We start from the raw sequence: 283781 nt of genomic DNA, 5'->3' as shown, positions 1-283781 counted from the left end.
TCTATTCCCTGGAGATTGCCACACTCCAGCCGGAGCACCAGCAGCAGGCTGCTGTCAGAGGGCAACGCACAGCCCTGGCTTTGCTTGTCAGGTTGCTCCGATTCCTCTTCTCCAGGCTGGTGGGGCTGTGACTGCTGCCCCGGTACCTTCTCACTGTGACGCCGTGACTGCTGCCCTGATGCCTTCTGGCTGCCACGCCGTGACTGCTGCCCCGGTATCTTCTCGCTGCCACGCCGTGACTCCTGCCTTGATACCTGCTGGCTGCTGCACCATGACTCCTGCCCCCACACCGGCTTGCTGCCATGCTGCGATGCCTGCCTTGTTGTCCGCCTCATTGTTTCAGGACATATATCTGAAATTTCCTTTTCCACCCTGTTTATCGATCTATTCTCTGTGTCGATGCTGCTCTCAGATTTTTGAGTGGGGGACTTCAGGATTTCTGCCAGAGCCTTCTTGCTCCAAACTTGACTCGTCTGCTGGCTCCTGTTGGTTACTTCTCTGGTTGTTCTTCGGCTGATCCAGGTCACCCCCTCCTCGGGGCTGTAGGCCACCCTCTGCGCTTGCTCTGCTCTTTCCCCGGAGTCCGCGCTGAGCAGCGACTCCCGCCGCAGGGTCTGCCAGCCGCTCTGCCAGGGCTCATCCCCCGGGTAGGAGTCTGGCCCCAGGGACTGCCAGCTGCCCCCCCCGGAGACCTGCTGGGGGCTGTGCCAGGAGTCCTGCCCGAAGGACGGCTGGGATGCTTCCCGCGGAGGCTGCTGCTCCAGGACAGGTCTGCAGGTTTGCTCCAGCTCAAAAACCTGGCCCCTAAGTTTCTGCCTTTGAGAAACGCTCGTGGCACTGCCAGCCTGCTGAACCATGTCATCCATCCCACTGCGTGAACCTTCCCTCTCCTGGATTTCTTGTGCCACCGGTTCTCGGGCAGCCCCTGCTGGTTCTGGTCCTGTTGGGTGTTGGCTGCTGTGCTGGTGCTCCTGTCCCCACGCCTGCTGACTGCTGCTCTGTGACGCCTGCCCCTCTGCTGCCATTTCAGGACACACATCTGAAATCCCCTCTTCCGCCCTATTTACCAGTTTATTCTCTGTATCGATGCTGTCCTCAGATTTTTGAGCAGGGGACTTCAGGGTTTCTTCCAGAGCCACCTTGCTCCCAATGTGACTCGACTGATGGCTCCTGATTACCACCTCCTTGCTGGCCTGAGGGCTGATGCGGGCGAGACGCTCTGCACCCTCGCATGGTGCTAGGACGGGCTCCCTTGCGTCGGCCGAGGGTCTCCGGGTCAGGCATTGCCGGCTGCTCACCCCCTCACTCCCCAGCAGTTCTGCCTGGGGCACGAAGGCCAGCATCTCCCCATGGCAGGGGCTCGCGGGGTGGCTCGTGATGGCGTGGGGCAGGCGGGTGATGGTGTGGGGCAGGAGGGTGGTGGTGTGGGGCAGGAGGGTTCCTCTGCCCACCCCTGCCCTCCGGAAGCCCCCACCACTGTGACGTCACCAACCGGCCCAGCCCCACTGCTGCCTGGCTGTCCCCCTCCCCAGCCCCACCACTACCCCCAGACTGTGCCCCCGTAACCCCAGAGCTGCCCCAGTGCTCCCCCCCATGCTGCCCTGCATCTGCCCCAGCCTGTCCCCACCACGGCCACACCATTGCCTCCAGCCTCATCCCCCTTGCTGCCCCACAGCCGCCCCCAGTCTATCCCCCTACCACCCCACTGCTGCTCCCCAGCTTACCCCCCTCACACCACCCGCCGCTGCCCCCAGCCTGCCACCCCCATCCCACAGCCTGCCCCTACCTGGGTGCCCACGCTGCTCTCCATGTCCTGTACCCCCTGCCCATGCCCCCGAATCGCCACCCTTCTTGTCCCCAACCTTCCCCAGCATCCTCCCCTTCCCCAGCATCCTCCCCAGCATCCTCCCCTCCTTCCCTTCCCCAGCATCCTCCCTCCCCTTCCCCAGTTTCCTCCCCTTCCCTTCCCCAGCATCCTCCCCTTCCCCTCCCCAGCATCCTCCCTTCCCTCCCCAGCATCCTCCCCTTCCCTTCCCCAGCATCCTCCCCTTCCCCAGCATCCTCCCCTTCCCCAGCATCCTCCCTTCCCTTCCCCAGCATCCTCCCCTTCCCCAGCATCCTCCCCTCCCCTTGCCCAGCATCCTCCCCTTCCCTTCCCCAGCATCCTCCCTTCCCTTCCCCAGCATCCTCCCCTTCCCCAGCATCCTCCCTCCCCTTCCCCAGCATCCTCCCCTTCCCCAGCATCCTCCCTCCCCTTCCCCAGCATCCTCCCCTTCCCTTCCCCAGCATCCCCCCTGCATGCTGTTCCCTGCTCCCAGCCACGCTGCATTTGCAAAACCTGTATTAATAACCTGTCAGTTTTTTCTCATTTATGTTTAATTGCAAAATTAATTCAGGTTTTAAAAATCTTTAGCTCATCTCCCGGCTTGTTTGTTTTGCTCAGCTTATTCTGGAAAAAAGTCTGCTTGAGACTATTTTGGCAGAGATGGCTTCTTACAGTCTGCAGCTGACAGGGAAACTGTAATTCATGAGCCGATACTGCTCCTTAACAACCTTGAACTCTTAGGTGCATAATTTTAAAAAAAGATATTAAGAGCCCTGTGGCTGCCTACAAAGATGTGGATGAACTGTGTGCCTCGTTTGTGCTGCATGTACAGCTGAAAATCCCTTTTTAATTTGCTCTGTCACAGTTAAATATTACTGCTCATACAGCATATAACATCTTTTATGGCAGTTAGACAAAAAAAAAAATTTGGATAAAGAAGTACAGAAACAAATTTCCACCCAAATTTCAGTGCAAACATAACCCCACTCCTAGTTCATGGTATGTAATGAAGGTTTTATTAATTCTAAATCAGCATGTATATGTAGAGGTATAATGCAACCACTGGTTAAAAAAATTTTTTTTAGTGAATTAACAACATAAGAACATTAAATTACTGAAAAGAAAAATGCCCAAGGAAGCAAATGAAAACTTAAGGTGTAGAGGTAAAAACTCCAGGCTATAGCAGTTGTGATATGTACCCAACATAAACTTGAAAATATCCATAAGCCCTGCCAGGAGTGACAGGACTTGGCCTCGTTAGAATAAACTGGAATCAATAGTGCTTTCTAAGCAGTGGCAGACACAGCACGCTTATGCACGATAAGCTATGCCCTACCCTCGGTCTTTCCGACGGATCTATAAAAAGCCCGGAGCACCGCACAGAAAGCAAAGGCAGAAGGAGGAGTGGTTTAGTCCCAGCCGATGAAAGCGATGCTGCTTTCCTCACCGGCTGGAGGATCAGCGCGTGCCTCCGTGAGAGCCGCACGCCAGGGGAGCAGGTCGCCAGCCCCAGCAAACGGAGAATTCCCTTGTGCTGCACGCTGCATTGCTGTGCATTTGCACGACGGGGTGTTGGAGGGAGGACCGATTTCCTCCACTGCCACCTTCACCTCGCAGCCAGAGACACGACGTCCTCCGGATGCACTAACACGGAGGCATGCGGAGCCGGAGCCGGAGCCGGAGCCAGGCCGCTGTGCCCGTCCTCCCCGCGGGTGCCATCACACACACCCCACGGGTGCTACCCTGTACCCTGGCACTGGCACCAGACAGTCCTTTGTTCTTCCTCTCTCTCTGTTTTGGCTCGGCTACGACTGTCTTGCTTCAGAGTGGTCAAATGACATACGAAATTCAGACTAACAGCAACCTAATTATCTATTCTCAAAATACTAATAGATAACAGCCATTTTTTCTGTAGTTTACTTGTTTCCCAAGTGACAGTTTACCATATGCCACGCAGACTGCAGTGCAGCCTTATACAGGAAGAAATTAATGTTAGTACATGGGTGGGGTTTGTAATCAGTATTTTTCTTCCAAATCTCGCAAGATTCTTTGGCTTTTTGAATTTTCTTGCAGCAAATCCTATTTCTTTCCAATGTTTTAGAGTAAAGATGCAATTAGTTTGGTTGTTCATGGGATTATCTGAGCAACACCCCAGCAGTATTTCACCCCCGATGGTAAATCCACTCAGTGCAACAGCATCAGCCTGCTGGAAGGTCCAAGACAATTGCAATACCAATACTGTGGGTTTATACAGCCTGAATGGGAGCATATAGAAGATAAAATGTTTCCCAAAAAATGTTGCTGGAGAAAAATGTGCCATTTTCTCCTTCCTTTGCAAGACTCCAGTACTCCCTGGGGGACTCGAACTTTTGTGGATTGACCATGGAGTAAAGTACATGGCCAATCTTTTTGCTGCTCTCAGAAAAGCCTTAGTCACTGTCTGCACATATTCCCTATGGACTTGTCAAGCTTTCCCAAGTAAAATTCCGAAATGCTCTGTCCACATCAAGTGTGCTCCAGCCCGGGATGGAAGATCAACCACTTATCCTGTTGTGCAGCAGCCCTCCCCAAAGCCCCACTCACCCCTGGTGTCTTCAGCCACGAAGAAGGAATTGCTCCTCCGAAAGCAAAAGAGCAGCAGGGTGGAGGAGCTGCAGGTGCTCCTGCACTGGGCAGCAGAGCAATATTCCTCCCTCTCACAGCGTGCTCTGAAGGTGGCTCCGCTGCTGCCTGTGCAGCCCTCGGATGCCGCAGCAAGAGCCATAGCAAAGCCCCAAATTCCTGTTTCGGAAGAGACTGCAGCAAGCTAGTTCTGGTGAGGAAGGATGGGAGAAAGGGAACGCTGAGTAGATATTCAAGCTATCCATTGAAACAACCAGGGTGAGACAAAAAGGTTGTGTTATGATATAATTAAAGACTGGGCACATATGCAGATGGTGAAGCTAAAGCAGAGGGAAGACTGCCCGGCAGCTTGCTGATGTGCTCAGGCCACAGCTTGCCATGCCGAACTGCACTTTTTCCGCTGTCTATTAGATATTTATCCTCTGTCTCTTGGTTTATATTTCAGAAGTAGTCCTTTGGGGAGAGAGATCATCTCCTTGTTTGACATTTTGTGGAAATTAGTTTGTGTTTGCTGAGTACTAAATCTCCATTCCTCAGCTAGGGAATTCAGAAAAGTGCTTTTGCTGGGGACTACAGTCATGAGGTTGTATTTTCTCCCTATAGGAAAAGAATAAAAGCAGGAGAATTCTTCCATCTGCTTCTCTCTTTCTCTTCTCCTTTGAGTTATTACTATTGGCTGTTTCAGGTTAGAGCTAGATATCTGTGTATATACAGATATATGTATACATATATATAAAAAATACCTATAAATCACTTTGAAATTTTGTTCTTTGAAAGTAGACCCACAACAATATCAATTTTTCTCATCTACTTATGAAATAACTCCAAGGTAAAAGTTCTCATAATTACAATAATTTTCTGCTTTCAAGGTACGCCAAGAAAATAAAATTTAACGTTTGAAGTAGCCACTTGGGTTCTCACTTTGGTACGCACAGGAGAAATGCACACCTACAAGGATTAGACAGGGCCTTTTTGAGGTTTTTTGGATGGTTAGGTTTGGGGTTTTTACCTTATATATTTTATAAAAGCATCTGAAAATAGTCTTAGGTTTGCACATGGAATATCTTCATTATATCTTATAAAGTATCAGGGGTTTTATCATTACTTTGAATTTCAATTTCAACATGAAAACCTGTAAGAAAAATTGTAAATCAATCACTCAAGCTGTCCTGGTTTCAGCTGGGATAGAGTTAATTTTCTTTATAGTGGCTGGTGTGGGGCTGTGTTTTGGATTTGTGCTGGAAACAGTGTTGATAATACAGAGATGTTTTAGTTGTTGCTGCACTGGTCAAGGACTTTTCAGCTCCCCATGCTCTGCCAGGTGCACAAGAAGCTGGGAGGGGGCACAGCCAGGACAGCTGACCCCAACTGCCCAAAGGGCTATTCCACACCATATGGCGTCATGCTCAGTATATAAAGCTGGGGAAGAAGAAGGAAGGGGGGACATTCGGAGTGATGGTGTTTGTCTTCCCAAGTCACCGTTAGGCGTGATGGAGCCCTGCTGTCCTGGAGATGGCTGGACCCCTGCCTGCCCGTGGGAAGGAGTGAAGGAATTCCTTGTTTTGCTTTGCTTGTGTGCACGGCTTTTGCTTTCCCTATTAAACTGTCTTTATCTCAACCCACGAGTTTTCTCACTTTTACTCTTCTGATTCTCTCCCCCATCCCACCAGGGGGGACCGAGTGAGCGGCTGGGTGGGGATTAGTTGCTGGCTGGGGCTAAACCACGACACAAGCCTTCACAAGAAGCTGTACCAACCATTTGAGCAAAAGAGAAAAGATTCCTCAGTACGACACAAACTTGGTTTTCCTGGTGCGACGCTGCAGGACAACGATGCATGAAGAAGGGCTGAGCCACAGGCACAGGCTCAACAGAAACATGAAAGCAACGCTGGGCCACAGGAGCAGCCCCTGTGATGTTCTGTGGGAGGTGAAGGAAGATGCCAATACTTACATTGAAATAAGAATACAACCAAACGTCTGTTTACTACTTTAGGCCCTTATCACATGGGATTTAGGCACCTGGATTTGATCTGTTCCAACACACCCATTGCTCAGAAGACAAAAAACCCTCCAAATTTTCACCGGAAAAATCTTACCTTTGCATCATCCACAGGTGTGCCGTTCCCAGCAGTTCTGTCTCTAACAAAAACACCCAAGCATTTCAGCTTCACTCCGATGAAATGGGCTCATCCCAAGCTGGACGATAGCCAAGGGCAGGTGCACCCACTCCTCTTGGGGGCGTGTTTCTAATTCGTACACGTTTCTGGAAGTTTGGCCACCAAGATCATTTCCAGAGGAGCTGATGTGACCATCAACCTGGAGTCAGTAAAATTTGCAGCCACTGTTTCTGTGGGCAGCCCAGGATGCGAGTTACCATTGACGATGGGTATCTGCTTATGGGCGCTGGTCCCCGTTGGCTTTGTGCTGCGATGCATTCACAGCAGCGGTCCCTGGCATCCAGGCTGTTGGATGCACATACGACTCCTCGGACATCTGCTTGCAGGATGGATGTGTGCTCCTAAATTGTCATCTGGCCCCCACAGTAATCTGCCTGCACAGGAAAAAGCTTGATAAACGCTTTGCACCGCACTTCCAGCTTGCTCTGGTTTAGAGGTCTGGGTTGCATGAGGAAACCTACGTGCAGAAATCACCATGCTCCTCCAAGAGTTAACATCTCAGCGCAGCAGGTTGTCATCTGCCCACTCTTTCTACTTGTGTCCCTCATGCAGCAGTCTCAGCCTCTGGGATGTGGAGGATGGAAAGTGGAAAAATGATGAAAAAGAGAAATCTGTGCTCAAGTTGTCCTCCCCATAAATGGCCATAATTGGATTTGTGAATCCAATTACAACTGTAGTATAGAAGGCTAGAGTCGAGCTCTGTATTGTATTTGTGAAGCCGTGCAACTTGTGTATGAAAAAAAGTGGGCAGAAATGAGCTAACTGCTTCTACCTTGAAACAGCTTGAGAAAATACCTCCTGACCTCATTCTAACCTCACTGAAGTCAACAAAATCGGAGCCTGAGGCGCTTCAATTAGAAATCCCCAAAATGTATCGAGCTAGGCTTTAAATAAGAGCAAGTTCTCTATTAGAGCAATTGGAGATCTCGCATTGTAAAGGAACCAGCCCAATGCTCAAGAGACATATATAATTAGAAATAATTCAGCTGTGTTACAAGATTTCGCTACTGCAATAGGTGACATACATAAGCCAAACAATATTGGGGGACAGTGGGTAAACTGCTGGCAAATAAGGAAGGTGGGAAAAATGAACCAAGCAAAATGAAATAAATTGTTAAAAAAAGAATAAAATGAATAGGTTCATGTTGCTACGGTAGAGAAAAGTCGTGCCTCAAAAGTCTGTTGCAGCCCCTTGATGAAGCTAACAGCTCTGTGCATAAAGGTGGGTTGGTCAGTGTAGCACATTGAGCATTAAAAACATTTTTCATCAAGAGCTTTGGAGAAAAGAACCTATTGTGGGACAAGAGGAAACTTTCTCTCCTGGGTCAGCTCGTAGGCAGAAGAAGACAAGCAGGAGGTAAACAAGGAGGGACATCACACAGGGGCTCACGTGCAGGGAAGCAAGCTCTTCAGGACCGTCATTAATGCTCCAGGCCAGGAGACATGCAAAGGGGGAAAATTTGCTAACGTAACAAAAGTATCAAAATTGTTCACTGTCAAAAGTGAAGTTCATGAACAGAACAAACATTTCACAGTAGGGAACGACTTGGCAAGAGGAAGGCTGATGGCACTCTGCGTTGATAAACCTAAGTGATGCACATGGGAAAAGTGCGAGCCCCCTAACCATGGGCATGGGTCTGGTGCCCAGAGAGGAGGCAGGGGAGGCAAAGGGGTAGGGGGATGTACGTCGGGGATGTACGTCGGAGATGCTCGGCCGCAGTGCACGGTTTCCAACCAGGGGCCCGAACAGACCAGCTTTGTTCAGCCTGGAAAAGAAATGCTCTGGGGATGGGATGTGATAGAGCAGGGAGACAAGCTCTGGGGCTTGGGAGACACAAAAAGCAAGAACAATTTTTCATTACACAGGTTATAGGTTATCTTGTGAAATTATTAGGCATTAAGCCGAAAATAAAGCTTAAGGGGGAGTTAATTACATAGTACATAATTAAGCTGTGGAATTCACTCCCCCACAGACTATTGCAGAAACCAAATTATAAGCAGTTTTAAAAGCCTAGACAAACTCAGGAAAAATAGATCCACTGATGGATATTAAGCATGATACGACTGCCTTTAAATTCCAAGCAGCTGTGAAGAAATGCTAGAGGAAAAATCTCCTAAATCTTTTTGTCCTCATAGCCTTTTCCTAAATTTTTTACTGCTCTCTCTCTGAGAATATATCCTTTGTAGATAGATATTTGCTAGAAATATCCCACAAAGGATATTTTCTCACATAGAGTTGTTCCCATGATCCGTCTCCACTGGTCCCAGCTGTGCATCGTACCGATCGTGCGTACTGGTACGTGTCCGTGCTTCGTGCAGCCGAGCTCAGCACTGCCTGCAGAGGAGCTTCTCCCGAGGGCTGCTGCAGGATTGCCACACAATTCAGAGCAATGGCTTAGTGCTTCCTACAGAAAATATTGCTACTGCTCACACAGACTTGTCCTTCTGTCTTTAAAATTCAGGCTGCATAAACTACAGTTACCCATTTAAAAGATGAAAATAAGTATTTTCCTACACATTGATGACTTAGTGTATTGTATTCAGTTTTGCTTTCTAGTCTATAGTGAATTTTACTTTTTCCAACATTCGCAATTGCCAGGTTTTTGAGTGAAAAATGTTGCATGCAAACAATATGAGGTTCAATTAATTGTTCCAGCATGTAAACATGATGCTGATGGAGCCCTGCTTGGACTTCTAGCCTTCTTCCCAGAAACCACGTGTTTCCACATCTGACGATACCATGGCTGACACACAAGGAAAACTTATCTTAATTAAAACAACCTGAGAACCAGGAGATAAGCAAAAGGACTACAGCAGGACAGGGTTCCCACGTTGTCTTCCAAGTCTGGATTATTTGCAGTATGCCACCAGCTTGAGGAGAGCTACCGGAGAAATGCAACAGGAGGAGAGGGTATGCAGGAAACTCCACGACTTTTGCTGACGTGGCTGTAGCGGGTCCTTACGGTCAGACTGCTCCCAAAATCAGAGCTGCACAAGGGAGTCTCCCTGCCTGCAAAGACATTCGGGTGGAAGGGAGTTATCCTTTTGAATTATGTGGCACCAAAGGAAAATTGCAATGAGTTCTTAGAGATATACAGAATCACAGAATCACAGAATCGTATAGGTTGGAAAAGACCTTTAAGATCATCGAGTCCAACCATAAACCTAACGCTACCAAGACCACCACTACACCATGTCCCTCAGCACCTCATCCAAACGGCTTTTAAATACCTCCAGGGATGGTGACTCAACCACTTCCCTGGGCAGCCTGTTCCAGGGCTTGACAACCCTTTCAGTAAAGTAAAATCTCCTAATATCCAGTCTAAACCTCCCCTGGCGCAACTTGAGGCCATTTCCTCTTGTCCTATGGCTTGTTACTTGGGAGAAGAAACTGACCCCACCTCTCTACACCCTCCTGTCAGGCAGTTGTAGAGAGCGATGAGGTCTCCCCTCAGCCTCCTTTTCTCCAGGCTGAACAACCCCAGGTCCCTCAGCCGCTCCCCATCAGCCTTGTGCTCCAGACCCTTCCCCAGCTCCGTTGCCCTTCTCTGGACACGCTCCAGCCCCTCAATGTCTCTCTTGGAGTGAGGGGCCCAACACTGAACACAGCATTCGAGGTGCGGCCTCACCAGTGCCGAGTACAGGGGACGATCACTGCCCCAGTCCTGCTGGCCACACTATTCCTGACACAAGCCAGGATGCCATTGGCCTTCTTGGCCACCTGGGCACACTGCTGGCTCATATTCAGGCGGCTGTTGACCAACACCCCCAGGTCCTTTTCCGCCAGGCAGCTTTCCAGCCACTCTTCCCCAAGCCTGTAGCGCTGCATGGGGTTGCTGTGACCCAAGTGCAGGACCCAGCACTGAGCCTTGTTGAACCCCATACAATTGGCCTCAGCCCATGGATCCAGCCTGTCCAGGTCCCTCTGCAGAGCCTTCCTCCCCTCAAGCAGATCAACACTCCTGCACAACTTGGTGTCATCTGCAAACTGACTGAGGGTGCACTTGATCCTCTCATCCAGATCATTGATAAAGACATTAAACAGACCTGGCCCCAGTACTGAGCCCTGGGGAACACCGCTTGTGAGCGGCCGCCAACTGGATTTAACTCCATTCCCCACAACTCTTTGGGCCCGGCCATCCAGCCAGTTCTTTACCCAGAGAAGAGTACACCCGTCCAAGCCATGAGCAGCCAGTTTCTCCAGGAGAATGCTGTGGGAAATGGTGTCAAAGGCTTTACTAAAGTCTAGGTAGACAACATCCACAGCCTTTCCCTCATCCACTAAGCGGGTCACCTTGTCGTAGAAGGAGATCAGGTTGGTCAAGCAGGACCTGCCTTTCGTAAACCCATGCTGGCTGGGCTTGATCCCTTGGTTATCCTCTACATGCCGTGTGATGGCACTCAGGATGATCTGCTCCATCAGCTTCCCCGGTACCGAGGTCAGGCTGGCAGGCCTGTAGTTCCCCGGATCGTCCTTCCGGCCCTTCTTGAAGATGGGCATCACATTAGCTAATCTCCAGTCAGCAGGGACCTCCCCAGTTAGCATCAGCAGAAGATGGACACTTCACTTCTTGCCCTTGAAGGAATACTTTTGTGTGGAGGTAGCTGCGGTAGCTGAACCAGATGTAAATCTCCAGGTGATGGCTAAAGGGAAAAGGACTTTGCTGTGGTCATGCTGGGGACATATGTTTGGTCCCACCAAACCAAAGAAACCACGTGGAGGATCTGTTCTGTAGCCATCTGACAGACCTGTCTAGCACAGAACTGGTGGTCAAGGGCGGATTTTAATTATCCGGACATTCATTAGCAAAGGTGTGCAGACAGGCCACCAACCCTACCTCGAACCGAACGCAAGCACAGAGCCCTTCTGCTGCCCGTGGGGTTTGCATGGCACAAACTGTGTTTCTGCAGGTGTGCTGGATGAAACCGAGAGGTTGGGGTTATTTATTCTGGTTTCCATTGCTTTTGCTAACAAATGGCTCTTGCCTGATGCATGTTTCAAGTGATAGAAGACAATTCTTAAAATATTGAAGCATAAAGAAGGCAGAGGCAGACGTGGTGCTTGCAAACCTGCATAGCAAGCTGCCAGGCAGCGGAACAGCATATCTTTTAGGTATACATCTCTGGCGCAGAGGAGAAATTTGTTACAGCGAGGAATCTGACCAAGCTTGTGAGCCTCCTGATATTTATCGCTGAAAAGCAGAAGCAGCAGAAACAAGCAACGCTTGGTCCTGAGCATGGAGGCACTGAGACAATCCCACAGCCTCAGCCGCTCGGCTGCTGCAGGGACGCACAGAGGAGTGGGGGGAGTCATGCTGCACCCCCAACTGGGACCTCAGGCATGCTCCGAGAGGGACATATATTCCGATCTCTTTGTTTACATATTTCTCTGAAAATATATGTCTGATATATTTTCTTTAAAATACATTCAGTACTCTCTATTTCAGAAATTGAAAAACAAGGGCCAGGAGCAGTTCTCAGCTGCAATTCAAATATAGGCACAAAAAGGAGAAGCTTATGCCTTTTCCCTGTGGTGCTGACCTACATAATCCTTGTGTGTCCAACCCCGGGGACATCAATGTCTTTTTTAGACAGTCCAGGTCTACCTCCATCTGACCATCCTCTCTATCTGCATTTTAAGTCCTCCTATACCAGCACAGTACCTGAATTTTTAGGAGCAGATGGAACACGAATAACATTAAGAATAGGCAATTTTTCTAACCCCAAATGATTGTTCAGTACAAAAGGAAATTCTTTGACAAGACAGTCACAACTCAAAGGAGTGGAAATCAGGTAGAGATGCAAAACTTTGATTTGCACCTATGTATTTGAATCTGCTAATTGTGCCCTCTGGGAGCTGAGCCTTTTGAAAACAGTATTTCTTTATACATACATGAAATAATTCTTGAATATTTCAAGCATAGTCTTTATGTATAAAGTAAGCATATGTTGATCAGTTATTTCTAGAATAATATGCCATCTGCTATTTGACAACACGTTCCTCTGAGGGTAGTGATTAGCGATGGGTGAAAGTGGAAAACCATTTTCTATGAAATTTTGCTCACTTGCAGACATTTTGTGCAAATTAGAATCTAGAAATATAAATCTTGAAAAATGATCAAGAGGTTATTTAATCTGACCCATGGCACTGAGGAAAGAACACCCCGCCAGATGTTTTATACCCTGTTCTTGCAAACAGCCACCAGTGGACACACCATAGCCCCCCTCACCAGCCTCTTGGCTCCAGAATTTAAAAAGCTTTACCCATTCTGAACCATTACTGTTGCAAAATGAAGTTTGCATTTTTTTCCAGATTATTGTATTAAAATATTCTTGCAGTGAAAATCAGCTGGGAGCTGAAAGCTCATTTCATCGCATCTCCTCAAGCCCTACCCTGAGGACACACCTGGGCTTGAGCATGACATAAACACAGTCCCATATACCGTTGTGGCATATGGGATATACTATGCTTCCCACTCTTGAAGCAAGATGCCTTTTAAGGGGGCTTTTTAGCCTGACATAATTTCATCCATCAGTGTTAATCATGCTCATGTGAAGCTCACCGTGGCTGGACAAGCCCTCCCCGCAGGGAACTCGGAGGACTCCCCAAGCCCCCTTTCCAGCTCTCTGCCAGTTGTGTGATGGAGAAGTCTGCCCTGTGCTCCAGGAGGAAAGTGAGAGCTGCCAGTGTTTTACAAGTCAAACCGTTTGAACTTTATTTCAGATTAATCTGATGCCTGATTTAGACAAAATCTAATCATTTTTTGTTAGGAAAGAATGATTAAAATATAACTGCAAGAAATGTTGAAACAAAAATTCGATTCAAACTGAAAAGAATCGGTGTTTTAATTTCATAAATACTAACTATGACCAGGACCCTGCGATCGCCAGCACCTATCTGAAAAGCAAATTATGATTTTTTAAAGATTCAGGTAAATAATCACTTTGTTTTTCACTGGACTAAGTCACGGACAAGCTAATGTCCTCCAAAGCAAGGAGTACACCTGCTATCAGAGCAGACTGAACAAGACGGAGGTATAACACCCTAAGTCTCAACGAAGGTATAGCCCAGTAGGTTGGTAGATCATGAAAACTGGGGTGAAAACTTTCATCAGACCACACTGTGGAACACTGTCCTCCTTTTTCAACTATAAAAAACTTGAGAAGCACCTGTAAAGCTCTCCTCATCTTGTCTTCCTGAAGGCTGATGCAGGAACAAGGTAGGAAGCACACTGTGTAAATCCCAGAATAAAAGTGCTTTTCTCATGACTTTCAGCATAGAAGAGATGAAGAAAAAATGTTAGGAGCACCTCATAGTCCTTGCTGCCAGAGGAGGCTGGCACACCTAATGATATCAGTGTGGGCATCTGTTCTTCATTCATGGCCAGGGCAGATGGAAATCGAGAGAGCAGATCCAATTCTCCCATATCACCCACTAACCCATCTCCATTTAAGTCAAGCTCGATGGAGGCAGACATCAACTGCAAATCTCACTTGACACAAATGCTTTTTCTGTCATGCACCGTTTGCATTAAAGCCTGTATGAGATGAACAAGGGTGGCAAAAAAGAACAGACCATAAGAAGATGGTGTGTCTCAGCTCATCATTTCGTGCTCACAATTAGGAGACCGGGCTTCCTCGCAGCTCTTCACAGCTCCAGACGTGCAGGGTCAGGGGACCAGTGCCTGCAGCACTGTCTGGCCTCGTGGCTGTGCCTGTGAAACATGGACTACAACACTGATGATGGGGTTTTTTTTACAGGTTTTTTATCTAAAGTGATGTTCATCTGTTGATTGTCTCATCCTTAGAACATTTTTCTACCTTATGTGTACCAGGAACATCAGCTTACATGATACTAACTCCCTCTTCCCTAATTAAGCACCAGTAAGTAGCTGGGCAAATGCTGTGCTGCCTTACCCTGATAATTATTAGCCTCTACAGAAATACATATCTCTTCCATGGCTTTCATTTTGTCACTCAGATTTTCCCTAATACCTGTAGTTAAGCAGGTGCAGAAATTGCTGACACTGTGCATGCAAGTCCTCCCTTCCCTCACATCTCTCCTTGTCATTAGTGAGAACATATATATTTTATTTAAGGCACTGCACGCTTCCCCGTGTTCATTTTTCTCCATGTTAGCTGAAGTGGCTTGTTTTGGAAAATATGCTCACAAACATCTCTGATCCACATTCATTAATCCTAAGCCAAATTCATTAAACAGAATTATAAAATAAGCAAAGCATTTTGTAGGTGGTATATGGTTAAAAATGTTGTGATTCCTTTCATCAAGTGACAGGAAAAAAGGTTTATAGGGCTGGTAGCATCACACAAAGTAACCAGCAGCCGAGCAGGGAGGGAGACCCCCGGGGCGGCCCCGGCTGCCTCCCCTGGGCACCGCACCCTCCGCCCACTCACCTGCTTGCAAAGCAGACGGTCAAAATCACCGAAATACAAACCTACCAACACAAAAGCCCAAACCACAAGTTTGGAAATAAAAAAAAAAAAGGGGCCCATGCTAGATTTACTTCACATTTAGGAATCTGCAGAAAAGCAGGTTTTAGCTGCCAACAGCGACGTTGCGAGTGGATGATCAGGTGGCACGTCCTCTGCTGATACAACGCCGTATAGGCTTCATATAAATGTACATTCACAAACACGTACATGTATTTGCATTTGAGTTTATTTAAGTCAGCCGCGTACATTCTGTATGTTACTATGTAAATGTGTATAGACTGTAACAGGTTCTCAAGCAAAACCATCAATATTTCTGTGTATTTGTGGCCACTAAGCGTCCATGGCTTCAAATGTCTGGGCCATCACAATGCAAAAGATCACGAATAATCTGTCATATGAGAGGAGCTCATCCAGCCCTTCACGTCTGATGTGCCAGATGCAGCTATAGGGGTGAGCTTTGCAGTTTCTCATGCCCGGGCATAACAGGGGTCTCCTCTCACTCCATCTCTTGGGAAGCAAACCGTGATGGATTGGGATCTCCGCTCTTCTCAGTTGATTTGCTTTTCTCTGGCACCAAGAACTTTGCCTTAGTCCACCAGCAGACAACCTTTTCCTCAGCTACCTCTTGCATAGGTACAGCCATCCTGATGTACCAATGGGACCACGTTGCTCTCAGAGTCAGTGCTTGGCTCCGCTCACCCCGGCCCCATCCTGCCCCCAGATGAGGAATTTGATCTGAGATCATCTGAAAAATCCTTCCCTCTGAAATGCAGGTCCTGGGGTTGGCATCACCACCAGGCCACCTCTTGTGGAAGTGGAAGCGATCACCAAAGTGTTGGCTTGTTCCCATTGATCTGTGGGTTTTATCACTTACGGAAAAGAAGTTTTCAGACAAACACACACAAATTTTCCTTTTCCCACCTTTGACTGAGGTGTGTCAGAGGTGGAGAGCCCTCCTCTCCTGCTATTGCACAAGGGGCACAGCATTAATTGAATTTCCAGGTGAGCACCAACACATCTTCCTGCTTTTCCATGTGCTAAGGCTCCCAGATGCATTACAGAAAGATTTTGATAGCTGTGTGCCTTCAGGAAGGAAAACGTATAATTCTTTAAATGTTCAGACGTCCAACTCACAGTAGATTTTTCTGTAAATAGCCTGCCCTAAGCAGAGCTTGGATGAAGTGTTTTTTCCACAGATACATGGCCATTTAGCACATCTCCATTCAGGAGACATGACTAGTTTGCCCTGAGCTTGCCAAGGCTTCTCAGAATTACACTTTGATGTTTATCCAAAGTCAGAATATTTGTTGAATTTGCTTAGGAAATGCAGGGCTATTTTAAATGTGAGCAGTCCCAGATAAAGGATGGGTCTTGCAAAAGCAGCTCTGCTCTGTCAGCTGTCTGGATCCTGCACAGTCAGACATGGCCAGGAGAGGTCAAAGCCTCTTCATCCAGGAGACACGAGCAATGTTCCTCTCACGCCTTATTCTCTCTTTTGCTCTGTTCTAGAAGAAAGCAAGCAAGCAGGAAGGCTTACAGCGGCAAATCTGTCTGGCTAGGTGAGATTTCATCACAAAAAGATCTCAAGGCAGGAGAAGCAGTGGTGGGTGATGTCCATTCCTCCTGCGGCTCAGAGGACAGCCTCGACTGCCCTGAGCAACGGCCACCGGAGCTGCAGGTCCTGCCTGCACCGGGCAAGAGGTGCAGCCGGCTCCTTGGAAGCAAGCAGAGCAGGCAGGGAGAGAAAATACTCTGCTTAGGAGAGGGAAATCCACCCCCAGCTGTGGGCTGGCTGAATTTCTCCCAGGAACTGTTAAAGCCCCAGAAGGTATACACCACACAGCGTGACACACGGCTGCACAGAATTGCCAGGCAGGCGTCACGGGGACTCGGGATCATTGCTCCTCGTAAAGTCCTCCTTCAACGTGGGTATCTCTGCCTGATGCCTTGTGCCTCCCGTGTCCTCTCCCAGAGGAGATGGGGAAGGGAAGGATAGGAAAGGAAGGATAGGAAAGGAAGGACAGGAAGGGAAGGGTAGGAAAGGAAGGATAGGAAAGGAAGGACAGGAAGGGAAGGGTAGGAAAGGAAGGGTAGGAAAGGAAGGACAGGAAGGGAAGGGTAGGAAAGGAAGGGTAGGAAAGGAAGGACAGGAAGGGAAGGGTAGGAAGATCAGCAGTTCATTTTCAATGTGTTAAAAAAATGTGGTTTTTTTTAAAAGCCCAGTAAGGAAAGTACCCTAGTCTCGCCACCCTTGTCCCTGTGGGGCACAAAAGCAATGCAGCACTGCAAATGAAGGGCGCTGGCACGGGGAGCTCCCCAGCGCTTCAGCAGAGGAGCTGGGCCATGCAGGGGACATCGCAGCCGGGCTCTGCCGCTTCCTCCCGGGACAGGGCCGAGAGCTGAGGAGCAAACGGCTGCTCCTGGAAACCTGCAGGTACGCAGGCTGCCCAGAAATCCTGCCTCTCCTTCTGGCTCCTGCCGCAGCTCACAGGAAGACTTGCAAACAGAACTGCTGAGCTGAAGCAGCCTACAGAACAGAAGGGGAAACAGAAATGAAATATATATTTGCAAGTGAGAGCTAGGACGTAGTAATTCCCCGTTATTTCCCCAGAGCAATGCGACGGTCTCCAAGCCTGCCCCATCTGCATTAACCTCAGCATCCTGCCACAGACTTTCAGTTTGGAGGGCAAAGGGCTGGTCCTGGCCCTGATCCTAAAACCCTTAGGTATCGACCTGGTAGGTTTTGTTATAGAGTCATGCAGGGAGTAGATGCATCCATCCCAGCACACACCCCAACTTATTCCTAAAGACCACGCAGGGCAGAGGCTCCTCCAAAATGTGCTGCTAGCGGAGAACTGTCTTTGACACAAGCCCATCTGGGTGTGAAGCCGAGGGTGACGCTTTTGCATCAACAGTAAAGAAATGCAAGCTTTTTTGTGACCCTTCTCTCATTAAACATATTGAAAAGCCACACATACTTGAGACAACTTTTGACAGGCCACACAAACCTGTGTCAGGAGGCAACGGGGACATTAGTAACCCCAGGGTGGATGCAAGGGAGGCAGGATTATCTGTGTTAATTCCTCATGTACGTGCCCTCTAGGGAAACTGGTAACACAGGGAGAACATGGACACAACAGCATGCATGGGTAACACCGCCGATAAAACATTGATTATGTCATTTTAATAGCTCTGCAGAGACTGAGGCTGTAAATTCAGCTGCCTGGCCTGGGCAGAGGTATTGCACCAGGAAACCAATTAGGCACCAGCCACGGTTAATTGCCAGCCCCCGCACACCTGCGGATGCCCGCGCCTGCCTGGGGAGATGCCAGAAGACAACACCAGGATAAGCAAGGGGCACCCGCAGCCCGGCTCCAGGCACTGGACCCACGGCTCGTGCGGCTCTGCGTTGCTTTGGGGCTGGGGGCGAGCGGCGTGGGCTCCTCCGTGATGCCCCTCGGTGTACCCCCAGCATCGGAGGCTGGGCACCCACCCCGTCCAGCAGTGACTTACCCTCCCCGCTCGCAGGAACGAGCTGAGAGCTTTCCTCTCCACAAAAACAGAGCGTGCCAGGGATCACAAAAAATCGGCAAAGCACAAAAAAAATATTTTCTGGTTGTTTTTCTAGGTGGTTACACACAGACCTGCAGAGAGGATTGATTCAAATGGGTTCAGCCAAGAGACTGAAGATAAAAAGTGAACACTTCCAAAAGTCAGTTTAAGCGAAAAACGGCCCTTTCCCTCTTGGGTAGCTACAAAGATTTCATACATCTGCCTAATTCATTCGGCAGCGAGGACAGTGTGCTCTCTTCAACCCCACAACTCCTCTTTAAATTAAAATGAGCAATATTGAATACGGTTTCCCATTGCATAAGTTGTACACAGGCCCATTTTGTGTAGGTAAGATAACTATATGCCTGTATTATTGGACGCATACTTTTACATATACTAGGTTGAAAATAGCAGAAAAGTATCCCAAATATTTTTTTTAATAGAATATTTCAGTTGGAAGGGACCTACAATGATCATCTAGTCCAACTGCCTGACTGATTCAGGGCTGACCAAGTTAAAGCATGTTGTTAAGGGCATTGTCCAAATGCCTCTTCAACACTGACAGGCTCGGGGCATCGACCACCTCTGTAGGAAGCCTGTTCCAGGGTTTGACCACCCTCTCTGAGCCCCAAAACTGAGCTACCATGGAGAAAAATAGCAGCCATCACTAGTGTAGGAGCTATAGGCTTTTTGAGTAGTCTGACAGTAAATCTATTAAAGTGAACAGAAGTGATTCAGCAGGTTCACATCTACCGTATCAATGTTTAGGGTTTGCACCATGAGTCATGTGGCCATAAATCACACGGGAAAATAACAAAACTTGAGGAGTGTGTCATGGCAAAATCAGGACAAAGGTATGTTAAGACTTTCAAGAGTGGGCAGAACATACATTAATTACAGGCCCAAAAGATTGCTGTGAGTTCCTAAGATGACAGTGTAAAGTATTAGTAATTCCTTAGATATTAGTTTGCTCAGTTTACTTGTTTCCACATCATGTAAATGTTCTTATTTAACACTTAATGATCAGCTCACAGAAATACATGTGCAGCACTTTTCTTCCGATAATGATACTTTTCACGTTTCTTATGGCCATAAGCATGCAGCTGAAGAAAGGCTGGAATAATCGCATTACATATTACATCCATTTAGTTGTAGAAATGAAGCATGAAATAAACACTTTAGTTCATTAGCCCTAGTAAAGTAGCACAGTGTGAGTCTGCTATCCGTAATCACCGGTAATCCATGCTTAACCTGGTGACACGCTTTATTACCAAACCCATGAAGCAGCTCAGGATCTCATCCTGGAAATGCAACGGGTGCCCCTAGGAAATGGCTTTTTGGAGGAAAGAGGCTGCATTTCATGATGCTGTGCGTGCACTGCCTAGTTTCCCCTCTGCTGCCTGCCTGGCCTCCCCACCGGGTGCCCGCAGGGGTCCCACGGCCACACCGCCGATGCCAGCAGAGCTGCCTCCGCTCGCGCTGGGCAGGCAAAATTTGTACCTCGAGGTCTGGCTGATTCACCGCTTCAAACAGTTGGCTTGACAGCGCAGGGGAAGGCATGGCTCTCCTTTGTTCGGGGTCTTTTTGATCTGTTAATGAACAGATGCAGCATCCCTGCTATTTAATGCAGCTACACCGGTGCCTGTGAGCACACCTGGGAGGCCCGCAGCACCGGAGCATCAACCGGGAGCGGCTGAACGTCCCCGACGGGGCCTCGCAGGGACGGGGATGGGGGGAAAGAAAGTCCTTCTGGCTTTGTGCTCCAGGCAGCTTGTACCCTTGGTGTGACGTGGTTTCCCAGGCTGGGTCCTGCTTGAGGACCACAGTACAGGAACTGTCACTTCCCCAACAGAGAATGTAATGCTTTTCTGGGATTCAGGAAATGTCCTTCAGTCATCTGGAAAAACATAGCTCTGTGTTTTTTCTGTGACTAGGGCCAAGCTATATCCCTGGTTTGAGGTTTGCCATTTGGAAAACTGAGCCATGATCCATCTTTACAGAGTCTGATCCGTAAGGCTTCCAGTGGCACGAGAGCAGGTTCAGCTGCCCTGAGACCCCTGGGGAGAAAGCCCACAAACACCACTGTTCTTCAGAAGAAACGGACACAGTCAGAGCTTTGTATCAGATGCGAGTTCCTCTGTCCTGAGTTTCTGGGGTCTAAAAATGGAGGCTTAGGTATAAACCCAGTTAGCCAAGAGCCGCAGTGGCTGCTGATCCCCATGGGCACATGCATCTCTCCAGCATCGGCGGGAGGCACGTGGACACGTGCTGTGGGGCTTCTCTTCCCACCGTGGCGCAGTGCAAAACAGCTGGGGCTGTTCATGGCTGATGCATGCCTGGGGAGCAGCCCTCGCAGCACCCTCCTCTCCCCAGCACCCACGGGCAGGGCTGCAGAGGAGGGATGGTGCACAGAGCCAGAGCACTTTGCAACCCACTCAGCCGGCGCCAGGCAGCAGCGGCTGCAGCATCTTGCTTCCCAGCCTCCAGCTGCTGAGTTTCCCTGCAGGGAATTTCAGCCAGGGAAGGGCAGAGTCAAATCGCCATGGGCCGGGGGCTCAGGACCGAGCACAGCACTGCCACATCCCCAGAGCTGAGCCCTTCTCCCTTCTTTCACTCGCAGCGTGGTCCTTCTGTGGGAGAAGGCGATGCCAGCACTTTCAGGGAAGTCGAACTTAATGACGAAATGGAAATGAAACGGTCTCATTTAATTAAAAGCAAATGGAGTAAAATCGACATGTAACAAAGCAACTAATTTGCCACAGCCGTCCGACCTGCCCTCCTCCAGAAGCTGTTCCTCCCCGACCTCCTCCTCCCTGCTCACGAGGGTGGTTTTAAATTTTGGGAGGCAGAGGCTGAAGTTTCCGTGCTAGCACAGGACCTTGGCCCTGCACAGCCCTCGTGGCTCCCTGCAGCGTGGCTGGTGCCCATGGCATGCAGCAGTCCCACCCGCCCCGGCGGTGCCGCGGCCGCCAGAGCGACAGCACCCGCCGCTCGGCACCCACATCGCCCAGCTCGGCACCTCCGGCTCTGCACCAGCACCGGCACCAGCTGCAGGGTGGGCCCAGCATGCCAGCAGCGCCGCTTTATTTTCTTTGCACAGACCAAAGCGTTTTGTTTCATATCCATCTTTATTGCTTTTTTTGCCATCTCTGCCCACATCAGTGCAAGGCCATGGGGGCTGGCAGAGGACCCTGCACTCCCCGCAGCCCCCATGGGAGAGAAGGTGGCAAAATACCCACAACAGACTTCACCAAAGAGCTAGTCTAACCTGAAAGCCTTGGCGCTTTTTTTTTTATATCATCTCTTTTCAACAATAATCAGGCAATAATGAGAAAATGATATTTCCCAAAGAGGAACAGAAGGCCGTTGTAGGCACCCCAGGACAAGAGAATATTGCAAAACATATTCAGTAAAATATATGCATATTAGCTACAGTTCTACTCTGTGCTCAAATTGCTCTGTCTTCTTGGGGGAAATAAATGAGACGGTTTCCATTGGAGGGCAGGAACTACATCTCCTTTAATAATTTCGTGCCAAACCATGTAAAATGTAACTCCTGTTCCTCTGTTCTTTCAAAACCTGCACCCGGTAGAGTAGCAAATGACCAAAAAAAAGTGTTTAAAAGAACTCATTTTCATGCTCTGCAGGCTCTAACCTTGTCTCCAAAAGCCAAGGTTGATGCATCCCATGCCAAATTAAATCAAAGATGTATGCAGTAATGAAAAGGGTAGCATTCCATGAAAATCCCCACTTTTCAGTTAAAGAGGCCATGGTTTATTAGGTATGCAAAAATTACAATGTCAGGGTAACTTTGCACGTTAAGCTTTTTTCCTAAATGCTCAGGTATCTCGCTGGAAGGAAGAAGCTAGCTCAAGTTTTTCATAATTTGTTACCTGGATACTCTACTTCAAAAAAAAATTGCTCCAGCAAAAATACACCATTTGTCTCTTAAAATGTGAGGGAAGCATCCCCTGACGGGGCGGACCAAGCATCCCCCAATGGCGGGGGACCAAGCAGAGCAGCATCCCCACAGCAGCAACCCCAGAGCAAAGAAGCTCACGATAACATGGTGAGACATCAGCAAAAACTTCTGTAACCTTAAAAGATTTTGCTTCCCAACACAGAATAAAGGCCCCAACTTCCAGATCTGCGTGTGCTATTTGACCTATTTACATGAATTCCCTCGCTGTTGGCAAGCTACAAAGGAGAACAAGAGCTCGTTACCGATCTGCATAGCCAGATGAGTACCCAAGGGAAGGCAGGGAAAAGCAGATCCCCGGGCCAGGGGGAAGCAGGAGTTAACTGCAGCCACTGAGTTATTAGAGGTGACCCCCCTGGGCTCGGTGCAGTCCCGTGCCCTGGTCCACACCCCTGGGCAGCCCCTGTCCCTCCCGCTTCGGAGCAGAGGGCAGAAGAAAGGAAAAGACAAATGATATTTTACTGCATTTTGTAAAGTGAAACTATGCATGAAAAAATAGAAAAAAGGAGCAAATTCAAACTCATTGCAATCCACAATAAGCTGCGGAGGACATTTAATCATGATTTCCCTTCCAAAGGGAAAACAATATTAGAAATCTGCAAGGCCCGAGATTTGCATATGAGTCCAATATGCTTTCCCTTTCTCATCTCCATTCCCCTTAAATCTTTTATAAGAGTCATTAAAAAATGTTGCACAGTACCACAGTCATAACAAATAAACTTATGCCCATTAACAACTGCCTGGAGCACAGCAGGAAATCAGATATATCAGTACCCCTGTGCAAAACAAATCTGCTTCCAGTAATAGCAGGGCTTCTTCCACAGCCTGTACCAGAGAAGGCGTGCAACCCTGTCTCTCCAAAAGAAACAACCCTCTTCCTCCACATGCTCCACACTACCCACGGCCCCAGCTCCCACGGCTCAGCCCCATCAGCTCTTCCACTCCCCAATTACTGCATTAAAAAACGAATTAGAGCAAACCGCCCAGCATGAGGCAAGCACTGGTGAGAGAAAGGCGTGCAAGAAGCCATTCCGCATGCTGCGGACATCAGACAAGCCTGTAGACTGCTCCTGGGAGAAGCCTGCTCACTGCCGATGCTCCTCTGCGCAGGGCTCTCCAGACCGTGGGCTGCACTTGGAGCACGGGATACTTCCAAGAGGAGTTTCAAGAACGGTTTGTGAGCTGCGACAGGTTGGTATAAACCATGTTTGCTCCATGTGAAGCCTGCCAAAGCTAACAAGGGGCTTTGTATCTTCTGCTGGTTTGATGTGTGCTACCCTGACGGAGTCAGGAGAAGTACCGCTGTGGTTTATTCATATCCTAGCAAGCAAGTCTTCGTTAACTACTAAAACCTGCATGTGGAAAAAGCATATACTGTCAAGTGCTGGGTGCTGTTTAATGAAGCAAAATGAGGTGGTGACCAAATACATGGCAGTCAGAGCTGGATCTCTTACTGACTTTCTTCCCTGAGCAGTTGTTCCCTCCTCCCGCATTACTGATCAACGTTTTAAGACTTCTGCAGCGTCTCCCTCCTGTGAGTTGTGGCCAGTCTCCTCTCGGGAGGCTGCCCAAAGCTGGCATGAGCGATGCCCCATCAGCCCCAGGGACTTTATGCTATTCCCGTGTATGCGTGGCTGCATCCTTCCTGCTCCCGGGCTGTGCACTGGCACAGTGCTTGGGGCTTGTCAGACCTCTGGCTTGGCTCCTGAGGACAGTTAAGCCACGGGTTTTTAGCTAGCTTAATATCCATCATCCAGAATAAAGAAAAAATCCTGGCATTATCTTTTCCGTATTTTCGATGCAGTCGACAAGAGCTATTTCTCTGCTTCGGGCCAAGCAAATTACAGATGATACAGTGTTGCATATAAAATATTGGGCTGCATTCAAAATTCACTTTCAATTTTAATGTGTTTGAGGTTTAGCTGGCTATTCATGGGGAAAGAAATAATACAGACCGGCAGCGTGGTTAGATGTGCTCAGTGCCAAACAGCAGCCTGAAGGGCAAACAGCTTTGGTCAGAGGTTTCCCCTGCTTCCCCGTGGTTTCCCACGCAGACCCCGTACAGACAGCGGGGGTACGAGCACCCCACTCTTGGAGGGAGATGTAGTAAAAAGTACATTCTTGGGTTTAAAATCAGGTTATAGGAGCCCAGACCAGTTTAGGAAGTTTCTTCACAGACGAGATGAACCGTGCCCTCCCTGCATGGTGGGACACACTTGGGTGTCGCTGGGCCCACGAGGGCTCAAAGCCTGTCCCCGCCGGCAGCACCGCTGCCGGCACCGAACAGCGGCCTCTGAGCAGCGATGGTTGGCGAGGAGGTTGGCAGCATCCCCTGCCTGCATCAGCCAGCCCCTGCGTACACCCATTTGATTAAGCTTTCCATTTTTTTTTAATTGAAATATTTCTCATGCCTGCTCAAACACCTCTTCGAAAGTACTGATATTTATCTAACATATTGAAAAATTATTTTAATTTTGAGGAATTTTTTTTTTTTCCCTGGCAACCTGGCATAGATAACAAAACAATGAACAATTCTCATTCATTTCATGCATTTCTGAACATCATGTCAACCACTGTCAGAAAATTTAATCATGTTGCTTTCATAACATTTATTTTGCATATTTCCGCAGTCACTCCATGGAGCATGGCTGTCGCAAACATAACTTGCCTAAAGTCATATGCAAAAGATAGTCCGGTACATCATCAAAATTTGATACTGAAAAGACCTGCAGAAATAAAAGCTTAGAATAGAAGAGAAACGTTCATTGCACCCTTCTTGTGCTCTTCCCTGCAATTAATTTAAAGCTTGCTTGTGGTAAATAGGTCACAGTCTGCTTTTCCTGGTTGCATAGGGAAAGGGTAAGCGAATCTCAAAAACTGCACTTTGTGTGAAACACTTACTTATCTTTAAACTGATTTCACTAAAATCAGATGTGAAACTGCCTCTGGGTTCATATATTTTGGCTTCACTTACCTGGATTTAGCAGATAGAATCATAGAATCACAGAATCATTTAGGTTGGAAAAGACCTTTAAGATCATCAAGTCCAACTGTAAACCTAACACTGCCAAGCCCACCACTACACCATGTCCCTCAGCACCTCATCCAAACGGCTTTTAAATACCTCCAGGGATGGCGACTCCACCACTTTCCTGGGCAGCCTGTTCCAGGGCTTGACAACCCTTTCAGTGAAGAAATTGTTCCTCATATCCAGTCTAAACCTCCCCTGGCGCAACTTGAGGCCATTTCCTCTTGTCCTATCACTTGTTACTTGGGAGAAGAGACCGACCCCACCTCTCTACACCCTCCTTTCAGGCAGTTGTAGAGAGCGATGAGGTCTCCCCTCAGCCTCCTTTTCTCCAGGCTGAACAACCCCAGGTCCCTCAGCCGCTCCCCATCAGCCTTGTGCTCCAGACCCTTCCCCAGCTCCGTTGCCCTTCTCTGGACACGCTCCAGCCCCTCAATGTCTCTCTTGGAGTGAGGGGCCCAACACTGAACACAGCATTCGAGGTGCGGCCTCACCAGTGCCGAGTACAGGGGACGATCACTGCCCTACTCCTGCTGGCCACACTATTCCTGACACAAGCCAGGATGCTGTTGGCCTTCTTGGCCACCTGGGCACACTGCTGGCTCATATTCAGGCGGCTGTCGACCAACACCCCCAGGTCCTTCTCTGCCGGGCAGCTTTCCAGCCACTCTTCCCCAAGCCTGTAGCGCTGCATGGGGTTGTTGTGACCCAAGCGCAGGACCCAGCACTTGGCCTTGTTGAACCCCATACAATTGACCTCGGCCCATGGATCCAGCCTGTCCAGGTCCCTCTGCAGAGCCTTCCTCCCCTCAAGCAGATCAACACTCCTGCACAACTTGGGGTCATCTGCAAACTTAATATAATAATATAAGATAATAATAAAGGAAACATTGTATGACTATAGCACCATCTGTGCACTTATACTGCTCAGCACCACTAATTAATTCTGCCTGGAACGGCCTTCTGGACCGGCCACAGGGACATGCAGGTATTGGTCATAAGTCCCAGACCACCTCTCCTTCCAGGCAATTCATTTGCATTTGACATTTCAGAGTTCTCCAGCTTCATAAAATTTATTTCTGACTTGTTTCATGTAAATCAAATTGCATGAGACTTCTGCCTTCAGATTATAAATGATCACATTAAACCAGAAGATGCTCTTGGCCACAGAGAGTCTAGAAAATGTGATTTTGTACAGTTGCTGTTCTTTTTCTTTTTTTTTTTTTTTTTTTTTTGGTGAACAGGCAACTTGGTGTATTCCCCTATGAAGTCATTTGCACATTTCTCTAAATACCGATGGCTAGCTGGGCACACACTGTACTCTGGTGAGACCCCCCCTGCAGTGCTGCGTCCAGCTCTGGGGTCCTCAGCACAGGAAGGACACGGAGCTGTTGGAGCGGGTCCAGAGGAGGCCATGAAAATGATCCGAGGGCTGGAGCACCTCTCCTATGAGGACAGGCTGAGAGAGTTGGGGTTGTTCAGCCTGGAGAAGAGAAGGCTGCGGGGAGACCTTATAGCAGCCTGCCAGGACTTAAAGGGGGCCTATAGGAAAGAAGGGGAGAGACTTTTTAGCAGGGCCTATAGCGACAGGCCAAGGGGTAATGGTTTTAAACTAAAAGAGGGGAGATTCAGACTAGATAGAAGGAAGACATTTTTTACACTGAGGGTGGTGAGGCACTGGCCCAGGTTGCCCAGAGAGGCTGTAGATGCCCCATCCCTGGAAACATTCAAGGTCAGGTTGGACGGGGCTCTGAGCAGCCCGATGTAGTTGAAGATGTCCCTGCCCATGGCAGGGGGTTGGACCAGACGGCCTTTAAAGGACCCTGCCAACCCAACCCATTCTGTGATTCCATGATTCTGTTTTGGCACGGGGTCACCACTCCCTGCCTTGTGCCTTGCGCAGGCAGGAGGCTGCTGCTCCGCTGCCTGGGACGCCCCTTCTCCGAAGGGTCCGAGGTTCCTGCCCTCGCAGCACCATATGGGTGGTCGCACTGCAGGGGTGCAAACTGTTTTGTCTTCTGCTCAGCCTCAAACAGGCCATGAGCAGGGTCCATTCCTGCTAGCAACCACTGTATCACTTCATTTCCAACAGAAACATAATTCTTAGAGTAAAAATAAGTCATAGCAGCTCGATTAACGCTGACAATAAGGTTTTGCTTCCTCTTTCTGTCGTGTCCCCCCCAAGCTGGCTGTTGCACAAAGCTAAGCACTGCAAAGCAAAGAGGAAACCAAATGTATAACTTGTCACAAATGGCCAGGGGACTCTGCCGGGGCATCCATCTAGATGCCAATCCACTTAGTTATGCTAGAAGATCATTTTTCTAATGATATTAAGATGCAATATGGGAAGACATTAGTTGGATTCAAAGGGCTGGCTAGTAATGTCCTCCCAGATACCCACAGTCAGGATAGAAAATGCTAAAAGAGAATCCCAGCGTCCAGGAAGGGCTTTGGGAGCTTAAGCCGTAGGTACAAGCCAGTCTTTAGGTCATATTCAAGGGGGGAAACTCTTTTGATCAGGCATCTGAGCAAAATCTGCATCCCTTCCCATGAGCATCCTCCAGGTGGGATCACCTGCCCTGGCGCAGGTCCCCAGACCCCGGTGGCCACCGGTCCAGCCGCTGCAGCCCCCAGGCAGGTAGGAAAAGGCAGCAAGCCCAGACTGTCCCAGCCCCGCTCATGCTGCTCCGGTCCAGGCTGCCTCAGGCTTGCTTTGTTGTTGTTTCCTTTAATTAAGTGGGAAAATATCTCCGTGAGCTGAAGGTAATTGGCAAAGCAGCCTGGGCACTCAGGAACTTCATAAAAATAAATGCAGGAGGCTAAATTAGCTTCAGCATTTTTAAGTTGCAGCAGTGCAAAGGCAAAAAAACCAACAGCAGCAACAACAAATATTCCCACTGAGCCCTCTTTGCTTGAGGCTGTGGGAAGGGAGGAGGGAAGCGGGAGCAGGATCTCAGCCCGGGTGGTCCCGAACCCGCAGCTTCCAGCCAGGTCAGCCAGAGCCAACACAGAGCCAGATCTCAAACACCAAGACCACCCGTGCCCGTGGGCACCTACAACCACTGCTCCAGTCCCACCTGCCCTTTGGCCACCCCCATTTCAGGACTGACCCACGTTTGGGCACAAAACTACTTGTTTGGATGGGTCTTGGTACCTCCTCTCTGAGTGCTCCCAAGGAGGATGCCGAGCAGATGATGCTCCTGCTGCATCATCATGGACAACTGGGACTTCCAGGGAAATATTTGGGCATCTCCTCCAGGGTGGCAGGACCAGTGGGACAGCACTGGGGCATTTCATCCTGGGGCCATCGGATCCATCCTTGCGGGGGGAAGAGAGAGAGAGAATGCTGTGACCAGCCTCAGCTCAACGTCTGGCAAATCCCACCCCATGCCATGAGCCCACGAGTGGGAGCAGCTTGAGAGGCCCCACTCCAGACTGCCTGTAAACGTGTAATGAGCTCTGCCAGTTACACTTGAAATGTGTTTCATCTCCCCATTGACAGCCTGCAAGGAGCCTCTGCTCGTAGGGCTGCTTGGCAGGACACCAAGATGCACGAGGGAAAACGGTGCCCTAAATCAGGATGCTTTAAACAAACAGGACTGAAGCTCAGTGCACAGGGAAGTAAGAAGCCAAAGTCTTTGGTGTATGAGATGTATAAATAAGGAAAACACTCCCACGGCTGAGCACATGCGTCCTGGGGCATCGCCAGCTCCACGCCGATTTAAGCACTCTGCCCTGAAAGCCAAAGCGCTCTCCCAGCCACGACTCGCTGCAAGCACTGCAGAGCCTCAGGGAGAGGAAAAGCCTCAGCCCCCTCTTCCCTGCCGGTCCTCTCCCCCTTCCTGGGAGGGCAGAGGATACCCTCTCCCTTCCACCATCCCCACGCAGGGCACCCCTCCGTCTCCCCCAGCTCTCCAGCGCGCTTACCCCTTGTACCCACAACCTTTTTCACCTTTTCTTTAGGCCAGTTCTGACATGCAGCCGCCCAGTCTAGGAAATTTACTGCGACACACCAGTAGCTGTGGAGTACCGCGAGGTGATGGTGGTGGGTACTCTCCAAGCAATTGTCCCCACCCAACGCCCAATGCCAACATGTACAAGTGATACCCAAGGCAAGGCAACCGAGATAAGGTTGCCTTCCCGCTGGGCAACGCCAGTCGGGTGAAATACGGCCACGGCGCGTTGTGAGAGAGACGGGAAAAAGGGAACGGTTGGCATCTTCTGCAAAGTATCTCGTAGCTATACAACTAGATGTGCATATAAATATGTACGTATTGATTATATAATATAATCATATACAAATAATATTTTTATCTTCTCTTACTAATATTCTGCAAAAAAAAAATACACCAAACACTTCCCCAGATTGCTGACTGATTATTAAATCTCAGTCCCAGGGGGCTGAGACCTGTCCAGGGCAGAGCATGCCCTCGAGCCCTGGCACTCGCGGGGGCACGGCCGGGCAGAGCCCCCCTCCCTCGCACACACGCAGCGGGGCACCCACAAACAACTTACACTTGTCGGGGGGCACAGGTCAAGGCAGGGATGAGCTGCTGGCTTTTCATTTTAACGATTTAATTCTTCTTTCAACAAGTTTGAAACAAAAGAGTCTGTATCGAGCCTTTTTGTCAAAGACCACAATGGTTTCTCTCTCTTAACCAGGTTCTTCCAGTAACGCTATTTAATTTTTTTCTGTGGCTAGTTTCCCCAGCAGACAAATAGCCAACGTGTCGCCCATCACCCATTTCCCAGCTCAGCCCCATGGGACTCGTCCACTGCTGTTTTCAGCTTCCCTTCCTACAGAAACCAAACAAGCGACATAAAACCCTCAACAACCTGTAATCGGCTTCAAAACTTGTGCCAATAAAAACAGTTATCGGGGGAGCCTCCGGAGAGGCAGAGGCTGGCATTGCAAACAAACATTACATAAATATTTCTGAAAGAGGAATAGCACAGGAAATAGGTGGGAATTTGCTTTGTTATTTTGCTATTTTGCTACCCTGCTGCCCTTTACTTTATTTTGCTACAGCTCACCCAAGCCGTCCTGCGGAGACGGCGTGGTTGCCAGAGCCCTTCACGACAGCAGGGCGGCGAGCCCCACGGAGGGCTGGGGGCTGCAGGGGTGCTTGGCATCGCTGTCGGCAGTAAATACTAGGAAAAACATACCTGCTCTTGTGTGTCAGGGTTGGCCAGTCCCTGTGTAGGGACCAGTGGGGACTTTTTAGCCCCCTGAGGCAGCAAAACACAGAACCTCAACCTAAACTCTTATTATTTCTAGCTAAAACTCCTATTATTTCTTTCTTGAGGGCAACGTTTAGGTACCCACTTGGAGGGGGCCAAAATGTCAACCGAGGTCCCATGGCGGGGGGGAGTCCCCATCAGCAAGCTTGGGACACGCTTGGGTCAGACTCAAATCTCCCAGGCCCTGCACAGCCTCCTGTTCGCCCAAATATCCTGCCCATTTTAAAGCACTTATTTAAAATTAAGTTTCATATGCAAGTTTATTAAAAAAGTGTGGTTTATGGATTTAATTAAAGTACTGCATATGAGACCTTGCTAATCCTGTTTGTGCTGCAACTGTATTAAAGTGCTAAAAATCAATATATTTGAGTTTAAATATTTTATTATGGCAAGCTGTTAAATATTAATGATGCAACAAGTAATCAGTGTCACCACTCCTGTCTGTTCTGTAGGAAATCTGCACGAAATTAGAAAAAAAAAAAAATTTCTGCTCAGTTTGATGGCCAGGCAACTATTTGTTTCTCAGTTCAGGACACTCAGAAATAAAGGAGCCAGGCAGGTGGCTGCAGCCTTGCTGGCTTATTGACACACAAATATAATCTTGAACCTTACCGGGGCAGACAAAAGGCTATTTTTAGCACTCTCAATTTGGCAGTGGCAGCAATCTGTGGCCCGATGGAAAAGTGGTGCTCCGCTTCTCCGAAGGTCGCAGCCAGCTGCCAAAGGACTTTGGAAGTTTTTCACCCAAACCTTGTCCCTGCAATACACAATTCTTAACGATGCTTCTGCTCAGAGAATGTCAAATTATACTGCACAAAATGAATCGCAAACACGGGTTTTGTAATCACATTTTAGAGAGATCTGTGTTTATTAATATACATGATCTTGTAAACCTGGCTCCGGCAAAAAGGCAATGAAGGAGCCAATTTGTTTGCGATCAAATCCTAATTCTAGAGCAAGTCAATCTTCTTTTCTGTCCTGCCACCTCGTATACAGCACAGAACGGGATGATTTCTGCCCAGGATGGCCTCTCAGCCATGCCTTGCTCCCAGAGGAGGGCAGCGGGTGCAGATGCTCCCAGGGAAGGATGCAAAGTGTCGGGAGAAGGAACACCCCAGCGTACGGGCTGTGCGGACCGGCCGCTTTGGGAGCACTTTCTGTGGCCGATCATTGTTAACCTCGTTTTTAAAAAGTCCATCCTGAGTATAAGCAGGGTGGGAACTATCTGACCATCTGTGGACATCGGCCATGCAGATATCCACATCCGAGACAGCCTGGTCACGCTTCCCTCACCCCTTCACCCCCCGGCTGGCTGATGCACAACCCCCCTGGGGTCCGTCAGCGCTCGGTCACAGCATGGGATGCAGCCGGACACCGGGAGCATCTCTGGATGTCCACCCAAAAGCAGGGCACGGGGGGGAGGCAGGGACCATGAAACTCTGTGCGTGGCACGAGGCTGCTGCGAGCAATGAGAGCGTTGGTGGCTTTATCCAAAAATCTGGTCTCTCTCCCATTTTAAAGGCCAGATCCTGGAACGTGTGTCTACATTAGACTCCCATTCCCTCTGCGGTACGAAGACACACATCTCTGGTGCCGTGCCTGGGACCCGGGGACCTGCAGATGCCCCTTTTCCCCCCTCACCGGTCCTTGCGTTTGGTATCTGTTTGCCCATTTCCTCTGTGCAATGTTGTTTACACGCTTCCAGGGAAATTTATGCTCCAAGTCTCTGACACAGACTCGTTCGGCAGCACCGTGCATCTAATTTTTAATCTGACTAATAGGGTTGAAATGTCACACTAATAGCGACTCCTTGCCTCATGGTTGTCTCCTATCAACCAATCCTTTATTATCAGGTAATTGGAAATATTCATCTCATCCCATACTACATGCTTTTTCCCCAAATGAAATCTAAGTTGATATTCCCAGGGGGTAAAAAGGCACTGGGGATGGGGCAGGGGAATGGCCCAGCACGGGGATGGGGTCCGGAGCCTCTCCTGGGCTGGGCACTGCCCAAAGTCAGGTTGGAGGAGGTCTTCTCCTGGGCTTCCGATCCCCGTCTCTCCTCCAGACACACCTCATGCAGCCACTGATGGTCTCAAGGTGGGATCAGATCTCAGTTACCTTACCAGAGGGCAGCATACCCGCGGGCAACTCCAGCCCGGTCCAGAGACAGCAGGGAGCCCCGTTCCCCGTCCCCATCTCCCTCAGACGGGACATGGCAGCAGCTCCCCCGAGCGGAGCCGCGGTCCGTCCCGCTGCCGTGCGTCCCGCAGGGAGCCAAGGAAGCCCCAGAAACACCCTTCTCTGTTGGGGTGGGAATGGTAAACCCTGACTGTGGGTCCTGAACAGGAACAACCAATTGTCACCAGACCTTAAACCTCCGGCAACTGCAAGAAACATCAGCAGCTCCCACGGGTGGCACCGGCCCCACGGCTCTTTGCTCCTGGAAAATGCACGTGCCCCATCCTGGGCACGCGCAGTTGGGTCCCCCCAATGCGATGGCGATGGGGACACGGGCTCGGCCGGTGCTGGTCCCCTGCCCAGGTGGCAGGGGGAGCATCACAGAATTCTGCTGTCGCTTCTCACTAGCGCTTTTCCAGAAATGTTATTTCTACATTTCAGTTTGTGTTTTCCAGGTTTTTTTCTAAGAAAACAAAAGACTGGGGAAAAAGACCTTTTTGGGTTTCAGATGTTCTGGAAAGAAAAAAAAAAAACAAACTGATTCTGCTTTAAAAGTCATTAAAATGTTCAAATGGAGAAAAAGCAAGTATCTGTAATTATTACCACTGGTAGCGGTTATATTTCCTACTCTTGTTACAACCTTCTTTGAAACTAATAGCATCCTTCCTACCAAATGAGATCCTCTTCCATTACCTTAATTTTTTTGCTATAAGGATAGCAATTCTTTGCAATTCAAACCGAAACCGGTATCCTCATTCCCGACGCACGCGGACGCCCCCGCAGCACTGAGCTGAGCCCCCCCAGCTCCGGACCAGCCCGGCTCCCGCGGGTGCCCCAGTGAGGATGAAGGAGGGACAGAGCTGACGGGACCCGTGCCCCATCTCCCATCTCCACCCCGGCGGGAGGCTTCATGGACGTGCCCGAGCTCCCAGCTTGGCTCTTGGTTTTCCCCTGGGGCAGCAGGTTTCTGCCTGGACGTCTGCGTGACCCTGGACCCAGCAGCAACGCTCCACGTGGGAGCGTTACCGATAAAAGTAAGAATAGCTGAGTTTGCCGGTAATTTTTGTCTGTACATACTGTTTCAAATCCTAATCCCCACTGCAAGTAGCCCTGTTCTTTGTAGCTTCCTGCAAGTACCATGATATCAAATCACAAATAACCTCTTACCTAATGCTATTTAAAAAAGACAGGCAGAGTCACGTGCTACTGAAAATGCCTTTTCATCTCACAGCGCTGCTTGCTGTGGAAAATACTTGCCAGTGCTCAGCTGTTAAGTTGTAAATCTGCTTTGCTAGCTTTAAGGGAGATCAGGAGTTGCCATTTAAACCCCCTGAGTGGCCCCTCCAGGTAAATCCCGGCTGCCGTCCGTGGCCGGTGCCATCAATCCGGGGTCCACGCCATGGGCTTCCTCCCTTGGCCGCGCTCGAGCTTGCGGTGGCACTGGGAACATGCTTCTGGGTGAGACCGAGCAAAGGCACCTTTTCCCTTTCCAGAAAGATGTACCAGAAGTGCGTTCCGGAGCGGTTTAATTCAAGGCACAGAGCGCTGCTCCGCAGGCTGCTGCCTGCCCAGCCCGGGGTGGCTGCGCGGCGATGGGCTGCCGTAGAGCTTTGCTACCATCTGCAGGGCACCCTCCAGTCTGCTCAGCATCTTTAAGGCCTGGAATCCTAAAGCCAGACGAAGGGAAGCTTTACCCATCCCTTGGCTTGATTCCCAAATGCAAACCCGAGCCTCACGTCAGTCGCTGTCCCAGGGGAGGGTCGCACGCACAGCCCACCACCATCACGGGTAGCTTCCCGCACCCCCTTTGACCTGTTTTTAGAAAGACACGAGCACCGGGGATCAAAGGAACTGTTTCATTGATGCACCACAAAGCAAACACCAATGCCAAGACACAATGTGCAATAAATACTTCTCCGGCTCTGCCCCTTGCAAGTGACACCCTCCAGCTCCAGGACCCTCCAGCTCCAGGATTCTCCAGCTCCAGGACCTTTCAGCTCCAGGATCTTCCAGCTCCGGGACCTTCCAGCTCCAGGACCCTCCATCTCCAGGACCCTCCAGCTCCAGGACCTTCCAGCTCCAGGACCCTCCATCTCCAGGACCCTCCAGCTCCAGGACCCTCCAGCTCCAGGACCTTTCGGCTCCAGGATCTTCCAGCTCCAGGACCTTCCAGCTCCAGGACTGCTGCACTCTGTCGTCCCAGCACCAGCGTCCAGCCCCTGGCACAGGGCAAGGGACCATCTCAGAGGAGATGAAGAATGTCATGTCTGTGTTTCCATATTTCACTTAGAAAAGACGGAGAGCACTGGCTGCAGGGCTGCCGTGAGGCCTGGGAGATGATGCTCAAGTGAGGCTGGGGGTCCGAGCAAGCCCACCCAGCATGCCTCCCCCCGCACCCCGGCTCCGTCTCTCGTCAGCAGAGCCAGGCAAGCGCCTTGCTCCTGCCGCTGTGACACATCTGATGGCAGGCGGGTTTCTGACAGCGAGGTGGAATGCATCCCCCCCATCCCTGCCCTGTTTTCCTGCTCCTTGAGCACGCAGTGCCACGTTGGTACCTGCGGTCTTTGCATAATGTGATTTCCTGCAAAACCACCAGCATTTCCCAGCCGGGATGTCACTGTCACAGCTCTACCAACACCCCTCTACAAGACAGACTGTCCTGGCCACATGCATTTTGCTTCATGTCTCTGAGCAACTGACACCCAGCAAGAGCGAGGGCAGAGGAACAGCCCACCTGCAGCAGGGAGGTTTCTGGGAGCCATGGGCAGCCTTTACAAGAAGCTTCCCTGCCAAAAGCTGGTCCCCTGCTTCCCATTGCTCTTCCTCCGCGGCACAGGACAGACTTCATCCTGCCTTTTGCATGGAGTCACCCAACCCCACACCGGCGCTGTGATGGAGGCGGCAGCGGCGTGGTGCCACGCTGGCAGCCCCTACCGCTCCATCCATCTCCAGATCAAGCGGGGGATTTGGGGCACAGGGTGATGTCAAGGGCCGATGGCAAAAGCCCCAGGCCAGTGCTTGCAAGAGGGAGTTTTCCCGGTGCAGAGCGGGAGAACAGCACTGCAAGGCGCTGGGTCCCGGCAGCCACCCACTGGAGGGTCGTGGGCTGCCCCCGGGTCCCCGCTGTCCCCGGCACAGCGGTGGCCATGCAGCACCCCTCACGTGCCCGCTGCCTGCCGCCTGCCCGCACATGGCGATTCCCATGGCAACATGCCGCCGCGGCGCAAATGCCAGATAAACCGAAATGAAAATGACTAAAGGCAAATTCCATCATCTGCTCCGGTGACAGAGCCAATATTAGCACCCATCTGCCTGCGTTATTCCCCTGGAATTAGAGAGAGAAACAGAGAGGGGGAGAAAAGGCGACAAAGCGAGCTTACGCTTACTGAACGCGACTGTCCTCGGCTTCAGCTGAACATCAGTCCCCCCTTCTGCCCACCTCCTGTCCCCCCGCCGGCATCCCGCACCAGGTCGCTGCTGAGGCCAGCGAGGCTGGGCAAGAGCTGGACCCCAGGCCCCGGGCAGCGGGGCTCAGCCTGCTCTCGGCATCCCTGCCGCACGCTGCGGATGCACCAGCACCGGGGTGCTCCCTGGGGCAAGCACCCCGACCCAGCCACCCTCCCCGCTCCCTTCCCGGGGCAGGTTCGGGTGCCCCTCGGGAGCCTGATCCTCCCCGCACGTTGCAGCATCACGGGTGGGGAGCTGGCCCTGCACACGGGCTTCCCGGAGCTGCTCCAAAATGTCTGAAGCGCTGGAGACTGGAAGAGCTGCAGCTCCCCGCTAATTCCTGCCCTGTCCTCCTCTGGTGAAACTGGTAATTCAGTGCTTGATCGTTCAGAGAAATCCTGTGGCTTGCATTATTATTCAGTACAATCTCATCAGCTTTTATCCTTTAGCAATGACCTTATGATAGTAAGTTAAGCCTACAGAAATAGCATTTGTAATTAATCTATTTCCATAAGATTAGCATGTCAAATGTCACAGGGATACATGTAAGATCCCTTCGGAGCTTAAAAGCCTTTTGTCTGAATTGCTTTAAAACCGTGACAGTCTCATCAGTCAGCAAACAGCCTGCAAACAGCAAACAGGGGGGCTCTCCATGGACCCCTCCCGGCCGGCCCCAGCCTGACGCAAAATTCACCGGCTCTGGTCAGTGCTGACAAAACCCGCTTTCTGCCCCATCCGCCCAGCGTGGCCGATGCCAAAGAGCTGCTGAATCGCCTCGAGCAAGGGGCCAGCCCCCCGCAATACTGCTGCCATCGCACGGGCTGGGGCCAGGGGTTTGTCACTCTCCCCCCCTCCTCTCGTCCCATCATCCCAACTCCAGCTCCGGCACCGCTGCCGTGGAATGAGTCGGTGCCGTCACCGACCTCTTCCACTTCAACACTGATGCATCATTTAAAAAGCAGCAGAAAAATAATGCCAGAAGATATCGAGGGATTTATTTTATCTTTCTCTCACATGAAAACATTGTGTACAAAGTCCTCCTTACCTGTAAGGAAAATCCCCATTTGATTCCAACACAAGACATTTTTCGAGTTTAATGCCGTGTACTCTCCCAGGGGTTGTTAGAAAACACCCCAAATCCCTTCAGGTCTCTGCTGTCGCTCCTCGCACAGCTCGGGTAACCTCTGCTCCTGCCAGCATTTACATTTCAGCTTAGCCACGCTGCTGGCTCACAGACCGACAGCCGAGCTCGGCTGGCTTTGGGGGTGGAGGAGGGTGAGCCCCACGCTGCCTGAGCGGGCTGGCACCCGCGGTGAGCCCGGCACCCTGCCACGGGGGTTGCACCCCACGGTGTGCCCAGCACCCTGCCGCAGGGATTTGCACCCCACGGTGTGCCCAGCACCCTGATGAACATTTCAATTCAATTGACATTCAATCATTTTTGAACCCAAATGAATCATTCAGTTCATTTGAATTCCAGGCAATTCGCCCGCGGGGGTTGCTCCCCGCCTCACCAAGGAGCCTCCCTGCCCACCCCAGCCCCTGCCCTTGCTGCCACTGGTAGGGGACCACTGCACCAAAACCCCTCGGTTATGCCCAGGTCCTGCAGTCCTGGAGGTCTCACGTCCCGGGGGCCATAATCGCTGCTCATCAGAAGCCACAGAGCAGGCAGAGGGGCTTTCAGGGTTTCTACAGCCTCCACAACGCTGCAATCGAACACGTCAGTACCAAAGCAAAGCAAACGCCCACCGAGGGTGAGGAGGGCCCTTCAGCAATTTCATTGCACGGGCGCAAATACTGCAGCCCCCCGCCAGACACCGGCCCCATCCCGCTGCCCCCCTGCACCCCCAGCCCCCCGCCTGCCCTGCCGATGGGCAGGGAGCTGACTGCGAGGACTCGGGAGACACAGGGATGGGAGTTAGTGCAGGAGCAGGCAGGAGCAGGCAATGTTATTACTTCCTTTCCTTCTGGGGATGGAGGAGCTTGCCCACGCTGCAAGTTTTCTTTTGAGCTTTTACACTTTTGTAGCAAGAGGAAAAAGGCTCGTTTTCTAAGCACAATCCTCTTCCCTCTCAAAAATTTTCCCCTTTAATCAAGTTCTTTGCTGAGTGAGGCTCATTTTTAGTAATTAAAAAAGGATATTCCCCAAATAAGATTTTCTTTTATTTTCTTTCTGCAGAATAAAATAAGTTTTCTGTCATCAGATCCACATCGAAGGTAAGTGCAGGTGCAATTCACTGGAGGAAACGTTCCACCTTAATGCCAAACCGGGGGTTATCAATAACCCTGTTTTCTGACACCTCGGTTCTTTACAGTCGATCTCTCTCGGCACCCGCCGCAGGAAGAGGCAGGGCTGCTGAAGGACACTGCAACATGGTGTGTGCATCCTCTGAGCACAAAGCAACGCTCAAGTCCCAAACTCCCTCACTGAGATGACTTTGCAAAAGTCATTGAATACTCTTACCTCCGCAAAAGCACTTTAAAAATACTTGTACGTGTGGACAGACACAGACACGGACAGACAGACACAGACACACCCCCAGGTCTCCACACCTCCTCTCTGGCTGCTCTGGCTGGATCTTCGCTTGCACCCGTGCCCACACGGCCCTGCTCCAGGTGCTGCCCCAGGGACCCCACGTGCCCAGCGGCACCGGGAGCCCCTCACCCAGGGGACAGTCCGTGCCAAAGCAGCCAGGACAGGCACAGCCAGGCAAGCGCACCCGCCAGCCACCATTGGCACAGGACCGGCCCTTTCTGTCCCTTTACCCCGCTATTTCCCCACACTCGTTCCCCCAAATCATCTGTATCCATCCCTTTCCCCGCCTTTGGTTCCTCCCTGAACATCCCAGAATAAGTCCCGTGCAATCCCAAAATACTCTCCCCGCATCCCACAACGTGCCCATGCCCCGGCGCAGTGACGCTCCCCAGCGCGCAGGGGACGTCAGCCTCGTCCCCCCCGTCAGCTCCCGACGCTGTTTTTTCCCAGTGACCCCGTACGCCCCATAACTCCTGGCACTGCCACCAATCCCGGCGCTGCCCTGGGACGGGCACAGCCATGGGAAGTCTCACTCCCCCCCCAGTCCTACCAGATCCCTCCTGGGCTTTCCAAGCCGGAATTCCTACAAAGCAGTGCAGCCCCAGCCCCAAAAGGGCTGCTCAGAGCCGTGCTGACGCCGAGCAGAGCCCAGCGCTGGCTCCACGTCCCCCCGGATTACCCCCCCGTCACAGCTCGTCTTCTGCATCTCCAGGGAGTATTAAGATGATTTTTTTTCCATTTTCTCACTCTATTTCTCTTTTTCCTCTTGGAAATATAGGATGACACTGTGTGATAAGGTCTGTCACTTTAAATTAAACCAGCTAGACTATTTTTTATCCTGCAATAATCTGAATGCAGATAAAATGTGATATCCCTGGGAAGAAAGAAGCCATCAGAAGGAAGAAAGGCACCAAAAGCCAGATACCCAGATACCTCCTGGGATTAACCATGGGCTCTTCGACTCTATAGCCTCACAATAGCTTTTCAGTAACATAACACAAATCAGACTTTGTTGTCTTCAAATCCTTATAGCACGGCCTCCGCAGGGTCAGTGTTTGGGGGTCGCTGTGCCAAAGAGATGCCAGCAGGAGCGGTGAGGCCGGGGGGCTGTTGGACAGTGGGCGTGGAGGTCCTGCCAGCCCGAAGCCCACTTGCCAGAGCCTGAGCGGGCGACAAACACTCGTCTGTCACCAGCAGCACATTCTGCTCTTTAGAGAGCCATTGCCAGCCTTCGTAAGGACTTGGGACAGGCGGGTGACCACGTTAATAGGAACGGAGCATCTAAACCTTTCCCACTCACCTAATTAGCTGCTCATCCAAAAATTGTGGATGGTTTTGGAAAACCCAGTTTTGAGCCGTAAATTAAATCAGTAGAGGCAATTCAGAGCGAAAACTAAACCTACACTGTGCTGGCGTTACCCGCTCCGGTGTTAACGCCTGACCGAAGAGGGGTTTAAGGAACTTGGGGAAAAGCTGTAATGAGTCAACCCCATCAGTGAAGACAAACATATCTCAGGAACCACGGGCACTGGAGATCACGTAAGGCAGAATTAGAGATCCCTCATCTATCTGCTGTGCAAATCACATTGCTGGAGCTGCAGATCCTTCAGCAGGGACAAGCGCAGCAGGCAGACGTAATCTCCCACGGACGCTGCCAGGAAGGCAAGAGGCTCAAAGGGATGAAATGTCACCAGCCTGTTTCAGCTTCTCCCTGGAATTATTTCCCATTAATCCCAGTCTCTGCCTCCAGATTTACCACCTCTGTCACCGCTCCAGCCTCTCTGACCCAGGCTTGGCCCCCATCCCCAGGAGCGGCTGTGGGTCCTTGGGCTGCAGCACCATTGCTGACACACAGCCAGGCGGGACAGGGCTGAAAACAACAGCAAACAACCAAAATGTGTCTAAAACCTGACAAGAGGCATTTCCAGGAGCGGTGCCTGCTGCTCCTCGCACATACCATACCCCACGTCCTCCCTGCCGGGACAGTCCTGCTTCTGCCGCTGGGTAACGTCACGGCCCACGCAAGCAGTCCCACATCCAGGCTCAAATCAAGGACTCGGGGTACAACTCGGCATTTGGCTTCTGGGTACCACAGCACAGTCCAAGCACACCTCGTACAAACCCACGTTCTCTCTGAGATCTCACAGGCGCAAGGCATTGCTTTTTCCAAACTCACCCCTACGCCCTCAGAAAACGAGGTGCTTGTGGACTTGCACCTTTGCCCACCACAGCCCCTTTTTCAGTCCCTTCTCTTACATGTTTCATTGGGAAAAAAACAGCCTGGCCAAGTGCTTTGTGGGCCACAAAAGGCCGGTCTCTGCCGGCACCTGCCTGGGACCCCGGGAGAGCGGGGGCATCCTGCGGGTCCCCCGGCACCCAGCTCCCGTGCAGACGCGTTGGCCAAGCCTCTCTGTGAGCCTGGCCGTGCCCGCGTGCTTCCCTGGGCAGAAAGAGGGGGGAGGACGCTTGTCCAGACGAGGGACACGTGGATAAATACATTTTCAACCAGCGTGCTTGAATAAGGGGTATATGGAACGTGCTTACAGATGTATAGCACCTAAAATGCACCAAATAGGAGTTTGATGGGTTCTTTGGTTCTCGTACGTGCCAGCGGGTGCACACTATGGGCATGGGAAATTATTTGGTTGCACCTGGCAGGGCTGTCAGTTTGGAAATAAGATGCCTTCAGATGCACAGCTAGCCCATGCAGCAATCCCGCAGTTCCTAGAAAATACCCTGCTTTCCTGCATCACGTGTACTTAACCCTGCATGGAAAACTTTTTGATTAGTTCATCATTTCTGGCTTTATTCTTTTTCCTCCACTGCCAGACACTTCCTCGCAGCAGGAGGAATACGTGAGCTCCGTGCTGGGGCCATATGCACGATGCTTCTGGGTGCAAAGCAACAATTACCGGCCCTGGTAATGGCTGTGGCTCTCAAAGCCGTGACCTGGGGAGAGAGCCGGCTTACAGACCTCGCAGATGTCATACCCAGGAGCAAAGACAAGCAACAGTGACGATGAAGACTTCAGGCCTTACATCATCTCACAACGATTAGTCCCCCAGCTGGACCAGGGAAGAGAACACAGAGGAATGGAGAAGTTGTTTAAAAAGAGACAAACTCAGCTTATCTCCAGAAGGCTCAACAAGGGAGGCCGATCTCACCCAGGGGCAGGCGAGGGATGGGTTAGGGAGGAGCGTGAGCAGTGCCCATGCCACTGAAGGACTCAGCCACCACGTTTTGTGGGAATTTTTGAGCTCCACGGGCCACCCAATGTCGGTGGGAAGGCACTGGCTTCCCCAGGAGCACGCTGTGCTACCAGGACTGCTCACATTTTTAATTCTCCAAACTAAAGAAAACAAATGCTGCTGGAGATTTGGGGTGAGGATCTGACCGCCCTCACACCTACCCTGCTGGGGTACAGTCCTGCCCACTTCAGACACTGCTGTAACTGGAGGTGGTGGCCGCAGGGTCCTGCCGATGGCTGCAGACCCGGCCGGCCGCTCCCCGGGCACGTTACGGTGGACCTGCAGGATGAAGGTGCCATGTGCCTCCCCGCGGCACTTCCCAGGCTGGCCGGCCACGTTTTGGGGCAGGAGGGACACCCTGGTGCCCCCGGAGCCCTGCTCCCCCTGCTGCCGCCCGGGCCGGTGTCTGGTGCCCGTACAGATGGAGGCAGCGAAGCCTTGCGGTGTATGCGAAGGAGGGGACGGGGCTGGGGAGGGCACGCCTGGGAACTGCCATCCTCCCGGCCTCTCCAGCTGCCACTGTTAATATTTGCTGCGTTCCTTGCAGCTGTCAGCACATGCTGTCTGCTGCTTTATTCCCACTGCCGAAGCCCTTCCATCCCGCTATCCGGCTTGAATGCTAATATCTGACCACAGCGTATTATTCATCCTACCAAAGGCAGGACAAGTACTTTAAATGCTGCAGTGATTCATGGTAATTAAAGAAACTCTTGCAAATATTCATTCTCTTCTCCTCTTTCTCCATCCTCCCCGCGCTGATGTGGAAATACAAAGTATTCGCTGTTTAAGATGATGCGAACAGGACCGCCAGCAAGCTGGCACCCCCACAGATGTGCCTTAAATACTTTCTGAGCAGGATACTCACTCTAAAAGCGCAGCTTGCTTCCCTGCCCCGGCGCAGGGTGAGACGGCACCGGGCACGGTGTGTCGGGCCCCTCCTGGCCCCCGCGCTGGCACAGATGCCGCTGTCCCCGGAGAGACCGGGGAGCTGCCAAAGTTTGCTCCAATGCATACGTGACCTCAATACAAATTAGGCAAAGCCCCAATCTGCCACGTGCTCGGCCGTACAGCCGAGCCAGGCGTGGGGCTGGGCACTGCTGGGGGTCCTGCCCGGGGGCTGGCGGTGCCGGGGGAGCAGTGGGGGCTGCAGGGAGGCACTGGGGAGGAGGGGGGGTTTATGGCAGGAGGGAAGTGGAGGCCTCCAAGGTCTCGTGCCAGAGCACCCTGCAGAGCCTTCGCGCTCCTTCCCTGGCACATGGACCGACTTTGGGTCGCTCCTGCACTGGCACAAGCAAACTGGTGCCCTCCCAGTCCCCACACACTGGGGACAGCGGTTTCTGCCCAGAGCTGGCACTTGCTCCTCACCTGCACTGCCCTGGGACTGTCGGTGCGCCATCCCGGCACCCATCCCCGTGATGCTGGCACCAGCTTCGGTCCATCCCTCACTCTGTCACAAACTGGCACTGCCCGGAGATCACCAGTGACACGGACACGGTGATGGATGGCTCTTCCCCGGCAGAGCAGCGTCCTCTGTGCCGCTTCAGAGACCCCCGCCCGGTCACCGCTGCCCTCGTGCGTCCGCCCACCGAGGCACGGAGGGCGGCTGCAGCTTCGGCCAGGAATGGGCTGCAACCGAAGCAGCTCTCCTCAGCGCTGAGCTGCTGATGTGGCTTTGGGGATCCCCCCGCCCAAGGCACGCTGCCGGGCACCTTGTCCCTCCTGCTTTAAACGGAGGGGCTACCTGCGGCTTCATTGCAGCCTGCCTGCTGGCAGGGCACTGCCTGCTGCCCTGCTCCCCGCACAGCTTGCTGGTGGCGGGGAAAGCCCTGGCATGGCAGGGCCGTGCCACGGACATGCCCGTCCCATCCCAGCCGAGCCGCACAGGGTCCAGAGCAAGGCTGGCCGGGGTGCCAGGCTGGGCAAGGGGGTGCCCGCACCTCCCTGAAGCTGTACCTCCAAACGTCCCCTTCCCCAAGGTGCCTTCGGCCCCTCTGGCCCTGCTGTGTGTGCCCTTTCCTGCAGCCTCAGGCACGGGGATGGCCGTGGGGAGGTTTTTGGGGCAAGGGAACGCCTTCTCCCCTCTGCCCGGTGGCTGAGATGAGGCACGGCGGGGACAAAGGCAGGGCAGGGACCAAGGCACCGCAGGGACCAGCCCGCTCCCCTGCCGCCCCACCCCACCAACGAGGGAGACCCAAAGTCGGTCCCCTGGGTCTGGGCGCATTCAGCCTGCAGAGCCTTCCCTCTCCCAGGATTTCACCACCCCTTCATTTCTTTTATTGTTTTCAAAGTTTTCTCGCCGAGCTTAGCGAGGACTTTGAAGAAAAATAAAAAAGACTGTGTTTGTTTCCTAGTTGGGTACCAGCCTGAACTGAATTAGTTTAATCTGAATAACTGCATACCCTTTGGGAAATTCATACTAAATTTATAAAATATTATTATCTCTAGCTCTCCAAATTAATCTGCACAAGTAAGTAAAGTACTTTTTCATCGAGGACAGTTCAGGATTTAAAATAAACAGTAAGGCAGAGAAAACTCAACACATACTTTGTGTATGCGCAGGCATACCTCCAAATATTAACTTTGATTTCCAGTACCTCATGGGAATGAAGTAGAAGCTAGAATGCTCTATTTAGGAGAGACTTATTCGTAGCCTCCGGTTCTCGGCCCGGCGGGAGATGAAAGGAGTCTGGATGCTGGGCTGCTGGCACTGATGGCTGCGTGAGCATGGCTGGAGTCAAACAGCGGCTTTGGCCGGGCGGGCGGCGTCTGCGACCTTCACACACGGGGATGCCTTCCCGAATGATGGGTGGGTAGGTCTAGAGAGGGGCTGGGGGGGCTGCGCAGCAGCAGGGGGTCCTGCCGCGGGATCTTGGACGGGGAGAGCAAATGTGCAGAAGAGCGGGAGCTCTGCCGAGGCGGAGATGCTCGCTGGGTTGTGCAAAGCTGGACGGATCCAGCAGAGGAAAGGGGACCCCAAAGTGCTTCAGCAGGGAGAGCTGCAGGTGAGAACCAAGTAGGAGTTAGGAGTTGTTGTTCCCTATGGAGATGTCTGGGGCAGACCCCGGAGGAGGGCCATGCCGGCAGCGCCCGGTGGCACGGAAAGCCTCTGCCTGCCCCAGGAAAGAGTCTCTTGGACACCAGAACCCCCTTTCATCAACACGCTCCCTCTGTCAGCCAAAAGGCAGCTGCGACCTGGTGGGGAGGAGGAGGAGGAGGACATGAGCGAGCAAGGCAGCCGACTGCTGTGAGACTCGATGGAGCCTGTTATCAAAATGTGGATCTGCGGGAAGGGAGTCCCCGGTGCCCGCTGGAGCGGCCCAGGAGCTCGCCGGGGCCATGGGGAGGGAGCCGCGACTCCGGCTGGGAAGAGCCCAGTTCATTAAAGTAGGCTCTGCAGGTGACTAAGAGAAGGGGCAGGAAAACCTCTTTGTAACCCCTCTGCCACAGCGGAAGGCTTTGCAGCAAGAGATCGGTGGTGCATTAATACCTTTAATTCCAGCTAAAACCCATTATTGCAACAGCCCAGCTGCACAGCTTGACGCTTCCCAGCCAGCAGATAGCATCTCCCATTACAGCAATCCAACACAAGCTCTTATGGGGCATTTCTGCACCCATTGGGGCCCTGGTCCGGTGCTGGGCTTGGCGGGAGAGAGGGGCAGCCTGCGGCTGGGTGGCCCCCCAGGGCGGGAGCACCCCGCCGATCGCAGCACTTCTCCCAGCAGTGGTACTGGGATGCTCAGAGGCATCGGTACCTCCTGCAGCGGGAAGAGCAGGGGCACCGGCCCTCCCGGCAGCTCTCCAGCTCCCTGCTCTTGCAGTGGGGCCCGATTCTTCCTCCTCCTCCTGCAACCGCAGGCCAAGACCCGGTGCTTTCCACATCTCCATCCCCACGGTGGGCTCCGGGGCTGGAGGCTCACGCTGATGGGGTCCCGCTCTGACCCGGCTGTGCTATTTCAGGCTCTTTTTCAGCCTCGCAGGGCAGCCTCGGCAGCTGAGATCTGCAGAGGGAGACTCGTTGCCAGCCCAGCGCTGCCTGGGTGCTGCTGTGCCACCCTGCCAGGGCTTGGATTGCAGACCCTGCAGCGTCCCAGGGCGAGGGGTCCCAGGGGCGGCCAGCTCCCCCGTGCACCATTCCCCAGGTCTTAGCCCTTCCCTGGGCCCCGGGAGCACTCGCTGTCCGGGGCTGCTGGGGAGGGGGTGCAGGTCACGTCCCACAGCCCTCTCCCCAGATCGCTGCCCGTGGTCCCGCCACGGAGGACCCGCTGCTGAGCACCCGCTTGCGGACACCTTCCCCGGGCTCGCGTGGCCTTGCAGCAGCAGGGACGGCCGCTCCCGCGTGGGGACGGTGGCAGGGAAGGAGGGGGAGACCGGCAGCCCTGGCTGGGGCTCCCGGGGTGCCCAGCAGCGTCGCGCCGAGGCCAGAGCTGCCGGGGGAGGCGCTGGGGCAGGGGTGCGGTGGCGGGGGCAGGGGCTGCGGTGGCGGGGCAGCCCTGCAGCGCGGCGGCGGGGCTCAGCCCCGAGCCCCGGGGGAAGCCCCCGGCAAGCCCCGGCAGCACCGCGCCTGGGACAGCGGGGACGGGGACACCCACGTCTGGGCCCACGGCCGCAAGCGAGAGTCGCATGGCGAGCGGGCTTTGCTCGCTGCTAGGGAACTCGCCGTGCCCACTCGGGCAGGGGGGTCTCGGCTGGGTGCCGAGGGGGCTGGGGCGGGGGCGAGACCCCCCGCCACCCGTGGCTGTCCCTGCGTGGGCCAACACTGACATCCAGTGACCGCCCGGCTCCACTGCAGGTTTCTGTTCCCCGCCATGGCTCCGCGAAAGAGCTCGTAATTAAAGAAAAAAAGAAAAAGAGGCTTTTCGTTTTCCTGAAAGCAGCCTTGGAGAGCCCGTTCCCGGGGGAACACCCGCCTTTTCTCCAGCCCTTCTGAAGACAAGGGGCAAAGCGGGCGGGGAAGGGGTCTGCATCGCTGGGGGAGCCGCGCCAGCCTCCGGCAGCCCCCGACACCCCAGCCCCGCAGCCGGGGCGGCCTTGGCCCCGTGTAGATGCCCCCTCGCAATGTCGGCTCCCGCTCCCACGCCCCGGTACCGGCCCTGGGCAGGGACAAGGGGCCCGTGTCCCTAAGGCCGCGGTGGCCCTCCGGCAGCCGAGGCTCTGCCCAGTTTCCTTCCCTGGGGACGGGGGAGCTGAACTCTCCGCCTTGCCCGAAAGCGCATCCTGAGCCTGCCAGGCTTCACCATCCTGAACCCAGTGTCACCGGGGCCGTTCCCTTTTGCCATGCCTCTAACACAAGCCCTGGGAGCCTCGCGGCATCCTTCGTGCGGCAAAGCAGCATCCTTCGCGGCATCCTCCACGTTGCAGAGCAGAGCCTGAAGCTCGTGGGTAGTTTGGGTGCCTGTCTGAGAATATAAGAGTGTAAAAAGTATAAACATGAGTATAAAATAGTCTCCCTGCGCCTCTTCTCTCGCCGCGCCATGGGCGGGCAGCCCTGCACGCCAGAGCCACCCTCCCGGGGCTGAAACACGGGGTGTTTGCAAGCCCCCGGGTGCCCGCTTTCCTATGACGGTCGGCTTGGAGCTGGCGGATCAGGGCTTTCAGCATCCCCTGGTGACTCAAACATTTGTTTGTGCTGGGAGCAGAGGAAAACAAACGCTTTACCTCATTATATTTTTCCTGGCAATATACATATTAGTAATTTGAAGACATTAACTTTTTATTTAGGGCTTTTAGGGAAATACATCCATCTGCTCATCCCTGAGACAGACAGGGAGGGATGCCTGAAGATTCAGGTGCATTTTTTTAACCGTATAACTGGGCTCAGCACCCCCCAGGCTCTCACTGGTTAATCCAGCCTGACGGTGCCCACCACAGCTTGAGCGTCCACTGCTCTGAGAGGAACAGCTTCCCGGAGGCCACCCGGTGCTGGAGCAGCCACCGGCTCCCTGCCCTGCCAAACCTCACAACGCAGCGCTCAGCATTGATTTTAATCAGAGCAAAAATTGGAAAGGAATTAGTCTCAAAATAAATCGGGCCCATTCAGGTCCCGGAAAGCAGGAATCATTCAGAAAAGCCCCTGGCTTCTGAGGAAGGAGTATTTCCAGTGAATGTGACTCGGTGAATGAGGTACTGCTGCTTCACGGCGAGGTCCAGCAGGGAACCGCCACTGTCCTGAATCCGAATTACCCAGGGAGTGATGGTCAGACTTTAAACCCGTCCTTCTTGCTCTTGGCATTTTCAAGTTTACCCCTTTTAAAGTCAGAAAACTTCCAAAATAGGAAGTTGGCAAACTTCCAAAATGTCTGTTCCTGACAGGTACATATTGTTTCTGTTGTGCCGAAAGCATTTCAAGAAAGGAATTGCAGGGCAGTTTGTTAGCGAAGGCCAGGAGGGCAGCTGGTTAAACAGGGAGGAGGAAAGGATGCGATGGGAGATGTGAGGAGCGAGCCAGCAGCAGTCGCTGGCAGAGGAACCGGGCAGGGGTTCTGCCGCTCCTCTCCCCGCTCCGCCCGGGCATTGCTGGGCTCTGCGCTGCAGCAGGGCGCGGGCACGCTCGCCCGGCCCAGCTCCCACCCTGCCCGTGCATCCCGCCTGGGCTGGCACGCAAAGGCATTTTGGTTTATAAAAAGGACTTAAACTGGCCCAAAGGCCAGCATTCAGCACCGGCTGCTTCTGTGTTTCCTGTTGTAATTGTAACCAGTATTACTGTCTTTTTAAGTTTGTTGTGGGTGAGTAAAATAATGCAGTCCCTGTAGCTGCTGTAGTTGTGCCACGAAGCAGTAGCAGGTCTGCAGCTCTCTGGGAAGCTGAAGCTGAGTGGATGGGGTCTCCACAAAGAGCCTGGCGCTGCCCGGGCATCCTCTGCCACCAGCGTCTCTCCCGGAGATGGGACACGTCCCACGCAACGTGTCCCCCCACGGAGAGCAGGCAGAGCTGTCTGCAACCAGCCCTTATTTCTGGTTTCTTTTACCTCCTCATTTTGACCTTTCTCTGCTTTAAAAAAAATGTTGGCTTGTCTTCTGGGAAACCCCGACCTTTGCTGTTTGAAGCGTGAAAGCCCTTCTCTGTGCGAACGCTGTGGGACCCAGCAGGAGGACCTGGCACCAGCCACTGGGCTCCAGCACCATGTGCGGCACGGGGAGCCGTCCCCACCGGCGTGGGGCAGCCAGTGCTGGGGGCAGCCCGGCAGCAGGGCGGATAATCTCATCGGCGATACGGCAGCTTGCTGCAGGGAGGCACAGACCGACTGCAGGGAGCCTGATTTTAAAATTCAGCAGATGATAACACTCTGCAAGGTGTAAAACATGAATTGCATAACATCAAATGTATTTTCCACCGCTCCTGCTACTTTTAGGCAGCATCGATATTAAAAAGCCCGCAGGAGGAAAGGCTGAGAGCGGCAGGGCAGGAGAGGAAGACTGAGGCTGGGGAGCAGGGACAAGCGGGATGGAGAAACCCAGGCTCCCAGCTGTACCTAGCTGGGTCATACCCGCCCAGGCTGGCTTCGAAGCGCTGGTGGGTAAGGCTCCCGGGAGAAAAAGCAAGCTGACGGAGGAGGTGCAGCCTTCTCCAAGCTTTAAAGGCAAATGGGGGAAAAAAACAAGCTGCAGCTCAGCTGCTTCCATGCTTTAAAGCGCCTCTGTGCAGCCCGTGGGTGGCATGTGGAGCGTGGCGAGGCACTGGGGGAGTTGCAGCCCTGGCCACGCACCCCTTTCCTCGGGGGATGCCTGCGGGGTCCCAGCAGTCCCCGCTGTCCCCCCGCTCAGAGCAGGGCTCTCCTCTCTCGCTTCACAAACGCTGCGCAGAGCGGGAGGCACTTGGCTCCAGCCGGGACGGCCGCAGGGAGTTCTCTCCTCCCAGGTCCTGCTGTAAGACAGAGCAACCCGAGAGCGGCGTGCGCCCTGCCTGCGGGAGGGCACCAGCCAAGGCATCGGTGTAGGCACCAGCCAAGGCATAACAAGGCATAACGCTCCCTACCATCAGAAGCAGCAATGGGTACCTCGTGCTTCGGTCTTTTAACGTACTAAGACGTCTCCACGCAGCCTCCCGGGGCGTGCAGCACATGTGTGCATGCGTTATTCCCACGGGCAGGGCAGGCGGCGAGGGGCAGCCAAGTCCTTCGCAGCCAAGACCCAGCTGGAAGCGGCTGCTGCCAGGAGCCTTTTATTACCTTTCCTTCAAGACGCAGCATCTGTTTTGCGGGCAGAACGGCGCACGAATGGTTGCAGGCAATTTGTGTCTTATCACCTGCTCCGAGGCTTCACTCCCACCCGCAGCCTGGCTCTTACCTTCAGATCCCTCCTGTGGCCCTGGCCCGTTGCTGTGGCTGGAAAACAGGCAGCAGGTGCCTGGACAGGGCAGCAGATCCACGCTTGTGCTCAGGAGGTGCGTCCGCCTCCACTCAGCCTCCTCTGCTTGCGGGAGGGCTCATGCCTGACGCCACGTTATTTCCACGCTGTTTCTTTCGGTGCTGACTTTCCAGCAGCGTTTGCCTGTGTGATTTGCGCATTGGCCGGACGATTCCCCTGCTTTGGCTCAGGCCTGGCGTCTGCAACTGAGAAGAGACGGCGGCGAGCTTCATTTCGAAAATTACTTGGAGAGCTGCTGCATCATGAATTGATCTAAAAGGATGCTGCCTGCATGGGTGTGCAAGGAGACCGTGCTGCATACAGCTTCCCTGCTCTAAAATGCTGTTCAGATTAAGGCTTTAGGGGAGTTTCTGTGCTTTATAACCCACGTGCCGAAGAGGTGACCCTGAGAGCAGGAGGTCAGACACACGCAGTGCATCACCCCGTTAGTAAAACAAAAGCAGTCCCTGCAAATTCACTGGTGCAGGCAGAGGCTGGGGCATTTGGAGAAAGGTTTTTGACCTCTTTTATTTGCATCCTCAGATACTTTCCCTGAAGGAGACAGAACACGTTGTGCCGTGAGGATGCTGGTGCCAGCAGAGGTGACAGGATGGGTCTGTGGGGTCCACGAGCTCCCCCAAAGGTTGGACCTGCGAGGCCCTGAGCATCTTCCACGGTGCTGACTGCGATTTGGGGTGCCAGCACCCGGCACGAGGGGAGCAGGTACAGCCAGGCTGCTTGCCCTTGGAAGCACGTGCAGAGACCACGTTTCCCCGTGCAGCCCAGGCACAGGGCAGGTTTGGGGGGCTGAGCTGTGCCTCGTCGTTCCTTCCTCTACAACAAAACCCCACAGGCATATCCAAAACAAATAGTGAATCCAAACGTGGCTCCACGTTACTGAAACATTTCTTATTGGAAGATGAAAAAATGTGGTTTATCATGATCATACAAGGGAAATAGGCGGGGGCGGCTTTCTGTTCAGGGCTGGGCAGTGCCCGAGGGAGGGCAGCCAAGCAGCTCTTCCCTGCCCCTGTCCCCCTCTCCGCAGTTCTGTTCGCCCTGGCAGCTGGGGTGGGCCAGGGCTGTCGCAGGGAAGGTGTGACGGTGTGCCTCCCCTGCCCCCGACCTTTATCTCCTGCAACCCTGCTCAGGTGATAACCACCGGCGGTGATTGTAATGGATGCATCTGGTCACGGTGGCTGCATCGGCTCAGAGTGGATTCGGGAGACAGATAACAACACAATAGCCTAGGGCTGCTGTGCAATGCACCCACCGAAGAAACTAAAATCTGTGGTCGGCATGCAAATATGACTATGGGTCAATCATCTTATCCCCATAAATAGTGAGCAGCCCCAGAGCCCTTGGAGCTCTCCTGCACAGCAGCGGGCTGCACGCCAGGACCTCCCCTCGAGCAGGGACGCCTCTCAGGGTTACTCCTCGAGGCTGAGAGATTCCTTGCCGCAACGGATCCTCAGTAAGTGACTAACAGCATGCTAAGCTTTGAAACCTTAGCTAAGTGATATAAAGGCTTGATTGCGCACATAAAATCCTTTAGACATAAACCGTTGACCAAGTCTGGGACTAGGACTGGATCCAGCCGCACCCAGACTCCTCTCTGAGAAGGAGTTTAGGAAGCAAGGGGATCCTTCCGAACCTCATGACTCAACGGGAGGGTCTCCCGGACAGTTTTGTCTGACCCCGTCCTCTACGCAGTACATAATCAAGTGTGCCTCGCCATCGAATCTTGTTAAACCACTGTCGCATTGAACTTTGTTAACTCCCTATTCTATATCAATAAACTATATTTTTACTTCTCTCTTGTGAGTGAAGTGTACACTCACTCCATCCGCAACAGAAGGGCACAAACATACCGCTTTTTTCGAAGGGCAGCCAAGCTGATGTTTCCCATCTGCAGGAAACCCACCGGTCCAGTTGTGTTTTGCTTGAGGCCAAAGCCCCCCACCGGTGCTGGTGCTCTCCCAGATCAGGCAGGAGGGGTCCCACAGCCCCTTCCCCACCCCCCTGGGGATGTTCTGGGCACCAGTGGGCTTATTCGGTCCAACAGCAGCGACCCGGGCAGAGAGTTTTCTTTTCCACTCTTTTTTCCCTTTTTTCCCTTTTCCTCGGCGCTACCAGCGGGGCTGCTCAGCGACACTTGTGTCCCCCGGCACGATCTGCTCACCCACCCTGAAGAGCTGCAACTGCTCCCGCAGGCAGAAGAGCACATCAGGCTGTTACCCAGGCTTTTTCCTGAACTGTAAATTGGTTTTGGCTTCAATGGGGGTTTTCTTCTGGGTTTGACTGTTACGCTTTCCTGCAGACAGCAGCCCCTCCATTTCCAGGCTGTAAGGCTGCGTTTTCTTCTCCCCGGCTGGTGGAAGGCTCTTCCCTCGGCTCGTGCATTGGCAGCGTTTGTAGGAGCTCATGGAATCACAGAATGGGTTGGGTTGGCAGGGACCTTTAAAGGCCATCTGGTCCAACCCCCTGCCATGGGCAGGGACATCTTCAACTACATCGGGCTGCTCAGAGCCCCGTCCAACCTGACCTTGAATGTTTCCAGGGATGGGGCATCTACAGCCTCTCTGGGCAACCTGGGCCAGTGCCTCACCACCCTCAGCGTAAAAAATGTCTTCCTTCTCTCTAGTCTGAATGTCCCCTCTTTTAGTTTAAAACCATTACCCCTTGGCCTGTCGTTACAGGCCCTGCTAAAAAGTCTCTCCCCTTCTTTCTTCTAAGCCCCCTTAAGTACTGAAAGGCCGCTATAAGGTCTCCCCGCAGCCGTCTCTTCTCCAGGCTGAACAACCCCAGCCCTCAGCCTTAGATGAGATGTTTCTTCTCATCCCTGCTCTGCTCACACCCTCGCTAGCCCTGGGAATGAAACTGTTCCATGGACTCCCACTGGGATGCCCGCTCATGGGCAGCTTCTCCCCCACCGCTGGCACGTTCCTTGGCAATCTCCTGCCGACGGCAAGGAGAGCGCGGTGCAGCCCTTTGGAGGTGGGGAGAGGGATTTAATAGGACTTCAGTTCTTTCGTCACGGTCCCCTTGCTGCCTGCAGTAGTAGTGCAGTTGGTAGGTACAGACTACTGCATGTCGTTTAGCACACACAGGAACCTTAAAATGTACCTATTAATAATGCAGAATGTGATCTCTTCGCTCTGCATTGTCCGACAAGCATGGGGGGATTCTGCAAGGCAAATCCAGGTCCACATCAGAATGAAATACTTGCTGCATCCTAACACTTATAATGGGCCGAACAACTGCTCCGCAGCCTGGAGGTTTTAGGACTAAAATATGTACCCAAATTTGCAGCTCAAAGCTATTGGTATTTGAATTTTGTCTCCAATTAAATAAAGCACTCAAGCATGCACTCAACTCTAACTCTCAAGTAACATCACCGAAAGCAATATCATTTTTGTACTTCAGAATGCACAGGACTTGAATTTCTAATAGCACCACTTAAGAACACAACCTGCTGAATGCCTCTGTGAGAGGGGGAAAAAAGTGGTTTTTCTCTCCTCTGGAGAACTGAAGGGCAAAGGCTATTTCCCTTCTAGTTAAACGCTCTTCTACCTGTTCTGAAAAACTAAGTTTTGAAACTGAAGCACTTTCCTTCTCCCCTCCACCTTCCCCAGCGCCTGCTGTCCCTTCGGTCTCCAGCTGTAACGCATCTTCAGCCCAGAGTCTATCGGAGCCGGAGAGGAGGTGGCGAGAGAGCCTGCCTCTTCCCGCGCAGCCGTCGCGACAGCCAGCAGGGTCACATCGCGCCAGACCAAGGCGTTACATTGCCAGGGTTTCACCGTCAGCTAGCACAGCGTGCTTTACGAAGGGTTATCTGGGTTTGTGCGGGTCATCAGCACGAGCTAGGGAATTACAGCATAAACATGGCAAGTTAGTCGAAACGGTAATTTACAATAAAATAATACCAAGAACACTGTGGCGTGAGAGCACCGTATCAGAACCATCTATGGAAATAAAAATGGGATCTCGGTACTTTGCCCACAGGTGCTGAAAGAGCCTGGGTGAAGGACGGGCGGTGCAAGGGATGCGGTGCCCCGCGCCTGGGGGAGGCAGAGGGGCTGGGAGCGGGGACCGCTCCGGGCTCCTGCCCGGCCGTCGTTCGCCTTCCCAAGGACACCACCACGAGAACAGGTATCTGTATGACTCCTCGAGCTAAGAAAAAGTGTTTTTCTTTGGGAGGAAGAATAACAGAAGTTATGCTGCATGGTTAACTTGCTCTGGCATAATCCATGCATTAGACTGTTCCTGGTCCTGCTCCCCACCTCCCTCTGGACCCCAGCCGCCGCCCTCACACCGGCACTGTCACTGCGGAGCTGCCCAGGGCGGCAGAGGGCACCTCGAATGCTGTGTTCAGTGTTGGGCCCCTCACTCCAAGAGAGACATGGAGGGGCTGGAGCGTGTCCAGAGAAGGGCAACGGAGCTGGGGAAGGGTCTGGAGCACAAGGCTGATGGGGACCGGCTGAGGGACCTGGGGTTGTTCAGCCTGGAGAAAAGGAGGCTGAGGGGAGACCTCATTGCTCTCTACAACTGCCTGAAAGGAGGGTGTAGAGAGGTGGGGTCGGTCTCTTCTCCCAAGTAACAAGCCATAGGAGAAGAGGAAACGGCCTCAAGTTGCACCAGGGGAGGTTTAGACTGGATATTAGGAAAGATTTCTTTACTGAAAGGGTGGTCAAGCACTGGAACAGGCTGCCCAGAGAGGTGGTGGAGTCACCATCCCTGGAGGAATTCAAAAGCCGTGTAGATGTGGCACTTTGGGACATGGTTTAGTAGGCATGGAGGCGTTGGGTTGACGGTTGGACTAGATGATCCTAGAGGTCTTTTCCAACCTTAATGATTCCATGGTTCCAGGGGACAGACCTGGCATGAAGCTGGGGCCAAAAAGGGCCCAGACCTGAGGGTCTGGGCGGGTGGGAGCTGCTTTCCCCGGGCAGCAGGCTGATGGGGCTTGCGTGCCCACCGAAGGCGGGCTGCCTGCGCTGCCTGCGGACCGGTGGTGGGTGGCGGAGGAGGGAGGCAGCTCTGCGGAAGGGCTCTCATTCCCCCTGTGTGCCTTCTCCAGAACTGGGCACTGCCTGGGGAGATGAATGGAGAGGAGCAAGGGCTCCGGGGATGGGGGAAGGCACGGGCTGATCGGAGAGCAAGCCCGGGACAGCTACAGCACGAGGGGGTGGGCTGAGCTCTTTTGACCACAGCCTGCTCCAGACGGCCCCGCGGTCCTTTTGGCAGCCCGTGGGTTATGGCAAGCATTTCTGCTCCTTGGCTTGGCCGTGCCATAGGAAACCCCACGGCGCTGCCTTTTCCCGGACTCTCGCGTAACTCGGGCATGGCTCTCGGGGGTGAATTTGGGACATTTGCTGAAGGGACACGTTTTGCTCAGTGGCTGCACGATGGAAACACCAAAACAGTTGGGCTAGGTAGCCATTACAGCACGGTTGAAAGGAGAGTGACTTATTGCCGTGTTGCTTATTTTTAAGACAACAATGAAACTGTCAGAGGAATGTTTGCATTTTCCAGTATATTATGTAATGAAATTACTTCAGTTTTGCCAATATCGGGGTTTTTTTTGCAGCTGATACGTTAACATTTGGAAACACTTTAATCTGTCCGTGGATGATGAACGCGTGCTTCCAGCTCACACACGATCCAAGGACGGTGTAATACAGTTTCCAAATTTTTTTCTCACTTGCCAAAGGCATTTCAGAATTACAGAAATGCTGGGAAATATTCAGGCACGGGATCTGCAGTTTGTGCGGCTGGCAAGTTCTCTAGCTATTAAAAATTACTTTGCAGAGTCATTAAGACATCATCACTGCAATTTTTAATTCTGACAGAGTTCAAGACGATGGAAAGACACTTTAAATGACTGGCTACATCTCATTTTACAGTGCAATAATCGTTTTTATGCTGAGTCTTAAAATCGGAGTACTCTGATCCTGTATGTGCTGGAGCTTGTGAAAGTGCATTAATAGTAAATTAAAGCAATTTCTGGGTTAAAAAAAGAGATTTGATCATAAACTGCCTTCAAAAAGTTGGGAGAGAAGGGCCAGCAGCCCCAGCGGCGTGGGAGGTGGGAGCAGCCCCTGGGAAGGGCTGCCGCACACGGGGCTCCAGCACCGGCCATCAGACGGCTCCGACCCACACGACGTCCTTCCCCGGCCGGCAGGAAAGGCGTGGAAATGCAGCCAGTCGTACCGCGTCGAGAAAAGCCTTTTGCACCTCTCTGCAGGAAGGCTCGGGCTTTAAAAGCGGGCGGGAGGCAATAGTAGGTCACGTCGCTGTGATGGAGGTTTGACCAAGAGAGGGCTCCGGGGTCGTTGCCCCCAGGGAATCGTCAAAAGGGCAAGAAACGGGTGCGAGAGGAGGCTGGGCGCTCATCCCGGCCGCGCCTGTTCTCTGGCCGGATCGGCCGCACCCCGGCGCCACGGCTGGGCTCATCCAGCCCGCTCTCCCGTTTGTGCCTCCTCTGGAGACCCATCCGGCACCTGACACGGACCCGAGCAACCCGGTGTGACCTCGGTCTGCTCCTCCGTTGAGTGTGCGTGGCGGCAGGGCTGGAGCCGGCCACCTCCAGAGGTCCCCTAAGGGACCTAAAGGGTTTTCAAATCATTTGCTCTTTCTATTTAAAGAGTTTTCAGTCTATGCTGAAGCTCTTTGATTTTGTTTTGGTTTGCTTTATGTACAATTAGAAACAAGCTCTTAAATTTTCAATTTACAGCAATATTTTGAGATGTATATTCTTAACTGTTAGTTGAATAATGCATGAAAATATGCATTTAATCATGAAATGCATTTAATGATTTAATGCATTTAATCATGAAAATATTAATTTTAATCAGACAAGAAAATTTGACTTGTAACTTACAAGGTTAACAATTTTTTTCCTTAGTTTCAAAGCAGAGAGGTTATGGGCAAGAAATAAATACTTTTTAAATACATCGTCTTTATTCTATTTTAAAAAATCTGAACTTTCACAAAACGGGTGAATTTTTTTTTTTTTATGTGTATGACTTTTAGAAACAATTGTCATTATTGTTCTGCGCTTGCAGATTATTACCGTTTAATAACCAGATGAAGTGATTACGATTCCTTCCATATCCCCCAAGAAATTCCTCGTGGAGCCCGGACCCGGCCGGCAGTCAGTGCCCGGCCGGTACCGTTCAGGGCAGGCTGCAACGCGCTGGGGTTTTGTGGTACCTAGCAGCCCTTATTCTGGCTTGGGAAAATCACGATAGCTGGAATGTTCCGTGCCTGTGTCCCGCCTCAAACACGCCAGGGAACCGCTGGAGCGGGCGCCTGCTCGCCGCAGCTTCTTGCGGAGACCGGCCTTGCGCGGGCGGAGGGCCGGTACCCGCGTCTGCCCTTGTTGCAGAGGGAAAGTGAACGAGGAGTGGGATGGGGTCTGGGAACAGAGTACAGGAACATGAGGATTTTTTGGTTTGTTGGTTTCTTTTGGTCTGTAACGATGGGAATGACCTTACCAAGAAGGAGACCCCATACTAGTACTAAGTAGAAGATAAATGCACGGTGAATTCAGTATACTCGCTTGGACACTCTCAGTTCATCTGAAACTTTTAAATAACTGATAGAAGTGTGAGCGCACTGTGGCTGGTGATAAAGTTTTGGTTTTTTCCTAGACGGGAGCTTTAGTAGCAAGGGAAATTACCGTTTGAGAAAAGTTTCACGTAGTGCTAATGCAGTTTACTTTGTCTGCCCTGTCTCCCAGGCTGTTACCGCTGGCTGTCCAGTTCAAGCTGGGTACCAGGTGCCCAGGAGCAGGGAAGGCCGGGCTGCCCGACCCTTCCCGAGGAACGCGCACAGCACAGCCGCCTCGGCAGCCAGAGGGGAACACAGATGTTTACCGGGTGCACCTATGGTGGGCTTAGACATGTCAGATTTTTTAAAATAAAGCACCAGATTTTCATATTTCTTTGCCATTCCTAGTTAATATTAGACAGCTAAAACCCCCTAAGTTATGTCCCTTTTACCATCACGTTCCTGGCCATTCCTAACATTAAGGTCTATGTATTAAGTATACTTGGGACCCAAGGAAAGAGGAGGAGGACAGTAGTTGTGTATTGTACTGCCTAGTGCCTTTTTAGGTCAAATGCTATGCAAGGTGTTTGTATTTTTCTGACACAATCTTATTTTTAAAAAACTTGTCACTTTATGCTAAAATAAACTGGAAAAAATCCTCTCCTGCCCTGTCTATCTGTATAATGGGTTTTGAAGTACCTGCTACATCAAGGTGTAATAGCAACCTTTAAACTTAGGGAAAGCTAAAACTAAGGCCTTGATGGGTATTACCTGAAAGTATTTTATTAATGTAATAAATCTTCGCCCCCCCCACCAAGAAAATCACTTGAGTATTTTCCTTTTGTGCCAGCTTCAGCATGACTAAGACTATAAAAGGCAGTGGTTTCTAGCTGAGTTCACAGATTACCCGATTACGCACGTTTTATGGACCGTATTGCTGAGCACCCGTGAGCACCAGTGGTGAACGGCATCTCCTACAGCAGCGACCAGAAGTTGAATTCAGCCTGGCGCAAGAAAGCGAGTTCAGCACACTAATGCCTGCTCCCAACTATGTAAGAGAATTAACCATTCCTGCCGCTATTTAGATTAAGACAGCAAAAAAAAAAAATTTCACCGCACAATTGCCAAACTTTATATTTCCATTTCACTAACGGAGAGAGAGGGGTGCCTGTCGTGACTTCATGTAAACCATCACCTGAAGTGAAACCACCACCCAAAACACAAACGCGCAGAGCTGTCTAACAGTAAACTGAAATGATTTAGGTGCAAACCCCTCTGGCCTGGAACAGATCACGTTTCTGCAGAGTCACTCAGTGATGACGGGTCCGCACCAGGAGAGAAGAGTTTGTACGGCAGCTTTCTAGAGCGTGCTCTTCTGCCAAGGGAAGCAGGAACAAGCGGGTCTGTGTTCCTTCGATGGGTGCTGATTCATCAGGGAGACGTTACGGGTACAGGGACAGATGGAAAATAGCAAGCCACAAGCTAAAATCCTCTTCCACAGGAGCTTCTAACGCCAGTGAGGCACAGACCCCGTAATGGGGTTACTGGGGTTGGGTCTTCCAGCCAGCTCAACCCTCCCCATGAAGGGTAAGCATCCTCCGGCTCCACCTCCCCTTAGCTCTGGCTGCTACCTGGCAGGGCTGAGGTATCGCCGCTTGTGAATAACGACTCACCAAGACGTTTCTGCGTTAGAAGACTAAAGCTAGAGGGTATTGATATTCACCACCCAATGAAACTGTAAAAATAAGTTTTTCTCCAGGTTTATTTACTAAATTGTTTCACATTCAATGAAATAGTTACAACAATACTTACAGAGCATTATCACAAGAGCAAACACGTTGAGAACACTCGTAAAGACCAAGAATGCAGGTTACAGTTATTTTCCTGTTGAACTCAAATGCCGCTTTTGTAAACAATAACAAAACCAGAACATTGCTGCTAAGAGATGTACACATAAAAACACTCTACGTACACAAAGCTACATATATCATTTTATACTCCCAACCAAAGCACTCTGGTCAAGTCCGAGTACAATTTGGTATTCTCTGTACAATTATTAAATCCTGCTAAAAATTATAGTTATCCTTGGGTTTAAAATACAGCACAGCGCATAAGGCAAAAAAATAGGAATTATCATCCAGTTCTTTGCGTTTCAGTTAAATATCAAGAATTTAAGGCAAGTTTGGACATTTTGCATTGTTTCGTATAGTGAATGGGGACTTACAGATGGCAAATTCACAAAAGTAACATGCTATCTTCCCAGAAAGAGTTCACTGTTTGTAATGCGTACTGGACACATGTGCCCCTCTAGAAATTCCAGCTAGACTTTCTGAAAGAAAAGCATTGCTAGTAGGAGAGGCTGTCACGAACCTTACAGATGAGTATCTTAAAGAAAAGCAGAAATTCAGGAACTGTATGTACACATATAAACTCATACCCATTTTTAAAGTGCTTTACAGATAATTTTGAGTGATTAAGAAATAGAACTGGATGATAATTTATAGTTGTATGACATCTTATTTGAAGGTCCTTAATTTTTAAACTGCAAGACAGACATGACAATGAGAGTATTGTTCTTTAAATGCAGATTTAAACCTATTGTTGTGTCTGATCTTCCTATAACCAAGCACTTCAGTGAACAGGACAAGCACCCGGAACAGAAAATGAAGATGGCGTGATTTTAAGTGACACGATCCCTAGGTTGATACACTGCGATCCATTTCTAGCCAAACGGTTCATCTGATAACAGCACTCTATTCCATCAGGCCTTTTTCCCATTCTTCATACCAAGCCTGCATACTAAAAAAATTGCCTATGCTGCTATCTTACATTTAGCAATACCAGGTTACACAATACGGGGTCAATCTCTACGACCTAGTTTAACATTGCCACTGCCCAGGTAAAGAGAGTAAAACATTCTGCAATTTTAAGTGCTCTGACTGCCGTAAATGAAAGCTGTTATATAAACATTGAGTGACTACCAACACTACCCTGACCTACGGATTTTTTGTTCTGATGAAGCCAAAATGATTTCTATACCTGGCACCACTTTGTACTAACTGAGAACAGCGATTACTAATGCTTCCACTCAGAACGTACACATGAGCATCGTCATTCGTGGAATCCTGCCATAGTTAAACACTAAAAGGTACGGTATATACCGAACCGCATGGAAAGCCTCTTATCAATAAAAGGCATCAACTTCTCTTAAGTAAGGAATTTTTGTTTTTTTAATATTAGTTCGTTAAGCTTTTTTATGTCCGATGTGTATTGGAAAATATGATAGTCAACGGCATCTCTGTGAAACAGAGCGAGAAGCAGAACAGCGCATGTAAGTGTTCAGCTCATGCATTTACCTGAGCAGAAGGAGAAGGCAAGCCACGCAACAAGCCACGCAGCAGGCTGGAACGCCTCCCTGAAGCCCCAGCCCTGCTCCCCTTCCTTCCCCTCCCTGCACACCAACATGCAACTGCAACCACGTAGCTACCTGTGTCCTGTCAACAGATTCACTGGAATAATTAAACTATGCTATTATTGCTATGTAACTAGAATCCTTAGTGGGTCAAATAAACTGCATTGAAAATGCTGACATTGTTAATTTTATTTGCTTTTAAAGTCCTGCTTAATTCTACCAAATTTGAAGAATACGTGCAGGATTTTATAACCTGTGCAAACGCCCGTTACCTACGAGTAACGTTTTACGGTGAAAACACCCTCGTCTCCTTGACTGTTTAAAATCTGAACGCTAGCGTATGGAAGAACAAGGAACACCACTGTTTGCCTGGCTGCAATTAGCTTTGCAGGAACTTAGAATAAATCAAGTACACTCAAACCCCTCCACTTAGCATACTTATAAAGAAATGGCTTTTAAAGCAACTATTTCAAATATTATTGCACCTTCAAAAATAATACTATATGGGCTTGAAAAACAAGGGGAAGCAAACATTAACTTAACATGTTAAAACAAGGGGAAAGTAACTCTGGAGGCAGAAAAATTCTTCAGTACCAGGCCTGGCAATACACATACAGACATCAAAACAGAAATTCAAGATAACCATGATTCCTAGTTAAAATCAGAAGACAAACCAAAACGTTCTACATTAGCTAAAATTCATATTTATTCAGTCATCTACTTTAAATAATGGTTATGACCCACAGCATCGCTTTCTATTTGTCTGCCCAAATTTTCACTAAGTTTAGGGTCATCAAAGCTGTAGCTCTTGAGACCCTGGTTAGTCCCAGGAGCCGACCTTCAGTGCCCCGTTGCACAGGACACACACCTGGGCTGAGCAACTCCGCCCCGTGCCTTTCATTCACTGCAACTTGTGTTCAAGGCAAGACTCTCTCAAGAACCCGCAGCGGGACCTCGCTATTCACTCCCTATTCATGTATTTGTGAGAACAGGAACAATAAACAGATCTTTCACAAAAAAAAAAAGTAACAAATGTCGAGCTCATTCGGTACATTGTGTTATTCTTGACAGTTTTCATAGGCACGAATGTATCAAGCAAATAAGAAACAAAAACACTAGAACAATCAAAACGACCATGCTTTATGCATACTGCACTAAAATCAGTAACAGCCTTATCGTTAAGTCCTACATTTAGCACCATTTTTGTATCTGAACACTCTGAGAAAGCAATCATACATTCTTTTAAAAAAGGAAGTTATACGGAATACGGACACAAGTGCGCTTGGGAGAAGGACGGGACGGATTCATTTTGGAGTATTTATTTTATATCACGCTATGAATGCTGCTGTGGCATCTTCCGATGCATGATTGTTGTAATTTTTCCTTGCATTACAATTTAAAACACACAGCAGACTAGCAAGATTAAGTCATTTAATCTAGCACTCATTTATCCACAAAAAGAAAATACAAGGGAAAGTTAAAACTGTGATTTCTCTTCAGCAGATCCAAAAATTTTAAGAGGCAATAAATTTGCCCTGTAAATTTCTTTAAGCAGCTACTAGTTACCATCCCAGCCCTCCTACCAGTAAGTGGGTAACAAAGGAGACTGTACAGGCAACATACTATGGCATTTATTATTTACAAACCTTGAGATACAGAAACAAGGCAGCCCTTTAGTTACTGTTCATAAAAAAAATTATGAAGCACTGGCGTTTTCTTAATATGAAGACACCACCAGACAAGTATCAGCAAACTGTCCAGTCACACAACACATCCACACATCTCTCACCCCAAGCACAGTAAACTTCGTGTTTCATAGTAGGCAGGAGGAAGAGAGAAAAGCTCTAGAAAGTGAAAGGGTTAGATATACAGTAAGTTTTCTAATCATATCCCAGGCATGTACAGTACTCTCTAAAATTCACTGCCATTAACAGGATGCTATCTAAACCCAGCTGGTCATAAGCTTTCCCTCCCTTCTGCCTGTGTCACTGAAGTGACAAAGGCCAATTACTGGAAGAAAACAAATCCTTCCTCATTTCAATCCCAACTTCACCACATTCCTCCAGCTTTCCAACTTCAGAGAACGCAGCTTATGGGCTCCACCAGCAGGGTTTATTTCCAAGCAGATTAAGCTCCACCTTTGCACCAGGTCCGTAAAGTCCTGCTTTTCATCAAAGTGCAGTTAAACCAAAATTGCATCGACAGCACATCATCCCAGCAGAGTCCAGCCAGGTATCTGAAATGGGATCGTACTTCTGTACAGTGTTCAGATAGGATGACCCTGAATGACCTCCAACCACATAAAGGTAGTTATCAATTACAGCTGCACCGACTCCTATTGGAAGGGGAAAAAAGAGATTGCGTGATCACCAAGTGCAGAAATAAGTAGTATTTTTGTTCCTAATTGGAACCACACCCCCCACCCGAAGGCAGAACAGGCAAGTTCTCACAGCCTCTCCTTCTTTGAGCTGTCTTTAAAGAAAACGGGTGTACATGAAGAGTCCCTCTCTGTTCAGGTCTTACACTCCTTTTTACTGTTCTCATGCCCTTTCCTATGACAAAGCAATGATCTTCTGTCCCAATGCTCCTCACCAGGGAGAGAGAAGAGAGGATGCGCTACTGGGTCTCAGCATAAAATAAAATAGAACAGTAACCACAGAATTGCTGAAACTCCCTCAAAAATCAATGAAAAAAATAGAAGGTAGAGTAGAAATATTACTTCATATTATTTTTGTTACAGCTCAATATTAATAAACTGGACTGTAATTAAAAATAGAGCAATAAATACTCATTCTTCCACAGAGCTGATTAAGTCATCTTCAGTCATAGATGAAGTGCAATGCTCTGTAGGCAAGTCACTGCCAACTTTATCGCAGCTTCTATCAGGTCAAATGGCAGTTTATTTCTGAAAGGATATCTGAGTTCACTGCTGAGTGTTTTATGTCCCCACCTGTTCTGGGTTCCTTCATGGGTCGACACACGGTCCACTGGTTTTGGTGAGGATCGTATCTCTCAATGCTCGACAAGTGAGACACACCATTGTGTCCACCAACTACAAAAATGAAGCCCAGCATGACACCGACACCAAAGTTTATGCGTTTATCAGCCATTGAAGCGACTATCTCCCACGAGTTTTTACTTGGATCGTAACGCTCCATGCTGTGAAGACAAGCAAACAACTTGTGAGGCTTGGATTTTAGTGACATTTGAATTTCACTCCACAAGAAACCTGCATTTGTCAGAGGTACATCTAGTTCTGCCAACCAATATTACCACACACAGGAATAATGCAACACAAAGGAGTGCTTGAGCCGACGGAAAATTCTGCGGCATGGTTGCTTTGTACTACCCAATGGTAGCACACAAGAAACCAAAGCCAGGGTTATCACCTCAGAAGCATCAATCACATCCTACTGTCCTTCGACAACACAAAGCAGCTGGAGGTTCTCAACAGAGTGTTGCCAAAAAGCAGTTTTAACGTATTTCATCCTGACACAGCAACTGCAGTTCAGCTGCTTCGCCAGCATCCTCGTGCCACTACCCTGGATCTTCAGCGTACACACTGAAACAAAGCAAGATTTTTCAAAGCTGGCCTCAGAAGTGAAAGCTCTTTCAAGGATGACTGCTGCTATTTATAAAAAAAGCAACTCATGAAACACTGAACCCAATGCAGATCTGAAGTGCATCTATTTGGGTAACACATTAGATCAAAAACTTCCTTGAGGCTTGCCTGAAAATAACAGACAGAGAGGAAAAAAATGTGGAGAGCATATCCCTCAGGAAAAGCAGTAAAGAGGTTGCTGATCAAAACACTAAGGACAGAAGAGGCCTTCGGGAGGAAATGGAAATGAATTGTCATCATTATTGGTTTTTTTGATCACTGGAGCTGTACAGATGGTCCGAGTCATTAACACACTCATGGCACGTAGCCATTCCCTGCCCAAAGGGTAGCTTCAGTAGCACGAGGGGGCAGAAAAGAGGGGAAGAGAAAATCAGAAGCACTACAGAGTTGGAGAAAAGGTGCTTAATTACACAGCAGCCAGCTTTCTTTTAATTCTAGCGCTCGTATGAGTCTAGTGACTGTATGGCATGGCACCCTTGAATAATCAATAAAACCAAAATTATTCAATAAAAAGTAAATTAAATTTAGAAAGGCAAATAATGAAATATCAGATTCTAGTAACTCTACAGGAGCTGCTGGCAATTCCTTTCTGATGGAGGACGAGAGATGTGGCACAAGGAGCACGGCTACCGCAGAATTTCAGTGGTGTTAAGAGCCTTCCCTTTAAAGGTACCAGCTTGATAAAGACATTTCCTATTACTCCAGTGCTAAGTCTTACATTTCCTGAAAGGAGGTTACCGAGTTTACCTTTCAAAAGCCTGTGTGCACACTAAGCATGGACTTCTGGGAACTACTGCTAGCAAGAGCAAGGGCTTGATTATCTTCCTTTTTGTATGGTCTGTGCAGCACGGCTGCACGGGAGCGAGCATCCGCGAGGTCCCACAGTCACTCCTGGTACGCCTGATCTACTCTGCTACTGACTTCGCTTTGTTCCATCTACTGCTAAAGCCGACAGCTCTGTATGGTACAAAGACGGTGTGGAGCCAAGAGTGACCACACAGGACAGCAGCACAGCCTAATTATTCCGGGTCAAATTCCCGTGTGAAGAAATCCTAGAGTCAATAGAAAACTTTTAGAGATGGCTTGCTTGTCTATTAAGTATTTCAACCGCTATTACAGTTCATAATTTAAAATATAAGAAATTAGAATAATGTCATATTAAGTATCATAAAATCCTGTCACAACCATACCAAACAGTTTAACTTACTGATGTTTTGTATTTCAGTACTTGAAAAAATTGTTTGCATTTTCCAAATGAAAACTGCTTAGCTATACTTTCCTGGCTGGAAACCAATCCTTTGCTTCACAAACTGTTCTATAGAAAAACGTATCAAGTATAAAAAGTAAGTACAATTAATGACTAGTGCAATGTTGTTATACTACACTGTTAAACAATGCATCCCTTCCTACAAGCAAGATTTTCATTTTCATTCTTTATTCAGCTATTCAGACTTGTAGTTTATTAATTTGCTTCCTGGAGGGACATACAGCTGATTTGTTTCCATTTTAATGAAAAAAGAGAGTACAAATTATTTCTTTGCTTAACTAAATGCCCCTGTCCATCTGCAGAGAGCGACGTGGAACAGAACAATTGAAGAGCATGCTGGTACCAGGAAACCTCCTTGTGAACGTAAGGTCTGAAACAAGCCCACTTCTACCCAGGAGCCAGAGCAGAAACCACCATCCTGAACTTGATTATCATCACTAAGACTACTTTAAGACTCCACCTGAGGTATGTATTTATTTTGTGTATATTAAGCATGTGAAAAATCCTATTCATTTCAAATCAGTGTTTTAAACGTTAAAGTTAACCACGCATCCTAACATTTTGCAGGCTTGAGGGACAAGGGTTTACACAGCACTGGCACAGTGCTAAGCACGCCTCTTCCGAGAGCTCAGAAACTGAGGTGCATCACCATGACACAGGTACAAGTACGCTACCTTGGGCCTGAGCAAACAAGGCCACGCAACATTGATCTGCTGAGTTAACCAGCTCGGGTGTCTACAAGGTCAGGTGTCTTGCACCACCTTGCTTAGTAATATGCATCTATGTCTGTCTCTACCATTTTCCCTTCTTAGGGATTTAAAAAAAACAACAAACACCAAACAAACCAGCTCTGAGCTAGAACACGTAAAGATAAGTTAAAATAAAGATTTCCCAGCTGAATTATCGGACTGATACTGCAGAACAAGGATTAATGAGGCCCACTGTGGATTATCAATCTATCTTGGAACAATTTTTAATTGGCTGCCGAACACAAGCTTAACGGAGTTTTGCTGATTTCCAGCTTATGACATCGAGCTACACACATCAAAAGCACGTACCTGTTCATATGGGCAGGACCATAACCACCAATGGCATATATCATTCCATCCAAGACAGCTGCAGCAAAACAACTTCTTGTTTTGTTCATCGGAGCCACTAGCTGCCATTCCTTCACTTTAGGAATGTATTTTTCTACAGTTCGTAAGTAAGACTGCCCATCGTAGCCACCTAAGGCGTAGAGCTCTCCTGCCAGAACTACCACTGCCAGAGTACTCCGGCTCTCAAACATCCTTTCAAGAGATGTCCAAGTGTTCGTATCGGGGTCCCAGCACTCCACTGAATTCTCATGCTTTCGGTAAGTGATGCCTTGACACATGTGGGTTGCAATCCCTCCTACAATATATATTTTCTGGTCTAGGGCACATATTCCAAATTCATAGCGGGGAATGCTAAGAGGTGCCAGGCCCATCCAGGAGTCATTCTGGGGAAAATACATTTCAACACTGAAATAGAAAAACAAAGATTATGTGAGCAAACCTAACTTTCTGAAGCTCTGTGCAGTGCAGATGAGCATCAAGGAACACAGTCTTAAGAATTTCCTAAGTCCCATCTGATGTTTGCTGTTTCTTCCAATAGTCCAAACGTAAGCTAAAATCAAATGCTGTTTACTGTTCTAAAGAGTTAAAAACCCAGGGCCTCACAGCGTAGCATGCGATGCAGCAACACAGCAAGTAGCCGCGGCACCAAGTAAGAGACCTGAAATGACGAATTTTGCAAGTACAAACCAGGCAGGCTACGGAGAAGGCAGGACAGCAGCGTGGATAACGCCGGGGAAGACAATACAGTGCTGATGCCACACAGCTTTGGGAGGTAGGCTGTGATCGGGGTAAGCTAAAAATACAAACCAAAGGGCTAAGAAGGGTAAACTGAAAAAACAAGTCAGAACAGCCACAGAGACGGGAGAGAGAGAAAAGGAGAATTAGAGAGGAGGAAGCACATATCTATATATACGTACAAACATACATTTAGAAAGCACAAACTGTAGTTTTATAGATATGTATTTTACATGCACTGTATAATTTAAACGAAATGTCAAAGTAGAACAAACTAATTTGAAAAATCCATTTTCTAAATACTGCTTATTTGCATTTTCTTTTAATTATACTCAGTGTTAAAATACGGTGGGTCTAGCCTATCACGTATAAAGTCTAGTCAATCTACCCAAATAGTTTAGTTAATAAGTTACTTAAATGATTTAAAAGAATATCTAGTACACAGTACATCAAAAACCACACAAGAAAATGAAGCCACTGGAGAGCTGACAGCCACTGACTAAGAAGCCAGAAGCAGGGACTGCTGAAACACCAGACTGGCTCTTGACAGCAGCAGCCCAGTTAGAAAAGAACAGTACTAAATACATTCTCAGTAACTTTGTTATTATAAGGTAGCAGCTAACTGTAAGGGAAAAACCAGCTTTCCTGCAAGTACAAATAAAAAGTAGAATGAGAACAATGGAATTAAGGTTTCCTACTTCACAATTTTAATTGTATTAGGATTTATTTGTTTAATTGATCTGTGATTTTTTTTTTTTTTATGTCAAGAGCAATTGTTTAAAGTTAAGTATTAACTGAAACAACAGTTTAGGAAGGACTAATGTGAATAATAAATTAAGGAAGAGCAAATTTTTGTATGCATTAAAATGTGGTTAACAGTAATAAAGAACATTTTTGCTTAAAAAATAACCAAAATAATCCAAACTACACTGGTATGTAATATCGTTACAATCACTGAAGAAGCTGTCAAAGAAACAGAGCTGAAAAATATCAGAGGATGACTTTATTCACTCAAACAGACCTTTTATTAAGCACAAAAAACCCTTCATTTTTTAAATCTATAAACCCAACAATTCCCAGTCCCAACATCTAGTTTACTATTGATTCCTATTATCAGGAAAGTTAACTTTAAGTAACTTTGACAGCATCTCTAAACACAGGGAAAAAGAACATACGGATCTTCCCAGGTTTTTAAGTGCATGTATATATAGGCAAGCATGGGACTGTCACAGAAAAGAAAATCTCAGAGTAAAACGTTATCCCAGAACCCAGCTGTAGAGCCAGCTCGGGTAGTCTGCTTGACAGGGAAAACATTTACTGCGTTGGTAAGCGTGCATTCAGCATCAAAGCACTACATGTGTACCTATAAGTATGCATATATATGCAGACACACACATAGTTTAACTACCGTTTCTGGCAATGTTAATACAACGTTACAAGTAAACCCAACCATACCAGTATGGGGAAGAAAGCTATTTTTCTCTCCACTACATTCCTTTTGCTCACATGGTTAGCCTCAGGGATGTAACAAACTACTCCTGTAACTGCAGAGGAGGTTCATTTTGAAAACCAGGTGAAGAAAGATGGGCACCGACCCGCTTCTGCCAGCACGGATATGGATACCTACTGAGCAGCAGAGACTGAAGTCATGATTACGTTATGATCGAGCACGTGATGTTGCCAAGAACTACCTCTTTGCTCTTCTCTGATTAAGTCTATTTTAATTCCAAGGACTCCTGAGTTATCAGGAAGCATATTTGTCATATATTAGGTTAAACTTTATGATCTGATTGTCTGGAATAATAGATGATCAAGGAAAAATTATGTAAAACGAAAAGACCTGAAAGCATAAAAAAAGTAGCATACAAACTTTTACTAACCACTTTTATTAACCAAATTCTCAATCAAACTTTTACTAACCACTTTTATTAACCAAATTCTCAATCAACAGAATTAAAACGATACCATTTTATAGCTACTTGTGTTGGCACAAACAAAAGCCCGTGACATTGAAGATTACTCATGAAATCAAAAAGCATTTTGAATTCAGTGCTCGTCCTTGTTCAAAAAAAAAAATAATCTAGAGTTCTTATGAAGGAAGGCAGTAACTGCAGTCCTGGAAACCACAGCTCTTCAGCGATTGTCTTCATCCTGACCCAGGGCAGTAACAAACATGCAAGAACATCACACCACTCAAGTGCTGCAACAACTTTACTATTACTTACCTTTCCAAACAGGCAAACAGTCCAGCTTTTCCTCCTACAGCACAAAGAACTTTGGGAGCACAGCGCGGTCGTGTCATCAACATGGTCTGGTGGGAAAGTCTGTGTTCAGGCATAAAGTGGTATTTCAGGGCCTCATTCAGCAGATGTTTACAAGTATGGTCATCACGAATGAGATGGTTTGCTTCGTATAACCTTGTAAGAAACTTAACGCTCAGCAGCGGCAACCGAACGCAATGTAGCAGCTGTGCTAAGTACTTCTGCCGCTCCTGCACATCATATTTGATCCAGGACTCTAGTGCATAAAAAACGGTTTCTTCCGTCACAACATTCAAGCAGTCATTGGAAACAATTTCATCCAATTCAGAATGCGTAAGCTCAAAAAATTCTTCCATCTGACAAACATCTTCAAAGTTTTGACAAATATACTTGTTAGCAGCCAAGTAGAGGTCATGGCAGCCATAGGTCTCTGCAAAACGAGAAATCCCAATGCAATTGCCAGGATCAAGCTGGCTTTCCAGAAATGCACAACACTCCTTCACTACCAGTTTGATCTGGAGAAGATTCGCAGCTGGAAGAAGTGACTCTACAGTGTCTTGCGAGATAAACACAGTTCCCGTGTAGGCATACTCCACGATGGCCTGCAGGGCTGCCTCATCAATGCACTGGAACTCCACCTCCGAGTTCTCCTTCTCAGAAAGGTTCCCAGTGAACATGGCTTTGAAGTACGGACTGATGCTGGCAAGCACCACTTTGTGGGCATGGATCTTGACATCACCAACTCTAAGGATAATGTCACAGAGCTCGTGATGTTGGCGAAGGAGGTTCAAGCCTTGCAGAAGCTGTTCAGAATGCAAGTGGGTTACGTTGGCAAGCATGTAGGTTGGAGACGACTGGTCCATCTGCGACAAACAGAATTTTTAACACATTACTCAGGGCTTCATTTCAACAGCTTCATTACTCATGTTACTTAGACATGCCATACATAACATTTAAGAAATATTTTTGCATTTTTGCTTTTATCTTAATTAGGTTTATTACTTTCCAATTTACTTTTCCAATCCTTATGCGCTATGCTTTTACATGCAAGTTAAATCCAGGACGATCAAATGTTTATTAATAGTGCATACTATATTAATCTTTGACTTAAAAAAAAAAACAAACCACCACCTTTTTTTTGTTCTGGAGTAAAAATGCATATTATCTGAAGTGTTGAATACATGATAGGATTCCGTATCAGATATTTGAGAGAACTGAACAGTAACTGAAATAAAAATAAACAGAGATAAAGAAAGAATAGGACTGGCTTATTTAAGACAAAGTTTTAAAAGTTCTTAAACTACTTTCTGCTACTCGCCTTGCGGCCTACTTAGTGCTGCTGTGGTGCAGCCAAGCCCTGCTGTGCTCCCCCTCCGACCAGTGCTGTGGGCAGGGCCCCATCAGTCAGCAGGGACCAGTTCCCCGCTCCCCTTCCTCGCCCGGAGCAGAAGAGTCCCTCCCTCTGCACAGAGAGGCAAAAAAGACCCACAGAGCCCGCGGGGCCCTGGGCTGCAGGGAGAGGGGTGCTGGAGCAGAGGCTGCCGTGCTCTGAACGGGAGCACAGAGAAGGGGGAGATCCTTGCCTCATCTCACTGAGTGGCTTCCACCGTGAAAGAAAAATCTCCAGTGGACATGCCCTCGCCCTCCAGAGAGATCAGAGCCAGGGAAGACTGGGAGCTGGGCCCGGCTCCACCATCAAGAGGCGAGGGGCGGGAGCTGGTAGAGATGCTTCCCAGGGTGAGCAAGGGAGCGGGTCCCAGGTGGACAGGCTGGGCATTCTGGTATCTATCACCATCTGCACGTCCTCACGGCACCAGCAGCTACCCGCGCTCCCTAACGTCACTAGTAAGGGCAGAGAGAAGGATCCTTGTTCCTGCCTACAGCTCCACAAAACCCCCAAACACTTCTTCCAAAAAAGTTTTAGTTTGCATCGTGACACTGGAAGGCACTGCGATACCTGCTCTAATTTCAGTGTCATTGAAATTCAAATGGTGCTGCCCACCACTACCTGTTGGAGAAGCAGTTCTGCAGCTCTTTATTCAGACTGAATTATTATAGCGGTGAGAGGGCGGAGGGTATGAATGTGTCAGGATCCTGGACCACGAGGAAATACAACTATTGTTCTACAGAGAACACTGCAACCATCGAATTTCTGAAATGAAAAGCTGATTTAATTCTGATTTGCTTAATGGCTACGCAAACTTCAAGATCTCACTTCTTTTATCTTATTATTAAGAAGTTCATCATTTTTACAGCTCCTTAACTGACATCTAATTTGCAGTGAGCCTACTTACAAAGTGCTTAATCTGGAAGAATAAAATTAGTTGCCAACGTTTAAATACAGAACATAATAGCACTGACAGAGAAGTGAAGGCTTACAGCTAGGGAAAGAAAACCTCTTACCCATTAAAAGATAAGTAAGCTCATCCCTCTCCTATTACAACCCTATGCTGGAAAAAAACACGTATCTAAAGTATTTTAACCATCTCTGCAAAAAGCAAGATTCCATACAACAACATTTTCCATCTAACGACATTTGTGCAGTGCAATTTATATGGGGAAAAAAGAAAAAGAGCTGTTGAGCAGCTAAAACACTTTCTTTTCCTTTTGTGTTTGTGCTCTGTTCATAGCTCAATTGTACATTTCCACAGAAATCACAAAACACAAGGTAGCGCCGCATGGAAGGAAGAGGGAATGGTTACAGTGCAGGTGCGAAACCTGTAAAACCAGTTACAAATAACTACATTTAAGTTACTCTGTAGAAATAAAACCTTTTGTACCAACTTGGTAGAGATGCCTACTGTTGTATCTCGCATACCTCCTGCAGGGCAATGCTTGCCCACACCGCATACTTGCATGTATTTATTTTATTGTTGAGCAAGAAATCCAAACCTGGAACATTAACTGGCCCTGAAGAACGTAGGCTAGTCCAGCAGTTTGTGCTCACAACACAAATCAAACGGTTGCCCCTAGGCTCTGGACTATCAGATCCTTTTCACAGTCTGTGGGTAAAACTTACTTTGAACAGCAGGGAAAGAGTTATTGGAAATAAAAAGGTTAACCAGAAACGTAAATACCAAAGCTCGCTTACTGAGGAACTGCTCTTCTAAAAACCACGGTATGCGACGGTGCCCAGCGAGCGATGCAGAGCACAGCGTTTTCTTTAGGTGACAACAGCAGGAAGGGCTCCCGGCACTCTTCTGTTGCAAGGTGGCACTTAAGGGCTCGCCAGTTCCTTATTTAGACTACAAAATGGTCGCAGCCAGTAAGCGACTCCTCTAGTTTCGTTCCTCGCTAGAGCGCGTAAAACCTCAAAAGCGCCCGCCCTACGTGCCGAGCTAACCCCGGCTCCGCACCCCCGGAGCGGCCCAGCCCAGCCCGCACCTTCCGCACGCCCCAGAGAGCACAAGAACTAACGTGCGGCCGCGAACCGCCTCGCTGACGAGACCCGGCGCCCCCCCCCACCCCGGCGCTTCCCGGAGCTCCAGCCCCAGCCGCGGGGCCGAGGAGCGCACGGCCGAAAGCACCCGCAGCGCGCTCCCCGCCCGCCCCTCCTCGGCGGGCGGCCCGGGGACGGCGATCCGCGGCCCCCGGGCACCGGCCGCCCCGCCGGTAGCTCCGGGACTGCCGGGACGCGGCCGACAGCCTTCCGCCACCGCCCCGCTCCCACGAGTGTCTTCCCGGGGCGGGCGGCCGCCGCCCCCGAGTACTTGAGACCGCTCCCACTCCACAGCGCGGCGCCGTTCCATCCCGCCCGCGCTCCGCAGGCCGAGCCGGGAAGCAGCCGTCCCCGCCGCGCTGCGAACGGGCGCGGAAACGCTGCCGACACCGAGGCATCCCCGGCCGGGCCGGACCAGACCGGACCGGACCGAGCCAAGCTGCTCGGCCGCGGGGGCCCGCTCCAGCGGGGCGGGGCCGGGCTCACCTGCGGGCGGGGGTGGTGCAGGCCGCGGCGAGGCCGGGCCCGCGGTAGCCGCCGCCTCACTCGCCTCCGCTCGTACGGCAGCGCCCGGTAGCGGCGCGCGTCACTTCCGGGCACCGCCGCCCCGCACCCTCTGCCAATCAGCGGCAGGGAAGCGTCACGCACCCACAACCCCCCGGGCTCGGGCGGCGCCACTCCACGCGCCGTAGGGGGGGGCGGCGGAGGTTCCGCTTCGCCGGCGCCCCGCGCCGCAGCCCCGGCACGGCCCGCTGCCGCCCCGCGACTCTTCGCTTCTGCAGCGCCGCTCTCGCGCTCCGCAGCGCCGGCGGAGGCGGGGTGGGCGGGGGGGGGCGGCGGGTCGTGTGCCGGCCTCCCTCGCTCGCCGCGCCGTGGGCGGCGCCGCGCAGGCGCGGTGCGGGCCGGCCCCTGGCGACGGCGGTGTTGTGCCGCGCGGCGTTGCCGGGGCGGGGGCGGCTCCGTCCCGCGCCGCCCATGGCCGCGGCCCTCGCGCTGCCGCCGCCCGCCCGCGCCATGGAGGAGCCGGCGGGCCCCGAGCGCGGGGCGCGGGGCGGCGGCGGGGGCGGCCGGCTGCCGCCGTGCCCCAGCCCCGAGCGCGGCGGGCGGGCGGCGGGCGGCGGCGACGCCGCCGCCGCCGCCGCGGAGCTGCCGTGGGGGCCGCGGCCGGCGCCGCGCGGAGAAGCCCTGCGCGGGCGGCGCCGCGGGCACGGCCGCCCCCTCCGCCCGCCCGCCGCCGCCGCCTCCCTGCGCGCCCTCACGCCGCCGCCCGCCGCCCGCCGGGGCTCGGGCGAGCTCTCCCGCAGCCTGGCCTGGCAGCTGGGCGGCCCCGGGCCCGCCGGGCGGCCGGAGGAGGAGCCCGGCGCCGAGCCGTTCCCACCCGCCGGCCGGCAGCGGCTGCTGGAGGGCCGGCTGGTCGGCGGGGGCACGGCGCCGCCGCCCCCCGGCCAGCCCGGCAGCACCGGCCTGAAGTTCGGGCTGTTGCCGCCGGAGCTGCACGCTCGCCTGCTGGACCAGGAGGACTACAGGAGCCGCACGCAAGCCGTGGAGGAGCTGAAGAGGGTGGTCGGAGGTGCCAGCCAGGCTGCGGTGGCCTCCACGCCCGTCCCCAGCCTCCTGGGTCTCATCAGCTTCCTCTACACCCTCCTCGATGACTCCAACTTCAAGGTGGTGCTCGGGGCGTTGGAGGTGACACATCTGCTGGCCCTGCGCCTGGGCGACCAGGTCCAGGCCTTCCTGGCGCCTCTGGTGTCGGCTGCTGCTAAAGTCCTGGGGGACAACAAGCTGGCCATCCGGCAGGAGTACAACCGCCTGTTCCTGCGGCTGATGAAGGCGGCGGGTCCTCAGCAGGTGCTGGGCCTGCTGCTGCAGCGGGAGCATCTGCAGCACAAGAACTCCAAAGTCCGCGAGGAGGTGGTCAACATCTGCATCGTGGCCCTCCTCACGTACCCTAGCGAGGAGCTGGACTTGGGCAAGCTGGCGTTTGGTCTGGCTCCAGCACTGGTGGACAGCAAGCGCAGGGTCCGGCATGCTGCCATGGAAGCGTTTGCTGTGCTGGCGTCTTCCATGGGCCCAGGCAAAACCACCCTTCTCTTCAAGGCGGTGGATGCCGTGGAACTTGAGGACAACGGGGACGGGGTGATGCACGCGGTGCAGGCCAGGCTGGCCAGGAAGACCTTGCCAAAGCTAGTAGACCAAGGCTTTGTAGAGTACGCTGTGCCCTTGCCTTCATCTGGTCATAACAGGGGATCGTGTTTAGCCCCCGGAGCAGATACAGACTGGTTGCTGATGGGCAGCAGGACTCAGAGCGCGCACAGTTACTGCGGGTATCACGCACGGGATGATGCCCTGCAAAACCCCAGCTCGCACAGCGCGTATGCTGATCAAGGAATAAGTCCAAGAAGAGTCTTGAGTGCGGGTAAAGGAAAAAACAAACTGCCTTGGGAAAATGAGCAGGCTGGAGACAGGGAAGGTGGTTCAGGAGTGCCTTTCACGAAGGGTGTGGAGCAGGTATGTACTCATAGCTCACTGGGCTCCTTTATTCTAAGGCATGGCCCAAAGGGACATTTGAAAGTTGTCAAAGGTTTACTAAATGACAGGTATTTGCGAGGTATGGCTAATACTAATATTCTGTGTGCAAGGATCTCTGTATGTACATTGATCTGGGAGGGCAAATTTGAGAACTTCTTATGTCAGATTTAACACTAGTAGGAACCAGACAATGTATCACCCCAAAAAAAGATTTTTTTTTTTTTTTTGTAAGTTAGCTGGACTCCATGAGGCGCTTCTTGCGGCTGACCTGTCTGACAGGGGCTAGCTAATACCCAGGGAATGGGTACAAAAGTGGGGAAACTACTGCAGAGCTTCTGTTTGTATACTTGTGTTTGAGAGTACTTGGCGGACTGCAAAGGGTTAAGCAGAAATGTTGGCTTTCCTAAATACAGAAGCTGTTTGGAGGAAGACTGACAAATTGCTTCAGTTCAGGCTTTGAAGGTAGAGCTCTGGAGTGTGGCTGAGCCAGTGCTTTTCGGCAGTGTACGGGCCTGTAATAAAACCTGGGGGTTGCCAGATGTCTCTGTGGCTCTTGTTCCTCAGTCTGATTTGACTAGGAAAAATGCAGGTCAGGCTGAAATAGCAATTCTGATGGACCCGAGTTCTGATTTTACCACTTACTGACCGTGTCGGCAGCTGCAAAGGGAAGGAACCTGTGAAAAATTGTTTGGGTCCCTTTTACTTTGACAGTGGTTCTGTTGCGTGATATCTGTTTGGATACCATCCATGCGGTTAAGACCTGGGGGGTGTATCTGTGTGTGGTGGGTTTTCTGTTGTCTGTGGCCTTTTTTTTTTTTTTTTAACTGGACAGGTTTGATTTATCATGACTTGATCTCTAGTGAGTGAGTTTAAGCGAGTAGATCTTTTTAGAAAATCAAAAGCTGCGTAGAATAGACTTCCTCACTACCACGTTCACGTATTCAGAATTTAATTCTTAGTTGCTTCGTAACTTGTTCCTGTATTGGATGAGGTCGTGAACAGTGCTACTTTGTGAAGGCTAGCTTCTGATAAGGTCTCTTAATAAAAAGAAACATGAGTTAACATTCTTGTAGTGTAAAAACCTTGAAGTTCACGTATGTACTTGTATGCATGCACGCTCATGTCCTTCGCTGGTGTGTTACCCTTATTCAGACTCCTAAAGAGATCTGTATCTTTTTCAGTTGATGAATCGGGCAACTAAATTCCCTTGGGTTATCTACAAAGCAAATAGGGTCTGAGCAACAAGTTACGTAGGAAACACCTCCAGAGGAAGAGGGTTTTTCTTTTTGAAACAACTTTTCAGTATTAATACAACTTGTAGAAATAATAGTTAATTGCCAGCATTCTCTAGGCAAGTTGGGCTGAGTTCTGTGCTACTGTTGTTCGCTGCTGGCTGGGTTTGTGTTTTTCTGTAGGCTGGGAACAAAAAGCAAGCCAACACACGCACCAAAAGCTGGCTGTTGCTTGAAATGCTGGAAGGTCCTCCGCCTGAGACAGCCCTCTCTCGAGGTCAGTTAGGTGCTGTGGAAATTTTTTCTTTTTAACCTTTTTGTACATGTGGTGGTTGTTTTCCCTGTAAATTGGGAGGATTGCCCAAAGGTTCCAACCCTGGAGAGAGGGAGAGAAAGCAATTAATTTATGGTCTCTGTTTTGTTGCATATGTAAAGTGCATTTAGAAATGGTGTGAACTTAAAGTTACATTTGACCTGGGGAAGTAGCTACATACTCATGGCTTCAGGTCAGTGCTGATGAGGTACTCGGTTTACTGGGGAACATCCTTGATACTAGTACGATAACAGTTTTTAGACTATGTATTTTTATATGTGTAGTAGGAACTTCATGGGCGTAAATCCCATCTCATAATACTGGGATGAAAACCAACCTAACTGCCGGGCATCTGGAGTGCTAAGGGCACACGTGTGGGGTTTTGGTTTTGGTTATAGTATTGCTCTCAAAGGTGGGCAAATCATAAGCAGACTGCAGGCAGCTCTGGTCTCAGAGAGCTAGTTACCTCCCGTATGTGAAGCCTAACAGGAAAAAATAAAGACCCTCAGATTGACTTCCTACGTCTGACAACCACTTGGCTTGTCTCTTCGTCATCCCAACATTTGTCTGTGTGACTGAATCTTTGTGGGGTGACAGGTTTTCTTCTTTTCTCCTTGGAAGACTTTTCCAATTATGTAACGTCATGCAAATACTTCAAGTTTAAATTAAGATTTTCCTTTTGTGATCACCTTTATTCTTACATCCTTGTGTGTTATGCCAAATACTTCACTTTGTTCCTACTTAGGAACAGAGGTAGAACTTATATTTGTACCATCTATTTTTGCAGAATTAGAACAGAATCAGTTTCAGCCTTTATTCGGTAAAAGCATTGTTCTGAACAGGAACTACTTGTCACTATCCCTGCAGTTCACTTTCCCGAATCTCTTTTCCTTTGCTGCTATGCGAGGACTCGAGCTGTGAAGTTAAGCAGTCTTGCTTTGCTTTCGCTGCTGACACATAGTATACAGTAGATGGTAATGAAAATAATTCTACCAGGAGAAAATCCTGTTTGTCATGTACTGTGTTTATTCCTTTTTAATAAGCACTAATTTCTTTGCTTCTAATGGCTGTTTTTCTAAGACATCCTTGTGCCTCCTACAGATTCTGATTGTTCCTGTCTCTTCCGTTTGCTCTCTGACTTGTTCTGTTTGCCTCTCACTTCCATTTTCTGTTGTTTTCTTGCATATTTAAGTTGGTAGAAAGCAGATCAATAACTTTGAGGCGTCAGAGTTTGAAGACTTCATCAGTTGCACTCCACCAAAGGCAACATGTTAATGCTTCTTGTGCACTTTTACTTGAAAGACATCTGAGTAACCAGAAACCTTCAGTTAACCAGAATTCATTTTACATTGACGTATAACTCCTCTCCACATAGCTTTTTGCTTACACGCAGGTAAGTACTGACAAGAATAACGTTTGATGTCATGTTTGATAGAATTTGAAAGTTGCCAATTTTGACTTGGACGTAGATGAACACAGCACCAAAATTATGCCTGCATTACCAGCTTGCTTTGGTGGTAGTGGCTCACCTGACGAGAACAATGTCAAAAGCATTGTTCCCATAGTTACGAATAGACACCTGACGGCTGCTACAATACAGCAGCTAATATTTTGAAAAATTTGTTTCAGTCCACGTGAAAATGCAAGCTGTTTCTTTGCCAGTGGGCAGTTAAGAAGAGCGCACTACTGGCAGACATAACGTTTTACGGCTACCCTTCAACTAGCTTTTGGGAGTTGGGGTTTTAAAAATTGCTGTGTATTAACAGCTGCCCACCTGGCAGGCTCTTCCAAGACATATTAAGTCGAAAGTAAGTTGAAGCTGGCTCAAGGAGTAGCTTTGTTTCTCTGTGCAGTCTCGTACCAGTTTAGTCTGCGTAGGCTGCTGTAGTCATCACACATCTGTCTCTCCAATAGCAGTTGTTTAACTGGTGCTGGTGGCACTTTTTTGTCACTCAGAAACAGTGGTGGCACTCAGTTTTTCAAATTCCAATGATTCCTTTTTACTTCAGTGTCTGTAAAGATAAGGTCTGGCTGTAACGTGCTCCTGTGAAAGACAAAAGCATGATTTAATGTAGCTACGGCATCTGTGCCCTCTGTGAGGGAAAGGAACAGCCTTGTTTAAAGTAGTACATCAGGGAGGCTTTTTCTTAGAAGGTAAGGCAAATGCTGCTCATCATCCTGTGTAAGGGAGAAAAAGAGTAGGGATTCATTTTGGTTACCCACACGGTGATGGCTTAAGCAGCCCCATCGTCAATGGAGAACTAGTCTGTGCGGTCAGTAGTCTAGAGAGCTGTCGTCGTGACCAAGGACCTAACTTAGCATGAGATGAATTGTTTTTGAGACTTTGAGTGCTATTGGCTAGACCACATTTACTGTAATGGAAATTTAAACAACACGGTGGTTTAACTATTGAAATACTTATCCGACCGCTGTAGGTTGACAGCTTTGTTACCCTGTCTTCACATCCTGATCATTTGTCTTATCGTACTGTTACATCCATCTGAATAGCTTGTAAAGCTCTCCAGGGCAGGGGACGTCTTTTTATCGGGCTTTGTGATTTTTTGGTACAGTATTTGCTGGCTTCTTGAAGGTGCTCGTTTTGTTACATCCGTGCCACAAAACTGCGTTTATCCTGTGGCGTGTATGTATCTTTGATGCAAGCAGGTGAACTGTGTTTTCACTTAAGGCGCGCTGGGACGAGTCAATTGGACAGTGTTTCCTGTACTTGAAGACATTCATTCTTGACTGAAAGAGATTGCCATAAGCTGTATAAATAAAGCTCTTTTCCTTGGGGCGTTTAGCAATCAAAGGCGGGGGGGCGGGGGGGAGAAAGTTAGCCCTGTATCTCTTCGTAACTATTTTCAGTAAGGTATATCATGCATAAAATTTGGGTAGTTGACTTGTTCATGTGAATGTAAAAAATTAATAATTAATTCAGACATTCCTTTGAAATGAATTTGCTTAAAAATTAACTTTTGGAGTCATTCTGTGGCTGAAAGAATGCATGAAATTAGCTTAATGTTTAAAGTTGTTTTTCTACTAGTATTTTTAGGGTCATGTTACACAGTGTTTGTCCAAGGCCATGTCTAGACTTCCCTGATCAGATAAGATGTGAAGTAAAACGTGTAAGTTAATGTGTACTGAAAATACAGTGTAGATAGAGCACATTGCCTTCAAAGGTTTGTCTGAACGCAGCTTCTGTAGGTGATATTAAATTGGGTTATTGAGGAAACTTTTCTCTGTAATCCCTGAAGTCCTTTGAAACTGATTTTGTTTCATACCCGTCTGTAAATTTACGGTTGCCAGCTATGCTGCGGATTCAGAAGGGCGATCTGACTACGCTGACAGCATCACCGAGTGTCCATCCTGCGCAGCGTGTTCCTGTACAGCGCAAAGTCCAGCCGTGACTGCGGTGACGCGTGTGGCTGCCGCCTCGAGCAGCGGAGGTATCACCAGCTGCCGATGGCTAGCTTGACACTAGAGGTGCAAGCACAGAGTTTCTCTTAATTTTAGATTTGTGTGAGACCGTATTTATGTTCAACCTTACAAACACCTTAGTGAGCAGCTCTAGAGTCAGAGATGCTTGAACTGCCACCACCTCAACTTCCAGGGGATGCCCTCGTTCTGCACTCGGAACAGAGTCTTCTCCCTGCTCGTACTGGCAGAAGAAAACGTGCCTGATGAGTAAACACTGCAGGGCCTTTCTCAGGAAACTGATGCCCCCAGCTGTCTCTTTTGGAGTCAGTGCCACCAAAGGCCCGGAGAGCAGCGCTGAGTGCAGTGGGACTGTTTGGTCACCCGAGGAGCCGCCTTGCCCCAGTGCTGTGGCTGACTTAGTCCAAGTCACGCAGGCACGGAGTTTTGCTGGAAAGGGAGCCAGCACCAGTGAGATAGCTCAGCCGTGTTCTGCCTTGAGGTGCGCTTACAAAATGTGGCACTCATGGGGTATACAGCACACACCCCTTAGAAAGGTCATTAAATAAAACATTTATACCAGTCTTTATTTAATCTGTGGGTCTGATTTCTGACAACTGGTATCCTTCGGTTGAAGTGCACCATTTCATGCTTCAGTGCTTTATATAGTGAAATTGAAGGCTTATGGCTTAATAATAGTCATAGCAGCTCAGCTTCCCTTTTTCTTTCTTTCTGAAAGCCAAACCTGAGTTCATCAAATAAAACATAATTATCTGTGCTTCTGCGCTTCCTGTTCTTGGCAGCTGCACACATCTGTCAAAGCTATGGGCCAGACTCTGCCTTTGACTCTACCCTCTTCTAAAGCCAGATTTGAGTAGCCTGACCTCCTCCTCCTCGCGTGGGACAGAGGTAGTTGCTGTCACCACTCAGCTTGCATCAGTAGGCTGAGGCGTCTCTGGTTCCTAGCTGAATTAATAAAATGGTAACTGTTTTGTTGTGTTTTTTTTTAAGTATCCGCAGTTTTATCTTCTGAAGCATATGCTTACAGGAGCCTTATAGCAGCATCAGAGGAACACTTTGCTAGAGATAGGAAATACTTGGCAATACAGGGTGGTAATAAAGTGTATAACCCCATGAATATTTTCCTTTGTACTTCAGTAAGGTCCCGTTCATTTCTAATCCCGAGCTGGCAGAACCAGGCTCGTGATGTTCAATTTGTTATCTGTAAATCCAATGGATAAAGTGGTCTGAAGTCGCTGAAGTGAGCGTTCTCTTTCTGGAGACACTGATGTACTGTGTCTGCTCCCGTTCCTTGGGTTTAGCCTTGGAAAGTGTAAACAATTCCAATCTGAACCAGACCAGATCCTATTCCAAAGTAAACATTTATGTTGTTTTCTTTAGGACTTGACATGATCTACTGATCTTTTGGGTGCTGACGTTAATTGAAATTAGCCTGCTGGGACCAAGCGTGTTGCGTTCTCCAGTGGTTTCCCAGCTTGTGCCATTTGTGAGAGGTCACGCAAATGAGTTTAAGAACACTGCGCTAGCAATCCCTTCTTCTCTTTTTCACACTCATCTTCTGTAATTCCCATTTCAGCAAGCTGTCAGAACAAAACCACTCTCTGCCGTTTGGGATACAAAAGCACTCTTTAAAAAACTAAATGCTACTTCTTCTATAGACGTCACTAGCTCCGCTGCCCTGCTGAAAACATGATGAACAAACTGGTTGCCACAAAATCAGCTAACTGTGCTGGGAGCTCCTCACTGATCTTTTGGTAGCTAAGCCTTCCCGTGTTTACCTTGAAAATTCAGTGTGCTGTAGGTAAAACATAACATGCCCAGGAGTTATTGCAGGGTAAGAGTTACCTCTGGTTTTTCCCCTGTGAAACATGTACGTTGTGGGTCCCTGTACCTGCTGTTGAAAGCAGAGCCCTTTGGGGGGAAGCAAGAGCACGTCAACGTTTTGCTGAAGCGTTAAGCCATGTTACAAAGTACACGCGGACTACAGACAATTTCACATAACCGCACTGTTTGGCAACGTGTGTGGACTTCTTCTCCTTTTAGGTGCTGATCTGATAACCAGAGAACTTAGTAGCAGGACTTTGTGAAGACCTTAGTGAGTGTTCAAATAATCTGTGAAATTAGTTTTACGAAACAACTACTCTTTGTTTTCCACAGCGATAACGAGGATTAAAGGGACACGGAGGTTGACCTCTCCGTGTACTAAAAGCTATCCTTTCATGGTGCGTTGAGGTGTCAGTCTCTGGGACGTGAGCCATGGTTTTTCTGGAGGCTGGGAGAGTATTTTGGGGAGATAGCGTTATGCATTTGTGCTGTCGTTGATCTCTTCCCTGGGAGCGTGGTGTTGATGGCTGCTGGGTATTTGAGTAGGAGGACCGTTCATCTCAGCTGGGAAGGGGAGGTAAGAGCGGAGCATCTGGCAGCGATGGGTCGCTCACAAGAGCTGTGCTTTCGTAGCCAAGTTAGTATTTCTTTTGGTGGACGGATTCAAATATTTTCCGACGTTGGTGGTGCTAGCGGAATTTAAATGAAGCTGAAACATTTTGAGAAATCCCTTTGCCAGGATCTGTCACATACTTCAGTGAAAAATCTGGCAGCTTTAGATTTGCCACCACCCTGCATGCCTATGTTTAGCAAATTTATAATCGCTGTAATTATAATTGCATACAGGAAAGCAGACAGTTTTTATTCCTGTAGCTGGGATTGGAACAACTGAGCACAGTTGTACAATCCTGTCAGCGTTGTGTAATTTGCTCCTTGTGCATATATAGTTTTGTCTGTATGGAAAAATAGGGTGTACGTACTTTGTACAAGTAGCACATTTATTTATGGACTGCAAGGCACGTAGGTTGAAAATGATGTTTTCTAGCAGGCGGATGGCAGAAGCAGGAATGCCGAGTTCTCATCTCCTCTCTTATCCCGACCTGTAAGAACCTGGAACAAACCACTTCACCCATTTGGCCGCTGTTCTTTTCCTCACTTGTAAAGTAAAACTAATGTCCCTCAGGCTACCCGGGTGATAAAAAGCCAGCGTAGCGCTGAGTGTTATCGGTGCTGCTGCTGTGGTCTAAGTCATTGTTCTTGCTGTATACCCAGCAATCGGAACTTGATTCTTATTCTTTGCAAAACTTCCTATTTCCTGCTCTGGTCCTGCTAAAGCGTATCATACCTGCTGCCATCTCCCATGAAAAATGGGATTCAGATGATCCATTTTGTATCGAGGCTCCTTACGTTTTCTCTCGCTGTTGTAGGCTTTGAACTAAGCAGTTGCCCACAAGTATTTTAAGTGAGGCTAATCCCCGAAGGCCAATTAAAAAGTACAGTCCTGCATTAGCACCGGCTTTCAGGGAGGCAGATTTCATGTCAAGATTTAAGCTTTTGAGCATTTCAATGGATTTGCTTAAAATGCTGCTCGAGATGTTGACTGGTTATGCGTATGACTTCAATCGTATCTGCTGAACTTGGAGCACATGAAATGTGGTGCAGAACACTAAATTGGAACGTGCATTTTTGTAAGTAAAGACAAAATTTTTGCCATTTTTGTTAACCGTAAAAACCTTCCCAGGAACAGTGAAGCTGTTTCATGCAAGAGCCTGTGTCCATGTAGCTGCGTACCTTGGGAGCTGGTTGTTTTTTTTAAAGCACTAAATGGAAATATAGGCAAATTGCCACTTCGCTATTTATTTACTGCTAACAGGTACCATGTGTGAGTTATTTTTTTTTATTTTAAGAGGGGCCAGTCTTAGAGGGAGCAGAATTAGAAATAAGTTTGAATTGTAAAGTTTATTTTTTCAAGAGGATTCTCATTGGTAGCATATGGAGATTTAATTTCTCTTGGCTTGTATGTATATCTTGCTAACATATGTTGTGAATCCCCTGTACTTGGAAGGGACCTGACGGTTTTGTTGAAACTCTTGAAGTTTTTGGTCTATATTCTATAACCATAAAAATTTCAATTTTTAAGATACTATGTGACAAAATAAATATTATAATGATTTAAAAACAATTAGACCATGCTCATAGCCATGCTACTCATCTCATGACCATGCTGCTTCAAGTCCTGGCTGTGCTTTATTTTGTGATGCTTTTGTGAAACCCCATTACAATATTAAATATTAAATTAAACCCCATCAAGACAGGAAATCAGAGCATTTAGCTGCTGTTGATTCGACCCAGCCATTTAGCTAGCAAGACGCTGTTAAGTTACCGTGCGGTTTATCGTGGCGCGTTGAACGTTTGGCAGACCGCGGAGCTGGCCGTTGTCTCCCGGTTTTGCAGGCTCTGCTGTCGCCCAGGCGCAGCACGGCCGTGCCGTGTCTGTGCGGAGCTTGCTGCTCATCGGTTTCTCCGTGTCAAACACAACGTGCTTTGCGTGGGCCAGGATGTGACTTGAGGAGAAACTGAACTACAGACTCATGGAGAACTGCAGTTTCATATTGCAAGAGTTTTTGTGGCGTTCCCAGTTCAGAATCTACCTTTATGGTGAACTGAGATCTTCAGTGAAATTAAAAAATACATATTTTTATAAATGAATGTACTATGTATGTGTTAGACTACATATTCTCCAGTCACACAACCAGTATATTGAGTAAAGGAGTTTTTTAGGCTTAATGTGATGCTGTTCTTTCCAGTACTGAATAAATATTTCCATTTCTGTTCAGACTTCTCTTTTGACCTCTGTGTGGAGCCTTGTCTATGAAAGGGGACAACAGAGTTAATATAGCCTGGAAATAATTTAAATTACTGATTTTACTAATTAAATCAGAAAGCAAGAAACCTTTATTTAAAGCATGATCTTTTCTTTTCTAAGTATTTCTATTATTCAGCTTTTTCCTTTAACTATAACTGATTCTCATACGAGGTGCTGGTATTACCAAATGCAGCTTTTAGACTAAATCTGAAGCGTGCTTTTTTCACAGCTCAAGTAGCTGCTGTCTGTTTAAACACTTCCATAGCTTAATGTACATAATTCAAAATGTTAATGTTTAATTTTTAAAATTGACGACTAGTCAATTGGTTGTTGGTTTTGTTGGTGGTTTCCCTTCAGCGTGGTAGTGTCAGCCACGGCACTGCTCCCCGCGACGGGCTGCTGCCGAGGCAGGAGGCTGGGACAGCCGGGCCCGGCGGCTTCTGCTCTGGCCCACTGTCACCATCCTTGGTGTCTGCTTTTTTTTTGTAGAAACCTTTTCTGCTTTGTCTTCTCTTCATTCAGTAAGCTTTATCTGCGGATACATGCATGATGAATCCTATTTGTTTCTGTGGGTGAAAGATACGGCTCGTGTACGCGCTCTCGCTTTTCATTGTCTAAGTGATAGGGAAGAAAACCCTTTATTTTCTGGCAGTCCTGTCTTCTTAACAAATTGACAGTGGTTTGTGTAGCTTTGCTGTAAGGAGAGACAGGTCTGGGCTGTGGCGGGGTCTGGATAACAAAGTTACGTGGGTAATTCTGCTGCTTGTACAGAAAAGGGTTGTGCATTCAGTTCACACACGTGTATGTTTCTTTATTTTCCTTTTTCCTGCAGTTCTCTACATCCAACGATTTTCTTCATTCTCCAAAGTTATGGCCCTCTCATGGAGTACCAGTCAGTGATGAGTTATTTTTTAGTAGAAAAAGACCTTCAAAGAGCTTGTTTCAGAATAGTATAGATTTTAACTCCGAGCATTCTGCTGTTTGTGCTGGTAAGTATTAACACAGAAAAGCGTTTGATCTGCTGTTTACAAAATAGATTTAGAAGAACCTGAGCATAAATTCGCAGCTTCATGGGTGTGGTTTACCATTTGTTGATAATTTGTTTTGTTATTTATTTTCATTTATTACAAAGAGTTGAGCACAGGGCTACACCTCCAGCCGAAGCAAGCGGCAGCAGTCCCACCCGTGCTCCTGGAGTAGCGTGCCGTCTCAGAACTTAGACTGCTGTTTTCCAGTCCTGCTGTCCACACACAGACTTTCACTGGTTTAGATAAACCCGACAGAGCTTATAGACCAGCTTTTTTTGCAGACAGCAAGACCAAAAAGAAATAGTGTGGTTGGGTGAACAGATGTGTTAGGCAAAAGGACTTGGGATATCCCTGCAATATCGAGCTTTCTGCTGCTTTTGCAGAATGAGGAAAAAGCAGTACCACGTGATCAGCAACAGAGTAATTCAGCCAACGTTCTTTCACACTGTAAAATACAATATGAATTGCAAATAAAGCAGTAAATTAAAAGGAGATGCAGAATTTTACTGACTTTTGAGGAGGAATACGTTGTTGGCTAGCACAGCAGTTGTTACCGTAACAGGTATGCTGTCCAGGGTTAGCTGATAGTGGCGGCAGGGTATGAAGCACCACAAACTGGACAACAAGTTGGGAAGGCCGTGTTTGTGTATGGTAGGCTGTTCAGGAGAGCAGGCCAGTGCATATCTATTCTAGGTTTGCCTATTTTCCCTTTTTGCTTTGTATGAGCAGCAGTCTGAAGAATGAGCTCTGAAGTTTGTTTTAAAAAATGAAAAATGTCATTTTGAAAACCGGGACTGTAGAAGATTGTAGGTATAGTGCTCCACTTCATTTACGCAAGCAATGTAGGCTCAGTGATTTGTATTTTGATAGCTGAAAGGCATGTGAAAAGACTGGGCAAGACCAGGCCTGATTTACTCTCTTCGCTTGGCAGTAGGTTATATTCTCGGCTTTGTCTGAGGAGCACTGACACGCGTGGCGTGCCAAGTTTACTCACTGCTGTGCTCAGAGTGACATCACTCTAAAGAAACTCACTGCATTTTGGGGTTTTAAGGTGTTGTCTTCCTTTTATTGTCATGTATTCAGAGGTGATTGTTTGGGGTTTTTCTTTCAACCCCCCTGCAATTCTTGGAGTTGCAAAAGTGCCCTGGCAGAACGGCCAGCCGTTTTTCCAGTTTGTGCCTATGAACAGTACTATGAGGTTGCTTAGAAACTCTTGAATTAAATACTTTCAAAGTAGTTCTATTTTACACTGAAAGTTAGACAGAGTCTTAATTCACTATTGAATATTATTGTGTATTTTTCACTGAATACCATCTGTTACGTATTTATCTAGTTATTTGTGTTTTTCTTTTGAAAGGTGCTATGGGCTCTCATCAGCCGCAAATTTCAGGGAAATGTGGAGCACTTGGATACACACAGACACGTGGGAAGAGTGGTAGTGTGGACTCTGATTTACAGTTTTTAGGATTAAATAACTGTCAGCAAGACAAAGGTATATGGATTCTAACAGTATCCTAAGTCAGTGCATGCTACTTTGGAAATGCCTCTTTATTTCTGTGCTGCCTTAAGAAGTAAAAACCATTACTAAAACGTTGTTCAGTCCCTGTTCAGACATATTTGTGCCTCGCTCCTGTGCAATGCTTTTCATTCGTGGTTCTTAATTTGCAACCCACACCTTTGGTATCTGATTGTATCAGTGTGCTATATAAAAAGTGGTGCTGTAACAGAATCTGAACTTTTTTTGAAAAACTGATTTTGAGAGTTCTGTTGATGGTATAGGGCAGCTCAGTCCAGCCTGCTTAGCAGCAAGGGCCAGGTCGGAGCCTTGCGCCTCTGAGACAGGTTCACGTACCTCTTTTGGTCCCCTCTGCGGCGCGGAGGGCAGCCGAGGTGTCTCAGCAGGAGCGCGTGCAGGAGGGGCACAGGCTGCTCCCTTCTGCTGGGCACAGCGGCCGGGTGCAGGTGACCTCGGTGTGCTGCACAGACGCTGTGTTGGTGCTTGTAAAGCTTTTAATCCTCATATCATTGCTTTAATTTGTGGTGGTCTCTGTGCAGCTTTTACTAGGCAGATATCCAGGGCACTGCTGGGTCAGGCGGTGTTTGCTGCTAGCTTCAGAAGTGAGGCTGGGGATTTGATTGAGTGCACCTTAACCCTAGAGGTGGAGGCTGAGATAAATCGGGGCCTGTAACACACAGAAACTTGTCTGTTCATAAGTAGTAATAACAATAAAAATGCCGGCTGTACACCTACTGAAGAAATAAGCTCGCTGTCTGGGGGAATAGATGGTGATGATACCAGATCTGTGGGCAGAGCTGCTTGGAGTGGTCCAGATGTGTTGGACAAGGGACAGAGCTGACAGCCTTCTGGGAAGATATGTAGGAACTTCATTTACTCACTTTACTTCTAGCCACTTAGCGGCTCTGTTTTTCTGTGTTTTTCTCATGCCTATGGAAAGAAAGGAGAAACTTCCTCTTTGTTTTTTGCCTCTGTAACTACAAAGTCAATGTTCTCTTCTCTCAGCCTCGGTCTTCAGAAGGCTGTCAGGTACTTTGCCCACACTTGCTGATTTATTTCTCTGCAAACAGTTTTCGTGCCAGATCTTATTGTTACTTCAGCCTTTCTCTGGTAGTACAACCCACGCCTGACTTGGTTGTCTCAGTTTTGCTGCCCCGGGATACCCGGGGAGCGCCGGGATGCTGCAGCCTTGGAAGGCAGCAGGAGCAGATGACAGAGACCTTGGAGCGACCTGATTTGTAAAGGGATTTTTTATGCTGTAACTAAAGGCATAATTGAATGGTTTTCTTTGGAGTGACACAGACAATTAAGAGGTTCCCCAAGCCCGCCTCCCATTGTCGCTTGTTCTCCCTCCCGCCCTGTGCTTTCCCATTCTCCCAGTTGTGCCAGTGGAACTGGTTGTGGGGCTGTACTCCTTACAGGGATCCTTCCAGAGGCTGTCAGGAACTTTGTTAAGACCTGTCCTCTTTTTCACTTGCATGGTTAAAAGCTTGAGTGCATGTGGGGAACACCTATCTGCTTTTCATGGGAAACAATTCAAACAGTCTAGTTCCAAATCTACACTTATCTTTCCATTTTTGACTTACTGGTTTCTGGGAAAAAATAATATTTTTTTTTTTTTTTTAAAGGAGGTAGAATTTACAACATTTGCGCTTTATTTGTACTCTCGTATCACTGAGTTTTGAGAGTGGTGGTTGCAAATTTTGTGCTATGCAGGCTTGGAATACGGAGCAGCAAGCAACAGAACCATGTTCAATCTACTTGCATAATTTGTTTTTTTAAATATAATTCTTCAAAACATGACTGCAAAATACCTTAGACTCAAACTGACTTGATCAAATGCAGAAAAAGGAAATTGGTATTTTGAGGGACAATGTAATTTGCAAAATGAAGTTAGCTGATTTGCCTGTTTGCTTGGGTAAAATGCTGACCTTCAGTTTTGACTAGCTAAAGGGTGTATCATTTCATTGTAAATTATTATTATAAGAGCTGTCAGAGAGGCTAATTCCCACAAATACTATTCTCTTTTTCTTTGCTCAGTTTGTGCCAGCCTAAATTTTTCCAGCAAGACCCAGAGAAGTTTTTGCAATCAAGCAGAGCATACGCTGTTCTTCCAAGGTCCTACTGCAAGCCAGGGGGCCTTCATTCTGCCGTCCTACCCTCTGTCATCGTCCAGGAGCAGCCCAAAGCACGTCTCCTCTCCAGCTGACTCTCCAAAGAGGTCACAGGATAATACCGTGAACTTCTCAAACTCCTGGCCTCTTAAGAGCTTTGAAGGACTGCCTAAGCCTAGTTCACAGAAGCAGCTTCTCGGTCAAAAGTCAGGAGACAATACAGGTAGGAATGTTGTCAATATAATGAAAATGGATTTTTATCATATGGCACTAAATTGCAGGTTTGCATTTTGAGTGACTTCAAGCAGCAGTCACTCAAATTTACCTACCTCGAGTGGCAGGTAAATGGGGAATTGTGCAATGCCCCAGTTGCGATCAGAAATGTGAGGGTTTGTAGCTGCACTAGTCTAGTCGTGTCACTGGAGGCTTCTTTTTAAAAGTGAAGTCTTTGTAATTTGGTAGTTTTAAATACTGGCATGTTTTGTTCCTTTTGTCTTTTAAATATGTGAGATAAAGCATAATATGCATCAGCTCTGCTTTTCTTATCAGTAATGTGTCAGTGAAAAGTTTGCCTTCAAACTAAAATAAAACCAAACCCCAAAATCTGGCACTTTTAAAAAAAGCCAATACAGAAATAACTAACTGTTCCTTTTAATACTTTAAATTAATACATGTGCAAGAAAGTCCTACTCATTGCATTTTGACTTTTTGCCTCGTTATTTGCCTGTGGAAACACGTATCGGATTTCCCACGCTCAGAATAGCTCTTTAAAACCTGGCCACAAACAGCTACATCTCCAACGAGTGGGATCGGTGCTGACGTCGTCCCCGTTTACGCTGGCAGCTAACGGCAGAGAAACGGTCTGATGTCCTCTGTCTTTGAAGACCTCGTGCACACATTGGTTAACCTGAAATAGTTTTAAGTTTATTTAATTACAGTTGCTTAAACAATTTAGCCGTTTTCTTTCAAATACTTACTAAAGGCAATCTTATTTTAGGTTAAAAATAGCTTTAGTATCTGTTTAGCTTAAACTGATTCCTAATCACTCATGAGGCATACCTTCTGTAAGCAAAGTAACAGTTTTCACATACAATTTTGCACTGATTTAAAGAAAGCTGTTTTAAAATTCATTGAGACATATATTTTTGCACATATGTAGAAAATGTCTAAATTAATTCTTTGGAAGTCACCTGTCCCTGGAGTGCATGTAAGTTTATCTTGCAGATGTGTGTTCATCACTTGCTGATTTTCTTTATGTTATCCATATGCATTTCAGGTTTTTTCTGTTTCTTTAGAATAACTTCATTGTTGTTATAGCAGCTTACAGGAGGGTTTGTTAGGGCACCAGTCATCTTCTTTCCTTAATTAAGAAAGTTAAGTACTTTTTAAAGGTACTAAGTATATGTTGGTATGCATGTGCATGAAACACTAATTTATATTTTTTAAAAGAAGGAGACACTAAAAGTAGAAGAGATTGGTAACTGAGCTTGAAATGCCGGGAGATGGAAAAGATAGAGTCAGGAGGTAACAGAAAATACCATGCAAGGAGGAAGGTCTGGTAACATCCTAACGATTTTGTAAAATTAAATTTTGAAAAATGTGCGTAAGTAAGTATTCAGGAACGGGGGTTTGGCGCATTTGGAAAATTGATGTTGGAGGAGGAATGTTGAAAGTTTTTCAAATTATGAATGGTATAAAAGTAAAGTTGGATAGGGAATCACTGTCTACTCTTGTTCGTGTGAGAAACTTACTTTCATCTGTGTGCGTGTGTATATGTGTGTATATGTGTGTATATATTTATACACATGGATATGTGTATACCTGCACGCATGAAGGAACTAAGGACGGGGTTCGGTGACATCAGGGTTTAAGTAAAAGGAAGTAGTTTTTTTGTTGTGGAGCCAACTACTGCAGGGTGCTGAAGACGCCAAAAGCAAGAATTTCTTGATGAAGGAAGCGGACATATGTGCCAGGACGGTGGGTGAGCTCGTGTCAAACCTCTGACCGAGGAACTTCCTAAATCCCGTCTGAATCTCTTCAGTGTTGGTTTCTTACCTTGTTAGGGGACAGGCCTTTCGTCCAACTCGCTACAGCTGGTTTTATGTTCTTCCTGGTTTTATGTTCTTACTGGTTTTATTCAAATTTGCTCATACTCAGCCAAACAAAATGTCCTTGAAATGTATTTATAATAGTAGATATAATTGCGTGCATATGTATGGTTTTTAACACACACCTCATTATAAAAGGAGTTTTCCGGTGTGACATAGAAATGAGGCATGAAGTTTATTCTGGTGACTGCCGTGTTCCTGCCACCCCTCCACAGGACTGACATCTGCTTGTGTCTTCTTCAGGGGACAATTTGCAGGAGAAACATTCTCCTCTGCAGCTGAAGCCCACCCTGGTGAGACACCCAGCCTCCCGCCGGGGCCTGAACGGGACCAGACCCGTCCCCCCCATACCCCGCCTCGCCAGCCCGCTGCCCGATAAGATTGAGTTAAATGTGACAAAGTGGAGAAACGAAGAGCGTGAGGACGTGTGGCTGAATGAAGTGGATAGGAAGCTTGCGGCTGATCTCTCAGAGCTAAATGTTGATGGCGAGGAAGTGGACCAAGAAGAGGTTGGTTTAACTATGACATAACACACTTTTAATAGTTGATATATTATAAGCTTTTTTAAAACAAGAGCCAGAAAATAATAAGTGTTTCTGACTTAAATTTTGTGACACTGTCATCAGTACGGCAGGTTTTCGATGAGATACCATTGGGTGTCTGATAGAAGCTAAGTAAAGCGATGAATACTGACGCTGAAGCACACTTCCCGTGTTTGTTCCAGACATCTTGATTTCCCCTGTTTTTCTCAGAGCCAAAGTTGTAATATTTTCAGTTATTGTAGTACCAAGGCAGAACTGCAGGCCTTTATACAGCTCCTGCTCTCATCATCTTGACTTCATTTTAAACTTCATGTCAGATTTAAGTACTAATCCTTTCTGTAGTTATAACAAAGGGCCCAAAATAACGAATAACTTCCCTGATGAGGGTTCATTTGACTCAGCCCAGGAGTTTCCTCAGCCTCCCGGCTTTGCTGGAGCGGGCTGTCCCTGCAGCGTGTCCCAGCTCTCTCAGAGTTCAGTCATTTTTTCATGGAGTAAAATGAGAAGAACTGATGTGAAGCTGGATGAGTGTGGTGTCACCTGCAGGTGCTTGATATGTTGCAGACACCTCTGGCACGGGGCCTGGCAGGTCAGCATCCCTCTTGTAAGTGGGAATCCGCTCGTAATAATTTGGGCCCATTATGTGTATTCAGCGGCCAGTGTTTTGAGTGTGCCACTCAACCCGTGACTTAGAAAATATTTGAAATATTAAATACCTTTAAAAATCTATCCCTTCTGCGGCCCATGAGACTTGTCAGACAGACTTATTCTAGCATTTTCCTTTACTGGTCCATGAATACTTTGCAGCCAGTGTAGCTGTAGATCCCGCGTGGCTGTTCCTCAGTCGCCTGGGCTGTCCAGCGAGATCCCCCTGTGTACGGAGCCTGCGTGTGTGCCGACCCCGTCCTCTGGGCCCCGTATGTGCCGAAGGGTCCCGTCACTCACTCTGTTGCTCAAGTCTCTCTGATGTTTGAGAAATACCAGATAGCTGCACCAGTGTAGGACATAGAAACATGCTGCAGAGGCATGCCGGATTATTTCGGGAGGCGGTGGGGAGGTGGAACTGTATCCACACTACCCTCATCAGTGCAAATTGAAACCACTGCAATGTTGATTACGTGAGAGGCATAGGTATCACGTATGATTGGATTTTGTATGATCTTTCCCGCATGATCCCGTCCAACACATCCTGATTTCTGTCACAGTTCATCGAAATTGTTTGAATCTCAAATCCTGTCTTTAGTCCCTGTGGATCTGAGAACAGTTGCAGTAGGACTTAATGGCTTTGCCTTACTATCTTTATCGTCCATCCTGCGGTCACTAGTGAAAGTAATTTAGGTGCTAAACAGATAGGGGAAGAATTTTTTTTACATCAAATATATTCAGTAAAAAGAGGAGAGAATATGCAGCAGAGCTCTAGTCATTATAGATTTTCCTGCTTATTTGAGTAGGAGCTCTGCTTGCTAGGCACAGTTTTCAGGATTCACTTCTGCTTACTTTGCGTCTTTGTGCAGGTCAGACATGAAAAGCCTGAGGTCCCAGTTGTGTGTATTGGCAGCCATCAAACACTTTCTTTAGTCGATTAAAAAAGACAAGAGCAGCTGATGTATTTTTGCAGGAATCTGTTCTCGTGTTTTGCAAAACGAAGCTAGGACACAGTGTCTGTGGGAATTTGCATTTAATAGCATGATTGTTCTTGTGCAGCAAACCGGTGAAAGGGATTGCTACAATACTGCATAACCTATCTAAATACTCAGTCACATTGCCCAAGAGGCACGTGCACTGAACTCCCCTGAAGGGAACACTCAGAAACATACTTTCTGTTGCTTAAAAAAGCTTTTTTCCTATGCAGCAAATAAAAGCTGTCATTTTGTTTCCAATCCTGTTTAGATGCAGAATGCACTTAGATCTCTACGAAACAGTGCAGCTAAGAAGAGGGCAAAGCTAAGCAGCAACATTTCAGATCTTGAAAGTCCCGATTCTGCTCTTAAACTTGACCTGTCCGTGGATTCCCCCTCCCACGCTTCCTCCCCGTGCGCGGGCTCTTACAGCGAAAGCGGAGTTTACAGCCAGGAGTCTCTGACTTCACCTGTCTCCACAGTCCCCCAGAGACGGAGAATCACGTGAGTGAACTCGAATGTTAACTCTGCTTTGAAATTCTCACACACAGTCTGTGGGTGTTAGTTAAATGTGAAAGGGAGTGAAATCTGTAATACATTTTTAATATAAGATTGCTTTGCCTAATAGCTTGATTTTTATATGTGAATTATTTTCCTATCTAAAAAGACATTGCTCTATACAATAGCTGCTGAATTATATTATTCTAGTTTGTGCTGGCTTTTAATTTGAGAGAGTTCCCTGGTGCGGCCACAGTAACACAGTGCAGTTGGTGAAGTACTGCCAGTGGTACTAAATATTTTATTAAGACTTTAGCCTGCCATAGAAGGTATGTGAACCATAGCCTAAACGAATGAGTAAGAAGGAGAATGAGTTAAGAGGAAGGATAAGGTTTGCTTATTATAGCCTGGAAATTGAAGAAGGAATGGGTTGTTTTTTTGCGATGAGAGGAGGACAATGTAGATGTTTCTTATTGCGAATCATGAACTGTTTCCATTTTATTACTGACAGACTATTGTTAATTTAAAATGCCTTCACAGAGCTCTTCTAAAAGAAATTGTGTGATGACACATGCTACTCTGATTGCAAAGAGCAATAACCCAGTGGTGATTAGCAGTATAAACTATTTTATTTTTTAATGAAATAAAATTTTTGAGGAATTTTGCAAATTTTGCAGTACAGAATCTCCTTTTCTGCTCTCAGAGCCCATGATAAAGCTCCTTGTAGCTCTGATCTGAAGATATCTTTTATTTTTGTGTGTGCTAAATGCGTCTTTATATAACTGGCATACAACTGTATTAACAGAATAGGAAGGAAGAGAGGGAATATACAAAAGAAAGGTTTCTGAGACAGAAGGAGACTGGAAGGATTCAGAAACAGAGGATTTTCACAGCCGTGAAGTCTCAGAACTAATTTATATGTATGTATCTTCCCTATGTGCATTACTGCTGAACCATGGCTTTAAAAATAATCTTTAAGATGAAAAATGCTAGAATGCCTAGAAAGTCAAGACTATAAAATTCTGGGTATGGTGTTCTTCCAGGCAAGGTTTTGACTGGGACGCGTTCTATACAACATGCCATTTCCATTATTCAGTGGCACACAAGCTTAATGTTTTACAGGATTCAAAGATACAGGAATTCTGAACTAGCAAGGAAGAGAGGGCACATCTGGCAGGAAAACCGAATTTGTAGAAGTGACAAAATATATCCCAGAAGAACTTAAAAGCCTTGGAATGTTTATAAAAATTTCAGAGAGTTTAGTTCAGGCGCTGGTTTGCGAGCACTGGCAATTGGCATTTTCTGTTCACAAAATCTGTGTAGTTGGACAAGAAGAATGTAGGCTGCTTCTGTGTGTTGACTTTTAGAAGGGTCAGTTTATCCACTGGTAAACTACCATGAGCAAGGGGAGCTTCATACTGGTATTAGTGAAGTTTCTGAAGCATGGGATTTCCTCAAGATCTTAAAAGCAAGACTTGTAGTTGTGTGTATTTCAGTCTTGGCAGAAAGTGGAACAGCCGCTCTTTCCCTGTGACTATGACGTAGGTACACATAGTATTTAACAGTGCAGGACTCTGGGTTGAATCATCTTTAATATTCCGATGCATCATTTTAAAAAAGAAGTATCAAGATTGTCTCGTAGATAACAGCATTTTCCTGGTGAATGTCTGCGTGCTAGACACTGAGCTGAAAACAGCTCATTGCTAGAAGTGAACGGTTCATGGGTTTGGTCACTGTCATTTGCCATTCTTTGCCAGATTGGAACCAGCATCGTCAGTCCCCTAGGCCAAACGATTCCTTAGCTTTTCAATTGTGTGCTAAATTTAGCCCTAGTGTGAAGTTTCCTCTTAAGGATTGTCTTTATGGTGTTCTTCATAATGGACCTGCTCATCAAGTAATTTCTGTTGAATTAATTTTCTTCTTCTGCTCAGTGTGAACATTTGTGGAAGTATACTGGAAATATTTGTCCACCAAGTACACTGGGGAGGAGAAACTGAAACCTATTGACGTCTTTGCTACAAAGTGTTATTTAACTGGGCTCTGACTAGTGTGTAGAATTGTGTTTATAAACATGTGGTTTATATTTTGACAGGTCAGACACCTTTCCACTACTTGGCAGCAAATCACAGCCTGCAAGAGTATCTTCAGCAAGAAGCAGAGACCCAAATGTGGCAGCACATAACTCCAGCACAGGTATTTTGCTGTGCATATCAATGTATACCTTGCTTCAGTGATGTCAGAGAATGGTCACTTGATGTCTCTGTTCTTACTTGTTCGATGAGCTCATGTCCCTTCAGCACTGAAAAAAAGGTAATTGCTAGGCGCTATTTGGTCAAACCGAGATTATACCGTGGTACTGCAGGTGAGAAGGAGCTCAAGGGTTTCTGCCTTTCTATGTCAGGATAAAATGTGTTAATGCAAATGCCACCTGTGAATATGTGCACTTCGAAATTCAGTGCAGCATTGTGTGAAAATTGACGGGACACCAGCTGGATAAGAGTAGGAAGGCTGAAAATGTTGCAAGCAGTTAATTTCCTGGTAGGAAATTGAAGTTAAGTGATGCTGTTCTATTTTATGCTTACAGTGAAGCACAGGTAACTGCAGATTTCTGTAATGGGCAGAAACCCATTGTTTATGATTATTTATGTTTAGTCGATTTTGATTCAACTGGAAGGAGGAAAGGAACCGAGGGAGCCGTGTCCTCAGAGGTCTTTTCTGCCCTCTTCTCCCAGGCTGCTCTGTTGCATCCTTTTGCAGCCTCAGCAGCGCTGTATTTTTTCCAAAAAGTTTACAAAACTTAGTTCAGTTAAGATTGAGGGGCATCTTACAGGCCTGAATTTGCAAAGCCATCACATTAAAAAAACAGTAGTTGCTACTGAGACTCGTGATCTTTTTTCAGAAATTGAAGCTATTGCTCCTCATTTTAGCTAAGGTCACTTTTCTCAGGATAAATTAGCAAATAGGTTTGTCAAGTAACAGCGTACGTCAGAAAGCAAATACTGCACGTACGTAGTAATACATGTTGTGGTTAATGACTTTGCATTCATTAGATGAAAAGCCCTTCTGTGAGAAGCTGACCTTCAGTGTAAAATAATGAGCAGCACATTTATTTTGCTTACGGAGCCAATTAATCAACCAGAATGCACAGCACTGGGCCTCCTGTGAGGAGCTGACAGCTTACTGCTGACAAGGTCAATGTAATACATGTGCAGCTAACTGGTGAAGAAGAGTCCTTTGCTCCCACTACTGACTGGACTTGGCCCATCACGCAAGTCAAATCTCAAAAAGCTCTGAATTTTTATGCTGGAACTTGGAGAACTTGTAAAAATCAGTTTGGTATTTAACTGGTCTCATCAGATGAAAGCTTTTTTCTAACACTGAATGTAAATCCCTCTTGCTGTAACTTACCTCATTATATTTGTATTTTATTTCGAAGGATGGAGTATTTTCTTCTTCCAAGCAGCTACCTTTGTTTGTATTTTTCTCTCCCTCTTTTGTTTTCTGTCCTTTAGACTAACTCCTATTTTTTCTAGCTTTCCTTCATAGGTCAAACTTTATGGACTGTTTAACTGCTGACATCTAGGCTGTTTTCAACAGATCTACCTCCTTCTTGAAATGCCGTACCCGTACAATCCCCCTTGTGCGAGTGGACAGGATAGTTATGGTTGCATTGTTGTAAAACATGCAAAATCAGCCCTGTCCTACCTGAGTCTTGTTCTCCTTGGATCATTCTTCTACTTTATCGTGAGCTCCTTGAATTCAGATCCTGTCCTCAAGCACGCGTGTATGCTTCCCACCTGCTGACCTTTATTTGAATCCGGCATGCTGCCTCATTATCCAGCTGGTTGGGCAAAATATTGGGTAGTCCCGGCTCCTGAGCAGACTGCAGCAGAACCCTGCTTGATACATCCCTCCGTTTGGAGAATGAAGCTCTTGGTAACTACTCTGCTACATGTGCCTGGGATGATACCTGGCATCTCTTGCTTCTTTCGGGCCCACAAGGTCTGTTGCTGTGTTATAAAAGGAGACCAGATTTCTCTGACCATACTGTTTTCTGGTGGGTGCTTCCAAATATGTTATTTGCCCTAATACAGCCCTGGGAACCGAATTGCCCAGCATATGGGTCAGTTGTTCGTGGGCTCCCTCTTCAGCTTTTTTTCTTTTTTTTAAAGAGTTTAACACTTTTGCTCTTTTCTGTTCTGGAAATTTATTTGTCCCTTACCTATCATTAACTTGCTAATTGAGCTCAGATTGCTTCAGCTGTTTCTCTAAGATGAATTTTATCAGCTTCTCTTAGCTTTGTTATAATAGAATGGCAGCTCTCAGACGTTTCTTACTTCCCAAATTCTTTCTGTAACATGTAAGTTTGTGCAGCTTTTAACAGTTGACACCTTGAAAACCTGTCTGCCTGCTGTCAGGCCTGTAGCTCACCTTTCCCCGGGGTCCTGGCAGTTTCAGAGGCCAGACGGTGCTGTTGTACCAAATACAGCGATCAATGGATCAGTCCTGACGTGCGAGGTCTTAATGTTGATGTATGAAACACTATAACAACTAGACTTCATGGCACGGTGCAGAAACTCATGGTCAAGGAGTTCTGGGACCTTCAGGGGATCTGGCCGTATAGTAATTTTCTAGAACATGTCACGCCAGCCCAGATCAGGGCACCGTCCATAGCGTTCCTTGCTGGAAGAGCCTCACCGTCTCAGGAATCCCACAGCAAAACATTCCCTTCGGTTTCCGTCCCCTGGCAGAACAAAACAGCCTGCTCTGACCCAAGTTCTCAGCTGAAGAAGAGAACACCAGGAACCTTTTTAAGGATTTCAGTACGGCTCTTGGTCTCACGTGGACACGGTTGGGTTGAGAGTGACGGCCACCAGTGCAGAACTTCAGGGCAGATGGGCGCAGGCGGGTGGTGGGAGATGCATCCGTCCCGTCCCGTCCCGTCTGCGGCAGTGGGCAGCAGAACCGCTGTCTGGTGCCCCTCGGAGCACGCGAAGGGAGACGCCCGCTCGCTCTAGCTGCTGGGATTACCGGGGTTACGTCAGCCTGTCACCTTGGTCGTGCCTGTCAGTCCCCTCAGTTAAACGCGGGGTTAGTTCCATGGAATTTGTGGCATACGTAGTAAAAGCACGTATATGAAAAGACTTCTGTCTTTTTAGGTATTTTGATTTTAGGGGTGTTTGGAAAAGCAGAAATGATCCTTTAAGGGACTCCTGAAGTAATTAGTGTTGTTTTTTTGGTTTTTGTATGTGTTTTTGTTTTTTTTTTTTAACCAAAACGAAAATGTTTGCAGGACGTTTTGCAGGCATAAAAATGCTCAGTTTCTGTTGGTGTCTCTAACTGTAACATAAAAATGTGTTTTATGACTTCTAGGGTACGTAAATGGAATGATTTATTGTGTTTTAACTAGTATTTTACTATTTTCACTTAGTTGACATGACTTAATTTGGCTTTTAATGCTGAATCACTTTAGAATTCAGCTGTTCATATTTGAAAGACTTTAAACTAAAAAATAATTTGTCAAGCTTTGAGTTAGATTTTCAACCTGGGTTTTTCTGTAGATGAAAGCCTTTGCATGTGAAAAATGAATAGAGCCTGAGCATCTTTGTTGAAATGCTGAGATTTCTGTAGGCAGGAATGCTCATACCGTATGCATAAAACCAGTCTGAGGGGCTCTGAAAATGTAACTATTTGAGAATCCGGTAGTACACAGGAAAAACTATTTCTAATTTTTTTAAGTATTTGTTTTTTTTTCCTTTTGCATGGCTAGCATTTGATGATAAGGGGACTTCTAACGTTAGTGTAGTTGGCCAGCGTTTGAACTGTGGCAACGGATGTGGAGATTATGAGGACAAGAAGCAAGGAGAAGTATCACGTACTATTTTTGGAAGTCAAAATATGGAACACCAAGGAAATTTTAAGCATTCAAAAGGTTTGTGAGTTTGCTACATTGCTGTTCAACTGAGCTCTCATTTATAGCAAAAACGGAGGCTATGGATGGCTTCTGTAAAGCAGGTTTTATAGAAAATACATTTCAAGGTGTTTAGCATGGTTTCCTCTTTTCTAGTCTTTATACTTACGCTAACAAGTTGGGTTTTTTTCTGACATTAACTGAACTTAGACTGCGAATTAAATTAAAATTAAAAGTCAAGCGATAGTACATGGCATGAAAAAGGGACCAAATTGTTATATGTCTCAGTCTGAATAAATGCACAGCTTTAAAAGTTTGGTTTTAAATTACTCTGTTGTTCATTGGTAAAATTAAGGAACTTAAACCATTGTACGTTACATTTCAGTTTTTGTAGTGACAAATACAAAATCAAATAGCAATATTCCACATTAATAGACATTGAATAATGAAGGTCTTTGTCCCAGTAAGATTTTTTGTTTTCTCCATCTCTTGTTTCAAGATTAAACATGAACAGTTTTGTCTGTTCTCAAGGTTTTGTAGAAATGGTGGAATACTATTTTTTGTGAAACATTTAAAGCTGAGCAATGCAAGTAAAGTTTATAATCAGATTTGTAAATCCTTCTTTTTTTGTTAGTACCTGCTTATCCTGTGATGCCTGTGAAATGGAAGTTTGTAAGTTTTTCAGGGTAGAAGCTGAGGTTAGGACAGAAGGTCCTGAGCTGGGGCTGGGTTCCGAAGAGGATCCAGTACTTGATGCAAATTCAGTTACGGTCTAAGAGAGAATTGCTCATGAAGCCTCAAGATTATGTTCAAGAAAATCCCAAAAGACCAATTTTGACAGTTCTCAAATGTTAAAACTGGGAACATTCAGAAGCCAATGATTGAGTTTGTGGGAGGACAAAGTAACACTTGCTAGAGAAACCTTTTCACTTGATCTTTTTTCTTGTAAAGCATAAAAAGGAGAGCTCCAGAATTAAAACTATGTAGTCAGGTAATTTGTAAAGTAGAGAGGCATCTGTCATACTCTTGCCTGTAATTAATTTTGGCAAACTAGAGATTGAGGTGAGGGCAGAAAGCGTAACAGATCTGTCAGGAGCCCCAAAGCGCTGAGATGCTGCTGGGCAGAGGGCTACTGCAGGGGCTGGGTACCGGGTCCCTCGCGCAGTGCCAGAGGTCTTACGGCAGCTCTGGATGTGACAGAGGGCTGCCGGGTTACCCGAGCGTTTCTCAGCTCGGGTGGCTCAGTAGCCCACTGACTTCATTTATGCACTTGCGAGTAGGTAAGCGGGCTTTCCTAAATCATCTTTTCTGTTTAGAAGTTTCAGATTATTTGTGTTAAATAGCAAAGGCAAACGGTGCTCTTCTTTTGTCACAAACTATTATTTTTATTTGCCGCTAGTGTAGGCAATATAGAAGTACATAATATATGTCATCCACTTCGGTGAAGAATTTGAGAGACTGCTAATAATTTCTGTGGGAAAAAGCATTAAGTGCTGCTTGGGGAAAAAATATTTTAGCAAATTCTGTTTTGATTCAAATCTGCTGAATTATGTAAGAAACAGTGCTATACTTCCACTGAGTGAGTTAGAAGCTTCTGGTTTTTTTCAGTGGAATCAGTTGATTTAAAAATCCCCTTACAAACATCAGTTTTCTTTGTGATCTTTTGGCAGAAATTTTGTTTGCTATATCCTTTCCATGATTTTGAGGATATCAATATTTATTAAATCCTGTTAACCTCAGTAACTTGAAAACAGACTGATTCATAAAAGTGATAAATTCAGATGTCAGTATATGATAACATTTTAGAAGAATAAAACGTGTACCAAAGCGTAAACTACATGATTTACATTGTGTGATTTTTTTTTTTTAAGGTCTTGCAGAGTCAGCGTCTAGTTTTCCACAGATGAACAATCTAGATTTCATTTCACCAAGTGTCCTGTCTGAAGATGCAGTTGTAATTGTTGGTAAAGGTATTACAAAACCAAAATTATCTCCTGTATCTCCCCACGTTATTAAAATGAGGGAAAATGTACCTTTATAGAGTGGGAAAAGAAAGAATAGATTCCGTACAACATTTTAGATGTGAACAATCTCCAGTTTAAACAGGAATAAAAAGAACTATGCTTGAAAGTTTTGCAGTTACTGGATATGCTATTCCATTCCAACAACAGAGAATGGCAGCAAATTATGAAGGTTAGGTCTTGGTTCTAGCCCAGCGTGCACACGTGTACGTGCATCCATCCTACTCGGTAGCATAAGGTAAGAGTACTTTTGGGTGGAAACTGGCACTAATCGAACGGTAGCAATACTTCTTGAATTACTTTTGGCTTGCTTTAGTTTTTGCTAGGGTCTGCTGAATGAAATGGCTATTTTGGTGAGGGCACAACACGATATGCCTTTCAGGTGTTTTTGGAAGTCCGCCTTCTGCAGGAACATACAGCCAGTCCACAACGTGTGTAGCGAATGGAGATGACCAAGCTGTCAAAGAGGAGACTGAGCCATCATCAGGGATCTGTGGGAGGAGCATCCAGCAGAACAGCGCGTCTCATTTCCATGTTGAAAATGAAAAAGAGGTAAGAATCTCAGAACTTTTTTATTGTCTTGCTTCCTGTTTTTATCTGTATGAATACAGCTCGATACAGTTTTGCAGTCTCTATGTTACAGTAAACAAGAGTTTGATTAAAATAGCCTGTAGCCATCAAGCTGCTTCTCCCTGCTTTTTCTTGTTGGTCCCACCTGGATATTTTAGAATGGCAAATTGCCGTGTCAGAAGCTTCCCACCTAACTCAGAAGTCTCTGGGAGAAGGGCTGCACGAGGGAGTGGAGCTGGAAAATGTCCTCTTCTCTGACTCCCACAGCACATAGAAATGTGGAAGGAGGAACTGGCTGGGTTTGATCATGTCTTGTTTTCTGGGTGGATGCATTAATCTAGCTCCACTCATAAGTTTTTTAAAAAACAGTCTGAATATCTGTCCCATAACATGTTTTCATGAGGAGTGGTGCTGCTTTGTTAAATACTATTTACATCTGTTATAACATGGAGCAAAATTTATCTGAATGAAGTGTGATACAAATTAAAAAAAAATTGAAATGAAAACCACAAACCTTTCTGAAAACATTTAAAATAACATTTTAAGATGACTAAAACTCTATGTTAATGATAAACAGTGTCTTAATTTTCTGATTTCCACTGAAGATATGAATACGTGGAGGGATCAAATTCAAAGGAGTAAATGGAGGAATGTATTAAATGTTACGAAGTTTTCATGAGGAACTGTAAGCATCTTACACATACAAGAGAGTAGGGTCAGATCACACTGGTAAAGACCAGTGTTTAAAAAAATCCCTGTGTGCTTAAATGTGAGTGAGTTAGCCCAGCCTGTGTATTTGTTAGTTAAAATTCTAGGAAACTACACACCGCTGCCAAGAATAGAAGGCCTTTTCTTGCAGACCTTCGTTCTCTAACTATTCAGGTATTTTAGAGTAAGTGGTTATTTCCCTTAAATGTTTAAACCTGGAACGTTGCCTCTTTTTGCCAGTAGGACTACTTGCCATGCAGAAAGCACACACTCAGCTCTTTTCAGGATTCAGTTTAATATTTATGTGAATAATTTCCTTTTGCTCTGTAGAATAATGGTGAAAATAGTAATTTTCCATGCTTACCTTCGAGAATATCAAGAACTGGGTAGTAAGTTATTGGGTAACTTGTGCATTATATTAGAGTGCTTATCATAATGGGTGCATTAATTTTTTTGCAGATAAAAGTTGCCATGTCAAAATCTGCCCAGGATAAGATGATGCGGAAAAAAAAAGATGAAAAAGAACACAGTCATAAAGAACATCAGGAAGTCAAAGACCTTGAAGAAAAGGAAGAAAACCCTTGGGAAAGACTTAAACTGAATGAATCTGAGAAAATGACAACAGAAAGTGAGGATTAGTGTTTGTCTTAAAAGAATAATACCTTGTTAAATGCTGCTGAAATGGAATTAAAATTCTGTGATAATTATAAAAAATCATGACTGTTTAGTGTGACATAAGGTATTGCTAGAATTAGTTTTACACTGCAGTTTACTCTTTAGTCATTTGTTGTCAGTCTTACAATGCAAATGGTGGAGTGTAAAGTGCTTATGGGAAATATTTGAAAGACTGTAGTTAAGAAAAATTTCAAAAGACAAATTAGGACTGAAAATACCAGCTTTTTCCTTTTTTCTGATTTGTTGTTGTTGTAGTTTGGACATTTCCTTCTATTTTCTAGAGTTAAATCTCTGTGGGGATATAACAACATCGTCAAGAAATGTATCTTTGTCATTAGAAAACGTTGCCTTGAATCCTTCCTTAAAAAGAACATCCAGTTTGAAGAAGACAAAATGTTCAGCCTTGCTAGATTCTGGTAAGCTGTTACAGTAAACTAAAGACTGTTAAAATATTTGGGTATGTGGAGTGGGACAGTTCCAAAATAGAATCAGGTTTAATAAGATTACTGTGTACAATGGACAGTCCTGAGGTGCTCTGGAAGAGTAGTACTTTGGGGGCGGTGGTGAAGGGGATTAGAATTCCTCGTTGCTCCCTTGAAACATTTTTCATTATGATTTGTTAGGAAGATGTTTGAAACATGAGAGGGTGTTTTATTTGCTCAGCAATGTAAATGATGTAATTTATTAATGGCAAATGGACTCCCTTCTGTCCCCAAGAAAAACATTTCTGGGTACAGTTTGTCACTGAGATGCCTTTAAAATATGCAGTAGAAATCTTTTCAGAATAGAAGCTCATACTGATGATGGTTGAAGGTCTTCAGAATTTCTCAAGTGGCTCTTTAAGTTTTACTATATTGTCTCTTACCACACTGTTCTTTAGCACATCGTGCATCCGTTTTTACATTAAAAATCCCACTACATTTGTGTTTGCTACTTTTTAAAGTGGTAGTTGTTTGCAAAAAAACCCATCATTCACATGAATGACATGCTGAATGATCGAGGATGTAACTGGGAAAGCGATCTTTTTGAAAACCTAGACCCTTAGTAGCACCAGTCTGTATATACCTCAAACTCTTAATATTTCCTTCCTTTGAATGAATTGTTTTCTTCAGAATATGCTGATTATTTGTTGTGCTTCATGACTTTGTAGATGAAATTTCTCTTGGGGCACGAGGACGCTATAAAGACCGGACCCCCTCAGTCACTCATAGCCCAGAAATAATGGACCCATCAGAACTGCAGCCCTTTTTGAAACCGGACATGGCACTGACAGAAGCCTTGACACTTTTAGCTGATGATGACTGGTAGGTGTAAACATCGATGTACAACCTGAATCTAATGTAGAAGGTGTTTATTTTGATAACTTACTTTAAAAAAACCAGTAAAATGGACATAACATCAAAAATTGTGAGAAGGATTGCAAATGATATATGAGAAAAAAGAAAAAAAGTTTTTTTCAGTCCAGATCCTGGTTAAACTGCAGCTGTTGTAAATGGAGGCTTAATAGCGAAGCTTTCAGAGACATGTAAAGACGTCTTAAGTCTAAGCACTGTTCTGGAGGGGGCCCCCACCAATACCTTCTGCCCTTTTCTGTGCAATATAAGGCTTCACTGTGCTCTGACTGGTGAAATGGGGATACAGTGCTGCTGCCTTTGCAACTAAGGGAAGGAAAGGAATCCTTTAATTGCCACTAACGTGAGCTGCGGACAGAACTGTAGGAAAGAATTGAGAGACTGGTATGCTAAAATAGTCCTACTACCACATTAAAAGAAGGACTCACCTTGAAAGAATTTCCTACATTATATGTCATTGCTTTATTTTACAATCTAATTTGTTTGCTATTTGGTTTCTTAGAATTCTATGTTTTAATATTTTTATGAAAGTTTGCAAACGTTTTGAATGTAAATATTTTTTTTACATAGGGAGAAGAAGATTGAAGGTCTGAACTTCGTTAGATGTTTGTCTGCCTACCATGCGACTATTCTGACTGCAAAGCTACACGAAACAAGTTTGGCTGTGGCTCAAGAGGTTAAATTTTACGATCAGAATATTTCACTGACTGTATGTGTGTGTATGTATTTTATAGCTCTCAGATAGACTGCAGTGAAATGGTATGGTCATCTGTGGTTAGTTTTCCTCTGTTGAACAGTCTCAAAAGGATGAGTTTGTCGTTCAGCAAAGCAGCTCATGCTTCAGATACCAACACTTGATCTGATTTGCTAAGAGACTGAAAAAATGTAGATTGTAACTTTATAACATTTTTCATGTGTATGTATTTTAATTCTCACACATTGTGAATCAAGTTAGAAATGTATTTCTCAGTTGCTTTTAATGTTACTTAAAAGTTACAAAGGGAAACATTAAGCTTTACTTATTTTAAAGTATATTTTATAAACATTATTCATTGTTTGTTTGGGTTTTTCCTGTGTGCAGGTCAAGAATTTACGCTCAGGTGTTTCTCGAGCTGCTGTGGTCTGTTTAGGGGATTTGTTCACCTACCTGAAAAAGAGCATGGATCAAGAACTAGATAATACAGTAAAAGTCCTTTTGCACAAAGCTGGTGAATCCAACACATTTATAAGGGAAGAGGTAGACAAAGCACTGAAGGCTATGGTTAATAATGTGACTCCAGCACGTGCACTTTGTTCTCTTATAAATGGAGGGCAAAGGTAATTCTTACAAAGACTTTATAAAGAAATAACTTGTGAATAGATTAAATTATCAAATATAGTCTTTTTTAAAAAAATCAAAATAGGCAGAAATTTGAAAATATAGTAAGTCAGCTCTGCAAAACTTCTACCCAGGGCAATGTTTGTTGACATAAAAGTAAAAGGTAGCCCCCTGGTTTCTTTCTGTGCATCATGTGAAAAGTTGGCTGTTGCTTTTGGAGCTTGGTATATTTCGGGTCATTTTGCAACGCTTCAGTAATTTTATTCACTGTTAGTATAGTATTCTTATGAAACTACTATTTTGCTGTGCCTACTAGAGCTCACATAGCATTCTCATTTTTCATTTGCTCTGCAATCAAATGCTTGTCTTTTTCAGTTTTCAGCACTACTTTTTATTTAGAAAGATGATTTATGACTGACAATTCTGTAGCTGCAACTGTCTTGGTTGATTTCCTGTTCTTCTCTAGACTTAGCTGGTTAATAGTCTTTTCTGTCTGCATTTTAATTTTCTTTACAGTGGTGGTGGCCATTATTTTCTTGAGTACCTCAGACAAGCCTCCATTTCTGGTTGCGTGGTTTGATTCTGACCTCTAGCTCACCTCAGTCTGTAGTAGAAGTTACATTCCTTTCGTTCACTTTCCCTGTTAAGTATGTTGTTCTTTTTCTTTTATATCCTCATTCACTGTAACAGCAATACTTAGTCAAGCCATTAGGCATTCCGGGAGGTTAGATATATACCTACTTAATCTCTTACCTATCTGTCACCACTTAGATGACATTTAATAGGCGACATTTCTCGTAGCCTGTCCCTTCCATTAAATATTTCAGATGCTACATCATAAATCAATCCTTAGACTTTCTGCACAGCTACAAATCATCAGAGTTAGTCTTGATTAAAAATGTTTTGTTTCCTGTTTTGTTTCCTGAGAAGCTGGTTGTTGTGGAATATATTGATTCTGTCTCCTGAAAGCCAATGAGAACCATACTGCAGTTACCTGAACTTTAACTGAAAGGCAAATATCAGGCTTGGGATTTAAATTATTTATGAATCATGCCCCCACGCAGTTGTTTTTGTGCATTTAAGAGCAGCAGACAGTAACTGCACATTGCTTTAATTCAGAAGCCGTGTAAAGTGGTCTGTTTATGTAGTCCCATCATGTCTTCAGCAATCCTTGGCCGAGCAATACTCATGATCATAATTGGCTACATCTGATCTCCCCATTTTCAGTGGTAGATTCAAGCACACTGACCTATCCTTAAGAGTTTTCTAGACCTATAAACATTTGACCCCTCCAGTTGTGAACTCAGACATATTTTCAGATATCTAAGGCATCAAAATTATCTGAGCAGTGAGTCTGAATACAGCATTTGAAGCAGGGATTAATTTCTTCACAGCTAAGAAGACTTCAGTCAAAGCAGGGTCTAAATCATGGAGTACAGTATGTTGTAACGCATGACATCAGTGGATGGCCTAACCAGCACTGTGAGTTACAGCTTTTCTAGTAGTGGCTTCAGGAAACTGGCCACGTTGGCAACAAAGCCCATGCAGCACACATGGAGCTATCCTCTCTGGAGGCTGTAACGGCGAATACGAGAATTATCTTTCAAAGTGGAAATTTGGGGGAAAAATGGCATGTGTCTGCAGTACGGAGTGGAGAGGTTCTGTCTGACACAACTGTGTAATTACACAAAGGATATCTTTTCTAAATTTGGCTTATACATTGAGTTGCTTATATTCACCACAACTTACGTATTCAAGTTAACAGTTACTGTTTTGCTTACGGTTCATAAGACCTTTTAAAATTTACCTATTTTCTGCTCAACGCGTTTCAAGCCTACTGTGATCATAAGTATTAATGCTTGCAACCCTGAGTAGATATATGTACTGATTCTTCATCAGCTACAAAGTTGGTTTTGACTTTACCAAGAAGAATAATTAAAAGCATTTTTGTTTGCTTTTGTGAGATGCTGCTCTAAAGATACTGGACTATTGCTGTAAGCTCACCTCTGTGAATAGATGCTTGACCCAAGAGCATGACTCCGGGAGTAGATCTGAAAGTGATTGTATTTCAGAAATTTTAAAATCATGTGTCCTACCTGTATGAATTGCGTTTAATTCTAAGGTCTTATGTGCATACAAAAAGATCTCCAGCTCTTTCGCATGAGCAGCGGGCATTTGTGGGGAGCGGGGGCTTACTTGCTTCCATGGAGTGAGGTCTTTAAGGCTCACAGTTCTTGTTTTCCCATCGGTACGTGGAGGAGTTAGTCTCTTACAGCAGGAGTTAGGCTCTTACTGTTTCCCTTCTCCCACGCTCCCCAGATGTGTGGCTGCTGTACGGACATAACGGCAGGTACTGAGCACGAGCCAAAGCTAGTCTTAAACTAGGTAGCTCAGTAGCAGCTGGGAGGATGGCTACATTCGCGGGGAGTTCAGCACGGGAGCTGCCACGCTACCAGATAGGTTTTGCAGCCCAGACGGTATTCTGAGCTGTGGCATTTTGCAGTTTGAAGAGACCTGGCTAGTTGTCTTTGCGCAAGCTTTGTGCAGTGCAGTCTAGTGGGAGCTTTACTTCCAGTGAGGCCGTGGTAATCTGTGGCACCAGAGAAAACGAAAGCCTTGGTAAATGGGAAGGCAGCCATTCAGGAAGAACGCTGGGTGTTCACGTCAAACTGCAAAGCTGGGGAGCCACTGGTGTGGTTTACCAAGACAATTCTTTTCCTTTGCTCTCCCCTTTAAACCGGGTTTTCCCTGTGAATGATGAGCCATACAAATGTCTCATTTACTGTGCAGTGAAACTGTCCTCAAAGTAGGATTTTTCATCCAAAGATAAAAATAAAATCGGAAAAGTTTGAATTTGGAGAAATGTGTACCCTGAAAACACGTTGGATCAGCGGGTACAGCAGCATTTATATAAAAGGTTAGTTTGCTGTACGAGTTTGAAAAATGATTCCAGCTTTTCTTTCATTTTCATCAGCATAGGTGTTTAATGGCCCCCATTTTGTAGAAAATAGACTTCTGCAAGATTTTTAGAAGTCAGTAGAATACTGCTTTATTTAATTTTAAATTGATATAAAATACACAGGATGTGTTTCTGAGCATAGGGACTTGTTTTTCATAAAGTTGATGGAAAGAACATGTAGTAGTGTGCTTTCTAAAATATTTTACAATTACTTTAAGGAAAACTAGCAAGTAAATTCTAAAAAGAAGACAATTACTAGTTTTATTAATCCAAAAGGTGCAGTTAGAGGTTGAAACTGACTTTAAACAAAAAGAATATAATTTTTCTTTCTTCATTTGCTTTCTTGTAGTTTGAGATTTAAGTGAATGAAATTAAATTTAATCAAATGGATTATCGTTTTAAATAAAGTTATTTGTCTTTGCTCCACGAGGTCTTCTCTATACAGCCAGAATAAGTATCTGCATATCAGCAGTATGCTAGTTGTAGATTATGCTAAAGACGAATAAAGAAAACTTGTATACCATGAATACTGCTGTTTAGCTCCTGTGAGGAGTTTTTACTAAGCAGCTGTGTTTTCTTTAGCCACCTGCATTCAGCGGTGAGAAGATGCACAGCCCAGCACCTGTCGGACATTGTAGAACGTATGGGACCGGAGCGGATTCTGTCTGGAACCAAAGTTGTCGCTGATCGGATTTTCCCTGCAATAGCCAGGTTCGCACAGGATAGTTCACAACAAACAAGGTTAGTAAGGTTAATGGTTAAGACGAGCACGTTCCAGGTGCATAGCTCGGTGTGTGCTGCTCTGCAGTGACAGAGGATAGAATCGTGGAAGCATTTAGGTTGGAAAAGAGCCTTAAGATCATCGAGTCCAACCCTTAATCTCACACTGCCAAGACTGTTAAGCTAGCATATGTGACAGGCATGACCTGAATGCCTGCTGCGCTGTGCCCACCCTGGCCGCAGGAAGAGGAGGGGCTCGAAGGACCTACTCTGCTGGGCACAGACAGGATGCAGGCCACGGAGGGAGTGCCGGCACTGGGATCCATGCTGTCTGACTGACAAGGCTGGACCATCCTATTTAAAGACGGCTGAAATGGAAGATTGTTCTCATTATTTTGCTCAGTTGTTGATTAAATAGCGATTCTTGAGCATAGTTTCTTTGTGGGAGGATGAAAAGGGTGTCTGGTTACACACATAGATAGCAATCTTCCTGCACTTTCATGTTTTGGAATTACACACCTATAATTATCCACAGAGCTACAAATCCATGTTTACGGATGTATATGTCATGGTCTGTTGCCCTGCAGGTATTATGGTCGAAAGATGCTCTTCAGTATGATGACTCATCCTGATTTTGATAAAACGCTTGAAAAGTATGTGCTGACCAAGGATTTGCCTTACATTAAGGAATCTGTTAGCAATCTACGTGAGAAGGTATGTGGAAAAGCTCTTGTTTAACAGCTGAGAAACGTAAACGTGTACTAGTGGCCGTTAGGTGTAGACAGTGAACCTACAGGGAACGGGGGGAGTGCATTCAGAGTGAGACCAGTAATCGAGTGACTACAGCATGGCAAGGTACTGCTTGTTAGCTGCCCTGTGCGTGCCTTTACTCCTCGCAGATACACTGGATGAAAGGTACTTTGCTACTATACTTTGTGTGGCTGTCAGACTTGCTTTTACAGGGTCTCCAGCAGCGCAGAACTGTACCAGTCGTGTTAATTAACGGTTGCACCTTTGTGCAGGGTTTGGGGGAGATGCCGTTAGATACACCCTCAGCAAAAGGCAGACGTTCCCACACGAGTAGTGTTGGACATTCGAGGTCATCATCTACTTCCAGAGATGCTCTCAACATCACTGACAGGTAATGACCTTCAGTGTTTCACCCTGTTAGTGACGTGACCTCTAGGATAATAGCCTCACCACAAGAAGAGAGTATAGAAACATTCCCAACAGGGCTGTGAAAATTGAACATACCTGAAGGAAAGGGAAAAACTTGACATGTCCCAGGTAAACTCTTTTAAATAGGGTAGTTGGTAATATTAAAATGGCTTTGTGCATTTTCAAGTTAATTTGTCTGTTGACTGCCTATGAAAATACACACAGTACACAAAATGCTTGGAATTCACGGGAGATCTGTGTCACCATCAGTTCAAGATATTGCTGTTCAGACGCTGTAGAAAAAACATGCCTAGTGGTAGCTGCAGTACAAATTATCTATTTGTGCACTTACCTGGACACTAAGTATTTAGTTAGATCCTAACTCGGAATGCTGAAGGTTTTAGATGATACTCTGTCCATTTTTAGTTTTCTGTTTGGTCTTCTACTGAACTGAAAAAGAAACCCCCTGAAATTTAAACCAAGCCAAAAAACTGCATCCAAGAATATAGAGCTCAGGGGGCTGTGGCTGCGTCCAGGTTGAAGAAAGTGTGTCTGTTCAGGAACAGATTTATTTGACATGCTCTCTACTATTCAAAATAATAACTAATTCCACATTTGATGGTAAATTTTGCTTTGGCGTGTAAAAACTACATGTCTGCTTTCTTAGAAGAGGTGCTACTTACCGCATTACGCCGAAGACTCTCTTATCTTTGACTGAGGAGCTTTTAGTGGCCTGTGATACACCAGCAGGACAGGAGATTTTGATGCCGCCTTTTGCTCTCACAGAGCTGATAGGTTTGAATTTGAAAACGCAAGAAAGATGCTTATTCCCTTCTCCATCAAAGAATTTTGTTCACGAATTAGGAATGAGCTAGCGACTCTATCTGGACTGGTCTGTAAATGCAGGATACTTACCTGGACAGAGAAGTGATTCCCCAGATTTTATAATCCTTTCCATGGCTGTCTAATAAGATTAGATGCTACAGATAATTTGTTTCCAAATATTCTATGAAGAGTTGTTGAATTTCCACCTCAGTGTGGCATGTTACTCAGGTGCCACCTAGACTGGGATCAGTGTTTAAAGTACTTTGAGAATAAAGAATTAAGCTACAGTAACTTCTGGGGTTTTTTTTGACCTGTTGATGTGAGGGAAGTTCACAACTGTTACTGGTCACAAACCCAGCTGCTCTCGTACAGAAACTGGAAACAGCACAGGGCTCCTGCCTAGCTGAGGCTTCTCTCTTGTGTGATAGGTATATATGCATTTAGAGTGGAATGTATATTGAGACTTTAGGACTATTAGGTGATTTTTTTTTTTTAAATCACCATGTTTAAAGTGAAAGTCCTTCATCAGAAGATTTTCTGTTTACTTCTGATGTTCACACTTACATGGAAAGAGAATGTCTGAGATTAAAGACTCCTGTTTCAGCTTGCTGATGTGTTCACTGAGTAACTTTTTCCTTTCCAATAGAGAGACTACAGAAGCCCGTGAAGTCATGAGAAAAACAGCTCCTCGTAATTCACTAGAAAGCGAAGAATATGTTAAAGACATTATAGGTTTATTGAATGCAAAAGACTTCCGTGATCGAATAAATGGCATTAAGCAGCTGTTATCAGATACAGAGAACAATCAAGGCTTTGTTGTTGCAAACATTGTGAAGGTAACTGTATGAAAACATTTTATTTCAAAGGTCTTTAAAGTTGTGTCACAAAGTTTTCTGATAAAAATCTTGGCTCCCTCTTTCAACAAGAATGTCTGAGGAACAGGAAAACATTGAGGAATAGGTGAGGCATGCTGAAGGGGCAGATAAGTAAGCTACAAAGGTAGTAAAGGAAGTAAACAGGAGGAAGAAGCTGAAAGTTTTCACTTAGAGATAGCACTCTTTGAACTGTTTCTGGAATACCGCGTGCAGTTTTTCATGCCGCTGCTGAGTGAATATCAAAATATCGGAACAGGTTACAGAAAGAGCAGCAAGGATTAATCAAGATCTGAAAACCTGTCTCTGAAACACAGCTGCAAGTTCTGCCTGCTTTGTTTGTCCAGAAGGTGAGGAGAGGTCTTTATTATGATAAAGCTTACAGTAGGTGTCCTTTCTGATAGGAAAGGAGGTTCTTTAGGAGAAAAATACTATGATGAGGTCCAACAGGTGTAAACTAAAGATAGATACAATGAAAGGAAAACCAAGATTGTCTTTAACAGTGCAGTGTCTTTGCTGTGGAACTATGAAACACTTCTGTGGAACTTCGCAATATCTTAACTGCGAATGTTTCTGAAATCTTTAAAACATTCTTTTTGCTAAATAGAGCTATGTCTTGCTAAAAATACTTGCTTGCAGAAAATATTAGTCATACCGAAAGTTACAGATGGCTAGTTTACCTCCATTACATTGTATAGGAATGATTCCAATTCAGATGAGGTGAGATACAGTCGAATAATACACACTATAAAACTATCAAATGTTGCTTTACTTGCTAAAAAAAGTATCTCAGGTATTTGCATCTCAGAGCCATCTTTTACTAAGATGGACAATTAAAGTGTAACAGTAAAGCAGGAAATGTAATACCCCCCTCACACATCAATTGTTAATTCCGATGAATGCTGTTTGGGTACTTTTTCAGATCTTTGATGCTTTCAAGTCTCGCTTACATGACTCAAACAGTAAAGTAAATCAGGTTGCTTTGGAGACAATGCACAAGATGATTCCATTGCTGAAGGACAATTTATCACCTGTGATCAACATGCTAATTCCTGCCATGGTAGACAACAACCTGAACTCCAAGAACCCAGGGATTTATGCAGCTGCCACAAACGTTATTCAGGCTCTATGTCAGCACTTAGGTAAGTAATTTACTCTCTCTTCATTTTAAAGAGTTTTAATTGTATTAATTAAATTCTAAATTCAAAGAGTTACTCTTTCCAATAGTTTCCATCCAATCATTACATTGTGTAACGAATCATTGGTTTTATTCTCACACTTTTTGAACCATACAAGTCGTCCTAACGCTTTGCCCATCCAATAAAGACATACAGCTAGCTGGACTTGTCCTAAGCGCGTAGGTGGTTTCGTTATTTTTCCATAGCAGGTGTTTTTTGCTGTGAGGGTGACTGAGTCCTGGCACAGGTTGCCCAGGGCGGCTGTGGAGTCTCCGTCCTTGGCGATACTCAAAAGCCACCTGGACATGGACCTGGGCAACGGGCTGCAGTGGCCCTGCTTGCACGGGAGGGTTGGACCAGATGATCGCCAGAGGTCCCCTCCCACCTCAGCCATCCTGTGTGTTCTGTGTTTCATTATCCTGAAGCTTGTCACACTGCTGAATCTCTTAAACAGGTCGAAGAACTAGATTCTTGCCGAGTTGTGTATGCCACAACTATTTTCCTTCCTCAACTATTTTAGCTTTGGAGCAGAATCTTAGTATTTTCAGTAAACAAATATGCTATGTTCTACCAGATGCTAGGAGCTAGGGCGTGTTAAGAGTGTCTTTTAATGCTTTTATGCCCTTAAATACATCACTGTGTTTTTTGAAGTATCGTAAGTAAGGTTCTTATTTACGTTTTTCCATATTGTGTTTATTTCCAGACTGTTTAATTTTCTGTTCTTTGTTTTGTTCTTTGCCTTTAGACAACTATTTGCTCCTCCAGCCATTCTGCACAAAAGCCCAGTTTCTGAATGGAAAAGCAAAACAAGACATGACAGAAAAGCTGGCTGGTAAAGTGATGTTTGACTTTGCATGTTTGTTTGTGAACCATCCTAATTAGGCAATTTCACTGTAGGATGGCGGTGGCTATATATCTTCCCTTCTGTCACAGTAGATTGTGGATTGCTGCATTAAGGAGGCAGCAGTTGTCAGCTTTCACCTCCTTCTAATGCAAATTGAAGCTATTGCTGGCAAAACAAAGGATTATGATGATGTAGTCAGATATGCCCCTGGAAGATGTACAAATACCTTAAGCTTATAATAATTTTAATATGGAATCAGAGAGAATGAGTTTTGTTTTGTAATGAGTTTCATTCTATCAGTAACTGAGTTTTTGTACTGTATTGCGACTGGGGTGCCCACGTGCCTACCTCTGCCCGGTCAGCAAGCATCCTTTCCTGTGTAGGGCCAGGGGCGCAGGGCTGGCGGAGGAGCGGAGGCTTGCCTGCGTCACCTGCTTGCTTCAAGTCGTATTCCCTTGCAGTAGTCACTCCCTTGTACTCTTGCCAGGAAGAAAACGACGGGAACGAGCGACTGCTTTTTCTGAGGTTTCCCAGCACAGAACATCCGCTGTTCTGTAAGGCTGCTCCTACGATCTCCTGAATTTTACTTCTGTACCTTTTCACTTTCTGCAGTCGGTCTTGTTCTCATTTTAAGGCTCTGGATAATACATATCGGCATTCAGTCATAAAGGAGACGAGCTGAGCTGCAGTCACCACAAAGATGGCAGACTTCTTAATGGCTGTCTTCCTAAACTGGTGCCAGAAGATTAAAGACAAATTTGGTTAAAAATTGAAGACAAATTTTAATTAGAATGTACATATTTTAATATTGAGGGTTATTACTAGCAGAAGTGCTGAATTTTCCTTTGATGTTTTAAGTGAAAAAGGGATGTCTTTATGGGCAATACACTTGAACCAAACAGACGTTATTTGGCTTACTTTCAGAGTAGTTCTGTGTGTAGTAGCTATGAAATTGAACTAAACAACATAATGGACAGTCTGTTCTTGAAATATTCCTAAATTCATGCTTTCTGAATGTGTTAGTCACCAGCCTTTAAACAGTTCACCTCTTGCTGGGATTTTTTGGAGTAGTTTATATTATCTATCAGAAGAGTCCATTCTAGCAAAAGGGCAAACATTTGCAAATGAAATACTTAATTCATTATGTAACTGCCTAAGTAGGGAAAATGCTTCATCTTACATATATTTATAGTATAAGGCTACTTTGTTCCTTAAACTCAAATACCTACTGCATATTTCTGGGGTAGAGGGGAAATCATAAAATATCAAATGTTACACAGTGCACTGTGAGAAATAAAAGGACCTTATGATAATCCTAACTAAAAACCCCTCAAAAAAACCTTTGTTTCTTTTACTTGTTTTAATTTAATGGAAAACTGTAATTACCAGCAGTAGCAGTCCTGCTGTATAAACTCCTGAGAGAGGATAAAAGGGGAGTTTGTTGGGAAAGCTGGTATCTTTTATTGGAGCGCTGATACTGTTGCAGCAGCAGACAAGCTCTTGTGCATAGCAAGCATTCCTTCATTAGTTGCTTGGAGGAGATGATTTGACATTAAGTGCTTTTAAACACCTCTCAAAGCAGGGGATCACTTCTGAATTGCATTTTAAAAATAGCCTTCAAGCGCTGCTTGATGACCTGTTGTCTTTCTTGCAGACCTCGTTACAGAGTTATACCCACGGAAGCCTTACGCTGTGGAGCAAAAAGTTCTAGTTGTCCTTTGGCACCTCCTGGGAAATATGACCAACAGCGGCTCTTTGCCTGGAGCCGGAGGAAATATCCGGACAGCCACGGCGAAATTATCGAAAGCACTTTTTGCACAGATGGGTCAAAGCCTGTTAACTCATGCTGCATCTCAGCCACCGCACATCAAGAAGAATTTAGAAGAATTTTTGGAGACGGCAACCTAAAATAACGATCTCTGCGCGTGCGTGAAACTCAATCAGCCGACTGACTCGGACAGACGGACAGCTGTTTACATGGAGACACGTGGGACCATCCCCGTGTCGCTGGTTCGCAGTGCCTGCGTTTCCCATGCAGGAGGGCCGCTGTTGGGAGAGCCTGCGGAGTGCTGGGCTGTGCTGGGCTGCGCTGGGCTGCGCTGGGCTGCACTGGGTTGTGCTGGGCTGCGCTGGGGCCGGCTCCCCTCGCTGCCACCAGCACGGCTGCAGGCGAGTGCCCGGTGATGGAGGAAAAGTCACTCCTGCTCATCCGCACTTTTCTTTAGAAGATACCGCACAGCACCCCGTTTGCGGGTGTCAGATTGCTAACAAATAAATACACTTATCACATAGTCATGTTTTGACTTTTTTTAGCACTAAGCTTTACATTGATAAGTGGAAGAAAATCCTGGAGATAATTATACAGTACAACAGGGTTTTGTGTGGTATTTGTGAAAAATATGTATTTTTTTAATCCACTTACACAGTTGTGCAGTATTAGCTTGCTGTGGCTGCTGTTACGGTACTGTAACGTTTGCTTGGTGGCTGGGCATGCTCATCTGCACGGGAATGTACACCTCCGGCAGCTCGCAGCGAAGCACGGCGACCCGCTCTGAGGGAAACGAACCCTTCCCCTTCCCCTTCCCCTTCCCCTGACAGCGGCGGCCGTTGGGCACAGCACCTGCACCCCGGCCCTCCCGCTGCCGGTACTGTACGCGTTTTACACGGGAACCTGACGCGAATAAACGGATTTATTTCTCTAACGCTGTGGCCGCTGCCTCCTTGCCTGAGAGGGGGGAGGGAGAGCGAGCGCGTCGCCATTTGGCGGGAGGGGGGAACCAGCCCAGGCGCCTGCGCGGATGACGAAGGGTGCTTGCGCCCGGCGCAGGCGCGGTGCTTTGCGCGCAGGCGCGGTCCGCTCTTCCTGGGGTCCGGCGGCGGCAGGCGCGCGGCGGGCTGGCGGTCACCGGCCCCGCGGCAGGTACCGGGGCCGGGGCCAGGACCGGGGCGGGGCGGGGGGCGTCGGGGAGCGCGGGCCTTCCGCGGGGCGGGGGGCGGCCGGGGTCCGCGCCCGGCCCCGGGGGTGCGCGCCTCGCTCGGGGGCGGGCTAGGCCCGGCCCGGCCTGGCTTGGCCCGGCCCGGCGCGGCCCGGCGCGGCCCGGCGGGCGGCTGAGGCGGCCGGGGCCGTCGGCAGCCACCGGTGAGGCCGGGGAAGGCGCCGGCGCGGGGGTCGGGCCGGGAGCCGCGGCGGCGGGCGGGCGGCCACGCGGGCGGAGCGGGAGAGGCGTGCCGTGGGGAAGGACGCGGTGCGTGGGGCGCTCCGCCCGGCGGCCCCTGCAGCCCTTCCCTGGGCGGCGGTTACGGGCACCTGGAAGTGCCGCCCGCCCGCCCGCCCGCGCTGTGCACGCACTGGAGTAGTTGTGATCTGTGTTGCGTATGCGGTAACAGCCGGTAAATCTCTGGTCGGGTAACGGGCCGGCTCAGAGCCTTGGGCGCGCTGCGGGTTATTGCGTTATCGCTGCGTTTTGGCCGCCGAAACGTTAGGCTTTGGGCAGAAGCCGCGAAGGGGCCGGGCCAGTAACGCCCGTGCGGTCCTGCCCCAGAAAGTGTCAGGCAGCTGCTTGTCAGGGGAGGGAGGGGTTGGAAGAGCCGGCGAGGCGCACGGGGTTCCTTGGAGCTGCCCGCTTGTGGTTTTCCCTCGATGTTTTCCATTAGTTCGTTCATATTTATAAACGCCAGTATCATATGCAATAAACGTTTAATTGGATCAGGCCAAGTAATATATGTTGACACAAATTATTTAAAGCCGGTGTGTGTAGTTACCTGTATACTTATTTAGTTACTTATCCCGAGTGATGTAAAAACTCCTGGAATTAAGCGACTCTGTCCCGTGGCTGGCTGTGCTGGACCTGCATCAGCTTCGTGTCTGCTGCCTTCGTAGCTCCGAGGGTTGATGGGCGTTCGTTTGGTACCCACAGCGTCGATCACGTCGGCTGTTTTTAAAAGTCGGCTGTAACCTTCAGTTACTGTAGGAGCTCGGGGTATGCCTTGGGTCCCTGGGGCGTTCTGGAATGCATTCGGGTGGAAGGGAACTCTCAAACAGACTGTAGTTTCCATGTGAAACCTTGTATGTGGAGGTGGTGCAGTGCTGCTGCCCCCCTTTCTTTTTTTCCTTCCCCCTAATCTGAAGACAGCTGGGTTTGGAGGAGTTGTTTTTTAAGCTGGAATACATCTTCTGAATCGGCTAGAGGGGGGAAACATCTGTCAAATACCAGAATTAAGTTTAGGTCATAAATTATTGCATGTTTAAAAACAGTTGCATTAGCTTTCTCACAATTTGGAGCTGTAAGCATCCTTTAAACTATTTTTTTCAAACATTGGGGCTGCTGTTTGCGTAACGCACTCCTCTTATGCCTTGGTTTTGTAATCTTCACAGAGGTAAGCTCTGAATGGTGACAGCAGTTGCTAATGATGCATATCTCTTCTGTGTGTTGTGCTGGTCAAGGTATAGTGACACTGCTTTGATGTTTAATTTCTTAACTTATAAATCATGTTTGTTCTCAAAATCAACACTGAGGACCCGTCTCCAATGCTCACTAAAGAAACCAGCTTTTGATGCAGGCTTTCTAGAGTGGCCCAGGATGTGGGGAAGAGGTGGTCATTAGAGAAATAAACCACTCATCTCACACCAGTGTCCTCTCTTCCTGTAGAACAAAAGCAGTACTTTTTTGACAGACTCTGTGACAGACTCTGTGTAGTCACATCGTGTTTGTGTGACTTTCAAATGGCAGGAACTGTTTGTTTTTATGAACAGTTACCATATAAAGTTACAAAATTACGAACTGTTTACCTTAAAGGAAAGAAATTGTATTCATAGAATTCGGGACATGGTTTAGTAGGCATGGAGGTGTTGGGTTGACGGTTGGACTAGATGATCTTAGAGGTCTTCTCCAACCTTAATGGTTCTATGATTCTATATGATTGCCAGATGATGTATGCAATGGAGAATAGAAAGAATTACTTTTAAAAAAACAGTTATTGGAAAACTTGTGGAGTAGACCATGTGGACCTTCTAACACTATGCCGGTTACTTCATGCCTCGGTGAACTCCTAGGAGAACATGAACTGTTACCTCGGGCGTTGAAGCTGCTGACGATGGGGTACAGATATTTTTCCTTTCTGTCAAGAATTGTTTCCCCGCTATAACATTGACGGCTTATTGATGTATTTGTGGAAGTGAAACAAGTGGTCTGTTTGTTCTCTTTTCAGGCTTTCAGTGGGAAAGAATTCTGGAGATAGAGTGGGGTGGGGACTTTTTTTTTTTTAATGCAAAACTTACTTGCTGTCCTCTGCTCTGAGGAGAACCAAAGGGACATAGTTGCTGCAGTGCATTTGAGGATGATGGTCTCGCACTGTTCTTCATGCCAACTCTATTCCCAGCTAAGAGCTATTGTATTCTACGTGGGTGTTGTGTTACCTAGGATCCCTTAGTCGGTAGGCTCTAGCTTGAATGTGGAGAAGGTTCAGCTGAGGCTGAGCAGCACGTGGCCAAGCGAGGCTGGACTGGCGTTTGCGGAGGGCAGGGCTGGGCAGCAGCTTTGGGCAGGAAGATCAGCATGAAGAGTGGGAGGAAGACGGAGTCTGTGTGAGGGGCAGGAGGAACCCCTGCCGCATGAGCTGTGTGTGGGAGCGAGTGACTGCATGTAAGGGGCTAGCCCAAACGTTTTTTGTGGTCCTCTGATGCTGGTTAGTTTGTATAGACATCGTTAATATGGACTGAGTCTAATGCTGGTAGTAATTCTTTTCTTTGCAAAGTTATCTTTGCTTAAGCCAGTTCAGCTAGGTGTTGAGGGTATGTTTTAGCATATATTTATTTTGCAAAGAAGTTACTGATTTGTACTAGATAGGAGAATTGAATAAATCTGAACATAATTCTTTATTTGGAATAAACTTCTGCTAGACTCGTATAGGAAAACTGTGTTGGTTCACTTTTATACCTTGGTAGCTACTTGTGATGGTTTTTTAGGAAATCCACAATGCTTTGTATGTGCAGATGTTAAAATGTATGGCCACTATTAACATTTTTTTAATTGTGAATAAGGCTCATGTGTGAAGCAGATCTAATTGACGAAGGTTTGTGGCGAAATACATGGACGCCTGAAGCACTTGGGAGACTCTTAGCTGGTAATTCACGCCCAAGTTCTACTTGAATCTTCACTGCATGAATACTGAATCCTTTTATTTCCACAGGATCTAGTACGACGAAACAGCGGTAACCTCAGCTATGGAGAACGCAGATAGTACAGAGGAGGAGAAGCCGACTGTAAGCAATGACAGCACAGGCAACGGCGCTGAAACAGCAACAGAAGAACAGCAGATGGACTTCAGTACAGAAATTATGAGTGTAACTGAGATGGAACAATCACCCGATAGTTCCCCTGACTTGAATGAAGAGAACACACAGGAGAGTGAAATTCCAAATATTGAAAGTTTACAGACAACAGATATTGAGGCTTGCTTCCCTCCAGATTTTGACAAGTTCTGGAAAGTAGTAGAGGACAATCCCCAGGATTTCACAGGATGGGTATATCTGCTACAGTACGTAGAGCAGGAGGTTAGTACCTGCCCCCTTATTTCTTGGCCTTCCAGAAGTGAACAAAGAAAGCCAAAACAACTTGTGGATATTCCGGTGACTAATCTAGAACTGTACATCAGGCTTTCATAGCCGCTGTTCTAGGACAGTTGCCCTTGCCAGTGTTGTCAGCAGAGATCACAAAATAAAACCAGTTGTTCTTAAGACAATGTTAAGAGGATAGTTGTTTTTAAAATAACACGGGGGGTTTTTTTAAAGGAAAGGATTCATTGCTTTTATTGTGTATTTCTTGCAGAACCACTTACCAGCTGCCAGGAAAGCATTTGACAGGTTTTTCACGCATTATCCATATTGCTATGGATATTGGAAAAAGTATGCAGACCTTGAAAAGCGACATGACAACGTCAAACAGTCTGATGAGGTATGTAGGTAGCTGGGCGCAGCTAGTGCCGTTGGTCCTGTTAGCCAAATAATGACTAACCTACTGCAAGTCATTTGGCTGCCAGTACCTGCCATGTATGGCCAGGTTTGTAGGGATTTTGTTTGCACTTGTCACGTCTGTGGCATTTGTAGCTAATGTTTTTTCTCTTTGTTGGCAGGTGCGTTAAACCTCTACAGTTTGTCAAGCTTTGCAGTGCAAGCCTCTGTATTACACTGCAGCTTAACAAGTAGGGCAGGGCTTTTCTGTCACTTACATTTATTACTCATTTTCAAAACAATATAGTTGGTTTGCTGGTCACAATTGCTACATCTTATTGCATTTTTGGTCAGACGCTGTCAATGATGCTCTAATGGGTCTGTGCCCTATGGTCTGTACCCCAAAGCCTGCCCACACAACCTGGTCAGAATGCAGGGACCGCTGCGCTTTGAAGATCAAGACTCTGCACGTGGAGATCAGAACATTGCCATGTTCTATCCAACCTCCACCCAAATGGTAATGGTAGATTATTTAAACAAAATTCCAGTAATTAGTATTTCTAAGGTTCACCGGATAACACAGTGTTGCCTCTCTATTAGGACGCCATTAAGTATTTGAAGTACAGTTCATGTTCTCTTCATAGGTTTATCGCAGAGGGCTTCAGGCAATTCCTCTTAGTGTTGATCTTTGGATACATTATATAAACTTCTTAAAGGAGACCTTGGACCCCGCTGATCCTGAAACTAACAGTACTATTCGAGGGTAAGTTGAAAGCAGACTATGTGATACCAGAAGCCCATATGTACAGTTACATAGCAGTGTCATGAGGTTAATATGTTTAAGCTAAGGGGCAAGCTAGTAACAGCCTGCGGTTACTTTAGGGATGTGTAAGAGATGATGGAGCCGAATTCCGTAAGAAGGGGTAGACAGTACAATGTGGTACAAGGGTCAAAAGTTGTGACTTGAGAGCTTCGGACTAGACATTAGGAAATCCTTAGTGCACCACTGGAAGAGGTTCCCCATGGAATTTTTGGAATTTAATTCCTTGGAGGTTTTCGGGGTGTGGCTAGAATGTGTTTTACCTTATCTGTTGCTGGCAGTGGTCCTGGTCAGAGTAAGGGGTTGGACTAAAGTTTGACCCAAAACCTTAATTGAACTTAAACTGCAGCAGCTTCTAGCTGCATGACTGATGTATAGCTTTTGTGTGTTAAACTGCTAAGTAATGGTTTTAGAATCTTTACAAGGTACAAGTGGTAAAGATTTTGTATTTTCTTAATATCTTGCGTTCCTGCAAGTGGCTTTTTCTGTTGCATTTATTTGTTCTGTTGTGGTGGTGCTGGAGGAAAAAAAAGTGAGTGCGAACTTTCTGAAATTCTAGAGATCTTGCTACAGATATCTAGAAAATACTTTGAAGAATTTGAAAAATATAAGCATGACTGCGAGTAAATGAGGATGCTCATAATCTTTAAATAAATAAGAGCCAGAACTTTTCTTTTTCTGTCACCACATCTAGAAACAATTGTAAAATTATTTCATTTTTCAGAGCCTATGAACATGCAGTCTTAGCTGCTGGGACAGATTTCCGTTCTGACAGACTGTGGGAAATGTATATAAACTGGGAAAACGAGCAGGGAAACCTAAGGGAAGTTACATCCATATATGACCGCATCCTTGGAATTCCGACACAGCTCTACAGTCATCACTTCCAGAGGTAAAGAGAAAACAAAGATTTAGTTAACGCTATGAGTTTCTTAAGCACACGCTAACCTAATTCTGTAAACGTGAAAATGTTCACTGAGAACAAGAGCTTGAAATAGTTACTGAGTTTCCTATGCCTATTTACTTATTTATCTACTCACACAGTTTGACCGATTGTTCTAAAGTACGGATACACATTTTAGGAATTTGGGTTTCGATAAATTCACAAATTCTGCTGTGGAATAAAGGCAGGCCTTGGAATTGTGAGGAAGAAGAGAGGATGTCTTTGAAAAATCCAAATGAGCAGTTTTGAACTTTAATTCCTCATGCAGTGCTCATGTGTGGTGAAACACTAATTTAATTGACTAAAGAGAAATACTTCATTACATTTTAGATAGTAGAATTCTGCATTAATACAGAGAGGTTAAGAGGGAACCAGAAACCTTAGTTAAATTATGCACCAGTCTTCCCCATAATTTCTACAGATCTTTTGGTTTTGGAAATAAGGTATCTTCCTCTAAAACTGATCTTGTCCTTTGCCATCAGTTTTACATGGCCAGTGGTCTGTCTTCGCCACTGAAGTTCATCGTCCTTTCATTTCTCTTTGAAGTGCGAAGCTTTTGATGTCTGATAGGTAGTAGAAGTTGCATTTTGTCTGTGTTGTCGGAAGGTGTGTTCTCAGTGTTGCTCTAGATGGATAAAGTAATGCAGAACCCCACTAGGATTTATTACTGTGCTCTGGTTATGCGGAGTATTGCAACATAAAACATCAAATTTGTGTCGACTTGTTTCTAACTATTCTTAGGTTTAAAGAACACATACAGAACAACTTGCCTCGAGACCTCCTGACTACTGAGCAGTTTGTTCAGCTGCGCAGAGAACTAGCATCTGTGAACGGCCATACTGGGGAGGATGCGCAACCTGGAGACGACCTGCCCTCTGGTACTGAAGATATAACTGACCCTGCCAAGGTACACACAGAGCGTGTTCGTTGGCATCTCTTGCCTCACTCTGTGGCTGAAAGATGAGTTTATTTGCAGACAATTTAGTCTATCTGTAGATGAGGTGTTCCCATAGTTCTCTTGCCTACTATTGCTCTTTGGCTCATGCGATAACTGCTTTTGTCTACAGGACACAACTTCCCAGTGTTTTCATAGGTATTAAAGAAACAGAGTTAAAAAAATTAAAGAAGCCATGTACAAAACTTTAGGAATGAATATTCATTATTCCAGTTAACAGGTTTAAGAACTGTGGCCTAAGAAGGCTCTGCATCAGCAATGGTCTGTGCAGGTTCATAGCCTTCAAAGGCATACGAAAACTTGGAGCCACCCAAAGGAATAGCTAACTGTCAAAACGTACGCATACTGAAACCACGTTTGACTTGGATCCACGTTCATCTTTAATCTCAATCATCTTTAACAAAGAGCAAAACTTCAGATGGAAAACCAGTTCAGTTGGGTTGTGCTAAGGGCCAAGGCACCGCCAGGGCAGCATCCCGTCCCTTCCCCTGGCTGGGCAGGGTAACATTGAATGCATCTGTGATCCCTCTAATGTATGCATATTACTGTTGTCATGAAACGCATTTACAAAGGGGATGCGGTGTCTACCTGTCTTACGTTTTTAAAAATTATGTTTTAGCTCATCACCGAGATAGAAAACATGAGGCACAGAATCATTGAGATTCATCAAGAAATGTTTAACCACAATGAACACGAAGTCAGTAAGAGGTGGACGTTTGAAGAAGCGGTGAGTTTGTTTTTTCTATGTAAGGCAGCATGAGCAAGAGTTTTGAACATAAGACTGGGAGCTAGGAATTTTGAGTAACAGTTAGGCCTTAAAATTTAAACCGTGGTGGGGCTTTGAACGAAGATCAAGTTTCACTTCTCTACCATTTTTCTTGTGAAAAGGCAATTTGTGAGGTCAACTCTGTCATCTGATGATTTAAAATTCTTTAAGCAGTACTCGGAGAGAGGCAAGATGGTGTATTGTTTACTAAGCAGTCTTTAAATACACGTGCATGAAATGCTATGCAAGTTATACTGCCTTATGCATGTGGGGCACTGCAAAATAATACGGGAATGAAGGTAATTCTAATTGAAGAGGTGAGCCTATCCTAAAAGGAGAATTAAATTCGTATGTTTTTGCATTATAACATTACAGTCTTGAACCTGAAATCAGGTAGCTTTTGTTTTCCAACAGTAGCCATCATAACAGGCAGCTCGTATGTATAATGTATTAAAAGTAATTAATTAAACTAATCATTTGATCCCTGCAAATATAGAACTTTCTCTATGTAGAATTAAGTTTGGTTACTTTTGAAAAAATAACCTGAGTTTTTAATTCTCAGTCTTTTTTTTTTTTTTATGTTTTTCTTCCTGGCAAATACCATATTGCATGACATGGTTCTTGTTTTAATTTTACTTTCTTTTTAAGAAGTACGTTGTATTAAACAGCTGGGACAGATTTTCAGAGACTCCTTAATGGGTTACGTGGTGTCAGAACCGCTGTGTTGCTTATTGCACTTGTTGGACTAGGCCAGATACCTTGTAGGCTGAAGGAACCCAAAAGCATAGTATGCAGCCAGTCCTGGCGCCGTAGACTAGAACATAGTCTAACTCGGGTGGGTTCCCTTCCTGTTACACAGCAGCCTGAAGCGCCGTTACCAGTCCTACGTGTCGCAGGATCACTTTTGTACCAGTTAACCTGTTGTAGAAGGAGAGCATACAAAGCATGTCCCTAGAGTAGGTGAGGCTCAAAGATGCTGATACAATGTGGAAAACGATTATGTGAGTATAGGTGTTCTTGGCTCAGGAAACCTTAAGCTACAAATTATGGAAACTTGGAAGAATGCTAAAACTGTGGATGTGCTGCAGAAAATGTGTGAGAGACAGGCTGTCCTCCCTTGCTCCTGGCCAGAACCAGTACTTTTTCTACCAAGAGAAGGTATCTGCTCTGTAGATCCAACACGGTGGCATCTATGAGGAGTTTGAAGTACGAAGTTAAACATGTCTTTATAATGGACAGAAATGAGGTAGATAGGCAACAGATGTCACGCAAGTGAAGGAGACCACTTAGACCTGTTTTACTGTTGTTTTAGCCAGAACAAGGTGCCTGTGAATTTGTTAAAATGGAGAAAGAATATTGGGTTCCGTAGTAGAGTTCAATGAGGAGCATGAAGGGGGTGATTGGCTTTGAGTTTCAGGTGGCCTTGAAGAACTGAACGTTACTCCTTAATTATTGTAAGTTCTTTATCCATTTGTACGTATTTGTATCCGAGATGGAATTGCAGTACAGGAGAGAAATAATCGGGTAAAATTAAAGATGAAGGAGAGAAAAAGCAGAAGATCTCTGGAAGGATGCTTTGCTACGCTTAGTTCAAAGGAATGTTTACGTTTTCTGTGCTGAACTCTGTCCCACCCAGCTCCTCTTGTAGTCATCAATAAAAAGGGAATCTTGCTAGCTCTTGGAATAATCGGCTTAATGTAAATATTTAATATGAAGTTCGATTCAGTGCTTTGTCTTCCTTGTCATGATTCTCAACCAAACTTTGAATTGAATTTGTAGGATATGCGCTCGTACCACAGTAAGTACTTCAGACGTATGTATGTACGTGGACAGTATTCATTGTTGTTTACAATGTCATCGTTATGTTGTGACTGCAGGTTTGCAGGCAGTCACTGCATTGAGTTCTTTCTCAGCTTCTGTAAACACTTGCACTGTTTCTAGAAAAACGAGTTACTAGCCTAGAGTGCAACTGTCAGCAAAATCTCTTGATCGGTGCTTGGGTAACCCCAGCAGAGTTGTTTGAATAGATAATGACGTGTCATTCTGAAGTCCCGTTTATTGAAATGGCGTTACTTGAGTGGTGTGTGGCTGTTCACTTGTTTTTTAAGCAACGTGGTGGTATGCTTATTAGTCATAAGTTGCCATACTGTGACTCTTGCAGATAAAGAGGCCTTACTTTCATGTAAAACCTCTGGAGAAAATTCAGCTGAAAAACTGGAAAGAGTACTTAGAATTTGAGATAGAAAATGGCACTCATGAACGAGTTGTGGTCCTCTTTGAAAGATGTGTTATTTCATGTGCCCTCTATGAGGACTTCTGGATTAAGGTAAGGGAAGTGGTTTACCACCTATCTCCTGCTGATTGCATACATTGATCTAGTGACTAACCTTTTGTACTCTTGTGGAACGTTGTTCATATATAACTATATCTGTTGCATTAGGAGATGGTCTGCTTGCAACCAGATTTGACTGCTGCATATGCCAACTTCGTTGCCTCTCTACGTCCTTCCTTACAGAAACTAGTCTAGTGGTTCAATAAAGGTGCTGAATGGGTTTAAACAAAAGAATTTTATCGTTCTGTCATGTTTTTAAAGACAAATACAAGCTTTACATTTTTCAATCTCTGCTCTGTTTTCAACTATAGTATGCCAAATACATGGAGAATCATAGTATTGAAGGAGTGAGGCATGTCTACAGCAGGGCTTGCACGATACATCTGCCTAAGAAACCAATGGTTCACATGCTGTGGGCTGCCTTTGAGGAGCAGCAGGGTAAGAGCAACGTTAGTTTTTGCTGGGAGGGATTCTGTTTTTAAGAGGCTGTTGGATGTCTCATATCTTAAAGCATCTTCACCGGTGTTTTAGGCAACATCGATGAAGCAAGAAGAATCTTGAAAACTTTTGAAGAGTGTATTCTAGGGCTAGCAATGATTCGCTTACGAAGAGTAAGCTTAGAACGCAGACATGGAAACATGGAAGAAGCTGAACACCTGCTTGAAGATGCTGTTAGGAATGCCAAATCAATTACTGAATCGTCGTTTTATGCCATCAAATTAGCTCGACACCTCTTCAAAGTACAGAAAAATCTTCCAAAGGCAAGAAAAGTGCTGTCAGAAGCCATAGAAATTGACAAAGTATGTGTTCCCTCTTTCCTGTATTTAAAAAAAAAAAAATCCTGGTATTTTTCTCTCTGAACCATTTTTTTTAAAAATGTGGCAACAATGATGACAGGAATTGTAACTGTATGTAATGTTTCATTACTACATGGAGACACCAGTCCCTCTAACCTGATGTTGCCGTATTTGCAGCTTGCAAATCTGGAAGTCTGCAAGTTTTTTTCATCAGAAGCACAATGTGCTCCATACCTTCATTTTTCCTTTCTAGAATCTTAAATGTTATAGGTGTGTTCACATGTCAAGGCGAACAAAATTGATCGTGTCGGCAGTAGTCGTAGATCATTTTGTAGAACCACAGAAATATTTGTCACTCCAAATACTATTTGCTTACTGTTAGCGAAGCGTGACATCTGGTTTTGTAGTGTTAGATCACTTCTCATCGATTTGTGAAACAAACCGGGTCAAAGATGACCAATGTAAAAGAAAAACCTTTTTATTGACTATTCTAGCATGTATTTATGATGTAAATGTTCTGGTATGCATCCAGTAGACATATGTTCAGTGTTAAAAACCTAACATGACCTAAGATGTACAACTTCTAATACATCTTTTGAACAGGAAAATACGAAACTGTATCTCAACTTACTTGAAATGGAGTACAGTGGCGATCTCAAGCAAAACGAAGAAAACATCTTGAGCTGTTTTGATAAAGCTGTCAATGGCGCGTTGTCTATAAAAATGAGGATTACGTTTTCTCAGCGAAAAGTGGAATTTCTTGAAGATTTTGGTTCTGATGTGAACAAGTAAGATATAATCTGTGCAATGGCCGAATTAGGGTCACCAACAGAGCCCTTGTAGAAGGGGCAGGGTTAGTGCCATCCGTTAACTTGTTTCTTTTGTGCCATCAGCTCTTTGTTGAGGGATAGCTGCTTTGCTAAACCAAATTCCTATTTTTAAATAGGAACATCTTTTCAGAAAATTATCCCTTTTTTTAATGAAATACCTAACAGCTCATGGAGCAAAACTACGCTGCCCGTAACTTCTTACTGTGGTTTTCTCTTGCTAAGTCTTCTAAAGGAGGACGTTCCTCAAAGAGAACCTGAAGTGGTTTGTGACACGGGTGTCATTTGCTACTCCATACCCTGTGAGCTGCTGCCTGAGGCTTCCAAAACTGCATTGATTTCATTTTTGTGTGCTCAGAAGTATTAACAATGCTGTATGCTTATGTGGGAGGATCAGATACTAGAATCGCAACTGTTTAATTAAATACTAGATATACTTTTTTCCTCTTAATTCTCCATTGTAAAAAAAGCTCTTGTTTTTATTTACATTTTGCAGCTAAATAATTTGGAATAACTAACCATAAGTTAGTTTTTCTGCTTTGTACATTTTTAACAATAGCTGTCCTTAATTTCTGCTGCCTCTGACCATTCTCACTTGCGTGGCCGCCAAGCATTGCGAGTTTGGGATCCTAGATAGACCAAACAAAATGAAGTTTTCAGTTCCCAAATCATACTAGAGCACAGAATAAGTACAAGAAACAGTTTTCACAAAGAGCCATATTGACAGAAGAAGCGGTTTTCATGTGGTACCTGGTAAACTCTGGTATGCAGCAGGTGAAATGATACTTAGCTATTCCTGGGAACTTTAGCTAGGAAATAGAAGTATTACTCTCTCACTCAGGCGTATATGGTTATACTCGATATGTAAATAATGTGACTCCTCTGTGCTGCGTTAAATAGACCTGTGCTTCCCATGTTGTCTGGGAAAGGCTGTAAGGTGCTGCTTTGGAATCGTTACCATTTTGTGTAATACTCGCTTCCAGCATTTAAAGAAATGTTGATTCCTAAATATCAGTGCTGCTATGGTTGGCATCAACACGCAGCTGAGGGAATGCAATCACTGGAAGAAGCAGCTGTATCACAAACAAGTTTTAGAAAACTTCTTTATAAAGAAGAACTGCATGAGGTGTGATAAAGGTTGAGCAAGTTGGGAATTTCTGAGCTCGCAGAAAACTTTTCACTATGCATTGTGGAACCCCCCTTCAGATTAAGTTTTTTGGCTTTCCCCTCTTTATGGTGGATCACTGATTACAATCTGATTATGGTTGAGTTTGTTTTAGAATGTTTTTGTATTTTCACAGTTTGAAGTAGACATTTTAAAATGGTTGCTTGTGTCTAAAATGTTTACATGAAAATGGTGAGCAAAGCTTTATTTCTTTTTGTCCCCTTCAGGCTTTTGGATGCCTATGATGAACACCAAGCACTTCTAAAGGAGCAGGATTCTTTAAAAAGGAGAGCAGAAAACGGGTAGGAAATCTGTTCACCTGAGGGTATAAACGAACTTGATAGACACTGCGCTACAGGGTAGCTGGAACACATACTGCGCTGAACGATAGCTGATACAAAGCACTTCAGAAATGCTTTAAAAAGAGTTCAGAGAACAGTCTCGGAGACTTTTTTTCCTTTCATCTATGAATATATATACAAATGTTTTTCAGCTTTAAACCTACTGCTTGCAGGAACAAAATCACTGGTTTTTTAATCACTTAAGGTATATACTAAATAGGGCTATACTGTTGGCTAAAGTATTTGGAAGCAGATGTATTGGAAAATAACTTTTTGAATTATGTATCACAGAAAAATTAAACAGTACTGGTAAAAATAACTCTGTCTCCAAGCAGAAACATGCTTCTGCTGTCTCAGTTTGAGCACCAGAACAATTTAAAACCAGACTGTTGTTCTGAAGCACAATACACTACTGTCTTTCTCTAAATCAGATTCTGTTACCCTGTTCGGACAGGGCACCAAGTTTGAAAATACTACTTACCCTTATGCGTTAGACATTTCTCAGATGATGACATGCTCAGTATTAGATCTAAGATACCATTTACCAGCAAATATTAACTTCACAGATCAGAGGAGCCGGATGAAAAGAAAATGCTCACAGATGACCCAACTTTGGCATCAGCACAGATGATGGACGGAGACATGCAGGTCAATCAGGCAGCATATAACTACAACGCGTGGTATCAGGTAGGCGTATGCTCTGGTTCCTTCGTTTAACATGCGCGTTCTGAATATGTGCACGTTGTGGTTTTCCCAGTGACATTTCTCTATGGCCCGGTGTCGGCTGGCGAGGAAAGTTTGGAGTAAAAAGTTAGGTCTTGTTTTTGTTGGTTCCTCTTTGGGCTATTACACAAGTGTAAAATACTTCTCTCTGGAGTGGAGCAAGGTGAGCAGTGTGGTGACTAGCTCTGCACGTGAAGGGAAGCATGACAGATTTGAGGACGTTGCTGGCTAAGGGCAATAGATCTGTTCTGTGCTGAAGCGTTTTGCCGAGGAGGGTCGCCTTGGGATGCCAATTTACTGTGCGTTTGGATAGTTACCTTCTCCAGCTAGTAGTTCCTGAAACGTCTCGGTAGGGGTTCCACTGCACTGGTACATAGCGCTTGCAGAATCGCTCTGGTCAGTAGCTTGTCTTTTGGGGCTATACTTGCGTGGCGTTTCACTTTGTCCCCTATAGGGGCTTAAAGAGTGAATCGGTAGTATCATACCTTGGTTTCCTCTTCTTGCTTGTGGCAGCAGCGACCTCCAGCACATGCTCTGCTGGACTGCCAGTCTTCTGGACTGCCAGTCCATTTTGTGTTCCAACATGTGTGAGGGGCAGGCTTCAACACCTGCCTTTATGTGTGAGATTAGTACTGGTAAAGGTGGGTACTGCTGGTGCCCCCTCGGCTGGGGTGAGAGTTGTGTACTGCAGGCTTGGAATGCGTGCTCTTTGGAGCTCTGAGTCGTAGAAGGTCCAACTGAAACCGTTGCTGAAGCAGTTTAATGAAAACTGTTGTTCAGACTGCAGGGAGCCTGCCAGGGCAGCGGGAACAGTGTCTGCAGATGGGACACAAACCGGCTGCTGCGTAACTGTGGTTCGGACTTGCCTGCATCAAGGTCAAGTGTCCTTCCCAAAGTCGGGTGGTGAAAGGTGTCTCGCCCAGCACGGGGAAACCCTGCTCAGCACTAGGCCAGGAAAAATGCCCCAAGTTTTCAAACAGAACCGTGGGAATAGCAGACTTAGAGTGGTGATGAAGATCTCAGTCCTGTGGTTGATGCAGTAACTCCATCGCTGCCTTCTGTGCATTTCATAATCTGCTTGAGGATAGTGCGCAGAAACACTTGTTCATGCTACCCCAAGAGGGTTACGCTGATGAATACCTACCTGGGCTCAGCTGGGATAGTTGAGGTACAGCTGGCTGCAGCAAGGCCATGGGAACCGTCTCAGTGATGGTCTCCGCAGCTGCAAACTGCTGGCTTAGGTGTTAGGGCACCTGAGCTCTCTGCCTTGGCTCTCCCGTCTTGCGGGGTGTGCTGTAATGGCGGACACAGAGCTAGATGACAGACAATTCATGCTTCCGTTACCTTCTGCTCCCTCCCTTGTTCCTCCCTCTTATGAGATTCTGTTGAAAGGGAAGTGACGAGGAGCCGTAGAGCAGGTACCAAAGAGGGGATCTGAGGAGCAAGAGTGAACCTCTGCCCTCTCCTGTGTTTGCAGACTTACCACATGCATGCTTATTAAGTGGCTAAAAACCTGACGGGCAACAGTCCCAGCCTCTGCGCTGACCCTTGGTACAAGTCTGACCCTGGACTTGCGACTGAACCACGCTTCAGTTTTAGCTCCATAGCAAAGCTGACTTGCAGTGGATCTTGCAGGCGGTTCGGCGCTCACGGGCCTCGCGCCGCAGAGGAGCACCCTCGCTTGTCCCACCCTTTGCACCAGCCTGAGGTACGGGTGCGTGCACAGCCTCGCTGCAGAGGCACCCGGACCTGAACGTTCTGGGTGTGACGTGGGCACGTCCGCGCTGCCGTTGCCGCGCGGGCCACTCCGTTTGGCGCTGTTCGGAGTACAAAAGGGTAGCCTGAGCTGGGCCCGGCTGGAGCGACCGCTAGCTCATCATCATCAGGTACCTTGGCGGAGCTCGGGCAGTCTGACTCACGTTACCGTGTCTGCTTTTGTTTCCTAGTACAACTACCAGAACGCATGGAATTACGGACAGTATTACCATCCCACTTGATCCGAAGAGTGAGTGAAGTTCACCGTGCTGCAGTTTCAACAAAGACGGAATAAAAAAAATATATTTTTCTAAATTAGGGATGTGAAAGAACTGTTGTAATACCTGCTTTTTGGTCTTTTGCATGTGAAATGAGCTGATGTTCACAGGGTATGTGTGACGCAAGATTTGTGTGCTGGTAACTGATAAATGGTATCTATACAATTCTACTAGTTTACCACAAATGCTTTTTTTTTTTTTTAATTCCCTGCACTAATTTATGGAGAAATCTGGAGAATTTTTTTCAGTCTCATAATGATTCCATAGACTTAATCAGTAAAGCTGTAGGTTTTTTTTTGGTTTTCCCCAAAGCCGTTCTGCTGACCGGTGTTGGCCACCACGGCCGCTGCAGGAAACAAGGGGGCCGGGCCGGCTGCCAGCCCCGGAGCAGGGCTGTCCTCTCCTGCGCTGCTCTCCCCCCAGCATCACGACCCGCCCGGCCGCAAGATCGTTTCCATGCCCAGCGAGCAACCCCTGCCCGCTTTGTTCATGTTGTCACGATTGAAACTCTTCAGATGACGATGGCAGCCTTTGCGAGCTGCGACGTGTATTTTCTATTCTGGGGGGGGGGGGGAGGGGCAGAAGTGAAAATGCAGTGCAAAATGATGTTGCGTTCTTTTTTAAAAAGCACAAACTGTGTTTGGGATGATTTTTGTATTTAGAGTTTTTCATGTACACAGTGTGAGCAAACTTTTTTCATTTTGATCAAAGTGATCATTCCCATTTTTGTAATAAAAGCAAGGAATTCAGCAGTCTTCTGAGCTTTCTTGGAGTGCCTCGTTCAAGCCAGGAGTAAGAATGCCAGTCTCCGTTCAACACCGGTTTTGTTGGCACAGACTTCCGGGGCTAGGGCACGGGGCCACCTCAGGAACAGCTGTGGCACATAGGGTTCTCATCTAGAAGCGGGGAACAGTGCTCTGAAGCACCTTTAAAGGAGAAGTTTAGTGCCTAGACTATAAATGTGAATTTTTCCCCTCTCCTACCATTTTAGGTTAACTACACTTGTTGGGTGGGTGCTGTTGTAAAACACGGCAGCTACACAGCAGGTAAAGCTGGCAGGGACAGGCGGTGCTGAAGACTTGAGCTGGGCATCGAAGGGAACACACCGCTCAGTATGGCCAGGGAGAAGTGAAACCGTCACAGCAGCTCCAGCTGGGCCTGCCTCTCCTTTAGCAGTGTGCGGGAGATTGATGCTGTTTTCCCCCAGAGTAAGAGAAAAGTTTTAAGGCGATCACAGACACAGAGGCACTTGCCTGTATAAACTATGTTTTCTTTAGTGGTATGTTACTGTACAGCAGTTGGGGGGGCAGGGAAAACAAACATGATTTCAGTACAAGGCCACAGTTGTAACTATACCCTGAAGTTACAAGAGCAAAACTGCAGTTGTCAGAAGCTTTCTTGATCATAAATGGATTCCCAGCAGCGAAGGAAACTCCTTGTTTCATTCAATATCCACCAATTCCACCTCAAAGAAAAGTTTTGCATTTGGTGGAATCCTGTTTGCACAAGTTAAGGAAGCTTCATGAGCCCCAAGCACCCCCCACTAACACACCAGGGGGGGCAGGGATCTGCCACCTGGGGCCCCTTTCTCCTCTCGGCATTGTATTCCGCTGACCCCTCCAACGCCTTGGACTCGGTGCGGAACCACAGCAGCTGCCTGAGGGAGCAGCCATGAGAGGCTGGGTACCAGCTCTGCAGAGGGACACCCTGTATGAAGGCGTACTTCTCGCTATGCCCGTTCCTCTGCGGGGGAGCAGCTGAGTCCCACCCGAACTGCCTCAGCGTTGGCAGCGTTGGCTCCGTTTCTGGGACGCAGCCTCTGGTCCTCCCCCGGGAGGAGGTTAGACTGTCCTATACCACAGGGGGAAGAAGAGGTTCTAGACAGTCCTTTAAAGCAACCATGCCACAGGATTTGAGCAAAAGAGAACAATTGCTTCCCTTCCTCTGGAAGCACTGGTGAAAAAGAAACGTGACTGCGTGAGACACGCTGCTGGATCACCCACTCAGTCCCGTATTTCAGTTGTGTCCCAGAACCAGTTCTCCTAGCCAAGATTTAGCGGCTGTCTCTACAGCAGGTAACGTTCCTCCCACCTCCCTACGACACTGGTTAGCATCCCCATCGCTGCTGTGGGAACAAGTGTTTGGAAGCAGCTCGAGTAAAAATGCAGGCAGAAAACAATAGCGCGTTCTCCTCGGCAGGACTCCTACAGGCTTTTTTCTCCAAAACAAATGGGCAATTGCATCCATCCATTAAGTTCACTGAATCTTTATATTCATTAACATTCTAAGCCTGCCATCAGTAACAAGTGAGTGCTCCCCCCATTACATCCCTGCCCATAGAGCACTGTATTCTGCCCAGCATTTCCAAGTTACGGAATGAGTAATGACTGTGGAAGGATACTTGGCATCGGGCTGCCCTTTCTTGCCATACGCCCACTCGGGTTCAATCTCCAGTTGAGCCTTCTCTCCTTTACTCATTGTTAAGAGAGCTTCATCCCACTAAAAGAAAAAAAAAAAAATCAACAAACCAAAAATAAACCGCTAAACTCGAACAACAACAGAACACAGCAGTCTTACAAGCTTAAGACAAAGTGCACTCCATGCGCTTTTCCAGGTTGCTCCACGAGTACCCGCGCAATGCCAGGCAATTCCCTCCCGCACGCTCACCCACCCAGAGCAGGCGCTGGGCAGCAGCTCCACCTGCTTTCTGTGTGTGGAACACTCCCCCTTGGCTGACACTCCCCGCTCCCCTGTACGGTACTTCGCAGCTCAGATCCGCGCTTTTATGTTGTGAAGACACTAGCGAACCAATGAAGTAACATGCCTGTTTCACTGCAAGCGTCTGCAGTTTCAGCATCCGTTTCACAGCAGACCCCCATGCACCCCCAAGGGGCTCGTCTCTCTCTGCCTCACATTTCCCTACCATTCCGCAGAATCAATGGATTAGCGTTTGCCTAAGGCTGATGCTTAAAGGCTAATTTTATTTCGGTGCCTGTCCCCCTTGAAGACTCGCTCGCGCTGCCCAAAGCTGGCATTCTGTTTAGCACCGTATCAACGTTTCACAACGAACAGCTGCAGCTCACGCCTTGTAGCTGCTGAAGGAAGGTATCTGGCACCCACACAAACGTGGGAGCACTATGCCAAGAGACTAAAGAAAAACCCAGGCAACTGCTGCTTCTGCAGTACTGGCCGCAAGCCCGGGGACATTTTCCCCTTCTTGGCTCCAATCCCGTCACCCATAACGGTCCCTTTCCTGCACAGCAGCAGCATGGAAGATTATGCTGGGTTGGGCTGGGTTTGTTTTGGTTTTTAAAGTCAGGTGAGCATAAGATCCTTCTTGCATTCCTACCTCATGCAAACAGCCACCAATTTCACCACTGGCTCAGCAGCAGCGAGACAGTTAAGCACCTCGTAACTATTCTATGATTTGCTTTGCACACAAGCTGGTATCTCCAGACACACCAAGTTCCCACCACCGTCTGTGACTTCAGGATGTAAGCGAGCAGACGGGTGGGCAGAACGCTCGCTTCTTCTACCAAGTGCTTTTAGTCTACCTAGATGTTCCCCTCACACAGCTTCCACCTGCACGACCATAGCACTCAGTGCTGGACAGAGCAGAGGAGTTACAGCATCAAACCTGCAACTCATTCCAGTGCACGACAGCAACTTGAATTTGGAGTTTCAGCATCCAGTTCACAGTTAACAGCTGAGCTGAACTACATGAAGAGGCACCGAGGCAAATACCAAAAAGATGCTGAGAAAAAACAATCTTCTGACAGACTAAAGCACATGGTGTGCATACCGTGATCGATGGCGCCCCGGGGACCTCATAACCTGGTCTATTGTGCAAAGCACTGGACAGACACGTGCAAGAGGCTGTGCTTGTCCTGAGGAACACGTCGTCATTACACTGTTTTCCACACACTACTTAAAGAGAGGAATGACACTGCAGAGGGATGAATGGATCCCTAAAGAATAAATACGACATCCTGCGGATGTAAATGCTTTCGACTTGCCTTTTTACCTCCACAAGAAACAAGAACAGCAGCTCAAAATTTGCACTCCGGTCATAAATCCTGCAGAATGAAAACTCTTTTTGGATTCTGAGGGAGTCATTAATGGTTTACTTACACCTCTGATTACTTTTCCTATGCCAACTTTGAAACTTAAAGGTTTGGCTGCTTTTTTCTTCTTTGAACCTGAAAGAGAGTATTATATTCATTGGCTTTAACATCACACCAGCACATACCATACTTCTGTCTAAAATTACTATTACAATCATGCTTTATAGAAGTATCTGTTCTTACAGTATTATTTTTAGCCCACTGTCAGATTTTTAGGGGAAAATTTAGTGCTGTGCACTAAAAACATTATGAAACGTTCACGTTGCACCAAGAGCTAAAGTTGATGAGCGTCTTTCAGATACTGATCCACTGAACCTCAAAGACTCATTTCTGAATTACTGAAGTTGATGGTACAAGTCATAAACATATTAGTGAAGCAAAAAAGTCAACAGGGAACTTCAAAGAGCATACAAGTACCATGAATCACAGACAGCGTTCCAGTGACAGCCCTGCTGTTCCTCTCAGTGTTGGACATCACTGCTGCAAAAGCGGTTCTAGTATTTCAGAATTTCATATACCTAAATCCTCTGATCGAGAAACTGTCATAAAAATACCAGCATAACTCTCCACAGTGGATATGATACCCCAGACTACTCAAAATCCCTCTCGTTCCAGTGCCTCCACATTTAAGGGTTTATTACAGAAGCACACCGAGACATGTCTATTTAGAGAAGCTAACTCCACCGTTGGTGCTCGAGTTCCATAGACAGGGAAGCGCTCCCTGAGCAGGAACTGTCTTTCCTCCAATGTAGTTTCAGTACTGATTAAATCCCTGCTTTTCCCATTATCTATGGCCTGGAGAATGCCAAGCGTGAGGTCTGGCAAAATGCAGCCGTGTCACTTGACACCAGCCAGTCCTAAAATACTGCCCTGCATTCCCTCACGGACAATCAGGCTCCAGGAGCAGACTGCAGGGACACCCCCAGTCAGCTCAACACCACGATGGCAGAAGCAGTTTCTCAAGACTCCTGCCATGCACACCTTCCAGAAGCAAACGCTTGCCCAAGGCTGCTTGATGATTCCAGCTAATTTCCTCTACGTGCATTTGCAACAAAAGCCCAACAGTATATACGTGACCTTACTTGTCTGAATATTGGTATCGAAGACTGTTCCATCCTGTAATTTTCCTGTGTACCAGCAGTGAACAGTGTCTCCTTTCTTCGGAAAGTTAGTTTTATCTCCCTTCTTTAAAATTGATTTCGTATACTTTGGTGGCCCCTAAATTTATAAAAACAGAGTTATGACTGCCGCATTAACTAGTCTCAGACCAACTACATTCAAGACCGAACAACCACTTAGTTCAAGGCACCGAATAAACACATGCAGTGTTAGTGAATGACACGTTTTAAAGTGTTCATGCGTTATTGCAGTGCTGTAATATTTAGGGAAAACGTAGCAGTGTAGGTGCAGTTTTCAGCAGAGACAAGCTTCAGGAAAGATGCACAGGGCCCAACACTAATTCAAGTTACAGAAGCTGCATAAAGATAAGACATGATACAGCCAGACTTCTTGCTTCAACCAGGTTTTTGAAGACCTGGTTAATTTGGCTGCCCCAGGCGATGCCCCAGACAACGCGAGGCGGGGTGCCGCACCCACCTCCTCCACGGCCTCCTCGGCCTTCGCCGCTTTCCCCTTGGCCTCCTCTGCCTTAGCGGGCTTCGTCTTCTCCGCCGCCTTCTCCGCGCCGTCCGTGCCCTTAAACCGCTGAGGGGAGGAAGAGGGGCGGCAGCCGTCAGCCATCAGCCGCCGCCCGACCGCCAGCCCCCGGCCCCGCCGCCCCGGCCCCGCACCTGCGTGTGGAAGAGCTGCGTGTAGGCCGCGATGAGCTGCTCCTTATTCGCCGTCTTGGCCACGTTCTTCACCTGCCCCAGCAGCTTGTGCTCGGCCAGGAACTGCAAGACACGCCGGTGAGCGGCGGAAGAATCCCCCACACACCGCCCACCCCTTCCCGCCCTTACCGCCTGGGCTGCGTGCTCCTGAAGGAACTTGATGATATCCTTCTTAGGCAGCGCCTCGCTCCGCAGCTCCTCAGCGCTCCAGGGCTGCGCCGGACCCGCCGCCGCCGCCGCCATCTTCCCGCCCGGCGCCGCCGCCTTCGCCGCCCCACGCACCGCCCAGCCTTCCCGTCGTCCCCGCGGGAGGAGCCACCGCCCCACCCCCTCGCCCCCGCGGCGGCTCCCGCGGGGTTTTCAAGCGACGGCGCTGGGGAAAATGGAGGGTGGTGCGCCTTGGCGCGCGCTACCTCAGAGCGGGCGGGAGCCGCGCGGCGCGGCGGCGCCCTGAGGAGGGATGAGCGGTGGGCGGCAGAGCACGTTACCGCAGGCCTGGCGGGTGGCGGGCGGGAAGGCGGCGAGCGGAAAGGCAGCGGAGGAGGAGGAGGAGGAGGAGGCGGCGCCGGAGGAGGCAGACGATGACCTGCTGCTGGCGGCCGCGGCGGCGGCGGCCGACCCGGCCCCGAGCCCGGTGGCGGGTTTCTGCGCGGCGGCGGGGTCCGTTTGGATCTACCCCACTAACTACCCGGTGCGCGGTTATCAGGTGCGCATGGCCCGCGCCGCCTTGCTGGGTAACACTCTGGTCTGTCTGCCCACCGGGCTGGGGAAGACCTTCGTGGCCGCCGTCGTCATGTACAACTTCTACCGCTGGTTCCCGTCCGGCAAGGTGCTCTTCCTCGCCCCTACCAAGCCGTTGGTGGCTCAGCAGATGGAGGCCTGCGCCCGCGTTATGGGGATCCCGGCTCGGCACATGGCCGAGATGACAGGTACGGCGGGGCCGGGGCTGCCTTGGGGGGGACCGTGCTCGGGGGTCGCCTCGGAGGAGCCGCAAGCGTCGGGGCTGCTTGGCTTAAAGGCAAGGGCAAGCAACGTGAAAAGCCACAGTGGAGGACAAGAAGAAAAAGCCTTTTTTAGGGCAAGAAGATTTTTAAGAGGTTAATTTTAGGTTTTGCAATAGCTAAAACCCCAGGGCAGCAACACAAGGGTGATGAAGCGCTGGAACGTGTTTTCTGAAGTTCTGGGGTGCAGCCCTGTGGGTCACAGAGCCTTGGGGTTTCCTCACAGAGGCCTAAATGTCTGCACAGAAAATATACTCTGTATGAAACTTAAGCCAAAGAATAATGGCTTTTTTCTTTTTTTTAAAGTTTTTACAAACCCCATGAACTGCAGTTTATTGCTTACTGAAGTAACAGCCTTAATGACTGAATCTATAACCTGGTTTTAAGTGCAAACCTTTGTCAGAGATGGTGGGGATTAGGTATAGGGCTGCGGGAAGCTGGGGGGCATCTTGAGCTTTCCAGCATTGCTTCCTGTGGTTCTGGATTTACTGGTTTAATGCAAAAAATCTTCATAGTCATAGCATTCACTTTTTTTTTCCTGAAAATGGGAATAGCATCAAGGTGCATGCTATTTTAAAAGGCACTCATTTCCCAAAGCCTACATGTCTGCCAGCCCCTTCAGCCTTCTGCCATCGCTCTCGGGTCATGGGTCATGGTGTGTTCTCAGCAGAACAGTTTGCTAATGTTATTTATTTAATTTTCAGGCGGAACCCAAGCCCTCAGTCGGAGGGAACTGTGGACTACCAAGAGAGTTTTTTTCCTTACACCTCAAATAATGGTGAATGATCTTTCTCGTGGGACGTGTCCTGCTCTAGAGATTAAATGTTTGGTTATTGATGAAGCCCACAAAGCTCTTGGAAATCACGCCTACTGTCAGGTAATGCTGGAGTCACCCCCCTCCTGTCTCACGATTGCAAAAAACCTCCCACCAAATCACTTACAGGATCTCCATAAAGTGTCCCTGTCATCATTGCTGTAGGGAGATTGTCCTTTAGGTTTGTTTGAAAGAGACCAAACAGTCCTCTATGTTGTCAGTGCCTTGTTTTTAAGTAAAACCTGTATGAAAACTTGGTAAGGTGAGCGTGAACTTTTTAAATGTCTGAATAAAAATTTAATTTTTGTTTCAAAATATTGTTTTGACTGGGGCAATTTAAAAAAAGTCACTATGCTGTTTCTTTCAGAGGTGTTTGTATTTGCAAGTGTACTCTGGTGTGTTTGTGCTATGTTGGAATAGCTCTTAAATGGGGGGAGGTATTTTTTCAGGAAAAAAAATGTGGGCTTTTTGGTCAAGTTCTTTGTCTTAGTAAAATGAGTTCAAGATTTCTTTTTAAAATTGGGTTTTGTCTTGATTAGCAAAGAGTTTGGTGTGTTATCGTGGCTTAATCTCCTCATCACAGTATGTGACCTAAAAGAAAGTTAGTTTTATATACTGGAGAAATTGACTGAATGGATATGGAGTCGTGTCTGGTTGCTTACCAGGCCTCTTTAGAGGAAAGTAGGTGGTTTTTAGTGCTTGTCCAACTTGGCATGCTGGAAGAGAGATGGTACCTTGCCAAGTTAAAACAGTACGCATTGGTTTGCCAGTGTTGCAGTTTTCTTCTATCATTTTTCAGAACTATAGCAACTTCATTTTCAAAAAAATTAAGCTAATAGGTTATTTTATTTCAAAATTCTGTATAAAAATCTTTTCTTAAAATATTTTACTGTTATGCGAGTCGCTCTGTAACATAGAGCCAAGACCTGTATTCGTTAGCTTTTGAGTCGTCTTAGCTATAGCCGAGAGAAATCTCTTCCATCACTCCTTGCCAGTCCCCACGGCTGTGAAATTGGCAGGCTTTGGTCTCTGTTTTAGCTATACCTCTGCATGATTTTCAGTAGAACTGTCAGCACAAATTGAATTCCTCTTTAGTCTCTGTTCACTTAGTGTCTGTAGCTTTTATGTTATGTTATATTATTTGTAATTTTTATTGTTTTTCCCCTCCCTGTGCAGTGCAAGGTGGTTGGTCAGAAGGCATGGTGTTCACTGATAGCCCTGGCAGAGTTCGGCTCTGTGGGAAAATGAAGTAGAGAGGCAATTTGTTTGTGGCTTGAATGTTGAGCAACTATTGTACTTGTCCCAGTTTTGGTCTTAGGGAGGGTTGTAGAACGAGAACCTGCGAGGTCTAAGGAGTATTCAGCCATTTTCCCAACTGCTAATGCAACATTTTTAAGTGAGACTCCACTGAATGCTGGTCGGCATGGTGGTTGTCATCTAATTTCTGCTTAGGTTTCACGGGACTAATCATCCATGATTTACTTTTTTTAGAGTGGTTCTTCAAACTTACTTTTTGGCAGCTTGCTTGAGTTAGAGTGCTGTCAGTCTTTGTTAAATCAAGTGAAATATCACTTCATAATTTACCAAGGTTGTTCTGCTGAATGGGACTGGGGTAATATACTTAATCAAGATAAAGTGTTCTTGGATAAAATGGTTATAAACTGAACACTTCCTGGTTCCCATTTGAATTTAGATATACTCTTTTTAGAATATTTTGTTAAACTCTTTCTACTTAGTGGATATTTTCATCGATATAGTTTGTATAAGCAAATAATCTCCTTTAAGGATATTGATGGAAACTTTCCTGTTCTTAGGTTGTAAGGGAACTAAGCAAATACACAAATCAATTTCGGATCCTGGCCCTAAGTGCCACACCAGGCAGTGACACAAAGGTGAGTCAAATCTACTTGCGTGGTTGGAATAATAAAGTTTCAGTAGAAGCTATGTTTAATACCATTTGATACAGGTTGAACACTGTGCAGGATACTGAAGTCTATTAGAATTCCACATAAAAACTGAATCTCTTTACAGTCCATTTTGTTGTGGACTTTTTCTTTTTGTCTTTTTCATGCTGTAGACTTTTTACTATTTATTTTCTGACCCTTCTAAAAGGAAATAATACCTTTTGGGTTTTGAGAATACAAACCTACTTGAACCAAGAAGAATATACTCCCAATGCAAAATGGCTTTCATGTTCTGTTCAGTGTAGTGTATTGGGTAAAGGTAAGTAAGGCTTAGGTTTCCAGTCTATGGCAGATGGACATCTAAATTCAGTTTAAGCTCCTAGCTCCAGGTTACTTCTCATCAGGTGTTCCATGGTACACCCAAAGCCAAAGGGAGACTTCTGTCACTCCAGCCCTCATGCAATTGCATGCTTTTTGCATTCGTGAACTTACCATATTGGGTCTTTGTATGCTCCTTGAGATCTTTAAGTGGAGAGTCTGTCATTTTTCATCTATAGGTAGCAGGTACCTTTACCCTACAGTTATATTCAAGGCCTGTTAAAATATCAAAATAGTTACTTCCATGTGATATTGACTTGTTGGAGCGTTAACAAGCAAATACGGTCTTTTTTTTGGCTTCTCAAACAGGCTGTGCAGCAAGTTATTTCCAACTTACTTATTGCTCAGATAGAGCTATGTGCTGAAGATTCTCCAGAAATTCAGCCGTATTCTCATGAGCGACAAGTGGAAAAAATTGTTGTTCCACTTGGTGAAGAATTGGTAGACATCCAGAATGCTTACATCCGGGTGAGTTGTTGCATTTCTTTATTGTTAAATGGAGAGTGTCACCAAGTATATAATCTGCCTTCCTATTTTAACATCTCTGTCTAGACTAGCAATAACTTATAAAGGTAACACTTTCCTATGCAATTAACTTTGCCTTTGAGTATAAGGCAAAGAAAAAAACACGGTTTCAACTACAGCAGCTGCTGTTTCACTTGCACCAATGATACCTGTTACCTTGCAATAACTTAAAAAGCTCTAGTGGAAAACTTACAATTGAATTAGTTTTCTCATCCTCTTTCAGGAGTCCTTGCAAAACTGTCACAAGACCTAAACTGAAGGCTTCTGAATTTGGTAGTATTAGGATGTTGAATGGCCATGTGTGTGTTGCCCAGGTTATTGCCAGCTTTATGAAAACTGCATATTGACTGAAACATTTCTCTGATTAAGAATATATTTTAGAGCTTTAAGTCATCTGTAAGTGTATTCAGCTCTCCTTGATTTTTTTGATTGTTTGTGGCATTTTTTTGCTTGTTTGTTTTAATTTTGAGAGCTTTTTTCTTTTCTTTTTTACCAGTAGGTAATGTCCAAATAGAGGACAGGTTAGCAGGGACCAGAACTGTTAGCCAGCCAATGATGGCTTAATGGTCTGTGTCTTCTCAGTAACGTACTAGTAGACAAATGGTATTACATAAGATACCACTTTGAAAAGTTCAAAATGTATGTTCTTTTTTTGGTAACACACATTAAAAAATCAGGATTAAGTTAGTATCAGACTATTGGCCTTAGAGTACGTTTTTGGTTCAAGTTTAATATTTTTGGTGTAGTATATGTGAAGACCATTGGAAGGCAGACTTGTTCGTTCATTTTCTAGATTGAATTAGATCAACTGTTTTCAAACCAGTAACCTGAGAGTGTATTTAAATGAGGAAGTTCCACTGGTAAGCTAGCAAGAACTTTAAAAATAGTTTTGCATCACTACAGGTGCCTCTGAATGCTCATATTGTGTGCAGGGATCTAATTTGAGGTGTTTTACGTGACATTTAAGCTGAAATAAGCACATAGGTTTAGCTAATCTGGTGTGATTGAGGAGTATAGACAAACCTTGACTGTACTTGTGGCACTGTGGCTTCAGTGGTTTCTATTTCCTTTCTTTGATCTGGTATTTGCATTTGTATTGCTGCTGCTTTCCTTAGAAAGTATGACTTGTACCCACCGTAACAACACAGAGGGCGTGAAAGGATGGTGCCCCAGCCTTCTCCAGCATTCATGGGCAAGCCAAGCCTTAGTCTTGGAGACCTCAGCACTTTCAAAAGTGGCTCCTGTCCCTCAGTTTCTGCAGAGGTGTTTCTGTAGCTGTGCGGTTTTCTGCAGCACAGCGATGGACCTCAGCTGTGCCCTGAAGTTAAATCACTCTGTTTACCATGCTCTGAGCAGTTTTGGCTTCTGAGCGGTTTGAGATCAGGATAGATATGTGATTGCAGCCACAGAAGCAACAAGCACGTGTTGCATTATCCTTGTCGCCTGCCAAAAGAATCAGTTGTGAAGTATGTTCTGAATGGCATCAGGATTTAGGAGAAGACTCCAATACATATGTCACTTTTTGTTAACAACTGCTTCTCTGCAGTTTGATTCTGAAACCAGTTCTGCCTCAGTCTGCACTACAGTAAGAGTTGTGGGAGACTGTACTGGATGCTTGACAAAAACGGGGTTGCAGATGGCTTCTGCAATGAGGAGGAGTGAGTTTGCTAGCAGACCTCCTGGCTGCAGCACGGAGACGCATAGCTCCAAATGTACGTGTTTATTTCAAAGAACGTATGGGTTATGGGTCTGAGAGTGACCATTTGAAATTTGGGGCTTAAATGGCTTTAGTAAAATCAGAATAGTAACTTGTGACTTCTGCTGTTTGCATTCAAAGGAAAGACAGCAAAAGGACTTGTACGTCTGTTACAAAAATGAAAGCCAGGTGTACTCTGCACAATAAAATAATTATCTTTAATTTTGACGAACAGTAACAGTAAACAAGACGACATTTCAGTGAAAATTAAGGACAGTGTAAGACAGCACAACGCAACAATGCCGGAAAAATTATGCTTATATTTGTATACATACAATAAGCAAGGCCCTGAGTATCACAATAGCTGGAATAAACTTTTTAGGCACTAATGCTTGTTCGAAAAATACACAGTATGCAGGACAACATTTATCTGTTAAGGCTACATCATTTAGTCTTCCAAAAATGTGGGTGAATTCTGTTTTATTATCTCCTTTGAATAGAGGAAATCTAGTAACTTTGAATTAAAAATGAAAATCCATTCATTAATGGCTTACAAAGTAGAGCCACAGATGGATTAAAAAAATACCTATTCCGATAACAGGAGTTAGGTAATCACACCTGATGTGATGCTTTCAAACTTTCTAAAATTATATATTGGAGTAATAGTTGCATTTCCTTAGCATTCACTGGTGTAACTAGTAAGTAAACTTTACTGTGTGTCAGTGAAAAAACACAATTCTTCGTGCCCGTGCTTGAGAGCCATGTACAGACGTTGGTACAATGTTCCATAGCCATAAAGTGTATCTTCAAACTCGAGATTAATTGGTTCTTTCTCAGCAGCAGAAGCTGTCTAACGTAAGTCAAAATAAATACTATCTTGGAATTCACAGTTTTACATAAAACGACACTGAACACTTTGCTGCAGTTAGGATATCAGCACATTCAGATAATACCTTATTTTTATGTTTCAGTAACAAGAATGTTGCTATAACATACCCACAAGTAGCTGAGTCACAGAAGTATTTAGGTGAAGATTGCCTATGGAAAGAGATGTAAGATATAGCAAATGCTTTTTGCAATAGACGTTTAAAATGTAAAGTTTGTACAAACTGGTACTTTATGGTGAGAGGATTTAACTACTTCCAATAGCTATTTGACATTTGTTGTGCCAAAGCATTAAAATAATTTCTATAACTGACAAAAGCAATTAAATTGCAGAAACTTCTTTAATTTGCCATAAAATCTTGTCAAAGGTGAAAATGGTTTTTATTTGCTCTTATAAAAATCTTGGGGGGGTGAGGGCAAAACAAAACCTGTTATTTAATGCCTCCCTGGGCCCTCTACTCAACTCAGTTTTTTAAAAAACTTTTTATTGTTTCCCATTAATTTGTCAGCTTTCACTTTAATACTGGCTGGCATTTCCAACAATCTGAGGAAATCTTAAAAATTAATAAAACCCAAAAGAAATAAAAATCAAACAGGAAACAATTCAACATATTGAAAAGAAAGTCTGGATGTTTTTCCCTGGCTATGATCCTGTATCTTGACCAAATGGGGAGGAATGAAAGACGTGACAGTTATCTTCATCACTGTGTTCTGTTAAGTAAGAAATACTTTGACGTGCATTTAAATTAGCACATCAGACAAAGTGGTTCCTAGCTGTGGCCACAACTGGCACAAGCATTTGTGCTGTCACCTGGCAAACCAGATCTGATAGCTTTCTGGTTGGAATAAGAAAGACCCCAAGCCCACAGTCTTTTTTGAGATTCCCTCCCATCAGTTTAACGTCCAATTAATTTGTGGCAATACAAATGTCTGTGCTGGACTAGTGCAGGGTATCTGAACAGCTAGGGATATCAGACATTCAGAAGAAGAAAGTGAGGATTGCTTTTTTTGCTTTTTTCCTCCCCACAAAGACTATCAGTTTGTTTGCATTAAAACTAATGCTTTTCTCTCTCTTTCCCCCGCTTTTCTCCCCCCTTTCTCTTTGCTGTCTCCCCCAGTAATCTCTGTGGGCAGCAACCACCAGAGAGCACCTTGGTCACCCTTAAGCACGGCCAGCCAGGGCCAGCCAGCACTCTCTTATCCTACTGCTCAGCAAGAGGTTTTAGGTTAAGCTTAAAGTCAGGTTTGTGCAGCAGAGCGCCTTGTGGAACCAGGAGGCTTAAAGTTCTTCAGACCTGTATGTTTATTCAGTCATAAATACTACATAAATCCATTTTGTTTGCCAATTAACACTACTGTAAGCTAGCAGACGGTGGCTCTGGTTGCCGTTTTGTATGTTGTAACTGAAGAACACAAAAGCTCTATTTAAAGCCTAAATCCCGTAATCAATAAATAACGCTGGTGATATACTTCATGAAATTTTATATAAGACAACATTTACTTCTGTTAAGATTAAACTCTACCATCGTATCTGTAAGGGGAGATGTTAAGAAGGGAATTTTGAGAGCAAAACTGTTTGCTACCCCGATTCTAAAGTGCAGTAGGTGCTCTTTAACTGTAGTACGTAGCAAAGCATGAGGGCTGCTTTCAGACTTCCTGACGCATGTCGAACTATGTGAGCTTGTCTTTCAGTCACAGCGTGCTAGACTAGCAGTTGTCTATTTGAAGAATTATCATATGGATGAAGGGTAAAAGAAACAAGCTGCAACATGGAAAATTCGATATTAGGAAGAAAAATTGTCACAGTGAGGGTGGTCAAATACTGAAACAGGGCCCAGAGGGGTTACGGACTCCTCATCCCTGGAGATGCTCAAAATCCAACTGTGGGAGGCCCTGAGCAGGCTGCTCGGCCAGCAGTGCTGGCCCTTCTCTTGGCAGAGGGCTGGACTGCCAGAGGTCACTTCTTGCTGAATTTTTTTCTGTGAAATATTTGTGTCATTTCTAACATTAATAGTGTGGTACTGCCAGCAGAGTGTAAAAAGTACTGAACAAGTTACTTCAGCTGCAGTGTTTTAACATTCAGCAAAGTTACAAGATGAAAGTGTTCAGAAAAACTGAAGAGTTAAGAATAACCACTTTCTATTTGGGAATGCCACGTGTAGTCATGGGATTACTATGAGTGTGTGACTAAGGACCTGTAACTTCGGCTATCAAGACTTTAAAGAGCATTAGGACTGTTCTGCCTTCTTGGTCGCTTCTCAAGGTTAGAAGTACTTCGGTTGAATGCTTTTTGAGGTAAGCGTTAAGAATCTCTGCTCCACAGATGATGACATTAAAAGCAGGCAGCATTGGCCTAGTCTTACTCCTTGGTTTAATCCCAGTGCTCTAACTCTGGTAGCTCTCTTCAGAAATTAAGACCTGAACATTATTCTTCTGAAGCGTAGCCTGCATGTGTGAGGTGGTTTTGATGTGTGTCCCACTGAAAGCCCCAACAGGGTCTTTGTGTAGCTGGTGCAGTGCTAGGTGCCCAGGGCAGGGGCTCCAGGGTCTCCCCTAGGACCGTCCCAGGCCACAAGCAGCCTAGAGGTGCTAGTAAGTGGACGAGGAGAGAGGTTTCTGTCTCCCTTATCTTGTAAAAAAAGATAAGGTGAACTAACATTTAAAGTGCTAAAAATCTCCATAAAAACTGTAAAAGTTGACATAGGAAACTGTGTATGTTTCAGGTGTTACCTCTGTTTAGTAAGTTGGAGCGATTGCCTTGCTAAACTGGCTAAAAGCCACATTTCTAAAATCTTTGGGGGGTTGACATCTGGTCTCACGTGATTCACCTGTAAGATTCTGCCAGTAAATCAGACCTGGTGCTTGTGACAAGCATCAGAAAGGGGAGGCTATGGTCTTTGAAGGAACCATATCTCATTGTGTCGATTGGCAGCAGCTGGATTTGTATATCCTGCGATGATGAATGTATCCTGCAAACATAACTCGGGACTCTCCAGAATTTCTGCCAACAGGTTTATTTCTCTCATTATAGAGTCTTCATTGGTGATTCCTCTGAAGCTCCTGTAACAATCAACTTCATATCAAGTTCTTTTTAAAATCCACAGTTTTTCCAGAGCCTAGAAATGCCTCCTTCTAAATTATTTAGTCATGTTTCACAAGTGTTACTACCCGACTGTGACTGATCTCAAATACATAAGTTTTTTCTTAACATTTTCAGTGATATGTCAGATGCTTTGTTCCCAGCGACACAGAATAGTCTGTGTTTGGAGATGCTATTGTATCTCACATTTATAGATGCATCATTTTCCCAAGTAAGTTGGTAATCATAATTTCCTGAATATCTCAGTCTCATAAAGCAGCCAGCTTTTAACAATTACTAAAAATCAAGTTTTACTATTTGCTAGCTTTTAGAACTTGATTTGAAAGATGTAACATGCCCAAATTGAAAACTGCATCTTTTTACGGTTTTTACTAGAACAAAATTAAAATGTTTCTTACCTACTATAAACAATAGTAGAAGGCCATTCTTCAATGATTATGTCAGAGTCAAAAGGATGAGGTGGCTCATCCTGCAGCACTTCAGGCAGGTAGTACGCTACTGTCACTGACTGCGTCATCTCCGATTGAGATTCATTTGTATGGACTATGGTCACGATGGGTATTGTTATCCCCAAGTACAGTCCTGAGGAGACATACGTGACTTTTTAGAAAATGCAAAAGAAGGTCTGCATACTGTGCTTGACTTCTGAACTCATACTGAAAAATATACAGTGAGTACCGCAGAGCAGTTCCGTTACGAAAAGGAATTCAGTAGAATGTTTTAGAAAATGGGGTTGTATATTCCAAGTTGGATGTAGCATTTATTATGCCTTTTAGTTTGTGTGTGTGTGTAGATACATGCATGTATATCTAAAACCTACATGTGCAAATATGTGTATGTGTGTCTAAAATGTAGTATGCGGTGAGCTCTCCTATCTTCATGTAGGGCAAGGAGTGTGACTTAACTTCTTTCCCCCTCTTAAGAGGGTTGTGTTTATCTTGTAAACTGACCTTGTGTCATGTTTTAAATATTTGGGAACAAAGAAGGTAGGCAAGGTAAGGGGGCTGCAAATTCATTTAGGATTTGTTGTTGTCAAAAATGTTGCTATATTTTTGCAATGCTATAGGAAAAGGTTGACTGTTTTGACTGGTGCAGGTAGCAATGATGACTAGGAGTGGGAACTTTGCTTCTGTACACAGTTGGGAAACAAAACTGCACTGTTCTGGAGCCAAAATTTAACACTAAACCATGTTAAAGTGTTAAAAGAGTAGGGAGAGGGGGGAAAATACCTGATTAAGGAAAAGCTTTCGTGGTCAATGTTTTTAGTTTCTTGGAAAGCAAATTAAGGGTTGACTTGATTACAACACACATACTATTACAGAACAAAACTCTGGGCACTGCAAAACTTTTTAATCAACTGGAGAATGGAAAAAAATGAGAACTGATGGCTGGAAGTTGAAACCAGATTAAATTGGGTTGGAAATGAGTTGCACATTTTTCATGCAGGCACAAGCTATCAAGGACATGGTGGACTTGCCATTATTTTAAAGTATTTGAGTTAAAGCTGGATTATCTTTCTGGAAAATGTGCTTCAACCACACAAATTTTTGATGTCCATTCAGACATACACAATTTAAGTATCGTAAACTAAAACGAAGGAGGCAAAACATTATGGTCTCCTTTGACATTACACTCTGAATAGGTTCTTGGAATAGGTGATTTCAGTACTGCTGTGAAGACTAAACCACTGCAGTTCTGTAGCAGAAGCCTAATTTATAGCTGACAGCCTACAAAAATAGCCAGTGTCGATTCCCAGGCAGCTGTAATGGTCACAGTGCCCCTGGAAACAGCGATGGCTTCCCGCAGATGTTCTCGCGTGTATGCAGAGGAGCAGCACTTTGGTTTAGACTCTGCTGGAAAGGCTGTGTTACAGGAAAATGTCCCTGTAGAGAGGGTGGTGTATTTGGAAAAAGCTAATACAGGTATCTCCCCAGTTAGGAGGAGCTAGCGCGTAAATATAATGTTTTAACTTTAATGCGGAATTGTGGTACCAATTACCTGAGGAATTCTGCTCACAAATGTACCTCATAAGCTTCATGAATCCTAGGCATATGCTCTGTTCGTACTGTTTTTCTTTCATTTTTATACAAGCCCATTTGGCTTTTCCATACTGACGTTTTTCATAAAGCAGATCTCCAAGCTGCAAACACAGTAAGATAATAATTTTGTATTTAATCATTAAGTTAATCACCAAAAAACCCCGAGCAAACAAATAAAAGTCAAGCAATATTTCAGTGCTTTACTTACAGCATCAATAAATCAACTTCTCTAGGTGTATGACCAGGAGAATGGCAAGCATGAGGAATTATGTTAAGTCCCAGTGTCAGCTACACTGGAAGCGCATTCTGTTTAATACTCAGTTCACATGCGCTTCATTTCAAGGTCCAAGCTGGTATATAATAAGTAGATAGATAACCAAAACCAGTGCAGTGTGTGCATCTTACTTGAGTACAAGAATAATTGCATCTTTTTTCAGCTGTCAGTGAAATGATCTTGAAAAGAACATGTGAATTTCAATCCTTCCTCATATAAATCAAGAAGGGATATGCTGCTGATCTGGGACCAAAATTTATTTCAGCAGCCTTCTAGGTAGTTCTCCTTTTAAAATAAGGAACTGTCATCCTTTGGACTTGCAGTATTAAAATTTTCGTTGCAATTAACACTGAATAACCTTATTTTTTATCTGCAGTTATTACAGTAGTACTGAGAAATTGCTTTCAGGCACTTAATTACAGCATAAATAGTCAGGAGTCCCACACTGTTTAGATGAAGTACACTCAATCAAATTGTGATATTTATGAATTTGAATTATAAAGATCTCTTTAAAAGAAATGTGACAAAAACTCTTCACCAATGGTTAGAAAAGATTTTCTTGATTTGTCATGTCTTTAAGGTTAGACAGGTTTGTACGTTTCCTCAGCTGTAAACAATTTGCTGGACATCAATTTCAATTTTTCGTTAGAGGATAAGGTGGTTTTGATACGAGGGATTTGCAAATTGCTGCTTTGTTTGACAATGACCCACAATACAAAAGTACATGTTTGGTTTTAAGTTCAGATATTAATCTCTTTCAAGTATTCTTTGCTAAGGTTTTGTTAACATGATTGTGTCAAGAAGCAAATACATTGATTTAAATGAAGAAAATAGGCATTTTTATTTCAAATGTCAAAATACGAGAGGTTTTTGTTAAATTAATTATAAAATGTCACAAAGACTGTAATTCCTGGCCATCTTCTGACATTCCTGCTGGTTTCTACCTTACAAAAAAGAAAAATTCACACATGTAAAAGTGGTGAGATGTTAAAAATGAAATGCAGTTGTCCAGTTACAATGCTTTGCACTTACGATGCTAAAAATCCTAAATGGTTAAAATACTGTTATTAAAGAAACATGGTTTTGGAAGCTAGGTATGAATACTGAAAACACTGTTAAAACCTCATCTGGGAAGGGAGACGGTACCTTTTCTTTGCGCTGGATCAGCGTAAAGGGGATGGTCTGTCTCTCCTGGGGACTGTTATTTCTAGTCAGCTGCTGAATTGGCTCTGCCATGTCTGCAACGAAAGAACACATCTCCAGTGTTAGAGGCGAAGCTGCAGAAATAAGTCTGGGGACCTTGTTTTTGTAACACGGTTAGTTTGCTCTTCAGTAGTGATAGGAAAGGTTAACGGACTTCTGTCTCTACTGTCAGGAACAGATTTCATGCTCCTGCTCCTCATACACTGCAGTTATACAAGCACCTATGGCAATCTGGTGGCAGTGCCCAGTGTTCTGGCTCCCTGCAGATGTTGCCAATTCTAGCAACTCTTTCAGCGTTGGATTAATGTGTATCCACATGAAGAAGTAAATGGCATTGGCCACTCTTGTTCACAGTTTCAAGGAAATACTACTGTGGAAACATTGTCATTTCCAGAGATGTTTTATGCATAATATTTTACTTTAGCGTTTGATACGAGGCACATTTCAGTGCTACTCATTAGTCAGGGCATACGTTGGGTGCGAGGCCCGCGTTGTCACTCGGAAGCCGCGGTGCCTGAGCTGCGGGTGCAGTGCAGGCAGGCTGGGGCGCTGGGCGAGTGTCGGGCTTCGCGCTGCGGTTGCTGCTACCCAGCTACCACGCCACTTTTCTCTGTGGTTTGCTGCTAGTTGCAGTCTGTGGGAGTGTTATCACTGAAAGTGATGGAGCGCACGTTCCAGCTGCGATGCTGTGGTGATCCACCTCTGCATAGGTAAAGTGGAGCTCTGGGTCTTAAGTGAATTGCATAACTTTGTTTTGTTTTTTTAATGCAAGCCCTTCTAGCTCCCTCACAGGAAGAGAGGATTTCAAAATAAAAGGCAAACAATGTTTTCATTAAGAAGCAGAAGAGAAGGAGAACTTTTGTTTGTAGCTTTAGAAGGAGACTTCACAGAACAGGACACACAGTGGGCTGTATCAGCAAGATTGCAGCCACCGGTCAAGGGAGGCGACCGTCCCGGTCGGTGCTCGTGAAGCTGCATTTCGCACGCTGTGCCTGGTTTGGGGCTTCACGGTACAGCAATGGCATTGATGAACTTGAGATACTTTGGGGGAGGGCCGCCCGGCTGGTGAGGGCAGGGTGAAGCGCAGAAGGGGCTGGGAGAACCCGATGTGCTCCGGCTGGAGGGGAGAAAGTGAAGGTGGGCTGCGGAGGTGGGATCGAAGTGCAGTCTCCACTACATAGCGGAAGGATGTGGAGAAGACTGAGACTCTTTTGAGGTACACAGTGATAGGGTGAGAGGCAGCAGACATGAGTTGCCACATAGAAAATTCTGATTAGGTATTAAAAAAAAAAAAAAAAATCACAGTGTGAGTGATTAACAACTCTGGGCCCCTGCCCCAGTGGTTATGGAGCCTCCGTCCTTGGGAAAATGTAGAAGTCAGCTGGATGAGGCCCTGAGCAACCTGAAAGTTAGCAACCTAGCTTTGAAACTAGCCCTGCTTTTAACAAGGGGTTAGATTACAGTTCTCCAGGGGCTCCTTACACCCTAAATTATTACACAGTTATGTATTGGTTAATTCTACATACTGTACCTATTTAGTGTAAATAGATGTTTACACTTTCTTTAAAAGAAAAGTGCTGAAATTATAGATAAGGGAGGAGAAAAGTGTCCAGTTAAGTTAAAGAAATGTAAGTTGAGGAAACTTAGAAGTCGTCAAGGTACAGTTCTTCAGTGGAGTATATCTTAAGAGGAGGTGATTCTTTAACAAAGAAATTGGAACATAGATTTGTGTCAATTTAACACAATTTCTTTTTGTTGCATAGTAGTTTTATAGGTATGTGCTGTCGGATTAGATACCAAGTACATTATACAGAAAGTTTTATTTCAGTTTGGAAGGGCAGAAGACTGTTGACTTAGAGTGAATATTAACATTCTAGCAAAATGGAAACATAACTTATATAAAGGTGGGAGTGGAGCAAAGCAAGCTTCGTAATGTGTGTTCTGTTTGTCAGGTTCCATTACACCTGGCAGAAAGAAATACAGCAGTTCAATGTTCTCAAATAGTCATAGGTACCATGAAGCACTAGTAAAGATTAAATGGAGCATACCAACTTTATTTGACTAATAGGGACACCATGTGTTTTACATGCTTCTTATGTTTGCCATTGTCTGTTGTCTTGCTCCGAAGGGCAAGACAGGCTCAGAGAACAGTCGAACATGCGCCATCATTTCTGGTCTGAGCTCTCACATTTTGGTGGCGGGTCATTATGTGAAGGAGAGCGTTAATACTTAACTGTTGTTGAAGAACTCTAAGCACCTGCATGCTCGCTTACCAACACTGAGATCTAACTGGAATGCACCGTGACTTTTTGAATGATTCCCACATTTTGTAAGAATTTAAATAGTGAACCTATCCTCTGTTTCTAGATGTAGTGACACTAGCAGTCATCCAGTCTGTATTAATCATTACATTTCCCTGCCAAGCTCAAATGGATAGAAGGAGCAAATATATTATACTTGCATATATGATACTAGCATGTTCTAGTACTTCTGTTCTCCTACAGTTTTGTCACGTAAACAGGGTTAGATTAGATGTTTTTGCAGCTATGGTTGCCTTGACATCAATTCTAGCTGCAGTTCATAAATGAATTCTGCTTAGAAGTTGATCCCTAACAGACAGGCTTGGAAACTCTGGATATAAGGTTAGTCTTAGGAATGGAAAGCCTCTCCTTCAAAATAGTTAGTCCCTTGCCTTTCAAAGTTGAGGTCATGTAGGCATTTGTGTACTTTGACAGAGGATTAGAAACTTAATTTTTATGTACAGTGTTTGAAAGTCTGGATGTGAATTTCTGCCATACTACCTCATGGCATATATCAGACGTGCATGAAGAGGACTAAAGTTTCAACTGAAATAAGAGCACTTCTCTTGGGTGTTTTAAGTGCTTCAGTATCTTAAGTGGAAAAGGCAGGACGGTTGGGGAAGGGAGTATTATCTGTGTTGCAGAGAAGAGGAGAATTAAGATGCAGAGAATTAACTTGGCCTAGGTCACTTAGTAAATCTGTAGCTGAGCTGGGAATCAAACCTACATCTCCTGGCATCCAGCGCAGGGGTTTCAGCTTTAAGACTATTTGGAATAGTAAAGAGCCTTTTAATAAAGGGGAGAAAGCTACACTTCAGCTAATTTTAAACATTTTTTAAAAAATTTCATTGGAAACATTTAAAATCTAAGTAATAACTGACATGTAAAATTGATCTCTTTGGAGGCCAAGAGAAAAATAAAAGTAGGTTAGGCTTCAGCACTGAATTTTCCACAGAGTACTCAAGAATTAGGAAACATTTTAGGACTCTAGAAATGTTAACTCTATTTTTCAATTCCTTTACTGATAACCATGTGTTTGGTGGGGTTTTTTTCTTCCATATTAATGCATAGGGCAGGGATTACAACTAATTAAAGTCCTTTCAGGAGTTTTATTCTTCAGTTCATGAATCCATGCCTGTCAGGCATGACAGTATAACATTTGTATTATAAATATCTTAACCTGGACAATACTTAGATGATACTGCCCAAAAGCAGGTGAGTTGCTTGACATGTCATCTGTCACTCCAAGCTTGCAAACTTGAATACTGGTGTGATAAAACAAGGCAGATGAGTTGTAGCAGTGTAGCTAGGTAAAAGCTTGGTTTAATTAAATTTCAAAATTGTGATTACAGTTGCTACTGTAGGTAGGGATTGTGAAAGAGGCAAATCTTTACAAAGGGATTTATATAGATAAGGCACATTTGACAAGACTTGTACACAGCAGCAAGATTGAACAGTATTTAAATTGTTTCATGTCTCAATTTGTGTCTGATCGGACCTGCTGGGAGTGTCACTGAAGTGGGGTGTACTTGTCAGCTGTGCCCTTAAATAATGTACATGCACACATAACTTTGTCATTCTGGACTAGAGGAGAGGGCCTTTGTAATGCTGGGAACCAATACCTTCATGCTGAAACGAACCACTGGACACATACCTTGGAGCGAGTAATCGGGAAACGGCTCTGGGAGGTGTTTGTGAGCACCATCTTGGAAGCAGGCTCAGTGCTGGGCTGGGGCAGGCCTCAGCGTGAGGCTGCGTCGCTGGGATGACCCAGCGATGGAGACTAGTCCTGCCCTGCACGCTTCCTTCAGCCGACAGGTCTTACAGCTGTGCAGCAGCCCCTGTACCTGCAGAGCCGTGCTGCCGCTCCCGTGAGGTAGCCTCGGCAGGGGAGGTACGTGGGAATTGATGGAAAACCACCTGCAATTCCAGATCTAAACTTTGATCTGGGGCCTGGGTACTTGACCTCAGAGCATGCTGCTTTGTACACTGAGTATCTTTACACAACTTTATGCTTTAGCAAGTAGATGGTTTTGACGGGTAGCAACTTTCCTGAGCTTGCTTGTTAATGAATGTACTTATATTGAAATTAGAATTGAGAAATTTAGAAGTAACTCCTGTAGCATGTTTTCTGCTTCCACTGGGAGTAGATAAAATGGAGTTTTCAAGCCAAGAAAGTTAGATTGTACCTTTCTGCACCTTTAATTTTCTTTCACCTTTTTGTTGCAAGGTTTGGCATAGGCCGGTCAGTCAGTCTAGAGGATTAAGATCTCATTAACAGTGATAAATTGAAATGCCAGCCATATAAATTTCTGTTGTTCACATCTCTCAAAATCTTAGATTTGTTTAGAATGCTTACAGCATTCCTGTTACCCTTGAAAGGTGCTAACAAAAGCTACAAAGCAAGTCATCTTTTTGAAAGGCATATTGTCACCACAGAACAACACAGGTGTCAGAACTATTGATGAAAGGGATGGTAATGTTCTTGTTTTGCAGACTTTACCACCGGACTATAGGGAATAGACGTTCTGTGGTTAGGGTCTCGCATGCTCTGCCTGCACAGTTACCAGGCTGGCAGTCAGGAGTCACCAAGTGCAGTCCCTGTATGTTCTTACGGCATGGCTTCAGCGACAGCAGCTGCTTGGACGGGGCACACCAGTCAAGAGAGGCGGTCTGCTCCCTACTGACAGGGGGGATTTCTCCCAGGAAGTCATCCGGGGTTTCCTCTGTGCATTCCCCGAGGCTCAAGTATGCTTTAGCTGACTGGATACTAAACAGGGATATTAACAGTTAGCTTGAACTTTGGGTGCACTATGTAAACTAATCGGGCAAACCCTTGTAGGTGGTTCAGTTGTAGGTGGTTCAGTAAGTCATATTTCCTAGACTTGATATCCTGCCTAATACATCTTGGGAATTTCAATGCCTTGTTTCACTATGTATCAGAATACTGGATAATTTTGCAGGAAGGAATCTTGTTTTCTGCTGTACAAAGCTACTCTCAAGGAGCAACTTGGTGTGCGTGCGTTCACCCCTCCCTCGTGCGTGCCTCAATAGGGAGCCCCTCTCCTCTCCTCTCCTCTCCCCCTCCCTCTGCGCCCCGGTAGACTCGGAAGCCGTCAGATCTGGTGCACTGACCGTGGACGCAGACCCGTGGCTGCCGGAGTGCGCATTGAAATGATGGGATGGGGCTGCTGGCGCAGGGCGTCCAGAGACCCCTCCTAAGGGGACCGTGACAGCAAGGCAAGCGGAGAACTCTTTTCAGACTGACCTTGCTCTTCTCTTAGTACCTGACGGGGCGTTGGTTTTCGTTGTTAAAAACATTAGAGAGATAAGATGAGACTTCCAGGCGTGACTTGAAAAGGAGGTTGTACCCTCTTTGCTGTGTTGGAATATAGAAAAAGTTTTTAAGGAACAGTGATTTCATTTTGGTAGTGTCTAGTGCAGTCTGTTGTTCAAGGTTTTGCTGCTTCCCATCCTCTTAGAAGGCGATTTATCTGAACAGTAGAGATGTGAAAGGTCTCCCTCTACTCCTCTACGCAGGACAGTGCAGATGAGTTAAAGTTTCTGAATGAGCTAAGTTTGCAGTTACTCTCTGCTATGTGTTACGAGTTATCTGACCCGTTACGGTCTTTCAGAGTCTTCAGTCTTTCTTAAAATTTAAAATGAACAATTTCTTAATCAGGTAAGCCTAGCAGGCTTACTGTCAAAAAGCAAAGTCGATCCTTTTTCTTGTTTACTCTGTGCCATCTTTCAATTCAGCCATCTTTCTTTAAAGAACTAACCTTTTGGACAGGTACAGGAGATATTCTTAAGAAGAATGCTTTTGCAGGTAGTCAATTTAATACTTCATTAAGACTGAAAACTCCCATCAGGCCTTTTTAGTATAAATAGGCCAATCCACTACTACTACAGCCGCTTCTCGAAGTCAGAAAAAACCTTTCGACTCGCCCCGTGCAAAGCTTTAGCTCAGCCCTCCCGTCTGTCGGAAGCGCACAGACCTCCGGGGCCGCGTAGGGCCGTGCCCCGTGCCGCATCCCCGCACGGCTCCGTCAGCCCCAGCCCTTCTCCAGAGGCAGCGCCGGCCCTGCCAGCCCAGCCCCGCCGCCGGCCTCCTGCCCCTGCCGCCGGCGGGGCCCGGGCTCCTCCCGGCCCTGCCCCGCAGCCTCTCTAGGGAGACGGCGGGCTCCCAGCCCCGAGGACCGGCTCCCTCCGGGCTCCCAGCCCCGAGGACCGGCTCCCTCCGGGCTCCCTGGAGAAGGGAGAGCTTCGCAGGTGTCCGAGCCGGGCCGTGGCCCCGCAGGGCCCTGCCGGCACCGCGCCGGGCACCGCGCCGGTCCCCGCGTGAAACGCCTGCGGGGCTGCGCTGGGAGCTGGTCACCAGCGCCGGGACACGCGGAGCGGCCGAGAGGGACGCCGGGCAGCTGAGGGCCAGAAATGACCGGGAGGGCTGCGGTGCCGGCCGGTAAGCTCCGGAGTGCCGCCTCCCTCATCCCCTGAAGCCCAGCGGGCGGCGGTGGGCGTAAGCGGCTCAGCCCGGCCCCGGCGCTGCCCGCCCGCGGCCCGCCCCGGCCGGCTCTTACCCCGGGGCACGTCCACCTGGTGCCCCCTGCCCACGCTCTGCCAGTAGCTCAGCAGCCGCTCCTGCTCCTCGTCCTCCATGCGCTCGGCCTCCTCCTCCAGGCTGCTGCCGTTGCTGTGGTACGCCGAGTCGGGGCTCTCCTCCGCCATCCCGTCCAGGTCCTCCAGCGTGATCATCGCCGGGGCGCCCGGCTGTGGGGCGCCCGGCTCCGCGCCGCCCATGCGGCACCCGCCCGTCTCCATCGCGGCAGGCCGGGGAGCGGGCTGGGCGCGCTGCCGCCGCCGCGCCGCTTTATGAAGGGCTCGCCCGGCCCGGGGATTTGAGGGCGGGGGGGCGAGCGCCGGCACACGCAGGGGCGGCCCCCGCCTCTGCCCGCCCGCCCGCCGCCGGGGCCGGGCCGGGCGGGGGAGAGGGAGGGGGAGAGAGAGAAAGAGGGAGGGAGGGAGGGAGGGAGGGAGGGAGGTAGGTAGGTAGGTAGGTAGGTGCGCCAGCCGCCGGCCGGGGATAGGGCTGGCGGAGCGGAGCGGGCCTCCGGCCAGGTGGTGCCCACACCCGGCCAGCGATACTCTGCTAGCAGTCCTGATGCTCTCTAGCTTCACCCGGTGCTGTAGGATCCAGGCAGTACAGATCTTAAAGAAGTTAGTTTCGTATGTTTTTTCACTATTAGCTCATGCTCCCTTTCCTACCTGCTCTCGTCATCCCCTTCTTTCCCCACTGCTCTGCGTGTCCTGTTAGTCCTTCTTTACTGTGACTTTCTTTTAATATTTTCAAACCATGCTTGAAAGATAGGTCTTTCATTTTATTCAGGAGTGTCTGCGAGGTCATTCCCAGCTGGCTCCAGTTAGGAGTGCAAAAGCCATGGGTCCTTTTGTTACTGAAAGCCCAGCTTTGGAAGTTGACGGCTGCATAATTTTGCCATTGCTGAGGCAAGCCTTTATCAGAAAGAGGTAGATGAGCAGACCTGTTATGGGGATGGCTATAACAATTAAAGCAGGATCTGAATTTGAATCAGGGCTTCCGTGTGGAGCGTATGGTTCTATTTGTAGTTGTCTTTCATTCCAACTTTAATGTGAAATAAGTGTTGTGGTCCTTTTTGTGCAGGCAGGAAAGGGGAACCTCTGGCCTTTTAGAATTTTAGAATAACAGGAGAATAGTCCTCTCCCGTGCACTGTTGAGATACTTGCAGGAGGAGACCACAGGTTAGGGATGTAACTGTTGGCTCTGTGATGTGATGCTTAATCCCTGTCGTCGTGTCCCCCCCGCTTTTTTTTTTCCTGATCAGTATCTTTCTCCCAGGCTCAGCTCTGGTTACCTAACCCCAGGGGCTGATCTTGGTGTGACAAGGAAGTATTAATTGCCTTAAAAGCCAGAGAGGTGCAAGTCCTGACTGTGTACTTCTGACCCTACAGACTGAACTCCTGCTGTTCCTATAAAGTGTTTCTTCTTTTTACGGTTGGACTCGATGATCTTAAAGGTCTTTTCCAACCTGTATGATTCTGTGATTCTGTCAGCCAAAGCTGACCAGCCAAGGACTGTTGTTTCTTGGAGAATTTGCAAATGGGGGAACCACTGCCAGTGGGAATGTCCTGACAGAACGGTTCTTTCCTGGTCAATTTAGCACGTGGGTTTTTTTGCAAAAAGTGGAATGCAGTGGTTGCAGTGAGGCAGATAGTTCCACTGTGAGGATGTCTGGCCTCTTAGTTGTGGGCAATGTATCTGCACCACAGACTCTTCTCTGATCTGAAATTCACTGAGAAGGCAAATCCTTGACAAATGTTGGAGATGATGCTTGCTTAAGTGTTTGGTTGTCTGATGATTTGATTTCATGGTCAACTACCTAGTGTACAGAATCACAAGATTCTCTGAAAATGTGCTGAAGTGGACTGTATTTTTTGGCAGTTATCGGATTTTCCTCGCAGAGGTACTGTTGAACTTTCTTCGTGGGGCAGCTGCATTGCTGTGGGTAGGTACCTTGAAGTAAGGCACAATGTGAATCAATCCACATCACAGGTAGTGTCTTAAATTACATTTTAGTGCAGTGCAAACCCTGACTGTGGTTTTGTGGGTAAGGAATTTTCCACGTAATTTTGGAAGTTGGATTATTACTACCAAGTGAAGGCATCCTGGCTCTTGAAGATTTCTCCCAGGAAACCATTATTCTTGAGAAGAGCTGACTTCTTGAGGCAATGTGTAGAGGCTCTTCCTCTGCCTATCCTGCATAAATAATTCTGACACTTTCTCACAGAAAACAATCGCAACTCTTTTGTTCAAGCCTTAATTATGAGAATAAATAGCTGCTTAAATGAAATTATTTCTGTTTAGAGGATTGCTCAGCATCATTGCTGGAGATGGAAAAAAACAAAAACAAACCAAAAACCCAACAACCAGAAAAATTGTGTAAAATCACAGCCAAATTTCTCTATTTGTGAGAAATGCCACAGAGTATTAACTGGCTACCAGTGAGAAAGAGGCTGGTAGGAGTTTGAGATCCTATTTTAAAGATCCACCTGCACAGATTACTGCGTGTCTGTTTGATTTGGTTTTGGTTTGTGATGTGCTTAGTAATTACATACAAAGGGCTACATTTGATGGAGTACTGAAGATGTATCATGGTCTGTGTCTAGATGCTGCTGTCAGCTCAGACTAATAGAGTACCTGACTGTTACTGGAGTTGAACAAAGCTGACTTTTGTTGCATTTGTGTTTTTTTTCCCCCAACTTGTTAATTTTGTGTGTGACTGCCAGCTAATAAACTCTTGAGAGAATATGGTTTTGGTAGTGCTGTATTCTTGGTGCTTTCCTGGCAGGTTACATCTCTGAATACGAAAGAAAAACAAATATTCAGCCTTGCAAATTGAGGATATGAAAAATCCTCAGTAGGATGCTTCTTTCTGTCTTGTGGCAAAGTGATGACATTTACTGAACGGCAGATTGATATAGAAAAGCCACTTATTTCTTATAACCTCTCAAGTAAAAGAGTAAAAATGTTCACGGTGAAATTAGTTGAAAAGTAAAAACTGTAGGCCTTCTTTTTTTCGTAACTTTTAAGAAATGAAAAATGCTGTGATAGGAGAAAACCAAGATGTTAGAAGAGGACAAACTAATGGATCTTTTCGGTGAGTACTAGCTTCCAGGGAAGAACAGTATGTGTTCAATGTGTAACAGATCCCTGGAGGATGGGAAGGCTGTGAAGTGTCTGAATGGGTTAATATAAACTTGACAAAAAAACTTTCAGAGGCGCAAAGATCATTACTGGGTTGATTGGTGTTGGTTTTGGAGAATTATAAGCAGCTTACAAACACTGTACTCTGTTCTGACCCTGTTGCTTTGTTTTCAGTATCGGAAAGGTGAGAAAATGTCGGTAGAAAGCTTACACAAAACAGCACTTTTCTCCCTCGTGTTTACAGTTTGTTTGCCTTTGTCATGACTCCGCAGTTTTACAGGGAGAATAGCTAAAAGTGAGCGCTAGTCATAGCTCCAAATGCCTTTCTCAGCTGCCTTCTCTGTCATAAACCCACTTTTTTTTCTGTTAATAACTGTCCTCCTTCCCTTCTTTGATGTACTACACTATGATTTGAGAGGCTTCATCAAATGTTACAATAAACTGTTCTCAATCTGTACATAAACTTTATGGACTCAAATATGTGCCTGAAAAGTCTCTTTGCAGTCAGGTAAAGGATATCCATAAGCTGCCCTAGCTCATCCGTGAGACGTGCTCCTACAGCCATGGGGCTGGCTCGTTCTCTGATTGCTGCTGGGCTCCGCGACTCCGGGTACTTTCTTTTTTGGTGGAGTCTCAAGACTCTCTCACTCAACCTGGAGTTACGGTTGGCAAAGACTAAATATGGTTTGTTCCTGGGACTTCCTCCTGGAAGTTACTTTCAGGAATGTTAGGGTATCGCACTGACACTTCTCAAGGTAGCACACTTTGTGAAACCTAAGCCTTTCTAGGTTCAGTCCTAGAACAAAGCAATGAATGCTCTAGGTCTTCATCTAACCTTCACTGGGGCTGCTCTTCCTGGAGCTGTAGAAGGCCATGGTTGCTTTCTTGCCTTCCTGCAAAATCTGTTTGTTCTCCCCTAGGACAGTATGATCACAACTCTATTGTGAAGACTTGCAATAAATACACCTTCTGAGCTGGCTTTCCAGCTATGGATGGTGGGGCCAGAGCCTGGAAGAAGTCTCCTCTTTCCCTTTCTTGTCTCCCTTCACTCCCTTTGTTGAAAATTTGAAGATCTGGAGCAGAGAGCGGGAGCAGCGTGATGTCCCTGTGGTGCACGGCCACAACAAAACCCTGGATTTGTGTTCTGGAGCTGCTCGTGTTACTTCCCTGCTCCTGGTTTTAGTGGTCCCTTGTTAAGGCAGACCGCTGTGGCAGTGGGGCACGTTAACGTTCCCGCACAGCTGTGGGTGTGATGTTACCTCACCGACACGCAATGTCGTCTCATTTTCTCGCACACCAATTCTGCGTCTGCCCCAGCATGTTTGGAAGGGGTCTGTGGCACATTGCGCATTGAAAATGCTGGAGCTGGGTGAGTTGGGAGAGCAGGAGAAAGAGATGAAGGGAAATGGCAGCTCTGTTGAAGTGCAGCGTGGCTATATAGAGCCGGTCAGGTCTGTCAGTCGTGGCTGGGAACGCAGTGTAGAGCTTCCTGGCACTTCACCTTTCCCGTGGGTAGAAGTGGGCCTTCTCAGTCTTTGGTTCGTGAAGATACAGGCTGCTTAGTGGCTGCTTTCTCTCAATCGCCTCCTTCTCTGCTCTGAAAGAAATGCAATAGAAACATTTATGTGGGGGAGATTTGTTGTTTTCCTTTGGTAAAGAATGCTTGCAAATCTGCAGTAAAATAATTAGGCCTGGTTGTTTGTTTAGAGCCCTTGTTTTTTATTGTGGCAAGAGAAAACAGATTAATAGCAGTTTTTAGAGAGATGAAGCTGAAACAATTTGCTTTCCTTTGCCAGTCCTGCTTATGATACAGATGCTAGTCCTCAGCTAACGTTGTAGCTCCAGACAGCAGGTCCTAAGCTAATCTCGGGGACAAGCTTCAAAAAATCAGCGTGACTTGCTGGGGAAGATACTTTGTTCAGCAAAAACCTTTATGTTGTTGGCAAGTTTAGTGCAGTATGGGATAACTTTACCAGTTGTCTTTTATATATTGGTAGTAAATCTGTTAGCTTTTTGAAATCAATTTAGTGAGGTAGAAAAAGCCATGAGTCCTAGTAAGCAATTAATTTAAATTAATTCTACAGTTCCGTTTATAAATGGGTAACATAAAACTTAAATGTTTTGGAAAGATTGAGGAGACTTTCCAGAAGTATTATCTTTTTAATTAAAAATAAAGGTACGGAGGCAAGATAAATGTAATCACTCTCAGTAGTGCTGCTTTCTCTATCTCTTCTAAGTAGGTTATGTTTACTGTTCCTTATTAGTTTCGAAGCTCCAGGTGACTGGATCCTGCTGTCTTTCATAATAGTCTTCCTCGGTTTGTTTTTGCTGAAGGGGATTAAATCAGACAGGGGTGTACATGGAGCAAACAGTGACAATATAATTTTCTTACATGTTATGAACTAGGTCAAAGGGATGAAACATAAAAGCACATGTAATGGAAATTTCTTTTTTTGAAAAGCTATGCAACAAGTATAGGAAAGAATAAACCAGTGCTGAAATAATATACTTATGTGGGCATTACTTTAATTAAAACATTGATTTATTTTCTAGAGAAATATGTTTGTGTTCAGAGACTGACTCCATTTCCACTACTTGAGACATAGTTTAGGCTTGATCTTCAGCATTTCAAGTGTCCTTGTGTCCAACTGTTTAGGGTTTGATGGGAGGGTAAAGTGCTATTTCAGGGGTATCCCATTAAAATAAAAAGAACTGAGTTGTCCCTTGCATTGTCAACTTTTTTTTTTTTAATACCTTTTTTTATAAGCTGGCACAGACATTTCTGCCTCTCTCCTTTAAGTGACTTGTCAGATACAGGCCAGATTTAAAAACAACATAACAATAACAAACAAGGACAAAGTTTTGAATTTTAAACTCATAAAACTAAACCAAATATGAGAAATTAATTTCTTGGGCATTTAGACTTCCAAGTGGCTTGGTGAATGTTTTTGACTGTATTTTAGGAAAAGATTGTTTGATTTCCCTTTTTTTTTTCTTTCTTCCCCCCTCCTCCTTTCCTCTGGAAATTCCTAGCAATATTGTAGTTTCCAACTTGTGTTTGCATGTTGTCAGTGGTGTTGGTGGTTCATTTGGTCTAATTAATCCATTAGTCTTAATTAGCAGGAGTGCTGCTGGATGGAGTCTCTTGACTGTGCTTTGCTTTGCCTGGGGAGCCGCGTGAGGCCGGGACGCAGGCTCCCTGTAGGGAGAGGCAAGCTGAAGCTGGGGCTCGGAGGTGCCTGAGGCTCTTTGGCCGCAGATGGGTGCTCGGTCTGCGCAGCTGGTCTGACATAACTCCCCCGGGAGACGCGGAGCGGGCAGTGCTCCTCTGCACCGTCCTGCCTTCGGAGCTGCTGCCAGCAGCCTCCCGGCTGCTCCTGCGGGCATCGCCCGTTTCCCCTTCCAGCCCGAGTGGATGAGCCCAGCTGGGTTCGTCTGAGCAAAAGCAGCAAGCTGCCCGAGACGTGGTATCCCAGTCTGAAGGCCCAGAGTAGGGAAGAGGAGCAACCTAAGATGCACCAGAGCATTCAGAATTTAGGCTTCGTTTCTATTATTTCTCAGCAGCCTTTATCTGTCATAATCGGCTTAGCCTGCTGACTCTAGCGAGCCGTTTTTGAAAGTCCGGCAGGCACGGAGCGGGCAGCGTGGAAATTCCCCAGCACATTGTTTCCTCAGTTTGGCTGGTGCTTTCACAAGTGTTCATTTCATTCACTCTTCCAAAGTTCTCTTTGCATTTTTGATTCTTTGGGGGATTAATGCTGCTGTAGTTGACGATGGCAATTATTCCCACCCCTTTTCTCAGGATTTGCCACTTAGTGCCACGTAGGCACTGTGCGTAGAGTGGGAAGCTAAAGAAGTACCAAACTATAAAAATAATCAAAGCAAGCAGAGAGAAGAGGTTAAACTAAGCTGCCACTGCATTGACTGGGTATGAGTAGAGTGTGGTTGTTCATCATATTTGGGCATCCTAACGGGCTCTAAAAACCCAGCGTAGACTAAACACATGAAGAAGACAAATGGAGTGTTGTTACTTAGTGTATAAACATGCATTGCACTTTTACAGTTGACTTTCTTTTCCTGTTAGGGCATTTTGTCTTCGCAAGCTGAAGGCATACTTAGATCAGTATTGTTTGAGGCCTGAAAGTTAGACCTGTTTTTATTGGTTCAGCTGGACTTGATTTTCAGTGGGCTGGGAGAACAGCAATAAAGGGATTAGGCATTTGTTATGCTGTAGCCTTCTTAGTGCAGTTCAGCTGAACTGGTGTTAAAATGCCCAGAAAACTTGGGAAATGCTGTATGCATGTAAGCAGCTATCAGGAGCTATCTGCTGTCAAACTAAGTCAGGATGGCCTTTGGAGAAGCTCGTTATTGTGCGCTAAGATGTTTTTGGTGCTACTAGCCAAGTGGGCCAACAGATTGTAAGTAATTTTTGTAGAGCAAATCTGATTACTCCAATTATTACAGAGTTAGCGCTCATGCAAAACTAAGTCTATGAAAAAAATCCTGACCACCTAAGGCTGAGAAACAAAGAGGAAAAACAGGATTAAGATGAATTAGTGCAGGTCAGTTCCCTTATTCCACTGATGTGGAAAGAAGGTACATGTTATGTATAAAAACTAACTGTCTTTCGGTGCAGCTTCCGAAGGAAATGGGGCACGCTGCTGTGCCGGGCCCTTCTGCTGGGCGCTCATTCCTCTCTGCTCATGTCTCCCGGCTCCCATCCCTTCCACACAAAACATTCTAACCTGTTGGCTAGTCCTCCGCCTGCGGTAATTTAGACTTCTCAAAGATGGATACAAGTTTTCCTGAGACTGAAACACCATTGAAGTTAGGGTTACCAGTAAGAGAGGGAGCTGCAGAGCGAGTTCGGCAGCTGGCTACCTGTCCTGTTTTATTTCCTCTCTCCTCGGTCAGTACTTGTGCGATTACAAAAGCACAGTGTGTGTTTCCACTTCTCAGTTATTTGATGGATATGGGGTTGTCTTGGGGGCAGGAGGGTGTTTGCCTGTAGGATGGAGGGCACAAATCCCTAGGGAACCAAGTTGTAAAAATTCTGCTGGTCTTAGAAAAAAATTTGAAAATTAGCCTAGAAACATCCTGATAGCAGAGAACCTTACGGTGAGGCAGAGCACCAGGTTGTCATCTGGCACAGTAACAGATTATTCAGAAATCAGTACAGTCTGTTTTGAAAAATTCTGTGTTTCAAATAAAATAGATGAGCTGCTTGTGTTCTGTTGTGTAAGATCTGTAAAAATAAAACTACTTTAAAGGGCTAAATATACATACCTTCACATCTCTTGTATACTTCTGTGTTTTGTTTGCAGGTGCTAGAAACATTTGCTGGACGCCTAATTAAAGTAGGAGTTTTAGCAAGGCGGGACATTCCCAGCCTTACAAAGTACCAGATAATTCTAGCAAGAGATCAATATAGAAAAAACCCATCTTCACAAAATGCGGTAAATGTCTTTATTTCACGTTATTAAAGTAGTGAATAAATAGTAATACTCTGTAATGAACAAAGTTTCCTGATACGCTTTAAGTTAGGTTTCCTTTGTAACATTCTATATTTAGCCCTGGAATAAAATATGCTTACTTGTTCCACTTTCTTGATGCTCATATAGTAAAGTTAAGGAAAAGATGAAGAACTTAATTTCCAAACTGAAATTGTTTTGAGAACTTAGATTGTAATTACTGACTGTCAAGTCTATACTTTCCCCTCAAAACTACATTACTGCTCCTATTTTTCTGTAAATTGTCATGGAGTATTCAAATTTTGAAAACTTAAAAAAAGAATATTACCTAAGGAAAAAAAAAAAAGACTGTGTACCTTAAAAAGAACATTGGGAAATACACTTCACAGTAGGCAAGACAACTGTCCTGGCTTAAATTTTGTAGCCTGGGTAGACGTGCTGGAAATTTTGCGAAATACTGATGGATGGTTCAGCTGTCAGATTTTGGGTGTTGCTGCATCGGAAAGTAATGAGCTAATCTTGGAAGATAATGCAGGTATTTTGAAGATCATTGTGAAGGTGGAAAAAGATTGCCTTCATTGATCATTAAGAATTGTGTAACCTGTTTCCTGGAGGTTTTGATAGACAGACTACTCGCTGTGCATTAGTTTGTGCTTTGGCTCTGTTTCTCAGATGTCAATCTTATTTTTGTCATAAGAATTGCAGTATGATTCCTGTTTCTTTTTGACTTCCTAATTTAATGATGCGTCTATTTTGTTTTCACAGGGAATACATCAAGGCATAATTGAAGGAGATTTTGCACTTTGTATCAGTTTATATCATGGTTATGAGCTGCTGCTGCAAATGGGAGTACGGTCATTATTTATCTACCTTTGTGGAATTATGGATGGATCAAAAGGTGAAAAGTCTTCAGAAACATCCTTCCTTTTGTCTCCACTCCTCCTCCTTATTTAATTTACCTCATCTCTATGGCTAGTTTTGCACAAAACAGCTTATATAACGGATGGGTTGCAAATGTAATTGGTATTTTGTTCCCCTTCATCCCTGTGGGATATATGTTAGCACTATGTTAAAGATAGAGTATACTTGGGAAAGCAAATGTGTTTATATGGCAGCAGTTCTGAAAAAAAGCAGAAACAGAACTCAGAATAAGTGGCAGGAATGTCTTTGCAGAGACAGAGAATAACCATTAAACAATTTAAACTGAGAAGTCGTTTGGTCTTGTAAAGCAATTCCTCTGTCTATAGCAAAACTCACGTATGCATGAGTTTAAGTGTCTTAGCCAGAAGATTACGGATTTGGACACATCACACTAGAATGTCTATCCTAGCTGTGCAACATCTTCCATGCTCACTAAGCAAAACAGAAAGTTGTTTTCTCGTCTGGCCTCAGTTTATTTTCCTAATTCTATCACTGACTATTGTGAGTCTTTTGCAACTCTCCACAGTCATTTTTAGACCTGCTGGGTTGTCATTGCTGTCTGGAAGACCTGGTTTGGTACTGACATCTTTTTTGAGGGGGGAAATTTCCACTTGGCAATGTCGGTCCAACAGCAAGTGTCTTCTAAACAGTGGATGTGGGAGGGGAAGGTTCCAGCTGTTCAGATTACCCCATGGTGTGCCTCTTGGGTTTCTTGCTTCGGTTTGGTTTCCACTTAGCTGTGTAACTGTGTGGTAACTTAGAAAAGCTACTTCATCTACAGCACTGCTTAGTTAAAATGACACTGCTTCGTCCTACGTCTGAACCAAAAGCGTACAGTGCTTGCTTCATATTATGGAATATCCATAGAATATATTTTTATACTATGCATGTGCTAATAATTTTTCATTAATTTTATGCTTTTGACATTTTTACAGTTTATTACTTTCACATGTGCAGATTTTTACATTTCTGATGGTATAGTGCTGCTTTTAGACCTAGGCAGTGGAGAGCATTTCATGTATTTCCTAGTTTCTCAGATTCCTTAAATCCCTGTCTGCTATTGAATAGAGTAGAATATTTGAATAGAATAACTAGACTATTTCAGTTGGGAGGGTCCTACAACGATTATCTAGTCCAACTGCCTGAAAGATGACTGATGGAAAATAGTTCTAATAAATAGGTCTTCTGTACTGGTTCTGCTAAGTTTTATTTCTGGTTTGAGTAGAACAAAATTCTTTTCAACATTGACATAAAATCATTCAAGAAAATTGTTCATTCTAGCTTTTTGTCTAGGTTCCCTTCTCTTTGAGTAACTGGCAGCACTTCATAGAAGCATAGAATCACAGAATGGTTTGGGTTGGAAGGGACCTTTCAAGATCATCTAGTCCAGCCACCCTGCCACGGGCAGGGACATCTGCCACTAGACCAGGTTGCTCAGAGCCCCTTCCAACCTGGCCTTGAACACTTCTAGGGATGGGCCGTCCACAACTTTCTGGGCAACCTGTCCCAGTGCCTCACTACCCTCAACGTTTCTGGATTGGATGGCTTTTCTAGTGCTAAATGGTTGATGTAAAACTTTTTAGTTTACCCACAGGACCAGGCTTCTGTTTATACATACGTTTTTCATATTTAAAGTAACGTTTTCACGTTTAAATTCTATAATGGCATCTTCCCTGAAAAAATATTGATGCCAAACAATGTTTATTACATTTTCTAAAGCAAACGCCTATCTTTCAGCTCTTGAAAGGAGCTTGCTACTTCTGAGAAAGCTTGTCTTTTGGATAGCAAAAATTATATTCGCTCCAGAGATTGAATACTAAGATATTTCAACTTTTTACAAAGGGTTAACCCGTACAAAGAATGAACTTGGTCGTAATGAGGACTTCATGAAGCTGTATCAGCAGCTTAGAGACATGTTTTCAGGCACATCCCTGGCTTCAGTGAATGGAAATGTTTACAAGAGTAAAACAGGTCAGTATTTCCCTTTTAGGGACAGAATATTTACTTTCTGTTTAAGTGAAACAGTAGATACCTCTGCGTAGTTTGTAGATGCAGGAAGCTATTCGTTGTGATACACTCAGCTAGTACTCTTTATTCCAGATTGTTTTCCCCCGACTCTTTACTTATTTATGTATTTGTTTATCTATCTTCTCTCGGTGGTTTTAGCTACCTTCAAACAAGTTTTCGGTTTGAAGTTTTTAATTTGATTTAAAATGAAAGGTTAAAATATTACCGTTTGACTATATATCTTTTACAGTGTGACTGTGACAAAAGTAACAACGCTTTCTCAAAAACTGGGTTTAGCAAATGTGCTTCTGTAAGTAGTTTACCGATTTGTTTGTTTAGGTGAATGTAGTTAGAACTAGTGTCAGGAATTTGTATGTCTGACTCAGAGAATTATAATGGGAGGAAATGAAGTTCACTAAACCTTTGTACTCGTTGCAGGTTTACTTACATCTTTAATTGCTTTATTTCCTTTTCAGTGTTTGAAAATAAAAAGGAATTTATCTATAGCCATCCAAAATTAAGGAAATTGGAAGAAATAGTAATAGAACACTTCAGATCCTGGAAAAAGGGATGTTCTGGTAAGTACCAACAACTCAAAGAAAATGCATCTGAACAGCTGAACCTGTGGATGAAAACAAGTAATATCTTACCGATTCATTTCCTAATTTGTTCAAGTGCTTCTTGATTGTCTTGTATGTTTGTATATCTTCTGTGTGGAAAAGTCCTCTTTAGAAGTACTACACCATAAAATTTCTTTAAGAAAAAACATTCTGTAAGCTATCATTATTCATTTGATATAAACTGTTCTACCAGCTTAGTAAAACAGTGACAGTAAACTCATTCCTAGTGCTGCTATGTCTCATGATTTTCATAGTCACAGAATTTGTTGTGGTGGCCACCTCTCAGCGCGGTGCTTACCATTACCTCCTGCAAAGTTAGATGCAATGTAGTTATGGAGCTTAAGGATAAAAGTTCTGGTATCCAGCCTGTTGCTAAGAACGACAAACTCTGAGGGATGGATTTGAAGCTTAAAACCTTCAGTGACATTCCTCTTGCTCTCATTCTTTTTCATCTTCACCAAAAGGGAGAAAAAATATGTCATACAGTACCATGAGATGATGAAGCAAAGTATTATGAATCATTCAGACATCTCTGGTTTTAGGAAGTTTCAGCTTCTTGACCCAGTTGTTGCTTTTGGAATGATGACATTAGTAACAATTTTTTTCGCAGCTTCTTCACTTTTTTCCTTGTCTGTTTGGATATTTGTGCTCTGTGAAATTCTGCTAATTTCTGACCTGCCGTTTTGGTTTTGGTTGGTTTGTTGGTTTGTTTGTTTTTGTTGTTTGCTTGGTTTTGTTTTTTTGGTTGTTTGTTTGTTTTTTTTTCTACCTTAGCTGCTTGATTCTCAGAATACACTTTAAATCACTGCTACTTTCTAGTAGCAATCTAGGCAACTTTAAGTTTCCTCATTTCTGTTTTTGTTAGTTTATAATATGTCCAAATGTATTTAATCAAATTACTTCCTTTTTTTTTTTTCCTTGTATTTGTTTCCCCTTTCCATTCATACTTCTCTCTGTCCTCCCTGCCTCCCTCCATGCCTCTGTCTTGTTTCCTGTAACAACATCTTTCTAAGCCATTGCTTTTTGTTTTCAAATTCTGTATTCTGTACTGGAGTTACTTTAACTAAGTTGCATATTTAATGCTCTTCCATCTTCTTTTGATAGCATGGATTTTGCTGTCATATGAATCCCATCAGATATGTTTTCCCTTGCAATGTTGTTCAGACATGTCTCTTAATATTACTAACAGGTAATTAATATACAAATGTTTTGATGTTGTGTTTTGTGTCTGTGTGCATGAACCTCAGAAGTCAGTAGGCACGAACCCTAAGTCTTTACTGTTATAAGTACAGAATTACAGTAACTGTGCAGGAAGAAATATATAATATTTTATAGCATAATTGGCAAGGTATGGTAGCATATCTAGTCATGTCTTGAGCTAGGTGTGTTAGGTTTTCTTGCTGTCCTTCCTTGCTCCTGATCCCTGTAACCTCCTTTATCCTCGTAACTAATATGCAAGGCAAGGCCATGGGGAACGTAAAGCAGTGTCTGGAACACAGTTCTCTAGATGCATGTAGTTAAACTTAAAGCAAGTACAAAGAACTGGTCCTGAAATCTTTGTGTATAACGCAGGGCTAGAAAGCACTTTACAATTGGCAGTCTGATCACAAAGTTGGAGTCGTTCTAGTAACTTAGGGAATGTAGTAAGCTCCAGCTTGTGTCTCCTAAGCTTATGCGTCTCCAACCCAAATGCACTGGGCAGTTGACAGAAATGGTGAGACACTGTGATTTTATTTATTTGCCTTATCATTCACTGTGTCATAGAGTCTCTGATGATACCTTTTGAGCAATAACCCCAAACCTGTATTTCTACCCTTACTCCCTGTTTCTTGCAAGTAAACTCTAAATTCACATGTATGCAAGTAGCTACACCCTAAATTCTGGTTTTGGACTGACTGAATAGAGTACACACCCGTGTCCTGATTTCTCCCTCCTCTAGACAAGAATGTCATGAGTCTGTCTATAAAAACTTGAGTACTTATTAAGATTCCAAACATAATCACATGTGTCTTTGCTCTGTCAGAAGGCTCTGAAAGAAAAGCCTAAATCATTATGTGAGCAGTGGAAAATAAATTCAGCATTTGTTTCAGGAACTCATGCAAGTGTGTAGTATCTCTAGGGAAAAAAAACAGAAGCAAACAAAACCCCTGAACTTAACTCTGCTTTGTTCCAATTATGCATTACTGAACTACTCTGAATCATAATTTACTGTGTTCACGCCTGTGTAATTTTTCAAATTAGTAACTACTTCTGCAAAGCACTTTCCTTGAAAAGCCCTACATTTGAGACAGAAAAGGAGAGTATTAATAACCTAAGTCATTAGCCATATCAGGAACAATGCTGGCTTTTTCCTCCGTTTGAAATGCAGCCTGTCATATGAGAACTTGTGGGAGTAGTGCTGTTCCCTGTGCAAACTCTGAACCATTTCTAACTAGTGATCAGCCAGCTTGAGTGTGAGCTTCCTGAGCATGTAGCTGTTGCCCCTGCTTTGCAAGATGCACTTACCAGCAATTCAGGTAAGTGCATGACAACATTCTGGCCAGCCCTTAAGAAATGTTGGCTCAGCATAATGAGCTTCTCCCAGCTAATCTTCCATACCTGGATTACTTGTCAGATTGATTATGGGCTGCTAATGTCTTGAATTTTCTAAGTCTGGTTTTGGATAAGGTCAAGGAGGTAATGGCAGCAGTATAACATTTTTTACAGTACAGGGACAGATGCTGCTGAGCGTTATTGCTATTTGAGTCATGAGAATATGCTAAAAATAGATAGAGAATTATGTTGTTCAGAATAAAGTTAGTGGAGGAGAATAATATGAACTCATGTAAGTAAAATCTATCCAGCCTGCACTTATTCTGAAATATATAGCTTGTCAGTCTGCTCAGGATGGCAAATTATGCAGAACACATTATATCAGTGTTGCAATTGTCTGGTTTCTAGCTCAAAATATTAAATCATATTCACCATTTCATTTCTAGGCCTTCACTGGGGACTGGTTTCTGTACCTGACAGATGACCTCCCATATTGCCTGCAATTTACTGAAACAGTGCAGTAGAATATCATAGAATAATTTAGACTAGTTGGAAGGGACCTCTAGAGATCCTCTTGTCTAACCTCCTTGGCTGTCAGCCTTAGGAGTGAAATCTGTTTTGAGCAGAGGCAGCCATCTTCATAACTACCTGTGAATTCAGGGCTCGTGTTAAGAAGAAATGGGGAAAATGGTTAGCTTCAGCTTCTCCTTTTTGACTTAAGCTGCTGAAAGCTTTTATGCATATAGATATGCACAACTAATTTCTGATAGTTGATTGATAGGTCAGAAAGAGAGAGAGAGATAAATACTTATCTGTTAGACCTAAAGCTTTAACTTCAAGAAACAGCACGATACTGGAATTACAGGCATAGCGTGAAACTCTTGTCAAGCACCAAGTGACTGTTCTTTGTGCGTTCAGGGAAACGTGTTTTTATACATTCAGTCTTGAGAATTTTAATTTCTTGTCTAACCTTTCTTTTAATGAGATAAAGGTGTTTTGTGGAGAATTGTGTAAAAGGGGAGATCTTTATCCCTGGAAATCTATTTGATTTCATCTGAGGGCTATGTCTAGGTAATGCATGCAAGCTGTGCCAATTTCAGTTATTCGTTATATCCTTTTAGAGATTCTCTTTTTTGACATGCTAGGTTTTGACTTTGTCGCACACAGTAATGGACATGTTGTTTTAGTATTTGGATAGGATGAAGAGAAGCTGACTGTTCAAGGCTTGCATGTTGCTTAGATAGCTTTTGCTTGTGCTCATGAAGGCAGACACCCTTATATGTTTAAAAAAAAGAAGAAGAAAAAAAAAAAAGTTGAGTACCCAGAAGACAAAATCCATGATGGTATAACATAGGAAACGTGGGTTTGGTCAAAAGCACCTTGCTAAGAAACCATGTATCAATGCAATTACTGAAATCTTTGCTATCAAAATGAGAGATACAATCAGGTGTGATGACAGACCATTCGGAAGCAACAGATTGTGGTATGACGGGAAGTTTTTGCACATTTCTGCTGTCATGAGGATCCTAAGCTGTAGAACAAGAGACAACTCACTGTAGGAAATCATAGAAAGTTGATATACATCTCTCTTACTCCACCATGCTGTATCCTAGACTAATGGTAACTGTTTTTTTGTTGCTATATAATGCTAACCTCATCTGACTCTGGGCATTTAAGTAGCAGATTTAAAAGTCACATTGTAGGCTCTTTGGAAGAAGGCACCTTGAACTTTATTTCAAGACACTTGCCATCAAACCCGAGCTTTTCAAAGTGACATTAGTAATGGTACCTCCGATATAAGACATTCTCACCGTAGTTGGTGTAAATTCTCCAAAATTAGAATACTGCTTTAATTCCAAAGAGGAATTGTTCAAGCAGGTATATCTTGGAGCATCTTCTGGGAGGTTAGTCTAGACAGGCTGAGAGGCTCCTAATTGTCAGTTTTCTCTACTGTTGTTTTTTTTTTAATGTTTTTATTTACTTAGGTTTTTTTTAACGATTTTTTTTTTTAAATAAAATGTCTTTGAGAAAATAAAAATGCGGTGTATTGGACAAAATCTTCCCATTAAGTGAGATGAGGGCTGTGAATGTGTAGCTTGTGGGATGACCAATCCTTACTTTTTTATTGGTAATTATTTTAAAGTCATGCATAAGAATGCTTTTCTGGCTTTTTAAAATTAAACAGATCAAGTCACGACTGAAAGCACATCTGCGGACGCGGTGGATACCAGAGTGATGATCTTCTCATCATTTCGAGATAGCGTGCAAGAAATTGCAGAAATGCTTTCCCGGCTCAGTCCAGTTGTTAGAGTAATGACGTTTGTTGGCCACTCCACGGGAAAGAGCACAAAAGGCTTCACGCAAAAGGAACAACTTGAGGTAAAGACAAGATGAGACTTCTATTAGGAAACAGTGATAAAGAGTATTAATTGTGTAAATAACTACACGAGTATTGATATAGATTGTATGGCAGTGACTGAACTTTAAAGTGTCATTAGTAAATCCCTGTGTAGTTCGATTGCTTTTAGAGTATCCAAAATTACACTCACTGAACAGAATGTATAAGTAGAAATATTTTATATATTTACATTATATTAACGACTGCTAACTTTTATATATTTGAAAATCTGGGCAAATATTCAGGTACTTGCTTAGGGGATTTTTTTTTTTCTTGTAGGTAGAAAAAATAAGATATATCCTTAAATTTTGATCTAGCAAAGTTAAAAAAAGAAATATATACTTAATTGCAAAGTTGGGAAGATCAATTTTAGAAGAATGCCATGGTTGGAGTCAGAATAAGGTGTGCTTTTTCTCCTTTATTTTAGACTTGAAAAGTTGATATGTTGATAACATTAGAGCGTGGTATTTGATCACAAGGTAGTAGCTGACAAATTCAGAAAGACTAAGTTTTGTAGTTTTAAAATATGTAGCCGTAATTTTTTCAACTTCTGTCTGAACCTAGAAAAACTGCAAAGTGTGTATAAGGGGCTTTCTGGCTAACCGGTTAAATCTAATTCTACTTTTTATTCAGGTGGTAAAGCGCTTTCGTGAAGGTGGGTACAACACCCTGGTCTCCACCTGTGTTGGGGAAGAAGGCTTAGACATTGGAGAAGTTGATCTCATCATCTGCTTTGATGCTCAGAAAAGTCCAATTCGCCTTGTGCAGAGGATGGGCCGAACAGGGCGCAGGCGGCAAGGCAGGATCGTCGTCATCCTCGCTGAAGGGCGGGAGGAACGGGTGAGTGTGTAGCTTTCTTCTCGCTGGCAAAACGAAGTGACTCGTTTAGTCTGTTCCAGGAAACTATCTACTGTGCGTTAAAAGTCACAGCAAACCTGAGCACCCCTAGCAACATTTTAACTGTCCCTACAGGAAAGTATAATCGCCCACAATATTCTAAAAATATGTACGCTTTCTCAGTGTGAAGGGCTTCAAGCCTTTGTTCTTAGTAACACTTATTTTGTAAATGATAAACTGAAACACAGAAAATACGGGGGTTTTGGCAAGGGTACAGAACAACGTGTGGAAGAGAGGGATGGGGCTCTGAGAGCGGGAGGGCTGGAAGTGTCTCGCTCTGAACTGCTGACGACACTATGCTTTCAGACAAGTACTTAGTGGCAGCAGACTTGCGTGTGAGGTCTGAAGAGATCAGCTTAAGTGGAAATCTACTTTTGCTAAATTCCTGAACCTCAGCACTCAACTCAGGGTATAATTAATCGTCTCTGAGTGCAGGCTGCCCCTTGGGAAACTAATGTACCAGTGGAAATCTAAGCCGTGAGCTGTGAGCTGGGAGAACCGATGTTCAGCTAATACCAGCACACTGCCCAGCTGCATCCCGCAGCCGTGCGGTTGTCAGGTCTGATCCAAGGAAGCTGGCAGGGCAGGGTTTAGGTAGGAGGAGGCGAGGCAGTCCCTGTCGGCATCACTCGGTGGTGAGATTGGTTGCAGGGTAATACGAACCTGCATCCTTACAGTTTCATCATGCAGCCCCTGTTGGAACGCAAGGCATTTTTAGGGTGCACCTCACTGTTCTGGCTGAAAATTGATGTTGTTCTTCGCTGGTTTTGTTTACTTGTGAGGTTGGAGCAGGTTTCATGACAGAGAAGTCTGAGATCTGTGTAAGCTAATTGTAACCCCCAAATTTCAAAGTCTTGCTATTATTTCATTTATTCCAGTCGATGTTGTGCCTCTGGTTTAAATTTGTAGGTAGCAGGTATTTAATTCTAAACGAGGGTCCAAAGAATCCTGCCTGAGGAAAAAAGCTGCTTGGAAGGGATGAGAGTTAAAATGATAAAAGTGAATGGTATTTGTAAATAGATATTTTTCTCACGCTGCTTATGAAGACTGATTACTACTGAAAGCTCTGCTCTGTAAGGGGTTATTAAAATGGTCCCTTAAATTCCTTGGAGTGTCACTTAAGCAGTTGGATTACTGGGTTCTTCACATTTTCTCAGAAATCTTTGAATCGGAACCTTCCCCCAGGTAGGATAGTAATTTTATTTTTTTTGTTTGTTTGTTTATTTTGAGATCATGAAATAAATTTAGTTGCTGAACAATACTGGTGTTGGTTGGTTGGTTTTGCTTAGGCGGGGGTTGGGGTTGTTTTTGGGTTGGTTTTTTTTTTGATCGAGTCTCTTTCCAGATCTGTTAATGTGGAGATTCTTCCCCATCACATAACTTGCAGCTAAGTAATTAATGGTCTCCTATCAATTTGTGGGAATTGGGGTTTTTTTAAACAAAAAAATCAAACCACTTCAAGTCAATTATAAAGCTTTTGAAGAAACTTTATTGGGAAAAATTGGAAAATGCAGGTCTGGAAGTTTGACGTTTGACAGGAATTTCCATTACAGAAGTGCTTATTGCTCTGCTCCAGTCCTCTCCTCCCCGCGTGCTTCCCCGGCCGGTTGAGCTGTCCCCTGTGGAAGCGCGCTGCGTCCCAGCGGTGCGGCGCACGTCACGCGGTTGCACCCTGCTAATGCCCCGTGTTCCCTGAGCGTTCCGCTTACGAATCTTCTGCCTTTCTAGTTCGGCTGTATTCTGAACTAGATGTGCTGTGTTCTGATTTGGGTTTTTTAACATCTTGTGACAGCTCAGCTGCATGTGCATCAGCCTGGAAGGGGGCTGTTAGCTGCGGATTTAAACTGGTACAAAGAGATGGGCACAGGGGAGCTCACAGCCTCTCGGGCTCCTGTCAGGCCAAGCTGACACTCTCTGTGAAACAAAGGAAAAGGAAACATACTGTCTCAGTAACAGCAAAGTAACAATTCTGTTAAGCAATGAATTTGGTAATACAAATTTTTTTTTCCATAAAAAGACTTTTTTGCCTGTTCTAGGAGTAAAAGGTATTTATTGGAATGCCTGCAGGATGGTAACATAGAGCTAGCCGTGAACCTCTTCCAGTTTTATTCAGAGAGCACCTTTTTGTGTGTCTCCTCTAATCCTGGCTTCCAGAGATCATCTCTCTCAAAAGAACATAGCTGCCATACTGTCATACTCAGAGCACTTAGTCGGCCTAACTGGGCATGCTGTCTCCATCGGTGACCTGTAACAGAGTCAGAGAAGAATATTAGGACAAGAAATGTTCAGAGGGGGAACCAGTTTCTTTCCTTAGTTTCTCCATCTTTGTCTTGGTTTCTCTGTTGCACAATAAAAATGGAGTGTAATTAAAAGGACTTGGAGCATGTATGACATTAACAAATAATCTTATGCCTTTTTTTTGCTTGACCTCCTTTCTTTGTTTCTGGTGTAATCTAATTTACATCATCCCTATGTCTACTGCAGATTGTAAATTCCCCCAGGTAAGGGCTGTGTTTCTTTTTCTCAAGTGCTGTGCCTACTTCTGATCTATTTACAGAGTGTGAAAAGCTGTACATTGTTTTACATTTTGTATTGTTTGCAACTTAAAGAACAATTCTCTGGTACTTCCAGAGAACAGTTCTCTGGTACTTCCTTGCTTTTTGTTACATTTGCTATGAATGTTTTACCTAGGCACAAAACAATGATAATTCAAATTTAATTTGACTTAGATATTTTAGTAGGGAAGCTCTTTAAAAAAGCAAAAACCCCCAAACTTAGTAGCTATGTTTTAATGTATTCATTATCAGTTTTTCAGTACAAGCTTATTGCTTTGTTGTTTTCATCTGTGTCCTTCTGTTCCTTTGCTCTCTGCTTTGGTTACCATAACGTGGAGACATAGTGGAACCCCTGAACTTGCAGTGCAAGAACCTGCACAAGCGGTTATGTTGACCTAATGGACGACAGTCACGGAAGAGCGAATATGGTTGGCTCTCAGGGTCTTGCATCATATTTTGTTTTAGTTGTGTTTGGGGAAGAAAAGAAAAAAGGAAAAACCAAAAAGCATCTTGATGATGGAACACAAAATAATGAGAAACACCACAGACACTCAGGTGTTCTTTTACTTTTGATCAAGTCATGTGAAGAAACAATCCAACAACATATAATTTGTCTCTCTTTTACAGACTTACAATCAAAGCCAGTCTAACAAAAGGAGCATCCACAAAGCTATTTCAGGAAACAAAATGCTTCATTTTTACCAGCATAGTCCACGTATGATTCCAGAAGGCATAAATCCAAAGTTGCATAAAATGTTTATTACTGCTGAAAAATACGAACCAAGCAGTTCAAGAATGCTTTCCAAAGAGAGAAGATCTAGTTCCCTCCAGCATAAATCTGCTCTCTTTTCCTGTGTCACGGGTAAGAGGATTATGGTGTTTTTCTAAGCCCTGCATAAGCTGCTATCTCATGTTGTTATATTACAGCATATCAAAACGGCGTGCTCACATGAGTTTTGGGTCTAGCAAAAGTGTAATTTCTGTCAGCTGTAGCCTTTCGACTGTGATACTGTGCTAAAGGATTTCAAGGGGAGGAAAAGGAGAAATCAAGGGTAGGATACTTATCAATTGCACACACCCTTGGAGGAAAATTAGTCTAAAAAGAGAAATGGCTCTTCAGCTGATGCAGTTACATGGCACTGAAATGCTCAGTAAACTGAACAAAATTATAAGATAGGAAGAAAGAGCTAAGTTTTTTGTAAATACTTGGAAATTGTCGTGCTCGATCTCTTTGGTTAAGTGCTTTCTGTAAAGATCCAATAGCAACTTCTTGAAAGAAGAAACTCCTAAAACCCTTGGGAAACTTCATATTTCAGTATCTGAGTAGTTAGACTTTAGAGTTAGTGTTTTTTAAATGCTTCTGGTCACAAAAGTTCTTATTATGAAAATCTACATCTGATCTCTTTCCAAACACCATCCAGGGCAAACAAAAGGCTGAACACAGAAAGGGGAAGCAAGCTACAAAATCATGCAGGGAAAAATCGGCTTCCCCTTTGGCCTCCAAACCAGTTCATGCTATCTCCCATTTTGCAGGGTAGAACTGTAATGGAGAAGAATTAGTATTGATAAATCAATCTGTACATGCCATCCTCAGCCCAAACTCTTTGTAGTATGCACGTGCTGCAGACCCAGCTGCGGCACAGCTATGATGATGCTCCTGATCATGACGTGTCCCGTTACGCCTCTGGAGCCTTCTGTAAGGCATGCTTATCTGGGGTTTGTGCAGAACCCAGATGGCGGCCAGTGAGGAAAACCAAGGATGGAATCAACAGACACAACTTGCAAGAAAATAAGCAGAGCAAAACATGGAATTAAAATACTCATTTTAGAATGTTGATAAGTCTGTCCTAGAAAACAGAAATGAGAGGCAGTAAGTGCATAAAGAAGACAATATGCTGAACAGATTTCCTGCTGAGGGAATAGCACTTCAAAGGCTGTAATTACCAGGTTCCTTTTGTGTGAAATAGGTGAGCAGCTGCCACAATTGAAGTACACAGCGTGCGTGGAGGTCTGTCAGTTCCCCAAGATGAACGGGATTGACTGCCCGTCTTGCAAACAAGTGTTACATGAGTGCAAATTATTGAGCACCAGCTTTGTGTTGAAGTCCCCTTCATTACTGTATGAAGCAAGTGGCTGTTTCTGAATTTAATGATATTCAAGATAAATCTCAGAAAGAAGAGAAAGCAAGCTCTTTATTTTTTGCATTTTCTCCTCTCTTTATTTCAGTGCCCCCTTCCACTTTTGAAAATTGAAAAAGCTAGAAGTAATGAGTAAGCTGTGTATGTTCTTATTTATGTTCTCTTACTTTTCATTTGTTCTTGCCGTTCAGTTGATCTTCAGCTTTGTCCGTGGAAGAATACATGTGCGCAGAAATTGAAGTATGATGGGCAGAAGTAGCGTAGTAATTTCAAGCACTCTCCTTCTTTTCTAGTCAAAATTAAATATTTCCTGTTCTTCTTAATTTGATTCAATTTCTATTAATTTCACACTATCCTTCCACTTCAAAACCTCTTTCATAAATTTTATCTGTTTGTCGGTACCAGAAGGACACATTATTCTTGTCTTGCCCCATCACTAACCAAGTGTGTTCTTCAGCTGTATGAGCTTTTCTTCAAAAAGTACAGCAACAAGAGCAAAAATCCCCAAATCCCATTACTCAGCAGTCCTCTTATATTGTTTCTTCTAATTTGAGATTCTTTTTTCTCTCTCAGGTTTTTTTTTTTTTGAGTGTGGGGTTTTTTTTAAGAGTTTGCTAAAATTGAGTAGCATATTAGCAAGTGCAGTAAAATCAAAAAGCATTTAAGAAAGAACAGGTTTGCACTTAAAATGGCTTGGACTCACTGGAGGAAAAATCTGAACAGGTGTCTTTGGAGACAGCTCATGTTTTTTATGCTCATCTTGTTTTTCTTTATAAAATGAGAATAACTGTCCCACAGGGTAATTGAAAAGGTGAAAGTGCTGAAAGACCGGGATAATAATCTCTAACGTTACTATGTTTGCAAGTTCTCTGCCAGTCTCCCCGCTCTGTGAGCGGTATGAAACTACAATAGGCACCACAAAAAATAGCTAACGTGCACTAAAATGTGCTCTTACCACACCCTGTTGTTCCTGGGAACTGAATGTTGTTTTAAGCTATCAATAATTTATTTTTGCCTTGCATTTGTCTAGATAAAATCTCATTTTGTTAATTCTTCTTCTCCTGGTTCTTCACAATTACCCTACTCCCCCCTTTTCAGATTGTATCAATTTTGAGTTGTCTATAGCTGTGGTTTTTGTTTGATTTTACAATTTCACATTATTTCTTTCATTGCTGTTTTTAGCTCAACGATGCAATCTTCTTTTACTGTCTTTTCCTAAAATATACCAATGCTGTCTGTAGACCTTTGTGGAGTTTTTATGCCTTTCCAGTTGCCCATGCCTTTTAATACAGCTGTGGCAAAGCCTTTGGATAGCTGATAAATTTCTGTGTTCATCTCCTATTTGAATTAAACATGCATAATAATGCACATTACCTTCTCTAGTGGTTGTCAGAAAACTATGGAAATACTGTAGAACACTGCTGGTTTAAATGTTTATTTTCTTTGAAAAAAAACAGTTGATCAAGGATGTGTTTATGCACATGTACTTCAGTTCCTTAAATTCAGATTTCTTGTCCTGACAATACCCGCGTAGTAGGAAGGCACACTGCTTTGTGTGCTGTGCTGAGAATAAAACACTCTACATCTGCCTTGTACCAGCTTTGTCTTGTCCTGTTTTTCTCAGCAGAAAGCTGTCTTCATCTGAGCCAGGCAACATCTGGCCTTTTGCTTCTGAAAATTCAGTCGCCTGCCTGCTTCCTTGTGTATGTTTATTTTTAATTTTATTTTAAAGAGTGTTTTGCCTTTCTTGGGTTACACCTTTCATTGTCTTCAGGATGATAGCTACACAAAACTTTCCAAATAAGGTGGTGGGGTTTTTTAAACTTACTTCAGCTACACCTATTTTGAATTATTTTTTTCAGCCAATGACATGGCTTCTCCAAAATACCAATTGCATCTTTTCTGTAGCCATACCTGCCCCAAACAAGCCGCCCGTGCTGTGTATGGGAGCATGAGTATCAATTCTAATCTGGCCGAAAGAGACCTCAGCAGCAACATCGCGTGCGTTGCTTTACCTGTCATTCTTCCCTGCCCGCTTCCCGCCCCCGCGTTCACACACTGCCAGTAAAGGAGGCATTATTCTGCGTCGGTAGTGCACAATTTCTTAGGTAAACCCGCAGAACCTTTGGACAGTTGAAAGTTTCTTTTGCACCAGCAGCTTTCTTCGTAGTGAGAAGAGGGACAGTTTATGACAATGGATTTGAGGTATCACGGCTGGCTATTCTGTCCTGGTCAATATGGTGCTTCCAGTTCCTTCTTTCTTGCCCTTAAACAGAAGTTATTCCTCTGAGAGCTGACAAATTCCCTGCTAGCTGCAGGCTAAATCCACCTTCTTCTCCCCCTCCAGGCTATTTCTTGCTCTCCTCCCAGTTCAAGGGAAAGGAAAACATTTTGGTTCTGGAGAAAAACATGGAAAATAACATTAATGATTTTAGTGATATGTTTGTCTTAGTACATTGCATTCGTAACTCATAAAACGTTCTTGAAGATGATTACCCTTAAAATGAGCACGTGCTACTTCACATGAAGGGGAGATGCTGTTGCCGATTACTAAATTCAACAGGACATAGTAATCGTAGAATCACAGAATGGGTTGGGTTGGCAGGGACCTTTAAAGGCCGTCTGGTCCAACCCCCTGCCATGGGCAGGGACATCTTCAACTACATCGGGCTGCTCAGAGCCCCGTCCAACCTGACCTTGAATGTTTCCAGGGATGGGGCATCTACAGCCTCTCTGGGCAACCTGGGCCAGTGTCTCACCACCCTCAGCGTAAAAAAATTTCTTATATCTACTCTGAATCTCTCCTCTTTTAGTTTAAAACCATTACCCCTTGTCCTATTGCTACAGGCCCTGCTAAATTCTCAACTATGTATCCAAACAGCCTAATCATTCTCCATTGGGATGGGAATTTTATTCTGTAAGAGCTAAAGAAGAGCTGCTGGTACTTTGCAGTTAACTCAACAGTATCCAGCTTAGCTTTCTACAAGATCCTGTAAAAAGCTAGAGCTTATCTGTAGGATATTAACAAGATGTGTGTGTCCGGTGATATTTTTCATTCCCTAAATGAGTCTGTCCACCAGAATGTAAACTTCCTACCTTTGCTCTAATATTACCTATAGTGGTATAAGCTATAAATTGAACTGTACTAGTGTATATGTTATTCTTCATTATGTATTTCTGTTAATCTAGTCAATATATTTTTGAAATGTCTTTGGATCATTTTCCTAAGTTTGCTTTTAGTTTTGAGAACTCTTCTTCATCCACACAGTGAGCTTTAGTAATCTCTGAATTGTGGCTTTGTGTAAAAATGAAGCACTTAGTAATGTGCAGAATTGATAGCAGTCTATTCAGCTGTAATGATTCCTGATTAGTACAAATACATGCCTATTTCCCTGGGCAGCGTGCCTGTATTTTAGCAACCTATTATTTCAGAGTGCTCTGCAGAACTCTCTGTGACACTTCTTTTTTTCCTTCTGTTAAGAATAGACTCTTGAATTTGCAGTTTGTGAACAGTGAAAATATAAGGTGGGAGGTTTTTTGTTTTGTTTTTGCTAGCCCTGAAGTCTGAAATTGCATTTTACTTATATTCTGGCAGCAGTCATATTTGGCTGGGTCCCTGTTTCTTTCCATTTTACTTAGGCTTCACTTGATGTTGAACGTCAGTCCTGTCAGAGCTTAGGGCGTGTTTCCTCATCTAAGATGAGCAGAACAACAATGGAGAGGGTTAAAATGTTAAAAAGTAGAAGTGAGAACTCGCAGAATAGTTTGCTTTAAGGTAATTTTCCTTCAGTGGGATATCTGCTTTGGTTTCTTTCCTTGTGTAACAGCAGCTAGGTTGTATGGCTGAAAAATCGTTTGAAAGCAGACTTCAGGTCCCACTTTCCTCTCTCAGCCAGAGATATCCACGTATTCACGTCAGATGCTCAGGCCTTGCCCCGCATTGTAAGAAATTATTGTTTCTGGTGAAGGGAGCAGCTGAGCCACCTGTAATTTAGGCATTAACCTGCTACCTGCTGTTCTTCATATTGCTCTTCTGCTTTCCCAGCCAAGGGGATGCCCTCTCCTCTCCTCTCCTCTCCTCTCCTCTCCTCTCCTCTCCTCTCCTCTCCTCTCCTCTCCTCTCCTCGGGAGATCTGTTATACATGAGAAAGCACAGAGTCCATTGTCTTGACAGCCCAAAATATTTATTCTGCTCAGAAACAGAAGCTTAATACCTCTGTTATTGAGCACAGAGCTTCAGGAAGTATCCATTACCACATTTTGCCAGCTGCTGGAGGCCTTCATGCCTGTGTAATGTTGGACCATGTATTACTTAGGCAGATGGTATCGCAGGATCCTCTTATCTCTGTCAAAGGAGTTGTCCTCTGGAGCTGACACGCAGAGAACTGAAGTCATCTGTTGTTCTCGCTCTTTCCCTGGGCGTGCCTGAATGGCAACGGTTCATCACCTGAGGTGTCCGGGAAAGTTTCAATGCACTGTCTGGACAGTCATCTTCAAGAGCAAGAGGGAACCCGAACTAGATCTGTTTGTCTACAAAGTTTTTTGCTGGTGCCCGCTTTTTGCTATCTAACAACTTGCTGTTTGAAAATGCATTCTTGGTTCCTTGGTAGGCCATCTTTTTGCTTCTTGGTTGTGAAGATAAGTCTCAAGTGAGGCAGTAGAAGTCACGTTGGACTGACCAAGGACGCTAGGTTTTGGTTACAACTGAGAACTCTTTCTGGCCTTTCCTTTGTACCTTGTCCAGGCAACGCTGTCCAGAACTCCACGCTAATCCAAGATTGACATATTCTGTCTGGGTGGGTGGGTGCTGGATATTAACTGCGAAAGCAGACCTAATACTTAACTGTTCTTATAAACAACTGGAAATGCTGTGAGATAGGGTTTTCTGATAAGTGTTTTTCATTTCCTTTCCCTTCAGGTCTCTCTTTTTCCTCCTCTGCTGGGTCCTTGAACTGTGTGTTAGCTATAAAGGAGTGTAACATCTCCTAGACTTGAGTAAAAATATTTTAGTAGCAATATTGATCTTCTGGATTTTTTTAACAGTGGCCTTAAAAAAAAGTCAGTGTTGGTTAGCTTTTTCCAGCTGTGAAAGTCTTTTTCTGAACAGGACTCGAACCTAGTACTCTGAACTCTCAGGGATCCGTTTTTGAGTCTCTAATAAACATTGTCACACCATCCTGTGGAGACACAGTCTCTGTCAACTCTAATTTGGAAGGATTGAGAGGTACAGGCTGATTCCTCTTAGGCGGCATTAATTCAGAATAGGGTGTTGGCTGCAGATTCATCCCAAATCCTGTCTGCAGAGTGATTGTCAAATTAACTTAAATATTTTTCTCCAAGCTTCATACATCTGGGCTGAAAGCAATCACATTCTTAACACACTCTTAAAACTGATTCTTTGAATGCTCCTTTGCTATTCACACTGATGGCTGTTTTGAGGGATTTGGCATTTTTTTTTGGATAGCAGTGGTATCGAGGCTTGCTGTCACACCTCCAAAAATGACTCCATTTTCTCATCACTGGAGCATACTCGCTTAGAGCCAAGCAGCACCAGGGCCTTGTCTTCAGTAAGCTGCCATGTGAAAAAAACTTATTTTGTTTTTATCTAGCAGTGGTGCTCACAGGCGCCCTATGCTGCCCGCTTGCAGTGATGAGTCTAAATAAAACTCATGAGCCACTTCTTTTCTTTCCCTGCTCCTGGGGAATTTTCATAGTACTTTTGTTTCTGTCCTCTTATTCATCTCCTCCTTAATAGAGGAGATCGATTCAAAAAATGACTAACAAATATTTTTGTCATAACAAATTAATGTTGCTTTCCAGTATTTAAAGAGTAACTTTAAAAAAAAAAAAAAAAAAAAAAGAAAAGAAAAAAGTGGGGGGACTTTTACTTATTTGCAGTTTGTTCCCCAAGGTCTCTGAGACACATGTTTAGAAATTCAAGCCATATGCTTTCCCTGTTTGCTATGCTGTCTTCAGGGCCTCTAGTTATTTGATATATGTATATCTCTCTATTTATATCTGTCTGTCTCTCTATATCTTTGTTTATATGATGCCTTCCCCCAAACCAATCATTTCATAGATACTTTTATCCATAATTATAACACATACAACACTGTTTTGATACTTGTTTCTGACATCAGATTCTCTATGTGTGGTTTTGCTTGTGGCACAGAGAAGGTATTTTTTCTTTTGACTGGTATCATGCAAAGTTCTTTTTATTCTGTGTATCCTTTTTCTTAAACTAGGTAACAATTTCCTGTTACTGTTTTTCCCCCCATAGGCCAAAAGCAAATACGCTGTCATAAGAATTGGTCTCTGTCGCCTGAGGAATTTGAAATATGGGACAGACTTTACAGGATTAAGGAAAGTGATGGAGTAAAGGAACCGATACTGCCTCAAGTTCAGTTTGAAACCTTAGAAAACCTGGAAGAAATATCAGTGAGTTTAAGCTAAATGTAATGTTTCCCTTGACATGAGGCCTAAAGCATACCTTAAGTAACAAAGTCAACTATGAATTTGAAGGAGGTCTATATTAAAAATGCAATTTTGAGAATGATATGCAGGTTTTGGAGGTTAAGAATTTAGAAATTAGATGCTTGAAATGGGTCTTTGAGATGAGGTCTTTAAATTAAAAATACATTTAAAAGTCTTTCAGTATACTGTTCCTGTTTCTAAGAATTCCATGCAGGATGCTGTATTCATGTAGGTATTGTATCCACACTTTTTCATTCCTTCGTTTATATAACTATAAAAGTGTTACTGAAAGAAAAACTTGAGTTTTACAAGCCCTTTTTTGATTCGGAGAAAAAATTAGGAGCTTTTATGTCATTTCACCACTTAACCTGTCTTCCATGAAAAGCTGTGACAACACAAAGCACGGAATTGTTTTTATTTTAGTCCAGACTTAAACCTTTGTGATAATGTTTAGATACTTTTCTAGAGTCAGAGTATTTATTGTCCCTGACAGAAAAGTAGACGCTAGTTTTGTTAAACAATTTCTTGATTAAAATCTCCTTGCCAATCTTAATTTCAAACTGCAGAAGCATGACGAGAAGGCAACTCATGAACTTTCCTTGTCTGAATGGAGAATTTGGCAGAATCGTCCTTTTCCTACATCCATGGTTGATCACTCAGATCGTTGCTACCATTTTATCAGTGTTATGGAAATGATCGAAGTGCTGAGACATGAACAGGTAAGGTGTTTACGTTTGGCTGGCTGTGAACATGCACCAGTACTTGATGCACAGTTAGAACATTTAAAAAATAATGAGTGTTCTAGTTCTGTCTGCTCAGCTGAAACAAAAAGTGGGGAAGTGTTTGCATGGGGCTAAATTAGGCATTGTGAAATGGATAATGTGTATTTAATTTTGTTTCAAAATGTCTCCCACTGGTATTCTGTAATTCTTAAACTTTTCCATGGAAGTTGTTTAAAAACAGTTTGTGTTTCCCTAAACAGAATAAACCCCCACCCATAAATCATTCTTGTTTTAATGGATCCAAGTATCAATTTTTTACAAAAAGACATTAAATACAAGAACTACATATTTCAAGGAGCAAAGTCACCAAGGGTGATGTTCGAACTATTCCAGAGTGTAATAGGAATTGGAAAATAATTTTGTATCATGTATGTACATTAAATGCATCCCATAAATGTGATGCAGGAATGTATTGCATGTTCTAAGGTGGTTGTGTTTTGAGGCTTTTTGGTTTGTTTTCTGTGAAAGCTTTAATTAAAAACCTCCTAAGAATTAAAGGGTAAGAGGAGGGCAGTCAAACAAGCATGGATGAAAACCATTTGGGAGGTGAGAATTTTGTTTGCTAACAGTTATGGATAGCAGATATGCCTTTATAATGAAGGCACATGCAGGAAAATGTGTGTAGAGGTAGATCTATTGACAGCACCTGAAGACTTCAGTTGTTCGCTATTTTTTCCTCCAGTTTAGCTCTTCTATGTTGCACACATATTGCTTTTTAGTGTGTTGCAATTTTCTAGGTCATCAGAATCTGTTGCTAAGCTGCCAGAGTTTCCTGAATAACTAGACTAATCAAGGAAGAGAATAGAGACATTGTAGTTGTACTCCTTGCTAGGAAAGTGTGCTAATGGAAAGTTGTAAATAGACTTTCAGAGCTCAGATAAGCTTCTCCACTTTATCACAGAACAATGGCATTCTTGACTTCTTTGAGAGTCTGTGTTCCCAAGCTAGGGTCAAGAACATACTGCCAGAGAGAGAGAACTTTGGGGAGAGTTCAGGTATAGAGAGCTGAGGGAAGCCAAGAGGCAAAGAAATGGTTAAAAAATTTAGAATTGCTCTTCTAATTGACGACTTCCTTCCCCACCACCAAATCAGGCACTTGAAGTATTAGTGACTTCAGTTCCTTTTGTGGAAGTGTATTGATACCAGAAGTCTGTTCAGGTTCCCAAGCGCCTTCAAAGCTGTAGATCCTAAACCAGCATCTGGCACCCTTAAAATAATTTACAGAGCAAATTTGTGAGTCACCAAGTGAGTTTTCAGTCTTCTCCCCCAAATTCTGCCAAAGTGGGTGCCAAAAATTATGAGCAAAGCAGAGGATCAAATCCTTGCTTTCACTAGCAAGCTTTTACAGAACTTTTACAGAGATAGGTCTGCCTACTGTCCCTCACGGGAATGAGACAGCCCAGCTCACCTACCTCTGCTCTCTACTGTGTGGTGAGCAGAGAGGGTGTCCCTTCCACAGGCAGGACCCAAAACTATGGCTTCTTACATCGTGGTCATCGTGGTCCATTTTGCTTATCTCTGATGGCCATCCAGCACAGGGAGGGTGTGTGGTGCTGCATTCTCTGTGTTGTGCTCTGCTCAGAAATCATGCTGCCGTGTGCCATCGTAGCACGCGAGCTCTCTCCCCAAGTGCTTCAGAGCAACCCTGCGTACAGCACGTTGCAGTGCTGCAGAGAGTCTGCAAACAGTCTTGGAAAATGCTGGAAGATCTGCACTGGAAAGGCCAGGATACAGCTATTAATTGATAACAAGGGATAAACAGTTGGTTTTCACTATTTCTAATTTAACAGCTAAATGTCAGCTTAATCGTGATACATTGAAGGTAATACTCTCACACTCAAAAGAGTGGGACTGCCTGTTATCTCATGCAGCTGCTTCCCAGCTCAAAGTTTCAGGCGTTATCTGGATTGATTTCCAGCCAGCTTTCTCTGATCTGTCTTAACTAGTCATAGGTGGAGATGCTGAACTTTCTCATCAGTTAGAGGAGAAATTATAATTGGATGTCACTGGCGTGCTGAAAACACCTTCTAGTGACTGCACTGAATGTGAGAGGTTACAGCATGACACATCACTCCACCCTGTTGAAATCTTCTGCGGAAAAAAACCCTACTAGCAGTAACTCTGACCACGTCTGACAAGGTTGACAAGGCAGAAGCTGTAATCGGCACTGACACCCAGTTTTTAAACTTCAGTGATTGTTGGCCTCTTTCTTATATCTAAACCAAATTGTCAAGGTTCAGGGACATCAAAGCTTCACCATAATTGTTTCACAAAAAGCAAAGATGCAATGTATCTTAATCTATTTTGTCAGCACTGAAAATGATTTCTTGTATGCGAGTTTTATTAATATTTTCTTAAGTCATCCTTGACTTCTCTGAAAGGCCCTGGTAGTCTTCCCAAGACAGGATAAATTCCCACTGCCATTCACCAAAGGGAAGGGAAGTGAATGATGTACGTTATCTTTACGGCGGAATCACCTTGGAGCAGTCACTGTGCTGCGGCAGTCCTTACTCATCAGGTAGATTACGCCAGCAAAATCTTGTTGCCCTGCAATTTGGGAGGGAACAATCTTCCATGTTGCTAACATGAGAGCATGTGTGAGTGTGGGGGAGGTGGCTTTGGTTTCCTGTTACTACCAATCTTGTCCTTATTCAGTCTTCCTACAGCTTCAATTCTGGTGAATCAGAAAACGCGTACAGAGAAAAATGGGTGTAATTACACAGTAAATCAGACCAAAGAACCTTTCGGTATATAGTATTTTTAAAAAAATATGTCTGTTCTAAACCATTTGTTTAGTGAATGTCACCTGCTTTGAGGGCCATCACTACTGCCATAGATCAGTTCAGTTTGGACCTGTGGAGCTCTCTGGTCCAATCCAGGGCCTATGTAGACCAGGTGGCTCGGGGCCTTGACAAGTCAAGCCTTCGGGATCTCCAGGGTTGGAATCCTATAGCTTTCCCGGGCCCCTGGTTCAGCGTTTGATCACCCTCACGGTGAAGAAAATTCTCCTAATATCTAATGGAAACTTCCCTCGTTACATGTTGTGCCCATTAACTCTAGCCTCAGCGTACCTCCAGGAAGCCTGGCTCTGTCTTCCCTCTGCTCTTACATCAGAGAACAACGGTAATAAGATCCCCCTCTTCTTAAGACTGAACAGAGTTCCCTTGGCCTTCCCTTCTACGTCCTTGTGCTCCAGCCCTCTGACAGTTTTGGCCACCTCTGCTGGACTTGATCCAGTCTGAGATATTTCTTGTACTGGGGGCCCAAAACTAGACTAAGCACTCCAGAGGAGGTCTCACAGAGGATGAACAGAGGAGAATAATCGCTTCGCTTGCCCCATTGGCTACTGTCTTGCTAATGGAGCCTGGGTGCGATCATCTTAGTTGCCACAAGGGCACACTGCTGTCTCATTTTTTCTGTCATGAGGTTTCTGTCGTCCTGTTGAGGACCTGCCCTCAAGCATGTCACCTGCTTCCCCTCACCTGCTGTCATCTGCAAACTTACTGAACATGCACTCTGTACTGTAGTCAAGGTCAGTCATAAAAATGTTAAACACTAAAAAGCTCTGAGAAACACTCCTCGCAGCTAGCCACTGGCAGGACTTTGTACCAGTCCTCACAACACTTTAATCATGGTGGTCCAGCCAGTTTTCCACCCACCCTAATTGTCCACTTATTCAAACCATATCTCACGAGTTTAGCTATGAGGTTGTGTCAGAAGCCTAGCTAAAGTCAAGATAAACAACATCCACTGCACTTCTCTTGCCCACGGGGCTGGTTACATCTTCATAAAAGGCAGTCTTGAATTCTTCATCCCATGCGTTTTGTATGCTTGTTGGCATATTTTATTGAAAGCTTGAATATTTTCTTACGAGTTTCATTTGAAGTTTGTACTTTAAACTTAAAATTGGAATAAATATAACATTCATGTAGCATTCTAATTTCACACATTTAGATTTTCCTTATGATATAGTATTCCCAACACTATTGCATATAAAACTGTTCACGTCGGGATCTTTCAAAAATTGAGCAAGCTTTGCCAAAACTGATTATGCCACGTTGCCCATAGCCAGACCTGTGGGGAGGCATGGATGGTTTACTTCGACAGTAGCTACTACACTGATTTTTTTTCGTCTTGTAGGGTGCTTGTTCTTAGAAGAAAATACTGATTAAAAAATGCAAAAGTACAGCAAAATTAAAGAAGCCTAGAGATTTGTAGGCAATGTTTTGAATTTCTGCACACCTACTAAGGCATGTTTATATAGGTAGGTATGTCTTGGCTGTATTCCTGACTCTGATGCTGTGTAGGTATGAGTAGCTGTGCGGGTGAAATTCCACCGACTGAAAGAACTGCCTGTGTTTGCAAGTGCAGGGCTGTACAACACCAGTCCCGTGTCTTTTTCTGCCACTGTATTTTAATGAGCACTTCAGTTCAGCATAAGATTGGGAAGACCATGAAGTTTGAAATCATACTTTTCTGCCAAATGGGAGTTTCACCCTGCTCTGTTGCACAGCGAGACCCCCAGATGCGTTGTGCTTGCCCAGGGCACAGGCAGTTCAGGGACAAGACTGCTGCTGCCTCCTGCGTTAGCTTAGTGTGCCTGTGCTGTGGCTGGACTGATGTATCCCCAGACGCATTACGTGTTTGCAATACACAGCGCACAGATCGGGATAGTCTTAGTTCAAGCTTGGTGCTTTACAGACTACTCTGACCTGGGCATTCTTGGTGAAGATTTTTTCTAGAGCAAGTTTAAACTTTCAGAAGTTTTGCTTTACCGTAGCATTTAGATGTGTTTTGGAATTGCAGGAAGCGCTATTATTAAACAGTAGGATGGGATAAAGGGATATTACTCCAGCCTCTGGGAAATTCCCCTTTAGCAGAAATTAAGCCTGTAAAAATTTACCTAAAATGTTAGTCTTATATGAAAATGAGTGGATGGAAACAATAATTGTTTTAGGAGTGATTCAAAGGTTTTGCATATATGTGCTGTGCATCCAAGTTCCTACTATAAATATTCTATAGCCAAATATACCGCTGCTAATCTGCCTGAGGTTAATTTACAGTTCTTAATAGCAGAGGGATTTAAGACAAATACGAGTCAAAGCTATTTCCTTAAATAACTAAGATACTGAACTTCAAACCACAGTTCTATTGATTATTTTCTTACTGAGGGATAAAATAAAAAACAGGCAAATCATTATTTTACTATGAATAACCAAATGATCTGGAAGTTTCTGATTAAACTAATTATTTCTTGGCAAGAATCTCATTCAGAGATTAGTAATAACTTAATACGAGCCAGCTCAGGAGGTATTTGTGTGTTCTTTATGGGTGTGTTCTTTTCTCTTATGGAAGAAAGCTCAGGAATTCCCTGATGCGTAACTTTCCTTTCCTTGCACTCATTCAATGATTCCAAGAAACCTCCTATGCAGTTGTGTTTTGCATAATAGATTTAAAAAGTCAGTTAAAACCTTAGATATTTTTAAATAGATGAAGTGAAAATGTTTGGGAAAAAAACGTTATATGCTCTAAAAAACTTAAAGAAGTTGGCACAATCAAAAGAAAATAAAAAAGAAAAAGAAATCCCAAATATGAACCCTGCGGCGGGCACATCCACTGCAGAAAAGCCTTTAATGCCTGTGTGGCTTTATTACTACAGCAACGGGAACTGGGCAGATGGGACTGGATTTTCTGCTAGCTATGAGCAGGGATTTTTTTGTGTGACATGGTAACTAATCAAGTTGTCCTTATGCAAAATAATTCAATAGCTTTTAAGCATTTTTGAAAATTAAACTACTGTTTGGAAACAAGGTCAGGGCAAAATAATCATTTTTATTGAAATTATATTTGTCTAGGTTTCTGAGGATAAGTAACAGGAAATATTGAAGTGCAAGTGCATTTTTTATTCTGGGAGGCAGGCAATTCTTAATGACTTTTAAAAAGTCGTAATATTGTCAAATGTGTGTCTACTTCCCACTTCAAAGCTGACAGTGTGAAGTTACAGTCAGAGCAATTCTTCTCCCTAGAAAGACAAAAGAAAACCCAAAGACTCCCATTAGAAGGATTGTCTCTCTTCTTCACTCAAATCATCTCTGATACCAAACACCTTGGGAGACAGGGTTGAGAAGATGAACCCAGAACAACTGCCACTGAAATAATCTGTCGTGTATCATCTGTCTTAGGTTGCCTTGAAGGGTTCACGGGGTGAAATGCCTGACAGCGGGGAAAATGCTCCCAGGATACCCTAAAATTCCAAAGAACCTGGAAAGGCTTTCCATGATTTTGAAATTTTAAATCAGACATGTTTTGGGGGGAAAACGCAGTGTTTCCAGCCAGCTGTGACTCTTTTCCAGGAGACACTGAATGCAAAGTTGAAAAATTGTTCAAATAAGGACAATGAAATTTATTTTTTTTTTAGGCCCTCATTGCCAATAGTCTGTCTCAGGTTAAAATCCTGATCTGAGATGTGGCAAGACTGCTTCCCCAGCCAGCAACAAATAATTTGAGACAGCAAATGACGTTTAGTTACAGTGTTTATGACAGGCAGACTAATGCATCTGTGGAACCGCGGGTTTGAACTGTGGGACACTATTGTCTGCGCACTGAATCTGGCTTGAACAGCAGAGAACAGATAATCAGAGCAAACACCGTGTCTTGGGATTCTCAAAAGAAAGCTGTGCAGAGGTGGCCCAGCTTGTTCTTTATTCCAGAAAAACCCCACGGGAACACACTTCCTAGCGTGAAGGTGGAAGGATGTTTGGTTTGTTCTTAGACGGTAGGGCTGCCAGGGAGAACCTGCAAGACCAAAAACCTCAGCTCCCCAATTAAAATGGTTTCTTTGTGCCGTATTGATTCTTCTGATCTTGTTGCCAAACGATTTGAGTCTGAACACTAATTGAGACCTGGTTTAGATTGTTCAGACCTTTAATTGCAGGTGCTTTCTGTTTTTAATGATCCTGTGCAGTTTTGTGCTCACAGTGAGAACGGAGAAGTAAGAGTGATTGGGCAAAGGATTTTGGGGTGTCAGCCATGTGAAAGGGACAAGGGGATTGAGCAGATTGTGTGGCACCGGGAAGGGCTTAGCTGTGTTAATTTGAGATAGCATATCTACTGAGTTTAGGGGTGACCCAGTGTTCCCATACAGCGCTGCACAAAAGCCTCCCATAGCCCTTGTGCCACAGGTCCAGGCGTACCCGCCAAAAATATTCTGTCTCCCAAAGTTAAATGATCTCAGTTTTCTGGAAAACATGCCATAATATTACAACTTACGGAAACCAAATAAAATATCAAGTACGTAATATAGGGTTGCCAACTTAAATCTACAGACAAGAGCAACTTCGTGTGCGTTCTGTGGTACGGTATATATGACACCATTGTGTACAGCTGCCTGCCTTCTGTGGGTTTTTATTACTCATGTATGCACCCCTGATCTCCCTGCCTGCTGTCAGTAGAGTAGTAGAGCACGTATCGATTCTGGCTACTGTTGACTTTTGGTTTTGTTCCATTCTTATTTTATTTGTTTAGGGGTGTGTGCAGTAATTTTGCATTTAGGTTTCTGGGTTTAAAATAGTTGTAGGCTGTTTTTCACAAACTGTCAAAATATTTAGGTACGTGCATAATTGCTTGGTTGACCTTAAGCTCTTACAGAAGACTGATCTGGCAAAACTTTTACAGCAAGCGCGCCAAGTGCAAACTGGCAATCCATTCTTACAGTCTTGGAACTCTTGCAGGAGGTACTATACACCAAATGCCTTTGAAGATACTATTTATGTTTTGAGAGGGGATAGTATTTTAACATTGTTTTTAATATTATAATAATGCACTGATGGCAAAGTTTAGTGAAATATAATCACATTTATTTAGAACACTGAACTACTCTAGTCAAAAAACTGCTTTTAGGTGCAACAGTCCTGCTATCTGCTTGGCTGTACCTGTTGCTGCTTGTATTTTTAACATTGGCATGGAAATGCAGTAAGCTTAGGAAATTATGATGGCCATTGGGATTCAGGATTGTTTTGCTATCCATATTTTCATGGCAATTACATACCAGTATCCAGGTCATTGCTGTCTATCTCCCTGTGGCATGGTGGGTTTCCCCCCTCCCCCTGTGTATTTCTGCCACACTTAGCACGGGGACATCCCTGGCTAAGGAAGTCAAATAGTAAACGCCAGCTTTAACCTGTCTGCGATGTCAGATAACAGAGCAATCTGCAGTTACCAGGTCAGACACCTCTAGCAGTAACTAGCTGTCACTTTTGTCCAGAAAGTTTTATAAAATAAGCAGTTACTAAACCACAGATTAGTTTATTTTCTGACACTTCAGATGTTCTTGAACATTCAGTCTTGCCTCTGTAGCCTCTTTAATGATACCTGTTCTTATAATTGCTAGGGTACATACCCCATATTTTGACAGAATCACAGAATCGTATAGGTTGGAAAAGACCTTTAAGATCATCAAGTCCAACCGTAAGCTTAACACTGCCAAGCCCACCACTAAACCATGTCCCTAAGCACCTCATCCAAACGGCTTTTAAATACCTCCTGGGATGGGGACTCCACCACTTCCCTGGGCAGCCTCTTCCAGTGCTTGACAACCCTTTCAGTGAAGAAATTGTTCCTGATATCCAGTCTAAACCTCCCCTGGCGCAACTTGAGGCCATTTCCTCTCGTCCTATCGCTTGTTACCTGGGAGAAGAGACCGACCCCACCTCTCTACACCCTCCTGTCAGGCAGTTGTAGAGAGCGATGAGGTCTCCCCTCAGCCTCCTTTTCTCCAGGCTGAACAACCCCAGGTCCCTCAGCCGCTCCCCATCAGCCTTGTGCTCCAGACCCTTCCCCAGCTCCGTTGCCCTTCTCTGGACACGCTCCAGCCCCTCAATGTCTCTCTTGGAGTGGGGGGCCCAAAACTGCACACAGCATTCAAGGTGCGGGAGCTATTTTGCTAATAGAGCTTCCTTCTTAGGCATCTTTTGAGTGTTTTTATTGTGTAGCTGTGTTTGCTGTATAGCCAGATTCTCTTTCAAATTAGAGTATCAGCAAAATAAGTACAAGCAGATAAAGGAATGGTAGCCAATTGCTACTGAGCAGGAGCAGATGGTAACTCCTCAAGAATTCCCAGCCGCTTAGATCAGCCTGGGTGTCGCAGGAGTGGGAGGTGTCAGACACTGACTTGGGATTTGAAGAAGGGTGTCGGGTGGCTGTATGAGCGAGAGTTTGTGATTCATTCCAGGCAAGCTGCCTGAAAGCAAAAAAGCAATAGATTTAGTAGATACATCAATAATGTGACGTCATTAGGAAGAGAACTATCACAGCTTTTGTAGAGGGAAATTGTGCTTTCTATGCCCCTTAGGCTTCTTTCATGAATCAACTAACTATATTTTTAAGGGTCATCTGATATACTTGAATTTTCCAAAAAAGTTTTTGACGGTGTTCCTTCCCCTAGAGTCTCTTCTGGAAGCCAAGCAATTGTGGAGTAGGAGGGCTTGATTATTCTGTTCATCAGCCAGTTCCTGGCCTGCACTCAGATGGCGGGGAGGTTAGCAGTGAAATCACATAAGCATCAAAATTGTTTAACCTATTTGCAAATGGTTTGGAAAAGCAATAATTTTTACAGCAGTAAAAAATTATATTTGGTGATAAAAGTAAAAGATGGTCATAAAGAATTACAAAATTTCCTAAAGAATTAGCCTGTGAGCAAGATCTAAAAAGTTGGTGAATTAAACTCCGTACCAGTAAGCTCAAAGTTGAATGAAGGAGAAAGCTGCCTTAGCCAGGAGAGAGTTGTTTTGGATACTTCTGGGTAAACATTAGTTTAATCATCACTGTTACTCAAAAAAGGGATTAGAATTTCAGAAACCAGTAGGAAAGGAATATAAAATAAAGCAGAAAAAAGTATGTGATAGTCAAAATATGTAATATGCCCATATCTTGTATATAGCAAAAGTTCATCCACTACCATTAAGGTCATTGGTGTAGATGTAATTTTTAGCCAGTGTAAGCTCACATTAAGTAGCCTGGACGGGCAGATGGACATGTTTTGGGGAAGGAGCATTCTATAATTTCTTTATCTCGATACTTTTCCCAATTCTTAGTCAGATACAACACACTGGGTTAAAGCAGCCTTTGTCTGACAGCCGTGTTTATTTGTCCTCTTGCATTCTTGTGCTTCGATCTTGTTACTGGGCACTAACAAATACTGTATAGTACATACTTTTATGTTAAACCATTTCAGAGAGGAACATAACATTTTCCTGCCTACGGCCCAGTTTGCCAAGCAGGTGAGCAGGATTCCTGAAAGGCAGAAGCTCTCTCTGTAGGAATGAGAGGAGCTGGAGGAGGACTGCACACTTTGATTTCTCCATCCTCCAGAAGTCTTCCATTGCAATTGACGTGCACTTTACCTTCCCAGAGAGTGTGTGTTAACATATCCGATATATTAAAAGCAGTAATTATAGCCTAGGAGATATTTGTAAACCTTAAAAAAGTGTTTTTGGGGTGTGGGGTAGAATGGTCATGGCTGAGAGCATTTGAGGCACAGCATTTTGTTGTCCAGAGTACACGAAAGAGTGTCTTCCACGTGTTGAGGATCATGTGTGAGGGCAAACACAAGGGTTTTCCCTGGAGTATTAAGGGATCAACTGATCACCTACAAGGCAAAATTGTAACCACTTGTCATTTGAATAGATTGGAATATGCTGCTTTGATATCTGCTCTACCTACTCATGCAAAATACTGTGTGAAAACCACCAGCCTTACTGTTTAATTTTTGATAACTTATGTTTTAGCATGAATATTAACCAGAAAGTATACCCATGTGACTAACTATATTGGCAGTGCTGACTCCACGGGATTTAACACTCAGTATGAAAGCTGAAAATCCGAAACTCCTAGATCTAGATCTAACCAAAAAACAGTTCTGAAAATAGGTTCTGGTTTGTGTCAGAAAAGACTTAACTGCCAGTTGTTCATGCTGCTTTTACCTCCGTTTCAATCAAGCTTTTGATTAAAGATGTTATAATTGTTAAAATCTATCTTGTATCTGTTTACAGACTTACCTTTTCATTTTTAAATAGCAAAATCACCAGAGTTTTGGCAGACATCTGAATCTTGTTAGAAAATGCATATCCGAAGCAGCTTATGAGGAGAGAGAGGTTAATTTTAATTTTTATATTAGATGCCTTAAATTTAAATGCTAGAAAAGAGTGTGTGTGTGTATGTGTGTATATATACATATATTTTTATATTAGAAATGGAAATGTTAATATCTTAAGTTTACTTTTTTCCTTTTTATTTTCTATCTTAAAAAAACTATTGCTTTTTAAACTGAATCAATAATTCTAAGCACGGTCATTGATTTAGCACAATAATATAAGAGAGAGGCCTGTTTTTCTACTCCTGCATGACCTATTTACTGAGTAGCGGGTACACACTGGAGCTTACTAGCTTATAGAAGAGCCGATCAGGTAATTTAAGATTCTACAAGCTGTACACATTCAGGCTAAAATGTGATAATTATAATTCTGACCTTTCACTCCATCAGCATTAACTAGACTCACTGGGAGAAAGTATTTTGTTTGAGAGAAAGTATTTTGAATGACTAAGTTGAACTAGAACAGTTATATAACTCCGTGTAAGCCTGAAATTAGGTTACTAAAGTTTGTCCTAGATGCTAAATTTGTCTTCTGGACTGTTGTCCTCACACACAGCAGTTCTGCTAGACTTTTTTCTTTCTTTTTTTTTTTTTTTTTAATTTTTCAAGTTAGAACATAATCATGGGTATATGCAGTGGCCTTATGAAGTTCTTCAGTGTAACAGCTCCTTGCTCCTCCTGCTTTCTGTGTTGTACCCAATTACTTATCCATGCAAGAAATCTCCCTGTTTTGCTCTCTCTGTTTAAGTTTCTTTAAAGATTTTAGCAGGGACTTTTTGAAAACCTTTCAGAAAGCTGGGAAGATGGTATGCATGAGAGCATCTCGATGTTTTTGCTTGTTGGTCTCCTCAAAGAAATCTAATGGGTTTGTAAGGTCTGATTTTTTTGTTTTAAAAGCAGTATCGACACTGCTGAAGAACTCTCATCCAGTAATTATATTATCTGTTATAGCTTCTACTAATTTATTCAGTACGGATATAAGGTTAGCAACCTATTAGCTTCCTCCCTGACCATTAAAAAATGGCATCACATTTGCTACCTCCTAGTTCCTGAGGTGTGTAAGCAAGAGATTACGTACCACCATTAGCAACTCAGGAACTTCATTCTGGAGTTCCTTTAGGTCCTTTGGATGACATGATATGGTTCTGTTACCTCTTAGCGTCCTAATCACACAACTTTGCGTTTGGCCATGTGACAACATAAATGATTTGCTCTTATCTGCTCTGCCTCTGGTCCAGTTGTGATTTGAATTATCCTTTTACCTACTCACAACCCTCACCTTTTCCTGCAGGTTTGATTAGTTTGGGGTTGCTTTACTTTGGGTTACTTAAAAAATGCGTAACAATGTAGAGCCAAGAATGATCTGCACTGGTGCCTCTTAGAAGTGTATTGGGCGGGCAAGAGCATCACCTACTTCTATTTCAGTAAGGTTTAGTGGTTTGGCAGCTAATCAATCTTTAATCCATTGAATATACGTTGTGTTCTTATAATGCTTGGATACTTTAATTGAAGTATTATGCAACATTCAGTTGTTACTTACATAAATCTAAACATATCAATATCAACACCGTTACCTTGTCAACCAAACGTGTAATCTCCTCAGATGACGTTTGTGAAGGTAATTGGACCAGATTGTGTTGGTTGTTATTTGTTACCACGCTTTGATTTCACACAAAGACTTCCATATCTTCATTCTGTGTTTTGACTGAGCTTGAGGGGAAACTAATTATTTAGAACCTACGCATATCAAAACCATCCTTTAACCCTTTCATAGTAATAGTTTTCTTCACCATTTTTAAGTATTAACACTTATTATAAGACCTATACACCAGTATTAAGACTTCTTATAAGTCAGCCTGTATAGTCTGGGGATCCCCTTGGAGATCTCTTTTCAAAAAACCCTAACGTTTAGTTTCTTTGGATATGTTTATAAATGGATGTTGTAAGTCTAGGCAGTAAGTGTGCAGCAGCTGAGTAACATCTTCTGTCGTGACAAATGGAGTAGGTGCTCCACAGCCCTTTAGAGGTGAATCTCTAGCAATCGAACTTCCTCCCCCTGCTCTACCGCTCTGCTGTGCCGACCGTATAGAAACTGCATACGCTGTCGCTGAGACGCAGGGGTCCTTGCTGTAAACAGGATTTGTAACCAGCTGTGCCCCGACCCCAAAACAGCCTGTACACAGGTTCTTCCTTATTTATTCTGCATGTCATCCTTTCTGTGGCGTGTGTATGAAGTCAGTGATAAAATCTACATATTGATGAGGATTATTATTATTATGGAGAGTGAAAAAATACTGTTGATACTGGATAGTACACTTTATCTACTGCAACCAGAGAGGATCCAAAACTGTGTTAGGATGTGATCAGTCTTCAAATGCGTGGAAGACAGCTTCAAATCCTGTTTTCAGGAATACATTTAGACAAGCCAGGCAGCAGTAATTTTAGGTATGGTTATTTCTGCCTTGTGTAATGGGGTAGAATGACTTTCCAGAGTATTTTTCAAACCTTGTTTTCCATGATTGACTCCTCTGGCTCCCATAAGGAGTCTAGCAGTGAAAGGTTGTTTAACAGCAGCCCCAGGTGTACCATCTGTGGAAACTCCAACTGTTTAATTTCTTCACAATCTGTTTTGGAAGAGACGCCTCAGTGGTCCTGGGGTCCCAGTTTTATCAAGATGTTGGTGTCACAGTGTCATTGGTTAGAACAGCTCTGGAAACTTTCTTAGCAACTCAATTACACAGAGACCAGTTGAAGAAACGAGAAGTCATGTTCTCTGTGACTGGCGACCAGGGGTTATGCCCATGGGAGAAGAGTCTGCGCATTGCTTGGGAACATATGATAGGGAGTGAAGGGTCTAGCTTGTGAAGAGCTGGAGGAGGATGGGAGGTTGCTATATGCTACTGAAAGATACAGATGTTGTTGGAGTTTGAATAGTGAATATCAGCATGGCTAGCACAAGCAGAAGTAGAACTGCTCTAATAACGTTCTCATGGGACAATGAGGAGGGTTCAGGAGGTTATGATTATGAGGACCTTATTTTTTTCCTACATATGCATGGTAAGACTTTTGGAGAATCTTACTTGTATAGGAAGCAGGTAACCTCTTATTGTAAAGTCAGTTTTATCACCCACTATTCTATAAAGGTACCTTGTTTAATTTCAAGGATTAATGAGTCTAGGGATTCATTTGACTGAACTGCCAAAAAATAATTGTACCTTCTGTTTAGATCTTACATCCTCATTTTTATTTTTTATTAGTGAAACAGGTTTGAACTTTGAAGGAGTGTTTCAAACCATTGCTTTCAGAGCCTCATTTGGCTCTTACTGTTCCTTTTGGAGATTGCATGCCTTAATTTTGAAATCTTAATTTAAAAGAGAGAGTAAGAAGGACAATAAACAAACAGCTTTTCAATCCAGGCAGTCCTCGTATGGATACCTAACTGGGAGTGATGTCAAAGTCTCTTGTGCTTTTTTCAAGTGTATTTTTAAAAGAGCCGGTTGTCTAGGTCGGTGCCTTTTTGAACAAAAGATTAATAAGCATCCATGAAAAAAAATAAGTTCAGAGTATGTAAGTGAGAAGTTCTTAATGTGTCGTCAATGGCAATAGCCCAATTACAAATGATAGTACAAAGAGAACAGAGAACTCCAGGCTCACTTGTGCTTGAATAAGGGTTTGTTCTGCTCACAGTTTGCTGTGGGTTTGTTCTTCTCAATTTGCTACTCCTCCCAGAACTACAGCCTGTACGCATCAGCCTGGCTGAGGCCAGAATACCTTGCACATTTTACTAGCAAAGTGAAGTTGCTTGCTGTTAATGTTCTGAGAACTGCACCTTAACTGCACAACACAGATGCTCAGTGCGGAATACTGTGCATTGGTGCTCTGTTAAATGTCATCTTTATTTACGCATGGTATCTTTTGGTCTTTCTAAAACATTCAGGTTTGACTACCCAAGCATGGATTTGCAGTTAAGCTGCCAGCACACTTTTTGTTTGAAAGTTCTGACCTTAAATGCAAAGCACTTTCCTTTTGTTTTTTTTTCCCTTTCTAATAACCTTTAGGAGTATGAAAACCTTTGTCACTTGTTTTAAATATCCTTATGACAGGTCCTTGTAAGCCTGTACGTATTTATAGTAAATATTACACTGTCTTTGTCACCAGGGCGATTGCAGCTATGAACTGGAGATTCAGCCTCACTTACGTATTGAAGACGTTAATGTTCAAAGGAATAAAAGTCATCTTTCCGTGACCAACTCCACATTTGATCAGAAAGCATGCTCATCTAGAAAAGACCTGGCACACAGATCAAAAGTAAAACCATTTTTACCTGATGTAAATGATAACGGGAGTGAATTCTTTTCCACGTTTAAAATAACAAAAACAAAGCCTCCCAAAAGAACTTCTGGATTAAATTTGGAAGTGCCTGTGTTGCCTACAGATATTAATACTTCATCTTCCTACCCTGCAGGAAAGCTTGCTCTGGTTGAAAATACTGACCAGGGCAGTCAAAAGGATGAGGAATTAGAGGTGACATTTGACTTAAATGAATTTATTGACCTATGTGACAACAGTGAAAGTACTGTAATTCATGAAAGTGCAGCAATAAAGGAATACAAAGCTGTAGATAAAGCTTGTAGGTCACTGGAGACGAACCACGCAGATTCGGGTTATAGTAGCTTCACAGCTGAGAAATCACCTGTGTCCTCTGACTTATTTTATCTTCCTGAATCATACATAGATTCATTTGCGCTTGTGAGAACATCTGAGGAGCCTTCTTGGTTAAAACAAATATTTTCCCAAGTTAAAAGGCTTTTATCACAATCTCCTCCCTCTTCAAATAAATTTTATGATTTTGAAAACATGATGACAAATGAAGAAACAGTATGTCCTTTTCAAAAAGTTATTTCGGATAGTTATTCAGAGAGACTGCGGGAAAAAGTCTTTCCTGCATCCTCAGAAGCTGATCGTTCGCTTCTGCTCTTTGAAAATCCTGAACTGAAAGTCACCAGTGAATTGCGTGCTTCTGTAAGTACCTGTTTTTCAAAACCTGTGTCGTCTTCTGAGACTGCTGTTGTTAAAGCCAAAGAGGAACTTCACTGGAATGACAGCTTTGATAATCTGTTTGACAATGAAGAACTCACTGAAATTCAAAAGAAAACTCCAACAATAAATCACATTCTGACAAATAACCCTTCAAATAAGTATTGTGTCCAAAAAGATAAAGATCTTGAAATTAACAAGAAAAATGTGATTACTGATGAAAAGAAGAGTATACATTTATTTGAAGATGAACACATTTACGACACAAATAATGGAAGTTTTTCTGTGAAAAATAAGTGTTTAGTCAAGTCAGATTCAGGCAAGAGTGTTGTTAGGCCAGTTGCAGAGCGAGGCTCCGAGCAGTTTCCGTCAGAGGTGTGCTGCGTGAACGCTGACAAGACCTGCCAGGAGCAGCCAACAGGCAGTAAAACCACAGCCATGGCAACGTCAGGTGACGTTAGTGTGACTGAGCCGTTTCTGGAAAATGATGATCTTTATGGCTGTTCTCAAGAACTGTTTTCTGTTAACTTTGATCTGGGATTTTCCATTGAAGAGTGTGAGAACGGGATCTTTGAAGAAGCCATATATACTAATGATACCAGAAAATTAAATGATGCCTCAGGGAGTCATGCAGATGTTAAATCCCCTGAAGATAAAACAAAATTATTGAATAGCTCCCGACTTGAAACATTGCCAGAAAGGGATTGCAAGACTCTTGAGAGAAGAGACATTTCCGCACCATTGCCATTCCAGAGTAGGAGCATGAATGATAGAGAAGGGACTGCGGATGCTACCACTGCAGTGCCTTTCTTGAAGTCAGGAGATGGAAGAACGGGAAGGGGATCACCTGAAGCTGTGGCTTCTGCGCTTTCTACCCCCAAAAGTAGAAAGGTTATGAATATTGAAGCTATGAAAAGAATTCATATGAATGTCTTTTCTAGTGCCAGGGAGGCAATTCCAGAGGTGCCTCTTACAGATAAAGTAAATACAAGCCCACGTAGGCAGAACTTTGGGAGTTCAGTCTTGGATGCGCTTGATTCCCCTTTAGGAAGAACTGAAAACCTGGAAGACGCCAGCCTTCATAGTTCATGTGTGTTTCCTGCTGAAGGTAGGGATTTCAGTGGTACAGTTAGTTAATTACCTACATGTTTAAATAAATAATGTAGAATCCAGTATCTTCTGGATCCTGTATCTTTTGGATCCTCAATTTGGTTTTATGACTTAGGTGGGAAGGATGAAAGGAAAAGGGAATAATGGTTATAATACTAGAAGTTGGCTCAATGAGGAGACTTTCCAGAATCTTAACCCTGCGTACAAGCTCAGCTGTTTGAGGTGGAAACGCACGCATGAGTCTTGGAGGAAGTACTCAGAATTAAACCTCTCATATCTCTTCACAAGTGCTAACAGTGCAGCCCTGTGAGACGTAATCGTGTGAGCTATAGCTGCCTTTAAAGCCCCTTCTTAATCCTCTCAGTATATGATTCGTAATCATCTGGATCTGTTGCGCTTCAATCCCTGGATCCATGCCCTCATATTTTCCTAGCATTGTTCCCGAGGAATAGAAGCTCTACTGAAGGGTTTCTTTCAGTTTAGTTGCAATTGACTTGTATTTAAAACTTTCTGATTATAACTTCAGCACAAACCTGGATTGTCTTAAAAATATTGACTGTTTGTAGGCTCTATTCTGTTTTTTATTTCCTCCCTTCTCTCTCCCCTTCTGTCTTTTTCTGTTTTAGGACCAATATACCATAAAAAATATTTTGTATTCAAATATTGCCAATATATAAATGACCATCATTCTTCACTCGTAGGTCACCTACAGGTCATATTCACACCCTTTGTGGTGTTTATCTCTGAATAACCTTGAATCACTTTCAGAACAATTCAGGCTTAATAGTACTCGGTCTGATCGTAGGGCACACTGAGTTTTTCTGAATGGTTTTGTTACTGTCCTTAAACATTGAAACAAAGCATAAACAGTCCCTTTGGTGGCTAAAGCATCTTTTTTTCCTTCTCTTTGAATTTGTCTGATAGTCATCATGGTTTCTGAAGGTGATTGATTGTTGAATGCCACCTTTCTTCCTGAATCATCACACCTTCAAACTGGTATGTTAGTCTGCTGATTCCAAAATTGTAATCTAGTTAACAAAAAGCAACCAAACAAAAAACCCCACACCAAAACCACAAAAGGAGACAAATTGCTGTTTGAGCATTGCAGGGTTAATACTGAACCTGGATCAGATCGTTAAGGGCTTTGTCTGGTCGGGTCTTGAAAAACCTCCCTGGACAGTGTGTGTTGTCAAAATGATAGTTACTGGTATTTACATATGTTATTTTAGAAGTTGCAATGTTTGGGAATTTTGTGCTTTTCCGTAAAGAAATTCAAACCTTTGAGTGATTTGGTCAGAACCAACTCTCCATCCCACCCTATCCTGCCATACTCCCAAAGAAACAAAGGAACAAATAAGCCAGAGTGCTGTAGCTGCAGTGAATGTCGAGCCTGCTTTGGGGCAGGAAGGACGTTCTCATCGGCAGCATACCTATTGCACCCAGGCAGGGGGGGTCTCAGAACTGGAGCTTTGTCATGCAGAATGTGAGGGAGCATCTTGTATTTCATAAAGGCAGTCCTTTGTCAAAACAGAAAAGGCTGCAGTTATTTGCAAAGGAATTGGAAAGAGGAGTTTTTAGTGAGTTCTGGTGTGTTTCAGGGCACCCAAAGGGACATGTATTACAAACTGCTTCCGGGAGTGTAACTCCTACTCAACTTTTAAGGGCTTCTTCTCTTGGTTTCATTTTTCACCTCCCTTTTTCTGTATCTGTACTGCCTGGGGTAATCACTTCCACGCAGAGTCTCTCCAGGGAAGTAGGATTTATTGTACATCTCAGCTGGAGATTATTTATTTTGATTAACAAGGCTAAAAAGAACAATATTTGACACATAGATCAATAAGTAATCTCCTTTGTAGGTACTTTTATAAGAGAGACAGATTTTGATTGCTCAGTTATAGCAATATTGTATTGTGAACAATGCATTTTCTTGTGAATGTTGTTTACTATTTCTTCTGTAGGAATCAGCAGTGAGAGTGAAGAAGAGATTGTTTTCCAGAGAAAAAATAGGAAAAAAAAGAATGTTTTGACGTCTCCTGATGTGAGTCTTAGAAAAAGGAAAAAAAAAAAAAGACAAGAGAAGCAAAATGACAAGGAAGTCACACACCAAAACAAAAATCCTCTTTGCAATTATACTTATTTCTGTTTACATAGGTTATGAACGATAGTGATTTTGAATCGCCGATTCGTGCCATCAGAAAACGTCGACACCCACTTAACATGGTTAGTAAGTGCTTTGGTGAGACAGAAGAAAAACAATGTGAACTCATTTATGGAGTATATATTTAAACATTTACTCTTTCTCCAGTCAGTAGGCAAGCGTTCTTATTAAAAGTATTTTATGCCATCTGACCTAAGGCATATTAGAAGGTAATTGCTTTCCTTCCTTCAGTTCTTTCCCGAGGTCTCCGAAGATGACTTTGTAGTTGTTGTTCGGCAGTGAATTATTGTTGCAGGCAGGAGAGCTGAGCTTCTCCCTTTGTGAAAGGCAGTAAAATAACCTTTCTTCTGCAAAGCTTTGAATAAAAAAAAAAAGTTCATGTCACATTTGACCTGATTTTTTTTCCAAATAACATGTACTTCATTTCCTTTTGTATTTGATAAGATGATTAGCGTTATTGCATTATTTTGCCATAGCAAATCAATCACAAAAAGTCAGGCGTTGCTTAAAAAACTAGATGTTGAAGGATGACTATGTAATTAAAGTATTGCTTTCTTTAGTCTTATTTACTAAAGTGTTTGTGAAATGTTCTTCTAGTCAGACATGTCCAGTGATGACAGCATGGATTTTCACAAGAACTCAAGTAGGACCACAAATAGCAGGTCAGCAGCCTGTAACCAAAACCAGCTGAGAAGTACGAAACGGCAAAAGGTCAAGAGCAATTTTACATACAAGGTATGTGATGTTACATGTCTCTCTTAATACATTGAGGTAGTATTTGGGGCAGTTTGCATTGAAGTTGCAGTGCAGATAACGGCTGTGCTTTGTCATGTGTGTGTGTCTAAGTGCACATTTGCATCATTGCAAAACCTCGTCAGAATACTTCTTTGAACATAAGCAGCGTATGTTACCAAGCAAAACCAAAAAGAGACAGAAAGAGACTTAGTGAGATTCTGCAAGAGTTCAAACTGCAAGAATGAACTGAAAATATTTTCTAATTTGTCTATATTTAAATTTAAAAACCCGTGAAAATGCCAGAAATGTTGAGTACTGGTTTCACATACTTAAGATGAAAATTTACTGTGTCATTGAGTCACTCATTCTGGGGCTTGTGTGTATTTTATGGCCTAAAAAATGGAGCTTCTGTCTATTTTATGGCCTTTGTAGGATCTCATGATACAGCTGTATTATAGTAGGCATGCAGTTGGGCAGTCATTTGTTTTAAGACATTGTTTAGGAGGGTTGAGGCTCATAGCTATTTCACACAAGTTTGTTGCAAACATTTGAGATGAAATCTTGAAACGCTGGATAATGATCTTAACCCTCACATCCATTGCCTGACTTGCAGAGGAATCTGCAGGGCCCTGCGTAATAACGTTCTGAAGCAAAATAACAATTTACGTTACAAGTAGAAGATAGTCAAAAATTAGTCAGACTCGGGAAGCTCAGGTACTTGTCCAGGACTTACGCTATTAGGGTATTTGATCATATGAATTTACCACCTACTCTAATGGTTTCAGCTTTGAATGTCTTAAGACAGCAACGGTCCCTCGACCCCAAAGCTTAAATCTTAATTTTGTATTTTACACTTTAATCTGTCACTGCATTGGGAATGGATGCAGGAGAGGATGCAGGGCCAGAATCATATATTCATAGTAAGTTGAAAAGCTCTTAAATACACATGGATGTGGTTCCACTAAGCAGAAATTACTGTAATCAGGACTCCAGGGCACATGCTGTTGGATATTTTTAATGTTTTAAGATAGTCTTCATTATGGAGACTTCCCTATAGTATCAGTATTTTATGTTCTGGAATACAAAGAATTAGGTAGATGAAAAATCTGGTTTTCAATTTTATTTAAACATTTTTTAAATGTGAGACCAAAAGGCTGATGGAAAGAGAGTGTGTTACCTATATACTTAGGAAATTCTACTCTGCCTTCACATACCATCTTACCTAAACATTCATAGTGATGAACATGTCAGAATTCCAGATCCACAAAAGATCCAAGACATCAAAATCATTCTGACCAGTCCACCACCAGTTACGGTGCTCTGTCAGAAGCACAGGTAATGGAGTTGTAAGTGCAGCAGAGATCTGCAATTAGGTTAATGGAGATTGTGAGAAGTCCAAGGTGACCAAAATAGCCACTGGCACTGAATTCAAAGATTCAATAAATAATTTAAGAACCTGGTAACTTATTGTTTCCCAAGTGCGACCAGACTCTTGCCTGTTGGTTTCTGGTGTCACGGTGCTTTTCACACTGCAGGGTTTGTCCTCTCCGTAGTCCTTCACAAGTAAGAAGGATTAAGACTAATTGGCAATAGCATTGAGAGTTCTTTCCTGTAAACAGGTGACCTCCAGTGTGTTTCAGAATAATCAAAACTGTTCTGTAAGAGGAAGTATTAATAATGCCTATCATTCAGGCTTGCTAATTGGTGTAAACAAATAACTAAAACACTTAGGAAAATTTGAAAATCAGAGATGTCACTTATTGCAGCACAAGATGCCTTAGTCTCCCATGTACTAAACTAAAATTTACAGCTTTGTGCTTTTTGTTCCAAGTATTTTGGAGGCAAACAAATCATTCTTTTGGAGTAATTGGGATACATAATGTTTTTTGAGTTCTTTTCACGTTTTACTTTAGTACTTTATAGCCAAAATTATAAGATAAAAAGTTAGCTTAATATAAAGTACCTCTGACAAAATATCTTTCTGAATCAATTTTGTTTTGTTTTGTTTGTTTTTTTGTTTTGTTTTGTTTTGTTTCCATGTACATTCGTCTGAATGTTTTATTGTCTGTTTTTGATGAAACTTAGTAGCAAGGTTTGTATCATGTCTCCTGGACCTCAGTTCACGTGTGAAGTGCCTCATCTTCCCTGAAAGACGAGCATTTTCTCAACAATGAGTTGCACTGTGTGATGAATTAATGAAACAAGTAATCCTAAGTCCTAAACAGGAAAGGGCAAAACCAGTGTGAAGTCTGTATCCGAAGTTTCTAGTGGACTTGGGTTCAGAGTAATCCAGCACTTCAAAATCAAAACAGATTTTTGAAAGCCAATACAATGAGTAAAACTAGATTTCTAAGTTACAAAATAACCTAATATTTTGGTGTAGCTTAGCTACAATGTGTTAGTAAACTCTGCCTGTGCTATTAACTGATCTAAGTACAAACAGTGCTGCACACGGTGGTTACCTTTGGCCAGCGCTTTGAAATGGACTCCAGCTTCACCCTTCTGGGCTGGTGGGGCAGACGTTTGTGCGCTGTCATGTATTTCACTGACCTTTGTGTTCTTTGCATCGCTGTTCCCTGTGATGGATTCTCTTTTCAAAGCCAGAAGCCTAATACCTGTGATCATCTAAGCAGCTGATGTTCTGAAGTCACGAACTCATTTAATCAGAGGTCTCGTATGTAACATTAGTTAATTGGGAGCCAGCTTCTAACTGAAATTTTGTTTGGATTTTTTTTGTTTTTAGAATGCAGCACGACAGTTTTTAGATGAAGAAGCTGAGATGTCCCAGCAAGATGCAGATGGTGTTTCATCTGATGAGAGTGATGATGCAGAGAATGAGCTGAACTCTTCACTTGCTCAATTCCTGAACGATGATGTAGAGGTCACACAAGTGTTAAATGGTGAATGAGGAGAGCTGTTTATGGTTTTAAGACAAGGGGTGTTGCTTAGCAAATGGTGTATGATAGGCACGGCCATGCGGCCAGCCGGTATGTCAGCATGAGTTGGCTAACAAGCAGTAACCTTCTCAGCTGTGGTAAATCAGGTGCTTTCCATTACCTGTTTGTACCTTTTCTCTTTGTATTCGTGTGGGTTTCTTACGTAGGAAGTTCCTCACTGGAGTCTGTACTGTGCAATAGCTTTGGGCAGGCTAGAGCCAGTTCTTCGAGGATTGAGGGGGCAGGAGATCCCCTCTTGCTAAGAGTCAGCCACCCCCTCATACACCATTATGACTGAACAGAAACACCATTTTCCATTTCACTTAGAAATTTCTGAATCTTTTAGGTCTCCTGTTACAGGGAGACCTAAAATATGATATGAAATAACTATATGAATGTTAAAGATAAAATTGCAGTGTTGACACTGACAGAGCTGAGAAGGTAATGCAGTTTTTTGGCCCAGATGGTTTACTTACCCCTGTGCTTATGAACCTTGTCTTTCCCTGGGAGATTTGCATGATGGCATCATCTTATTACCATTTAAGGTCCCAGATGTTGCTGAGGATTTTTCTTCTCCACTGAAATTGTGAGTTGTTCCCTGTAAGATCCTGCGTAGGCTTCAGTAAACCCATCCCTTTCTCGTATGGTTTCTGAAATCAGTTGCTGTGTCTGTTTTGGGAGAGTCTTGCAACACGGAAAACTGAGTGATTTGTGTTTCCTGCGGTTAACATTGCCCTTGTCCCTGGTACGGGCATCCAGACCTCTGCCTGCTGAGAAAACCTCCTACGTGGCAGCTTTCATGACAGCAAGCTGGGTAGACCTAGTCCTTGTCTTTGGGATCTTCAGAGCTGTCTGGAGAATTCCAAATTTTTGTTTTGTGAAATACAGGGTTTTGGGAGACTATAAAGGAATTACTTAATATGGAAAACACAATGTAACAATAATGAATTAAAAATTATATCCTTAATAATACTGTATTCTCTTTTATCTTCTTGTTTAAATTCAGACTGTGAGATGAAAGAAATTTACCTGAAGTCTGTGCGTAGTCCAGCTCTTGGCAATAGATTCAAAATGGTTCATCGTGAATTCAACACCATGGCAATTTTCTCACAGGTATGAAACAAAATGACTACTGTCCTTGTGAAATTCCGAGTGCGTGACCGTATTTAGGTTCTCATCCTACTTTGAAGTGTAGTTTGCAGCCTATTGTTGACAAATAATAAGTTCTAACAAATTTTTGACTTCATTTTGATTTTTAAGTTAAAGTGTGCAGACACATACGCTTTGATAGAAGCCTACACACCCCGTTCTTCAGCCAGAGACAGGCTGTCAGCCAGGCTGAAGCGAAAGCACCCCAATCCCTAGTCTTGGCACTGAAGAGTGCTGATCGTTGCTGATCGATGTAGGACTGCACGGTGCTTCCAGGGTCGGAAGCTTATCTCCCCCTCTCCGCTGTCTTCCACTGTCACAGGGGATACTGACTGACATCTTCTGAGGAAGAGTCCTCTCACCCATATGTGATGTTTCCAGTCTCTTAACCAACTTCCCAGTTTGGGGAAACAAGCAACCCCCAAATAGAGGTGTTACAGTTCGGGTGTGTTCCTGTTACCCAGCTGTATGTCAGACTGCCCTGCGCTTTTGTTGCCAGACAAGCAGCAGTGCCAAGAGATCAAATTTTCGCTAGCAATTACAAGGTTAGCTCCTGGAATGTAAGTTTGGAAACATTTACGAGAAAATAAAGTAGCGTATTTAACAGTGCTTGTTGCTGCTCCTCAGCGCTCCCGGGCAGGGTGCCTCTTGCTGTCCAGTGTCCCCCGTGTTACTGGAGACCGACCCTTTACGTGGTCCCCGGAAGCTAGTTGTGCCCCTGCCGCGTGGGGTAACCACTGAGCACGAATGACTCTCCAAAGCGGATCCTTAGCCAAGCTCTGGCCCTGTCACATCGTTATGCACTGATTCTGTGTACTCATAAAAGTGCCAGTGAAACATTGCTGGATTATCATAACGGCGCTTCTTTCAAAATGTTAACTTCTTATCCTGCCTGCTCCTGGCTTAGTTGGGTTTCTGTCACACCTAGCTGCATTCCCCCTCCATGTGAACGCCGCTCGGGGCTCAGCTGAGACGTTTCCTACGTGAGCTGTCTTCTGGGTTCTGTTTTACTCTGAACTCTTCGTACATCACATGACATAAATCACTTGTACAGTATTTTTTAGCTACTTAATTTTCCCTTGGAAAATTTTCCCTTGGAAAATTAAGTAGCTAAACAGAATTGGAAAAACGGATGCTCAGGATGGTTCCTTATCTCCTGCCCCCCCATTTTTTTTTCTGTATTCCTGGTTTTTATATCACCTTCAGCACAAGAAAATGGAGATCTATATTTGATGAAAAGGATAAATAACTTTTTTTTTTTTGTTAACACACAAAAATTCAGGTTGTGCTCACTGATTATCTGCAAGCAGGTAAGAAGAATGCATGGGACTCGATTTCCAAGCAGCCTCGGCTTACTATGTCAGTTTTGTTGTTGTTTCAGCTGAGGCAGGGTATTGCTGAAAACGCAAAGCTTGAACTTCCGCTTCATCTTACCCATTGCAAAGGCATCAGAAAGTGCTCCTGCCAGCAAGGCTTGTGCGTGTGCTGCCGGGTTCGTTACACACGTGGTACAAGGGGTGGCATCTGCCTTTCCTCGTGCAACACCGCAACTTGTCCCGAGCGTGCCAGCGTGGCGGCACCCGGCCCTTCCCCCTGTGCAGAGACGCGCAGAGGAGATATTCCTGTCTGTAATTCCAACCTCTTTGCCAGTGGTATTAGCGAGCGAGTCTCGCTTCTATTGTGGTACTACAATTAATATTCCCCTTACAAGCTTTCTGGTGCCGAATCATGGGCCTGACCGAAGCCTGAGCGTGCGCTTGTTGCAGACACAGCTATGAGTGTGTAGGGCCCCAGTGCTGGGCCCTCCGGGGAAGTAGCTCAGGAACTGCGGAGCACATTCAGCAGGGCAGGTTTGAGAGGTGCGAGAAGCCCCCAGGCCCCGCAGTACTTGTGCGTAGGATGGACTGGATAAGCAAAGGGCGTTTGTGGAGAGGAGCAAAATCATTACAGTGTTTCGAAACTTACTGGATTTGTTTTTCCTCCCCCCCAGATTCCTGAGCAAGACCAGACTTATGCAGAAGACAGTTTCTGTGTTGGAGAGGAGGAAGAGGAAACTTACCAAAAAAGTGAATCTAGTGAGGAGGAAGTGTGCGTTAATTTTGATCTCCTAAATAATGAGAGTTTTACTAGTGGAAGAAAACAATACCTCACTCGCCGCAGAAAAAAATTAAACCTGGCCAGGGTGGAAGAGAACTACCCTGTCCCAATGCAGACGAAGAAACCATCCCGAATTATTGTTCTGAGTGATTCCAGCGGGGAAGAAACAAGTGTCGGCAATGAGAAGCCCATGAAAACAGACTGTTTCAGGGCAGAACAGGAAAATGCTAAGTTACCCAAGTCATTGCCTTCTGTCTCTTCTGCGCAGCACAAAAACAGTGCTGGGGAAATCAGTGTTCATCAGTCTCTGGAGAGCAAGAGTGAGATGCTTCTTGGCTTGAAAGCTTCAGTATCTGAAATGCTGGATTTTCACCCAGAGCATCAACTCAGGAGCACGCGCTCTCCGCCAGCTGTCACCAGCTCTGATTTGGGGAAAGAGGATCTCCAGGCTCCCACTGAGGTCGGTGTTCATTCCAAACAAGGACCTTCCTCTCTCCTCATGTTTTGCTAAAGAATCCCACGCGGTGGGAACCTGTCCTATTGCACTGTCGTTTTGAAGGCTGTCAGCAATACAGCAGCAAGAGTGAGTGTGCTTCTGGTGATAAAGGAGCAGGTCCGTTCTGCTCATACTGCTTTACATCGTCTCCCTTTTCTTTGGTATAGGAAGCTTTTGCACTCGCAAGGTAACTTGGAGAGTCTCTTAGTAGTCAGTAAATAAAAATCGTGGATTAGATACTGTCTTGAGTTTGACAGTCATGGAGGAATATGGATCTATTTCGAATAGCAGAGAGTGTCCACTAATTCTTTGGTTTCTGTAGTTATAAAATACTTGTTCACTGTCCTAAATTAAGACCCTTCATAGTCTGAGGTTGGATTCCTGATCCCTTACATTTTTTTGCCTGACTTGGATTGTTTACAGTATTCAGTTTTTGTTGAACTCCTTAGTGAAGGCTGCATGCTTTTGTCATTCAAGCTGCTAAATAATTAGATCAACTAATGTGGGAGATTGTTTATAGGGATTAAAGTGTTAATGTTGTGCAATATCAACAAATACCTTTTTTTTTTTTTAAGATTTTGTTAATCGGATTTAAAAAAAGAAAGGGGAACAAAGTGTATCTGTTAAGCATCAGTATCTGAAAAACTTTTTTTTTTTTTTAATTGGCATGTTGTTCTTTGGTGTTATGCTTCTGTGATCTCTTAGAAATACTGTCTGATTTTCAACATTGACAGGTGGAAAGTTCTTTGAAGAACACCTGTAGGAGCACTTCAGTTCCACCTTGCTCTGCTTCCACAAACCCCTCTTCAGCTACAGCCCTCTTTTCACGTGACCCTCTGGAGAAAAAACCTTCACTCTGTATTCTGGTAGACAGTCGTGAGATCTCCTCTGGAGCAGAGGTGATTTCTTCCTTGAAGGCAGTTCACGGAGTAAAGGTGCAGGTTTGCTCGCTGAGCAGCAGCGATTACGTCGTGAGCAACCGCATGGCAGTGGAAAGGAAACTTCTGTCAGAACTACTGAACTCTGTGAACAGGAATAAAGTCACCCAGCGGATCCAGCGCCTGCAGAGCATGTTTGAGAGGATATGTGTGATTGTGGAAAAGGACAGGATTAAAACAGGTAGGTGTTCCCAGGCGGGGGCACCATGGGGCCGCACTGGTCTCTGCTCAAAGCTTGCACCGGCCACACCGGCTTTGTGTATGATGCAGGACAGAAAGTAGATTGAAAACCGGTTATTTTAGTCTCTGTAGGAGTATTACATTAATAAGGTCACCAGCTGAACATTAAAACTTGTTTTGCTTTTGAGGGTCATTGAATATAGGCAGAGATATACAAGCGGGTCCAGAGGGATACATTGCTTACCAATTACTGGGGCAGGGAAAAGCAAGTTAACGCCAACGTTATTAACGGACCATATTAATATGTGCAAAAGAAACCCAACTTCAAGACAGATTTCAATAAAGAAGGTGAGAATAGTAGAATAAAGGAACAAGCACGATCTTATCTATGCTCAGCACTGATGTAATAATGGACTCTCTCAAGAAAAATGTTCTTTCTAGCAGTAACCTAACGAGCGATATCTGTCAAACTGTAGGAAAATTCCCACTGTTTAGGACCAGTGAGAATGGCAGCCGGCCTGAGCACACCATCCCCCACACTGAGTCTACCTCCAAAGTGTAGAGACCAAACCACCAAATGGCTGCTGCTTGACAAGCAAAAGCTGATCAGCTGAGTGAAATCAGGGTTTAGAAAAAGACAAAAAGAGCACTCCTGCAGAGGTACTGTGGGAAGGCTGCCTGAGCTATTGCCTCGTGTCACAAAGCACGGAATAGAGGAGTCTCAAAGACGCCTCCTGACTCGATTAAACACTTGTGGAAAATTCAAGACTATTTCTTTAAATTATATAGTTTGGACGAGCCATTTGTTTTAATCCTAAGATCCAAATTATGCAATCAAAGGACTTTACTAACACTGTCTATTCTCAGTGCCATCTAGAAAATAATTGAGAGGTCTTGCTTGTACCGGCTTCAGGAAGATGGAACTAGAGCTCACAGCTCCAATTAAATTACAGACGTTCTGGGATATAAAACTCCACTATTGAAATCAAATTGTTGCAGATGCAGCTTTGTTTTTGTGACGTAAATCTAATTTATTGATGGTTCAGGTATGGAAACAGTGATAGAATTGGTCACTGCAGATGTAGCTTCTCAGCGGGGGCTATAGATAAGCGGATTGTGTTTGAGCTGCCTTTTTACCCCACTGCCGAAGGTGTCATTCATTTTCATCGCTTTGGTCCGGTTTGTCTCATTACGCCGTTTCCAGGGTGCTGCTGGTTTCTTGTTTGACAGCGTCCAAGTGCATTCTTACTTTTGTAGCTTTACCAAACCCCTTCTGATTTGGTCTGTCCTGTTGTTCATCACTTATCGTGTGTTCCTCCCAGTCCTCTCTCCTATGACACTTAATTGGCAATTTCAGTGTTAATTCCTAAACTCTGCCTCTCAAATAACCAAGTGAATCCTGCTCCTGTGACCCCTCCTGCCTCCTTTCCTTGAGACCTTTTCCCTCATCTTGTTTTCGGTTGTGAGTTCTCAAAGCAGGGGATCTTTGAGCTGTTTTGCTTTGTGAGTGATTCATGTTAGATGTTTCACAGTAATTTAGCACTTAAATCTCACTGAATTTTCTGTATTTTACCTCTGCAGGAGAAACATCACGATTTTTCCAGAGGACGCAGTACTACGACAGTGTGCTCTCTGCCTTGGTCCAGGCTGGGGTCCGAATTCTTTTTAGCTCTTGCCAAGAGGAAACTGCCGGTTTGCTGAAGGACCTGGCTTTGGTGGAGCAAAGAAAAAACGCCGCCATTTGCGTGCCGACGGAGGTGGAGGGTCACAAGCGGGAAGCGCTCAACTTCTACTTGAGTATTCCTAATCTCAGCTACCTGGCTGCTCTCAATATGTGCCATTACTTTGGCTCAGTGAAGAAGATGGCCAACAGGTAACGGCAAAGATGTATGGCCGGTGCTTTGAGGCCTGAATTTCCTTTTGCTCCTCTGTCTCATCTGGGACCTCCTGCTGGGTAGGTGCCCAGAGATCCTTTTTGCACCTTTCTGCTACTGCCACAGCTCCCCAGGAGCTTTCCTGTCCCTGCATCAGTCCTGTTCTTTATGCATCTCTGTCCGTTCGAGCTGAGCAGCCCAGGGCAATGACACAGGCTCTGCTGCCACCGACCCTCCTACTGCCCTACCCTTTCCTTTCCCCTTTCCTGGCGTTCTGTTTTCTCTGCAGCTCTCTTAGGCTTGCTTAGTGCGGTGTGCTCACAGCCCTCAGCGACCCGGAGAGGTGACCGCCAGCAGCTCATGGTGTTCCTGTTGCTCTCTCCACACTGGATGCTTCTTGCCCACTGGCAGTTTCCCCTTTGTCTCTTACAGCTCCCCGCTGGACATTGCCACCGGTGCCCAGGTCAGCCCACAGAAGGCGGAGGAGATCTACCGCTACCTCCACTATGGTTTTGACGTGCAGATGCTGCCCGAGAACCCTGGCGCTAAGGGGAGAAGCAATGCAGCTGCCAAGAGCTGAGGGGAGTGAAACTTGGTTTCTGGACCCTGGGCTGTTTGTTTTCTTTTAACTGCACTTTATTGAGTTTTGATTCACTGTAAAATATGTAAATAAATCCTTGCAGAAACATCAGGGGCTTCTGGCATGCTACAGCCACTTCTGTGTGTCACCTAATGTGCTCCCCCCCTCTGCCTCCAGCAGGGTCACACACTTGCCTGCTGTGTCACAGGGACCGGTGCTGCCCAGGCAGCTGGCTGTTGGCATGGGGTGAATGCATAGAGTAAGGCAAGGGGCTCTGTGGGCAGGGCTGGTGTGTGTTTGCTGGGTGCGGTCATTCCAAAACTCCGTTAAAAACGAGAATAACGGCTGAAGTGTTTTGGCAAAGTAAAGCTTTCTGGCTTAGGCAGAAAGGTGGTGACAGAGGGGAAGGAGCCTCCCTGCAGTCAGTTGCCATCTACTGCACAATTGGTACCTGTGTTTCCTAGGGAAAAAGTGAATTGCCAAATATTCCTTATTCTTCTTGCCCAGAACCCCAAAGGGTTTAGTAGGTTTGAAGCAGAGTACAGCTGCCCTCTCCTTGCTTCACCATTCCCTCCGGCTCCCAGGTGGAGCCTGGCTGCTGTGGGACAGGCTGCAGCTTGGTGCTGCCACGCTGTGGCTACCTGGGAAAGGAACGGGGTTTTATTCCTTCCTCTCTTTCTGGAGCGTGAAGCGAGGGAAATGATCAGAGATAAACAGCCCTGGACAGGTGGGGCCTAGGATCGACCAGCGCCAGGCTGGTGTCAGCCCGTCGGGCCTGTCTAAAAACAAGGGGAGGACAAACACTTGCAGGCCCCGGTAACAAGGTGAGCAAGGCTGATGGATAGCTTCTGAGTCCCCAAAGAGGGATTCATACATGAGTAAAATAAGCTCGTCCTTTTTTATTACATTAAGGAAACGTAAAAACTCAGACTCTCAGGAGAAGACTTTAAAAAGCAATTCCAATTGGTTACAGACTGTACCATTACAAATTTATTGTACAGCCATACTTCAAAAAGATATTTTATCTTAAAATGAATCAAAACTTGCCAGTAATTGGTATCCGAGGACATTTCTCCCTCCCCCAGGAGCAACAGGCAAGGAGGAGCACGGGCAAGGAAGTGCCACTTTGTACACATGGAAAATGACCAACGTTGCTGGAGAGGTGGCAAGATGAGAATGGTGCTAAAACACATAAAAACACTGCAGGTCGAGGTTTCCAATCTGAACTCTTAACATCACAGGAATACATGGCAGAGGGGCGGCCAAACCCCTTTGCTTCAAACGAGAGGCGCAGAAGTGCTGAACTAATAAAATCCACAAAGTTCGTTAAACAGAGAAATAGGAGTCATCCTGTTCTTCATCTGATGAATCTGCTGCCTCAGCCACAAAGAGCTTCCCGACAGCACAGGCCTGCTTCACTTCTGCAGGAAGAAAAAACAGGGGATTAGCAGTGTGTGTGCTGGAGCTTGAAAAGCAGTTACAGAAGGTCCGAACAGCAAAGACACTTCGGAGAAACAGACTGCGGAAAAGTTACTAGATGCAAAGACTGCAGCCAGCCAGCAAGGCCGTGGCGATGTGACGGCAAGCGAAGGAGCCTGATGTGAAGAAGAAACAGAGAGCACTTACTTTTGTCAGAACTGAAGGCGGTTCTGCGCGAAGCGGGCGTACCAAGCACACCTCCAGCCTGACAGGAAGGACAAAAAGGCTCTGCTCAGACAGCTGCTGCAGCACCGGCACAGAACGTCAGAACAGTGGGGGAACTGGCACAGACTCGGTGTTACACCGGAATTAAGTTGCCCTATCGCCGTGCTACATTTTCACTAAAAACTTCAACTGTTCAACTACCACAAATGCTTTCCCTACACCAGAGGCACAAGCCATTTTTCTGCTGCTGGGATCTCAGCTTTTCCTGGAAAAGCCCAAAGAATTACAAAACTTAGGGTACTGAAGGAATAAACACAAAAATTCAGGGACTTCCTGATACAAGGTGAGACTTACTGTTTCCTTTCCCACTGTACAGAAGAATATAACAGGGCCTTAATGTACCTAAAGATCACAGAATCCAAAAGCCGTTACAAATCCTGAAAAAAAGCAATGTCTTTAATCCTGACAATAAATAGCCATTTTCTAGAAACAGAACTTCTCTCCAAGAGAAGTAGAAGTAGGGGAGCGTTCCCGTTTTCCTTCTTGAACATACGCAACTAGTCTGTGATCCCAGGATTCTCTTGCCTGCTGCCTAGCAAAGCTTTGTGCCGTTAAGGTGGAACTAGGAAACATTTAAGGGAACCAGCATTACCGACTTCTTCTTGACCTTGTCCCAGGTGCCTCTGCTGCCCTGCGTGTTCTTCTGCATCCTGAACACGTGCCTGTCGTAATCGTTCCTGCAGGTGTAATCAAGCACATCAGCATCACTGGTGTGCTGCCTACGGCATGCGCGGGATACAGTTAAAGGCATGATAGGTACAGCTCTAATTCAGAAAGAAAATTAGCATGGCCATTAAAAACAGGTGGTGGTCAATTAAATGTAACAGCAGCTCTGGGAGTGTAAGGGCACAAGTGTTCAATCAGATGATGTGCTAGCACTCCTGCTGCAGGTGTCGGACGAAGCTTCCTCATCTCCCCAGATGACCTTCAGTTCTTGTCCATCAGATACAACACCACTTACTCTGCAAGTTTCAAGATGATTCCAGTTTCAGTAAAGCCTGCAGCAATCAGGTTAACAGGGTTAGGACTCCAAATGAGCGGAGAAACCGCTGCCGAGGCTGAAGCTGCAATCGCTACCTCCTCTGAGAGTCGCAGGACATGCGATGGGCACGGCGTGCGTTGCCCACACTTAGCCAAGTAGCTCAAACCGCGCACACTGGCAAAGGCAGGAGCTTTCTCTAAACAAACCCCTCGAGGACTGCAGGACTCGGTGCCTGCTCAAGTCTGGAAGTGAACTGGTGTCCCAGTTCCAAGAGTGATCTTTCCCAGAAGGCAAAAAACAATCTTGGGGGAAAATGAGAAAGGAAAGGGGTAGCAGAGGGACAGCAGTACACGTTCCTACCTGTTGATGGGTACCAGCATACCGGGGCTGATGTGCTCACACTGAGGGGTTTTCACCATAGGGAAGACAGCTGAGGAAGGTGTGATCGGGTTGTCCGTAAGGGCAAAGTTGTCGTCGTCGTCGTCATCGTCGTGGCTTCCCCCGAACGTTGGCAACTACAAAGCCACATCAGAGCAATCAGTGACCTGCCCTTTTTAACAAAGATCTACTGAAAAGGCTTCTTGCGGGTCTGTCCCAGAGTGGCGATAGGACACAACCTCTTCACGACTCTGTGACCTTTGGTTGCCTCCTTCTTCCCCAAGGGGAGGAGTCCCAGACTCTCTAGTCTCTCCTCAGCAGGCAGCCGCTCCATTCCCTTGCTCACTTCAGTTGTGTTTTTGACTCCACTGTGTCCCTCTGGAGACGCAGAAGCCAGCAATGTGCACAGTGCACAGAACGCAGGTACGCAAGGGCACAGCATAGCAGCCAAACGATGCCTCGGTCTTGCTCTTAACACTCCTCCCGTTGATGGCCGACATTTTGCTGGCCTTTTTTGGCTGCTACTACACATTCAAAAAGTCATTTCTGATTAAAATTACAAGCTCAACACTGACTATTACTACTCAGGAGGAGGATTTCAGGATTACTCAGTGAACTTCTGGTCCTCCCATTTTGAAGAGAGAGGAGAACTGGAAAGGTTCAGAGAGGAGCAACGCAGATGATCAAAAGCACAGCAGGTCCTGGGGACGACGACGACGACTGTAACTGGCCTCAGGGGTGAACGGGAACCAGGGCAGTTGTTCGCTGCCTCTTCCCCATGAGGAGAGGAGGACAAAGTCAGCAGATGCAAGCTCAGAACAAATAAAAGATTATGCTTCTTCACACAGCAAATAATTCAGCTCTGGAACTTAGCACAAGAAATTGCAGCTGTGAAGGGTCTGCATGGGTTCAAGGAGGGGCTGGACTCGTTCATGGAAGGGGAATCCACTTATGACTCCTAAATAGACAGAATTTCTCTCCAGAGGTATACCTCCCACCACGCACGACAGGAGGAGGCCAGCTGCTTTTGCCCAGCACAAGCTAGGCAAAATGAATTTGGGGGGAGGTAAGGGAACCCTTTTGAATCCCTGGCTGAAACTGTATTCTACCAGAGGAGGAGTCTCCTGGAGAGCCCCTCTGCAGAAACAGGGTGTTTTGGACATGGGCGCATCGCTTTCTTCATAGCCAATCCGCTCATACTAGTCCTGGGGATTTCTCCATAGCACACTGCAGTTTATGGAAAGCGATGAAGTTACCACTGCTTAAATTTTGTCTTTCCAATGAGCCACGGATGCTCTGCTTCTACTCTACCTCTGGATGTGTGCCAGAAGAAATGCACTCTTGCTACAAAGAAAACCCACAAAAGAACAAGTCTATCCAGAGACAGAGAGGTGCGGTTTGGAGTCCCTGCTGGAACTGAGGCGCTAGCTTTAATAGACAGAGCTAGTTTGGTCTAATAACAGCAAAAAGAAAGATGCATCATGAAATATACTTGAAAAATTCTCTACAGGGAAAAAAATTATTCTATTGACAAAGGAGTGGCTTTCTCTTTAAAAATGAAATCAGCGCCTTAACTCGCACCTAGAGCGCATAATCGCGCTTTGCCAGGGCGAAGCGGAGGTTTATCACGGACACCAGGCAGGGCTCTCCAGCGCTGGTGCTGCATCTGCTGGCTGTGCGTGGGGGCTGCACGTAGAGCGGAGGGGAGGGCTCTCCTCCGGCTTTGCTCGCTGAAAGCGAGCCTCACCAGGGGAAGGGGCAGCTCTTCAGCCCAAAGGGGCAACAAATAGCAGGGAGTGAGTAAACAATGGGCAAGGGCCAGGGCGAGAGGGTAACAGAACTCCCAAAGAGAAACTGTGCTGGTTTTGGCTGGGAGAGAGTTAATTTTCTTTATATTAGCTAATATGGGGCTATGTTTTGGATTTGTGCTGAAAACAGTGTTGATAACACAGGGGTGTTTGAGTTGTTGCTAAGTAATGTTTGCACTGGTCAAGGGCTTCTCAGCTTCCCACGCTCTGCCAGGTGCAGGAGAAGCTGGGAGGGGGCACAGCCAGGACAGCTGACCCCAACTGCCCAAAGGGCTATTCCAGCCCATATGGCGTCATGCTCAGTATATAAAGCTGGGGAAGAAGGAGGAAGGGGGGACGTTCGGAGTGATGGCGTTTGTCTTCACTCACTGGGGGGAGTGAGCGAGCGGCTGTGTGGTGCTTAGTCACCGGCTGGGGTTAAACCACGACAGAAACCCACCCCCAGACAGCATCGAGAGGTAAGTGCTTTTCAATGCGAGATGTGCTGAGAGAAGAGAAAGAAAAAACTCCTGTAAAGTACCAGCATGACTTCAGAAAGCACCCGGGGCCCCGGCACAAGGGGCCAATGGTCGGCCCCAGGGCAGCAGTACCACTGCCCAGCCAAAGCTTCACAGCATCAGAAGCTCCTCCCGCGCGGGGGCAGAAGGGACACCCCTACCACCGGCCGCTTTGACACAGCCCGTCAGCGGTAACGCTCATCAGCAGAAGCCACGTTCCACACGTTCTCACTGCCGGCAATCGAAGTGTTGCAGTAACAACTCGAGAGAATAAGCCTCCTCCCCCAAATCCACAAGGTTTTATTGACGGAACTGAACCCACAGACTCATAACACACCCTTGAAATACCAACCAGAAAGGCACACGCCTACACACACTGTTTTCCCCGATTTACCTTTACTCTTCTGTTCTGTAAGGGCGTTGCAGTGAAAATATCGTCATGGTTGTCCTTTGGCAAATGGTCCAGGAAATCTCTCATCTGCTGCTTCCTTTTGAAGGTTCCCACTTTGGCAGTTATCGTGACCGGCTCTTTCTTATCTACATGAATCAAAATATTCATTCTCCTAAGACATTAGTTATGTAGCATGGTTTTAAAATTCACTAACGACATCAGTGCTAGTGATGCAGTCCCATCTCTCCTTCGTGGAAATGTCTTACAGCTTCTTTGTGATCCTTTGAGTTTTTATACAATTTATGCTTTCAGAAAGAATTTCTCTACTACGTCTTCACCAGAAGCTTACTCTAGAGCCTTACGTAGCCATTGCAAGTGTCACACGCACACCAGCTGTTTTATTACAATTCTAGCAGGATTATCGATGCGTCTGCATTTCAGAGACAAAAGACACTAAGATTTATCACCCATGTCAAGAGGCATCAAGCGCTCAAACAAAGGCTCTGCTGTGCCTTTTAGCATCCTTGACACGAGGTTTCTGGAATGCTCATCTGAGACTTCAGCATGTACAGTTGATCCTTCACAAACCTCAAGCCAATTATCACACCTAAACGATGAGCCGTTAAACCTACGTGAAGGAACAAAAGGACTTTGTCACTTCCACAGGTGTATGTATTCCTGTCCTCTGCTTTCCGTTACAAGTGACTTTCGGGGCAAATTTAGAAGAACATCTCCCCAGTATCCTCATCTTCAGACAAAAACTAAAATAGCTGCTTACGCAGACAGTCAAGTAAAGAAGAAAATTAATCCACAGTTCACAGATTTCCAGAAGAACAAAGTATTTTTGTACCTATGTCAAGATTTACCGTTAGCAGGATGCACTCACCCTCTGAGAGAAAGCCAATGAACAGCTCCTAACTGCCAGGAAAGATCCTTGCTAAGCACCACACAGGACTGAATTCAGTCCTTTGCATTGCTACAGTCATTTTAGAGCGGCTTAGTATTCAACAGGCCCAAGTGAGCCCAAGAGGTCCCAAGCATTTGATTTCCTCAAAGCAAAAAGCCTTAAAAACCACTGTGGCAGACTGACTCTTTATGAACACTCACTACCCAAAACAACGGTGTCTGCTGAATAGAAGAGTCTGCAGTCTGAAGTCTGATACTGTCAAACGCCAGGGTGAAACAGGAGAAAATTCTCTACAAGGAGATCAGCAGCGGAGAAATGAACAGCAACGTTAGAAAAAGCTTTCATAATCACAGAAGCGCAGGGAATTTTGATACCATGGTAATATAAGATGGTTTCTATCCATGCTCCAAAACGCTCGAGAATAATACTGACATTACCAAAGGTGAGTAAAATTTGTTGCAAAACTGATCCCCAGCAGGTTCTCACACAAATTCTGTAACTGCAACAAACACGTCAAAGACACATTCAAGCAAAAATAAAGTGCATTGTCCTGCACTTGAACCCTCGCCCTGGGGCTTTTCCAAGTCTGCACAAAATCACCGTTCACTGACTAAAGGGCAGGGAAGCCTACTGCGATCACCTGGTCTGCTCTACGCTACTGAGGCTACGGACTGGAGCCAAGCATTCCCGCGTGAAGTCCAGTAACTGTGAGTAACCTGGACCACCTTATTTGGAGAGAAAAACGGTTTTAATGCTTTCAGTAAACGGAGACGGATGCACAGCTCCAACCACCGAGAAACATCACCAGAGTCGTCTTTGCCCACAGCTGTGTAACACAGCTGTGAGCAACGGCCTGTCTTCGTCAGCTAGAGCAGTTGCTATCCAATGGCTTTCCTTACCTAAGCACCCGCTAAGTCATTGTAACCTTCTCTGTCGTAAATACCTGCATGGAGCGTCTTGTCTTTCACTGCAGGGTGTACTTGCCAACCATAAACGTGAATTACTGACTTCAGAACTGGGCAGGAAACAGCAACAGGCACGTCAGTGCCAGGCTCCAGGGAACATAACTTCGCTGTTCTTACTCCCCGCTGCCCTTGGTGCATGCAAGCACCCCATTATTCTTTCTGGATCAACAGCTCTACAAGTAGCTCGTTATCTAGTAGGCTCCCAGAGCCTCTTAAGATATAAACAGCTATTTTCCCTCAGGTGGCAAAGCCAGTTTAAGTCTTCCCATCATGCCAAAAACTAGAAAACTCTACAAATATCCTTTCTCTTCTTCTTACTTCAGTCATTTATGCCATCTTCCAAGCTCTGCGACAAACCTTTGAACTATAGAAGACGACCTTCTTCACTGTCAGACTCCGATGTGTGTTTATGTCTGTATCTCCCATTACACAACAAATACTGAATTTAAAATGATTTAAAGACAACAATGTACCCAGAACCAAGATGTCGGTACCTTTCTGTTCTGGTTTTCCTGAAGCAGTGGTCGTCTTAGCATGTGTTTTGGAACCTTTTGCCTGTTGTTCCATGTACTTCTGCTGGCATTCTTCAGCAGAGCGAGACCCCACCGCCATGGCTATCTCCACCCAGAAGCCGTTCTTGTGCTTTGGAAACGAAGCAATGGCCCTGCCAAGAGAACAAAGCCACAACCTTCGTCATGAGAAGAACCTGCGCCATGCTGCCAACAAAACACCCGGAGACCAACTGCCCTTCCTGGAAACGACACTGCACGTTGGGTGTAGAGAATCTTGTCTCTGGTGTCTTGTCCAGATGCTTCAAAACATGCAAAAATTTATTTGAACAATTTAAGCTAACAGCTCCATTACAAGATAAATGTCTTCCTTGGTCACAGCAGGTCCCCCCCACCCCCGAGACATGAGCTCGTGCCTTTTCAGGTTTCTAATCTAAAAGAAGCAAAACCAAACATGGGCCTTTTATTACTTAGTGTATGTATTAAATACTGCCCAGTAGCTTAAGTAATTGGACAATGCATTAATTAAAGGTTCTTGCAGTTAATCTCCCCTTTACAAGACTTAAATACATAAGCACGTCATGTTTAACATTTTATTCCATTAGGGGAGACAATATGCCCCCTCTGATTTACCGTCTAAACCATAAATATGAATACTGTTACCACATTATTTACCTACTTGTGTTTTTCAATTTTACTCATAGGAATGTTTATCACTTTTAACAAGATCAAGTATATGGTTTTGAAAAACAGGTAGAGGAGTAAATTCACAAAATTTTGCCTACTATCGTGTTCCTCTCCCCTCTCTGATGACAGGGGTAGGGGGCTGCTGTAGGCTCATGTGTCTATAGTTATTTTAGAAAATACTCAGTTGGCTCCTTTATTTCACTATTTTTTAATTCGTTAACAAAATTTATTTTGTAAGAGGGAATTAAAACGTAAAGGAAACCTTTGAATTAACGTGAGAGACTGAATCTGAAAAATCCAAATCCAGCCCATCAAACCCTTCAGTATGTTACACCTCCCAATGTCTGAGGGAATCTCTGCCCTGTGAAGACAGGGCAACCACTTGCCTGTAGAGCTTCTGCAATTCCTTTTCAGACCAACCATCAGTTGCCCTTGGAAAGAGTTCTAGAGATTTCTGCACCTTTTCCCTCTCAGGTTCTCTCGCTTTTTCTGCTGAAGACTTGGCAGTATTAGAAACTTTACAATTTGGGTTTTTTTTATCAGATGCTTTGGAATTCTTTTCTTTTACTTGAAATTGCTCTTCATTGGTGTCCGGTTCAGTGTCAGATTCAAGCAAATACCTTGAAGGGTTGATTCTGCTTCTTGTCCTCATTGCCTTATCAGGCAGATGGGAAGCACGAGGCTCACTAGAAGGTGTTTTTCCTTCAAGTAAATCAGAACCATCGACGGATCCGGGCATGCTTTGCCTCAATGGCACATTGTGGGAGGCAGTAGAGTGTTTTACGGTCCTTTGTTCACACAACACCTTGTCTGCATCATCCTGTGAACTTTTACAGCTAGAGGAAGATTTAGAGTTTTGAGTCTCTTTTTTAAATAAAGGTTTATTTTTCCTTTTGATAGACAGTGGGATATCTTCACTGGATTCCTCTTCCTCATCTCTGCTTGACAATTCTTCTGTTAAATGCTTGTCTTGAAGTTGTCTGGCTGACCTTAAGGAGTACTTGCAAGCCTGCTGATACGTAGTCAATTCTCCATATTCTGTTCCTCTCTTTTCCTTTGTCGTTCCTGGGGTTCTGCTATTATAGTTATGTTTGTTTAGTGCTTCAGTATTTAAGGCAGTCAGCTTAAAAGCAGGCTGTGTGTTAATTTTTGTACTATCGATTGCATGATCGCTTTCATCATCATCTGACACGAAGCGCCTGGCCTCCTTGCTCCCAGCGGACTTGGTTTCTCTTTTGGAACTTACTCCTTTTTCATTCTTTTTCCCTGAAAGAGAGGATGTCAGTATAAGATCACACATTGTAATGTAAATCCTTACTGTGCTCTCAGACAAGCAAAGACTAGCCTGCTGCAGGATGCAAGGCATCCCACACTCCTTAAGATCCGTGAACTCCTTTCTGTCATAGAGACTGCAGTCTGTAGGAAGAGACAAGCAGCACACCTCCTGTGTTCTGCAGAAGCCTCTCCCCACGTTAACAGAACACTAGAGCTCTTCAGGATGAGGAGATACTCTGTTGAATGGTCGTGTTGGAACACAAACATAAATTAAACACTGCTTCCCTCCGCAACACAGCAAAACGTCACGGAAGAGAGAAATCGGTGATGCTGGGAAACATGTCATCACGCTCTGTATTGCCCACCCTTTCCCCACTGAAGAGATGCATAGCACAGGTTATCTGCAAGCCATTTCCAAAGATTTACCTGGCAGACAACTATAAACTCATTTCTGCTGTTAAGGGATGTCCATAACTTCACCAAACATGACTGAGTAAAACCAGCACCTAGCGAAGCTTCCTGCGATCACTACACCTCCTCCCCACTACGTGTAGCTTGGAAGGATTCAGTAAAGGCCTTCTGCCCTCACACATACACTCCTACGTATTTGGGATTAAATTCTTCAGGAACAAGAGGCTACATGACACAGACATGACAGCATGTCCCAGCAGGCAGGCTGCTCCTGTGCACGGCAGTCAAGAAGCAGAGAAAATCCATTTACACGTGACTCTTACAAAGAGGACGTGGCAGGAAACCAGTTGCAAGCACAGGATTCGTTCTGAGCAAGCGTCCCTCTGCTCAGAGGGAGTACAGCCAGCAGTGGGGAGGCTCCTCCTGTACAGGAGGCATCCTGTTCCTGCCCAGTTCACTCCCATGACAGGCTGTCTCCAGACAACTAAAAGAACTAGGATTATCAAGGCTACAAAAGGGAACGTGAATTGAGCAGATAGAGAATAAAACAGTCAACAGAAAGTGTTGCTAAAACGCTATGACTGAGACTGCGCAAACACTAACATCCCAAAAGCTTTACTTGTGCTACAAACAGCTTTTCTGCAGGAAGCATTACCGCTGCTTTAAAAGAGAAACTTCTGCTTTATATTTTATATTGTTTTCAGGGTTCTATTGTATCCCAAATGTTATAAAAATAAAGGTTTTAAAACTCTGTTAATACACTTTTTCTGCCTACATAGGCATTTCATTTATTTTAATTCATCCAGCTTAAAAAGTAAAGCCAGACCACCAGTTCACTGGACTGGTGAACTCCGCTTCGCTTCCGGCTCTCTCAAGTCACATGTAACAGCCATGTTGGGAGAGCCAAAGTACAGAAGCAGAAACTGCAAAAAAGCCATAATCCTTTCATTTCAACTTCCGGAAAGAAATCTGCACGTTCCTATTACATAAATAAAGAAGTGGTTTACAAACGTAGCTTTTATTCGGAGCTGTAGAACTAGGAAACTAGGCATTAATGCTGCTCTGGTAATTCTTCATAGAAGACGCAATCGACCATTAAAAGATTTGAATAATTTCTTTGCATTAACAGGACATCACCGTACTGCTCAGCACCCAACTGACCATCCCACTGATTCTAGCCAATAGCTTTAAAAAAAATTTACCTTTACTTTGGCTTCTTGTTGTTTCTTCTGTTGTCTTCATTACTTCCTTTCTTTTATTCTTCTTAGAGATGGAACTGGTCTTTCTTTGGGATTTTTCACTACTAAACATCTTCAAGATAAAACAATTTAATCTAAACTTCTGCAAGAGATTACATATCAAGCCTACTGACGCCAGCTCTGAAAAAGCCAAATGTGTACAGGATGGGTAGATTTAAGAGTCACCTACATTGACCAGTATCTGCTAAATGCTATTTGAAGAACACAGGTGTTTATACAAATGCATGCAACCAAAGCAACTCAGCCCGACTCCCTTTAAATTCAAATATTCTAAAACACAAGTTAAAATCTTGAGGCCTAGAGCTGCTTGAGTTGGCGGTAAATTGGACACACACCTTCACTGCTGCAGCTGATGACAAGTGTTAGCACACCCCCCATTCCACAACACCAACTAATCGTAGAGACATAAAAAAAAGCTCACAATGACCACAAAGAATGCTGTTTTCCTTCACTCAGTATCAGAATATTATCAGAGTTGCTTAAAGTGTCATAATAAATCGGAGCAGCACACCTCAAAACTGGGGTGACCTGGACAGATCAAGATACCAGGAATGAGGAAATATCTGGTCCTAACGAATGGGCAACCTGCACAGGAGGGGAGAACGGAGAACAGCAGCGAGTGGCACAAAGGCTTACCTGCAGCGCTGCCATCCCTTGCGGGACTACACACTGTGGCAGGGACTCAGCGTTACGGTGTTACAGAAAGTGTTTTACTTGGGAACCTCTGTGACCCAAACCAGTACCTGTGTGCAGCTTCCTGTTTGACACATTTATCTTTCAAAACAACACTTACTTTTCCAGAATTACAACAATTATCTGATCAATTCCAACAATTATCTGATCATACAGAGATTAAGACTATTTTTTGTTTTAAAATGTTTTTATAATGTTTTTCAAGATTTCCTGCCTCTTCAGGTACTTCTAAGAGCTGGACTCTTTCTGTTAGATACCTAGCCAAGTTTATTCATTATATTTAAGATACATTTAAGTAACAATACGCAAAAGAATCTTACCATGCTCAAATAATCTATTCCACCTTCTTCTATAGTAACATTTAGTTTCTGATCAACAACCTCACGCTGCCCACACCAGAAACTTAATGGTGGTTTAACAAGACGGCCACTACGAGTGTAAACTCTGCTCAAGTCATTCGACAGGGAATTGCGCTTTGGTGTTGTATCTACGAGAACAAACAAAAAATATAGTTTTGTTCCAAGTACTGTATGGAAATTCAGCTTTGCAGACTCCACAAGCATAGGAGCAATCTTGCGTTTAAAGCAGCTCATTTGCACTGACTACGTGGAAAACATAAAACTTACTACAATGTTATGTTGTTCTTTTAAAAGTGTTCAGGTTAGAAATAAGCATACCTTAATGTGATGGAAGTCATAATCTTCACAAATTATAACATTTACTGCTGTGAACTTTTTATTTTTACTTTGTCTAGAGGGTTATAAATACTGTGAAAGTCATATAGGGAAGCAGAACGATAAAGAAAAGCTGTCACACTGAACAAATCCTAAGTGTAATGAGAGAAAAAAATAAAGCAGCTTTTACAGTGTTAGCAAGAAAATCTGATTACAGTATTAACAAATGGTGCAATGAAGTTTGGCCAAAGCCCAGTTGGAACCTATGACAAGATATTAAAAAAAAGTCAAAGTTAGAACCAAAAGCTTTTAGCGTCCATAACAAAGCTAGGATTGCATAACAAGGCAAGGGAAAAAGAGGTGGATCAATAGGTTATGGCTTTACAACCATTTCCTTTAGAAACAAAGCCAACGTAATGAATCTTTCCACAATCCAATTGTTATCGCTCTCTATGCCTCAACTGTGGCAAAAACATTAAGATGCCATAAAACGAACCTGCTCAAGGACTTGACATGAGTTAAAACTAACCCAGCTAAAAAAGGGGTGGGTACTGCAGGGGAGGAGTCCCAAGGCCAGGGCCTTGACAGAGGTATTAAATCCCACAGGCATCCCAGAAGGACTAAGAAGAGAGTATGTTATGCAACATAGCAACTGGAGAAAAATTAAGTCAAGTTTGCTGTCAGAATAAACAGCTCTGCAGTCACTGCCTTCAGCTACTCCAGACCACACCAGACTCCTGCTTCTTTCCCAGGGTTAACCCTCAGGACAGCCCCTAAACGCTGTTGTACACCAGTGAACCAGAAATAAAGAAGTCAACACTCTTGATCACCACAGTCTAAGTGAACACAAACAAAAAACTTCACCCAACTGGTTTGTTACCTCTTCCATACAGCCCGATTGACAAGATACAAAACAGACAAAGAATAGAGATCTTCTGCTGGGGAAAACAGCTCTCAAAAAACCCCCAACTTTTTTCCAAAGAAAAGGATTATGAAGTACTCACAAGCATTTTCATCATTCTTCGGTAATACTTCATAGGTGGTGTTTCTGGTCTCAGGTTTCTTTACATCTCTCGCAGAGTCTTCTGCATTTTTCAACACATCCATACCCACCACTGAGTCACCCTCTTCATTTGCATCCTCACCAGTATTTTGTTTCCGTTCTTTCCTAATGGTTTGGAGTTTAAGAAAAGAAATAATAAACATCTGAAAAAGTTGTCCTTTAACAACATGTTAACTTAGGTAAACTCGAAGTCTTCTCCTCACCTTGGCAAAAGCCCAACAGTGCAGTGCAGCTGTACCCCTGCAGACACTGCGCGAGCCACTGCGGCAGAGGCAGTGGTGCAAGCCTCTTTGTGGCACAAGCCTCAAAGTGGCACAAGCCCTTTGCTTGTGTTTGCTCTAAGGCTACGTAAACAAGTGGAACAACCCCAAACCAGATTAATGAAGGAAGGCACAAGGGCATCCTTCCAAAGCAGGGACCAGTATTTGCCTGGAACGTAGTCTTCATGCACACATCTACAACCTTTTGTACTCCTCTAGTATAGAGTATATTCTTAAAAAGCAAAATCTCAATAAATACTTAAAAGAACACTACAATGAAACAGAATCTCCAAAGAAATTACCTTCTTCTCTGCTCAAGAAACTCCTCAACATATTCCTTCCACTTCTTGGAAAACCCATATGTAAATCTTTTGATGAAACGGTAGGGAAATCCTGTTTGAAACAAAAGTAGCATTAACAAGAGCTGAGCAACACTTTTAATCAGAAAGGGCAGAAATAATACCCAGTACAATCACGGTTTTCCAAGTACCTCAGAAGCTCACTGCATCTTTAAATGCTAGCAAGAGAAAGGTTTCCCCAGTTTAAGAGAACAGCACGCTTCACAGAAAAGCCCACCAAGGGCTCATTCATTACAGACGACAGTATCTGGAGACAGCATTCTGGTTTCTGGGAACCAGGGGCACAAGCTTTCCCCGGTCATCTAGCTGGACGGGCACGTGGCTTCTCTGCAGAGTGCCAGAAGTCCCTCAAAGAGCCTGAGGTTTTTGGGCTCCGGGTAGGTCTCAGCTGTTTGGGACTTGCCATATCAGGGAAACTCCACTTGGAAGAAAACTTTACTTCACTTTGCTAACAGAAGCTGTTCAATCAAGAGCACAGACTGTTCACGAGACTTAGACAAAGAACAACTGCATGAGGACCAGGTGCAGTCAAAGTACCTAGCAGTAGTCTGATAAGCCTGGGAAGTTCTTCAGGTAGTGCAGATACAACAGAATGACTCTAGTTTTGTCTCTGAAATTGGGAAACCACCAACTAATTGTGGAAACCACCAACAAATATTGATGCAAAGGTATAATGTAATCCTTTGTCACAACAGAGAAGGAAAAAAGCATCACTTGAGCTCCAGCCTTTCTGAGCACAACACATGACATGTAACACTCTCGTGGATACGAGGCCATCGCATAGCCTTCTCATTGACAGGATGTAACCTGTACGGTGCCGGAGCACAACAACATTGAGCCATCGCTTGCTGCTCACAATGTCTAAAAAACCAGTAGCGTTCAGCCTCTGACACTCAGACCACTGGAGTCATGGACTGCTACAAGAAGGGTCTGCAGCATGCGATTAGAAAACAAGCTTTAAGTAGTAGGCTATTTATCTGAAATTCTGGGAAGCAGTATCTTTACTGGAAAGCATTCAAAAGGCACATGCATAAAAAAAAAAAAGAAATCACATCGACAAACTGTTAATCTTAGGAGCTGAAAGGCCATTAATGTCAGCCTGCACCAACAGCAAGTTCCAGTAACTGAGCTCCTGCAGGGAAATGGGAAATGAGAAAGGCACTCTTTCATTAGTTTATTTAGTGTACAACCAAAGGTCCATCTAGCCCCAACCAGGGAAAGGCTACTAACAGCAGAGGCCAAAGTAGAGTATGGAAGCAAGGCAAGTATACCAGAATAGTCCCTCCAAGCAATCTCCCAACCTCCAACTGAGAAATCAACACTGATTTCTATGTATTTAAAAACCCTAAAGGAATTTGTCTTCCAGGAAATTGCTCAGTTTCCAGTGGAACTCATGTAAAACTTCAGCATCTACAAGATCCTGTGCAAGGATTTCCACAAATGAGATGCATGTAGCATGAAAAACTTTTTATTTCCCCTCTGCTAGGCTTTTTTTATTTCCTTTGTTCTGTTATTGCAAGAGACTGCACACAACTGATCTTTATTTACCACCTCCATTGCCTTTGTTATTTCATTAACCTCTCCCACATGTCCTCCCCAGTCTCCTGTTTTGCAGGCCAGACAGTCTTAGCTTAGTTTCTCCTTTGCCCTGTGAAAGCCTTTTCATAACTTTAAACATGTCATTCTTCTCCACGCATTTCCTACTTCTTCTGCATTCTTTTGGAGAGCAGGTCATTGGGGTTTCTGCGGGGAAGGGGAAGGAAAGACATGCAGTTGTACTCAGTCTTCAAGATGCTCAAGTATCACATAGGTTTTACAGCTACAGCAGTCTTTGTTCCATTCATTTTCCATGTTCAAGGTGTTTAACCGGTAGTGAGCATTAGGCTGACCTCTTAATAGAGCCACCTATCAACTCCCCCAAACCTTGTTCCTCAGTTTTTACAGTGAACCGAGAGTCTTACAGTCATATATCATCATATACTATCACATGGGGGTCAGACTAGATTATCTTTAAAGGTCCCACCCAAACCAAACTACTAAACCATTCTGTGATATACGTAACAATATGCTTTCCCCTACCACCACATGCATCATTTCACATTTATCAAGACTGAATTTCACCATTCCAATGCCCATTCTGAAGCTCTTATGAAATGCTTTGTGGCCAGCACTCACCCTTACCATCCTGATTGCAACTTAGCAACATCAGACTACAGCTGCTGCTTCCCAGCTCATGTTTTCTACAAAGTTTATGAATCTGCTCAACAGCCAACACGATTATGGGATTCTTTTTATTCCTCTTGTTTTCTGTTGTTATTTAAACCCACAGAAGCTGCTCCTCCTTATCACATAACTACTTTGCATCCTTACAAATCTTCCCAAGAGCCTTTCTAGAAGCCCGAAGTCTAGGGGCCCCATCAGAGAAGTCTTACACCACTGTGAGGCATTACTTAGTCTACAGTAGCACTGTAGATGCCTTCCCCCCACCTCGCTATCTGTACATCCACCAATCCCACTCATTATCACAGTTTCTCTTGGTTTACCTCATATGAATGCCAAACGCTGCATTTCAAGGGACTTGGGAAACAACTTTTTAAAAAAAGCTTTGCATCAGCCACCTTTCAGGCCCATAGGTATCAAAGCAGGTTTTTTGAGAGATGTTACACACTAGTTATTTCATTCCTCAGCTCCTTTGAAATGCTTTAGGAGTAGCATTTCATTACAGCACATACGTTCATTCTCTATATGGACTGGATAAGACGTCCTGATCATCGGGAAGGGCTCTAGCCAAAGCACAGCGAGCGCTGTTGCACAGATGCAGGGCTGGAAGGGAGCGAGCACCACAGGGGTTGTGTGCAACATTCCTGCTCTGGGGCTGCTGGGACATCAACCGCAGAAAACACCTTTCCAGGAGGAGAGCCTGTGCACACATAGCCTGTACTGCCCTTTGCAGAGTTCCACCAACAGTGACCAGCAGATAGGTTTGGTAGCACACCTGGAGTCCCAGATGGCTCATAGCCACGTCTGGTAACGAGGCAGAAGTCGGTAAGTGCCTAGCCAGTGCTCTTACTGCAACACATTGCATTGATAATTTCAGGGCTTCGAAGAGTCAGCTGGAGTATCGCTACACATCAAATATTTTCCACAGGCAAGTAGTTCTGTACCGGTGCAGTGCCGTTCACAAACTAACGGTGCCGCTGCTGACAGTCCCAGCCGTCCCTGGCTGCCAGTACCACTGGTTTAGGGAAATCCTCAGGTTAGACTTCAGATGTGGCATTTCTTCTCCTCTCTACCTACATTAGCATGTCTTTAAATTCTCTTTTGATTCCTGTATCAATATTGAATCTGTTCAGGGTGTTTCCAGGGTATTTTCCACACCGACCCCATGACAGTTTCTTTGTGTGTTGGGGGATGCTGGGAGGCGAGGGGGAAGCTGAGAAGGAAGGACAGTTTGCCATAAGTGCTAAGTCCAAAGATCAGCAGAATTGACCCAGCACAGTTCATTAACTCTTAGGCTTAGGAAACCTCTGTAGTACTTGAGCCACTCTGCTCGGAAGTCTCTTGCTATCACTTTTCCTTCTCAGAATATTAAAATAAAAACAAATATCAGTATTTAGCAGAGGAACTAATAAAAAATTCAAGTCAGAGAGCAGCCAAGTCAGGTATTTATCAGAATGCATCCCAGTACTGCAAATGAGAAGAAAAAAATTAAAGCCACAGACACATCTTTGGATGCTTTCTGCTGGGCCCGAAAGAGCAAAGAGTGCATATATATGTTCCTTTAAAGAGAGTGATCACACGCACAAGGCACGTCTGTACGAAGGCAAGCGTTTATTCCATCTCTGCCACAGATTATCTTTATGTTCCTAGAGCTGCCTGTAAGCACTAACACGGCAGCTCATTCACTAGTGGGCATGACAGTATGCACATGAAGCAACAAAAATGGAATAAAGCCTAGCCTAACTTTAACTTTGTGTGTAAATTAAATTTCCTTTAAAATTCCACATGCTTCAAAACAATCTGAAGCAGGAAGTTTTGCTGGATTTGATATAGCATACAACTTAGACCCTAAATATGGATTAGTTTACTAATTATAAAGCACTGACACCATAATTAGTCTGTCTCCAAACAGAAGTTCCATGTAGTGTTGCAGAGCTAGTCGTTAATTACTGACTAGTACGTCACAGATAGAATGCGAACACCAGAGTAATTTCAGTAGTGTACAAACAATCCCCATGTGAATGTCTTAGCACTATTTAAATGCTAAGACATTGACCAAGATTACATAAAGGCAATCTTAGCAAAAGTTTTTTTAGAAGAACATACCTATTAGCCATGCTCTGAAACCCCTCCCTGTAACTGCAGCACCCTAAAAGTGCCAGCTACAATTATCATTAGATAGTGTTTAGAAATCTGATGCTGGAGTCACTTTCCAGCATGTGCTGAATACCCACCGAGCCCAATTAGCAGGGTAAGACAAAACGTTCGCTTCAGCAGTATGTGCAATCATAAATCTAAAACCCTTCTCAGTTTGTAAGGTTACATTAAGAATCATCTTACCTTCTTTTCTCATCGAAGCTGAATCTATATTTCCCTGTAGCAAGTAGATACTGCCAGAGGATGTTTTAACTTGGTTGTGTGCTATGCGTTCCATAATTGCATTACTATGCCAAGACAGATCTTTCATATCTCTAAGAAAAGACAGGTAACATGAAGAACAGAAATGAAACACTGTTTTCATAAAAGAAGGAATTTAAAACTAGAATATTGATATTCCGTGAGAGACTGGTAGTGTCATGTATTTTATGAGTGATATAGACACTGGCAGGATGTGCTAGGTTTTCTTTTCTTAGCTTGGAGGAGAAGCTTGTTCATTTTGTCTCCTGGCCTTGTCTAATACTTGGACAGGAGACAAAATGAACATGTCAACTACTGCAAACGTTAGTCACAGAGCATTAGCTGGGCATTAGGCTGCAGAAGCAAAATGCACTAAAGGACTCTATCCAGCTCATTACTGCAGTGATACCATCATGCAAGTTACAAAACTACCACTATACAGGTCAAATGTATATTTTCCCCAGGATTATTATATTTATTTCTCACCTTCCTATTTAAAAACAAGAACAACTGAAGAAGGAGCCCTAATATGTGCAAAAATTGGAGTTGTTAAGACATTATTAAGGGACCTCTCCATGAGAAATAAAAAATAAACCCAAGCATTAAAGTAGAAAATCTACATAGGGTATTGTATTTGTTTGTTTGGGTTTTTTGTGTGTTTGGGGTTTTTTGTGGGTTTTTTGTTTGTTTGTTTTTTTAAATGCTTTTACAACAATAACCAACAGACCAGACTACAGAACAGTATTAAGGACTGAAACCCAAGACGACAGTGAAAACATTCAACCGTATAACTTGTCACAAAATATTAACAGAAGTCAATTCAGAGGGTCTATAAAGCAAATCAAACGTCACATGTAAGCAACATGTATCAGATACACACCAACACAACAGAAAATAGAACACATAGCTAGTAGTGAAGGGTGCAAAGTGAGAGGATCAGTTCTTTCCATACAGCCATGAAACAAATGTCAATTCCTACTACAAATCCTACCACAGAATATGTAGCCTCCTGGCATCTCTCAGTAAGCATACTGAATTACTTCCTTTCACAGTGCTACTGCTGTTGGGTGAGGTTCTGAGTTTTCAGTAGAAAAGTAATGTGTTAGGTAGTTACTAACTACAGCAAGAGCAGAATACTCTTTTCCAACGGTATATTTTCACAATGTCTTCAAACAACTTTATTGCAAGCTAAATCTCTCCTTTGTTCTGACACTTGTTTTCCTGACCTTATAGCTATTTGAATACAACCTGACCCAAAACATAACCAAAAAAAATGCAGAGTCAGTTTTCAGGTGGATCAGCTGCTGCCATGGTTCACCACATAGCTGTAGGAGTAAAAGTGCCATCACAAATGATATGGCAGGAACATATGGCTGATGGCAGTCTGCACCAAGTTTGACTTAAAGCAGACAGAAAACGGAATTTTTGTGAAATTAAGTAGAAGCTCCTAAGACCCCTAGTCAGCACCAGTTTGGGGGATCTACTAGACAAACACATTTGTCTTTATTCCTCTTAAGCTCTTTGACTCAGGACTGGACTTTGAAATAATTATTTCAAACCAGGTAGTTTCCTGTATGTAGGCACTCTACCTCTTGCACACATGAAGGAATTCACCTCTTTCTTGATAAAGAAGTTTAAACTGTAACATCACTTCGTATTTACCAAAGGCTAAGAGTAAGTTCCATGAAGGTGCACCACTCCCATGGCCACCTAAGCCAACCTAAGTCAGGACAATCATGGTTCCTTCTCCCCCACCATTCCCCAGCCTCCAGCCACGCAGTCCCTCATCCCCCGTGCACCAGCTCTGCCATTCTGCAGGCTCTGGAGCAAATGGGTTCAGCATGCTTACCCAGAAGATAGATAACTATGTTTAAAAAACCACAGTGAGAGTTGTAAGCACTGTCACAAGGGTTAGGATGCAAGCAAAGGGCCACACTCCATGTGGCTGGGGAGGAAAGCAGCAGACGTGTGGAATTGCTTCCAACAGTTACCAAGATATTCCACAAATACAAGTCTCAAAGCTACAGCTATTCAGCCAGGCGAAGATGGTATAAGCCTTTCTAGCCTTTCTGAAAGCCCACCAACATGTTTTACATTGCATTGAAATCAGAAAACTTTTTCTTACTTCCGTTTTCCTTCAACGCATATTGCAGTGTTACCATCCATCACTTTAATCCTCCAGCTGGTTAGGCAGATATTTTTCTGTTACCAAGAAAAAAAAGTCATTTTTAAATTAGACTAAGTTACGCAACATCACCAAGGCATTACCAAGATAGAAATTAACTCCTGTATAACTTGAGAAGTTATTTAGGCACCATTCTTCAGACCAGAAAAACTGAAAACAACCATTATACACATAAATGTTGAAGCATAATCAAGCTGGAGTCTAATGCACAAGTGAAGACAGGAATTTAAATTATAGAAACTTTTGAGTAATTTAATGTTGACTTTCAGAAGACAAGGCCACTGGCCAAGACCTCTAGCAAATCCAAAAAGCTCCTCACAAAAAATTCCAACACTACACCATATCTCTTACACCCTATCATCTGTTCTCTGTTACTGTTCAGAAAAAAAGTTATCCATGAAAAAATAAAATTGTATTTATTAGCTCTATTCTTGATAAAATTTAGACAGTATTAAAATGGCTATAACTGATATTGCAAACTACTGACACACATACAGCTGCAGTACCTTCCTTTTGCATTAAATAGCCAGCAAGCCAGTTGCACTTGAGCTGCAGTTTGGAACATTGTGTGTGAAACATATGACTATGTTTAAAAAAAGCTTCTTGGAAAATGATTTTTTTGACATCTGAAACTATCACTATTTCTCTTCACAACTTCAGTGAATAAGCTCCAGATCTTTTCTTTAATGATGTTCACCTTTTGACCATCAGCCCGGACTTCACTAAAGATCATACCAATGACTCAGCCCTGACTGAGGAAAGGTACGTGACACGTACAGCCAGCACCTACTCGATGCTCAGATCTGTAGTGCCCAATACATCTCTTTCAGCATCTTCTACTCAGCTACAAATCTTTAATATTAAGAGATACCTGTTCCTTACCTAAATCAACACTCATCATACAAGTAACTTTTTTTTTTAAATACAGGAAAACATATCAAACATGCTTGACAACGGTGAGGGAGAATGAAACAATTAACTTGCTTAACTTGAAGAAGACTGCAATCCCACAGATTTCTCCAGGCAACAAAAGAAACTCAAACCTCGGGAAGGTATGCTTCCACCAGTTTCCTAGGCTAGTCACCGAGGAATGCGGCACGCTTCAAAATACACCGCTTTTCTCAAGATTTATTCAGAAAGTTGTAAATAGTGCCAAGCATGTACTGAATTGAAAATAAGATCTGCAGACTGGTTTCCTAGGAAAAGATTCTTGTCCCACTTAGTTCAACAGAAGTTTGGATATTCTGTAGGAAAGCCAAGACTTTTACCTCACTATCAGCTGTACAGATTCAGTTAACTTTAGAACCACCCCTGGCCTACAGCTAGGAAAGATCTCTCCTCCCTGGCTTTGCATAGACAGCCAAGAACTGGATGGGCCAGTGAATTGTTTCATGTCCATCATATCAACGCATGGCAATTAACATATTAAAGAGATGATGTAGGAGACTTCTTCAGGTAGAGAACTCTTTCAGCCCATACTGTGGCTTGTGAATGCTAAATCAAAAGGCCTTCTTTTATACAAAAAAAAACCAACAAAAAACTCCAAGATGATGATGTTCAGGGGTATGGGGAAAAAAGAAATCCTTTTGATGGGAAAGTGTTTCCCAGTACAATCTAATAAAATAATATTTATTCTCTTCTAAGTGCTCATTACTTTTGACAAGAAAAAAACAACAAAAAAATCACAACTATGAGCTACAAGCAGCCCACAGGACTGCACCTGCTGCCCTAAAGTATTCATTTCTCCCACCTCTTTCTCTGCTTTGCCGGCAACTCGATCTGTATGAGGTTTATCCAAAGGGACCTTACAGCCTTCTTTCAGCTTTTGGTTCCTTGGAATGTGGACTCTGGGAGAAGAGAGCATAATGCTACATAAGCACTGTGAGGGCTTCTGAGAATTAGTCTCCAGTATCTTTTCTACTCCATGAGCAGCTTGCTTATTACTTGGCTGCAACTCTCTTCTGTCTTGATGAAGTTCAGTACGTTTCGCTTCTCCATCTCCCCACCTTTCTTCTAACCGATCCCCATTTTTAAAAGGGGTGGGGCTTAAATTGACAGAACTAGTCACTGTATTTTGAGACATTTCATCATCAGCATCCATTGATTCCACAAGGAAACTATCCTGATCATCCTTATCAGTGGCCACATACTCTGGAGGATCATTCCTGAGCTGCTCCGCAAAAGCAGATTTGACTAATGGCTGTTCTGTAGTTGTGGAAGGAGGAATGTTCTGCTTGACTGGGTTTGAAGGTGTTGGATCTGCCCCTTAAAAAAAAAAAGGAATAACAAAGAAATTAGTGATATTTGAGAACTAATAAGAATATACTCATAAAGTTAGCTCCTTTTTTAATAAGAGGAGGATGTATTGATTAGCATTACAACAATTGTGAAAGCACTGCCTATTTCAGTTGTTAATGTTAACAGCAAGCCACTCTGAATTTGTTCAGACTAGCTTTTCCTCACCAGATCAACACCCCTGCTGTTGAAGACTTACAGATATCCTACTTTCCCCCAAAACCAAGCTAGCACACACCATATCTATTAATAGTATATCTTGACCATTCTTCCCATCTTTTCTTTAATGAATCCTCCTTGCAGAGAAAAAAAAAAAAAATCTGTTTTCACAAAAACCAACATCTCACATATTTCCATCTTCCCAGACTTCAAGATCTGGACTTCTAGCCATGCTGCTGCTATGCTGGGAGCTGCAAGCGTTGGGTTTTGAATTTTCAGATAAATCAAGTTCAGTTTTGAAGTTGAACACTACTAAGACTTTGGCAAGCATCATTTTCTTCATCTACATTTTCAAAACTGAATTACAGGACAGAAGCATATACAGGGTTGCTATCAAGTAATAATATGGAAAAAACCAAATACAGAGTTTCTCATGGAGCCAAGCCTTTTCTCTTTATGTATTAAAAGCTAAGGGGGGAACAAAAAAAACCAAAAACAAACCACCAGCAAATAAGAGGTTTAGGATTTTTCCACCAAGTTTCACATTCAAATGGCAAAGTGTTACTCTTAGTCTCTAAAGAACTCATAACCACGTCACACGCCTGAAGGTGGATGGCTTTCGTTGTCAGAGGAGATAGCGCGCTCAAACGGACTAATGATGTCAACCTTCAAGGTCAGAAGCCCACAGCCCTAAAGCATAGTTCAACCAAGTCTAATGCCATCTCCAGGTTTGAAAAGGCAGATGTGCAGGTTTCTTCCTCCATTTTCCGCTGCACGCAGACTACAAAGCAAGAAGAATGATACTCTGCCAAAGCATGTGAGAGATTATAAGCAAGAACAGAAACCCTGAAGTCAAGGAAGGTTTTGAAGTGTTTTTAAGAGCAATACCAAGTACCTTTTCGCTGCTGCTGCTGCAATTTCCGCTTTATACGCAAGAAGAACTTCTGAGGGGATTCCAACACAAGAGGGTCTATGGCTAGCGCTTTCATGGTTTGGTTCTCAGGAATCTGAGTGCGAAGTAATTCTGGAAAATAATAAGACAAAAAAATCTTTGAATTGGGGGAAGAAAAACATTTTAATGTGGGGGTCAGGGGAAGCAAAGTACATACTTTGTAAGATACTAAACTCCACTATACGACAATATGTTCTCTTTTCTTTCCCAAGATGGATGCGCAATACGACCTTTCCCTTTTCATCAGGGGTTAGCTGTTATGTTGCCTCAGCTGCACCTGAGAAACACCCTCAGGCATGTGTATTCGTGCCTGGATGTAACCCAGCCCACAGCAATCAACAGGAGCTTGGAGGTGCATACAAATGGGGTGTGCTTCATAGCATTAAGGTCTACGAAGCAGCACCAGTAACTAACCCCTTTTGATATTCGATCAAAAGTCATCATCAATTTGTGATGTGATAATGCAAGGGCAAAAATATACCTTTTGGAAATCTGTTGTTAAAAAGGAAATAAAACTTCAGGAGCTTTCACTTTTTAGAAAAAATCACAGAATGGTTTGGGTTGGAAGGGACCTTACAGGTCACCTAGTCCAAACCCCCTGCCATGGGTAGGGACATCTTCAACTACATCGGGCTGCTCAGAGCCCCGTCCAACCTGACCTTGAATGTTTCCAGGGATGGGGCATCTACAGCCTCTCTGGGCAACCTGGGCCAGTGCCTCACCACCCTCAGCGTAAAAAATGTCTTCCTTCTATCTAGTCTGAATGTCCCCTCTTTTAGTTTAAAACCATTACCCCTTGGCCTGTCATTACAGGCCCTGCTAAAAAGTCTCTCCCCATCTTTCCTATAGGCCCCCTTTAAGTACTGAAAGGCCGCAATAAGGTCTCCCCGCAGCCTTCTCTTCTCCAGGCTGAACAACCCCAACTGTCTCAGCCTTTCCTCACAGCAGAGCTGTTCCAGCCCTCGGATCATTTTCGTGGCCTCCTCTGGACCCGCTCCAACAGGTCCATGTCTTTGCTGTGCTGAGGGCTCCAGATCTGGATGCAGCACTGCAGGGGGGGTCTCACCAGAGCAGAGCAGAGGGGCAGAACCCCCTCCCTCGCCCTGCTGGCCACGCTGCGGGTGATGCAGCCCAGGACACGGTTGGCCTTCTGGGCTGCAAGCGCACATTGTTGGCTCATGTCCAGCTTTTCATCCACCAGTACCCCCAAGTCCTTCTCCGCAGGGCTGCTCTCCATCCCTTCATACCCCAGCCTGTATTGATACTGGGGGTTGCCCCGACCCAGGTGTAGGACCCTGCACTTGGCCTTGTTGGACCTCACAAGGTTCACACAGGCCCACTTCTCCAGCTTGTCCCGGTCCCTCTGGATGGCATCCTGTCCCTCAGGTGCGTCAACTGCACCACTGTTGTAGTAGTCACTTTAGCGTTAGTATCAAGGCTTGCTGAAGCCTTAGGCCGCAAAAACTTTCACCTAGATCCACCAACCGTGCGCTGAACTTTTACTTGGCTACATGAAGGAAAGCCCCCAAAACTGATGCAAACCAGAAAGATAAGGAGGCTTCAATCTTAGCAGAAGCTGCAATCTTAGAGATAAGAGAAGAATTGGCCCACCTAGAGACAATGAAAGGGCCCAGTGAAGAACGGGAAGACCCCAGACCCAAATCCTGCTATTGGTCCAAACTGTCTCCTGAGGGGAGGCGAATTTAGACCGTAAGGGTATAATTACCCAGAGGTTTCTTTGTTCTGGGTCCCTCTCCAGAGGCACCCAGCTCGAGCTGTTTTCACCGCTGTACCACTCGATAAATTCACCTGGCGTACGTCGTATCAGAGACTCTGCTTCAGGAAACCTAGGGCTGAGCCAGAAGGGAGAGGAAGCACCCGAGAGTGAGTGTGTGTGAGCAAGGAGTCAAAAAGGGGCACCCATCAGCTCAGGAGAGCTGCCGCTGCGAAGGGACTCAGGTCCTAGCAGTTAAAGTCTCGGGTGGTGTGCGTGTGACTCCCTGGATGGTGTGTGAATGCTCGGGCAGCAGCTTCTCCTTTAACAACCACTCAGCTTGGTGTCATCTGCAAACTTGCTGAGGGTGCACTCGATCCCACTGTCTATGTCACTGATGAAGATATTAAACAGTACTGGTCTCAGTATGGACCCCTGAGGGACACCACTTGTCGCCGATCTCCATCTGGACATTGAGCCATCGACCACTACCCTCTGGATGCGACCATCCAGCCAATTCCTCATCCACCAGACAGTCCATCCATCAGATCCATCTCTCTCCAATTTAGAGAGAAGGATGTTGCAGGGGATTGCGTCAAAGACCTTACAGAAGTCCAGACAGATGACGTCCGTGGCTCTTCCCTTATCCACTGACGTACTCACTCCATCAGAGAAGACCACCAGGTTGGTCAGGCAGGACTTGGCCTTGGTGAAGCCATGCTGGCTGTCTCGAGTCACCTCCCTGTCCTCCATGTGCTCTATCATAGCTTCTAGGAGGATCTGTTCCATGATCTTCCCAGGCACAGAGGTGAGGCTGACAGGTCAGTAGTTCCCAGGGTCCTCCTGCTACCCTTTTTAAAGATGGGTGCAATGTCTCCCTTTTTCCAGACACCATAATAGTGGTTTAATCTCATTTTATTGTAACCAACAGAAATAATAAAAGTTAACAAGTGATTTTATGGTGCAACAAGGAGATTTAGGAAGACTTTTTAATATCTAACCAGTGCCTTGCGCTACCTCCTTCATAACAGCAAGTTCTTTTGAGAACAGCTCGATAGCCCCCCAGTGAAAACAGCATGCAGCTGCCCGTGCTAGTGGCCAGATAAGACACTAGCCTAGGCTGAGCACTTAGCCTAGTTTTCTGCAATTATATCTTAAAACAAACACAGACAAACCAGGTAGGTCTTAACTCCCACCCAAAACTGGATAAAAGTTTAGTACAGGACATTTGCAAGTACTGCACTTTAAACAGGAATACATGTAGCAATGAAGCATAACCCTTCTGATAAGCCAGCCAATATTTCAGCGGGTCTCCCACTCCAGGTGACGATAGCATGAGAATAACAGGGCACCACCGCAGGACACCTTCCTCTCTAAAAGACCTCTGTTGCCTGTACAGATACACACAACCAGAAGGAAGGCCATTCCTATCACCGCCAGCGGCTGCAGACCTTTACAGGAGGGGGCACGGCGCTTGCAAGTCCACGTTACACCAGCGAGTCAGAAACAGAAGATGCACTGCAAAAGTCCTCAGACCAGAGTGCCCAGGGAAACGCCCCAGGATTTCAAAACCCAAGCAATTCTTCCACCAACCTCTACTCCTTTCTGTATTGACCGTAGGGAGTAGTTCAAGTAATTGTTTGGTTTGATGCTTTTAACTTATAAAGTGTAATTCTCTGTTTTTCAAGATGTTGCAAAAGGTCAATCCCGTTCACAAACAGAACAGAGGGAGCAGTTAAAGCCAGACTGAGCAAGAAAAGGAGAAAATACCATGGGAGGAATTCCTCTAAGGTAAAGAAAGGGTAAGAGAAATCGACTATGGTACAGACATATTTTAGCATTAAAAAACCCCTCCATCCAAACTTTAAAAAAAAAAAATCCCGAACACCTGGGGGAAAACCAGTACTGTTCCAGTATTCTTTACACCTATGAACACACACTGGCTGCTTTTCCCAGACCCTGGAAGAGTTGTAAGCGAAACGCAGAGGAATTCACAGCGAGCAAAACGTTAAATATGAGACAGCTTTCTCGGAGAAGCACTCGAACAAACCTTTTTCTGGCTGGACACCCCCACCAGGCACCTCGGCGGGTCTCTGCCGACCTTCTGCTGTGACAGGCTCCTTGTGCCTTCGCCCCTGCTCCACGAGGCTCGGTCTGGGAGTCAGGATCAGGTCGCTGCCGCAGCTCCTCGGCGCCTCTCCCGCGGGCAGCGCGGGGTCCTGCTGCTGCCGCAGGGCCCTGGCCTTCATCCGCTGGAAGATTTTGGCCGGGGACTCCTGGGCGGGAGGCTCGCACGCCCGCCGCTTCTCCCGCCTCACCCGCCGCTCGGGGCCAGGGCTGGGGCCGGCCCGCATCACGCCGACGTCCAGCAGCTCCTCACCGCCCGCCAGCGCCGAGGGCTGGAAGGGGCCGCCGCCCGCCGGCTTCCGGGCGCTGCTCTCCCCGCGGCCCGCCACCTCCGCGGCGGCCGGAGCGGCCTTGAGGGTATCCTGACACCTCAGGAGCTCCTTCACGGGGGTCAGCCCGCCCGCGGGGATGCTGTTAAGGGGCGCCGACCGGAACAGCAGCTCTCCCCGGCGGCGGGCGGGGGCGCCGGCCTGGCCTTGGGTGGGCGTCACGATCATCTCGCCGCGGAGCCTGGCCGCGGCCCTGCCCGGCCCCTCTCGGCGGCCCCTCTCGGCGGCCCCTCTCGGCGGCCCCTCTCGGGGGTCCCTCCTCGGGGGTCCCTCCCTCCCCGCCGCCCCCTCAGGGGCCGGCGGCGCCAAGCCCCGCGCGCGCGACGGGACAGCCCGCCATGGCTGTTAGAGGATTTGAGCGCAGCCGCTGCGCCCGGATTGGTGGCGGGTGCTCGTGGCGTCACCGCCCGCCTGGGCGGCGAGAATCAGCGTGAGGGGGGAGAGCATGCTGCCGACCGGAAGTTGCGGAACGGCATTTAGGGAGCTGGCAGCGAGGCCTGCAGCCCCAGCCCCCCCCGGAGGGGTGGTTCAGTCCGCCCCGCCCGATGGGCGTGGCCTGCCGCCGCTGAGGCGCGGGCGGCCGTTGGCGCTGAGGCGCTGAGGCGCTGGCGGGCGGGGCAGCGCAGCGCAGCGCAGCGCAGCGCCGCGCCTCGCCTCGCCTCGCCTCTGCGGGGCCGGCGCTCACAGGGGCGGGCGGAGGATGCTTCCCCGTGTTGAGGCGGCAGCAGCAGCCGCTTGCGAGAGGAGGGCGGGCTGGGCGCCAGGGGCTCTGCCGCACGGCGCCTCTCGCGAAGGCCCCCAGACCCGCCAGCCGGTGTCCAGTCAGCCCGGCTGCTGGCAGCAGCGTGTTTAAACGTTAAGCGAGTGCGGCACTGTCAGCGCCGGGAGGGCGGGGCCCCGGGGAGAGGTGACGGGCTGGGGACAGCCCCGCGGGTCGGCCCGGGGGCCGTGGAATCGGGCGCGGGCAGTGAGGGAGTGCCACAGCCCCGCGGAGAGCGAGGGCGGCCAGCAGGGCGGAGCGGAACCGGAGCGCTGCCAGGGAGGCTTGCGTGCTCCGTGCTCCTGGGTTCAGGTAAAGTAAAAGCAGAGAAAATGAGCGTAAAGAGTTCACTAGCGCGTTTTAGCAGCGTCGAGGCTTACTTCTAGGACCTGGCCTGTAAAGTGACCCCGAGCTGTAACTGGGTGTAGGTTTTTTAAAATACAACAGTAAATCTAGTCTATAACCGAAATGGGGGTTGTAATTAGAGCCCTGAAAACACAGGCGAGCTATTGTCTCTGTCTTGGCCGAAAGACGAAGTGGTAGTTTCGCATTGCAAGCAGGAAAGGAGGGAAGTTACTTGCACAATCCATATAACAGAAATTAACGGCTTTCCCCAGCAGCCCGGCTCTCCGGGCGAATGAGGAGGCACAGTGAATAGTTTGTGGAAGCAGGTGTGCCTGATACTTAGGTTAGTCCAGGTAGGTAGGCTTAGAAATCCAGTTTTGGGTAAGAAACGACCTCAGTGTTTACTGATACTGACCAAGTGCCTATTAATAAAGAATAGCTACATTAAAAAAAAAACGTAGTTATGCTGGATATTTTGGGGTTCTATTTGGTATTTTGCAACTTAATTTTTATTTGGTAATTAAAGTCTTTGGGCTTCTTACAGGAAATGGATACGCTAATTAGTGGCCCAGACTATATAGCAGACAATGATCCTGTGCTTGCTGCTGCCCAACATTTTTAAGAATTCGTATGCAGAGGAGAAATACCCAGGTACACAGTTGTCAGTGTTAAGAATCGAAGGTAGGTGCGTGTCTGGGGAGTGGGGTCATGAGCTATACAGAAAATACTTCAGTGAGAAGCATGTTTTGTGAGGTTATGTGGTCTTGAAGCCTCTTGGTGAGGGTTTCACGTGCTTCTGAGCTGCTCCCCCAGTTAAAGAAGAGAAAGAGTATCTGCTACAGAGATCAAAATCTGTGTGTGAACAAGCTGGGCAAGTACTGCCTGTTACACAGTGCTGTATGGACACTCAGAGCCCAAGAGCAAGCGTTTCAGAAGGCGTTCAGTGACGGATCTCTGCAAGCTGGACTAGCTCTTCTGGTGTCTGCCGCTGCCCTTGGCTCCCTGCGCTGTTCCTTCTGCAGCAGTTTGTGGAGCTGGGGTCTCTGGGGGAAGTAACGGGGCTGGTAGCCCTGTTGGTGGGGAGGGCAATTGGAGAAGGCAATGGGGAAAATGAAAGAAGAGCATGAAAAAGTCAAAACAGGAATGGCAAGAAAAGGCTATTTCTACATTTTACATTGTTTTTTATGTGTCTGATTGTGGTTTGGATATAACTGACTGTCCATCCAGCTGGCATGGTCTCAGCCTGGCTGGCACAGCACTGGTAAGCCAAAAGTAGTAGAGCAATCTGTTTGATACACTGTAATATTATCAGTTTCTAATGGTGTGTATTGCACTGTAATGGTTCAGCTCCTCTTAAAAAACAACAAAAAAGGTCAACTCACAATTTATTCCTTATCTCTAATGATATCTTAGTGCTACCTTAAATACTTATCAGATCTGCTTTTGCCTAAGTAATCAAAAGCAAAGAAAATTAATTTTGCTCCAGTTACTTGCAGAAGCCATCATACTTTTTCTTCCTTTCAGGGGAAAAAAAAAGTTGAGTGAGGGGTAGTTCCTTCATTCTAGTAGAAGATAGGTTGTGAGATTCGGGGGTGTAGTTTAGATAGTTGTAGATGCCCATGCTTTTTATAACCTTTGTTAACAGGGCAAAGCAAGTCCCCTTTTGTACATACTACCTGACACCAGTGGACCTTCCTAAATAGCATTTATTGAATAATTTCTAAGCTTGTTTGCTGATTCTTTGTTCCATAATGGAGAGGACAGGTTGATTGTATGGAGAAGAAAGAATAATCCAGGCTAAGTACAGAAAGCTGTTAAGGTAAAAAGAAGGAGTGGAATAGTTTGATTTTCGTTGGGTAGCATGAGTTCAGGTATGGCATGTAGTGGGATCAACAGCTGCGTACACAGGAGAGCTTATTCTGTGGGAGAGCAGATAGAGGCAAAAAGTGCAAGTTCTTTAGCTCAAGGCCGCAGCTCCAAGTGACGGCTTCTTGACAGCTTTATCAGGTCTTTGTGCTGTGGGCTTAAAAGCAGACATACATATTTTACTAATTAGAATGCATCTATTTCAGTCTCAGCAATTACAAGAAAGGACCTGAAAACTGGCATCCTGACTTGACAGTTAGCTCTCTTTGGGCAGACTGCTGATGCCAATAACAGTCTCTGCGGAAAAAAGGATTCACCACAGGACAGATCATGATTGCATTATAAAAGGACTTCCAAGATGGTTTTTTTGGACTTCCTGCCTCTCTTTAGTTTCCAGTAGAGATGCAATCCACGCCGCTGAACTTAAGGCACTGCTTAGAGCCATGTGAACTTAGGTCGAGCACGCAACCAATAGACCTGCTTCTGTTAGTTGCTTGCTGCGGATCCCTTAGAGATGATTCACCAACCGCCACGACCACCTATACTCGTATGGAAAGAAATGCCATGCGTGCACATCTAGTGTCATTCTCCTGACTAGTCTCGTATAAGCTATTTTGGCAGCATCTGCAAAAATACAAGCCAAAAAGTCTGTGTTGTAGATTGCATGTAAGGTCCAGTGACCTCAGAGCCAGATCTGCAGTGTGTGGTTAAACTGAAAAACAACCAACTTGCATGCTGTTTGGCTGAGGAGTGCATGCTTTTTCACGTTTTTTTTCATGGGAATACTTCAGGTTTTCTCATTTTTCAGGGGGTCCTTTTAATAGGTACTGTCAATGAGGCAATCCTGGAAATTATATATACCTATAGTAAGTATAGAGGCATAAGAATAAAAGCCTGGAGTCCTCTGCGTGGTTTTACCTTATTGCAGTCTGGCAATCACTTTTCTCTGTAATGTTTTTGTCCTGGAGAGATGCCTAACGAATGAGAGACCCAGGGGACAAACAGATTCTGTTAGTCCTTTGCCACCTGCGGCCCTCATGAGAGAATGCCAAATGTTCTGTGTTCCCAAAACAGGGTTCCAATGGGAGAAACAGAGCAAAGGGAGGGAGCTTGTTTAAAATTAAATATCTTTTACTATATCCTATTTAGCCAAGATAGATTACTGTTGATAACTAAAGAAATGTCTTCTTGCCCTCAGGGTTTCCATTCTGTATTCCTGTAGTTACTGTGAAGCTCTGTGAAGAAGCTTAGTCTTTTATTTCTCCTTTCCTTTCTGGAGCTGTTTTTCTGGTAGCGTAGTAATTACGTTGGTCATATCTACACATCTGCCTAGCTAACTGTTGTGTAACTTACTGGCAGTACCCTTACTGTGCTTTACCCATTTTTTATGAAAGGCATACTTCCATTTCTGGGAGAAAACTGGTGGTTTTCTTAATTTTCCATACTTTTTTACCATTCAGTTTATCCTTCATTCAGATTTTTGAGATCTTAAGTAATTGTATGGATGTAAAACAACCCCATTGCTTCCTTTTTTTTTTTTTTTGGGGGGGGGGGGAGAGCAGAAGCAAATACTCATATATTTCGTATGTGTATACATATAGGTATATACAGAATGGTTTATTACTGGCTTTAAAATCCAGAAATACAGAATAATCTTCATTAAACCTAATTAAACCTTTTCGTGCTGCAAATTACTGATGGACTTTATTGCATCTCAGATATCTAGCCTATGTCTTACTTTCCTGTTTCCTTTGGGGATGATCTTGGGGCAGCTGAATGAATCAGTTACAGTAGAGCTTTTACCCATGGAATCTTTACCTAAGCTTGCTTTAGTTTCCAGAGAGTTGGGAGGTATTCAGTAAATTGACAGTCAGAGTTGTGAAGACAAAAATGATCTTGTGGTTAGGCAAGCAAGAATTCCCTGTGAGAACTTTGTGCTGTCTCCCGTCTACTTCTGACAGAGCTCAGCAAATGTGCTAACCAAGTCTTTGACACCATTTCCCACAGCATTCTCCTGGAGAAACTGGCTGCTCATGGCTTGGACGGGTGTACTCTTCGCTGGGTAAAGAACTGGCTGGACGGCCGGGCCCAAAGAGTGGTGGTGAACGGAGTTTACTCCAGTTGGCAGCCGGTCACAAGCGGTGTTCCCCATGGCTCAGTGTTTGGGCCATTTCTGTTTAATATCTTTATCAGTGATCTGGACGAGGGGATTGAGTGCACCCTCAGTCAGTTTGCAGATGACACCAAGTTGTGTGGGAGTGTTGATCTGCTTGAGGGGAGGAAAGCTCTACAGAGGGACCTGGACAGGCTGGATCCATGGGCTGAGGTCAATTGTATGGGGTTCAACAAGGCCAAGTGCTGGGTCCTGCGCTTGGATCACAACAACCCCATGCAGCGCTACAGGCTTGGGGAAGAGTGGCTGGAAAGCTGCCCGGCAGAGAAGGACCTGGGGGTGTTGGCTGACAGCCGGCTGAATAGGACCCAGCAGTGTGCCCAGGTGGCCAAGAAGGCCAATGGCATCCTGGCTTGTATCAGAAAGAGTGTGGCCAGCAGGAGTAGGGCAGTGACTGTGCCCCTGTACTCAGCACTGGTGAGGCCGCACCTCAAATGCTGTGTTCAGTGTTGGGCCCCTCACTCCAAGAGAGACACTGAGGGGCTGGAGCGTGTCCAGAGAAGGGCAACGGAGCTGGGGAAGGGTCTGGAGCACAAGGCTGATGGGGAGCGGCTGAGGGACCTGGGGTTGTTCAGCCTGGAGAAAAGGAGGCTGAGGGGAGACCTCATTGCTCTCTACAACTGCCTGAAAGGAGGGTGTAGAGAGGTGGGGTTGGTCTCTTCTCCCAAGTAACAAGCCATAGGACGAGAGGAAATGGCCTCAAGTTGCGCCAGGAAGGGTTTAGATTGGATATTAGGAAAAATGTCTTCACCACAAGGGTTGTCAAGCACTGGAAGAGGCTGCCCAGGGAAGTGGTGGAGTCACCATCCCTGGAAGTATTTAAAAGCCGTGTAGATGTGGTGCTTAGGGACATGGTTTAGTGGTGCACTTGGCAGTGCTGGGTTAATGGTTGGACCTGATGATCTTAAAGGTCTTTTCCAACCTAAACGATTCTCTTCTATTCTAAAGCAACATTTTCATGGGCAGACTCTTACAGAGAATATTCAGTTTTATTGAGATGAGAGCCTAATTATTAAAAGTCCCAAATACTTGTGAGACCTGCTGGAGTCAATAGAGATGGCTGAGCTGCAGGAACAGCGAGGTCTGGGGAACGTGGCGAAGTCTTCATTCAGGCTGGCTGCTCATTCTGCCTCTGCTTCTGCACCACTCTGGTGTTGGCTGCAGCAATTTGGTCTTCTCTCCTCAAAGTGGGGATGGGGAGGTTTCTTACGTTTTTTTTTATGACCTTAAAGGAAATTTTTGAGACATTTATGTTATTAATTACTTTAGAGGAGCAATAGCCTATGCCAATCGCTGCAGTTACCAGAAGGAATTTTGATGGTGACAATTGGATTCCATCCTCCTGTAGAAAAAGCTTGTGCCTTGCCACCCGCTGTCTTGGAAGATACATGGCTGACCTTCCGCTTTTGTGGCGAAAGAGCACCGAGTCCTGCAGTGGCAAAGCGCTGCCAGTGCCAAGCTCAGAAAGGATGTCACTTCTGTAAGCGCAGGAGTCTGCCTTCATCAGCGGAAGCAGATGGTGATGTTTTTTCCCAGCCTGCTAACTGTGACTGAGGATTCCCTCTATCCTGAGGGTTTGCCTGAAGCATTTCAAATGCTCAAAGACCTCCAGGAGCAACACTTGACAACATGCTTATTCTGCCTGAAAGAAGCATAGTGGAGGGAGTTCTGCATTTCCCCCCGCTCACTGTTGTGGTTCCTGAATGCCTTTGGATCGATCAGACTTGCTCACGTCTGTGTGTGCTCTCTGCTGGGAGAAACCTCGGCAGTATCTTGTACTCCATTTTCCAAAGATAGGGAACTTTCTCTTCTTTCTTTCCCAGATAAAGAGCTTTGTGTTCTGAGCTGACTTTCCACAAAATGCCTTTACCAGCTGCTCTTCTCAACACCAGCTAGAATTAATAAATTAATGGGACTAGTCAGGATAGTTAAGCATAAGTTTAACCACTCATAACTTTAGAATGAAGGGTGGAAATCTGTGGAGTACTCTAAACACAACTTTTATGCAACTTTCCACACATCGACTGTGATTTGCAGGCTGAGGCCTTGCTCAGTCAAACTCCATCGGCATCAAAACAGCCGCGTGAAGCTCTGCGGCAGAACATGTTTTAGACAACCAGAATAGTTGTCCAAGACTTGCGAAAGCATCAGGTGATTTTTTTGTTGTTCCTGTCCTTGGATGTGAGAACCATTACAGGTTTTAGTTTTCAGAAAGCTGTGAGCCTCTCCTGTTGAGTGGGACACCAGTAGAGTGTCTCAAGTTGGATCCAGTCCAAAGCCTGAAACTGGAGAGAGCTCTTTTAGCATTTATCTTTTGTTTCAGATTTAAAGATCTCATTTAACAAATAATTTTAAGAACATTTCTGGTTCCTGAACCCCTAGCTATACCTGTATCCTCTCTCTGTCATGTGCTAACAGTCAGTTAGTTTGAATATTGGTCAGACTTCTTAGATAAAGGCCTTGCTATAAATTGACTAAATTAGGTCAGGTTTGAAGTTTCACTTAAATGATGTTGATTAATGGAAGTGCACTCGCCTATGGGCTTCTTTACTTGCCCTTGCTCTAAATGTAGTACACTGATGTATACACCATCATCCCAAGAGCTCTGGTGGAACTTGTGCTGTTGGACAGGAGGGGCCTTTTGGTAAACACCTTGTTGTCATCTTTTTTTTTTTTTTCCTCCCCATCCGTCAGTGCGAGCACTGTCCCAGCACTTCTACTTCGTACACTAGTCTCGAAGTAGTGAGGTTATAGCCATCTGACAGAGCATTTCCTCTGCCATTCCTTCATCAGCATGTCATTGCTGTCCACCTGTCCCACTCAGAGGATGTCTTTGGACAAATTCTGAAGAACCTTCCAAAACTGAGCGAATTAAATCTTGTATGTGAGTAGGCTCTACACTCTTGAGGGGACTCTGTCATAAAGTTTGCGATCTCTTAAATGCTCCTCACCACAGTGGATTTATTTGCATGGATGTGCCTAACACTACTGTTCCCTTGAAGGAAAATAAGAAGGAAAAACAACAGCTCCCACTAGCACGCTGCTGCTTCGTACCGCTCGTAACAGGGTGCTTTCCAGTGGCATTCCTTTGACAGGGTCATGTTCAGCTTGGCTAAAATGGGGCTTCTGTAAGGGCTTGCTTGTCATTACTGGAAACATGAACCAGGTTGAAGAAGCCATTCCAGATTTTGATGTCAGAACAGTCTGATTTGTCTTCTAGGTGAAACTGCTTGCAAAACGGCTAAGAAGTTTTGTTTTGGTTTTTTTTTTCAAGTTTAATCAAGCACAGTTTGGAATTATCCAGTTTTCAAATATGTGTACTGATTTTTCTGAAAAGTTCTGCTGATATTCCATCAGGATGAAGGTGGAGTAGAAACAAATGATAACTGAATAGCTATTCACAGCAGCAGGCGGTTTATAAACAAAAAAGCTGAAGTGTCTTTTGTGAGTCTGTATGTCTGCCAGCTTGAGCAGTAAACAAATACTGATTTTCTATGCAAACGCTTCTGAGTGAAAGCGCTACTTGTCACTGACAAAACGCCACCACGCTCTTCTTTAGGTGACAATGGGCTGCTGCCATCAGATTCTTTTTTTTTTTTTTTTTTTTTGCCTCTTCTGAATGGTGTAATATTACTTACATTGTCAGCCAGCAGCTCAGGGGGAGGGAAGAGGGAGTGGAAAAAGGAGGCTGTAGTTTAGGGATATCAGAAAAATAACTAAATGAAATTAATGAGTAACTGAAATGAAATGTCACTCTTCAAGCATCTGGCATCATGAAAACTGACTAATGTGTTTTGAAGCTGGACCTGCCTTTTAATACAAGACTGATTACTGCCTTTAACTCTGGTTCCGTAATTGCTTTTTGTAAAGAGTTCTTCAGAAGCCTCTAGGGATTCAGGATAAAACTTTTGAACCAGTTTTGTCTCTGGTCTCTTATTCATTCTGATATGCGGCTGAGGGAAGATTTTGTTTGCAAAGGTCATAATGTGTATTTCTTATCAAAACAAGCTGGGTGATTTTCACAAATCAGAAATAGTTTATGCATGAATGAGGTTGGTTGATCTGTGATTTCCGGTGTACCTTTGAGATTTTCCTTAGCCAGGAGTACAATACTCGTTACGTTTGAGAGATCTGGATATTGATTGTTTGGAAAAGCACTGGATTTATGAGCAGGTGCTAACATTTTTTTAAAAACTGGCACATCAAATCACTCTGAACAATTTGCTTCCCAAAAGCATGTTCATATCCAGTGGAAAAATCATAGTTCCTTTTGTGTCGAGGGAGTGGGGTCAGGGTATGCAGAGGTAGTTCTGTGGAGCAGCTAACGTGTGTAAATTCAGTTGTGCTTACCCTGAAGTAACTTCTGCATGCGCCTGTGTACTCAGTGTAGTAAGTCCCTGTAAAGCTGTGCACGCAGGAGAGTTATTGGCTTAAGCTTCATGTTTTGTGCAGGAACCTTTTCTCATTTGGAAGTTTTCCAGTACCTCTCTGTTCGTCCCCTTCCCACCACCAAAATTCAGCTGTACCATTTCTTGCTATTTGCTCTAAGTCCTCCCTCTGGTTTTGTCCTGAACAAAACTGGACGTATCTTCCTTTGAGGTCCTGGTCTTCAGCTCTCTACTACTTTTCTAGTTCTTTTCTCACTCTTAAAAAATATTCTGTCATTAAAATTCAGAGCTTCCAGTAACCTCTTAATTCTTACTGTTTCTTTCTCATTGTTATATTTTCACAATGGTTCATTCTTCCCATGGATAGTAACTTTATGGATAGTAAATGAGATTTACATGTATAGCGGTTCCACTCCATGCTATGCTGACTCCTGAAAACAGCTTCTAAGCAAAGGAGTCTATAACTGTGATCTCACATTGATAGTGTCACAGCCTCCGTAATGAATGCTAAGCCAAGGCTGTATGACAGTGTTCCTCCTGAATGTAATTACTCACGATTTCAGTTAAACACGGTGTGTATGGTGTGTCGAATTGTGCCTAACTCTGAAATTAAAACAGAAGAAGAGCCGATGTAAAGAGAATCTTTTGAAGGAACTTTCTTTGGCCCATATATTTATTTGGGAAATGTCATTCTAATTGACAGGTTTACTTTGAAATAAGACTTGAATGTTGTTCTCCAAAGTCAGGTCTGGGATAGACAGGGGCCATGAAAGGTAATGGCTTTGCGTCAGAATCGTAACACCGTGAGGGTTTGACACCGTTAAGTTTCCCTCTAGACTCTGAATACCCTCTGCCAGTGCTTTTCATGTTGGTCCTTCAGGCCTCTCCTCTGCAGCTGGAATCCCTGTCAGGCTTTTTATCAAACAACATCTTTTGACAAGTAGAGACCGCACTGGAAGCCAACCTTGGTCTGCTTGTTACCAGTATGTTGTCTTGCTGCAGCATGACACCATATGTCTATTGTCCTCTGTTTCGTGTAAAATAGCAAGCAAGATGACTGTATGAACACCATTTTAATAGAGCAGTTGCAGTCATTGAAGAGCAGTGTGTCACCTTACAATCAGTGAAACTTGATGTGAGATTTGACAGCTGTAAATCACTAGGCAGACACCACAGGAGGACTCTGCAGGCAGCACTATTCAGCAGTGGATGTATGGAATTTATTATTTGGTGCATAAATTTTGCTCTCATTTTATTAACAGTGCATTCATTTGCATTCATCTTGTTCATGCTTATTTAGTAATTTTGGTTGGAATGCAAATGTGTTAGTGAAACTAATTTGTTTTGCTGTGAAAGATCTGCCCTTTATTCAAGCTTTATTCATGACTGAAGAGATATTCAGGCAAATAATGGACTGAAAGCTCGAATGACATGGACTGCGTTAACCAATGTGCTAACATGTTGTTCTTCAGAATATTCTGCAGTAGCTGCTCATGATGAAATGAAAAAGAAGAAGGAAGTGGGTCTGATTTTATATTGCCTTCTCAGAAGACTTTCTAGGTGGAATGCTGGCAATGTTTGTGATTTTTTGACTGTACCATCAGAACGTTTGGATTTACATTTAAAAAGAATAAAATAAGACTTTCAGAAATGTTCTTCTGTTCTAAACCCTTCAGGAAGGATGGATGGAGCTGTTGAACTAGCTGATTGAAGTGGTGCTTTGCTCTTTTTTCAAAATCAACAATCAGATTTAAAGCTACTGGTCCAGTTCTGGAGCTGCTGGGAAGAATGTCAACACAAGCTGAGAAGGTGATAGTAATTAGTGCCCTTTGGGAATCTGTCCTGCGGTGCTATTAGCAAAGACCTGTTACTCAGTCTTGTGGAGAGATTGGTTGTTTTGACAATTGTACCGCTCTTGTAAGAGAGGATCCGGCCTAGGAGGTGTGGGTCTCATTTTGCGTCCCTGTCTTTGGCTGCTAGAATTGGTTTCTGGAGGAAAGATGTGTGGAAGCAACACAATTGATTAGCTAAGTAATACATGAAATAAATCTAGGTCTTCTGGCGCACGTGAGAGAAGCGTGTAGGAGAGTGAGGACGGCAGAGGATTATCTGCCATGGGGAGTTTGAAGAGTGGCCAGGATTGATGAAAGATCTGGAACAGGTCACGCTCCTTCAGACAAGGGGAAATTGTCAGGAGCTCTGCAGAATGCTCTTGGACTGCACAAGAGTTGGTTTGCTGCTAAAGTGATCGCAAGACCTTTGTTTTAGTCTGTGCGATTGTAATGGGTTAGCCTATGGGTTGGTGTGATACGTGCCTTGTACAGCTCACTTGCTCCTATGCTCCTGCAGTTGTTTCTGCTCATTCCTTGTTTTAAGCATTTCAGAGCATTTTTTCCTCTTAGGAGTAACCAACCATTTCTGTCCTTACCACGCATGCTTTCCTTTTGCTTGCCCATATTTCACATTGTGGTTGGATGTGTTTATTACATTCCATCTTCACGCTGGCTGTTTCATGTGCTGATTGACATTCTGGCCTGCTCTTCCTGCTTCTGGCCTTGCTAATTGGATTTCTGTGAACTCTTCTCCTGCTGATTTAGCAATGGTGCTCAGAGCCATGTGCCTTGTGCTTTTCTCTAGGGCTTTTATTTTTGTTGCTGTTTATTCTTATGCTTGGCATTTCAATATCACGTTTTGCAGTGCCAGGTCCATCTCCCTTAGTAACCATTCACATCCTTTTCATTGTTATTTCACTGGGCAGTCTGCTCTTTAAGGAGAGTCTCTTAATAGCCCCTGTTCATTTTTTTTAAAGTTCCTCTACTGTTTCCCTGTCATTTGGCAATGTATTTGTTATACATTTCAGGAAGCTCAAAATAAAACTAGAAACAGAACAGAGCCATGCTTTCCTGGAAGACATCGTGGCAGACAGGCTGGGGTTGTCTTACTGGTTCCATAAAGCCAGTGAGATACCCTGCATCCCTGGGGAGGAAATGTGAGGCCTGATAGGGAATCCCAGCCCAGCTGTGGGCAGTTGGGATCAAAGATTAGGGGCGGAGCAGGACGAGGTTTGAAACCAGAGGCCAAAGATAGCTAAGGGCAAAATTAGGACCTGAGGTCTGAGCAAGAAGAAGCCGGAGGAGCCAAAGGCATGTTAAATCAAAGGCAGAAGCATGATCAGGGCCCTGGGTTGAATGCCAGGAGATTGAAGAACCTCTAATTTAAGGTAAATTAAGCCAGACAAGGAGCCAGAAGGACCGGGTCAAGGTCAGTGGGCTGACCAGGAACAAAAAGCACAATGCTGAGCAGAAAGGAAAGAGGCAAAGCACAGGCACTAAGGAGTGGCCAAGTGGCACACTGAGCACTTTGTCTTGTACATCCACAGGTTATGCATCAGACTCACAGACTCAGGATTATGAGATGTTGTCCTTCTTTGTCACTAGAGCAAAGACCTGAAAAAGTGGAGAAGAGCTGGGATACAACTGAGGTACGGAAAAGAGAAAGGGCTGGACCAGATAAGAGTGCCTTGCAAACAGATTGGAACAGAAATGCAGTCAGCCTTCAGATATACCCAATTATTCCTCATTCCTCTGAACAAGGATGTTTGTAGAAACCATTTCATCTATTAAGTTAACTCTTAAAAGGGAAGATGGCATTGGTTCTGTGTAATTCTAAGTTTCCAGTGATAATTACCTGAAGGGCTGTGATGAAACAAGTACTTACGAAGGAATAAAAAGAGAGGATAGAAAGAATTACAGCTTTCTGATGATATTGTCAGGAAGCAGGGCAACAGAGCTGAATGCTCTGGGCCTGCAGATCAGCCATGACAGCTGGTGCTTGAGACTGTCTCATTTCCCTGATTTGGGACATGCCTAGCTCCTGTGGTTAGCTTCTCTAGGACAAGAAATCCCAGGCTGACCAGAGCTGATTGTGCTCTCTTGCCGTGTTCTGTTAACGCTACACAGTGCAGCTGGTCTCAGGATAAAGAGAAGAGCTGAAAGGGCAGGCAGAAGGTGCTGGGGTGTGTGGGAGCGGGGCGTGCAGAAGGGCAGATGGAAGAGGAGCTCCACGTCCCTGGGTGATCCCTCCGTGGTGTATAGCAAGGGTCAGAGAGCTGTATCTATCTGTTCCCTAATGATACAGACCTTGCCCTTCTTCTCAGAACCTTTCAGCTATGTTCTCTACTCTTTTCCCTTCCTCATCCCTGCTTTTATTTTTTTGAGGTCAGAGGGAACTCATGATGCATGGAACGGCCTATACTTCCCTGTTTTGCCCACCAGTGGGATCTAACTTCAAACACAGCAGTTTTCAGGGGTATCAGGGTTGTATTTCTGTGTTTGGTACGATGTCCATAGCATGTTTCTTCATTGATTGTTATGATCATTTCTGGTTGGATTGCTTCAGTGTTTCACCCTTTCACACCTTCCCCATCAACACTTCCTTTTACAAACCTTTGTTCCCCTTCCCACTGCAAGTGCAAGCCTGCACAGCTCACATTAAAGGGGGTTCCTCCCTCTTCCTTTTCCCTTCCCCCTCTTTTGTGCACCCATAGTTTTTGTCTCCTAGGGGCATGAGTTTTCTAAGGCCGTGGCTGTCCCTGCAGGTAGAAGTTGTCAGTGAGACGCCCACTGAGCCTATTTCCCTAGGTTTCCTCTATAGTCGAAGGAGCGGCAATCAAAGTAGCCAGTGGAGCCGTGTGAAGGTAGATGTCTGAATGCCTATTTCTTTCCATGGGTATGTGGCAATGATCAAGGCAGGTGCAAAAGTCTGTGCTGCAGATGGCTGCAGTTAGATGGAGTGAATTCCGCCCTACGTGTGCTCCTGCCTTGGCTGGAGCATTTACAGCCATGTTACTGGCCTTGGCGTGGTCTAACGGCAATACCATTTCATGAATCTCAGAGCCAAGCAATAGCACAGACTGATTTGATGGCAGGGTCCCACTGAGATAAGAAACATGTTTCTGCCTTAGCCTTGAAATTGCTTTTACCAGGTTGTTGTACTTCTTGGTGTTACTTGCGGGGTGTATATCACTTCACTAGTTTTCTCTGGGGAACTGTCACAGGAATACTGATAGAGGAACAAATGTGACCTCTAGAGGAGTACTCAGGATAGCTGTGATTACATGACAGATAAGCTAAAGAGCTATAAAAACTGTGAATACTCCTGTTTCAGGACATCCACTCAGCAAACCAGGGTTAGGAGAGAATGCCTCCTCAGAAATGCTAGAGCATACTTGTTTTATTTTTATAATTCTCTTTATACAGCTATAACATACAGTCATAGGTCAGGACTGCTTATGCCAGGCACTGAACGAAAGCGTTCTAGAGGCATGTAAGCCATGTATAAGACAGAAGACAGTAGGTGATGGGATGGAACTGAGGAAAGCAATGAGGCAGTGTTGGTCAGGGTGTGAGCAGGAGAGGCTTTCAGCTTCCCCATGGTCTAGTTATAAAGGTTTTTGGCTGGTTTCATAAAGAAACAAGATGCGCTGGTGTGCTGTGTCTCTATAGCTGTGTTGCTGTTCCTTCCCTCGCTCACCCCATACTCCTGGCCCTGTACTCCTTGGTTTCATCGGCTCGTGTCAGTCACAGTTGATGCAAAATAGGAAGCTAAAGTTTGGAGGGAAAAGAATAGTGACCAGATATGGGCAAAAGACCCGCCTCTGATCCATTTGTCCTAGTATTAGGTAGATGCCCATCTATTGTCTGATCTGCAAGCCATCAGCACAGAAGTGGTAGCTGAATTTGGGTTTCTGAATGAGACTGATGTTGTGCAGAGGTAAATGAGGACCAAAGGCAGAACCGGTGGGGTGCCAACAGATGACTGCCTTAGACAGCAGGGAGGTCCTGGAGGATGAGTGGATTTTAGCTCAGGTGACACTGAGAACCAGACAGAGAAGACAGAAAGGAGAAGAAAGTAGGAACGAGGAAATATTTACTTGCCTGTGAAGATATATGTGCTGTGATTCAACCCCTGCTAAACTCTGAGAGCTCTGGGTTTTAGTGGCTTAGGAGCAGACTCAGGAGGGGGATGCTTGGTAGTGTAGCAATTTCGAACTTCTTACAGAAGAAGCAAAAACACTTAAAGCCTAAAATTGCTTTTGTTAAGTATGCTAATTAAAATTTCCAAGGCCTATTCATTGCCATGATAGAAAAGTATTCAGTATGGACTCTGATCCAGTTCTGTTTGGTGTGTTGAGATCCTGTTAATGATCTAAATGTCTTCAGCTACAGTATTAAGCTGCTAACATGCTAATTTGGCTAAGCATATTTAAAAAAGGTTTAAAACCAAATTAATGCTGTTATTCAAACGTTATCAATATACTTGTTTTAAACTCTAAAAGGAGCTACTTTATGATTTGTTTACAAAGATACATTTGGATAACGTATAAAAGAATGACAGTATCTTTGATCTTTGTAACATTTTGCATAAGTAAGATATAAGAAAAGTCTTTAAAATATTTTGTTGCTTAGAGATTATCTACTTCATAAAACCTTTCCAAATTGGATTTTGTCATAAACGGTGCCACTATCTTAGGTGTAGAGGCAAAAATAGCTACGCTCTAGGGATCAACCACTAACTGCCAAGTATTTCCTTTCAAGCCTCACTGGGCTGTAGGAAGTCTCAGAAAATCCGTAAACAGATTGTGCATTTCGCCCTGATGCCGTACGTGGTACGTGCGCTGGTGAGGGGATCCTCGTGTGAGAGGGTATTTTCTTCTGCACCCCGGTGGAAAGGCCTGACGGACAAGCGTTTCCAGAGAGGAGGTACTGAAGAAGGAAAAGCATTTTGCTGCGTTTTGTCAAAGCTGGTTTGATGTGCGACGCCCGAGCAGCGCGGCGGAGGGCCCGCGTCCACGAGATGGCAGGAGCTGCCTTCAGTGCTTCCCCCGGCTCTGGAGCAGGGGTCTCTGGCCAGCACACAGCTCTGCCTGAAACCCACTTCTGCTGCAAACAGTTATTCATAATGCTTACAATGTTTAGCATTAAATTTGCCCCCCATCTGTGATTCTTAGAAACACAAGCATGAGCGAGGTTCAGGAAAATGTGTTGTGTGGTGCACAGCTAAGCTAAGCTTGTCTTGAATTTTGAAAGCTGTGCCTGCTCGCCACACTCTGCTCTGCTGCTGGTTGCGCCCGCTCTCACAGATCCTGAGACAAGAGAGAAGCGTTGTGGCTGTGCAGTCTGAACTTTGCTGTCATGCAGGCCATAGAAATTACTGTCCTGCTTAATTTCAGTTGGACCCATTGGCTTGTAGGAGAGCTCAGCACCTTCTGTGGAATGATTTCTGATCTGATTCAGAAACCAACCACAATCCTTACTAAGTTGTTCCTATGACCATCACCTTAGTGTTAAAACTGTGTACTTTACCTCCTACCTGAAGTTGTTTTGCTTTCATTTCCAGACACTTCTTTTCTCAGCTGGAATGAAGAGCAGTCTAATGCCAGAAAATTTCAGCCTGTGCAGGTGGTGAAGAGGTCACCTCCTTTCACTCTGTTAAATGATATATGAAAAGCTTTTCTCATCTCCCCATGCAAGGCATCCTGTTGCTTTTACAGAGGCAACTTGGAGATTGAATCCTGGGTCTCCAGCCCCTTTATAAAAGATGGTCTCCAGTGGTGTATATATTGACAGTGCCGGTCCCTCTCCCTAGTCTCAGTTCTCCTGCCTGTGCATCTGAGGTTCACCTCTTAGACACTTGAGCTAACCCTTCATGCATCTTCCCTTGGGATAAGCCATAATCTTTCCTTAGGAACGTGTACCATAAAGGACTCCTGAATTGTTGCTTTCAGTCCTATCCCGTTATTGTCATAAGCTGAGCTTGCTTTTTAACTAGTTGCTTATTTTTCCTGTTGCCATACTGTTGCTACTGGAGTGTATTCCTCAGTATTTCTTCTCTAGCGATTAGATGCTGCCTTCTTGTTTCCAGTGTAAATGTGTTCATAGCTAATTTATAACTCTTGGCTCTTGTGCTGGCCCTGCCCTTTAGCTTACTGAATTTTCTCCTTTCATTGTTATTTTCTCCGTGGTTTATCTCTAGAGAGCAGTCACAGTTTGTCTCAGCCTTTGTCTCAGCTGGAAGCACTAACCCATGTCACTTTGCTGCTGCTCCTAGACCCATTTGTGTCCGAGTTTGTGTTTTTGAAGCAGATGATCAGAGCTGTACTCAGTTCTCTAATGAGATCAGCGCTTAGCTTGCACAGGAGCAGTACATGTCCTTACTGCGAGCATCTTTCTCTATGTGTCCTCAGATGCTTGATATGAGAATTTCCAGTTTGGTTAATAATTGCAATTCTGGCATAAGATGTTTCTATAAAGCATTTGGCTTATTCAGGTCTAGTTTTTATAAAACCCAATCAGTTTTGCAACATCCTGGTAATTAATGCTACCATCCAAACTCCATCCCTCTCAGCCTGCCTCCTTTTGCCTGTCTGGTCCACCACATTAACCATTTCGGAGCTTTCGGGGGCATCCAACTTGCCCCTTTCTATCCCGTGATTACAGCCCTCTGCTTCTGCAGGCCTCCACTCCTCTGTCCTTTCCTGAAGGTGCCAAGGTTTGGTAAACATTTATGTAACTAGCCAAGGAACTGCTTTGAAAAACTGCTCACAAAAATGGCTTTAAAGTTTCTTGAACATTGTCTGTGATTAGCTTTGGTTGTGGTTGGTTAATCATCTGCTTAGTTAAACAGTCATTGTTGAACAGAAAATATTTTTGTTATTACTGTAAAAAGTGAATACCCCACTCAGTATCTTTACAAGCACAAAAGATAAATATTTGTTGAATGCTCTAACACTAATAGTTACTGTATCCATTCCCAATAATGGATGTAAGCTCTTACAATAATTTCCCCTGTTACTGTTCTTTTAAAACATCCTTGTTGTCCTTTACCTTATTGGTAAGAGTTTATTTTACTTGTGTCTGTAACTTTCCTGATCTTGTGTGTGTATTTCATAAGTGATCACTTCAAGTCATCTCCATTGACTGCAAGGAAACATGTCTGATTTTTATTTAGGAGAGACAGATTTATGATGCCTGTTATCAGGAAACAGTACACTGTGATTACAGAGTTTGCCATTATTTCCCTGAGAGGTGATCTTGCAAGAAGATTTTGCAAGAAGTTATGCAAAAGTAACATAGGAGTTTAAAAATTCTCGTGGCTCATAATTAGGGCCGTCTTACAGAAACTGAATTTTGCTGTTATCGTAATTTCCTAGCAGAGTTATTTGTATTGCAGTATTTCCATTCATGGAAGAGAAATCACCTCAGAAGAAACAAATCTATCAAAACTTAGACCTGACCTAAAAGGGTGCAAACTAGGACAGTGTTTTGGGCAGAGTCCTCTGTGTTTTTCCTGGTTTTGTCTTTTTTTCAAGATATCTGCTTAGGCCAGCATCAGAGCCAGGGTGCTGAGCTACACAAACTTTTGATTCTTGTATCCTTTTGTAGTAAAGGTGGTTTGTCCTAAATGCTGAACACTGATCAGTAAGTGAATTCTTGGTCCAAAGGGTTTCCAGCCTTGTTGAATGAAAGAAGAGAAGCAGCATACTGGCCCCATCTTACAGGTCAGTTTGAGTGACTGATCTGAGACTGTGCCAGAGCTGGAGCTCTTAGGGCAGTGTTCTAAGAGGGACACAGTGGCCTCACTGTGGGTCAGTGCAGAGGTCTGGGTAGGGCAGTGCCCTTGCTCTGACTATAGCTGTTAGTGGATGCTCAGGTAAAGAATACATGCCAAGGGGAGCAGGCAGTGATGCTTCCTTGGTACGCTCTCAGGGCACAAACCAATTTGCCTGTCCAGAGCCAGTCCTGAAGTGCATTTCTGTTTTCATTAGCGGTGTAGGCCAGGGCACTAGTTAGACTACAGAAATCTCAGTGAGAAAATTATGGTTGTGGCATGGTTTTATATGTTTTTAAATCTGTTCTTTTCACTTGAAAAATACCTACCCGGAAAAGGTTTTAGGTGTGAAGTGCTTTCAGAGAAAGATCTTGTGTGTGAGCTGTATAACAACATTGCCGTGTTCACTTCTGCCCGGAATGCTTTGCACTGTCACCGAGGAACACTTACCGCAAGGCTGTGTTTTTCACTGCTGATGAGCGCACAGAGGGGTGACTGAGATCACACGGTCCCGTCTCTTGTGTAGTGAAGTCCATTCCTCTGTTCCACTTTATCCATTTAGAAATGCATCCAGTCAACTTGAAATCACCCCTGACAGAGACCAGCCCAAAGAGGAGTCATCAGGGCCAACCTGCTGACATCCCTGGTACAGTGGTGGTGGGTGCTGGGACGTGTGGGAGGATGGACGACAGAGAGTGGCCCAGTTTGCTGCTCCCACAGAGAGCATCTCCTCTCGCTGCTGTCAGAGCAGAGCTTGGGGACAAGGGTGGCCAAGGTCCAACCTGCAGGACATTGCTCATGTTCTTGAGTCCATCACATCCATGGTTCTGCTGCTCCAGCAACTACTTGTCATCCCCCCCAGTAAAATTTTCCTGTTATTTATGTCCCAAAGTTGTCTAATTTCAGCCTTCAGGCTTTGAATCTTAAGGAGCATTAAAAAATGGGCTGTATTTTTACATGGATTGTGAGGGCAAAAAGGGGCAGTTCCTGTCAGGTGATCTGATTGTCCATCCAACGCAGGTGATGGTCCTTCCCTACCCTGTTATGTGGGAGACTTTGCTCTGCAGGTTTTGTTCACATGCTGATTTGTGTAGACTGTGATCAGGTCTTTCCTTAATCTTCTTTGATATGCTAAATAGAGCAACTCCTGAAGTCTCTTTCTCTAAGGCAAGCTTCCAAATTCTTTAATGGTTTTCCTGGCTCTTTGATGAACCCTCTCTGATTGATCAGCCTTTTCCTACAACTGTGAAAGCCCCAGCTGCCTCAGAGCTGCATCAGGCACCTCATCTCTCTGTACCTGCATCTCTCTGTGGGCAGGGATATGTCCAGGGGCAGCAGCGAGGGTTGGGAAAAGGGCTGAGAGTGAATGCAGGGGGAAGCAGGTGAGACCAAGGTGCGAGCAGAGGAAATGTCCCACTTTGGGAGGTGTGGAGCAGCACAGCCCCCTGGAGCCAGAGGCCAAGGTGGCCCTGACAGGCACTGCTGAAACACAGAGAAATCCAAAAGCATGTTTGCATGATTGTGAGTAAATTAGTGAGGTCCAGGGAATTAACAGCCTGTAGCATGTAATGGTGATTGCTGGAGTAAACGGGCTCAGTGTTGCTGCAGGTGGGGCAGTGAGCCAGTTCGTGGGCATGGGCTGTGGAGTGGAAGCTCTGTGCACAGAAAAAGCTTCTTTCCATTGGCATGCTTTCCAAAAAGGGAAAGCAATGTCTGTTTTGTCTGAGGGATAAGTTCTTCAGTGCTGCTTTCTGTTTTTGTCACTTAGGAGACACTTTGATCTAGCAGAATGCAGGAATCTTTAGCCATGCTAATGCTTGTTCTTAACACAACACAAATTATAAAGCCATTAGCAAAGTAGATGTTGTCTACCTGCAGATTATTCACTGGTGAGCACTTAAAACAATTTAAAATTGGTGTTGCCATTTTTTTAGTACATGATTTTACAAGTCCCTTGTATGTTTGCCAAATGCACTGCCTTGCTCAGCTGGCATCTGCCTGGGAAAGAACATCTTTCAGGTCTGAGAGCTCATACAATGCAGTTTAGGTCCAAATCATACTCAAGGTTTCCAAATTTCCCATTTTTTCAGTTTCCTGCAAAAAGCTGTGCAGCATCTCCATGCAGGAAGATGAACTTTTCCAAGCAACTGCAGTGTGTTTCTGGGATGCCTCACTCGGGCAGTCCAGCCTGGTGCAGTTTCTAGTGCCCTGGGTAGATCGCAGGGCGGTTGAGGTTGGAGGGATGTCTGCAGATGCTCCCTGCTCAAAGCAGGGTCAGTTAGAGCAGGTTGCTCTGGGTTGTGTCCAGGTGGGTTTTCACTGTTTCCAAGGTTGAACGTTCCAAAACTTCTCTGGGCAACCTATTCCAGTGTTCAGTCACCCTTGCACTAAAAGTTTCTTCTTAGGTTTAGATGACGTTTCATGTATTTCAATTTGTGCCCGTTGTCTCTTGTAGTTTCCCTGGGTGCCACTGAGAAGAGCTTGGCTCTGTTTCCTTTACAGCCTCCATTCAGGTACATTGATGAGATCCCCCTGAGCCTTTTCTTCTCCAGGCTGAGCAGTCCCAGCTCTCTCAGCCTCTCTGCATATGAGAGATGCTCCAGTCCCTTCATCATCTTTGTGAGCCTTTGCTGGACTCTCCATGTAAGCCTCCTCCCTCGACCTGCTGGCAGCGCTCTGCCTGACGCAGCCCAGGGGGCTGGTGGCCGTCTTTGCCACGCTGCTGGAGGTGTTCAAGTTGTTGTACGCCAGGACCCCCAGGTCCTTCTCTGCCAAGTGCTTTCCAGCCAGTTGGCCCCCAGCATATATTGGTGTATGGGGTTATTCCTCCCCAGTTGCAGGACTTTGCTTTTCCCTTTGTTGAACTCCATGAGGTTCTTCTCACCCCACTTCTCCAGCCTGTCCAGGTCCCTCTGAACAGCAGCAGACCCATCTGGTCTATCAGCTGCCCTTCCCAATTTCGTATCATCTGCAGGCTTGCTGAGGCTGTGCTCTGTGCCATCATCCAGGTCATTAATGAAGACGGTAAACAGTATTGGCCCAAGTATTGAGCCCTGGGGTATGGTCCCTTCCCCGAGGAGCTCAGTCTGAGCGGGCAGAGCAGGGACGGAGGAGAAGCAGTAGTGAGCAGGCAGGCTAACAGCAGGGCCAGGGTTACAAGGTGTCTCTCCTGACTCCCTTTTCCCCATGTAATTGCTTTTCTACTGAATTTTAGTTCTTTCATGCCTTTTCCAGAATAAAATTGCTGATAAATGTTTGGGGTTGCTTGGCGTGAAAGTGTGAGGCAGTGGAGAAACCTTTCCCATCAATAACCTCATTCAGACCATAAAACTGAAGTAGAAGTGCAGAGAGCTGTTTGGTGATCCAAAACGCAGCCAACCTCCTGGCCTCAAACTCCTGACAGTAAGCTTGAATTACCAGTTGAGTTATGCATGGTGGCATAAATCTGGCTTCAGCGGGTGCTTGACTTTAATTGTATGAGCAATTTTGCTACACTGGGACTGCCTGTAAACATATGGGTAACCAGATATTGAACTGACATCCAGATGGGGACCTCTCTGATACTAGCACTGATGTAAGGGAGCTCTGGTTTGCACGTCCTGGCCAACCATTTTAACGGCCCCTCTCATATAATTATCCTTGTGGGCTGAGCAAACTGCATCTTAAAGCAAGGCAGAGGGGTTTTTGCCTCTACCGTTACTGCTGAGAGGCCATCTCAGAATGTCACTGCTATCAGGATTATAAATCTTCAGATTTCCAGCCTGGATTTATGACTATTTTATACCATTTACTATTGTGCAAGCATTTTTGCCTTTTACTTTTAACAACTCTTCTCCCTCCCTGATGTTTGTATCCCTGAATACACTGAGGAAAAATGTCCTCTTAAAGCCTTTTTTTTGTTTTTTTCCTGACTGAAATAAGCCAAGCTCTTTGAGGGTCTGCTTGGGTCGTGCTGTGAGCATGGTGCAGAAGTCTCTCATTCAGCAGGGCTCTTGCTGGCCTGGTGGCAGGTGCAGAGTGGCACTGCTGCCAAAGCTAATAAATCCTGCTAAAGCATTTGGTTTAAAAGATTGAGCCTGGCATCAATATGTTAGTATGGCCAGGGCTGGCGTGAGAATTTCCCCATCTCACGTTAGTTCTGTGCTTCATCTGATGTGTTTGCTTCTGTTTTTCTGTCATTTGCAAGGTCGTAACAAACTTCGTTTTTGACAGTTCTGACATTCCCATATATTTCCCTGTATGCCCTCTAAGATGTCGGGTGGTCCATATATTTTCCACCAGTTTTTGAAGCAGCAATTGTAGATGCTGTGTTCCCAATACCTTTTTTGAAAAGGCTGGTTCATATAAATAGCCCTACTTGTTTTTTTCAGCTTGCCTGGATTAGCAGTTCTACCATCTTAAGACTTTCATCTCACCAATGGGTACGAACTCCTCAGTCCAGTTTGCTCCTTTACTAAAAAACTTGTGAAAACAAGAGCCGTATTTTCAGGCCTTTTCATTAGAATGAGGCCCATGATTCTTCACTTGTCCCAAGCCTTTCTTTGACATGCTCTTATTTTTATCAGGACCAAGGCTGAAATATTATTGCCAATTTTTATTTTGGTGATTCTTTGGTGAAGATACCTATTTAGTGCACTATCTGGTCCCTACTGTTACTAGTAAGATCTGTTTTTTGTTCTAAAAAAGGTAATTTGAAGTCCTCTGTAATATCTTTCACTTCCAATAGAAGTGAACAGACTATTTCAGTTGGAAGGGGCGTACAACGAACATCTAGTCCAACTGCCTGACCGATTCAGGGCTGACCAAGTTAAAGCATGTTGTTAAGGGCATCGTCCAAATGCCTCTTCAACACTGACAGGCTTGGGGCATCGGCCACCTCTGTAGGAAGCCTGTTCCAGGGTTTGAATTTCACTCCCTTGCAACGTAGGAGAAACTCTGCACAGTCCAGTTGTATGGATCTAGAGTCAGTTTTGCCATCAGTCAAAAAGATAACTCCTAAATACTGTACAGATGGCGTAATAAAGTTAGATGAAGGACTCAAGTTACTTTCTGAGGCAACTGCTGTCAGGGGTTCAGTGTAGCTTTATTTAAATAAAGTCCCATAGGCACGGGGGGGGGGGGGCGGTATTTTGCTCCTTTGGTCTTCCAACCTTCTATTCACCAGTATGTCTAGTACAGGAATTGTCCAGAGTTGAAGTTCTTTGGGAAAGACATTTAATGGTACCTAAGTAATAATACATTAATATTTGCCTATAAAGAGGGGAAACCCCATTTCCAGGCCCATTATCTAGAAGAATCTTCTTTCCCAAATGAAGGAAGGGAGTTGGGCTCTGAAGCTGCTTTCACAGTCAGAAGGACCTCTGTAATTTTCCCACATGTGGGTTGTGTTGTTTGCTGTTTTCATGCATGTGTCAAATACGGTGTCAACACGGAGTCCAGACAAGGTGGCTTGACCATGGGCTTTGCTACAACACTTGGGCCCAATCCTAGGAGGTGGTGGGACCTTCCTCTGAGGCAGTGAGCATCCTTACAAGAACCTTACACAGCCCGAGCAGAAGCTAGGACTCTCCAGAACCAGCAAAATAAAACTTTGGATGAGTTCGGGGATAGCATTAGATTTCCACACATAACCCCTATCTTGGGTAATACAAATCCCTTTGACGATTCTGTTCTTTGAAAGTGAGTCTTTGGCTAGCCTGTGTCCTTGTGTCACCCAGGTAACCTCCAAGGCAGAAGCAGGGGCTTTTGTGGGAAAAGGCTCATGCCATGGGAGAGTGGGTCAGGGATGGCGGAAGAGGTGGATAAACCTCCCTTTGTATTACCCATGCAGGGGAATTACCTGCACTAGGTAGGGCTGCATCTCTTGACTTTCGGCAGACAACTCTCTGTACTATACAAATGAAAATACTTGCTGTGTTGATGTCTTCTGTTTGGTGACTTAAACAGTGAGAGTGGGGCAGATTCATCTTTGTCGAGTATCTGCCCTAATAGCTATCATCTAATTTATTTGGCTACTCAGAACAGTTATGCGAGATAATTAAGCAGTTGTGTATCTATGAAGAAGCTGTGTATGTCACTACTTTTGTTCTTCCCCTGAAGTACACGATGAATGCAGCAAACTGATATGCTGAGTGGCGGAAGGTGATGTAAATATCTGAAACCCTGAAGAAGGACTCATTTAGTGGTATCCCAATGGCCGTTTCCCTCTGGAGTTATCAGTCTCTCTGGTACATTCCTGCTCTGAGATATGCAGTACTTGGAATCTCATAGGTCTTCGTCGTGGCCTGAGCCAGTAATGGAAAGACTCAGCTGCATAATTCTCTGCCATCTAAGCTCTGCTAATTGGAAATGGAAAAAAAAATGTTTCTCCCAGTTTTTTAAATCAAGAGCTAGTAATTTCACTCTCTCTTGGAGTGTTACTCTAGTGGTTATGAAATTTAGCTTAATCTACATTAATGCTGCCTTTTAGCATTGGTTTAGGAAAGAGACCAAAAACCCACATCAAGCTCCGAAGAGCTATTATAGAACAGTTTCAGGCAGAGTGCTGGAGATCCTTCCTTTACAGAGAATAATAAATGTTAATGCAGTCCTTAGCATTTCAATGTCATGATTAAATATTCCAGAGTCTTATTAATTGAATATTTTATATTCGTGCAAATAGCCTTGATCCGCACAATGGCATAGTAATTCCAAAGTGCCATTTAAAGGGAAGGGAGAAAGAACATTTTCAAATTCCTTCAAGGAAGCAGTGCAAACAAGCCTTTTTAAAGTGAATGCATTAATATGCTCTTTCGCAATTTACTTTGCATGAAGCAGCTATGTGGAGGAAATGTAAATATGTTTGCATTTTGCTTTTCTGGGGGTCCCAGAGTCATATAGGTGGCTTGCCATTGGTACTGCACAGAAGAACTATCAGTAATAAAGTATCTGAGGGAATTAAAATTCTGTAGACAGCAGTCATGCATCCTTTCAGTGACACCAACATTGTGATTCTGTAGTGGTAGATATTAACCTTTTCCCTCATGTACCTCCATGTTACAATTTAAGGAAGTTTCAGGCTTATACTCCCCTGAAGTCATAAAGAGTTAGAAGGCAGTTACAAGCTCCCGAACCTAATTCACAACCCCTTTCAGGAAGTGGTTGTTACCCAGTGCTGTTCTAGGCAGTGTGTGATAAAATGGTCTTCTCCTCATATGTCTTGCTTTGAGGTTTTGCTTGACAGAGGTCTTGGAACACTTTGTCTTTCTGACATGCGCCAGCCATGGCCTCATGCGGTGATGTTTGATTCGCACATGTTCTCACAGGTCATCACGCTTGCGTGTCCTCTTCATTAACCAGCACTGTTGTTTTTCTTCCAGAGCAATTTTCCTTCCTGTAGTAGAGGTGATAATTTCTTCGCCAAAACCTAAGTAGCCCAAATTTACTCTGAGGCAGGAAGGTTTCCTTTCTAGTTTATAATTTGTTATGTACAAAAAGCTGGGTTACTTTCATGTTTATGATGATAACATGAAGTATGTTCCCCTGCAGTGAGATGGGGTTCAGGGACACTAGCTATTGCTACTGCAGTATCAGACGTGGACTCACTGCAATACCGGTGCACGGCTGGTGTTAAATGCATGTGCTGACAGCAGACCATTTGCTGGGGTAAGCGCTCCTGTTCCTTAGGCACAAATACAAAAAAAGACACGTTGGTTTCCTTGTATTTAGTTAACTCTTGTAGAACATCCTAATTTAGTGCTTGCCTGGCAGAACTTTAATGCAGCATGGCAGGGAGTACATGTTATTATAAATTTCAAATACATTTCTTGCTTTTCTTCACTCCATCCCCTCTTCCTCACATACTAACAAGAATAGTAAATAAATAATAAATAAATAAGTCGTTAAGATTCTGCAGGAGGCAGCCAATTCTGACAGAATGACCTGCCTCTTCTTTTGTGAAGGTGAGGTTTGTCAGTCCATTTATGATGAGATTTAGTGTCAGGTGTATGGTTTTTCTCTTGTCCTAATTTTGCCCTAAATTAATCTGTTTGGACCACAGATCAAGGCTGACCCTTCTACAATAAGCCCTTCATATCCCAGAAGTGAAGTAGGAGGAGAGACCCAGCAAGTCCCGTGGGTGAAGCTTAGAAAGAGCTGTCTGCCTCCGTGGCTCCTCTGAGATGTAGAGGCTGGGTCCTGCAGCCCCTCCTTGACTTGCCCAAAGGAGCTCCCATGCCCTCCTGTGCCATGACCAGGTGCAATCTTTCCACCATTGTTTCTGCAGTCTCTAAGAGGACCACTAGCTGGTCACAGGGCACAGGAGGAGCCTGTAGCGGCCTGCGGACAGGGGGCTGAGTACAAATGCCAAACCGGGAGTTGCCTTCCAGCTCTCCGGCTCTCCTAGTCAGAGGAATCCTGGCAAAATGAAGCTGCCAGTCATTTTCACATAAGACTAGTAAATGAGAGTAACATACATAAATGGTTATGCCAGCTTGCTGTCCAGTGAGACTAAGCACTGCTGGCATCTTTTTCCTTTCTTTCCTTCTCCTTTCTAGATAAAATCCAAGTTCACTGCAGCGCTTTTAAGATGACAAGAAGAAAACCTGGTAGTAAAATTATTTTCAAAGAACGTTAGCATCCCAGCTGGCTGGATATCAGTTGGGCCTGCAGCTTATAAGTATGATAGAAAATCAGTAGCATAAGAGAAAAGCACTAATACAGTAAGAAGGAAAACAGATAGCCATTGTGGGTTGCTATGGCTACTCAGTACCTCTGCACTCCGGTGTCCCTTTGGATGTCTTCATTCCAGTGTTGGGTTGTATTGCTTCAGAGCTGTGGTCACTGGTAACAGCATTGTGACCGTGAGATGACCACTTCCAGGTACAGCTTGATGCCCCCAGTAACACTCGTAGTAGGCTGCAAGGATCTAGCAGGTGAGCTGGAGCCGGTGGTGTTATCTGCAAGGACAATGCACGGGATTGCATGTGACAATTTCTCATGGAGATGAAGAGAGCAGCTCACCGGTGGGCAGCGAGGCTCAGCAGGGTGCGTGCAGGATTTCTGAGTCGGGGCTGCTGCTGATCAGTGATGTAGTTCCTTAGAGCAGGAGGGGTGAAACTGGTCAGGTCTTTATAACCCTCATCTTTCAGGGAACTAAGTTCCATTTAACCATGACTGTCGATGACTGCTGTTGTAGCCAGACGCTGGTGTTTGCTCCTGATGATGGAAAACATCTCTGTTCAGTTAGAGGTAAACACTGTGCAGAGAGTGACTGCCATGCTTATGGCCAAACTGGGACCTCCCCAGTGAGGTTTCTCCCATGTGAGGCCTTATTCTCATTCCTGCAGCACTACATAAGCCTACACTTTCCCCGACCTCCCCCCCATCTCAGTTCATAGCCTTCATTTAGGAAAGCACTTTGAGCAGGCTTGTAGCTCCGATTACTCCAGTGACATTGGTGTCACCAGCCACATAATGCCGTGCAGCATCAGAGCCTGGAATTTCAAAGAATCATTCAACTTTGGATGTCTTTGTTGGAGTAGGACACAAAAGGACATGGGTGCCCACTAGTGAGAGAGTCCTTAGGTTGTACCCTCAGAGTCCTTCTGGGTGAGTCCCTGTGTACCTTTGGCCTGTTACTCATGGGTACTGATAGCCACTGTGCCAGGGCACCCTGCTTAAGTAGTGGGCTTAACAAAGCAAAAGGGTTCTTTGATGCAAGCTTTGGCATCCCACGCTGTCCTGCCTGCCTGCGGGAAAAGGCACCTGTCATTTGGGAGGGCCAATGCTTCTGAATTACTTCTTAGCACCTCCTTTTCCATAATTCTACATATAGTATTTTACAGTCATTCTGTCTTCTGTTCCAAGTCCATGTCTTTTAGAAGAGCGAGTGGTAAGTTTACCTTTCTGTACTGGTTTTATATCTGACACTTCTGGGTATCATTTCACTTTTATCGTGAACATTTTCCCATTCCAGTATTTTGTGATGGAGTGCTTCTCTGTGTCAGAGGAGAGAGCTCCACACTGCTGCAGCTACTGCAGTTTATGCAGAGAATGACTTGTGCATAGTCTGTAATTTCAGTGATGCCTGTTACTGGTCTTTCTTCGCTATTACTGCACGGGAGTCGCTGTACTAGAGGAGGTCACTCAGAGGCCTACAATAGGGTCTGTTGCTGTTGCTAAAGGCAAAAGACAGTCGGTCTGGTTGCCATCGTTCATTTGGCAATATTTCTTTCTTCTGCTGGTTACCCATCACCTCGCTCCCCGAAGTGCCAGAACCAATGTTCCCTTTCACGTGCTAGCCTGGTGTGAGCAACTTGTTCTTACTTACTGTCACTGCGGTGAAGTTTGCGCCCAGGCACTGCAAACACTGCACTTGTGTTCAGAAGACGTGCACGCTGCTGGCACTGTGCTTGGCTCTAAGAGGAGATGCTCCTAGGAGATGGAGTGATGACTTTGTGGGCTGCGTTTACACTACTAAAATACACAGCTAATGATCTGTGCTTTCCGTAGTGGTGATACCAATGTGATACTGTCTTTATTAAAAACAGGTAAAGAAAGAGTATCCACCTGTCCTGAGGGGATGCTAATTATAAACTAATTGTGAGGAAATGTCAGATTTCTGGACTTTCTTTGCTCACCATCCCCTAATTAATTCTTGTTATTCCCTTCTCTTTCATAACTCATTTTTATTAAAGCCAACATCTGTTGTCTGTTTGAAGTTGATTAAAACACTCTTTAATCTTTTTCTAAAATTGTTATTAAGTTTCCAAAAGAAGCCATAGCACCGCAAAACTATCCCTCCTCTTTGTTCCTACTCCCAGCCAGGAGGAGCTCAGATGAAAGACATCTTCAGAGCGGGTAGGAAGGAGAGAGCGTTGGTAGAGGAATGCAGTTCAATGTCAGGCTGGTACCTGCTTGCTGTGCGTGAGAGAACTCGGGTGCCATTACAAGATATCTGTGTGAGCACTCAGGCCTTTTGGGGCTAATTTGCTCTGCTGAGAAGTTTGTTCAGAACTAGTCTGGATTTTTCTAAATAACTTAGATGTATTTTTACACCCTCTCAACGAGTCCCACATCCCCCAGATGCTAAGAAGGGCTTTGGTAATACAGTGCTGTATTAAAACTGGAATGGTTAGACAGAAAATGCACACTGTCAAGATGTCATTAACATAGACCTCTACTCACAGAGCCCAGCTTACGTAGGTTTTTGGGACAGTATCATACTGTGAACGTTGTATGTTCTGTTTAGGGCTGGATTGTACAGCGAGCTACTGCGTAACAGTTTATAACAATACAAATATTAATTGTGTTTAATGACATCATGTCCTTTTCCACATCACTGGGAGGAGGAGGCCCTTGTGCAAGGCTGAGCCATGTAAAAAGGACAGTGCATAAGGTTTGCATCTCTTCTGTCAGTCCTTGGGAAGGCATCTTGGGAAGGCATCTTGGGACAGAGAGGTCACGCAGAAACTACTTCCTGGAGGGTCTCAGTTTTGTGCAAAAAAGGCTCCCTGAGGTGAGGCAGTCCTAAGAGCGCGGGCACTCAGCTCTGTGCTGGAGATGCTCTAGGACAGCCATAGGGCAGAGTAAGGCTTTAAGGCTGATTCTGGGGCCACTGAGCACCAAGTGGTCTAACTGTGGTCACTGTGGCTAGTCCAGTAACATCCCCCCGTTGATGCCACTGGAGCCAGGGTTTCTGGCTGGAAGTCTACAGCAATCTGCTCTCCCGTTCCTGGTCTCTTGTGTTCTCTGTTTCTTGCCTCACTTGTTCCAGAGTCTTCTCTATTTTTAATGATGTTTTCATCTATTTGTGCTCCCGAAATACCCAGTTAGAAGATATTGAGCAGGAGTGCCTGTTCTGCCTTAGCTTGCTTGGGCACCGTGTATTTGTGAAGCTCAGTGGTAGCTTGTTTTCAAACTTCAAACAGTGTGCATCTAAATAACACAGTGCTCCTAGAGCAGACACCAGGAATACAAACCATCCGTGAGACAGTGATTACTTTCAGACAAATGAGCTGGCTGGGCAGATAAGGGTCACATCTTAACAACAGAGATGATGCATCTTTGTCATCATCCGGCATTCTTTCGGTTGGTTTCAAGAGAACTGGCAAAAAACCCTGGAAAGGACTCCTGAATTATTCATGGCGTGCACAGCTTACTGGACGTTGGTTTTGGTGCTCCAAGTTAGCTAAGGGTGTCAACTTTCTACCTTAATGATGAAAGAAATAATGACTTGGCAGCGTATCTGTGTGCTTTAGCCTTGTTTTATTGTTTACTGCATTGAAGCCCAAGATGTTGGCAAAACGGACACGGTTAAAAGATGTTTGGGACAAGAAAACCTTTGTCTGTGTAATGTTTTTAATTCTATAATGGATGGGATTAATACCACATAAGATTTTTGTTGTTGCATTGTGTACTATGGAGCTACTCTGCAGAAATTAGGGGTTTGTAACATTCAGGTCTTTCTGTGTAAAAGCAGAAAAGATACATTCTGAAGAGCTGTTTAATTACGAAAACCTTGCTAGAGCGAGGTACATTACAGATCTTTCGGCTTTCTTGTACTTTTCACAACAACGGAACAACATAGTAATGGTTATTAGTTTCATTTGGCGTTTATTCCGTGAGATAGATGGAACAAAGCAGCAATTATCTGAACTACACGTTAGGCTGAGGCTGTGCACTCTGAAGCAGGCAAAATGTGATGTATAAGGTGAGTGGCCGTGGCACAGTGCTCTTCTGAAGTGCAGGTCAGGATGAGTGCGCAAAGGATACGCTTTGGGTCCTGGGTAAGTCCCTTGCTGAGTAGCCTGGAATGGTGTTCCAGAACTGTCCATCCCACGAACTGATCCGTGGCAGGGTTGGTTTGGGTTTTTTTGAGTATTCCTGATTCTCGCCCTCTTACTAGACTGAATCAGCTCTGCCTATGAGTGGAAAATCAAAAAAAGGAAGGGAGCAGAATTCGAATATTAGGCTAACTATAGAAAGTTACTGAATTATTCTCTGGCTT

General features: G+C 44.9%; 7 protein-coding genes, 1 long non-coding RNA gene and 1 other non-coding gene across 18 annotated transcripts; 5 read left to right on the top strand and 4 right to left on the bottom strand.

Moving 5' to 3' along the window:
* Nucleotides 1-59945: 59945 nt before the first annotated feature.
* On the bottom strand, nt 59946-74848 carry KLHL28 (kelch like family member 28). Of its 3 annotated transcripts, none has more exons than XM_072865918.1 (6): nt 74506-74848; nt 71712-71805; nt 70545-71443; nt 67546-67989; nt 64549-64757; nt 59946-63933 (listed from the first exon to the last, which is right to left on the bottom strand). In XM_072865918.1, exons 3-6 carry the CDS (start codon nt 71441-71443, stop codon nt 63770-63772), a joined length of 1716 nt encoding a protein of 571 aa, XP_072722019.1. In that variant the 5' UTR covers nt 71712-71805; nt 74506-74848; the 3' UTR covers nt 59946-63769. The 3 variants fall into 3 exon arrangements, with proteins under 3 accessions (XP_072722019.1, XP_072722018.1, XP_072722017.1); XM_072865917.1 differs by lacking the exon at nt 71712-71805 and adding an exon at nt 73672-73825 and having other exon boundaries at nt 74506-74847; XM_072865916.1 differs by lacking the exon at nt 71712-71805 and having other exon boundaries at nt 74506-74847.
* A 73-nt stretch (nt 74849-74921) lies between these two features.
* On the top strand, nt 74922-119456 carry TOGARAM1 (TOG array regulator of axonemal microtubules 1). 3 transcript variants are annotated; one of them, XM_072865913.1, is made up of 22 exons: nt 74922-76527; nt 87051-87207; nt 88604-88738; nt 90803-91099; nt 93228-93493; nt 95417-95649; nt 97736-97836; nt 101414-101575; nt 103426-103524; nt 103958-104127; nt 105313-105481; nt 105867-105944; nt 106679-106832; nt 107451-107556; nt 107962-108197; nt 111740-111898; nt 112465-112591; nt 112840-113018; nt 114507-114696; nt 115655-115874; nt 116656-116742; nt 118409-119456. In XM_072865913.1, exons 1-22 carry the CDS (start codon nt 74995-74997, stop codon nt 118660-118662), a joined length of 5112 nt encoding a protein of 1703 aa, XP_072722014.1. In that variant the 5' UTR covers nt 74922-74994; the 3' UTR covers nt 118663-119456. The 3 variants fall into 3 exon arrangements, with proteins under 3 accessions (XP_072722014.1, XP_072722016.1, XP_072722013.1); XM_072865915.1 differs by having other exon boundaries at nt 105810-105944; nt 112900-113018; XM_072865912.1 differs by having other exon boundaries at nt 105810-105944.
* A 115-nt stretch (nt 119457-119571) lies between these two features.
* On the top strand, nt 119572-136160 carry PRPF39 (pre-mRNA processing factor 39). Of its 4 annotated transcripts, none has more exons than XM_072865765.1 (14): nt 119572-119674; nt 122944-123307; nt 123582-123707; nt 124348-124466; nt 125248-125415; nt 126208-126373; nt 127041-127148; nt 129349-129513; nt 129831-129957; nt 130051-130319; nt 130920-131104; nt 132536-132610; nt 133216-133336; nt 135319-136160. In XM_072865765.1, exons 2-14 carry the CDS (start codon nt 122978-122980, stop codon nt 135367-135369), a joined length of 2010 nt encoding a protein of 669 aa, XP_072721866.1. In that variant the 5' UTR covers nt 119572-119674; nt 122944-122977; the 3' UTR covers nt 135370-136160. The 4 variants fall into 4 exon arrangements, with proteins under 4 accessions (XP_072721866.1, XP_072721867.1, XP_072721868.1 ...); XM_072865767.1 differs by lacking the exons at nt 119572-119674; nt 122944-123307 and adding exons at nt 123886-123954; nt 124058-124220; XM_072865766.1 differs by lacking the exons at nt 119572-119674; nt 122944-123307 and adding an exon at nt 124058-124220 and having other exon boundaries at nt 123580-123707.
* On the top strand, nt 130399-130484 carry LOC140653781 (small nucleolar RNA SNORD127). The gene has a single exon (XR_012043220.1). It is a non-coding gene; the product is annotated as a small nucleolar RNA SNORD127 (small nucleolar RNA).
* A 498-nt stretch (nt 136161-136658) lies between the features above and the next one.
* FKBP3 (FKBP prolyl isomerase 3) lies at nt 136659-141647 on the bottom strand. Of its 2 annotated transcripts, XM_072865769.1 has the most exons (7): nt 141488-141647; nt 141320-141421; nt 141126-141233; nt 140612-140747; nt 139537-139604; nt 137807-137904; nt 136659-136901 (listed from the first exon to the last, which is right to left on the bottom strand). In XM_072865769.1, exons 1-7 carry the CDS (start codon nt 141599-141601, stop codon nt 136847-136849), a joined length of 681 nt encoding a protein of 226 aa, XP_072721870.1. In that variant the 5' UTR covers nt 141602-141647; the 3' UTR covers nt 136659-136846. The 2 variants fall into 2 exon arrangements, with proteins under 2 accessions (XP_072721870.1, XP_072721871.1); XM_072865770.1 differs by lacking the exon at nt 141320-141421 and having other exon boundaries at nt 141488-141640.
* Nucleotides 141614-222548, top strand: FANCM (FA complementation group M). Of its 2 annotated transcripts, XM_072865763.1 has the most exons (24): nt 141614-141825; nt 142065-142287; nt 143064-143236; nt 144988-145065; nt 145765-145923; nt 170543-170674; nt 171455-171587; nt 173453-173581; nt 174094-174195; nt 178955-179148; nt 179801-180007; nt 183247-183481; nt 191038-191195; nt 191798-191950; nt 207321-209307; nt 211268-211347; nt 211461-211529; nt 212065-212202; nt 214946-215102; nt 216145-216251; nt 218278-218844; nt 219615-219999; nt 221580-221871; nt 222305-222548. In XM_072865763.1, the coding sequence occupies exons 2-24, from the start codon at nt 142071-142073 to the stop codon at nt 222450-222452; spliced, it is 6000 nt and encodes a 1999-aa protein (XP_072721864.1). In that variant the 5' UTR covers nt 141614-141825; nt 142065-142070; the 3' UTR covers nt 222453-222548. The 2 variants fall into 2 exon arrangements, with proteins under 2 accessions (XP_072721864.1, XP_072721862.1); XM_072865761.1 differs by having other exon boundaries at nt 141614-142287.
* Nucleotides 149136-162374, bottom strand: LOC140653112 (heme-binding protein 2-like). Its single transcript, XM_072864816.1, has 5 exons — nt 162058-162374; nt 155121-155212; nt 153660-153801; nt 152060-152243; nt 149136-151621 (listed from the first exon to the last, which is right to left on the bottom strand). Exons 1-5 carry the CDS (start codon nt 162296-162298, stop codon nt 151450-151452), a joined length of 831 nt encoding a protein of 276 aa, XP_072720917.1. The 5' UTR covers nt 162299-162374; the 3' UTR covers nt 149136-151449.
* A 1111-nt stretch (nt 222549-223659) lies between the features above and the next one.
* MIS18BP1 (MIS18 binding protein 1) lies at nt 223660-251984 on the bottom strand. The gene is made up of 16 exons (XM_072865764.1): nt 251247-251984; nt 247426-247554; nt 245827-246341; nt 244017-244093; nt 241835-241965; nt 237218-237308; nt 236597-236760; nt 235239-235405; nt 234169-234277; nt 231667-232546; nt 230579-230748; nt 228216-228358; nt 225499-225653; nt 224749-224833; nt 224079-224136; nt 223660-223873 (listed from the first exon to the last, which is right to left on the bottom strand). Exons 1-16 carry the CDS (start codon nt 251818-251820, stop codon nt 223779-223781), a joined length of 3543 nt encoding a protein of 1180 aa, XP_072721865.1. The 5' UTR covers nt 251821-251984; the 3' UTR covers nt 223660-223778.
* A 463-nt stretch (nt 251985-252447) lies between these two features.
* LOC140653345 (uncharacterized) lies at nt 252448-255210 on the top strand. The gene is made up of 3 exons (XR_012043091.1): nt 252448-252724; nt 253302-253438; nt 254830-255210. It is a non-coding gene; the product is annotated as an uncharacterized lncRNA (long non-coding RNA).
* Nucleotides 255211-283781: the final 28571 nt, after the last annotated feature.

The sequence above is a fragment of the Ciconia boyciana genome, chromosome 6, assembly GCF_034638445.1.
Source record: "Ciconia boyciana chromosome 6, ASM3463844v1, whole genome shotgun sequence".
Taxonomy (NCBI): Eukaryota; Metazoa; Chordata; class Aves; order Ciconiiformes; family Ciconiidae; genus Ciconia; species Ciconia boyciana.
The sequence above is the reverse complement of the archived record's forward strand: the minus strand, read 5'-3'. Positions and strand labels throughout refer to the sequence as shown.

What these genes read in the sequence shown, in the direction of transcription:
- FANCM (XM_072865761.1), top strand. Translation starts at nt 141,819, where the DNA reads ATGAGCGGTGGGCGGCAGAGCACGTTACCGCAGGCCTGGCGGGTGGCG. An exon ending in GCACATGGCCGAGATGACAG is followed by an intron (nt 142,288 to 143,063) that starts GTACGGCGGGGC and finishes TTTAATTTTCAG; the next exon opens with GCGGAACCCAAGCCCTCAGT. An exon ending in ATGTGTGTTTCCTGCTGAAG is followed by an intron (nt 209,308 to 211,267) that starts GTAGGGATTTCA and finishes TTTCTTCTGTAG; the next exon opens with GAATCAGCAGTGAGAGTGAA.
- KLHL28 (XM_072865918.1), bottom strand. Translation starts at nt 71,443, where the DNA reads ATGGACCAGTCGTCTCCAACCTACATGCTTGCCAACGTAACCCACTTG. An exon ending in CTGTTTGCCTGTTTGGAAAG is followed by an intron (nt 67,990 to 70,544) that starts GTAAGTAATAGT and finishes TTTCTATTTCAG; the next exon opens with TGTTGAAATGTATTTTCCCC. An exon ending in CATGAAGGAACCCAGAACAG is followed by an intron (nt 63,934 to 64,548) that starts GTGGGGACATAA and finishes CCCTTCCAATAG; the next exon opens with GAGTCGGTGCAGCTGTAATT.
- MIS18BP1 (XM_072865764.1), bottom strand. Translation starts at nt 251,820, where the DNA reads ATGATCGTGACGCCCACCCAAGGCCAGGCCGGCGCCCCCGCCCGCCGC. An exon ending in TTTCTTGAGCAGAGAAGAAG is followed by an intron (nt 236,761 to 237,217) that starts GTAATTTCTTTG and finishes CCAAACCATTAG; the next exon opens with GAAAGAACGGAAACAAAATA. An exon ending in CGCCTTCAGTTCTGACAAAA is followed by an intron (nt 223,874 to 224,078) that starts GTAAGTGCTCTC and finishes TTCTTCCTGCAG; the next exon opens with AAGTGAAGCAGGCCTGTGCT.
- TOGARAM1 (XM_072865912.1), top strand. Translation starts at nt 74,995, where the DNA reads ATGGCCGCGGCCCTCGCGCTGCCGCCGCCCGCCCGCGCCATGGAGGAG. An exon ending in CTTTTAGCTGATGATGACTG is followed by an intron (nt 106,833 to 107,450) that starts GTAGGTGTAAAC and finishes TTTTTTACATAG; the next exon opens with GGAGAAGAAGATTGAAGGTC. An exon ending in CATGACAGAAAAGCTGGCTG is followed by an intron (nt 116,743 to 118,408) that starts GTAAAGTGATGT and finishes TCTTTCTTGCAG; the next exon opens with ACCTCGTTACAGAGTTATAC.
- FKBP3 (XM_072865769.1), bottom strand. Translation starts at nt 141,601, where the DNA reads ATGGCGGCGGCGGCGGCGGGTCCGGCGCAGCCCTGGAGCGCTGAGGAG. An exon ending in CGCAGCTCTTCCACACGCAG is followed by an intron (nt 141,234 to 141,319) that starts GTGCGGGGCCGG and finishes TCCTCCCCTCAG; the next exon opens with CGGTTTAAGGGCACGGACGG. An exon ending in AAAGGGCAGCCCGATGCCAA is followed by an intron (nt 136,902 to 137,806) that starts GTATCCTTCCAC and finishes TTGTGCAAACAG; the next exon opens with GATTCCACCAAATGCAAAAC.
- PRPF39 (XM_072865765.1), top strand. Translation starts at nt 122,978, where the DNA reads ATGGAGAACGCAGATAGTACAGAGGAGGAGAAGCCGACTGTAAGCAAT. An exon ending in TTTGGTTCTGATGTGAACAA is followed by an intron (nt 131,105 to 132,535) that starts GTAAGATATAAT and finishes TGTCCCCTTCAG; the next exon opens with GCTTTTGGATGCCTATGATG. An exon ending in ACTACAACGCGTGGTATCAG is followed by an intron (nt 133,337 to 135,318) that starts GTAGGCGTATGC and finishes TTTGTTTCCTAG; the next exon opens with TACAACTACCAGAACGCATG.
- LOC140653112 (XM_072864816.1), bottom strand. Translation starts at nt 162,298, where the DNA reads ATGGAGACGGGCGGGTGCCGCATGGGCGGCGCGGAGCCGGGCGCCCCA. An exon ending in TTGTGAGCAGAATTCCTCAG is followed by an intron (nt 152,244 to 153,659) that starts GTAATTGGTACC and finishes ATGTCTCCTCAG; the next exon opens with GACTGTACTTGGGGATAACA. An exon ending in TCTACTATTGTTTATAGTAG is followed by an intron (nt 151,622 to 152,059) that starts GTAAGAAACATT and finishes TGATTGTTACAG; the next exon opens with GAGCTTCAGAGGAATCACCA.